The sequence below is a fragment of the Pogonomyrmex barbatus genome, unplaced genomic scaffold (assembly GCF_055798465.1).
Source record: "Pogonomyrmex barbatus isolate J1 unplaced genomic scaffold, ASM5579846v1 scaffold2, whole genome shotgun sequence".
Lineage (NCBI taxonomy): Eukaryota > Metazoa > Arthropoda > Insecta > Hymenoptera > Formicidae > Pogonomyrmex > Pogonomyrmex barbatus.
The window spans coordinates 12,570,070-12,808,230 of record NW_028297116.1 but is presented as its reverse complement, the minus strand read 5'-3'; the positions used below and the strand labels follow the sequence as shown (position 1 = coordinate 12,808,230).

The following is a 238,161-nucleotide window of genomic DNA, read 5'->3' as shown; positions in this document are numbered from 1 at the left end:
TGCGAGTACCGTGTTAGATATATAATTATCTAACGATATTGATCGTTCGAAACAACGACGTGTTGCTTATCAAAAATAAAAGAGAACATTTCTAAATAACGCATCAGCAGAATAAGATTATTGTGGAAGAGGATATCGTTCTAAAGATGCAGAAAGGCGGACAGAAGACGTACAAGAAGAATGGAGGGAAAGAGAGATAAAAAAGAAGCGGCAGAGGCTGTGACATGAGGACCGCGCGCGCATGATGGAGGGAGTACCACCAAGATGGCTGCTACGGAAGCAGCGGCATCCACATCGCGTGCCGCGACAATCAAGTCGAGTCAAGCGTTTCTCGAAGTGGAAGTGCAAATCGCGTCGTAGTGCTACTTTTCAGCATATTAATACTATTCTGATCTCGAAAGTTCCTCAAGATGTATTTACAAATTTACGAGCAAAAATTTAACTCGACACCAAACGACCACGCCCAAGCTGCGGGCGGCCATTTTGCAATGCCAGCTGAGCGCAATGCATCATGGTAGTCAGTGATGCAACCCTAGCAACCGATGCTCGCTTTACCAACCTTTATTGGAGTTCACCATCAGGTATTTTTTTACACACATCTTAACATTTCTGGACATTTTGTATATTTCTTTACTTATTAATTTTGTGGCAATTTAATATATATTTGTAATTAACGTAATTGAATATTATAGAAGTTGTTTCCCTAAATATTACATACAATTGTTTACAGAATTTATTTATAATCCTAGATATCAGTTAGTTTATAATAAAAATTATATTATAGATTCAAATATATATATAGATTCAATATATAGCAATTATTAATAATGTAATTGACTATTTCATTAATTAAAATCTGATATAGCTTTCAGAGCATTTAGTAAGAAATTGCTTTATTTCTAAACTTTTTATTTCACTTCCAATAAATTGAATTTCTATAGTGAAGTTGAAACAAAAAACACGAATTTTATCGATTATTACAAGCTTTTAATTGATTTATTTGTTTTTGCATAGAATAGAATCATCTGCATAGAACAGTCTGTTTGGTTCAATTTTCTATAATCACTATTTACTCTTCAATATTTTGATATTCAAGAGAATTTTACAAGTTCTTGTAAATAACTAACCAAGCTCTTCACTGTTCTCCATCGTAAAAGACAGTTGATATCATCACATTTTAACAGATCACAAAACGTATCCACTTACACTTCATTGCCTAACATACTGAGTACTTTAGCTCGAGTTTCACGGTATGTTTCGACTCCATGCACGTTATATAAACGTAGTATATATCAGATAAATGTTTTCTCTTCTTTCGCAATCTCTGCCATATTTGCTTACAAGTAGCGAAAAGTATTCTTAGATTTCTGATAAACTTGTCAGCGAAACTAAGATCAAATAACAAATTGTGCAAAATTCTATGTTTTCTACTTAATTAATATCAAAATGTGGTGCGAATAATATAGCTAAATAAAAAAATATAATAAATTTAAAAAAATTTATTTTGAAAGAACGTACTTTATATAATAAAATAATCGTATTGTTCTTTAAAAAAATTTATTACAATTCATTGTGATAATATTTTTTTAGAATTAAATATCACTAACTACAAAAAGACTTGGACAAGTAAAGAAGCAAATATGACGAGAAGGCGAAATATTAACCATGCGAAAAAAGCATTTCAAGAAAAGAAAGAAGGCATTATCCGATAAAAAGAAAGATGAATATCAGTTTAAGATAAAAATAAAGGATGACGAACATAAAGGATGACATTAGAGAAAAAAAAAGAGAAGGAAATATACATTGCAAACAGGAAAAGAAAAGAAAAAAAAGAAGCACAAGAGAAGAAGAAAAAACAGAGAAAGGGAGAAAGAAAGGCGGAGGGGGGGGAGAGAGAGAGAGAGAGAGAGAGAGAGAAATAAAGAAAAGCGATATTGCGTCAAGGTAAAAATAGAATGTGAAAGATGGTTGCGCGGCGGCGTAGCAAAGATAGTAAATTGAAAAGAAGATTATATCTGTAAATAAAACAATGAAAGAGAAGCGTTTGTATTTCCTTAAAACGCACTTTTAAAAATGGATTCAGAAAAGATAGATTCAACAAATTTCTGTCCGTAACAATACTATAAATAAAAAATATTTAAGAAGATGATAAAGAAGATGATAATCTATGTAAAAAGATATGAATGAACATTTGGAAAAGGAGACGCAATAAGTTGAGATTGTGGAATGAAAAAAAAAAAAAGAAATGGATAAAGATAGATAAGCGAAAGGCCGCGTTCTCATTGGTTTCCTGCATAGCTGTCGCTCTTCTCTCGGCTTGGTTCATCTCGGTACTTCTTTAGAGCATGCGCATTCCCCAGATCTTTCTTCGTGGCCCCGATGAACCCGCGTGATGAAAAGCTTACGAGCCCACGTAAAGCCACTTTTACACTCTGTACCCTGCATGACCCTGTCCAAGCCTACGCGCAGGATATCTAGGACTAATCCGCGACTTCTGTTTCACGATCTTATCCAGCTCCATTGTTTCTAAGCTACAGCATTGTGTTTTACATAGACTTGGTCGCATAGCAAGAGTCGTATACAATTTACCATAAAAATTACATTTCCACCAGATATTATGTGACAAAGAAGGAGTATTCAATTCTAGATTTTAACACCATGTGAATACAACAATATATGTAAAACTATGTCTGCATTCTGCATTTAACTAAGGATTATGCATGCCAGATTACTATCGTATACATAAAAACATACATTACATGTTATTAATACAGAGTTTAGCAATTCATATTTTTGAGAATATAATACAAGAAGTATGCAACAATTGTGTTATTGTGTTCTTTTCAAAAGAGATTTTGAGATTTCCAACGCGAAAAAGTTTTAATATATTTATGTGGAAATATTATTGAAAATATTTTAGTAAAATTTTCTTGGATAATTATTACTGCCACTGATCGTGTTAAACTTTAATGAGATGTGATTGGAAATTTTTGTTGATATAACCTGCGTTGATAAACTTTTTATCATTTGTCAAACACAGTTAGCGCAAAGTGTTATTATCATGTTATCAGTGACACGTTGCAATTGATGTAAATATTACTATCAAGCAGTAATCGTTGTGTACGCTGTCGAAAGTGTCGAATCCACAGATTAAAGTTATCGTAAATTTTCTGATTGAAGAAATTTTGTTTTTTTTTTTTTTTGCTGATTTGTCACGGAACACGGTTATAAGATGATCGCTATAATTTCTTCGATCGTTTACTTCACGCTACCATACCAATACATCGTTTGCTAGCTTTATGTTATTTACATATGCACCGGAAACTCATTTACGTACTCACCTATCTCTCTAATCTGACATGCGCGTGTTCAGTCATCCTGAACTTGTTAGCGCCTAAGGTTATCATGTAATGCCATTTATGCTTATGTCTCGTCAAGTAGGTAGACATCAATGATCGTGGAATAATTAGCAAAATCTCACATCAAGAATCATAATGTTTTTATAATTGTCGATTTATTCTTATTCTACTTACATAAAATGCAAGCATTGCATTGATTAATAATTATTAAATCGGTTAAATCGGTTTTTCAAGGATTCTATTTTTGAAAGAAAATGCGATTATTAAATATACATATACATATACATACATATATATATATATATATATATATATATATATATATATTATTATTATTAATCATATTTTTATAAAGCATTTATATTTTATGCGTTTTTCAACTTGATGCGATTTATTTTGAATGGTTACAATAAAGATACGAACTAATGTTATTTATTTATGCAGCAAATTAGACAAATTAAAATATTTTTTCTGTAAGTAATTTTTTTCAAATACAATATTATGCCTCTCAATATGAGATGTTTATTTAATTTTTAATAGAAATTAAGATTATATAAACAATTTTTCTTTTATAATATAAAACTAGATTAAAAATCTAAAATAAGATCTGTAAAATTGTCAATATTTTAGTTAACTTGTAAACTTCTCTACGTAATAATTTTGTTATAAAACTGAAATTTTAAAGCATAAAATATTTTTAACGACCAGCGTTCTTTATATTTTACAATATGAATCATATTAATAAAAGTTGGAAATAAAATGATTATAATTTTAGTAATGATATATGACACATAATAGTAAAAAGAACCGCTTTGTACAATAATATTTTGTATGCAAAATATGATATAATTCTTCTGAATAAAAGCTCTTCTCTCTTTCGAAATAAATTAGCAAATGATTCATTTTATTGTATGATTTTGAATAAATTGACACCGAGGAAAGTCTTTGGTGCACATAATTCGTGATGCATTATCTACGTATTATGACAAACTTCGATTATGGGATATAAGTTTTTTTATAGATGTAATTATCTCTTACTTAGCATTCCTTAAAAAAATCCAAGTTGCATTTTTTATTACAATTATTCTGATAGTGATCTACTACACTTGATGTAATCATAAAAGCAAGAAAACGCATAATGACAGAGTGCGTTTACAGAACGAAGCGCGCCGATTTCATTGTCCCTGTGGTTTACCAATTTACGGACCATTACGGCTAACTCCTACAGGCCATACTGGGCGCGAGATGGTCATGTCGTATCATCCATTATTCATCACTCTCTTCCCCAGACCTCAGTACAATTTTGTCCGTTGATCCTGTACTATGGCCATACTCTTTATAAAAATATTTTTTTCATAACACAGATTTTTACGTGTTAGTTTCAATTAATATCATGGACTTTATTCTTACTTTGAGATAATATTTAGATCTATCTAAAATAAATAGTCTAACAGTTCAACTTTAACATCTTTGACATCTTTTAACTTAATTAAATATAAGAAAGAATAATATATTTCACAAGATTAGATAGATGCGAAGCGGAAAAATAAGATAAGCTCTTTTAATAAAAATTAATTATATCAGTTTTTCCCTTCAAATAAAATTTATTGATTTGCTAATCTCTATTAATATATTTAATTTTAAAATATTATATCTTTCTGTTGTATAATATTTATATGTACATATTTTTGCATTTTTATCTAACTTTTAAATTACTTTTAAACGGAGAACAGAAATATGTAACTTTATCGAATGCTACAATCAGTTAAGAATCTTCGCAAAATCTTTACAAACATTTTAATCAAAACAGTATCGTACATCTAGCACATAATTTATTCTCGTCACATGCTGCTGTGCTTAATATCTCAACATCAAAACAGATTGTCCGCCACGCCGCAAGCGGAATGGAATGTTGAGGAACGTGTACAATTTTTCTGATGCAGGGAATACCATATTATTCTATCCAGTTTTGACCTTGATGTCCACAAAAGGAATATTTTAAACAAGATGGTCCAGAGACTATTTTGGAGGCGGGGTTCCCGAAAGATTCTGGAGGTACAAAAATCTAGTCACTCCCCTTTCTTTCAGAGCGACTCTCACTTTAGGATCCGCCCGGTCTTGTACCTTCTCCCTAATTCAACCGACCTCTTCGAAAGAAATTATCATGGTAGTTGCTTCTAAAACGACTTTCGTGATGGAAGACGCTGACCTAAATTCGGTAGAGCGTTTTAATAAAGACATTCTTCATTCGACTTTTGTATTAAAGCATCGTCGACCGTAAATCGTCATCATCTTTTGTGGATCTTACGTTATTATTGCTTTCGCGAGGGTTCTGAAGGGTTGTGCCTGAACGACACATTAAACATTACTAATGTCTGACGTAAAGGTATTATCCTCTACAGTTTCGTTATACGACTGATGCGGTTCTTCACGGAACGAATTATACAATCGTGTTTCCATTACAAAACGAAGATCGTGTTTTTGTGCTTTTTTTATTGCAGTTAAAAAATTGAATGAGTAATTGTTAAAAGAGATAAAATTATATTTACAAATTATTATTGCATAAAAACCTAAAATTCTATAATGATTTGATTTAATCATTTATCAATCTATGAAATATGTAATAAAATGGAATTTTTTAATTATTTAATAAAATTACAATATTACAATATTATTATAATTTATTACAATATTATTATAATTTGCTTTGCGAGATATTTTTGTGCGATATATATTTGTGATAAATTTTTATATTCTTTATATGCCTATCCTTTTCTTCATTTTTGAATTTTCATCATTTTTTATATTCTTTTATCGATTTGTCTTATATTCCTGAATATTTGAATTAAAAGTTTATATCGTACAATCAATCGCATGGCATAACATGTCAAACTTTTAGAATTGCAGAGAAATATATTACTATTATCATAAACGTGATTTTCTTGGAATAAGTATTAAATACATATTCAATGCTACGTAATGTTAACTCCCGTGGTCTTATTGTTAAATTTTTGCTAATTGAGACTTTGTGGGTTGGTCATCTTATGCTAAACAGCACTATTTTGTCGAGCTTGTTATAACATTAGGAAACCTATTTTGCAGATTATTCGGCATGCAATTTGCATTAAGAAGAAGAATTAAAATCTGTCGTAATAAGAATTATATGACCATTTGTCATAAGTAATAAAAACTTATTTTTCATTTTATCATTTATTTTATACATACATAAAATAACATATAATAAAAAATAAATAAAGCTCATTATAAAAATATAAAATTATCATTCATTGGAATCGACAATAAATATTGCAATATATGGTTATATATTTTTCTTTTATTTGTATAAAAACTTTAATAAAATTAAGATAAAAAAAATAAAAATATTAATGTTAAAAGAGTTAAAATCTGTCGTAACAAGAATTGTATGACCATCTGTCATAAGTTCTTCACTAATCTTAATGTGGTGCATAATCAAAGCACAAAGACATCAGTGTCCTTATCAAACAGAATATTATTGTAGGGCTCAGAATCAGGCATTCATTATTCATTTAGTACAAATAGCAGATTCAGAAGCTCATGCTTCGATGGTCGTATTTATACAAAGTAAATGCGTTCAGTGTTCAGATATTCATAGAATATTACGCCATGTGCTTTTATATATCCATTTGCAATAATGTATTGGATTCAATGTGTTCTCTTTCTATCGATTTTTTTGAAGTAATCTATTTATTATCAAAAGTATCTTTTATCTATTTGAAAAGTTTTTATCTATATTATATTGTGTATATTATATTATCTATATTATATGTGTACATTATATTATAAAAATCTCTTTTCAGATCGGAGCATTCAACTGATTCGGAAACAGAAAGCAGTGTTTTCACATTCAACATGACAAGGTAAGATATTAACGTTAATTTTATTAGAACAATATCATAAATTAGTTATAGAAAGAAAAAATACGACAAAGTGCCACTAAATATATTAAAATTTAATTGCATTTATATATAAATATTTCTAAAAAGACGAAACGTTTTACAAAATTATTTCAATTACGACTTATAGATTTTCTTTATTTCTAATAAAATTATTTAGCAAATTTTGAAATTTTATTTTTATATAGTATTTTAAACTTATCTTTTCTTATAAAGTAGAAAATATTTATATTATATAATATATATATATATATATATATAAAATAAATATTATATATATATATATATATATATATATATAGAGAGAGAGAGAGAGAGAGAGAGAAATATGTATATTATAATATATATATATTGCGTAATATTTTTATATTAGCTAAAATAATTAGCTAAAATAATTTATTTTATTTTAGAATTTATATATATATATATATATATATATATTAAATTTCTTAAAGAAATCATATGTAACAATAAGCATATTTCAATTTTTGGAATGTTTCCAGAAGTCTTTTAGAATATGAAATAGCATTATTCATAAAAGAAAACAAATTGTTTATTACAGAATAAAACAATAAATATTTTACTTCTTAGTTTGTTTCAAAATAGTAAGTTTTATTAATTTTACATCAAACGTTTTAAATTAAATAATTTTTAAACTGAAATATAATATTTAAATTTACAAATACGAAATATTAATGTCATTATATAATAATGCAATATATGATAAGAAATATCTTTGCTCGAAGAATTGCACAAAAATTGCATGAAAAGAATTATTGACATTAAAAAATAACGATATAATTTTATCAATTTTTTATAATATAATTTTATAATTTATTATAATTTATTATAATATTTATTATAATAAATATAATAAATATAAATATTTATTTGGAGAATTACTAGTTTAAAATAATTATTGATTTGTTCAAAAATATGGTAGAATAAAGACAGAACAGATAGAAAAATATATATTTCATATGTATAACTTTCCTAGATGCAACTGATATATGTTTTATATTATATTTTACATATTTTAATGGTATAATTGAATATATTATATATTTCATTGTAGAGCTTAATTATTTGTATAAACAAAATGTTCATTTAATTAAGACCAATTGTGTTATAATTTAGTAAATTTTTACTATGGTATATACTCTATAGTAGATAACTCTTTACAAAGAGTGACATTTATAATAGGTGTTCTCTTACAACATGTTAGCATAATTAATGGTCGCTTAACTTACCCGCACCCTATCATTAGCTCTTAAGTATTTATGATCTCGTTTATTTTATTTCATGTTTTAATTCAGACATATTGATGCGACTTATCTGTTTCTATAAATAGATGATGGAATTAGCTAAAACAATTTATTTTATTTTAGAATTTAGAATTTATATATATATTAAATTTCTTAAAGAAATCATATGTAACAATAAGTATATTTCAATTTTTGGAATGTTTCCAGAAGTGTCTTTTGTAGAATATAAAAGACATCTAAAATACAATCATTGCGATACAATCTTTGCATTATCGTATTTTATTTAAAATTTTTAAAATAAAGTTTTTAATTTAAAATAAAATATTTAATATGTATCCGATAGTTTTTATTTTATTCTATCGGCAATTATTGATTAATGTCATGCTTCCAAGTAGAACAAAGCAATTTTAATTACGTCATTACATGCAGATCAAGTATCAATATAGTCGTTTTGAAATTTTATCTGATATTATCTATGATAAAAGAGACGAATCATCACACATACGCACACATACGTATTTATTGTCACAATCAAAATATACTACATCCAAAGATCAAGTGAGAATCTCTCCACTCTCCATATCAGTCCCTTAACATTTGAGAATTTCTCAACCGGTAAGGCAGATCACTCTGAAGCTTAACGAGTCTTGAACATATTAAATAAATTGGTCTTTAATTGTGGTTATAAGAGTTGTCTTCAGTTCTTTTTTTTTTATTACAAACTTGTTTTACTTTCGATAATTTTTAACTACTTTTTTCGTCTTACTGAGATGCTATCATTCATATATTTTTCGATCAATATTACATTCAAATATCTTGTTCGATGTTCTTTAGTTATTCATTTGAATTATAGAAAATAAATTATAAACATCAGATATCATTTTAATAATATATGAATGTACTTATGCGCCATGAGAATAGCAACGATTTATTTTGTAACAATGGCGGGGATAATTGGACTTGGAATTTTGAAAATAAAAATAGTATAATATATTTTATATATTTGTATATGTTGTTGATTATTGCAAAAATTCTATCGACTGTGAGAACTACAGAAAGTTCTTCAATATAACCTTTGCAATCAGGTAATGACACGAAAGACCGCCAGATGGCAAAGAAAGCATCTTCCGAGTCCTTGCTGTGCGATTTTATCTTTGCTCCTAATGCATTGCCAATCAATATACAATCCATTAATCAATAAATTTTTTTAAAATTTATATATTTATATATTTCATAGTACAGTATATAGTACAGTTTATAATATAGTTAAATAAGATTGATTTATATAATCAGAGAAGTTATTATAAAAATACATTATTTCTTTTATGTTTTCAAAATGTCATTATTAATAAAAATTAAATTATTGCAAATAAAATAAGCTGTAAAATAAGTTGTATATTTTAAAGATTTTAGTCTTTGTGTTAACTGTCATAAATACAAAAATTTTTATTTATTCGAATTATTTTTCAATATTATTTTTAAATTAGATCATATTTCATATTTAATATATATTTTGCTTAAAAAATTCGATAAAAACATAATTATCATAATTCTCAATTCTAAATTATTGTTTAGTATATTATTTTATTTTAGTATATTTTTTTTCTATATTTTACATTCTGACTTTTTATGATCTTTAATTCGCGTGCAAAAAAATAGCAGCAATAATATTAAAATGTCAGCTTTTATTGGTCAGACATTATTGAATTGGATAGAAAAAGAAATACGAAAAGAAAAAAGATGTGAAAAATTGAATGATATAGAAATTATAAAACAAGGAGTGATGCTAAGAAAGAAAGAATATTTAACTAAAATGAGAGTCGAAAGCAGTGTGTTGAACCATTGCTTGGAGGAAAGCGGAGAAGCTAAAGTCACGATGAGAGCGATGAGGAATGATGCTGGTTTAGCAAGAGCGCATATTTGCCCGACTCGAGTGCAATGGCCCTTTCGTTTTCGCGCTCGTCTTCTCGTGTACGCCTCCTAATTCCCCCTTCAAAATTCTCCTTTTATTTTAATTCTTTTTTTCAAATCCATGGAATTTATCATTCATACAGTTTATATACATATTGATAACAATAATATTTGTATTTTTATTCATAATATTTATGTCCGATGTCTTGCATAGAGATAATAATAAATACAAAATACTCAATTTTACACAGTATATAATTTAGAGTATTAATAGAATATTTATCATAATCAAAAATTATCAATGAAATGTAATAATATAGAGGCAGTAGTAGAATATTTACTTTTACTGGTAAATTCATCAACTTTAACTCGTTAAGGTGATATTTAACAACAAAAAGTATCTTCAAAACTAATCGGTCGCTATAAATGCCATTTTAAAGAAGGTATTTAGGCCCATTTTAGGGTATCTATATGGCCCGTTACACCTTCTCCATTCACATGGTAGCTTTCCTCACGCCCCCACCGTATACCGACACGCGCCCTTCTACGCTATAAGCTTACAGGCCCTGACTTTTACGATTCTGTTCAAGTGGTCATAAAACCGAAGTTTATTGCCGTCATGATTTTCAAGCAAACGGGCTGCCACCTGTCGGAGTCTCGCAAAAGCGAAAACTACATTGAATCTTCATCAATGACATTATCAAATTAAAGATTTAATAAACCTTTGTGTAACTTATATTAAGCTCTTTAAGTATAACGATCGCCTATGTGTATGATGTGAAAAATATATTTGTATAATAATAATATAACTTTAGCGTACATATTACATTATATTTCTTGTTATATTTATTATTTAATAATAAAAAATAAATAACAATCAAGCAATTAACTTTTACACAAGTACATGAGATTGTTCAGCAAATTAAATATATCGCGGATATTATTTTATTTATTAGATGGAATATTCCAATCATTTTGCATTTATATGACTTAAATATACGAAATATGCGAATTTAAATATTATTCATTTTTATTTAAAAATAAAATTTTTATAACATAGCAGGTGGTTAATATTAGCAAGCATTCATAATAGCAAGAACAAAACAAGAGCGAATAAGCAAATGACTAGGGTCAGCTCCAGCGAGCAGCTTATGATGGGCATTACTCGGCTCGTTACAGAATAATTTATGAGGTGCGAACCGCGGGGACGATAATCCAGCGACATTTACATCCCAATAAACACTCCCGATATTCTCTAGCGTGGCGCGCGCCGTAGAGTCGCTCGTCTGACTACCGGCCTTACGAAGCCTACTTTTATGACATTTTAATTGTACGGTCGTCGTTTAATTGATACATAAAACAAAGATACGACTTATAAAAAGTGTTTACGATAACATTCTTATTACGTTTATACTCGCGTTATGTATTCTCGATATCAGACCGATTTGATCTAATAAGATATTAAATGATCAAGCTATCTCGTAATGTTTTTCGTTTCTAAAGTCGTTTGCCTTCTCCATGTACTGACTTGTCGATCAGGCTATTCTATGTCACAATGAATTTACGACATTGCTACTGCAATAACGATAATCGTGAGATAGCTCGTTGATGTTGGTCGTTTGAATGTCTGAATGGATCTGGCAAGGTTAGTTTGCTACAGTTCTGAAAGGTGGCAGTACACGTATCCCCACGAACGAGCACAGAGGAGAGAAAGAGAAGGCAGAAACATTGCGTGACGCGCGTGCCGCGCGCGGTGCTCCATCTCTTTCTCTCTCCAGTACGGTACGGATACAGCGTGCCTGTATTCTCCGGTACCTCGCACGTTTGGTAGTGGGGGATTGTGGGGCGGTGCCTAGCCGTTCATGGGCGTCGTTCCTACTTGGAACTACTTTCGCACGGCGTAGGAACTTTCATGCCACACCAGCGCGGTATTCGTGACGAATTCAATTCTGATTGGTCCTTAAGTATAACCTCCTCCCTTAGCGGCACGTTCTCCCTCCTCTCACCGCTATCGCAACGGCGCTTATTCTGCTTCGTCTCGCTCTTAACTATTGCAATTGCGCATAACGTTCTTTCTTTTCCTCTTTAGTTCCCTCTTCCCCGGCTTCTTATTCGTTTCTGCTCGTGTCCTTGCGTACTCTCATCTCTTTCCATTTCCTATCTCTTCCCTTTCTTTCGCGATGCGACGACCAGTTCTTTCCTCTTCCTACCTCACACCGTCTTATCTGCTCGTGCGTCTCAAATGTGACGCGCACGGCGAGCGAGTACGAATTTAATCTGGCGGTACGTCGTTGAGTTACTGGAACGCTCGATAGGGGGCACTGAGGAATCATATTGTGAGAAAGAGAGAGAGAGAGAGAGAAAGAGAATAGATCGAATGGGAAGGGAGAGAACGAATATCGTTGAGAGGTGGAGCGGGACAGACTCAGAGGGTGAGAGAGCAATTGTGGGGGGGAACATTGGGGGTGGAAGAGGGGAACAACGACGGTAGAGAGAACGAGAGATCAGTTATCGTACCAGGAGGGGGATGGTATACGAGGAACAAGGAGGGATACGGCACTACGATCTCTCCGTTAGGACGTAGTACTCCGGAGGAAGAGTATGCGCGAGTGAGAAGCGACAACCGCACGAATGGGAAGGAGTGACCGTGACAGAGAGTGAGAGAGAGTGCACAGAGGGACGGCAGTTGGTGAAACAGGGAAGGAAACTCCGGAGAGAGTGCGAGAGAAATCGACTATGAAGAAGAGAGACAAAACGAGGTGAACGAGCGAGTAAGAGACGGACGACGGTACAGAGTGGCGGTACACGGGGCGCGAGAAAAGCGGTAGTGTGCCGTGGACCACCGCACTGGCATACCGTGATTCGTTACGATCATCCTCTGACTCGTACCGGACCTCACAGTCATCAGCGAAGTCACAATACGACAAGTGCTAGTGCAGTGCGGACTAGCGGAGTCACCTTTGATTCCGACAGATTAATCACTTCCTTAAGACGAGCCTTGATTTAACTATTCGTGAATTTAATTTATTTTAAAAAGAGGAAGAAGAAAAAACCGCCCGCGCGAGGGTGGTTGTCGCGTGCCGGCTGACCGAACCGTCGTCGGGCGAGCACGCGGTAGAGGAACCCACAGGCAATTTTATAGCCCGTCTTATTACCTAAGTTTATTGCATCGTAACGGTTTAACGATCATCGCCTGTTTCCATAGTCGAGACCACCGGTTTGTACTTTGCCTGTAGTGGTAACCATAACAAGATCATAAAAGCTCTCGCTGTTGACATGAAACCCATTCAGAATTACTCTCTTACGGCCTACTGACATTGACACTGTAGGTGTAACCGGCTATACCTACCAATGACTTTTATGACCTCTTAAAACTGTTTAATGCTCATTTATTTGTCCCCCGTCACCGCTTGTGTCAAACAGCATATCGTTTTCTTAAACGTGTACGTTTTAGCTCGTAATATAGTATAAGATCGGAGGTTTCTCACTTCTGTTTAATTAAAAGAAGTTAAATCAGTATAATCCAACATTGGAGTTGGAGTACGGACTAGTGAAATTTAACTAGCCGTGTGCACTCCATGTAATTGCGGGTCGCTGAACTTTGACTTCTACAATCGCTTTTTTTGAGTGCTGGTGTTTTAGTGCAAGTGATTCAAAATACCCGGAATAATGAACTCGTATTTTGAGCAGACCGCGGGTGGCTTCTACGGAAGCCACCATCATCAAACAGGAGCAGCGAGTCAGCATCATGATCCAGCCACCGCAGCGGCGTATCGAAGCTTTCCACTCGGATTAGGTATGTCGCCTTACGCTTCGGCGCAGCATCATCATCACACATCGTCTTCATTAGGAATTCACCCGGGCGGTGGAAGTAACACGAGACCACCTCAAGACTCGCCATATGATGCGAGCGTTGCGACGGCCTGCAAGCTTTATTCGACGACACCGGAGGCAACCGGTCACACCACGTCCTCGTATTCAACAACGACAACGAAAGACTGTAAGCAACAGGATCAAACATCGACCCATCAAAACGGTTATGCCGCGGTGATGGCAGCGGCGGCGGTCAAGGACGTTTGGCAGTCAGCGACTTCGGGAACGAATAGCCAGAGTAATTCGGTCGTACGTCCTTCCGCGTGTACCCCGGAGAGTACAAGGGTTAGCAGCTACGGTGGCCTCGTAGGCGGTGATCCAGCATCGAGTCCTGGTAATAACAGTTCGTCAAGATCCCTCACATCGTCCTGGAACACCTGCAGTTTAAACTCGTCCGCGAGTCAACCGGTCGCCACGCAACTGCATCAGCAACCTACCACCAACCATACCTTCTACCCCTGGATGGCTATAGCAGGTGAGTTTGCATTCATAAATGCTCTCTTATACGACTATTATCATAACAGCCGCGATGAAATATAGGAGCCGCTATGGTTAGGGGAAACGTGGGGAGCGACGACCACGTGGTCGGGAAGGCGTGGTGGATCAGACTTGCTCGTCTGGTTATACCAGACTAAATTGTTAAAATTGCTTTCACGCGATCAAATTATCTAGAAGTTGTGTGAGATCGGATTATAGAATAGGACGTTTCACATGCACCACGAATAAATTCGAACGAATGAAAAATTTTCTATTGTGTTCATGTAAAAGATGAGTTATTTCACTCTTCCTTTGTTTACAAAAAAAAATAGCGGAAGATATAGATATGTTCTATTCGTCGAATGTTGCTTATCATGCTACCACGCTGAAAGCGATGAAATTTTTCGCAAAGTCTATTTGTACACCGTTTTGAAATACGGCATGTCCGTCATGAAACCCGAGATAACAGATTTACAATCGTTGACAGACTAAAAGCATTCCATTGCTTTCTGGTCGAATAAATATGACAAAAAGGTTGGCAACGACTAAAACTGACATATAAAAGCGATCTTAAAATATTGCTAGTATAATTGACAAATATATTTCAAAATTTATCTTACGTAAGATGAAAATTTTACCGTCGCTTCTAAAGTGACAAATTTTCTAGATTCAACCGAGCGCGTAAATTATCGTAATTTATTCAATAATATAATATATATAATAAATATATATTCTTATTATATTTCTAAATTGCTACTCTTTCTCATATCTTATATTCTTATATGGAATGTAACTTTCATGAATTTTTTATTTCCGTGTATGCAATGTCAACGCGCGCGGGCTATGTTGTGGAAAATCGGCCATGTAACTTGGCAAAATTATGTCTGCTAGATAGGTAGAATGGAGTCAAGTGCGTGTAAAATCGTTGGGTATAATGGGGAAGTCCTCGTCCAATTGGGGGTTCAAGTGCTTTCCCCACTGTACTCACCCCACCGGAACCCCGAATTCCGGTAGTCAGCTGTTTCTAGCGATGTCTTTGTCCTTTTCATTGCGAGAGAAACACTCTTGAATAACCCTCTGCTTTGCCGTTAGTAGATATATAATCATCAAGGCCTCATGGGTTCTATCGTATTTTTAGTGAGAGTTCCTTTACCAGCTCAGCTGAGACTAGACCCCTAGCTAGCAGATTTTTTTGCTATCTCTGTCCTTTTTTTTTTGTTCAGACCGCCTCTAGCGCTTCCTTCATTTTTCTTGGCGGGAATCTTCCTTACTGTTTTTTTCGGTCCGATTTAAGGGTCACCAATTTTTTTCTTCATCTTTGACTACAAGAGATATTTTGCATATAAAGGAAGGAATTATTTTAGGAGGCACCGAAATACTATTCAATAAATTCTGCAATACAAATTGTTTTCTATGAGTAACAATTTTTAATAATTAAATATATATCTTATCATTATCATATTGTATCATATTGTTTAAAATACTTAAAAATTTGTTTCTTATTGAATTCTAGATTATTATAACTCAATAATAAATCTTGAAATAATATATATTAAAGAATCTAAACGCGTGCGAGTATATATATATATATATATATATATATATATATATATATATATATAATTCTACCTATATTATTTTACTTAGGTCAATCTTTTATCACCTATTTGAGAATTTAAAGGAATGGTTTTCATTCACACTTACTTTGATCAATTGGATGTTCCGGATCATTGATTATAGATTGTAAATTGCTTCGATGATACATGAAACGCAGTGTTCATAGGAATCATAGGAATGAGAAAAAGCATTTGATCAGCCGCATACTCGTATAACAGGTTCTATGTATTTGCGGATTGAAAGTCGTTGACTCATTTCGTACTCTCTAACAAGTGCATTTCAGTGTTGTTGGTACAACGAATGTAGTAGGAAAATTTATCGGTACAGGATTATGGATTAATTTGTCATAGATTTGCAGTTAAATATAGAGCTATCAATGTCTATCGGCAATCATTTATTATCAAATACGATGAATGATTCTGATTTATAGCATCAGGTAGAAAATTAATTTACATGTTATAGCTTTTGTGATATGTATTTCAATCATATTTAGGTGAGATGATAAATGCTGAAATGCGTGCAATTTCTGATATCATTATATTGACAGTAAAGTTTTGCGTTTTGCATTTTACAATATAAAATTTTTAATTAATGTAAAAATTTTTTTTAAATACATATGATAAAATGTAACTGTATTTGAATTAAATTAATATAAATTACATTGTACGATGCTATTATAATAATAATAGGCATTGTAAGTATTGCCATATTTAAATCTTTATCTCGGATATTACAAAGTGTTAAAAATTGATGTAAATATATATCACATTTATGCCTATTGTATTTATTTATTCTCTGAATACTTATCGGTAAAGATAATTATAGCTTGAATGCACGCTTGTATGAAATACTGCATCTGTCGTTTAATTTATCGCGCTTCTAAATATACCTTTGTGTATCGTAAGTATGTGATAAACGATTGTGAGATCGATTATATGTCCAATTCATAATTTCATTCTAAATATGAAAGTGGTAAACATAGCATTCATGCTATTTGATATTACAAAAAAAAGTTTACGATACGATTTGTTTACACTATACTATTTTTATTTTTTATGAAAAATATAATTTCTGTTAGCCGAATGAATTTCTTTATTTTGTTCTCATGCTCATGCTTATGTAAATTGCTGAAAATCTATATTTTTTTAGCACACGCATATGCGATAAAATTGATGTGTTATAATTATCTATTTCTGTTTATCTATTTATTTCTATTTTGTGTAATAAATATATATGATGAGAAAAAGTTCAAAATATGAAAATCACGTATTTATTAATTTAAATTAAAAATGTTAATCAATATCGAATATAAAATTGATTTAATTAAAGATAAAAGTAATTTCTAATTTAGATGATTTGATTTGATTTATTTATTATGGATAATATGTAAAAAGATATTATTTTAGTATGTACTTTTGAATTTTGAGTTCTTTGTTTAGCTTTGTATAATATTGAAATTATTTATTTCTTACATTTTATGCTAACAATAGCTTCCTTAATAAATTGAAAGCAATATATTTCTTTATCAGTAAATAATCTGCAGTACTTACCAGTAGCGATAAGAAATATATCTTTCTTTATAGAGCTGATTCACTTTCTCGAGATATACCCAAACGCGAACAATATTTATCACTTCTCATTGAGGGGTGACTGCGTCTACAGGGTAATTAGAGGGCGCGACGATAGAAGTTGGGGTGCTACTTAGGCATCTCTTCATTCAAGCCTATTGAGAGCGAATTTCTTTTACGGCATGCAAATCTAAAAAATGATCCTTTTTAAAGCTACATTAAGGACTGCATGATAACATAATACAGAATTAATCAAGATGAATATATTAGATAGGTGTACCATTAATGTTTTTCTGTTTTCAAAGTATACATTTTATATTTTCCATGTATTTAATATTAGAAAATATAATGTTATTTATAGTTATTTATATAATGTTATTTATAGTTATTTATATTTATAGTTATTTATAGTTATACATTTTGCAGTAATAAATAATAAATTCAATAATCTTTATTAAAAAGAGAAATCAAGAATCACAAGATGATAACGAATCTGTATTAATTTATTTGAAAAAATAGCTCTGTAATTATAAAAAGCTATATGAATTGCAAAAAGAAAATTAACATTAGTTAGCGCGCTGTACGATCAAATTCCTACGGGCAGATTCCCGCGTAAAAGTCACGTGGTCTCTTCGTCGCTTCCGAGTTGGAAAGGAGTATAATGCTACTTTCTGCAATACGACGATTGCGAGTAGGTAGGTGTTACGTACCTCGGGGAGCAACCTCGTTCAATATAAAGCAGCTAGGAACAACGCTGTAACCGTAACTTTGACGTTTACGACAACGAAATCGTGGCTCGGCTCGTTTATCCCTCCTTCTCAAGAACCCCCACGCTTGCTGCTATGGCCGTTTACGATACTTGTCGGTAATACTGCGCTCTACTCTCGTATCGGCAAAGATCAGCTCCAATCTTCATGAGTCGTAAGAATCCTCTTTTACAAACAGAAACACACCAAAATTCTGTTTTAGCAAATACAAAATTTTCTGCGCTCGATTTGCTAATATCATGTCATCGTCTAAAATAAATATGTTCATTAATTAAATAATACAAACGTATATATAATTTATTCTTGTTATTATTATGAGGGTTGTTACATTTACTATTATTAAAATATCTTATTTTGTAACGTTTCATTATCGAATTCTTTTGCGAATAAAAAATTAAAAAAATTGAGAATATGATGAAAAAAATATAATAAAAATCGCGTTAATTATTTATTACATATCAGTGCATTCCTTGAAATCAATTTTTGCGTATTAAAAAGATCGTGTGACGGATATGCGTCGAATTAGGTGTGCATGTTGCATACAGGTAATCAAGCGATCGGTTTCCTCCATGTATAGAGGTATACGAAAATTCAGGCACACGTAGATACTCACACTATGGCGACTCGACCTAAAGAGACAGCCCAAGTGAGTGCTTTCTTCGTGTATAGGGAGAGCCCTTTCTATGTGTTGCTTTGTTGGCCCGGATGAAGTATGACGTACGAGCCTCTTCGTATGACTTACTACGCCCTTTTTTCCCTTCTCCACGCCCGCCACTCTTTCGTACTGTTCAATCGAAAAACATTGGGGTCTCCTTAAAAAATGCGCGCTCTTCTTATTTACAATATGCGTCTGTCGACTATGAAAAAAAAAATATAACATAGAATATTTCTTATTATATTATATTGTATTATTAATATATATTATACTGAATATTTTATAGTCCTGAATGTCTAAAGAATAAAAATTTTGGAATAGAGTTACAAAATTCATTAACGGAGTATTAAAATTAACGGAACTAATAAAAGTTTTAAACATAAATTTAAAGTGATTTTACTCTTTTTTTCTCGCAACAATCAATTTTATTAAAAATATCCCCATAATTTTAGATGTTTAAATATGTTTATTCTATCTATTTATTGACGCAGTGTTAAACTCCTAATAATATTAGACTTTTTTAGAATTTTATTTTGTTTTTGCTTGATTCTGTATAGTAAAACCGGCGACACTAGTAAGAAATTGTATATGATTAAGCGGAAGCGCAAAATGAAAAGTGCGTCACGATCGACGTGACACAGGATTAGCAAGAACACATTTTCATAATCTTTCAGCGTAATACCATCGCGAGTCGACCAATCGAGAAATTACTGTTGTATTCTACAAGGTAGACTAGTTCCATGTCCAAGCTCGGCGCCATTAACCGATGTGTATATATACACATATAAGTACATGTATATGTATACCTCGCGGACCTTTCGCATTTTAATTTAAGCATCGCCTTGCGTCCAATCACGCTATTCGCGCAGTATATAGCGTTCGACTTAAGGTATAATCTTTGATCGATCGTATCGCTTGCGTTCTGTCCCACGTCTCGTTTCTTCCTCTCGTAACTAGTAATTTTGACCCGCATGGTGCTTCTCGAAGGACTTCACTAAGCTTGTTATTGTTATTATATTTAGGTTTCGTTATATTTTTGATAATAAAATAATTATATAATATGTATCCAACATGGTCCAGGTAAAAGATTCGAAGAAACTGTGTTCGCTGTGTGATGTGTACGAAGTAGAAACATTCAAACTTCAAGTTCGGAAGGATATATATACGGTATCAAACGGAATTGTTTGGTCGATTCCTAATGTCTATAGATCGATTCCTAATGTCTATATGTCTATAGAGATTCAACAATTAAAGCAGTTCAAAAAAATTTTGAGAACAAATATTATTTGTTACGAGAAGAAATAGTTATTTTTTGTTTAATCTCTGTTTGAAATGCAATGCGTAACTTCATTTTTTATTTACTTCTTTCTATCTATCTAGATATTGTATGATGAAAAGATGTAATTTTTGAAGTACATCCTGTTAACGGTAATTCTTTTGGAAAGAATTACATGCGAATTTCTTGCGTCTACGAATTATGATGAGAACGAAAAAATAAATATACGTGAGCACGTAAGCGTAACGCGCGCGAGCGCCGAGGCATTGAGGCACTGATCGGTACGTCGCACAGCCAGCACAGCGGCTGCCAGGGTTCTCAATTTGATGGACGAACTGTTCGCATGTACAACTCATGCGCCAGTCTGACTTTATATACCCAACAACAGTCATATACTACCTCGCCATTTTGCAAATTTCATGTTCTAGAAATTATTGCTAGCAGTCAGTATTAATTCTCCTCTATTGTCGTTAGTGTCTGTTTCGATCAATTAATTAAGCAAGGCTTCTAATATTGTTTGAGAAACATGCATATTGTCTAACACGAACACATTGTCATGAGATACTGTCATGAGAATCTGTTGTACAGTAATCTAGCTTTAAGCCTAATTTTCATGGTTTTATTTAGAATTTGTAAAGCAAAAATTAAAAAAAAAAATTTATTAAGTATTTACACACGTTTCTCGTAGTTTTATTTTTAGGATTTAGTTAAAGTTTCTGAAAAAGATTTCTTTTTCAAAAAGTTCAGTTTGAAATATTTAATTTAATTATTAACAAGTTTGTTGTGGTATTGATAAAATAAATACTTATACATAAATTAAAGTTGTCTATATACAAACAATATATATATATAGACAAAGTTGTATATATATATGTGTGTGTGTGTGTGTGTGTGTGTGTGTGTGTGTGTGTGTGTGTGTGTGTGTGTGTGTGTGTATAAAATGAACAAATATATATATATATATATATATATATATATGAACACAAATTATATATTGATATCGCTTTGGGCTGAAATAATACATACTTTGGACCAATGCTTCCTAGGTATGAAGAATGTTTAGTTGCTCGGCGATTGGAACGACCATATCGCCAAACAAAGGCCACGTCTAGTCGTGGCCGCGAGAAAAGATGAATACATGGTAAAATAATTGATTCAAAAGTGTTCTTGCGTACGTCTTTCACGGTTCTTGCCTGTCAGTTATGTGTAAAAATATTACTAGATGGATAGATTTGTAGGAATCCAAGTTTATTGAGATAATGAAAATTTATGTGCTAAATTTTATTTGTTATAATTTTTCTAGATAATATTGTAATATTAGTGATTATTTATAAATAAAAATCTTAATACGACTCCAATTTGCATATAATAATCGAGATGTTTATTATTTTATCAGTAAAATATGTTTGTTCAGTTTAACATAACTTTGTCAATATAACTTTTGGACAATTAAAAAAATATAAGAAATATATAATTATAGATAAATAATTCTTCCTTCAATTGATATATGATTTATCTTTCACATTACTATCGCGATATTATTATAGAATCACTGACATGGTTGTGTGATTTGTAAGGTATGCATTGAAATCGAGTCATCACACTAACAACTGCACAAAAAATATTTTCGGGACACGTTTCGCCTACGTTTCTTCCTTATTCTTCTTTCGTCTCACGTAAACGACATCTGCCAAGTAGGCTCGATGCGTCAATATTTAATTAATACGCAACGACGTAATCGAGTCCGTTGATACTACCAAATAGTCTTCCATATCCATAACTCATACAACACTTTTTGTACCAACAAACTTGCTCACACTGCAGAACTTGCCGTTCTTTCCGTCTGCCTCGATGGGCGGCCATTACGGACAGCACCTGCCACTCTGGTTACGACCTGACCACAATACCTTTACTGCTATCTCCATCATTGGGGGAACATTTTTGTCAGTCTCCAGTGATTTGCCAGCAAAATTTAATGATGTTAAAATATTAAATCTGCCCACATAAAACAGAAAAAATGATTACAAAATTAATTATAAAATATATGAAATAAAATAATTGTAAAATAATAAAATAATAAAATAATTGAAAATTAAAATTAGCTATCAAAAATTAAATTAACTATTAAAAATGTGAATTGTGATTTTTTTTATTTATTTTTATAATTATACATGTTGCTCTATATATATATAATAAAATATACATATAATTATAAATATATCTACATTTATCATTATTTCTAACTTTTTATACATTTTATACTTATTTTTAAATATTACACAGAAATATCACATAATTTATATTATTTCATTTATTACGGCAATTAATTTTTATTACGGATTATATAAATTGTTGATTTATATTTACAATTCATTATTTATAGAAAGCTTTATTTTAAAAACTGTATAATTTTTTTAAATGTGCTCTTACAATAATTATTAAATTTATTATGTAGAAAATGCATAATTTTGAAAATGTAAGTAGATTGAAATTTTTAGAAAAAAGAAAACATACAACATAATTTTTCTAATATATTCTGTTAAAAATTACATGACTGTATACTTTATTAAATTATATGTGCCAAAAACTTAAATTGAAAACATATGTTAAAGTCAAGAAGCAGGCAAATAGAGACTAAAATTAAGAAGTTTCTGCTCGGCATTTCAACAGTTCTTTTGAAAGAACGGAAGGTTATAGACAGGTAAATTATCCCTGACCTATCTTTCTATTTGTATATCTGAGTTTCAGTAGCTGTAGCTAAATTAGTTTTAGCATTCAATTTTATTTTCACATACACAATAGCTAGTACATAAACCTTCATACTAATTATGCATATTAGAATATTATTATTCAATTGATAAGGAAAACTTTAACTGATTCAATCAGTGAAACTATGAATGAGCAATCTGGAAAATGTACCAGAGATTCTAATCTGGAAATGCTTTTTGTGCTAATGAAAATGTACGATGCACGGACGTAGTGAAATTACGTATTCGTCACGTGCGCCTATTTTATCAGTATGCGTTGAGAGCGTTAGAGATAGAAAGAGATACAGCCAGTCGGCAACATTGTGTAGCGATTAAGCGTTCGAGCTGAGCATTATGTAACTCGACAACGTCACGTTGCTCGACTGCCATACATATGTTGCGCACATGCACACACATATATGTATATATATATGTTCAAAAGTTATGACGTATTACCTCCGCGACATATTTATTAAATGCTACGAACGATATTAGGCTGGTGCGAACCGACATTGCGTACTCAAGTATGGACAAGCATTTGTTGTGCGCTATTAACTCCGATAATTTATGGCTATTGCACTATCTAGAGCTATCTAAAGTTATGCCTCCACGTTTTTTCATTTCGTTGTTTCTACCTTTTGTCCTGTCTCGAGCATGATATCTAGCTCGGTGAGATATCTTTTATATGATTATAATAAACGGTACTCTATCATTACTTTTGTCGCGGTAAATTGCATGTACAATTTATATTATTTTTATTATCACGAGAAATACAACATACATCGGCGTATCTCACATATGTACCTCTATGTGTTTTACAATTGTTCGATAAGATAAAACTTTTCAGAAATAGGAAATACAGAGATGAATTAATCTAGTCTCGATGAGAGATGAATTGTACAATGTATTCTTGACGATACAATAGTTTGCCACGACGCTATATTCCATTCGTTAGAAACGGCAATATAGCAGCCACACATAGGACAAGATTTTTTTTTACTTCATGGAGCAGGTTTTCTCTAGGAATGCACGCACACACTTATTTCCTTGATTTATAAGACGGGTCTTAAAAGTGGTCTTGCATCCGACTGTGTATTATGTGTTTCAACATTTTGTATTGGAACAATTATTCTTTTAAAAATCATCTTTGTAATTTGTTCCGATAGATACTTAAACTTCATATGCTGATAAAAAATTTAATATATTAAAAGCCTTCCATATTACATAAATAAGATTGACATAGAAATAATAAAAATTTTTTAGAATTTATCAATATAAATTAATTAATAAGTATCACATAAATAAAAATAAAAAAATTTGGATAAATGCATCAGAAAATTGTTACATATCTTGTAAAATTATAATTATTAAAATATATAATGTAAAACATCACATATTATAATAATAAAGACATATAGCATGCATTTATCTTTGTTTTTTTGTTTATATAAAAATTTAAGTGCAAAAACTCGATAAAGAAAATTCTCCTTTTTTACAAATAACATAATAATAGCCACAAATTTACGTAAGATGTCAGATGATACTATAATTCACCTTAGCCAGTAATAAAATTGGCGGGTCAGGCACGTCGGCACGTTCATCCTTCAATATTGTCGTTTTACACGACAAGAAGGAAGCACAGGTATGAGACTAATACTACCAAAGCACATTGATATCTATGGCTTCCCTGACAACTAAACAGCGTTTCTACGGCGACGGCGGAAAGAAACCGTTAGGTTTTTTTACGAAAAAAGTCATAAAATAAGCGGTCAAAACCGACGACAATGAATATAACTGTTAGTCTCTCTCTTCTTTTAGATCTATCTTAGATCCAACCTGTCTACGATCCCGCCAGTCCAACTCAATCCGTCGTCGATGCTTCGTCGATAACTGCGGAGAATTGTATAGTCGCGAACTCAATTTACATCAACACATTTTAACAAATTATGTTAACGAGTTAAAAATTACATCTTTATGTGAGAAAACAGTCAAGACTGTACATACACATATAAAAAAATGTCATATATTAATACTGTACATATTTTGAAAAAGTGAAATTATATTCATTTTGGTGCAAAAGAACATTTTCTTTCACAAATCCTAATTATTCACATCATTCTATATTCATCATAATATAAATGGGACTCACAGCATTTTATTTAATCAATGTCTGAACGCTTAAGAATAATTTTGCAGTGCTTGTTTAATCGATTGGTATGTATTTAATCGATTGGAGAAAAGACATAACTTTCGGTATGTTTACACGACTATCTGTCGCACAAGCAAGGTTGATTGAACGCGAACCGAGCCATGATCTTGGACAGCACCGACGCAAATACATTGCGCTCCGCCTACGAAGATTTACGACGCAACCCGGCATGTGAGTGCAGTGAGTTAGAATCGCGCCAGTCAGCACATGCGCGCGAGAGAAGTGAGTCGCAAAAAAAAAAAAAAAAAAACGGGTTTCGCAAATGCGATTCGAATCGAAGCAGAGCCGCGCGCGGAGCAGTGCTCGGTGATAATCAGTATCGTTCATCAGCTTTGTTCGGCATATACGAATTCTCGCTCCCCCCAGTCCCCGAGCGTCGCGGATCCGTGCCTTACGTAACTGGGGTGGGTGGTCTACGGCTCGGAAACACCTCTTTCCAGCTCCCACCACGCAAACCTGCGGCATAATCGGTGCCCGGTAGAGTATCCTTACCGGCCTCGCGATGTATCTTCCAAGTAGCAATTTTCTCTTTTCGTACCTATCTCCGTTTGATAAAAATTAAAAACGTGAAACGCGGGCGCACGATAAAATCGCCCCACGGGGTTTAGCATGCCGCGCTACGGTACGTAGATTTTTGCCCCTTGCTTTTGTTAACTCAGGTCTCAGTAGTAGTGCTCCTTCGTATATACATTTCGTCTCGTGACTGATATTTCAATTTATATTCTTTATATCGAACATATTTGTGACGTTATTGATATTTTTCTTTGTTCAGTTAATACACAAACTTGTTGCTTGTTTGTTGTTTTTCTTCACATTAACAAAATAGAGATTACCGGCAATTTCGACAGTATTCTTTTTCGGATTCTGAATTAACAAGTAAGATGTATGCAACATGTGTACTTATTAATCACGGGATCTTATTCTGTGACCTATTTTTTTTGTTTCAATAAGTATCACGCAAAAATTCCACATCCTGTAATTCCCATATCTATATATCGATGTACCATGTTATATACGCGCATACAATATGCGCGGATACCATGTTGCCGCATCATCGTGCATCGAAATTGATATTCAGACTGTCGATCGCTCATTACTTACTCTCCGTAACTAAAATTACATCTCTCACGTTTTCTCTCTCCCCCGGCCGTTCGCTGGCGTTCGGTGGCGTTTACGTGTACACGCGAGGACGCGCGCCCATGCATACCGGGCGTTTTCCTGACACGCATGTATCTCGAATCGAACCGTTTCGACTATCCTCCTGTCGACATTGTAACCGTCGACTTGTTAATAACAAGATCACGAACTGGTTCGGCGCATATGATTCGATTCTTCCCTTTACCTCAGGGGAATATACACGGGTCAGATCGTGCCGTTCGAAATCTTCTCGCGGATACCGAGACTGAATACAGAGCTAAATGCCAATTTAGCCCCGGCAGAACTTGAAATTTGAGTAAAACGTAAACACTGGTTTCGAAATGGAATTCAGACGCAGATTCAGACGTGAAGGACCTCTTGATTCGTTTCGCGCAATCTTCTCTGTGAACTATGCTTCAAATAACTTATCGTCTTGCTTTGTCCTTCGATATTCTTCTTTTTGTATGTACTTCATCCTTGTATTATTGTTCATCATTTCTCGATTCGTAATTCAATTTTGGGCGCCATCTTCTTTTTTCTTCATTATATCTTCATACTTCGCATCTTCGTTCCTTTTTGGTAACAAAGTCCACTACTATAAGCTTTCTCATATCTTCTTCATTTTTTACGCCATTCCGTTTTGCTGTCCCTACGCCCATCCTTTCTCGTGCACTTCTCTCCACACTCATTATTTTCTCGTCTGCGTTTTGCTTTTATATCCGTCAATTCCATATTTTCTTTTTCTCGCGGCACAGCCAATCCTTCTCTTCTACATCGTGTTTTCGCGTGTCGGTTCTCTTCCTTTTACTAACCGCGGTTCATCTCTCTCCCATTGCCATTTTTTATTTCGTTTTTTTCTCTACCGCGCGCCAAGCTTCTCTCTACCTACCGCGTATCTGTATGAGGGAATCGAATCTTGGCTGCTACGGAAAACACAATGTGTAGAGAAGGAGAGAGGAGAGAGAGAGAGAGAGAGAGAGAGAGAGAGAGAGAGAGAGAGAGAGAGAGAGAGAGAGAAGTGGCGGAATGTAAACCAGTTATGCCATGTATACCCTTTGGTTAAACCAAAACTGAGTGGTTTTATAGCGCCGATCTGTCTTGCCGTGTTATAACGAGTTCGTGACTCGACATAATATGATAACCCCACCCCGAAAGTGTCGGACTCTCGCACAGAATCGCGGGAGCGCGCTAGAAGAGGCAATAGAGACTGGGGTAATAAAGAGTGCGTGGAAGAAACGAACTGCCGACAGTGACTCTTCCTCATACTAGGTAGAGAACCAACGATCGCTTCACTCGAATTTAACAGCCATTGCTTGATTTTGAAATGATTTGTCAAATTTTTAATATATTAAATTTATTGAATCTATAACCTTCTTCTTTTTAAATATATTTAATGAATCTTGTCCTATGAGATACTATCATTTTAATCTGAATTAAAGGTTATTATAAATTAGTAGCTAATGATAAGTATCTTAATGTATTGCATTCGTGCAAGGTTGCGGAAATTACTACAAGAAATGGGAGGATGAGGGATGTGGGTAATAAGGAATGCATAACGGAAGAGAGGGCAAACCGCCAACAGTGGCTCTTCTTCGACGTTACCAACCAAAGCGAAGAATATTCTTTATCAATCCGTTTGTACATCCATAATTGGACTTGTTACTGCTTGTAAAATTAATATTATATTTTATTGTAATAACTTTATTCTAATTAATTAAAATATGTTATACATGCACAATTAAATGTTTTTTCGATAACAATAATTACAAATTATTGCAAGTCTTGATATTATATTTAACATTCTGGTTTCGAGGTATGTAATTATATATTTGCATTCAATTTATGTATGCAATTATTTTTCGTTGAAGAGAGAAAATCATATTAATTACTATATTATTAATATGCAACATATCAAAAATTAAGAAATCTACATGTATATTGGAAATAATAATTGCTAAAAGCTACGGATTTAAAATAAAATTATTTATTTATAACAAAAAATAATATCTTGTGAAATTATTAAATAATAACGAAGCAGCATGAAGCCTTCGTATGCTTTTATCTTATCCAGTATCTTGCATAAAAGAAATATGCAATACGGTCCTCATAATTGAGAATGTCTAAGCAACACTCTTGATGACAATAATGACGGTCATTACAGTAACAACCATCTATAATAACATATTATTTTCTGGAAAAAAATTTTTGCTCAAGATAGCTTCGATAAATGCTTAGACTAATATCCGGAATTTGTCAACACTAATGATGTAAAATATTTAATTTCTTGTATACAATAATTGTAAACATTTATATACTAATATATTAATTATTGTCTAAAATTTGCATATATTTGATTTGTGTAACTATGAAAACAAAAATTGTATATCTATTCACGTTTCATAAATGTTAAGGTATTCTTTTACATGTTTCTTCTATGTACGTTTCATTCTAGTATTACACTATTCTAGCTAAAATTAAATGCACATTGTTAAAAGCATTATTGTTTTGAATTGAAAAAAATAAAAATTTGACTTTGTTTCTGACTAATAAATGACATCGATTTCGTCTCTGAGTAGGATGTAATGAAAGACTACCATCTGACTTTCGAATGTCCACTTCGTGGAAAAGCAATATCGTATTCACGTACAACTATGTGTACAACGAAAAGAATATGCATGCTCTTGCGCCTATCAGTAACACAGTGAACGAAGGCGCGTGCGCGCTTTACAGTCGGCATACCAAAGAACACGGACATAAACATTGTTAGAGAATACGCACGAGGGACAAAGAGAGGCACGTGGTGGCGGCAGAAAGGGACGGGAATTAAGATGGACGGTGCCAATCGTATGCTAATAGAGCGGTCTTTTATTTTCTCCCTTTACCAGTTTAGGGAAGTAACCCGCGGACGTTTAGTCGCGCGCCGAAGCGGTCGAAGCTCAGTCTATGTCGAGTAAAATATCGTACTGGTGTGTTTTTTCTAGAGACAGAAATAAAATAGGCGTGTGCGTAGATCATGAAATCTCGAGAGTGAAAATATGTGTATATTTATTCCGAGTCCGCGCATATTTGAATTTTTTTGCGATCAATATCCTCATCTAATATCTAATATTTCTATATTAAAGCATTGTCATTACTTTTATCTCATAATTTAATAATCCATAATATAGATTGAAATTAAAGATTGCTTTAATTATTTTCTAAAAACGGACAAAATTTAAATTTTTTTCATTTATGAAACATTCTAGTTTAGGAGCTACAACAGGTAAACTTATTTCTTCATATCTTCGAAGAAGCACATTACTTCATGAAACTACATGCTTTATATTGAATATGGCATTATCATATTACATTGGATCATGATCTCCATTATCTTTTATGCTCTTTTATACATGCCCTTTTTTTGCGAGACAAATTATTAAAGTCAAATCATTGCGAAGCATTTTCAAGATTAAAAGACAAGTAGCGGATTTCTTTCTTTTTCCTTCATTGTTTTTCTTAGCTTTTTTTACGTTTCATGTTTATTATAAAAAATGAATTTATCACTTTCATCACTGATGTAGGATATATATGTTATATCACTGATTTTGAGTGCATTTTATAAGAGGAATAATTTTCTACGAACTAGTCTTTTGATTCTTTTGTCCCATATATATATATATATGGAACCATTATAGAAATTTGTTTTTATATTTTATGGGTCAAGAATGTCGTATTAGTGTATGTGCATGTGTGTAACTATCTACCTTTTTTCGAGCAAAACTCTTTTATATTCAATGTTTTCTCAATTATGTCGTAACACAAAAACGCAAATATAGTCCGTCTTATATAACAAATTATAATGGGTATTGTGCATATTTTATACCTTGAGAAATTGAATAATTTTGATCATAAACATTAAATGCGATATTGAATGAATATTATATAATTTTCAAGGAAATAATAATGAACATAAAAATTGTTTTTTTTTAACATAATAATAATATCAAGAATAAAAAAACTTTATGAAAAAATTTCTTAATATAACATAAGAAGAATTATATAATATTAGCAAAAGGTATATTAAATAGAAAAAAATAGATACATTTTTTTATTGTATATATTATAAAATAATAATAAATCACTATATTATATTTAATATAAAAATTAATTGTGTACGCGCACAGTTGCACTCTTAGCACTCATATAATCTTATACAGAATAACAAATCACCTTTGATGAACATGTTAATGATATCTTTTCATTTGAATGCTCGTCTCATATGCGTAAAATTATTGATGCCATCGAATCATTGGGAAACGATCTGAGAATCCGTCCATCATTGATTTCCCCCACTAGTCGGATCGGACGATCCTTTCTCCCCCCTTAGGCCCCTGGGTCTTCGAAGCACAGCCATCGACCATGACCAGACGCAGGCGTTCCTTTATCATCTCCAATGCTTCATTGCAATTACGCTTTACATGAAAATATATTTAAACTCATAATAGCTTGCACCGTCGGTTGATTAATATCATTTAATTTCCTGTCAATCGAAATATAATTTTTAATAACTTTTTTGAAAAGATAAATATATGGTAATTTATACTAAAATATTTATTAATGATTTATTAATGATTTGCGCTTTTTTATATTTTAGAAGTTAAGCTCTTTAAATGATTTTAGAATTATTATTAATCTTCTTATTAATGACGATTACAATAAAATAAATTAAATATTATATTTATTATATTTATATATGAGAACTTTTAACACTGATAATTATATAAATTTTATATAAATTATATAAATTTTTTAAAAAATTAAGATAAAATATGGCGTATTAAACACAAGCAATTTAGGCTGATTGCAGATTCTGATCCGTACACCACTTAAAATCGAACGCGCATCTTATTATCCATGTCTGCGGTATTAATCCTAGGTCTGGCCCATGATGCAGCTGCACTTAACCTACCCTTTCATCTGTGGAAGTGCGCTGGATCTTTGCATAATTCTACCCTTATGTAGACGTATTATCTTTTTTTTATTAGATGCTAGTTACATTATGACATCAATGCTAGATTTTTTTTTATAAAAAATATATCATTTAAATGAACAATTACGATAAAGGAAGTATAGTTAATAAAAGAATATAAATTTTCCGATTTACTTTTAGCATTATTATTTAACAAACAATTATTTTTATTACATGATAAATATGATAAATGTTAATGCTGTTATGAAAAATTATAAATTGTCGTTTCAATTTAAAATGAATTTCACTACTAGATTTAGCATGTAAATGACTTTAAGTGGCACGGGGAATGCTGCGAATGAATCGGCCAGACGGAGGTTGGAAGATTAATTTGTGATATCTGGAAAAGTCGCGTCCCTAGCACTGGTGAATTCTCCCACAGACGGGTGGTAGTCGTAGAGTTGAAGCAGTATTATCAGCGCAGACCGTCCCTTGTATGCCCACTAAATCTGCAAAATAACGGCCGGAATGTATGGAGGTATCTAATGTAGCTGGCCGTCCTTTGGCCTATATTAGGTTGCGTTCGTTGCCCTTCATGTGCGTGATATTCGGAAATTTTAATGGTGTTTGCTCCGTTAGCCGCGAGAACTCATCGCGTATTTATTTTTTGTCGGTAGACTTCCATTATCTGAGTAATCCACCGCACGAAATACTTACACAAAGTTGCAATAAACTGGAAAATCCGAAATTTTTGTCGGGAATGTTGCTATCATGCAATTTATGTAAAGAGATAAGAGATTTATATAGCACGATATGCAAGAAACGATCCTTAGAGTTCTATAAATTTATTTTATATAAAGTTTATAATTTATAAATACACGAATCTCAGACGTGAGTAAGAAGGACGGCGGAATATGGGAATATCCATGAGTGTTAAAAATACGTAAAAGAAAGTTTTCAATATGCCTTGCCGTAAGTCTTGAGCACGATATTAGCAGCTCGTTATCTGCACGTCCGGTTGGTTGATGCTCGTATCTGAAACGTGCATCAAATCAGCGCCTCGGATAACTACGCTTGGAGGAACGACGTGACAGCGGGAAGAAAAACGAGACACGAGCGCGCGAGAAACAAAAGGGGGAAAGTGAAATGCGATACGTTATTCCTTCGGTCACAATATTGACTGCAACTTAGGTCGATGAGATTTAGGTGACTTCCCTCGTGGATGGGAAAGAGGTAGATAAATGGCCAGTAAGTACGATCGTGGAGTTTAGAGGGGTAGAAATAGTAGGCCTTCCCTTAAATTCGCTTGAAGGCGATGCTGAGTTTATACGGAGCTATACAGGGCATCCGTGTGCACAATTTGGCAATTATGAATGTATCATCCGGTTCGCTAAATTTCTATTCTCTGCTTATTGTTGTTTAACGTTGCGAAAGAAAAAAAAAACATATCACCGATACGAATTTTTTTCCAAACTTAACTTTAAGAGATTTTTTTGTAAATTCTTATTTTTTGCTAAAGTTTATGTGAGTGACGAATCGAACAAATTGACTTCTCCAACAAAAGATAAACGTTATCTGCGATCCGCATTTTGCTCCGTCTATTGATATAATCGTTATTGCTCCAATCTTTCGAATTGTGAACTTCGGGTCGTCGAGAATTACTTGTACGGACAACGGCTGATGAGTCTGCCTTATTATATCCTTCTGATGCCGAAGGTTTTAACAACGGTAACTTTTGTGGTTAAACGTGGATCAAATTGCTATAAGACCTGCGGCTTTCCTTGCTGAGCGGCAGATTGCTGAGCGTATTATCAGAAGAAGTACAGAATCCTCGACATGTTTCTGCGTGGCGTAATGACTATACGTCGCACGTGTACTACCGTGTACAAAGCTTATGCGTATCTGAACATGTTACTCTGGCCACCAAGATAAGATTTCTAGATTTTCTCGATCATTCTCTCTGATCTTTCGTCCTTCCTTGCAGAATCTGGTCGGAAGTGTAGATTATCGATCGTATCGGCAAATATTGCTTTATCATTTTATTGTATCCAAGTCATCTATCATCGTTTTATTCGTCGTATTTGACGTAGTGTGCGTAGTGAGCGTAAAATTGCTACTGTTATTCCCAATGATTTTGGTTAATCGCAAACAACTGTGTTTTGCTTCTTTTTTGCTTCTTTTTGCTACTTGTTTAATAAATATCAAGTGTAAATAGAAACAATTTAATAATTAGATTACTTTAGAATACGATATTTTAGAAAGTAGATTCTCTATAAATAGGTAGATCCACGAATAGCTCATGGATATACAAAACTACGTTCTCTTCGTTTCCCATCCGTCGATCGCTTCGATCCGCAAGACGATTACGGTTAATTTAATTCAGTCAGTCATCACTGGATGATTACAGAGCTGGAGTAATGCATTACTTTGAGCATAGCCTTCCTCCGTTTTCGGAAAATTACTGTCGTTGAAAACGCTCTAGTGGCCGTATTTCCTTCGCACATTTGCAACAGATAATTTTAGGGATTTTTTAAATTCAGTAAACGTGAATAACAAGCCAGGAAACTCGAGAAGTACATGCTACTCGATAATACTTCTCAAGATTTAATCAAAATAATGTGACGCTGCAGGCCAATACTATGAATATCGTGACATTGTGAATTTTAAAGAGAATCGACCAATTTATATAACGGATAAAGTTAGTTTCTGAAAAAAAAACCTCGATTTTCTATAGTACAAATTAATACATATCAAACGGACGACAAAATTTTTTTTATATTTTATGTAAAAATAATGTGAAATTTTAAAATAGAATGGATTATCTTTTTTAGTTTTCTCAAAAGAGTTATCTTACAATTATCGAACAGACCGTTGCGCCACGCGATTACAAGGTCACACCGGAGTTTAGCCCAATTCCAAGAGCCGTGTTGTATTTATGCACTGGGCAGCACGAGTGAGATTAAGCAGATTAGCCCTTGTCCGGGTCGGAGAAACCATTTACATCATCAACTTGATTTTGTAACAAGATTGCTTGAAGAATACTTACACAATTTTGCTAATCTTACGTATAATAGTAATTAACTTTTGGACAATATGTACATATATTATATCGATTCATTATATTTCTATTTGTTATTACGTATTTTCTCGCAAAAAATCTGTCATATAATTATGAATACGATTTACGACATATTCTTCCCAAGAAAAATAAAAGAATATTTCTCTTGATTTCTCATTTTTTTCGCATATTGATAAATCCCTTAGCGATCGTTATTGTATGTTAGTTAGCGAATAGAGCTACAGTCTTACATCTGAAGAGACTATAGCGGCGTGGGCATATCAACTCCTCTTGGTCGGGGGCCGTCTCATTATCCGTGTTTCGATGGTACCACGCTGCGAGCTCGCAAACCCCCTATAGTTGAACTCGTATTATATTCGTATCCTGAAGTATAGGTTATGTTTTTGGCATCTGATAAGAATATACTCTCTGTACTCAAAGTTGAAAATAATATGCATTGTATTATGATTTTTCAATAAAATTCCTTACAGTTTCTTTCATTATGTGTTAGATTAATGAAAAATCACCAAAAAAGCTCCATTTTTCTGTTAAAAGGCAGTTGGTTTTAATTTTTTCCTCGTTTTATTACTTTACTTTACTTTATTACTTTCATGATAATATTGAGTAAACTATGATACAATTTAGAGCTTCATTATTTCACAAAAATTATACACTTTGTATCTAATATCTTTGTATTAAATTACGGGAAGTTTATTACTAATTTTAATAAACTTTTACGTTCTTTAACATTCCCTCAACGCTTTTTTAAATTATTATAATTTTGTTATCTATGCGCTCGGACAAAATTCCATGGCGTTTAAGTGCCTATAGGCAAAGCAACTAAGGTAACGCACCCTGTGGTGGCCTTTGGTTTCTCGAACGAACGAAGGATGATGCATGGCGATACACGCATATATCCCCCCCGTCTTCCTTTCTCTCCCTATCTCGCATCCGTGCCGCCCTCCTTTCTGCTCCTACCTGACATTGGGAACTCCACCTTCCATCGAGCGTATAACATCGGAGGATAGCCGTCCAAAAATAATAACGATAATAATAATAATAAGAGCAATAAAAAAAGAGGGACACTAGAAGAACTATTCCTGTTACGTTGCATTCCTTCTGCAGAAACTCGTCGGACCACCCCGAATACGATACTAACGCAGCGTACATGGAACTTTAACAGGATATCCTTTTTTTGTATGTTTGAATACTTCACTTGTCTCTCTTATGTATGTAATATTGCCTTATGTATGTAAATAAATGTTTATATCATTAATCCGTATGACATCGACAAGCGATATGTCACCTGAAAAGAAATACATTTATATTAGAGATTATTTCTATACAATGTCGTAACGTAAATTGATGTAATTGATCGAACAGATAAATAGCCATTGACTTTCTAAATATCATTTCTTCAGTATGCATGCATTAATGGACTGACGGAATGCTTTAAGTGAGCTTCACATTTCGAAGGACAATTTGGTCGCTTTCCAGAAGGATTGGCGGTATTCCAATGTCGGTGAAATTGACAATTCATTCAGCTCAGTGTAAAAATATTGTTTTTCCACACGAATCTTTCTCTCTGAATGAAGTCTTATAATCTATGACGTGATTGATTGTTCCACCATTCCATCTCTCTAAATCCAGAGTTTTATTCCGTTGTGTGATACTATCGACATTGACGCGAATGCAAATTTGTATTCAAAATAGTATGATACAATTTTATATTTTCAATTGCTTGATCAATGTTGTCTCTAACTAAAAGAAATACGAGTGGATTGCATTTAAATATTTTTTATATTTTAATTTATTTCGTTATACATCGGAAGGCTATAAATATCCTTCTGTCATATTGCTTGTTTGTAAAATATGGAGACTGGTTTGCGCGCGCGCGCGATCTTGATAATAATATATTTTCTCTATCTCGTTTTTTACTGATACATCTCTGCTCACAATTTTTTAAATCTCGAATACAGTTTGTGTGTGTGTGTGTGTGTGTGTGTGTGTGTGTGTGTGTGTGTCCTCAAGCGTTTATAATTAAAGTGTAGAAGTATAATGCAATGTTAGATTAATCACGTAATCAGAATATTATTTGAATAATGCAGGCTGATGTTACATTGCACCTTCGCTAGCGTGTAATTTATTTTCTTTCAGTAATGCCAAGAATAAATACATTTGGTTTTCAAATATTTCTCTCTATATGCTTTTTATGTATAACATCCATTTTATCCTGTCATCATTATTTGTTTAATTATATAAGTAATTGATTTTTTTTATATTCGCGTGTTATCTATCTATTTATCTATTTATAGAATCTATATCTATAGCTATATACAGAATTTAATAGCATAGTAAATTTAGCAACAAAATAGCAACAAATTATATTTGTAATTTAATAGAATCTGGTGCATTATAAAATAAATTGTTCCTAGGTATTAATTACTCAATATATATTAATAATAATTAAATAAATATATCTTATGTAATAGAGGAAATTTTACATTTAAGTTTTTGTTTATGTTTTTGCATGTAAAAGAATTTTAATTTTTTTCGTTTTATGTTTCGACTTATTATGCTTATTATTTGAGCATAATTGCAAATTAATTAATGGTTTTTAAAAAGATGTTGATAAGAAGCTAAAATTATACAAGCACATGATTTACACCGATATGCGCATAACATGCTTTGTGCTTGATTGATTTTTAACCGGGAACACCAATATGTTTTGCCTTTGCGTGGAACGAAAATGGTCGGATCACGTGACAGTATTGAGCACGTGTGCATGCATACGTGGAACACGGTAGGTAGGTACCGAGCGACACGCAATCGCCGCTTATAAGCCCTTACAGTATAAATTATTGTGATTTCTTTCGAGTAACCCTTGTTTATAGGGATGCGTCGGCCGATCGGCCGACCGATATGCCACAACATCAAAGGGCTCACACGATTCTCCGACTGTTTTCAACCGGATCTTGAGACTTCGAAAACGAAAACTTTTACTAGAATTCGATCTTGAACAATTAAACATTTACATATTTATATTTAGTAATTTATTTATAAATTTAGTATAAGCAAAACTGAATAACATGTAAGCGAATACATCATAAACGCGAAAGATGGAAAGATTGTGAAATAAAGGATAATGATTACTAGAATGAATATAAGAAAGTTATAAAGAACCGATATAATAAAAATATAATTTTATGAATTTAAAATAAGTGTTATAACTTAACGTACATATTATACATATAACTTAACATACATATATTGAAAGAAACACATTAAAATTATTAATTTATAAATAAAAAAATGTTTTATTTTATATTTTATTATTAAAATATTAAGAATTAAAAATGGTTTGCTATTTGCAAGCTATATTGTACTTCTTTCATGTGCTACTTGTAATACTTATACAACATTCCATCGATTCCATTAATCGATGCAACATCGATTAACGGTGCTTCGGTTGAGGACCTGATGGGACCTCAGGGCAAGAGGCGCATCGTCGTAGGCAATAACTCGCCATTACAGAAACGATATGTGAGAAAAGGAACAAACATATCCAAGGTGTACCTAGAATCACTTTCTTGCCAGAGAGAGGCGGCGGAGTGGTACACATAGAAGGCGGGCTTTAGACGGCTCACAAATCATCCGCATGCATCACGCCGCAATTACACGACGAGGGTTCATTTAAATCCGATAAATACTACGCCGCTCATTGTATCGTGCCATCTGGTGGACGTGTTCTATACTTTGTTCGTATATCCACGAAATCGGCCCGGAGGTCCATGCCTTTTAAGGAGCATCCTTTAAACCCATATTTATTACTTTGCTACATTCAGATAATAAATTTCGAGAGATGCGATTATAAAATTAAATTTTCCCGCACTCTATAAATACGATTTATATTGAATAAAAAACAAAAAAGACGTCCAATTTGTTATCTAAGAACTACTGAAGCGCATGATTGATTTCATACTATTATCTTCACATCAGAATTTTTTATAGAATTTTTTATTTTTTTGAGAGATTATTAATTAAATATATTCTCATGCTTTTATCTCATATAAAGTTACAATATATAATTAAAATTATTGTTGTTATAAAAACTAACTGATAAATGATAAAAGAGCTCAAGCAAATATCAGTATAAATTATTTGTCCTCAACGAATTAAATGGCTGATAGTAATTCTGATCTCTCAATGATTTCTTTCGTCATTGATCAGACAGCAACTAGCAACGGAAACAAAAATTGGTGTTTTGATAAGAGATTTGATTCACCCTATGGAGCAATTCGTTTTGCCATGACGCTTCAAACGTGTACCACATGGATGCCCATCGCAGAACGCATAGTGCATCGCGACGGGCGCGGATGTTTTTAAATCTCCCCGGAGCCTGCGTCGGAGATTTATCGCCATGGCCAGTCCCTTTGGAACGTGCGTGCCTGCGCACATGCGTTAATTGCGCGACGCGAAATGCCGAAGGGTGAGGAAGGGTAAGCAGTGAAGTTATTTGCAGTGGCGAAAGTACTTGTGTTCACCGACCGGTCAGTGGCGAAATCTGCGGAAGGTCAAGGACTATATGAGGATCACTGACCGAGGAATGGTCGTTTTCAAATTTCTATTATTCCTATTAATTTATCTGTAAAAACACGATTAATTATCTGATGTAATTTAATTTGTCTCTCTATTTAATATACTTTAAATATTTAGAATCCAATATAATTTTATATATTGTATAATATTGTATAATACGATCGTTGTCCACTTACCGCTAAATAGTCCAGAATGTAAATACAATACAATATTAATTTTTTTAAAATGTTAAAAATGTGTAACAGTATCGATTTGTTCGTATATTGTTGAATGCTATATAATAATATTGTCTTTTATATAGCTATAACTAATTTATTAATGTATGTCATGATTGACATGTAGAATATATATATTGATATGTATATATAATATATATATATAAAATTGGCAAAAAGTAACAAAAACACGATTATATAAAATGAGATATTAAAATATATTTTCACTGATTTAATGATTAAATTTAATTTTTTTAAAACTTTTTACTTTATATATCTTACCGGATAAATTATTATAAATTTCTAATTATTATTTTATCAATTTTTTTATTACAATGTAATTATTATGGTATATTAAAAAATAGTTCTTTTTTAAAAATATATAAATTGTGATTACATCATGTATTATAATTGCATAAAATTAATGATAAAAACGAGAGTAAAGATATTGAGTCAATATCAATCAAAATTTCATTACAATTTCGATACAACTTTGAAGGTAAATTTATCGATAGAAGTGAAAAATGTTAGCACTATTAGCTGAAGCTAAGCAATGAATAATCATAACGGAAGGGAAAAAAGAAAGAGAAAGAGACAAGCAAAAATATTAGGATACGAAAGAGAGGAAGTGTAGATGCGTGTGAATATAGATGGATAGAGGACGAGGTTAGTATTGCGGATGAAGTCTGGTATGCGTGAGAATTTTGGGTGCGAATGGATAGCCAGCGTCATGCCACGCGGTCCCACGAAAAGTTATAGTTACTGCTGGGCAGTAAACGGAGAGGAGAAAGAGAGAAGAACGCCCGCCTAAAAATAATATTACGTTTTATGGACAGCCTAATTTTGTCGCAGGTTGAAAGCGCCGCCGTTTTGCAGAAGCTTATAAATGCCCATAACAACTTCTGTTATGTGATCCCATCAATGGATTCTCACTACAACCGGAAGATATTCGGCTGGTCTTCGCGACTTCTAATTACCTCATTAAAGGACATCGCGAAGAATCGCGTTTATGAGACAACATTAGAAACATATTACTATCGGTTTTGACTGTGACATTTTTATTCTTTTAAAATATCATCACATTGGATTTGATTAGTCGGCGCAACACATTTAGAGTGTTGAAATTTCGCGTTCCACTTTGACGCCTTTCTCACAATTGACCTTTAAAGAATATCGCTTTGTTCTTTGTGCCTATTTGCTATTCAAGTTATTCACTAAATCGTATTTTTCTCTATGGATTTATATAAGAAATAAGAATTATTTTTAAAATCTATGATAATTCATCTAGTATATTCTAAAAATATATAAAAAATATTTAAATATTTATATTAAAATACACAAAACTTTTATGTATATAAAATTTTTAATTTTAAAGAAATTAATACTTTATTTTAATATATATAAAAATTTACAAATATTTGGCAAAAATATACTTAAAATTTTTACTAAATAATTATATATTTATCTTAAATTTTGCAAGATATTTTAATGATAATTTTATATGAAGAAACATGTAAATGATGTCACGTAGAAAAGACAGACGAGAATAAATATAGCAGCATTGTGTATATATGGATGAAGGGTATCGGGTGTGGCCTGAAGACATAGGCGCCATCTATACAGTTTATCGTGCATTAAAGCAAACTATGTCTCCAAAAGTTTCCAGTCGATAATATCATATATACTAAGGAAAAACATTTATTTGAAACATGAAGAGAACATTTTTTTATAACGTGTATTATTAAGCATATATTATTATTAAATTATTGATAAACGCCCAATTATTGTTCTAAAATTTTTTTATATTTCTTTATATTATATTTTAATTTTTGTTTTATTTTTAGTTTATTTAAAAATTTATGTGCTAATTTATATTCTTAATTTTCAAAGTTTAAACAGAAAAATTATGTATGTATCAATATTTATCATTATATTATTTTTAAAATATTAATATATAAATTTATATAACAACTAATTTTATGTAGTTTATTTAAAAATATAATCAAATAATTAAAATCATAAAAAAACTTTTTTTATCATAGGAACATTATAAGACAATTGAAATGGAGATTATATTATTCTATTAGTCAATAACTTTTAGCAAAAAAAAAGATGAATAAATAAATTATTTATACCGATATTAATAAAATTAATTTTAAACAATTAAATCTTGATGATAGTTGCAGGAAATCTAATCATTCATCACGATATTATTACATAGAAAGCGCGAAATGTTCTTGGTATTATGGTTGCATGAAGAAGAGTATTATGATAGTTTGAAAGAAAAGGGGCAGTCCTTTCACCCATGGGAAACACCCTTACGGCCATACTTAAATCCAACATGGCTTTTCCATTCTTAATGGAACATTCTGGGTCCTCGAGATTCGTAGGTAGGAATCAACAGTACATCTCGAATCCTAACACGCGTACAACTGTTGGAATTCGAGGAGCGAGATAAGTCGTGATTGAACACGCGAGTAAGCGACATGGCGCTTCGTTAGTCTGGTTGTCTCGAAAAATGTTCTCCGGGGATACAAGATTTATATACGTACGTTCTAAATAGTGACTGATCGACTATCGTATGTTCCGTTAATCCGGTATACAATGGTTATCATTCGGCACTTTGTGATTATTATCGCAGTCTCTGAGTCTCTGAGAAACTAAAAGAAGTCTTCTAACGCAGAAATTCGTTCATTGAATGAAATATAAGGTAATTAACTTGAGCATATTTTTATGAAACGCGCGGCACTTTAATAATGGATTGGTTTAAACATGGAAATGAAATTGATTTATCTTTATGTGAAAGTTTCAGTTTTAAGAATGCTCGAAATGAAGACAATGTTTACTGAGAAAATAATTAGTATAAATAATTGTTAGCTAAAAAGCAATTGATGTCCATTGTTTAAATAAAACAATCGTTCATTTTGGAAGTTCATTATTTAGTCTCTATTCTTATTAGCCATCTCGGTCTGCTTTAGGAACATGCTAACTAACTAACCAAGGGGAATTTACATTGCTAATTGCGCTGACATGCGAGTGTAATGGTGCCTAACGTGGACAATGCTTTGAGGGAGTCGAACCTTCTCTTCTGAAGCATATGTGCTAGGCACTGTTACACTTAATGATTTGAAAGAATTACTTATATGCAAGATAGATTTGCAATCTGTGTATTATTTTAAAAAATAATATGTCAAATTAATTTATGATTATGCAATTATTTGTTTATTATTAGTTGTTACTTTACTCTTAATCATATTATTCTTCTGTGTTAATGTAATTTCGTGAGAAGTGTCACGTGCGATTTCATTTAATTTAGTCTCCCTAGTATGTAAAATAATGCGCCCATTTGGTGGGATAATTACGTTCGAAGAAAAGGGGTTTAGCTACATCGTATTCCACGAAAGGAATGCTTATACCTTAGGGTAGAAGATGCTCACGATTTATGTTATATAAATACAACATGCCTTTCTAACTTCTACATTCTTCTGCAATCAAAAAGTTACTGAAAGTTGCACAAAGTTTAGATAACTTCTCTACAAAAAGATTCCATTGTAACAAAAATGTTTTTAGAAATGTTTGCCTATATATATTAAAGAACAATACAATGATCTAATATTATTAATAGAAAAAAAATAGAAAATCGCGAAGATCGCGAGTTATTTAATAAAAAATGCAGTATTGATGATATTACGGAAAATATCCATATAAAATATTCGTCAATAAACGTTGCATACATGCTTATTACTTACTTTATAATCGGCCGAAAAGTACAGCCTAGTTTCACAAATATGTTTGATAGCGTAATAATCTTGGATGAAAACGATTCGTATCTGGCGGCAACCGAAGATGGCGCGGCTATATTCCAGGATAAACAAGAAGACGCGTACAGTTTACGATAACGCGTAAATATCCCGGGCGTCCCCAACTTTTACGAACCCTTTCCCAAGGCAGCACGGGGGTGAGAATAGAAGTTTGTGGTGACTGGGCATGGCCCTTTATACACTTCTACGGAGTCTAACGCCCGGTACTTACTTCGGTATATCTTTGCCGGCCGGCGGTAGATGCGAGCTTTAACTCTTCCACCGCCTGCAGCCGGGAAATAAAACATTGCGCGAAGAAACTTCGCCCCAGCGTGGCGCTTTTTACCCTTTTTTTTTTGACGGAGCTGCATTATGCCTGGGTTTTTACCAAAGGCGACGGTGTTTCACCATTGCAAAAATTTTCAGATACTAAGATCGTAGTTTAAAGCTGAATTTAGCTCTTTGTGTGTTTTATATATATATATATATATATATATATATATATATATATAAATAATAATATTTAGATTGCCTATTGCAATATCTTCTGAATCGGACATAAGTATTTTGCAATTGTCTTATAAATCTTTTTATAATAATTGTGTTAATATTATGCGTCGGAAAATGGCGCCGGTCACTAAAGAAATCGTTTCATATAGAGAGCTTGCCAAAAATAGACAAAAAAGGCGTGCGATATATAAAAACATCACAGACCATTAAAGATATTAAGAGTCGACATAGTTTTGGCACGCGGCTTATCGCATACATATATATGCCTGCACGTATTTAAAACACATACGGTACGTCCTTGTATACTATACGCCGTAACTTTTAGATACGCTATTGGACGTAATATTGCAGGAGCGATAGTGTATTATGCACGACTAAAAGTTCTAGTATATAAAAGTCAGTTTACGTTACACAGAGGGGTAGGTAGACGCAACTCCACACTACTACGCGATATATACAGCAGCGCTATTCAGCCTCTCGTCTCCATTCCGACTCGCTCACCAATGGATCGGGCATTCCGTTTCTTTCGCCGTTGGTCTTCGGTACATTCACGGTGTATAGAGTAAACCAAAGCGTACAGCGAATGGCTGAAAGTTCTGGCAGTAGACAAAAATGTATCCGGAGTTCCGGCATACTTATTTCCCCGCATAGCGGATCGTGAGACAACTTGGACAGCGATATGGTACTGCCGTACAAATAACAGCTAGAAAAGTTTGAAAAATTGAAAGACATTAGGCTGAAATTTACATATAACAACAATTTGTCCGGAATTTAACATTTATATGTAATGCAAATGTTTCATAAAAAACCATTCGTATTTCCAGTTGTTAAAATTCCGGATCGAGGTGAAATTATATATGACTTTCGTGCAGTTAGCACCGATTGTATTAAATGTTTTGACGAGAAACGTTTTGCGGGTATTATTGTCACGCATTTAGTGACACAAAAAACAATTCAAGCTTACGTATCCATAAGTATAGTGGCAATGTTGCACAAACATAAACGGTCGGAAACGTGACTGCGCAGCTAACAGACTGGCGCGCGTTGCACGTGCGCCGTCTTTTCGCATATCCGTAACGCTAAGTGCGTTTCTGACCTACAGATGAAGTTATAATTAGACACAGGACTCGTGCAAAAATACTGACTATTTCACAAATGAGTTCGTTAATAATTACATATTTCAACGATTCGCATGATAACGCAACTCCTTTCCGCAGTTATTATACATCTACACATACTATTTTTCAATCTAAAAAAAAAAGTGATATGATTTGATGTTATGGCCCGCCGGTTAGTACCAATCGATGGAATTATCGAGATCATTTAAATGCACATTGAGAGAAAATGTATCACCCTACTTGCGAAGACCGCAATAAAGGATGAAGGGAGAAGATAAACTTTATAGAATGCGCAGGCGTATAAGAAGATGCTGGGGGAATGGAGATGGATATAAGGAATTGCACGGGATAGTAGTCACGAGCCGCGACGTGTTACCAGCCGATCCCTTACGAAGGGTAGGAAGCAATTATAACACTAAATTAAGGACGAGGAAAATTTGGTAATTAGGGGGATTCAAAAGGGATAAAGTTGGATGGTCGTTTTTCCTCCGCCAGATTCTTCAGAGGTTAGCAGTTAGGTTCTCCGTTAACTGGAAGGTAGAGGAGCCAGGAAGAGAAAGACGGGAAAGTCGATTTTTATAGCAGCCCTTATTTTATTATAATTTTTATATCGGTTCTTATTATATCGGTATTTATTTATCTATAACAATTCTTAAAGTTACCGATTCAGAGAATATTTTATCCATTACTATCGCGATCATCTAGTATGTCTAGTATGTCAGATCCAGCGCGATAGCCGGTAGAACACGCATTCTACACATTCAGACCACAGAATTGCGACGTTTTACGCGCTGACGCGCCGCTGTCCGTCATGATGGGCGCCGTAGCGCGAACCACGAATCCCCGTGACCAAACCCCTGCAGGCAGCAGAATATATCTCCGTTGGATTACATCGGGCTACCAATAGGATAAACACAAGCGCACGATGCGCTACAGTTGCAAGAGAAAGAGGGAGAGAGAGAGAGAGAGAGAGAGAGAGAGAGAGAGAGAGAGAGAGAGAGAGAGAGAGTGTGTGAGAAAGTATCGAGAGAATGAAATGGAATGAACGAGAGAGAAAGAGACGGGTGACTTGTGTAGTGGGAACGGATGCGGAGGGTGGTAGATGGCAGAGATGGTAGTTTGGGGGTAGGGGAATCGTCGGGGATGGGGATTGGAGGTCGATGCGTGCAGGCATTGCGATCCGTCAGACCGGGTAAACCAAAAGCATAAATTTAATAGGTTTCACCCCCTTCTTTGAGCTTTATGGCGTCACCGAATTTCCCATTAAATAAACAAGCGCGATGTTCATTACTGGGCACCGATTCTCGCGTAATTCCAACTAGTGTCATTGCACGACACGAGAAATTGTCTCGAGAACGATTTAGGATCCCGACATTTGGCAATATTTTACGAAAAATTTATCATAACATTGGTTTTTTGACATTTTAGTAGGACATTTATCTTGCACGTAATTCATGTGTGATTTATCCGTATGCGATTGTTTATCTAACAGCAATAAAATATAATGTGGCTTCTGATATCGCATAGTTTGTCAGATAACGTGTGACAACCTTGAAAAAAAATTGTTTTTACGTTCCCTTATATTCTTTCGAGGGAAATCTTCTTCATTTTTTTCTTCTCGCGTAAATTCCAATTGAAAACGGACAATTATCGTACGCATGAACTTTATGTACGCGAACCATTGTAACTCCTGCTTGCTGATAATTAGCGCATCCATCAGCCGCAGCAAGCCGCCAGCTAATGCCGATCGTACGTTATCGTTATCACGGTCTCCCCATTTTGCCCCCCACTGCAGCACCTCCACCAAGACCCCCTCCTTCTCTTCCATCCCCTCAAACTCGTCCATTTGTGCGTAGTGTATACAAGAGCCACCAACGGTGACACCAACAGAGCTGGTCTCTGACCGAGCCTATGCTCTCCAATCCTATACGGTTCGGGCAACGCATGAGCTGTCGATACCGTCAATAATCTAATAACCATTCACCGTTTCCAATGCATCGTAAGTCACCGATCTGCAGATTTTCATCGGTACCTAGTACAGAAGCAATAACGCGCGGATCTTTTTGGATTATCGATTCATCGGATAAGCAGAGGAACGCCTGAACTGGCAAAAGAACGAGACGTTTCGCACGAATGGAAATATGAGATTTCGCGGTCGATTTCGATGGTCCTGTCGCGAGGACATTCCGGATAGCTGAAAAAAGGATTGCCTGTATAGAATATATAAATATCGCGACGCGAAATCATGTTCCAAATTATTTGTTACAATATATTATATGTATTTTTAATGATATTCTTTCATCTATAATTGTCTTTAGCGGGAATATTTTATTTAAATTATATTATATATTATCGCGGAGACAACATGAAAATTGTAATGTAGTTTTATCGTTGCAAAAATAAATAAATTAAATAAAAAATAAGATATCGTATGTGTTATTTTGTTATTGAAATTTTGTGTTTACGCATTTCGTCGAAAGCAATTTCATGTCCGCACAAAAGCATACATATTTAAAAGTATCCGTTCCAATCGCACGAAATTAAGTTATTAACATCAATGCATTTTTTCTCATGTTGACAAGAATCTCGCATACGAGAGAACATCGGTCACCGAGCTATTAAATCCATTTTGCATGTAAATGGCAAATAGTGTCGTCGTCAATTTACTATAAACCAGTCCAAGTGTTTTTTTTTTTTAATGTCCACAAATTGTTGATCCCAAGTTTAATGAAAGAGATATAAGTCACGCGCGGAACGTAAATTGTGTGTTCGCGAAATACGAAACAATTTGGCTACTACCAAATTGCAGAAATGGCCGTAGTCGAAGTGTAATATAGCGGGCCACAATTTTTCGCTCTCGCGTTCGATGGCCTGTGTATACGCGCTAAATTGCCGCAATCTTCTATCGTCGACATTATCTCCTCGCACGCTGCCGGACCATATCGAGTATATTTGCTCACGTGTAAGGTAGGGTACGACCATGCGTTCCCGAGAGTGCGCGTGTGTGTGTATATATGCGTGCGGACCCTTCCCCCCCTTTTTCCCGTTGGCGGTTACCTACTTAAGTTAGATATTATCGGACAGAAGAGGCGATTCGATTGCGTGTAGCGGAGCATGGTGTAGCGCTGATATAGAACTACTAAACAGGTCGTAGATCAAGCTGGTTAGTTATAACAGCGGTCCTACCCCTTTCTCCCCCTTCCCCCCATCTCTTCGTCGCTGAACCAATTCCCACTGGTGTTCTGGATCATTTGGCGGCCCGCGGCCGTGAGATGCGCGCATGCACCGGTAACAATGCGCTATCACGATTATATAATCCGCTCTGCGACAGAGTCCATGATAACCGAAAAAACGAATCAGATCATCGATATAAAATATAGTCACGATGAGCATTTCCTGTTTTTTTTTTTCTGCATTTTTATCGCGTAATAATTCGGTGCTATAAACATAACAACGAATAGCATCTCGAATCCAAGATCGAACAATTTTTAAAACAAATCAAGAGAATTTCGAATTCTTGCAGCTAGATATTATAAAAAAGTTTTATGTTATTTTATTTTTATGTAATTTCATTAAAATATCTGTTTTTGTTGCAAAAACAGATGTTGTAAGGATAATATTGTTAAACTATGTTTAAAATGGACTTAAAATGGACTATCGATTATAAGGTGGTTCTATTTTTTCGGAGTATAATCTTTAAGAACTTTTTGTCTTCTCAAATTGGATTTATAACAAAAAGTGAAAGTTTAGGAAAAATTTTTTTTGGTTAAATTTATTCCACTTGAATTCGAGCCATGCAGATGTTATGTTTCCCATCCCGTTTCCAAGTTTTGGTGAATTGTTCTCTGTTCCGACCGACATTCTCGTGCGACACGCACTCTTGAGAGACCAACTCTCAAGAATAAAGAGTCGTGGGGTCTGAGTTTCCATCGCGGAGAGTCGGGCAGAGAACCCTCCCTCGCGAAAGAAGGATCACGTAAAACAGCTGTGTCTGCTTCGGTGATACCATGGAAAGACGACGTCTGTTTTTTTTAAGGGTTTTCACGAGAACCGGGATATAGAACGCGCGAAAAGAGAAAGTGCACGGAACGATGCCTTCGAGGGTGATCAATAAATATTGGCTCTCGGGGGTGAAATTGGGGTAGCCGAGTACGGCTATGTTGGCGGAAGATGAAGAGGAGAGAGAGAGAGAGAGAGAAAGGGAGAGAACAGTCGTACTGCTGCGGTTGCCGCCCCTTTCCTATGGCACACGACGTATGGCAGAAATAACCACTTGGTGTAGGCAATGGAGAATCGCTCACGGATCGTAATTCCCTCTTCGTGATCGATACTTACTTTAAGCCGCTCTGCTACGAACCGAAAGGCAGGGATTGGCCCGATTTATGGAAAAGTTCGCGACGCGGGTGCCATAAAAAAATGATGAAATTTCGGTATATTGCAATCTTCTACGTTCGAATAGAATCGTGATTCAGCGTTATCAAAAGTTTGATGTTAATTTCATGATTAATTTCACGATATAAAAGAGATAAAAGAGATAATTTCACAGAGAATTATATTATGTATAAATTACTGTTGTTTAATCATATCAGAACAATGGTTTCAATAATGGCTTACAATGATTATTGAATTGTCATGAAACACTGATAATTAGTAAAAGAGTTGGATAGATTATCGATCGATGAATAAACATTTCTGCTATAAAATATTATATTAGAGAATAGTATGATTTTAAAATGTTGTACTTATTTCCTGTTACTATATTTGTCATTATTTTGATAAAATTTTTACATCACGTGTTGAATAAAATGACGCGAAACGCGTGTATGAAAATAGTTTTATTGGAAACTATGTAAGGTTTCCCATTACATACATACATACATACATACATGATTTGTGCAAGGGCGTTATGTTTTCAAATAGTTGATATATCTTGCAATTGTTGTCTAAGAAATTTTTTTCACGAATTTTTATAGGATGATAACGTGCTTATTTCCTATCTTGCTCAATTGTCTCTACCATTTTCTAGTCGCTGCTAAATAGAAATCCTCATACCCTGGCGCTGGAGCGGTTTCCGTGGATTCGGTTAGAATTTGGATGAGGAAGCTGGATGCTTCCCGAGGCGTGAAATGGCTGCGTTAACCGCTTGCACGAGCGCACCCTGGGCGAGGAAAGGGGCGGATACTTTCCGCTCTTCTTTCCCTCCTACCGCGGCGCAACAAAATGCTTGCTCTGTACTTCCAAGATTTTCCATTTATTTGAGATATAACAACGCTATCTCTATTTTGAATAAAACATATCTTAATCACGAGATTAATTCTTTGACAAATTTTATGCATGTTTCTGCATTAATGTTTGCATTATTTCTTATTTGTAATTTTTATGCTTGAATTAATTAAAACTTAGAAATATATTTGCAATAAAATCTGTGTAACTTTAATATTATTAATCTGATAATTTATAAATTTATTATTATCTATATATGACGTAGTTTCAACATTAACTTTTTAATTTATCACGCTTTTGCTAAAATATAAATAAATTATTTATATCGTTCATGATGTTTGTTGCAAATTGTAATCGTCTATAAATTTAAAACAAAAAGTTTTCTTTGTCATTTTTGTCTTGGAACTTTGTTCACAATTCGGAGCAAACATTAGAATTTTAGAATATGTGCTTTTCTGGCATTGACATTTGGAGGATTTAGCGACTCCCTTTCGAAAAATCGTCATTCTTCTTTTCCCCTCTTACCATCTTCCTCTGTTTCTTGCTGTTTTCGGGGTTGCCGCTGAACACGTGGATAGCAATATCATCGCACGGATCTCACGAGGAGGTATAAGACGAAAGTTATGTGCTTCGCTATGCGCGAGGGAATCGTACATCAGCAGTCGGACGTCTGCGGGGACGTAGAAACGAACGTGAACGAACGAAGAACCACCACCGCTGCCCCCCAACCCCCTTTCGTTCTTCCACGTTCTTCCCCTCTTCCCCGGGAAACCAACCTCCATCTCCTTGCTATCTTCTCCACCGACCTCTCTACAACCGACTTCATTTATTTCTCTCTCCTACTTTCTCTCACTAACATCCGCATCTTGCTGTCTTTTCGAATTCGCCGTGACTCTTATTTATACATGTACACAGATCTTTTATATAGAATAGATCTTTTATATCTCTATGTGCTTGCTGATGTGTGTATGCATTCGATGTGCTGTATATATTATTGGTATTCTCTACACGTAAAATACCAAAGTAAGCGAATACGGCGACGGGCGCATAAGTATTTGTATACACAATACTTGGGTGTGGCAGCCGTAGCGAACTATTATTTCAGTCGGTAGAGATATATATGTTATGATCCTTCAAGAACCGAGAAGTCAACCGTACATTCTTATACAGAGAAAAATGGTTGAATTGCGTGACATTCAAAGCAAAAAGAAAATCGTTATTTTCTTAAAAATTATGTCAAGAATTTTCAATGTTTATTCCTCAATATTATAAATAACAATGGCATTAAAAATTTTTCGAAAAATATTTCGAAGTGTGCAAAATGCGATTTTTTTTAGAAAGATATTCTATTTTATGTCTGTCCTATATGGTGCAATTGGCGAAATTTAATACAAAAAATACAGAATATAGAGTAAATCACGTTCGCTAATTTTATGCGATCGAGAAAATTAAGAGTAGCGAATGCTGTTTCAATCTCACAGGGGACCATCCTATTTTTTCGTTGGTGGCACGTGAATTAAGTCCCTTCGCTATCTTCAGTCCTCACGTAAATTACGCGACGCTCCGTGGAGAGAAATAGCCGCCTCTTCTTTTCCCCGCACCAGCTCTTTCTACTTTATTTACATATAGATACGAAAGCCATTGAGCTGGCAGGAAAGTATTTTCCTTTTTATGGGTTGATTCATTCAGCATCGATAAAATTTGCCTACTCGAAATTATCGCCAAGTTTGCATCGGTTGCGGATATCGCGTTGAATTATACTATTTTTAAGTGACGTGTCTAAAACTTGGAGTTTATATCGACAAATAAAATTTTTATAAAACATATAGTTACTACACAATAAATAATGTAAATATTTACAATAAGATTTACATTTATATCAGTTTTACTTATATGAGATATTAGAAAAATATTATATTTTGTAAAAACATTTAAGTATAATGAAACAAAAATTCGTTGATGATCATAATTAAAGTCAAATAAATTAGGATTAATTATACCTACAAATATGAATATGTTTAACATTTCTTGTATCAATAGAAATTCAGTATTTTTGTATTAGATTCAGTATCAAAACGGCAAGCATATTATGAACACGTACATAAACATCCCTTGGCGTTATCAGTTGTCGGACGCCGGGGTACCGGATATTGTCGCATCCTCCGTTTTGCTCTCTCGACTCCGCAAAACGGAGCAAGGGAGATATGCTGTTGGAACAAAATATAGGAAGGCAGGTCAGAATGGAATAGTACAAACTAAGTCGCAGATTTAATTATCTGTCTCCGATGATCATGTTGCTAATAGCTAAAAGCACGTTGCCATAGTATATATAATTATTATAAGTATATATAATTTATTAATGTTTCTATTATTTCTATAATATATGTAATATATAATTTGTCTATTTATATATATATATATTTTGTAAATTTATTTTATTGTTTCTAAAAGATCAATTCATTTGTAAAAATTAAGAATTAATTCATTTTGTAAGAATAAAAAAAATTTTTATTGGAAATAAAAATATGTACAATACAAGAGAAAGCGTTTCCTGAGACTTGAATATCGTTTAAATTATATATTTTTTTTGGTCTGAAAGAAGATTGCGCTCGGGGTGAGCAGACAAAAAAACGTTCAACCTTTACTTTTTTATGATCCTGGGATTGTCCGTATTTTTTATGACGATAGCGGTATTTTCAGAGAAAGATTCGTAAAAAAGCGAAACAGACTTTTCCGGAGTGAAAGTTCTTCTTGTTAAGATAGAATCCATTATTATTTTTTTTTTTTTGTACAAAAAAGGATGCGATTTAATGTGGAGAAAGTTTCAAAAGTCACAAACAACGATGACGTTTCGTTACTTCTCTTCAAGTATTTTTACTGTTAATTTCACATGCCAAAATTGTATTCTTATTAAAACATTTATTTTTATTTGACACGATATTGAACTTTTTATACATTTAAAAAAGATTAATGATACATATATACATATAGGAAATCAAAATGCTTTTTTAAACACCTATAGCATTTTAATTAAATTATAATATAGCTATTTATAATTTTTAATAACTAAAAAAGAAGAATTGTCTTAATTGATATATATTGAAATATTCGTAATTAATCATATATATATATATATAATCTCTAGACAATTAAACTTTCTAAGAACATGTTTCAAAATCACCCCCAATATAATCAAGTGCAAGGATTATTTCGCCTCGTGAGTATGTATGAGGCGTGCCGAGGGGTGGCTACACGGGGCTTGAAAGAGTTAAATCGCAACCGGTGTGGGACGAGCTAGCGACGAGCAAATAATCGAGTTTAATTGCAAAACCGTCGGCATGATTTAATTACGCTGTACAACGTTGTCGGATGTATATTATGTACCACAGGCGTATACATATATCTCCAATCTTCCTTTTTACCCTTCTGGGATGCCTAATAATAAATAAAGCGTCATTTTACAATGTTGCGTACTTATTTTCTTATATACCGATTCAAAGTTATTTATTTCGAAAGATTATGTTACATATTTTAAGTAGTTTGTTCCTATTAATCATTAATTTATAAAAATATATTAACAGATAATGTGGTTGCTGATAATAAACTTGTGAGCTTGAAAGATACAATTTTTACAGATGCATTTTGATATTTTTATTTATCAATATTGCTTTATTTGATAATAGAAGATACATTTAAAAGGATGAAAATAATCAGAGAAGTTAATCATATTTTTCGCACAAAATTTTAGATAAACTATAAAATAATCAGACGAAGAAATTTTTTATCTTATTTTCATAATTTCAAAAAGAAGCTCTGAAAAAGATATGAGAGAGTTTTGCTGCTTATTTAACAGTGTTTTGCAAAAAATACTTTATTAAAGAAATGAATGACGTCACCTTAGACTTATGACATCTTTTATGTATGTATTTTGTTCACGCGCTGTAAATATACAAATGTGTACCTCAGTACATTACATACATACATACAGTATATTTGACATGGAATCTCAGCTATAAACGATTATCGTGATAATCGTGATAAGAAAAGGAACTAACTGCTCAAGAATTTTTCCGGTTGGATTCGTTTGCATTATTGCACATTCTCGTGAAAATCAAATATATTACGCGTCTCGTAGAACTCAGTTTCCTTGTTTCAGAACTCTGACCTTATCTTCCGTTGCTTTTGTCCGTCTGCGGTAGTATAACGGCATACGAAATAATGTTCCGCGCAAAGCCAACATGCGACAGGAGATTTCTACCTGATAGCGTTAGTTCATAGCACGCGAGTTCACGTTAAGGAAGATTGATAAGGTGGTTCAAGCAGGTTCGCATTCTTCATGGCGTCTCTGATGGCGACATAACTATCCTGTGTATGATGCCTTGCTAAATAACACAATCGGTGGTTAACACGATGGTGTTTCGTAGAATTGCTATTTCTAAGAAAATATTTATTTTCAAACTCAAAAGATAAAAAGCTTTAATACAATTCATACGGTTGAATTATGAATGATTAGCCATTTGTGAGTTGAGAAGAAATATTCTAATAATTTTTCAGTGCTCGAACAAAAATCTTTTTAATCTTATGAGTTAACATTTTTTCCAAAAATAGGAAATTTTTTGAAAATTTTGAATAGCATTAAAAGTTTTACTTAAAAGTACTTATAATTAAATTCGATAAAATTACAATTCTCGAAAACATTAAATATAGTTAATAAATCATACTTTTGAATGTTTATTTTTACATTTAACTATTTTTGAAATATGTAACAAACTTTTAAAAAGCCAGAACTCTATCAATTACGTCAAAATTCTGAAAATGGAGTGCTAACTTCACAAAAGTAAGGAGTAAGAATTGGAAAAGAAAAGAAAAATGGAAAGATTTCCTGAGGTCAGCGTCTTGAAATCGAAATACGTCTCCCGACTGGCGAGCTTCGAATAGAACAGCTTGTTGATATGGTCTACGTTCCAACAAGCTTCCAACATTACATAATAATTATATCCTATTTTATTAATAAATTTTACTTGTACATACATTTTATAGCAAATATATTATAATAGTAATGAAAAATAAAATTCACAGCTAATGAGAATCATTATTAGATAGATCATTATTAGATTAGATCAATTATTGATAGTTATTATCGACTTTATATAAGAATATCTAATGTTTATTTATCATCTCTAATCATGTGTGGTGGATTATAGAAAATAGTACAAATTTTCTTAATTACAACAGCAATTATTCAACATAATTATATGATAAGAATATTTCCTCCTTGATCTTAACAAAAAAATAATTAATTCGAACTTTCGCTTGAATACCTTGATACTCGAAATATAATTATCTGTTCGATTGGGAAATTCTATCGCATTCTATCGCATATCCAGATATTCGAAACATAGACGACGAATGTTTTGAATAGCAGTGAGTATCGGGTTTTTCATTCGGCGCCGTTGGAAGCGAGCGGAAACTGTAATCACCATCTTTTCATTGCCCTATACATCCAACGTTCATCCTTTTTTCATTGTGAATCCACGTAAATCTGCGGTAACAGCGATAAACCTGCAAAGCTGCGAACGTCCAACATTTATTATTGCTCTCGCGTGTGAAGTTTGATATCCCGGGCATACATGTATATATGCGCGATTGTGCGCCAGTGAATGTACAGATAAATGCAAAGGGCGACGCTACTGTTCCTGGTGGTGGTTTGCTGTTAGTGCGTAGGGGATGAGTAGACGTTGGGGTTGCGGCGGATCCGGAGGCGGAGGGGAGTTGCGAGAGAGAGAGAGAGAGAGAGAGAGAGAGAGAGAGAGAGATGGGGCAGGTAGGGGAGAAGGGGTGGGGCGTGCGCCCTGCACCTCATAAACTTAAACCCTAATTAACCAGCGCTACGACTACTGTTGTGCCCTACGTGCGTATGGTTCTCGTTCATACACACGAACGCACTTCGACGCTTTTCTCTCTCGCTCCCTTACCGCGTAGGTCGGTATGTATATGTGTATATGCACGTTCGGCGGTATTCTCTAGTGAGAGACGCGATGTTTATTGCCCGACTTCACGTAAATTAGCTCCGCCCGCGAAACTATCCGGTGGGTTCCGTTCGCGGTGAAGCCATAACCGTTGTTTCCGAAGACGAGTCAGGTGCTCGAATTTTCGCTCTACATGCTCCGACATGAACCTGACGTATCTATCCTCGGAGATACGTTTGAATTATTTTGTAAAATATTAGAAAAATATTATAGTTACGTTCTATCAAGAAATTTATTAAAACATCTAGGTTTTTTATGTTTTTTTTTTACTATTTTTTACAAAAGATATTTCTTGTAAAACAGGCTCGTAATAAAAATCATATATTAATGACATCAATTTTAAAGAGAATAAATATTAATTTATATAATTTTATGATAATTTATATATAATTTTTATGATTATCTTTCAAGACATAATATGTATAATATTACATTTTATTTAATATAAATGTAATATTATATTAATAAATTCAAATTAGTGAAATGTTAATTTTAGAAATATGATTTTAGAATGTAGATGTAAATTTAAATGCTTTTTAGATGTTTTAATTAAATTTAGTAAATGTTTTTAAAAAATGAATTGCTATTACATTATTTTATGTAAATATTTATACGGAATTGTACTTTTAATGTTGAAAAACATCACACGCCACTGTGTAAGAATATTTATTTGTTGAAATCCGCTTATACTCCATTCTGCAAATGATCTTAAGCAATGCATCTCGTGTATACTTAATGGAATGTTAACTTAGCAAAAATCATGGTTTTTTTTCTTGAAATTCAAAGCGTATGTACGTTTATAAGACGGATTCAAAACACGTTAAATTTTATTTATTAACGTTACATTGTTACATCGTTAACAGAAATAAAAAAAATTTATGAAAATTTTTTTTCTTTACTTATCGTATATGTATACATGCGCATATAAACGCATACACATTTGATGTAGTGTACAATTCTTATATCAAAAATGTAAAATTTTTTTGCACATTAATTATGGGTATTTATCTTTATGTGAAGATTATTTTTTAATTAAAAGTATTATTGTTCTCTTTTGTTTCTGTATTATATTTTTATATAAAGATATTTTTACAAGTAATTTTTAGATTTTATGAAAATAATAAATCGTTATTACTTTATAATTATTGTACATTTTAATTTTTAATTTTTATTTTAATTTTTTATTGATATACATTATATTATATTTAAATATTAAATATTAAATACATTATATTATATTTAAATATTACGTATGTTTTAAAATGCTTAAATATCTTTTCTATTCGTTTGTTAACTTTTATTAACTTTTACTTTATATATAACCGTCTCTCTTAGAGAAGTTATCACATTAATAAGATTCTTGTTTTTGTAAAAGATCTTTTTTGGCCTGAGTAATCTTGCGATTGATCTACAGATATAACAGAAAATAATTGTTACTGCTTGTAATGCGAAATTACCAAGTCGCATAAAGTCTTCCTATTATGTCTGTATATGCCTTAATGGCGCAGGCGTAATATCACACGTGTAGACACCATTTGTCCAATCTGCAGAAATAGAGACACATATCAAAAATATCTTTGTTGATACAAGAACAAGTGCAAGACATATAGTTTAAAATCTGAGTGACGCCGCGAGAAAAGAAATTGTTACGTCTAAGCGATATCACTGTGCAGACACAACACTTTCGCGGAGTCGCGCACACACTCTTAAATCTCTCTCTCCGTCTTACACGTCACAGCTTTAACCACGAAGCGACGGTGGCTAGACCTCATATTTTAAGAGAATATCTTTTCATATTGTACACCGTATTGTAAAAGCACTGTTATCATTTTTTTGCACGAGGCTTTGTAATAAATCAGAATGATTGACACGTGACGTAGGCGTAATCCGTCGGACGCTTGGCCCGGACCAGTCGCCCAATCTGCGCATGCCGCTCTATGCCAATATGGCGACTCGTCCAGTCCACGAGAGAGTATCATAGGATGGGAGTGTTGTAGCTGCTCCGTGATGGAGCCTGGTCGATGCGACGAAAACTACAGGCCGCCGCTAGGCGGTAGCGCGATCGCTCGTGCCACGAACGGCAAGCACGGGGGTTGGGGAGTGGCGAGGGCCGTCCAACATGGCCGTTGTGTCGTTGTACGAGAGACTTGTCTCTCGCGGCTTCAGCTGTGTTTATTTTCTCACTGTTTTCCACGTTAAATTCAGATCACTACCGCTCGCTAGCGATGTCACCAATTGAATACCAGCAGTGGTACGTAAATTGTTGTTTGATCGCGCGGATTTCTGATTGAAATACGAAACGCAACAGCTGTAGCCATTTTATCAAAGAGTTCATACTACATACGTATTCATGTGCGTGTGTGTATGTGCTTGTGTATGTATGCGTGTGTATGTGTGTGTGTGTGTGTGTGTGTGTGTGTGTGTGTGTGTGTGTGTGTGTGTGTGTGTGTGTGTGTGTGTATGTGCTTGTGTGTGCGCGGCAAATGTGTATCTATTGCGAAATGGAAGATATATTGTCGACGGAAGATGTATTGAAATTTAGATCAAGATCGAAATTGCTTAATTAGCAGCAAAAATATGATTAACACTCTTAAACTTGTTTTTTTAACAAATTTTAACACAAATTTTAACACAAGTTGCTATAGTGCTCCAGTTTTCGTAGTATGATACGAAGCAATTGAAATTATTTTAAGCGATTTCATTATGCATTAGGTATTGTGCGGGCGCGCAAAATTTAACAGAAATACTCATGGCAAAAATTATAATGCCGCAATTTGCATTTTATACGTAATCTCATATAGTAACAACCATTAACTTTTTCTTCTGCGGATTATGTCCACAATTTGTGTACGTGCTCCAGCATTTTAATTGTGTAGTTATCGTCACGCTTTCTTAAATTTCTTAATGTAAATGAAAATCCATTTTATTTGGACACGCGGAATCATAGTAAACATAACGATCGTGGACTATGCTTACATAATTAAACTTTTTCCTCTTGAATATATAGATAGGCTTAACATTGCGCGTATCGAGCGAATATCGCATCTTGTAATCTAATTTAATTTAAATTAGAAAGCGTAATTCGTGATATATTTTTATTATTTACTTTAACAATGTTTATTCGTATATAAATTGGAGTAGCATAATAAACGTGTTATATTTTAGAATTTTTGAGAATTTATAAAAAATTGATTGATTTTCTGATAGCGCCTAATAATAGAGCAGAAAACAGGTTTTATTTATTTTAAGCAACAATGTATGCGAAAGCAGTTGCATATAGATAGCTTCGGCATTTATTTTAAACTATCTGAAAATTTCACGAACTTTTATGTTTTATTGATAAATAATTAATTTTAATATTCATATATGCAAGGCATGTTTATTTTAAAAATCTAACACACTTTATCAACTTCGATAAAATACACATATGTAACTAAAATATAATTTTCTTTCTTTTCATGTATTTATTTATCTTGATTGAATTTAAGTGAGTGCTGAGAAATAAAATGTCATTAATCAGAAGATTTTTGAAATAAATGCGACAAATTAATTGAAACGAAATAAAATCTACTTTAGCAATAAAAATTGCATATTTTTGTATAAATGGCAGTATTTCCTTACTTCATTATCCAGTATACATCGCGTATAATAACTTTAAAATTTAGCGTGTGCGAAAGAATTTTTATTTTTATTTTTATTTTTAATTATATACAATTTGATAAAAATTGCTGATATTTTAACATTTCTTAGAAAATTGATTCAAAATTAGTTCTTTTATACATGTACAGATGTATGATTATGTTACATTTATATTCATAATCTATTCATAATCTATTTTATTATGCTATTGTTATTAAATATACTTATTGAAACTTAAGAGAATAGTGGCTATATCTAAGAATATTTGAAAACTAATTTGAAGTTTTATTTGGAAATCAAGAATTTCTCACAATGATACTTAAATGATACTTAAATGTGTATATATATATATATATATATAATCCGCGATAAATATAAATTTTTGATTAATTAAAAACTAGATTTACTTGTACAATGCTTTATTTTTATTACTTTATATAAAGAAAATTTGTCTAAAATTTATAGAGAGGATCGATGGGGCAAGGCAAATGTATAATGGATAAGAGATAAAGGGATGCCGAGAGATAAGAGTTTCCGAGTTTCTTTTTAGGGTTGGTATCGGAATATCTCGAAATCTATTCAAAGAACCAACTAAGTTAATATTGTTCCGGCGAGCTATTGATCTTTTCCCTCTTATTTTGTCAGGCTTCTGTGCAAATTGAATTTTTCTAACTCATTGATTTCTTGATCAATTGAAACTGTCTTTATTCTTCAATGAAATACGATTTATTAGATTTTTACATTGATATTAAATTGTATGTTTTTCTTCATATCAATAATTATGGATAAATATGCTATCTTTCAAATGACAAAATATTAGAAAAAAAGTTATTGTAATATATCCATGCGTATATTTATGTAAATGATTTTTTTAAAGCAAAGTACATGATAGAGATGAAGGAAGAAAGAAAAAAGAAGGAGAAGCGCGAGAAGTCTTCAGTATTCAGCATTGAGTTGTAAAAGCGTTCGTTCGCTCTCGCCGCCAAGCGGCATGGTCGCTTATGTAAAAGCCGGCTACAAGCCGCGTGATGAGTGGACATTGTTCTATGCGCTTCTTTTTCTCAACTTTTTTGTTTCGTTTTCGCACTTATCGTTAGTTATGTATACGAGAAGATTAGTCCATATGCGTTTATCTGACTATTTGTGCCTATAATTTGTCTGCATCCTTTCTTTTTTAGTGTCGAGGGACATTAACAATATTACTTTTCCTGCGGGTACGTTGTTATTTATAAGAAAGATCATAAAATATTTCTATATATTTTTTTTCGACAAATAACAATTGTTTCCTGTTTTTATATTTTTGTTCTTATAATAATAATAATAATAATAATAATAATAATAATAATAATAAAATAAACGAAAATTTTTTGTAATTTGTTTAATTTGTTTTCATTTCTTTATCGTATAGAAACACGGTTTTACATGTCGAAATACATAGCTATCTGTGCCAATACAAAATATATTTATAAACACATCAATCGCATTGATGCATATTCAGATTTGATGCATATTCAGATTATAACTTTTTTTTAAATTTTGTAAAGTGAACAGATATAATAGAGCAATTAAATCCTATTTTTCACGCCTATTATTATTAATGTTTTAGTAAATGTGCAATAATACACGCGATTGACCGAAAAGTAGATTATCTATGGTATATAGAACATATCAGCGTGTTGTTAGGCAGTTAGCCTGAGGGAGTCAGAAAATACGATGACGAGAGAAAGACTGAACCGGTTATGGGCGAGGCCCTTTGATTCTTCGTCTTCTTGTATCCCATCTTGGGCCCGGAGTAGAAGGAGATGAAAAAGGAGGAGGTGAAAGGAAGCGGTTGGTAGAAAAGAAGGGTACCAAGTATGGTGGCAAACGGGATGATGGGGCAACGAGAATCGAGAAGGAGGATGCCGACGAGGGGAGAAGAGAAATGCGCAGGGGATGGGATGAGAAATTCTCGTTGGCTTCGCTTCGATGTCTTTATACGCGCGGCTCTTGTATGGCCATGGGACATATATCTGTCTTACGAGAGCGAGGGGCGCCGCCAAAAAATCAGATCGAGTGTAAAAATCGCATAAACTCGTCGTGCAAACTCGAGAGCTATGTCTGCCCGGTTGGTTCTCTCTCGAAGCTTTCTCTCTTTCTCTTTCCGTTTTCTCTCTCACTCTGTTCCTTCTCTTTCTTACACACTCTTTACTTTAAGCCCATTTGATTCTTTTCTCTTTCTCTCCCGCCCTCTTCTCCTCCATCTTTTTCTTCACAACCAGGTCTACAAACTCGCTTGCATGACTCCACCTCGAGGAAAGGCCGATCACCTTCTATATTTTCTTTTATTCTGCTTGTCTGCCAGCACGAAAGTTATGTGGTTAGCCAGGCTTATGAAGAATCCGCTCTTTATCGACAAGTAAAGCGGTCTCCGCCAACGTTTCGTGGAGCGAAAATAATTTTATTTGGAGGTACCGATTATCACCTTGATCAACAGTGCACGCGCGAGCGCTTGACATTAATGAAGTAGTCGGCATTAATAAGGCAATATTTCAACGTTCTGGTTTTATCTCGACCTTAAAGCTACTGGTCTCTCATTCAATATTTTCATGCATCTCATCCTAGATCGTAAATATATAAGCGAAAAATGTATTCTATTGAAGAATAATAATCCTTCTAATCATTATTGAAGAGTAAATTTCTTATCATATATTATTGTTTGCATATTGAAAATAAATATTTGTAGACAAATATGTGATTAGACATATATGATTAGTCATACGATTCAAAACATATTTTATTTTTTTATTTAACATATATAATTTAAGTATATATTAGTTCTATACATACTTAAAAAAATTAGAATATGAAAATATTTATTATTTCTTTATAATTTATTTTGTGATTTAAATTAATTAATTTTGATATTCCATATAATATATTGCAATTTTAAAATAAGAAAAGCATTCTTGAACATTGAACTAGAAATTTCAGATAATTACTTCTTAAAAATCAAGCGATTGCTTGTATGGAGTCAAAAACGTGTTTAAATCTAACTTTGTATCCACTTGTGAAAAACATTCGAACAGGCAAGCCCAGCCAAGTCGAGCAAATCGGAACCGCAGATCGACCCGGTAGTAGGATGTACCGGAGAGCAAAGAGTGCAGTCATTGCAATGCACCTCCTAACGAGCTCGCTTTGTTTTGCAGCGCATGCACGCGCATGGTCCATGCAGGTACGGGCTGCGATATATAGGTATACAATGTATGCGCATACGGAATATAAGCGTGGCCAGGTGTACGGGGTGTTCATTAAAAAATAAACTTGTGTTTTTTTTTTTATTTTACTAATAATGTTTAGCTTACGATAAACGTCGAATAAAAATTGTGGGTAGCGTTTAAATTATATAGCTCATATACTATACTGAAAATGAAGATATAAAAGATTTGTTGTATATTTCGTTAAAGAGTTAATCGATGATTACAATAAATTATAAAGTTAAGCTGTATAATTAAATTATTAATTAAATAACAAGACGATTAGAGATAGAGATCCTCCTGAATAACAAAATTGAACAAAAGATGAAGCATTATTTTGGAATCTTAATTCCTCATGCCTGCGAAGCTGTGGGTGGATTAATTTAATGTCTTCTCACCCTTTGCTTCATATTCTGTTTATAGTGCACGTATCAAAGTGTTATATTTTCACAGCTGTCCGTATCGCGAAAAAAATACGAGATACATGGATGACACCCGGTATATTACCGTAGGGTATATAGAGGTGTATAGATAGGGAGACAGAAGGGAGACCGGTTCCATACATGGCTTCCGAAGGCTTCCTTTTCTTGCGCTAAGACTACAAGAGAGACAAGCATCAGCAGCCGTCTCCACTAATGAGATGGAATTGGACGTGGCCGAGATTTTTCTAGACTCGTTCACGGGAGCGAATCAACTGGATCTTCAAGCATGCTCGTCACCATCTAGTTCGCGACATTCCCGTGAGCGCGATCGGCGGTCCTCTTTGATACGAATCGTTTAATTGCGTCCCATTAGCCCGGCTTCGGGTCTCCCCTTAGGTGAATACGACCAGGAACGAAAGCTGAAAGCCGCTCCAATGAGGGTCTTGGTCTCTGCTTTTACTCTTTTGTTTCTGCCTTCACTTACTATCGTACGCTCTCGCTCCTCTTCATTCTCTGTTCATTTGTTCTCTGCTTTTCTTCTGGCCCTTCTTCGTTCCCGTAAGCTAGAATCGGCGGCACGATGGTACGCGAGAGGCATCATCCAACTTTTTCTCGCCGGTACGCTGACGGTTCGTTATATCGGGCCCGCCATTGGAAGCTCCGGTACGTGATGTGACGCCGGCGGAGATGGCGACCAAACAGGCCCAACCTACCACTTTTTCCAGCAAGGGACCAGAATACCAGGTTTTCGAAAGGCTATATTCCACCCCTTCTGCCTCCTACGGCGCGTATCCTGCGTATCCTATCCTGCGTGGTCCAGAATTCTCTCCTTGAAATTGCCGATCCACCTGGAATGGGTTTTCCTGAAACTGAAACGGTCAATTTCACCAATATTCGTTTCTTTTTTTTTTATTTTTGGCAATACGACAACAATTATATGGAAAAGGAAACAGTAATTAAAATACTTCTTCTGAAAGAAGATCTTGATTTAAGTGATGTTTGTATAAAAATATAATAAATTAATAATAATTATTACGTTTTTATATGGAAAATATGTATTCAGCGCAATTTTGTAACATAGTAATAAATGGATAGTACAAATAGAAATCAGCAGTGGCTCGTGCGGTTTTCCTCTTTTATCTCTTCGTCGTTAACGATGCGTAACCAAGCTACTGCGATGAAGCTATATACTGAACGCGTAACGAGCATATCTATAATCAGAATGGATAATTTATTCTGTTCTATACATGTCTCATTAATCTTAATTATCATTTATATAACGTCAATAGATTATAAGCTCTACTAATGACGGATCAGTTTAATGACGGAATTTTTTCTGAATATTTTGATAATTTATCTTTCATTAAATTTTATATCGCTACTAATTGTACTTTTTACTCAACATATGAATATTTTTTATATAATTCTTATCTAAACAATTGTTTGTTTTGTTATAGGTAAGCATTAAATTCATTTGCACAAGGAAGCCAATATGCAGTCGCATCTTGAGTAAGTAAATATTAAAATCAAAGTTTGTTTTATATTTTTAATGTAAAATAAAAAATACACACAGATGAAAACACATTACGAAAAGTATAATTTAACTTTACACTCGTTAGCTATAAAAATCTAGTGAAACCAAAGTATCTTTGAAACAACATATATCTACAAAAAAACAAAAATAGTATAGTAATATGTAATATCAAAATTTTCTAAATGATTCAAAATTCTACATGACTGAATGAAGACTGAATGACTTTTTTTTCTCGATGCAATTTATTGAGAGAAACGCTGCGTAAATGCGAATCTCTAGACGGTAGTCTAGACTTTATAAGGGCAAAGAAACCTAGTTCGTTGGTGTTAGGATTACAGTAGCTAGTGAGGATTTATGGCCGCCTTTATCTTAGCACGGTTTCGTTGAACAGTGCAACACGTTGGATCCCATCGGCAATGGGATTATATCGCATAGAAGGTGGCTGCTTGTATCGCATCAAGATAGGTAGATACCACTCTGCCGCTTCTCGCGGTGCACCAGCAATGCCGGCAGCATCAGCAGCAACAGCGATCGTGCCTTAGGTCGACTCACGCTGCATGAGTTCCGTGACGATCGTTCCCTCCGTCCTCATTCCCTTTACAATCCTCCGCTTCCTCTTTATCTCTCTTTCTCTCCGTGCTATACTCTTCAGAGTTTTATTTTCACTCAATTCCGGGAAGTATCGCGTATCATGGCGAAGGGATAACGGGCAGGTGGTGGTGGAAGGAAAAAGAAACATGTACACGGAGGACCAGGGATAAGGGAAGGGAAGTAGGTAGATATACTCGGAGCAAAACGAGGAGAGGTAGTTGGGACAGTGGGGAACCATAAAGCATCCCAGTGATTTAATTCTATGCATTCTATGCAATTTCGAAATAATCTTTTGCTTTTCTGTTTAATATGCAGCTTAGATACGGCTGGGATATATTAGTGATTTTAAATATATTTTAGGAAATAAAACAGTCTTATGAAGAAGAGAGAATATGCCATAAAACGCACGATAAATTATACACAAAGCACTATTATTGTATTTCATGTAAAATTTTATTAACTGCGTTATTCTTATTTCTATTAATGAAATTATAGTTGTTTTTATTGATTACAATCACTTATTTGAATTAGATGATTACAATTAGACAGTTTTTCTTTGAAATTTTTGATGTACTATAAAATTTAAATATTTATATCTTACGTAAATGTAAATGAATTCAATGTATCTGATTAATTTGACCTAAATTGTCGTTTTTGACAGACATCGATAATTTGATCGAATGTCCCGAGTAATAGAGTCATTTTCGCCGGCATATCGATCGTCGGTCCCGAGTTAATTAATGTCTAGCGAAGCATTAGATCTCTGTCCGCGGGGCAATGCAATATAAATAATAATAATTTGATCGAAAAATGCCGGAACATCCCTCCGATGATTATCTGCTCGTAAATCCCAGTATAAAGATATCGCGACTAAATTGCCGCGGAAGGGTTTCGAGGTGCTAAGAGGCGCGACAGAGAGGGTTAGAGAAAAAGACAGACAGAGGAATAAAGGTGAACGCACACGTACAGGAGGTATTACCGAAGCGTTTGCCTTGCCTTCGCAACCGTGGCGGTATAGCGATGTGGCGACGATAGTATTGCAATATAGACAGGGCGGCAACAGACCAATCACGCGCCGGCTACTAATTTGCTGGGCTCAAACAGCTGCCGTTCTGCCGCCTATGCGAAACCCCTGGTTTATAAAGCAAGTATATATACCTCGAATTCTCGATCGAGGATTCGATCCCCCTTGAATTCACGCTGGGATCGGCCATGGCCTTCTTCATTCCTTCTCGTGCTCTTATTCGGCCGCGTCGCGTTCTTCTTCTCTTTCTTCTTTCGTCCTGATGCCCATTACCTACTCGTTGCTCAGACAAAACATTTCTTAATTAGGTTTCGTTGGAGGGTGATGTCTGTCCGGCTCTTTTGGGAGCAGTCAGCTTCTACTTGTTCGATTATTTATTGATTTTTATTCTTTTTGTAAGAAACGCATCGTTTACTGAATATATTTAGTTCATGCATTATCAAAATTTTTTTATTAATATTTATTTTTATTATATTTAATTATTAATATTTATTTTTTTTCTCCTCCATCGTTATTAAATATTAACTGATATATTATTTATTACAAGGATTTCTGTTGTTTTAATAAAACTATTTAATGTATTTATAAAAATGATTTATACAATATAAATAAACACGTCTTAATATGTAATATGAGTCTTCAGTATTTAGCACCAATTCATGTTTAATCAGTTTGTATCAAATATGACGCAATTTATAAGTTATTGAATAGGATTCATGTAGGTTGTAGTTGTTCCATTTTAAATTTCATGAAAATTTGCACGATTAAACGATTGTTAATAGTTTTTGCACGACATACCGTTCTCATAATTTATTATGTCTGATGATAGCCCACGCAAGTGAAGATGTACGAATAATGGCATCATGAGTACGGTACTCGCTACATAATGAAATCCAGAGGCTAAAAGACTGGTCTTCTGTTCTTGAGTTTCCCTTCAGTGTTCTATGATATATGCCATCCATTATGCTTGGACTATACCCAAGAGTCAATAGGATTTTAAAGGGCCATCTTTTTCATTCTGCTACTCATACTAATAGTTACCTATTTGTTATTATGTAATTGAAAAATAAAAAAAGGCGATAACACAACACACACACACACACACACACACACACACGCGCGCGCAACGATAAATTGTGATTTTTTTTTTTGGAAATCTTGGAAAATAGTTTTTGTGCGCAAACTATTTAATTTTCAATTCAAGTTTTTGCGAGCTTTATATTTCGCAAGAACTAGTAATATATTTTTTTCTCTGTTTACACAGAGTTATGATTTCTTATTGTGTATTCAGTTTTTCTTTTTGTATCAGATTTTTTTACAACTTTTCTCCTTAGGATTCGAGGAATTTTTAAAGTTCCGTTGCATTGTAACTTTCACTCGTATTTTCGATATATGTGATCTTAAACTAAGCAAACCTAAAAAAAAGGACAAAAAAGTTGACTACAAAAGAACCGTATTTATGAGCGGCCGTGCGAATGCAAGCAGTTTCCGCGTTCATGACTTTTATTTCCACATATTTCTTCGGATCGTCACACTATCGCTCGGCTTATCCCTTGATATTTTAGAATATAGCTTACGAACTTATTTGTATCGTTAAATTTAAAAAGAATAATTTACATAATATTTAATTACATATTTAATTACATGAAGTTTAATTTTAAATTTGATTGCGGTTTTGTGTCATATATTTAACAAAAAATTTATAAAGTAATGAAATGATATAACACTCTATAACGTATTATGTTTAAAATAATCTCCAAGATGATATTTGGCGTACATTATTCATATGCAATAATTAATATCACGTAATATCTTTGCAATAGTTATTATAATTGGATTAGTATCTTGGATATTTCTTGTCGAAGAACATGTACGCCGGACATAGATAATCCAATAAGTATCTAATAGTATCGATCTCTCAGACATTTAGTCCATTAGATTCCATGTCAGTTTATTGCTTCACGTTTTACGGGTTTGCCCAAGAGTATTCCCTTCTGCGTCTTTCAGCCTTAATTTCATTTTGTACTAATTAATGGCCAGCCTTAATTCCATTCTGTACTAAATAATACTAATTATTTACCAAAGTTTTTCACACAACATTTTATCACGTATATTTTAAACTCACAACTACATTTCTCTAAAAATATGTGTGAAGTATTTTAATTAGTTTTACTTTAATTTCTTCATTCTTTTTTTAACGGGCGTTAGATTATATATGAATAGTGTTTCATTCTTGTATTCATGTTTTTGTATTTCATCTCTATTTTATTACAATATGCGTGTTTGTATGTAATGTATTATGTTTAATTGATATTGAGTAATTGATAAAGAAAAAAAAAATCTTTTTATAACTTTTAGATAAATAAACATTTTGGAATTTGAGCGAGCCGACGCGACTTCCAGATGCGTTGTGAATAACTTTCATAATTCATATTAATTTTTACATTCTGTTACGTTATATTGATTTATATTATTTAAAATCTTTTTTTTTTAGTATTAAATCATTAGTTTCCTAAAAATCAGTTTTCTTTATCTACGCGAATGCGAATGCGAACAGACAAAATCATGAATGACGTTCGAGTATCAATATATCGCATGAATCGTATACAATAAAGCGAAACTCCCTCCGTTTCTACGACACTTCGTCAGAGACATTCAATCAATGCCTATATTTTGATTACTCTGAAATATAGCCAATCTCGAGAATGCTCATCCCTGATTTTAGACCCCCTTCTTCCCCTTCATTCACCCCTTCATCGCATAGAGGCGGAAGTGCTGTGCCGTGAATACTCCGTCGGATATGCAAATCAATCCCACTGTTTCCAATGATTTATCTATTGAACGCAATTCGTTTAAGTGTATTCCGATTTCATTTCGATTGAACGACCGCGCTCATTATTTAAAGCCAGATATATACCGTATAACTAATCCTTTTCAGACGTTTACATAAGTTGCACAAGACGGAAAATTTCTGCACGACTTAGCCAATCTTATAATGTCTAATAATTAATTCTTCAGATCCAATTTCTTTAAGTGTGCCATAAGTTGGCCGAGAATTAGACAGTTACTTTGATCAAGAAGAGGCGTGCTTTAAAATTTATATGTGCACGCGTGTATGTGTAAAGTTACACCGAGTGTTTCCTAGACGCTTCAGTGAAACACGTTCACTCACTCCACGCGCGAATTTAAATATAAGTAAAAGGCTTTACTGGCACAATCCGAGAGTATCGTCTTTCTTTCTAGAAGTTGATTTGCCTTGCATGAAGCTTAGAAGGGGCTGCTTCTGTCGGGAATTCGCTTCACGATATACAGGTCGGTTTCTCGTCTTTTCTTTCTTTTTCTTAGAAATGAAAGAGAGAGAGAGAGAGAGAGAGAGAGAGAGAGAGAGAGAGAGAGAAGAGAGAGAGAGAGAGAGAGAGAGAGAGAGAGAGAGAGAGACTTCGATCTTGAGTTTAAGCTAGACATCGCGACACCAACGTGGCTCTCTTTACTGATTTCTTGTTTCTATATTCTTCTTCCACGTGTAGTTTTTTTTTTTTTTTTTAGTTAAAAATTATGGAATTTTTTATTTCTCTTTATTTATCAATTCATTTACGTTAATATCATATTTGTTATGACAAATTAATTGTGATTTGCTATTATTTACTATTTTTTTTATTAGATATAATTATAATAGGTATATACGTAACTGCACTTTAGTTTTTTCAATTAGATAATTTCAAAATTATGGACATTTATATTTTAATGTTAAATCTGAATTTTTTAATTTTCTTATTTACAATATGATTATAAAGGAAATTGAATTGAAAATTACTTAGAACGTTTACAAAGAGTAACGGTTACAATAGGCTAATAATATCCTATATAATTGAGCTAACTTGCTTTAACTACTGATCTCCTCAATGTTACATTTAATGATATATTATTTTGGTGTTTGATTTTCTTGACTCTTGAAAAGAAACTTTTAATTTTTCATAATAATGCTAGCATAAAAGTCTTAATTAAAAATTAAAAATTTTTATAAAATTATTAGAAAAATATATTTAATTTTTACTGTTATTAATATTTTTACTTTTTATAATATTTTTACCTCAGATTGATGATAAATTATACAAAAAAATAAAATGCCATAATTTGATTTTAAAACTATTATTTTTGTTTTTAACTTTTATCTGTTTATGCAATTCTAGTGTCTTAATTGAAGTAATCTTCACACATGTTTCACAGAAAATACTGGTATTGGCATTAGCATAATTCAATTGCAGAAAGACACTATATATCTATTGAACATCTATCGAGATGCTCATCCGAAATCCCGCAAATCCTTGCGGGTGCGGCGTTATCCTGGGCGAACAATTTCTCGCGGATTTCTCATTTAATATCAGCAATTTAACTACTTCAACATCGCGCCGCAAAAGCCATAAATATCAGCTACCGTGGTCCGGAGAACGATCGTTGTCGCGATAGGGATGCACTAGATCGTGGTTGCACGACTCAGCAATGGAAGCGTGCTCTGAAAGGGAGGTAGACGAAGTTAGAGCGCGACAAAGAGACAGAGAAAGAAGGAGAGCCGCGAGGGGGAAGCGCGAGGGATGCGGGAGGGAACAGTTGTAGAAGGGGTTCGCAACAGGGGATGGGCGAAAGCGGAGGCAACGAGAGAGAAAAAGAGGTCGAATGAAACGCTAGGCGCTCCGGCTACAAGTACACTCTGTGCTCGCATGCTAGAAGCTATACTTATACCTATAGGCAGTGGTGCATGGTGTGCCATGATGGCAGTAACTCCAGAATCCCAGGGCTTAAACTCGCCTAGCACTGAGGATCAGTGGGGAAACTTCCGTGCACCGTGGCTTAAAGGCTTCGTGGTTGCTGCTCCCTTGCTTTCCGGGTAGCAACTTTTCGCCATGTTAATGGGCGCAATATGATCATACGTGGCGCGTCCGCGTATTTATATGTTGCGTTTTTTTACCGCACTTGCGTTTTCACAGCTCTTGAACACGTAATTCTTTAAGGTTGAAAACAAAGATGGAAACTGACTGACAGCGAACGAACTCGCGAACAGTCAAAATGTAGTAAGTTTACCTTACACAGAATAATACAAAGGAGTGAGCTCGTACTTGCTCGCATTAAAATGGCAGTGATATGTGTCATGCCATATATGTCAGTGACAATGATTTAATGTATGACATAATATACGATGCGTGATATACACCAAGGCTACTTAATTAACTGATTCAGAAGCAGGGAATATCACGCATTTATGTAATACGGTCTTTTAGATAACGTTATGATAACTTTTTATCGGAATCTTACATTACGTATAGTAACTAGCTACTTTTCATTTTCTCCTTGTATCCTACCGTGATTAGCGATGCGCGAAACCGAGAGAGAAATATATCATCGTTAATAAAGACATTAATATTGACTGGTAAGTGTATCTAGATATGCCGCGAGGGTAGAGGCAATCCAAGTCGGGAATAGCGCCTGGGAATAGAATGCTCGGTCACGACAGGAATAACGTTTAAGAATAAAAGATGAGAGCGAAAAAGGAAAGTACTTATTGCTTATTCATAAGAAGTCGAAAGAATGTTGTTTATATCATGACTGTGTCGAAATACTTAAACAGAAAATCGGATAAAAAATGATACAATTTGCATATTAAAGTTGACTTGAATATTAAAGTTGACATAAAATTGACATAATTATAAGAGATATTTTAATGTAGCTTTAATGAATTGCTGAATGTTTATCGGTTGCCTAAATTATAATTTATCGATATTGTCAATAATATTTTACATTATTATTTAATATAAGGCACAAATATGTTTAGTAACAAAAATATGAAATTAATGATTAATAGACAAAATTTTAACAGATTACATCATTTTTTGTACATGCTAAAAATACATTAAAAAATCGAGCTCAATTGATTTTTTCAATCAATTTAGCAAGATAATAATGTAATGCAATTTTATTTTGAGTTTTTATAAAAAAAGATTTGTTGTAGAATAATTTACGTTTATTGCATATACATATTTGCAATTATTGTAAAAATTAAGTCGATATGTTTATGAAATTTATCAAATTCCTTATAATATATTATCACAAAATTTCCTACGTCACTGTAAAACTGATAATTAATAATAGTAAAACTAATTATTGATATAATTAAGAACATGTTAATTACAAAAATAAATTTAAGTTTACTTCGACGTTCTTTTTATTATTGTTATTTATTAATTATTAAATATTTAATTTATCGTTTAATAAATTATTAATAAAATAAATATTAGTTAATGGTACCTTTTATTAATTTTAGATTTTTAATTATTTTTATATATAAGTTTGATATTTTTAAAGGAAACATGATTTAGAAGATAAAAGTACGGCAATTGATTACTTAAATCATATTTTTTATGAAAAGATTTATAAAATAATTGCTAAAAGAAATAAATATCGATTATTAAATAAATATCAATAATACATAAAAAAATGAATGTTTGAAATATAATTTCCAACATTCATTTTACAAATCAAATAAAAAGTATAATAAAAAATAACTTAAGTGGTCGTATTCAGCAATTTTCCTCTATATAACTTTATACTAATTTTTTTTTATGTAATTGTTATATAAATATGATCTAACATTATATGATCTAATACTAGTTTTTTTTAATTTTTAAAATAAAACTAGCGGCCATAATTTCCTTGTATTCGAAGTTTTGATTTTTTTTCGATTAGACTGCCCCTTTGAAAGAGGATATATAAGATTTATTCACGTCTGGTCACCAATGGACGAAGAATATCACCAAAATGGGCAGCATATGGCGTACGCTGACGCCATTCTGCCGGAACATCCGTAGGGATTTTCGAATTTTGTTCATAATGATTGCACTCATGAAAACCATATCTCAGTTGTGAAAAGGGACGAGCCTAATCAAAAACCACAGATGTTACATATCGAATTACGAGAGATCTTAAAAAAATGTTTATATATTAAATTTTTTAAGGGTGGTTTTAAAATAAATATTAGTAATGAGATTTAAGATGCTATATTTTTAAAAAATATATAACATAATTTTGAAGAGAAAATGGCTGATATTCTTTTTTTCATGCTATTCAGCATACGTAGCAGATATAGGCATCGACATTCTAGAAACGTAGCCTATGGGGAGTTTCGTCTCCCTAATCGTTATGGCTGCACCCTTAGAGACGCACGTGATGCTGCGTATCGTATTACGGTTGTTCCACGTGTCAATAGCATTCACATCCGCAACAATTTCCTTGATCAGTTCTCAATCGAGTTACAATTACCAATTTACTTGGAAAACTCGTAAAGTATTGGCTATGGCAATCAAAGTTGTGCATCTGCATCATATGTAGGGACAACTTTTACATGACTATAACATTTTCTGTGTCTTCCTGTTTATCTTAAATTTATCTTTTGACCATATATAATAAAAAAATAATTCTTTTACATTATATACAAAAAATATTGATCTATATTTACTGATTATTTATTGTAGATGATTACAAATCTAATTATCTCATATTTAATTATAAAATAACTTTTTGAATTAATAAAAATATTTTATGTATACATACATATGTTTCTTTTTATTTTTAGATAAATAATTTAGATTTATTTTTAGATAAATAATTTAGATAAATAATTATAAGTTTCTTATGAAACGTTTTTAACATCAAACAAGTATTTTACGATGCAATAATAATCTGTAGCAATGCGTAATTGTATGAGAAACGTTACATTGATGTAAGTTCAGGAAAACTTATTTGTCATCCATGTTATATCTTTGCTAGACAGTCATTGATTATGAGCTAGACATACCGTGCCTTATCTTCCCCTTACACGCCTAGGGATCAGACTCCCCCGGTCTGAAAATATTTCGTACATCCCCAAAATTAATATCTGTTGGTTCAATATCATCTGTCGACCACTTGTATCCATGGTAGCTTCGTTTGCGACTTAATAGCGATGAAATGTAAGGAAGGATGATATTGCTTACGACTTTATTAAGAGACATTTTTAGGATACATTTAGAAGATCGTTATTATGTGTTATAAATTTTTATCAAAAGCTGAACTTTATTCTTTGCATAAATTATAATTACATTAATTATTACTTTCGTCAACAATGTAAAATAAAATTATATTTATATGAATACCAAACTTTTGAGCATTTTAAACATATTATATTGAAGTCTTTCTTTAATAATTACATTAAAAATATTGACGTTCATTTTTAAATAATTATTTTATACTTTTTGAATGTTATAATAATTATAGTTTTCGAAATGTTTATTGTAAACTTAGTTAGAACAGAGTATGAAATTATATGATAATAGCAATATAAAATTACATAACCAAAAGAATTTACTATAAAATATATTATTTGATCGAAATCTACAGAAACTTGAAGTTAATAATAAAAAATGGTGTAAAACTCGTTCATGCTATAAGTGGGAATTTCAGATACTTGGCCGAACAATTTTTTAACACGGCGACGAGCAGAATACGCAATGTATCGGCCGAGTTTAATAACCGTGGCACAAGAGTATTCGGCTCACGGATGACGCGACGATGATGATCCGCCATTTCACCGCAACTTGGGAGGTCCGCTCTTGATATTCCCCCTTCTTGCCTCTTCACCTGCCTCCTCATTTCTTCTTCGTACATGTGCTTCACTCTTTCGCTTCACGACGAAGCGAAAGAGAAGCGTTTCAACCTTCCTTTCTCCCTCTATCATCTCCATGGCTGCCTTTCTCAACTGTTTGTCGTTTATCCCTCTTTCTTACTCCTTGTTTAGATATCCTTCTTTGCTATACCCAGTCCTCCTCTATCTCTTTTTTCTTCTCTTCGAACTTTATCTTCTCTGTCATCCTTTATGTCAGGTAGATTTCTATTCTCTGCGTCGTATTTCGAATAGGACATGATCATTGAAATGATCACATCTTTGTATTGAATTTATAAGAGAATAAAATAGCATGGAAAGTAATTACAAGCTCACAATGTTATATAATATATCTATTATAACATTGAAAATGCTATTTAATATGTGTCACTATTTTAGGAAGAATTAATAAAATAATAATATAAATATTATAGATATTTTTCGTTAAATTTAATTTACTTTACAACTTATAAATTATCAATGATTAAGGCGAAAAGAGAAAAAAAGGAAAACAGATATGAAAAAACGGATTGTAATGAGGTGACAAGGAACAACTGCATCGATAAACGTAACATCCCTAATAACCAACAATTTGCGAAAAGAATTATTAGTTGGACAATTCGCGTAACCGTGCCTTCATAAGAGACTCGAAGAATAAAATTGCGGAAAGAGACGACGAAGAAGTGGAAGTAAAGGAGATGAAGAGTAGCGAAGGAATGGTGCGAGCCGCGCTCGACTGGTTGGAACGGGAATAATTACTATAGAAGTTTGCTCGCGTCTTATAAAGATTTTACGATGCGATAGTGCTTACATAAAATTAGGTGTCGGTAAAAAAGAATTCAGCTGTTAAAAAAAAAAGAATAAAAATAGATGTTATATTTTGTACTTGTTCTTCTTCTCTTACAAAAAGAAGATATAATTACTGTTTTCCGCAAATTAGCGATGATAGCCACAAGGGTAAAACCACGAGATGAAATAATGGGATGAAAAATTGCATTGCATTATGAAAAACGAATAAAACTGGATAAATGGTCTTGTTTGTTGTAACCGAAAAGGCAGCTAAGTATGCGATAATAATGGTGGTATCGAATGCATTAAAAAACGCGAAATGCTATAGATGAGAAAAGGCCAAGATATTTTAAAAACAGCTTACTAACAAATATACTGGATGTACCGACTTAATGAGTACCTGCGTTTGATCTTTATACTTTGGCAACTCGTATGTATTATTATATTTAACTTAAACATTTACGATACTTGTTTTTCAAATGTATTCTATAGATATATCTTTCTTATATTTAAACATTTCTTTTTCCTTTCTCAAATTCTTCTTTGAAGCTGTAAATTTCAAATAATCACATTTTAGGATATCGAAATATTAAGATATATGAAATGAAAATTTATGACATTAATCTTCGCTTTATTTTGAAATTTTAATATTTATCTACAATTCTCTCTCTCTCTCTCTCTCTCTCTCTATATATATATATATATTTATTTATCTATCCATATCTATCTATGTATCTATTTATCTTAAAAAAAAAAAATTTTTTACACGAAAGAACGATTTTACTAAAATATCTACAAACTTTATAGATAAAGTATCTAAAAAGTATTTAAAAATTTGGCCAAATACAGATCTGAAAATAAATTTATTTGTGCCATCAAAATTATTATTATTATTATATTGACGTTTGAGTATAATAATGTTGTAAAAATTTTTGATATTCTAATAATCAATTTGAACATTATATTTAATTATTTTAATGACCTAATAAAATTATCCCTAGATCTGTATTTGGCAAAATTTTTAGATACTTTGCAAAATTATTTTTTCATGTAGATTAATCTTTTTCGAATTAAAATTGTGATTTTGTAATATTTCATGTACACCATAATATTAACGAGATTGCCAATGATCACAGCAAATAGCGTGATACAAGCAGCTTATCGTAGGGCTTATGATTACAGTAGTTTATAATAGTGATTTTATTAACTGCTTAACTACGTATCGATTGAATCAAGTTACCTCTGCATTAATAAAATTGACTGTCGACAATTTTCATACAAGCATTATGCTAGTACCCAATGGTTTGCATATTTTATAGCTGTACATAGCAACCAGATACCAATGTATACAAATCTTTACGCATTTTCTTTCCGTAACTGTTTTTTCTAATGTTCTAATTCTTAAGAATTTCTTAATAATATAGAAATTGTGTTCTTAAAAAAATAAAAATTGTTTGAAATTTATTACATAGTTTTAAAACAGTACGTAATTCTTTTTATATGTTTTTTTATGTTAATTTAAATATATTTTTCTCAATTATCATCAATGAATTAGAATAATATATATAATGCCATTTCATTAAACTTCTATCATAATGTAAAAGTTCAAAAATAATGTGATCTTAATTTAAACGTTGTTCCAACATATTATCGTTAATCAATCTATTGTATAGACAAGGATAATATTCTGATATAATTTATGTAATCCCTCCGGAGAGTAACCGTGCGAGAGTGAGTAACAACGATAAAGTTGCCACGGCATCAATGATTGGTTGGTTTTCGATAACATGTACGGAATTCTTGTAAAAACGCGCTTATCTTTAAGTCAAACCTGGAAATAAATTAATAAATAATTATCAGTAGTTAAAATAAAATGCATAAAATTATTATTCGATTATGATACGAATAAAAAAATTTCCTACTATTAATTATTATTAACTAAACCTTTGAAAACTTTGTATACTAGTTTTTTCAACGAAATTTCTATAAATATATGAATTGTCCAATTTAAAATGTAATTGAACATTTATTTTATATATTTGTTATATTAATGCCATTTTTACTAAAACATTACGTTATTAGGATTAGAACGTAAATTATAATTGATGAATTATAAAGCATTTGACAAACATCATTGAATGCATATTTATAGAAGTGCTAATAGATAATTAAAAGATGCTTATTAGTTACGTTTGTAAAACATACTTTAATTTGTGACTTGAATTAATCTAAACGTCCGGGTAAAGAAGTTCGCGTTTGTTAATTACTGATGCAGCCGATCGATATGTTAAAATTCGACATTTATCAGACGAAAGCCGAAGACGAAATTTATCGGCGAAACTTGCACCACACAACCAATCTGGTTGGCAACATGGCGTGTTGGCGAAATAGAGGGGCGCGGTAGAGGGAATTGGTAGGAGGGCGTGGGGTAGCGTGAAAGGGAGAGGGGCAGAAAGGGGGTAGGACGAAAAAAGAGTCTCATCGCAAGGGCTGGCCCCGCGGGGACTAATTTTTATTTTCCCTCTTTTCCAGTAAGTGCTCCGCGTCCACCTATTTCTCATAAATTTGAATTAATTTACATGCATTTGAATTTAATGCACCGCCATGCTTTATCAAAGCAATTAAGCTTTTAAGCGCGCATTTGCATTAATCCAATGTTTACAATTACGGCACGAACCTCTTTTTCGAGCGTAGCCCGGGTATTTCCTCTACTTCTGTTACGAAGTATTGTCGAGAAACATAAGACATTGATGTCCTATCTCTAATATTTCATCGAATTAATAAATTTATCATTAATTAGCGATCTTGCGAGAAATAATGTAACGCGTTGTAAGTCATTGAGTGTACTAAACGACTCATGTACGTGCATGACGCGATAAGAGCTACATAATTAATGTTAATATCTCTACTCTTCGCACGGATTGCTTATCGTGTATCTTCCCGTAATAAATATTTTTAATTTATATAACGGCGTTACGGTAATATATTTTCTATGAAAGTTACAGAGAAAATATAATTGACTAATGCATTATTCAAACGAAATGAAATCCCGCTTTGTTATATAAAACAATATCATACATGTTATGTATTGCTCTTGTCTTAATTCGTCGTATTCGTTAATCTTCTTATAGTCAATGTTTTCAAAGAATTGATTATCAACTTTTCATTATCAACTTTTGAATTGTGAAAATTTGCTAGATGCAGAAATAATATAGTATGATTAATTTATATTAATTTAAGATTCTGACGAATACCACTGCAAGCTTATATAAATAAAAGTACATATAGCATCTTTTGCGAAACTTAAAGTAATGAATTGCGATAACAGTGTGGTAAAATACCGCACAATAATTTCAGCGAACACAATGCTTCCTGGTTTAAAAGTATAAAGGTCTTGTATAAAAGTATCACGAAAACTAGAACAGCTTATATCTCTGAAGTGGGTAAAAAAATAAAGTAAAATGATGATATGTATTCTATATGCTACCATTATATAAATATTTATATGTATATTAATTGCATCTCTTTTAAATACACGTATCTTTTAACATACCGTCGACTCTATATAACCCCATAATAATATTTTTGAAAAAAATAATATAAATTTAAGATATTTTTCATATTCGAATGATCTAACTGTTATCTCCTGTTCTCTTTTCTCTACATGACACTTTTCTACTTTCTCTCTTCCAATATACTTTCTCGAAAGAGGGTATATTGTCTCGTGGACACGGACATAGGTATGAGATTAGTATCCATACATATAATATAGGGAGTGAAGCCCTATTCAAAGCGAATGATTCAGTGGCCGCTGCTACGCTTGGATAAGATCTCGTAGCATGCCGCCTCGTTCATCTTAACCGCGAGACCAACCAACCTGCAACAGCTAACCATTCGCCGAACCAACCCTTTCCGCTCGTTTTTTCGCTCTTTTGCGCGGTATCGCGGAATCTAGATAATCCATAGTGTGTCCGAGGATTCGGTCGGAATCCTGGGCATTTCGACGGAACGAGACTCATTACGCATCATTCGATAACCCGATCCGTCGCGCTTCCAATTTTTTCACGAAACATCCGTTATTTTCAAAACTGCTGAGCTGCACATGGCCAACTTTTTAATATGCCAGAAAGGTTGCCGCGCTGGCGAACATTTTTGGCAGCTCGCTTTCGCGTATCGCGGATATACGTGAATGGAGTATTCCGCGAGTATAGTTTTGCCCCCCCCCAACTTTCTTGATTTACGCGAGTTCATTATTATTTTCACGCTACGGAACAATCGCGCCTCTTGCCTCTTCCGTATTTCCATCTGTAACCCTCCTTCCTTCCCCACTAGTCTTGTACGAGATAGGAAAATTACAACTGAAATACGTTGAATAATGGAGTAAATTTTTTCGTCGCTGTAACTTCGTGTTTTATAATGAATAATCTTTAGAAACTCCGAAACGCAATTAAAAAAAAAAAATATTATGGGATGATAATAATATCCTTGTCTTTAAAAAATTTATAGCGATTATATTCGATTCGGCTGTGTTATCATCTTGCACCTTCAAAAACATGAGCAGAAATACGAGATTTGTTTTTTTTTTTGCAGTTCTTTAAATGCGAGTAATACCTCGCTCCGCCATTATCGCGCTCGCCACGTTTTAAATTTTCGACGCGTCAAGTATAATTTGCTCTCCTTACGAAATTTCGAACCTGCATGTAGCAATCATTAGTAATTGCGCACCGCGATATTATCTAGTGTATCGTTTCCGAAAATCCAAATTCAAAAGTGCAGTTCATCCGAACGGTAATCATAGTTTCTTGCGGGTTAAATGCACGATGGCGTCTTATTCGTCGGAACCGGCTTTCTCCCTTCTCCTTCGAACCGCGCTTACACATACTGGTAGGCCCCCCGGGGCTTCGTCGAATCATAAGAACGGGAGAACCTGCCCTCTATGTCTTGCTTCGCTCTGAAAGAAGCCCCGTATTGCAAAAAAAAAAAAAAAAAAAAAAATGTAAAAGGTTCGCCGGCAATCCGCAGCACCGCTTGCAAATTATCAAATCATCTAACCCGATACTTATTAATGCGTATAAGTTAAGTCATTACCCTGAGACACGTAGCCATGGGGGAAGATTTACATCATTCCCTGCCGTTCCTCTGGATCTATAATTACAACGTCGGATATCTCTAAAAGTTTCATCTGTAAGAGACATTCTTCGCAGTTGATCAAGCAAACACGTTCGGGCGTTTGCAAAAGTGACTAATCGGCTCTAATCGTCGCCACTTCGTTTACGGACTAATAATAACGCGCTCAATAATTCAAATAGAAGATTCATATTTGAAATTATGTGACAATATTCGCGAAACCTTACGTGTTAATCCGTGTGGTTCTTGGCGAAGAGAGAATGCATCTGCACGCAGTCACTGCGATCTCTTCGAGGGCCGTGGCTGTAGAGTTGGAAATAAGGTGGCAATAAAGCATATGTAAAATATATTCTTGAATTCCTTTTAGGACGCAGATAAATGTGGATGGTTCGTGGGTCGGTTGCCCGCTGGTAACCATGTCTCTCCTTCTTCTTACAACAACGGATACGCATACACATTGATTTTGTGTGCGTGTTACCAAACGTGTGAGTTTATAGATGCGTGGCGATGTAAGTAAGACAGACGATCCGTTTCATTAGAAGGTGTCGCGACGTTACCCACCTGTATCGGGCCCTCCACCATCGACTCTCTTGTATTCGAAATGTTCTTTTTGGGCCTCCCGCCTCCTTTAGCGATTATTTACGCTGAAAAGGATACATTTCTAAGCATCTGTTTTATAGTCGAACATAAAAAAATGTCGCAGGAAAATCGTAAATTTATTGGCAAAATAGCGCGCTATTGTAATATCGATGGGCCTTCAAAATAAAAATGGTGGAATAATAGGAAATCTGTCAAATCGTAAACTATCATTTCTCTTCGGCGAGATTTTCGCACGAGGAAACAACAATGACGATTCGCGAAGGATGTAGAATGGAAACCCTCGACACGGAAACGAAGAGCAACAAGAAAGGGAAAGTTCGTCGTTTCTTCCCCTTCGAGATAGGGGAAACAAGGGAGACGGAGAAAGATGTACGGAGCCACGAGGTGTCGCCTTACAACCGGCTCGGTTCGCTTACCTATGCCGAGCCTTCTTTGCATGCCATCTCTACCACCATCTCACTTTGGCTTGCTCCTTTTGTACGCCCCGTCCCACAGCATTCTCCTTCTCTTCCCTTTCGCTCGAGATGCACCGTTGCGTTCGGTCTTTGCATAATTATTACGATTACCGCGAGTAGCAGCTGGCTCGTTGTGGAGAAGCCACCTCTCGTATCATCCCTCCTCTCCACTTCCCCGCCCACTTCTTCTCTTTCCTCCTCTCGCCTCCGTTCTTCTCGTTTTCCTTCTCTCGTTGTTTGAATGTCAGGAAGCGAAAGATAAAAAAGTGGAGGAAAAGGTCGGCTTATGCTCGCGTGTGTGGGTTAATTAAATTTCTTGGAGGGGATACACGCGAAATTATCGTCGGGATCTCTCGGTCGAGTACTACTTTTTGCTCACAATTAATTGCGTGCTTCGACAGACTGTCAGCCAATCAGCGTCTTTCCTCCATGTCATCAGATGCAGCGATGGATGAATTACAACGAATCACGTAACTCAGAAGCGCGTTAATGATACTTCGTCTACGTACCAAGTCACGTATCTTATTAAAACGCAGAAGACGAGTACTTGATTAATAGCGTATAAATGATGACATGACTTATGATTGACCTTCATATTATTTTAGTAAATTGCAACTATGCAATGTGATGATTATAATCAACAAATCTTTTAGCTTAAAAACACATCTCAGTATACGTTCATAGATTATAAAATTGTCTATTGTTATTATATATAATATGAGATATGAATGATTGAGACATGAATTTTGTATTGAATATAATTTAAAATTTGAAATAGATATTAAAATATTCGGTAAATATATATTATAAAGTTGAAAAATATATATTGATCAAGTTTAAAATAATATATATAAGTTAATATAAATCTTTCCTGTTATCTTGTATGATGCGATATGAAAATCTCATCTTTTCATTATTTCCTTATGGCGTTATGGCAGAATGCTTTGCGTGGGAGTAAAGTCGACACCTTCCTTCGCGTTTCAAAAATGCTCGCATATAAAGCTGATATCTTATTCTCGAATAGGCTATAGTTGCGTTCTCTGTCCTCTTATGGTACATCCTACTAGCTGCTGGCGACATTCTTGTACGCATCGTATAATTTCTTCCAATGTATTCCAATTCTTTCCAATGTATTTCCGCACCGTTTTACCAGGCCGCGATTGCACGTAAGGACAGGTTTACCAAACCGACCCTGCATTCCGGAATCACCTGGAGTCTGAAAGGATTACTCCATTTCATGCAATATACGATTCAATAACTGACAATTAATAAATTTTCTTGACTATATATCTCAAAGTAATAGCCTTTTTATATGTTCGTTAAATGATAAATCTTTCTAAAATAAATGACATGTATGATTTATAGATCTTATCTGGTTATAAGCTATATTAATTCAAATTATAAATCCTACTTCTCTAAACACTTTTCTTTTTTTAATATTTTATTATTATTCACTCGTTGGCTTATTGCTGGTGTATGAAACATGAAGTTTATTACGCCAGCAATACATGCAGCAACAAGATGCGACTAAATTCCATAAGCGTTTTATCTGACCACTAATCCTACTGGTAGCCATAGAAGAAATATACGTCTTTGCTGTTCCTCATTTGCGAGCGTTAACCCTTAGTTTATTTATGCCGGCAGGTTTTTAGCATGTATTTATGATCGTTGAGGTTTCCGTCGTCACACCCCGAGAGGTCGCGTTGCCTCTTCCCTAAAAGAGAGACGATGTCTCGGCAGTGTAACGCCGCGCTCTTCGTTAGTCTCCGTTGTATATAACTTATTAATTACGGTTGACTAATGCGCTCCAGCTGTGCCACGTAGCAACATCTTACCTTCTCCCTTCGTCCGCCAACCATCCTCCAACTTTCTCCCGGTGCTTTCTCGGCAGCCCCTAAGAGAGGAAAGAGAATAAGAAGAGAGAGAGAGAGAGAGAGAAAATATGTAGAAAGAAAGAGATAGAGAGAGGAGACGCTCTGGCAGAAAACGAGACGAAGGTTCTGGTAGAGCGTGAAAGGAAAGGGGGACGTGGGAGGAGATCTGAGAGGTATAGAAGAAGATGGGAGAGAAGAGAGTAGAACGCAAGGGACGCTAGGCAGTAACTCACGCCCCCGAGAGGATTACCTACCTTGGCAAGGCTGGAGGAGGGTATATCCCACGTTGAGCTACGATCTTGCTGCGTAGCTACGCGTTCCTCATACCAAGTGTCCTCGGTACTCCCGTGCCGCGTGCAAACAGGGTTCTTCGAGAGCGTGAGCGCGTTCCGGATGGCACCGGAAGACCGAAACTGGTGATACGTGAACTGACTATAACGCTTCAAATGAGACGGAATATTGTTACAGAATATATTAAGAAAAAGCATGGAATATTGCCTACTGACGTAACTAAAAGAACTGATTTAACTAATTTATTATTAATTTATAGAAAATGATACATAAAGAACGCATATGTTTATTTATTTCCTTAATTTTTATCATGACGTCTATCAATCACAGAAAAATTATTAATTTAAAAAATTAATTTTAAGATTGTTGAAATACAAAACAAAACTTGTACTATAACAGAATATAAAATAAGATGTTTTTTATAATTATAATGTTACTTTTATATTTTTGTTAATGTTCTTTAAAAAGTAAAAGTATTTTAAATATATTTAAAATTTTTTTGAATTTGAAAAGAATATTATTATTGGAAGCATGAAACAGAAGTGCTTAACATAGAAATATAGAGCATACATTCCTATTTTATTTTATTATATTTCTTTATCTCTGATTAAAGATACGATCTAGCCCAATTACAGATGCTCTGTAACATACTCTTATTGAAGTATTAATTATTATTTAATTTAGAAACAAGAAATACAACGACTTCCCACAACTGATATGTCGATCAATCTTACGTACAAAAACTGCCCAACGTTTCGGAAACTCGAGAGGGTAAGCCTACAGGAGATATCTCAGGAGGAAGTCTGGGAAGTCCTTCATGGACCCAATTCACTTACTTTGATTTGATTGGTCCTGTGTATGATTCGACTCCGTATATATATATATATATATATATATATATATATATATGTGCACGTAGTCAGGAGGGAAGCAAAAAGGGAGTGAGGGTTACCGAAGGCAAGCTTTGGCATCGTGTTTTGCAAAGTTATACCGGCAAATCCCTAGCAGCAATCAACGTATTGGCTGTTCTTGTCAGAGTTGGCAACCAGTTAAGTCGCTCCCTGCTTCGGTTTATGGTTGAATACGTCGAAACTCGGCAGATCTCTTTCAACTGACATCCCCCTTCGCATTTGAAACTGTTTTCAACGAGCCGAAAAAAGCATTTGATTACTTGGTGAAATTTTTTGTCGACTAAGTTCCGAATTTACTTTGCTACAATATATTGCTTTCTTTTTTTGAAAATACTTTTATAACAATACTAGATCATTGATTGATAACTCGAATTAAAAATTACAAGTTACAAGTATAAATTGAAAAATAAAAATTTTCGAATAGAACGCAATTCCGAGACAATTCAATTAAAAGAAAAAAGAAATTTATTTCTCATAATATCAGGCAACATAAAATTCTTTAAATCTTTTTATTATAACTCAGACTTTTGGAAGAACAATTCGTCGAGCGAAGGTTTCTGCTGGGTTGAAATTTTTCAGAATATACGGGTAAACATTTTTCAAGAAAGGCGTGAATAACGACCGAAATATTTTTCGCTCTTTTAAACGTGCTCTACGGTTTTCCCACTTTGCTGTTCAGCCAACCAATCCCTCTAAGCATGCCTTGCCGATCTCCTTCTTCTTTGTTCCTCCAAATGAAAGCATTTTAGGGTCTCAGCATAAAATTTATCCACCCCTTTAAGCAACTATGCGCATCTCTTTTTACTTCGTGGATTACTTCGTATTTAATAATTTTGATATTTCATTCCCTAATTTCGTTTGGTTTGCGATATCTCATGGATGAGACATCATGCGGAGTAAAATTTGTACTATAATTTGTGAATTTAAATTACACAAATGAGAAAATAAATAATTAAGAAAAATGAAAGAAAGATTAATTCCTATATCAGTTTTGTAATTTCTTCAAAATTTGTATAAATATAGATAGTAATAATGAAATGTATCGTGTAGAAAATAAAAAATTTATTATTTACTTTAATAATTACATAAATATGAAAATGTAAGATAAAATATTTTGGTATTTCTACATCCTTTATATTTTATTATTTTACAAGATTAATATTTATAAAGATATTAATATATTAATATCTTTATAAAACATATATTATAATTTCTACGAAAAATCTTGTAATTTTATATCGAAGTATCTTATAATTAATGACATATTTCTTGTGGACAGGTAGAGTAATTTATACTAAATAGAAAAATTCTATATCATTTTGCGATTTTTGTAATATAATTAATGAAATATTAATTTGTAAAGATTCACGAATATGCATCCACATGAAGGCGTTATACACTTAAAGATGATGATGGAGATGTGATTAATGGCAAACATTTGTTTATAATGTACACCTCTAAACAATCTTGCTGCGCTTTTAGCAGCTGTGAATGTCATTAATTATTGTAAAATCATAAAATACTAAACGATTTTTTAGGATTTTTTAGTATAACTCGTTTTACCTGTCCACGAAAGATGTGTTATCAATTATGAGACACTCTATATACATAAGAAGTGTGTGTGTGTGTGTGTGTGTGTGTGTGTGTGTGTGTGTGTGCGCGCGCGCGCGCGCGCGCGCGCGCGCGTGCGAGCGTGCGTGCGTGCGTGCGTGCATGCGTGAAACAAATACTATTGTAATATTTTATGTATATATTTCTCATTTTGCATATATTCATATAAGAAAATAATTTAATTAAAATAGTATTTAGTTTTATTTATAAAGTTCAGAACAGTTTGTCGTTTTCGCTATATAAGGTTCGCGTTTTGAAAAAGCGTGCGCCAATAGAATCCATGAAGAGAATGATTCTGCCGGAGAGTTAGGGTAATAGCAAGATTTGATAGAAGATTCCGAAATGGAAGGGAACCAGACTCAATGAGTTTTGTGTGACAAATAACCGTTAAAAACACAATGCTGTAACTCCACACCCCTCTGCGCGGCACGAGCCAGACATGACAACCTGGCATGAGAATCATGAGGGGTGTCACAGGGTGATAAAAGGGACGGGTAAAAATGTCCGGAGGGGTAGTAGTTTAGATGATAGAGCACTTGATTACATTGCGATAATAAACTGATATCAACTTTGTTCGGTATACCGATTTGATATAGATACAATGGCCGTCTGCATTTGTGTATACATTAATCAAGTGCCATGTGACTTTGTACCTTTTGTTGTAACAGATGAGCATATATACGATCGTACTCTCTTGAACAATTTTCTTTGTATTTTACATATATATATAATTTTGAAATATATACATACATGTGTATGTGTATGTGTGTGTGTGTGTGTGTGTGTGTGTGTGTGTGTGTGTGTGTGTGTGTGTGTGTGTTTGTATAGAGAGATGGATAGATAGATAGATAGCTTTTCCTTACATCAGAATTATAATTGCTACAAATGATATTGATATCTTGATTTGATATCTTTAAAAATAAACTACATTTTCCACTATTATATAAAAATAAACTATATTTCCACTAATTTGTAAATTCATTCCTTCAATTTTTTATCATGTGTCATGTTGAGTTTTTATTAATGTATTTTTGAGATTTTTAATTAAAAAAAAAAAAAAACACTGATAAATTTTAAAGAAGTTAGATAGGAAGAATATAAAGTAATATATGCATTTTTTCAATATTCCTTGTGATTGATCAATTGCTCAAATGGATTGATTTAAGTCGAACACGGAAGGATAAGCCGGTAGAGCGAAAATCGTAATATTATGGATATTTATGCACTTGAGCACGCATCGTATGCGAGCAAAAATACAGTAAAAGAGAGCTGCTTACGACCGAGAAGAGAGGTTGGTTTAGGTTGGATACTGGTAGCAGAGGTGAAATGGGAGGGTTTTTACGAGGCAGTAATGGCCGATAAGGTGAGCTTGCGCCCTCACCGTCGAGGCTTACTCCGCTACTGTACCCAAGTGACTGTTCAACAGTACCTATTCGCTGTCGTATACTCCTTTACTTTCCCTCGTTTGTCCGGAACGACTCATGCCACGCTTTATTTTAAGTCGTTTACACATTTCCTTTATCGGCACGAGCCTCATTTATATTACCGCGTCTGATATTCGCAATTCCAAAGCACTGAAAGATATCAGAAATTCGTTAAAATGTTCTTTTAATAAGTATCTTAAGTAGCAGCTCATAAAGATAATACAACTCGTTTTAGAACACGATAAGCAGCAGAATGGAATGACGAGTCGACGAATTTACACATTTAGTCCCCATCAAACTATCTCGCTGATATATATTTCTCCTTTACGTTATTTTTAATTGAAAATTTACCGTGTTTCTAGGTTAAACTTTTTTCTGAATCTGAACATCTTTGATGACTTTTTTTTGTGTAAAGACTTACGTGACAATATTTATGAAATAAAAGAATTTTTTTAACGCGCCATTTTGACGTCCAAAGCACGAGTCGATGCATTTATATTGACAAGAGTCGATTAACATATTTATAAAGACTGTCATTTTCTCAAAAAGAAGTTGTTTGCAATTCTTACGACTCGGGATATAAATAAATATAGCATGGGAAAGAACAAAGAACAATCCGCCGCAACTCTGGTTTTGTTGTTCACAGGAGCGAACGGAATGCGCAGGCGTGGCCGACAGACCTACACGCGCTACCAGACTCTGGAACTGGAGAAAGAATTCCATACGAATCACTATCTCACCAGGCGGAGGCGGATCGAGATGGCACACGCTCTCTGCTTGACGGAACGGCAAATCAAAATCTGGTTTCAAAATCGGCGAATGAAATTAAAGAAGGAGATTCAAGCGATCAAGGAGTTAAACGAACAAGAGAAGCAAGCGCAAGCGCAAAAGGCGGCAGCAGCAGCGGCGGCGGCTGCGCATCAGCAGCAAGGAGGCGGTGGGGGACCAGAGGGGGGTAACTAGGGGTACGCCCTGCATCGGAGCCCCCCTGACCACCCCACCGCCAATCCACACCACCCTCTACTAGCATCGCAATGTACACAATTGTATTAAAGGTAAGTGCAAAATATGCAAAATAATTTTTGCTGTTATTTTATAGATAATATTAAAAATATATATTTATATAAATAATTTTATTAAAGATATTGTAAAATTTATATTTTTTATTTTAAGAGGTATTTACACGTTTATCGATAAATCACAATATAAAATTGCAAATTAGCACTCCTGGATTAATAAAACGGACATACGCTTGATGCAACAGTTAAAATTATGCTCTAAAAAAATGCTATTCGCATAAACGTTAAAAGCAGCGTTAAAAATGAGATTCGAGCTTTTAGCAGGAGCGGCTTTAAAATTAAGTTTACTCGGCAGGCTTAATGAGGATAAACCGCATACAAGTGTGTGTCTTCATAATTTTCTAAGTTATGTTGTTCGCGTGTGTTTAACTTGCGCTGAACGCGCATCCCACGAGAGCAACAAAAGCAAACTTGAAATATCGCTTCATGTTATTCTGTCGTTTCTGTCAATGCTGAATTAAAAATTTATCAGTTTTATCGTAATGTGATCTGTAATATATCTGTTTTTATTATTTTTTTAAACAATCATCAATACAAAATTGATATTATGATCAAGAGTTTTCTTGCAAAAACTATCAAAATACATAAATTCAAAAAGAAATCACTCAGAAGTGATACATAATCTAAATAAAGTAGATGAATAGCATAAAAAAGAAAGTAGAAAATGTAATTTGATAGAAAACACAGGATAATGTAGTATTAATTTCGCTGCAAAAAATTACTGCAAAAAATTTGCTATTAAAATTATATTTCTATATAATTTGGGAACCAACCATTAAAACTAACATTTTAATTGCTTGGAGACAATATCAACTGTAAAAAAGATCTCTCGTTTCTTTACTCTCACGAAAATTTTTATCATTATAAGAAAACATTTATGATTCTTTTCATATTTAAATTAAAAAGGCAAACCTTAATGATATATTAACCTTAAAAGTAATTCATAATTAAATGTCAATTATATTGCACATTATTTATATTGCACATTATGTGTTTTTCTAAAAATAAATATTTTTTCATGTTTTACAATTTTAAATATATATTAAAAAAATATATATATTTAAAAAAATATATATATATTTTTTTTTCATATTTTGAAGAAATATATATAACGTATAATTTTAAGCTACAAAAATATTTATAAAATAGGTCTTATTTTAATTAACTTTTTCAAAGTATATTTGTTTTAAAGTAAATCATAAAATATTATAAAAGTACACATTGCCATAAAAAATGAAGAACTTAATTTATTACATATACATTTCCAAAATATTTAAAACGTCTGCAGTAGAAAGGAAATATGCCAGATAAAAAGCTATGATCGAAACTCCTTATTCTTCGGAACCTACTGGAGCGCTTAATATCCCTTTTTTGGTATCTTCGAACGACGAAGAAGTTCGGGCATAAATTTTGTCCCGATTGCACGGAATATTACGCCAGCGAAGCGATTCCCCGATTAACTCCGTGGATTGCACCGTAATTGTACGCCACTTGAATCGCGATTAAATAACGCTCCGCCGCTGATATTTATTAATCACATTTATTTAATCGCCCATATCAGAATAATTGCACTTTCAAAATAAAAGTATTATCGGTTTCTTGGATAAGCATAGAAACAATAAGTAATAAGCTTTGCTTGACAAAAATTAGAATTGTTTTGTTTTTGACTAATCTAATATCATTTATTTTTATACTTTGTTTTACAATATATTAGGTTTTTCTTTTATTTTTTATTTTTTTTATAATTAATCTAAATTTAATACATAAAAAAGATACAAAGAAAATACATTTGAAATCTTGCCACAAAAATTTTATGGAAGTAAATCGTATTTCTGAATGCATCATGAAAAAAAGAATGAAACATAGATTTATTCTTGTGAATCGATCAAGATATACGCGAAGATAAATTTTGTTGGACACGAAAAAGCAATTTAGGAGAGTTTTAATGGCCTACGTATATTAGGGAACAGTTGTGACAAAATCGAATCATTAATTCACTTCTTTTTATCAAGATAAAATCGTTTGCGAATATTTTTATTAATTTGCATAAGAAAATATATTTATATTTCTCTTTACATGCTTATGTTATATAAAAGGAAAAGAATTTTTCACCACACATAAAAGAAATTTGATTAAACATTTTATTTCAAATACAGAAAAAAAAATAATTTTATAAGTATATAATGTACATATATGTATTATATGTACATATATGTATATATATGTACATATATGTATTATATGTATATATATGTATATATATGTACATATATGTATTATATGTATATTTAAATTATGTACTATATTCGAATTACTTGTGCTATTTCTGTTTCTAATTATAATTAGTCACGATTAATTTTGAATTTTATTTTTATTCACTTTTTAATTAACATTTTTTCTTCATATTAACAGATATCTATGTATATAATCTTGTATTTTTTTTTATTGTGTATACGATATATGAACGGTCAATGAACTGTCAATGAACAATACGGTAATGCCATCTGTCGGTTTTATAGTTCCTGAATTATGTTATGGCTGCTTCATCTTTCCGTTCGTGGGCGTGGTTAAGGCGTGGATATCTATTTTTTGGCATTGGTCTATTACTAATTATGAAAGTTTATTGCTATTTCCTAATATGATATTATTAAATTACACATTTACACAATTACACTAATTATTTGGAAACGTACATAAAGTATGCGAAATACAAAAAAAAAATTTATTCAAAATTTGAATCGCTTCGTGTAATACTCCGCGAAGCACTTATTTTATATCCACTTGAACTCTTGTGGTACTCTTGTGGTAGGTGGCAGCACAAATCAGCGTTACTCGGTCGATAACGTTTTATCTGCATTACCGACTTCTCTATCGGTACATAACTTAATTCAGAAGTTGCCTCTACCCACCAAGCAGGATGTATTGAACGGTAGTTCGATGATCGCCCGTAATGCGCTTTATGGTTTGTTTTTATCGACGTGGTTATATAGTAACTCACGACCTTCCTGTTTCTCGGCATAGTGAGTCGAATCGGCGCGACGCGCCCATGTGCGCGCGAGCTGGTATTGGTGTCATATAAAACGCGCACTGTGCTGAGTCGGCAGGGCTATTCACATTTTCCCCGCGAATGCATTCCCGGAGCTATCGGTCAATAATCCAATAAACCCGCGATTCGCAGTCCCATGAAGAGAAAATAAAGTACCGACGTCGCGTGATTTTATTGCGTAGTAAAGCGTGATTTCGACAGATCGATGCGCGATCACCGTCGCCTCTTCGCGCGCGCGCGTTCACTTATCCGCTCGCCAAACGGGTAGGTCAGGGATCTTTATTGGCTGTAAAGGAAGACGTTTTACGATCCATAAAAGCGTTTATAGCGCTCAAGCAGTCTTACCTCGGTTCTTACATCCCGGTTATATCCATTACCCCTTCCGCGGCCTTTCCAAGGGCGGCCACTGGCACGCGTTTTCTCTCTCTCTCTCTCTCTCTCTCTCTCTCTCTCTCTCTCTCGACTGCCTTTGAGATTTACAGGTTACGCTCCCGGTAACACCTCGTAAACTTGGCTTAACGACTTTAACCGGGCCTAACTGCTTCCTTCCTGCAATCAGACCCTGACCTATCTTGCACACGGTCGTCCTAGAAAAATTCCGAGATACCGATTTCACATGACACCACTTTACGATTTCATCAAAAGATTTTCTCTATTCATTGAGATAAAAACAATCTTCCGATTCTATTACAGTTATAAAACATAATACTTGTACTTTTGCACAATTATATACTTCTCATTCTTTTATTAAATTATTATTAAGATTCATTATTAAGATTCATAATTATATAATTAGAATTTCATAACAAATTATAATATATTTATGTATAATATTAATTTTATAAATATTTTTATTTTATTAATTTTATTAATCAATTGGAATATATATCAATATTTTGTCAAGTTTATTAATATTTTCTTTGATTAATCAACAAATAAAAATCGTGCATTTTGCTTTTGCAATTATCTCAATTGTATATACACTTTTGATATTTATATATAGAAAGTAATATTGAAATTTATGAAACTTATTTTTGTTATCAGCATTAATAAGGAATTAATGCTCTCGTTTTCGGCACTATTGTATTATATTTACAATAATAAAAACTGCAATCCACAAACTCTTGAGAATTTTTGGATTTCAAAGTCTAGAAAGATAGAGAAAAGTCACATGAGATAAAAAACAGACAAAGAATTGGTATAGGTATAAGTATATTTTTCTTTCTTTCCATCTTTTCTTTTTTTCTCTTCATATTTTCCATCTTTTATTTAAGAGTGTAGATCGAAATAGCTCGTGAAACAGGTGGACCAATATTGCGATCAATATCGATTAGAAATTCTCAATACAAAGCTTTATATATTTCTTTTTTTTCTCTTTTTGAAAAACTACTCAATATGTAGCATACTTTGTGCTTACTTTGTCTTGTTAATTATTTCTAACACAAGATTTAATTCAATTTAAGAGATTAAAGAGTAATTAAAGAGACACAATTAAATTATTTTATACAATTTTATTTTTTTCATCATTTTTATTTACAAATATATTTCCAGAAAAATTAATTTACTTCAAAATTAAGTAAATAAGAAATCTTGAATTTAATCTTAAATTTAATAATATGTGTGTGTGTGTGTGTGTGTGTTTTAAATTTGAAGAGAAAAATGCTAATATATAATAAAATAAATATTATATAGAACTAAGGACATTACTCGGAATGTTATATTAACTTATTTTATCTTATGTTATAATGAATCTTAAAAAATAATTTTTCTTGTAATAAAATACATCTATGAGCCATGACATTATATTTATCCCATACAGAAAGACTGAAAAGGATCATTTTAAATCGAAAATGAAAAAAATTCATATTTGATCTGACTACAGATAATTGTCAAAAATCAATGTATATTATATATACGCTATAAGCTATCTATGCAATTAATTTGATTATTCTATTCATTTAAATATTTTCAGTTTCTAAATAATTTATTTATTCATGCCTCCCCAGAGCAGATTAGAATAAAAGTGGAGCGAGATGAATACATTGACCGTGCTTACGTCATAAATATTGCTCACTCAATTTATCGTCCTTCCGCTTATATGTTTTATAGTTTTAAGATGGAAATAATTTTAATTTGCATTAGAAATGCGGTAACTTTCTTTGCATATATCTTGTTATAATCGTATAAACGAGCGCTACGTAGCGACTGCTACTTGCGAAGAGACCAAAAACATTTTTCGAAACGACGTAAGATATATATTACGCAAGGGCGTGATGAATTAAAAGTTTTGGATGCAAATAAGAAAAGTAATACAATAATAATATAAGAAAAAAAAATCAAAAGAAAGAGAAGTAAAGAAAGAAAAAGAGCTTCGTGCTTGTGCGTTCTCTGCACATTTCCGTTTTCTTCAAAGTTTAAGCCGAACAGCCATCTCGCTCACCGTCGCGACTTCCTGCTGAGTGTATCACAATTAGCTGGCACCTTTCACCTCATACCATCATCATATTCTCTACTCAACTTTCATAAAACCTTCCCCTTTCTTTATATACAATCTACGGATATGCGAGCCGACACAAATTCAGTGAACTCCTATGCAAACTTTTGAAAGCTTATTTCAATATGATGATGAATGTAAACAAGTTGGCACTACTATCTTAGTAACGCCAAAAAATTCACAAAAAATATATAGTTACTTTATGGAACACATAATGGATCGTATAACTTGCAAATTGAGAAAGGACCATAACTAAACGAATCATAATTTTTTATTTAATTTACAAAGCATTAAAGTGGAGGCATTAAACAACAATATAAATCGAATTAAAGAGAAAGATAAAAAGAAGTTTTAATAAATCATTTTGCAAAATAACTTATAGCTGAAACTATAAATATTGAATAATAATTGAGATATAGAATGTAATTAATGTAATCATGACTTCATGATTTGATTTAGAAGATGATTAATTGACATGATTAATTGACAAGCTTTATATTGAAAGTGAAGTTGTGAAGCGGAAGATATTTCAAAACAGCGGGTTTTACCCCCTCGTTGTACACAAACTTAAGAAATAGATGCGGAAAGGAGGGGACGGATAGGAGCAACGTAGTTAGTTATACGCCGTGCATGCTGGCAACAGCGCCGGTATGTTTTTCATTTTCTTTATATCACCCTTGACGCTCGTAAAACCATTACCCATGACCAAGCGAACGCAACTTCTGTATAAGCCCTATCGGTGTGCGCGTATAAACGCGCGGCGTCGAGACATTCTTTGATGATACTGAAATTTCTTTTACTTGTGCACTCCTGTAGGTTCGTAAGACGAACCCAATTTCCTCGGCGACGGCAAGTCGACCCCTCGGATTTGTCCGACATGCCCACGGGAAGAATTCAGTTTTCTCGTTGGCGATTGGTTACATCTTCTTGGCCGTTATCCTTTGGTAACGTGTTGTTTCCAATGATTTAATTTTCCGCACACCAATTGTTATTATAAAAATCCAGTAAATTCGAAAATCATTAACAAATTCTGTGATTTCAAATTACTTGCTGTTAATGTTATTGTTGAATTTTTAAATTTTTAATCTTAATATAAATAGCATTTATGTAATGATTATAAATACTTTTAATTATATTATATTTCAGTTGTCAAATGAGTTACTGTTTTTTAAACTTTATTATAATTAATATCTAAAATGTTTAAATCTTTGCTTTTGCGGAGCAGAGGTGGATATTGATGTATAGATAAGTCAGTTAGGGACTCGCCGCTTTAGTACATTCCGACGTGAGATCCTTTTTGCATGGATATTTTCTTATTGCTCTTTCCTTTCCCTCTTTCGCTTCCACTTATTTCTAACGAGTGATTCATCATCAGCGTCGCTTTCTCTTCTTTCTCTAACTAACTGGTTGGCTGACTAGCTCTTTGACCCTTGGATCTTTCGCTCGTTCTGTTTTTCTCTCTTTCTTCCAAGATACTTTATATATTTGTTTTACTGCTATATTAAAGTCATCAACATATAATTCTTTCTTATTATTAAAGATATATTTTTAGCTTTTTTTGCATAATCTAAAATTATCACAATCTTTAATATTTTAAAACTACTGAATTTAAGATATAGTTTAAAATAAAAATTTAAAATTTTTTATAATTCTAAAAAATATTAAATGTTAAAAAAATATTAAAAGTATTTAAAAATATTTAAATATTTTTAAGAACTATTATTTCCGATTTATGTGATCTAAATCAGATTGTTTGGAAAAATTCAATGTTTTCTTTACCATTGATAATAAAAAATTGAAGATTCAATGAGGTTGTATGTTTACAAAACGAGCGTCATCATGAAATATTTGGAATAATATTTTTAGCAATATCATTTTGTCGACGTGAAGATATACGATAATGTTTTTCTTCAGATAGTTGTAAACATTGATTGTTTCTGCAATGTATACACACACAACGGGACACTGTAGTAAGAAAAGATCCAAAACCAAATTTTTATTTATTTGTTTATCAATTCATTAAATCCTTCACATTCTTCATTTTTTATATAAAGATTTTTAAAACTTGTGTAATAACAAAGACATATAAAAAAAGTTGTTGATTTTTAGAAGATCGTATATTTATTCTTATTATTATTTATATATTTATACAATAGTAATACATATTTAAGATAAGTACTAAATATTTATTCTTATCATCATCTTATTGTTTATTATATATCATTGAAATTTAATAGTCATTGTTAATAATATGATATATCTATGTTTACAATGTTAACTAGACAGTTAGTATCAATCAAGAAAAAGTATTTTGAAACGTAGTTGAAGACAGTACTAGTTTATCAGGCCAATATTTTTAATTTATTCACTTTTCGATATAAGATTATAGATAGATCCATTATTTAAAAATTATTCTATTTTATTCGATAAAAGTTTGCTATTGCTTTATTTGGTACTAATGAATCTTTAAGCGCACAGAGACCGAGTATTATTCGAAATATCCATGAATTTTGATTAGTATTGAAGAACGAGCGTCGTTCGTTTCGAAAAGTCCACCTTTGGCCCGGAAGGTGGGATTCCAGTAATTCGGTCATGGAATGGATGGGCGACGACGAGAGAGCGAGAGAAACGATGAAGTGGGCTGGGTGAGGGGTATAGGGTAGGGACGGGAGGGCGTTCCACGGCACCCTGCATGGGGTAGCTTGCAACCTCACGCGACACTAGAGCCATCTATATCCCGAGAGATTTATGAGTTCCTGGTGCAGCGGCTGCTCGTAGCAACTACACGCTACACAATATCGGTATAGCGCAATGGTAGTGCTGCCCCCTGTCGCGGGATGAGCACACTGTCGCTCCGCGGGGGTTTTGCGCACTCACGTTCGTTCAACACGTTCGTCCAAGCAAAAAACTCTGACTCGATCTCAATTCAAATCCCTCTTCGAAATATCCACTGGCCCGTCAGCTATGGCTTTGACGATATACATGTGTATCCATAGGTGTTCCTGTTCTGCCCTTGAGAAATCGCATATTTTGTACCGCTATGGTTTCTATACACGATGCAAATTAATTTATTTTTTTTGAAGACTGTATATCTGATATAATTTTGAACAAGTTTAAAGATATACGCTTTAAAAAGAAGATATTTATGATGTTACACTCTATATGTAGATGCTCATATTTATTTCTTCTATCATCGATGCACAAGATTGTTAAAGAATGGCATAGTTAGTAGACAGTTGCTACATATAATTAAAAGTTTTACGGCACCAAGAGGCGGGGTATCAGCTTTGATTTCTATTCACGATCGGCCAAGCGTAGAGAATGGCAATCCGAGATTTTTGAACAACCCCCCAGACACAACCGTCCATTCGCACTCCACGTGATATTCTGCAGGGTAACCAATGAGTATGACCCGGAGTGGGGATCCGTTCCTGGTGCTATGCGAGTACGGGACGACGACGATATGAGCACTGGTATCTACCTACCTACCTATGCTTCTACTCTCTATCCCGTTTCACCCCATCCTCTTGATGCGGCCGGTTTACGAGCAACCTGTGGTAACGAGAGCGATAGATAATAACTGCTCCGTGCTCAATTCCTCTCCTCCCCTCCCTTCGCACCCTTTGCCATTTCTCTCTTTCTCTTTTCTAATACGCATCCGCACATGCGTACATTTATACATACAGAATCAGTTGTAATTTTTTTATCTTTCTAGTTATTTCTTGAATGTATTCTGTAATCTGATTAAGTAAATCGTGCCTATACCTAGAGAGAAAAGAAAAGAACCGGTTAAAATTTATTTAGACAGAAAACAATAGGATTAAATTAATTTTTGTGATTTACGAATATTTATTGATGTACGAACTTATTGGTAATGTAGACTTTCACAAAATTATTAAAATTTACATTATTTTTATATTTCGGTAGAGAAAGTGCCTCAGCAATTACATAGAACGCACGATGTTTTGTAAACTCATATCGAGAATCGTGTTTCTGGTTCTTGCGAGTTTTAAGTATGAGAATTTATGACGGCTTAAAAACTCTAGCTTCTCCTTCGAAAATCCTGATAAATGCGTGCAGGAAGGATGCTTAGGTATATACGCCAGACTTAGTTTCAGGGCGTCGCGTATTCTTGGGAAAACGAAATAATTCTAAACCGAACAGTAAACGACAGTGCAAACGAGATACAAGCGTGTGTAAACAATTTCCAAGTAACAAGAATTGTGTAAGTTGTGAAGAAATTTCTGTTGAATTATTTCTTTATTTATAACTATTTATAAAGTTTAGCGAATCTATAAAGTTATAGCGATATCTTATTAATGTTGGTTTTTTATATTAATAACAAATAAAATGTAAAGAAAAAAGTAACAAGTAAGATTAAAGAAAAAAATATTTGTTTGTGATACATATATTACAAGATAATATTTATAAAAGACGAAATTAGAAATTTCTATACTTGCATTAAAACTTACATTTCATTTACATTTTATAAAACAAAATATTCCTAAATATATAGTTTATTAGTTGTCTTGATTCTTTTTTATCTAATACAATATTGATCGTGTGAACATAAAAAAATAAAACAAAATTAGTAATATAGAGTTTTGTTATCTCTCATGTCTCGCGAGACCTTCTAGATCTACCTCTTTCGTTCTTAATGTGAACTATTGATATCCCGAGATACCAATACTATCAAAGATCAGGCTCAACGTGCATGTGACCGGACAAGGCACCATGTGCATTCATTCTATTACAAAAGAAGCTGAACCAGCGTTTCAGGGCCCGACCCGTCGCATCCCTAGCACGTCCTAACTTGAACTCTTAAACAGTTAGTCTCACATGACGGTCTTGCTCTCAAAAAAAAAAAAAATAGAAATTCATCATTGATTTAAAAAGTTTTAATATTTTTCCATTTTAATTTGATAATTTTATAACAAGTAAGCAATGATGAATTAAATATAATTTTTAAATAATATTCTATAATATTCTATAATATAATTTTTGAATAATATTTAATGCTATAAACGATTTATATTGATATAGCTTTTTACCTTTTATTTTATTATATTATAAAATTCGCTACTCAATATTCGCTACTCATTATTCGAAATCTAATGCATTTTTTAAATATGTAGTAACATGTAGAATATCCTAACATTCCGTCGTTTCTGTTTCTGCTTCAGGTGAGTGGCAGGCTGCACCCGCTGTTTCTGCAATGCCAAATAGATGGTCGATGTGCGTATCTGTCGATCGTCAATTTATCGGTTGCGGCGAATCGGATGCTGCACCCGGTGAGTGACGAACCTTCCTCACCATGGCTACCTCCCGTAGCTCACTTTGACCGATATGCTCCCAGACCAATCAGTATCCAAGTACACAGTATCATCCGTATAAGCCTAGCGCTGTTGTAGTCGTTCCCCTTTCTGATCTCTCTACCTGTAGTTTCTGCTTTGGTGCAGTAGCATGTAGATAGAGGGTTGAATTATCGAGGGTGGCCAATCAGCCAATGTCCGCGGATTCGGGGTGTCATTTGCGAAAACAGAGTCACATTTTCTCGATTGTGTGCAACTCAAAAACTGAGATACGTAATGAAAAGGCTACAACTATTTATAGGGTTAAAATATAGAATGTAAAAGGCATCTAACTCTCTCGATGACCGAGATTGAGTCGATGCTAATGATTAGTTTGTGATGAAGAGGCACGACTTTTTTCATAACAAAACATTTTCAATGTACAAAACTGCTATTAGCATGTTTCTTTATGATTCTCTTCATTTTCTTTTACTTAAAATATTTTCTCTCGAATATACGCACTTGATACAATAATAACTCATGAGAGAGAGAGAGAGAGAGAGAGAGAGAGAGAGAGAGAGAGAGAGAGAGAGAGAGATATGAAGAGAGAGAAAGTAAAATAGAATGATTTTGTTTGTTGATGTTATGTTTTTGTTATTTTTATATTATCTGCAAAGCAATCAGAGAGTGCGTTTAATATTGTTACCACTTCCGCTTTGCTAATGGTAACTTTCGCTCATCTGTTATAAAAAGACTGTTTTATTTCGTTTTATTTCATTTCGTTATTAATTAGAATTATTATTTGAGAACGTATACCAGCAGTAAGTGAGACGAAAACGTACTTCTTTCGGTATTGGTACAAAATATACATATATGTTGATATTCGATAATTTTGTTAATAATGTATAAAAAAATATATGATGTGCGTCTGCTTAAGTACCTGCTAAAGCGGTCAAGAGTGCGCGGTCTCGAGATAGATATCTCTTAGAAAATAAATTCAAAAAGGATTTTCTAGAGAGAAAGAGAGAGAACGTTTCTTTTTTTTTCACTCAACTTTGGTCTGAGAGAAGCGAAACGAAACGATAGATTACACACGCGAATATTATAATATACGTATTCTATCTAGTACCTAGACGCCTGCTCTAAAGAGATCTATGGCGCTATCCTATACAGTAACTTTATTCTAGTTAATGAATGTATACGAATAGCCGCTAAGAGGATGCGAGAGTAATACGTAAACGCAGTATTTCTAAGAGGTATGTAATGTTAATAGTTATTTATTTTGTGGATCTCTCGGAACAAATATTTCATTGCTCTGCTGTGCTATACGTTATCAATTAGACACATAGTCTTGTTAGGGGTAGGCGTTACCTATGCGTAGTAGTAGTTATTTGTGTAAATGTCCCGCGTGGCAAATTTTTCTTTTTTGTAACATATTAGAATATTAATTGTCTATAAATCTGAATCCTGATTATATGTAATCCGACAGCGACCAGGGCTGCACTAGCTGCCTATAACTAAGATTATATCCCGGCGTTCTTCGGGGCGATTGCCGTTTTGAACGCTATTGTAATATTACATTGATTATACGATTGCTAAAAAAATAAATGCGATGTAAACTTTATTAAATGTCTTACGCTTCATTCTCTGCGGTCCTGGCCGCAGCAGTTCATCCCATATCAGATCCGCTTTCCTTGTTCCTATTATCCATCATTCTTCCGTAATATAAATTAAATTTTAAATATCGATATGTGTGATTATTAATTTAATTTACATGAGTATGATGGAGCTTTATAGCGACATAGTATTTTTTAATAATCAGTAACGAGCATATACTTGCATTGATCCCATTATTTATCATTAATTAAGATGTATTACTATAACGCGAGCGATATTTTCTACCGCGTTTCGTTATCAGTTCCTTAACGATATCACGACGTGGCGAATGGAGAACGTGTAGCGCTTGCTTTATAGCACCTAAAGTATTCGTTAGGCGGCGTCATCGCGGTACACGATGAAACCGCCTTAACGGGCGCCGCGTTGATCCGGAGTTGAGCTTTCTATGGACAACCATAAGTTTCGCGACGCTCCGGGATATTAATATGTTATTGCGGAAAGACTCCCTCATGAAAGTCGACAAGGACTGCAAAAATATGTCTCGCGCGTCTCGGCGTCTCCAGGGGTGGCTCACACGTTCAGCATGGTGGATGCTGCTATCGTTCGCTATTCCTACATATGTGCGCTAGCACGCACCAATATATACAGTTGCATACACACACACACACACACACACACACACACACACACACACACACACACACACACACACACACACACACACACATACATATAAATGGAAGCCCTCGTTACTACCGTACACGTAGCGGGGAGCGGTTGGGGGCAGAATTCAGCAGACGCCATTTGTATTAATGAAGCTCCCGACAATGGTGCACGCTCGATGAATTATGTACCTACGTTCGAACCGAACGAAGGTACATAACCGATCTAGGCGTAAGTTTGCTATTGGCCTCACGCAACACTTCCTATTCTCTGATCCTTAGTTATAACTTCGTAATCCTTGGTTCCTTAATCTAAAGATGAAGACGATCCTGCTACTCTTCGGAAATCGCGTTTTGAAGATTCTATTGCTTGTGTTTTTATACAGAACGTCATTATCTGAGATCCGGAAAGTAGTTATATTTCTTAAAAGTTAATTCTGTTTGAAAAAATAATACGGTTAAAATTTACTCATAAAAAATAGAAACAAAACTTACATTTTATGTATATTTTTTCTGGACCATTATTTTTAAAGTTATATTGTACATTGTCAACTAATAATTTATATAGTGTATATTCATTTTTCATATTTTTATTTAATCAAATATATTATGTTACTTTATTGTGTAGATTGTCTTTAGAGATCTATATTAAGATTGCCTGACAAACTAATTAAAAATCATATATTTTGGTCGGTAAAAAACATAATTTTAATCAAAACCGGAGTTAGCCATTAGCTGCATAGTTGCAATCTATTACGAGAAAAGACGTAGCGAGTCATCCATCTCGCCATGGCGCGGATAAAACGACCGCTTTACTTTGGATTACAGGGGGTGCAATTTACAGCAGGCACAAGAGCACCTGTTCGTTCTTGAGGAGATGGAAAGGTGGGGACGCGCACAACGCGAGGGGTAGTCTTTTAAGGGTGTGGGAATAGCGTGCTTTGCAGACGTTGCGGTAATTGAATCCCAGTAAGTCCCTCTATATAGGTGTATCCACTTAAATGTATAACACTATTCTCCTCCTCCTGCGCGCCATTTTTCTTTCGCTTCTTTAATCTTTCCACCTCTTTCTTATCTCATGCAATGATTTTTTGTCAGGTTACATATTATATAAGAAATTTTATTTAAGAGTTTCTCGGCGAAGCTGCTTTTGAATGGCGCGATTAATATTTTTTTTTGTTCTCAAAAATAAAATTTATTTCTTTTTCTTAATCTCTTTTATAATTTTTATTTCTATAAACCTTATACATTCTTTATTTTTTATATACTGTTCTGTAATAAATTACAGAAAGTAAGTTTTTGTCCACGTGTTAGAAAAATCTTATATTTTTGCTCCACAATAAGGAATCAGCAATAGGTTTCGCTGTGTGAAAACTCATTCGCTATGCTCCTCGAGAAGTCTACTATCCCGGCAACGAAATCCTGATGTACGAGCTTCACGTTTCAGCAGCTCCTTGGCTCGGCCGACTGATATGAATGTGTTAGGTGTAGATGAGCCTAGCGTGCTCCGCCCTCATATAATTACTTCACGCTTCTCTCACCGTAACCTGGTGCCCTCAGATACTTCCTCCCCTTCTCTCCCCATCTCTCTCTCTCTCTCTCTCTCTCTCTCTCTCTCTCTCTCTCTCTCTCATCAGTGGTGTTCTAGCGGTGTTTCTATATCGTCGTACTCTTGCAGGGTGGTTTGCCCGTAGTTGCATGCACCGCTCGCAAATACCATCGTATCCTGTGCGCTTGGTATAACAAGAGGGTTGGAGGAGGATTCAGTTGGGTTTGGGGGGGGTGTTGTGCAAAGGGGAGGTTATTAGGCAACGCAGCACCTCATCCCTCATCCACGTAACCGCGCCGCAGCGTGTATTATGTAACAACACGGAAACGAACTGTGAGGTGGTTGGTTGGCCGAAAGAGAAATGGGGAACGGTCGAGTAGGATAGAGAAAGAGAAATGCGAAAGCCTCGCTGATGTTGCTCTTGCTACTGCAAATATTACACGTATTCGTAACGATGCGCTCGTAACTCTCGGTTAGTATCTGTTATTTCTATGAGTGCTGAATCATTTTCGATTTGAAGATAAATTATACTTCCATGCGTTTTCTAAACGTGTGTTAAGATTTTACGAGCCACGACTATATTTTATATTGAGTTTTTGGTATTGAGTTTCCTTGTCAAATTTCTAAATGAGTACATTCTGTATTTCATCTTATCGTTTTTTAAAACGTTACATGTCATAAAATGTATTTGAATATATATCAATTTACAGAAGATATATATATATATATATATATATATATATATATATATATACAGTAAAACCATATACAGTAAAATAGTGTAATAAAGGTAAATATAATAAAATCTAACAAAAGTTTGGTTTTACTGTATATATATATATATATATATATATATATATATATATATATATACAGTAAAACCAAACTTTTGTTAGATTTTATTATATTTACCTTTATTACACTATTTTACACGTACATAAGGCAATGTGATACTTCTTTGGATAAATTCAAGGAACAAATCCCACTAATATATGAATCTAGAACTTTAATAATAGACGCTAAGTTTGGAACACATACATCTCATGGCATTATCAGAAATCTTAATTTACAATTGAGTTCTGGCGGTTTAACGGACATTTTGCGGCCAATATAATGTCTAATAATTCTAATAATTCGCCGGTTTAGAGATGAATGGTGGGAGGGAAAGGTAGCGGCGCACAGGGTGAGAACGTTCCCTGGAGCTGTGCCCAGGGAGGTAGGGAAGTGAAACTGAGATGAAACGAGTGAAGAGAGGGAAGGAAGACACGAAGAGAAGGAGGTATGGAAGTATAGGAGAGGAGAAGAAGGAACAGGTCGACCGAGGGTATGGGCCGAGGAAATGGAGGGAAGGCCAATTAGAGGGCGAGAAGATTTATCTGCGGGCGACGGGTGTGCGGATAGTAAGGGGTAGGTTGGTCTCTTCTGCCTAGTGCACTTGTATTATTTCTTGGTTGGACAACCCCGTTCAAGACAACGGTAACGTCCACCTGCTATTGGCTGTTCCTGATCCTTTGTGAATTAATTGTTAATTTAATTTTCTATGCAATTGTCATCTGCATAACATATATTTTTTATGTATGTATTTAATTTACATTGTTATATGAAAATAATATATCTAATAAATCGGAAATCTAACTCCAAACTCATATGTATATATATATATATATATATATATATATACATAATAAATTTTAATTTATATATATATATTATATATATATATATAAATATATAAATATATAAATTATATATATATTAACAATTTATATATATATATATATACACATAACAAATTTTAATTTATATATATATATATATATATATATATATATATAAAAACACTGATTTCTTTATTTTATTAAAAAATTTTGATTTTTTCCTATACAAAGAAATGAAATTTATAAATAAAAGTATTGTTCAAATATTGAATTATAAAAATCACAAAGGTATTCAATTATATCATACTACGCAATAAAATAAAATTTTCTGGCAAATTTAAATCAAAAATTATTTTAATAAGGAGCTTTGACATCTTAAGTATCTAGATGACAGGATCAAAGCATTTCTTAGGTGATGTCAGTTTCTTTCACTATTTACATGGAAAACACCGCCCACTGGTGAATATATGAGAGACAATTTTATCTGGGTGGGTGATACTTGGAAGTGATACGCTGCACGTCTCGATGTTTTTATAGATTCGTACGCACGAAATTAGAACCACAAAATCTGTAGAAAGGAATTTAAATTAAGAAATAAAAAGATTTCTCACATATTCTTAATTTTATGGATTACATAAAAATATTATACCAATGATATTTTGTAATATGAATGTCTTAAATAATTACATAAAATGAAAATAACATATTCAATATAATAATTAATATAATAATAATTAAATATTTAAATATTAAATTAAATATTGATAAGAAATTATGCTTCAAATTTCCATGTAATATCAAAATGTCAATAACAAAATTATTTTCATTTATTATTTCATACTTAACTTTAAAAATATTAATAACATTTTTATTCCAAACCTTTATTTTTATTAAATTTTTATTTCTTTATACCATAATATTGTAAACGTTTACCATGTTATATTATAAAATCAAATGTCAAATACTTTTAGTGGTATCAAAACATAGATATCCTAAATTTTATTAATTATTTTAATAAGTAACTTTAAATAAAATTTAAAAAAATTGCAATAATATCTTATAATATGATTTCTAACATCAAGATATTTTACAACGGCAGAAAATTTTCAAATTAAAAGATTATAATTGTATATATAATCATTTATGAGTCTTTTCACTACAAAAACCTTAAAATTTACAATGAAATGAATATTTTTCTCCTTGAAATTATATCTATGACTTAACGGAACTAGGCGACCAAAGATGTTTGCGGAAGCGTGACAATGTCAACAATCGTATTGTCACGCATTAAAAATTTTTTTCTTAGTCAAAAAAACGAGACGGAATTGACCGTTAAAATTAGAAGGAAATAGGCCGCGCTTCCAAGGTTGTTCCATTTTTAACATGGCTTTGAAACCAGCGGCGGATCTCGTAAATCTAGGACTTCGTAGGAGATAACTTTTTGTCTGCTTGTTTTATGGGCCACAAATATTTTTTCTTTCTTTACGAAAAAAAACGGATCTGCTATACCGCTCTGTTTGAACAATTAAATTTCAATAAATTAGCTAGTATAAAGTAGTTGTAAGCATTCGCTTGAAATGCATATGTTGTATTGTAATACTTTTTTATATCTGATATGATAAACTATTGTAATAATTTATTTTATTATTAAATTATACATTATGCAATACATTCTTATATATTAAAAATACTTAAATTTTCAACTATTTGAAAAAATTTGTTCTATTTATAGAGGATCACTTTTATATTAATTTTTATATGATAATATTAAACTTTAATAATAATTTGATACTAATAGTTTGTCTTTTATTACTTTTTAAAAAATAAACTTTTCATAAAATTTTTAGGAAATGTCTCATACAATTGTCAAATACTATTATAAAATGATGTATTATACAAGATAACACATGAACATTATCGTTCGAACAATTTAAACTCGACATAAGACTGCAAGAACAAAAATAAATGGAATTCATTCACCCTCTGGATAGGAAACAGAAATAACTGCATTGTGAAACAAAAGGCACGATAATTGTATTCGCTCTCCGGGGAATGACAAAGGGCGTGCGTAAGAGGGATGATACTTATAGCAGGAGTTCATATTAAAGCGCGAAGAAACGTCACGTTAATTTGTAATAGCTTTTGCGGTTGGCTGATAGCCGCGCCTCTATTGAGTGGTCTTGAGTCATGGTAAAGGGCCGGTCTTCTATCAGTATGCTCCATAGGGGAGACCATGATGGTTATGCAGATCAACGTGGGGTAGTGCGGTGGCTGACAGCGGTATAATAACTTGCCCCCAGCATCGTTTTGAAATAACGCTGAAATAAAGCATAACCCTTTCCTCCTTCCCCAGCACGTCTCGTATAAAATTATTCGTGCAACGGCTGCGCCGACTGTGACGAAAAGCGCGACTGTTCTCCGAACTGTAAAATCGTACATAACAATATTTAGCGGAGGTAGTATCACGGAAAGTAAACGATGTAACGAATTTTATTCATTCAGGAAATAAATCACGATGGTAGTTGCAGAGATCGCAATTTTTTTCAATCCTTATCGTAGAAGCCTAACAGTAAGAAGTTTCAATCTGCGAATAGATGGCAGTTTGCCAAAAGAGAAAAGAGAAATGTTCGTTTGGTGAGTTTGGAGTTAGATTTCCGTGTCTGCTGAAGGAAAGTGGGATGGGAGAGATAGAAAGTCAACTGGCAACAGCGTGCACGTGATGTATCGCAGCATCGAGCATTCGAGCATTGGCCGGAGAAGAAAAAGATCGAGAAGCGAAAGAAGTTAAAGTAGAGGACGGTGAACCGAGTTCGGGTGCGGGCGACGAGCGGGGATGGTCGAGTCAATCCTGAGGGGTGGAAAGAGGGAGGAAGCTACTTGGGCCATCGACTAGGAAGGAGTAAAATAAGGGGTTGCTCGGCGCCGCCGCCCCATGCTTGGCTTGCAAACCGACTTCCGTCCTCCGCGCGCGAGTATTCAGACGCCGGCGGCGTTTTTACCAGAACGAAGCCCGAAGGCGAAAAAAGAAACGAAATATATAGAGCGCGCCTCCCGCGCGCTCTAGCATCGGGCTTTGGGCTTGGCTAGAGCCAGCTAGCTATCACAGCCTCGTTCTGTATACGCTCGTACGCGACGGGACGGAGTCTATAATATATCTCCCGCCTTATCTGCCGCACGCTGTTTACTGCCCGATAGACTCCGCAGATAGGAGGACCCTGTATCACCGCCCCGCGAGAGAGTCGAGTCACTTACTTTTATATATGTTGTTACTTACGTCAGTGAAGGGGGCGCGGGAGGGAGGGAATCCGTGAGACAAGTTGGAAAATACTGATGGCCAGGGTGAGATACGGGCGACGACCGTCGCCGTCGCGGCTACACGCGAGCTACGGCCTCTTCGTGGAAGTCGCTCGTCCGTTATGAAAAATGATTTAGCCAAATCTTGGTTTATTCCGGCACGGAACCCTTTGAAGATAGCGTATTCATCAACTACTGGGTCTGGGAACGACCGGCATTCACAGATTTTTCATTAAACTTTTCTATAAATATGCACGACTACTTTGATTACACTTTCATAATCTTAATTATTTTTTTAGATGTAAAGAGATGTAACAAAATATTGTACATCGAAAATAATATGTGAATGTCTTGTTTTATGTTTATATTTTACTATCCGTATACGAAAATATCCTATTTTTGCATATTATTATAATTATTTCTTGTAACACATTGTATTCTATGTCATCAATGTTTCTATGTCACCAATGTCACTTGCGAAGCAAAAACCAATGCAATTAAAAGCATAACATTTTATTTTTCTATGTAATTTGTCTTAATTATGCTCGAATAGTACTCTCTTCTATCTACGTGAATGAATGTCCCACTTTAAATTCATTATTTATGAATTCCACTAGTCTGTATTTCTCGAATTTATTGAGAATTTAATACTGGATTGAATTTTGGTTAGTGGCACTTAATCACTGTTTTAGTCACCAAAGTTTCGCCGTTAATCTTGAGCCTTTCGACTGATACGATTCAGCGTTTTCTCGTCGCGATGTAATGAGAAACGTAGGCGAGATTGTATACTGTGTCTGAAGCTATAGCAAATAGAGAGAAAACGAAGCTTCGACCATTGTGTATATTCGCGAAGAAGGTATCAAAGATACACAAGCAAGAGGACAAGCGTTTATCCTCATACCGGAATTTTCTTCGTTCCGGCTGCTGATTGACGAGCCAAGTTTTCTCGTCCCTTGAATTTGGGTCGGGATACACCTTCTCTTTCTTTCTCTTTCATTGCCGTCTCTTACTTTGTTTCTATCCTACCCCTACTCCATTCTCTTCCACGCTATAGCATACTATAGCATACGAAGCGAACTCTGACACGGGGCTCTTGGTAATTTCGTGGCAAGTTTTTCTTGCTCGACGTATCGTTCGGTACCTCATGAAAGTTTGATGACAGAAGCAGAAGTTAAGAAACTGCGTCGTACTATTTGGAGGTGTACCAGTGCCACGTTTCCGCGCAACGAAGTGACTCGACTTTGTAAGAAGTCCGTTGCGTCGGCGAATAACTTATTTGTGCAGTAAGAAACGGCAATCTTTTTACTACGACATAAATCGTCGGTAGAACATTTCGCGGACATAAAATAAGAATGTAGTTAAGAATGATTACTAGCGGCGATATTTTACACAAAATACATAGAATTAAAAAGTTTCTCAATAAATCTTTCAAGGTCGCATCACAGTTTACGACGCGAATTAAATCGAAATTCAAAAGCCATCTTCGCGAGAGACAACCGCCATATTTGACATAGGGAGAAAGATAGGCGCTAGGGTGAGAAGAGAGATTGTTTCGTTTCTCCCTGTTCTCATCGGAAGGGCCACTCGGAGCAGCTGTTATCCCGCCGTCGATCGCACTTTGTTAAACCAACGGGGAGAGGGGAGGGGGAAGCCAAAGCAAGTTTTCCCGTCTCGAAATATTCTCATTCGTTTTAACTGACGATTTTTCAAGAATATTCTCAGTATTATTCGAGCATGCGGTCAGATTTTAGTGCATCGTGATTTCATTTCTTGCACTATGCGTGCGTTTAGTTTATAACTCTTTTGCAACTGTCAACTCTTTAGGAGTTGAATTTTATGTGCTCATATCTTCTTTCTTATAGGGTGATATTATATCAAGTACTAGTATGTTTCTGTTGAATATTCAATGTAGAGTAGTATTGATTTGGATTCAATGCAATGAGTAAATAGAAAAACGAATTTGCAGTGTACTGATGATACAGGGAATCCTCTTTGAGCTAATGCTCTGCCCTCCATATTTACAGAATGGCGCCAAGGAATTCTGGACTCTCATCATTTATGAATCATCATCCGTTGGCAGTACCAGAGAGAAATCTTCTACAGTTGAATAAAATACAATTTAATTAATGGATATTCATTGTAGATTGTAAAGTTGATATATTTATATATTATTGAGAATTGTTGTAATATATTTTTTTTTCTTAGCACACGCACGCACGCGCGCGCGCGCGCGCGCGCGCACACACACACACACACACACACACACACACACAAATGCATTAGTTACATAAAAGATGATAATTAAAATGAAATGTGATTGGAAATATTTAAATTAATAAATTATTACAAATTAATGATATATAATGGTCAATAATTTATTTTTTACAATAATGTCAAATGTGATTTATTTGATTAAAGTTTTCACTTCCTCAAAGCACAAAATCTCAATCTTTCTTTTGTTAATATCACCTTGGTAAAAATGGATTGCGAATAACTGAAATATGATAATAAATGTGAAATATCATAAGGACCGCAGAAAGTGCCCGGGTAGCTTGCGATCCCTCATCGTACAAAGCCTTCGATAAGGCCGCTATTGGAATCTCGATAGAGCAGGTGGAACGAGGGAGCTAGCAAGGGTGGTGGAGTTGAGCTGAAGATCGGATTTGAACCGTCTCGAGGGAGAAGGGCGAATAGGGATCCTCAGGATATGAGAGGAATGGAGAAGAAGGAAGATTTTGACGGTGTTTGTGCACGTTTCGGCTCATGTGTGCGCTTGTACGCGCGTTCCTGCGTGGGTGTCTTGGTTCTCTAGGGATAAAATGTAGATGGATGAGCCATAGATTTATACCAATCCCCGTAATATCGTATCTACGCGGAGCAGAAGAGAGGGGATAGCACGAGAGGATGAAGGGTGAAGAGAGTAGTTAGAGGGGTCTGTCAACGCTGCGCCATGATGCATTGCGATCAGCTGCTGATAGCACACCAAAGATTTATTAAAGAGCTATTTACGGTCTGTTTCTGCCGCGAATGGTCAACAGGAAGGAAAAGAAATGCGCATACATGTAGCTCATTTTGATATAACCTTCCATCATTGATCAAGATGAAAGAACTTTTATGGAAAACTTTTATAAGACTTTTTATAAGATTTTTTTCGAATCTCTCGATGTTTAGCTCTAAAGGCTAAGCTATTAAATCGATAATTATATTTGTGTTATTATATCGGTAAAATATACCATTTCGAAACGTAATACTCGGAGCATCTTAAATGATCTAGTATCCTTTCGCTTCACGTATTGCGGAAAGAGTTAGGGAGTCATTGAAAAAGAGAGGTTTTTGTCAGAATACAGGATATACCGGCGAGGATTCGGTTGGAATTGTGATGAGGTGGTGGAGGGGTAAAGGAGGGAGGAGGGAGGAAGTTAGGGTAGGGATGGAAGCAGATATATATCCATGGCAATGCGTTACGGGTTCAGCTAAATCCGCCATGATGAATGTGTTGGCGGGAATAAATCCGCAATGCACACCCCCACCACCTTCATCCTCCGTTGTACCACCTCCCCCTGCCGCCACTTCCTCCCACAACCCCCTCATACCCCTTACTCCATCTTTCCCGCCTCTTAACGACTCGTTCTCATACACTCTCGGAACGCATCTCTCTCTTTCTCTCTTTCCTTCCTCCTCTCGCTTTCTGTCTCTCTCTCTCAGTCTTTTGCACGATTTCAATTTTATCTCATTTTTGTCTTCTTCTCTTTCTCTTCATGCATTCTGAATGCATCTTCACATTGCTGCAACTATAACAGTTCACGTTACTATTATCTCTTATAGTAATTATTTTATAAAAGAAGTTTTTTACATCTATCAACTTTTTATGTAAATATTTGAAGTTAACAGCAATTAAAATAGCAAAAAAAAATTAATTGTAATATAATTAAAATAATTCAAATTAATTGTAATATAATTAAAATAATTCAAATATTTTTGAAATTTTTATCTTTACCTTATATATTTTCATATGAATAATTACAAATTAATGTAACCTGTTACAACTGTTCGTTCCAAAATTCGAATTATATATTCAATTATCTTCATTATCTCTTACTATAATAGTACTTTTTATAATATATATGTTTCGATAATGATGTATGAGACGATGACTTTTTTGTAAATTTTTAATTTCATCTTGAATTAAAAATTTTTCATTGAAAATCTTCAACTGAGTTTTGCTACTACAATCAGTATACGCCACTATATATCGTATATTGTAGCGCCCATGATGAAGCTGTAGAGCATGGTTGGATGTAGCGCATGCGTGTCAACGCACGTGACCACGTACACATGGACAGAATGCACTTGATCACGCTCTTCGCGCGTGAGAAAGAGAAAGAGAGAAAGAGAGAACACCGACGTTTTATTTATATATGTCTGTACGGGGCAGGTAGACATTTATTAGGATTTATCGATCGTATTATTTCACGCCCCAGCATGCCTTTTTGTGTACCCGTTTTTAGTATAAGATGCAATAAGTGCGACATGATAGAAGAAATGTAAATCAGAGCAGCAATGTGTTCAACAAGAAGAAGACGGTAGCTGAATATCGAAAATACCGATGGTGTAAAATATAAATCTCGAATAATAATTGAAATACTGCACGATTAAAGAAGAAATACTTTTAAAATAGAAAATAAAAATTACCACTTTGAAATATAATGAATATCTATCTTCAGATATTTGTTTTATCTCGTTATTGACATATTGCATTTTTGTAATATAGTGATAATTTATTTTTATATTAATATAACAAATAATATATATATATATATATATATATATATATATATATATATATATATAAAGTTGTAATCTACGAAACGCTAGCAAATTGATAAACAATATTATATAATAGAGGATATTTTTCGTAAAACAATTAAATTGTTTGCACGCGACAAGTAGGCTTATTTAAAGCTAATTCAGAGAAAGCAGCAGGAGATGGAAGAAGGAGAAGGAGAAGATAGTGGAGAAGGAGGGGAAAGCAGGAGACGCAAGCTCAGACACACACACCGGTCGGGTTATTTATTGTAACGAGGACTTATGGCGACAGATTTAGGAATTAGGGTATCGCAGCAGGCCCAGCCCCTAGCAAGGGTTTCCATGGAGAACCCGTGCGATACAAACACGTAGGTGTATTCCACGGCATACAAATACGACGTCCTAGGGCATCCTACCCGTGAGCACGTATGGACCCACGTGATACTGCAATAATCCACGAGGATTATCCTCTGCGTTCAAGCGAGCAAGCGGCGAGTGAGGGACTATCTGGCCACCGAACTAGCCGAATGTTCGTTGGCGGATACCAGTCGGAAAATCTAGTTGGAAACATTCATGGCTCTGCTGTCTGCGCAAATATCCTTTTCCTGTATGAAACAGCGACCATTTTCCATCAAAATACATGAATACCGAGAAACCAAAAACTCGACGCCATGCCAGCGGTCCTTGTTAATCCCATTGGGATTTAACCTTTAGAGAAAGTTTAATATAAAGTTTTAAATCAGATAACTGTGAAATATATAGCCTGTGAGAATCGTAAATCAACACTTGTCCCGTCCGAAAGTTAAACCGATACAATTTTATAACCATGAGAGTTGAAAGCGGGAACTGTATGTAAGAATATATACATACTCTTTTATTATTCTTATTATAATCCAACAATCTCAAAGAGAACTCTTGATTTTTCATATCTAGTTTCAAATTGTTCATAAATTATTATTTTTAATGTCGCATATCTACTGTGACCAATATCGAATAATTGATTTGTAATGGTGCAAATAATCTACGGTCAAATAATGCGATCCGTACCAAATTAAACCACGACATTGCTCTGGACGTATCATGATTCATTCAGCGAGGAAGCTGCGATGTGATGATGGCAGTGGTACAGCCTTAAGATGTGGGAGAACGGGGAGAACAAGAAAGAAGAAAAGAAGGCGAAAACCGCAAGTGGAACAGAACCGCGAGTCTTAGGCAAGAGCTGCATGCACGATGAGTAGAAAGGATAAATAACTGACTGCAATAAGCTCGCGTGAAATTATGAATCCCTGTCAGCCCTGGTCTCCCATCTCTTACGTCGTGTATCACGGGACCAACCCTCTCGCTTATTATTTTTTCGAGGAAAGATGGCGCGTGGGCGATGGTTTAAACCGGGGGACGGAGAAGATTACGGTGCGCGTCACGTGCATGAAGTGCCATCAAATAATGAGTTCCGGGAAATGCGGTAGATTTTAAGTCGTGCACAAAGGTTTAGCGGATATGATGGTAATCGTTCTACATTGTACATAGAAATACACAGTAAATAAGTACGTGTTAATTGTTCCGATGCGAGATCATTGAAATATTTCAATTCAAGTCAATCAAGCTGATTCTATCTATATCTTGGATATTTAATATCAATGAAACGTATACTGCAAAATCACGCGAAAGAGCGTGGAAACGCGTACCGCGCCAATACAAAGTTTTATACATATACGTGCCCGGGTCATATGACGTGGATGTTAGAGTATGCCGAGTTATACAAGTCTCATAGGATCAACAACCCGGGAACTGTTTAGCTGATGCATCTCATATTTATTTATTGGTGGCTGGAGTGGTCGTAGTCGCGCGATTCTGGCGAGTGCACCCGGGTAAGGGCAACGCCTACTGCCGACGCCGGTAGTCGGTCTACATTTCCTTTTGCTCCTTTTTCAAGGCTCTGCGATTCCAAGCGGCAGCCTGAATCGAGATAGGAACCGCGGAACCGGCGGGAACACAGTTGCATGACAAGACGGCGGAGGGTGCAGGGAGAATAGGAGTAAGGGCGGAAGTGACGCCGGCGCCTCGACGGAGCCGAAGCAGGGCGCCGGTGCGCTCCGATGCCTTTCTATCGCGCTTTCCTCTTTCTGGCAGCACTATGTCTCCGTTACGTCATCTCCTCGATTCGTTTCTCTCTCGCCCCCGTTGATTCTCCCGACTAGCGACTATTCCCGAATTCGAAGAGAACGGATGTATTAAATGTGAAAATGATGAGAAATTCGATCATCGTGAAATACGAAATCTTGTTCGTACGATAATTCTTTTTTTCTATAACATTTTTTCTATAACATTCTTCTTTTTCTATAATTTCTTTATCATTGGTAAAATTGAAGCTATAACTTTAAGGCTGTGATTTAAACATCGAGAATAACTCTACTTTATATATTGTTTTTTATTGTTTTTTTTTTTTGCTACAGTAAAAGCTTTTAAAAATAAGTACGATTATTCTGCAAAACTCGGAAAAGGAGAAAAAAAATGACAGTCCCCTGAATGTTTTCTTCACGACGAATAATAAATTGTCAACGGCGCCACGATACATCAAGCTATAGCACACTAAAGTGTTCGTGATCGTGATTTCCTGGCTCGATACGTGTTTACGAACGCGTGCTCGCATCAAGGTGCCTTCTTATTATGTGCAACAAACCACTGCCTGCGATTTCAATTATCGTGTCTCACACCGGTGGCGATGCAAGATATTGAAAAGATGACGTAACGAAGCAACAAAACTTCTTACAAAATTGAATTATAACTTCAAGGAATATATATTACACTTATCTCATATAAATTTCACCCTATGAATTTTGTGGACAAAACAATAATTAAACAATAATTCTATTTCAAGAGTACACATCTTATGACTGTTAAGATGTCCCTTTACGTCTTCGCTCACCAAATTGGAATGCCATTCCTGTACGTGACACGTCTACTTATGTCAGCACGTATGGCAGTCACGAACTCTTCACATACAACACGCAGTTAGAAGTCACCTCGCGCAAAGAAGCTCGCTCTATCGATACAAACGTCGTCCGTACGTGTACGTATACAAAGTCCGCAGTATGGATTTCTTTGCTCCCTTACCTTGCACTTGGAATCGTTTGTATCGTTTGACACATGGAAGATTAACTACAGGCACGTAGACTCATCTGTCTATCTCACAACATGTAATCATGTATACGCGATTAAGTGCATCGCAAATCAGCACCGGCCACCGCACTTGGCTTTGATTAATTGAATCAGCCCTAAGAGACTTAGGATATACTTGTTAGCACGCACGCATATTTATCCATGCACGATGATGGAGAGATATGCACGAACAACAGTAACTTCTGTCTCTTTCCAATCCTTACTTATTGATACCTCGTTATTTGATTATTATAGCTTGAGAACAGACAATTGAACATAGTTGATAATTTTCATAACGAATGACTAGGGATATAATTTACTTGAGTAATTTGTTTGAGTCGGTGTAACCGGATTATACTTTTATTAATACAATGACATAATAAATAATGCTTAAAGCGCAGGCAAATATAACTCATTAAGCTTCAACATGGGCGAGCGCCAATTAATAGTCAGCAATTAAATTCACTATTTTATGAGCGTGATTTGAGGCTCATATTCCAGAAAATTGAAGTATGTAATGAGTAACACATCGAATCTACTGAAATACTATAAATTCGATAATCGACCTCTGTGATTCTTAGATTATCTTATATTAGAAACAAAGCGTAAAATATTTCATGGGACGGTAACATTAACGCTGTAACGAATATTTGTTAGCCCAATCATTTGTTTGTCCCCCAATCACATTACAAGGTTGGCCCGGTTCGCCGGTAATTAACAGGTAATTATTTATAATGGAACAATGGAATTTAAATTAATAGTTTAGTTTCATTAATAACTGCGCGTAATTTCAGCCCCGTGTGTGTCAGTACTAAATAAAATATATGAACCGGTGAGCCCGACGCCGCATTACGGTCTGGTAATGTGCGTGCTGCATCACAAAACAGCGCCTCCGCCACCTCCGACCACCTCTCCACGCCATCTCTCCACGCGAGCCCGTCGCGGCCCTGCCGGCCTCCACCCGACGCACACGCCCCGCTAGAATATAACCACTCTACGTCACGTCTGTTATAAACGCGTAAACACGTGCTGGTGCCCCTGGAACCCCTTGTCCACTATCAAGTAAATAATGGCGCATTAAGCTTTTTCATTCGTATTCGGGCATACATGTGTCGGGGATGCAATGCACGCGTGCCGAGGATGCATATGCACGTGCCCCGGTGTGCATGTGCCTGAAATCGTCGTGTTCGCGCGACCGTCGTGTGAATTGCGCGACGCACGCCAGCAGGTTGTTGAAGACTGCATCTCGTATCAATCGAGAAAGAAATCTGATCATGTCATCGTGAAAAAAGATCAAACGATTATTTTGCTTACTCATTTTCCCTTCATTTCCCCTTCTTTTTTTAACAAGTGATCATAACAACAAGCAAAATATATATAGTGCGATAACAGCAAAATGTATAGTGTTTTATTATTAGATACACTTTTTCAATACAGTTATTAAAAAATGTTATTCAACGAGATATTTGAAAATCAAAGTAACAATAGTATTTGAGCTAAACAAAGGTGAAAAAAAGAGGTATTATTAGAGGTAAAAATTAAATTTTGAAAAATTAATAATAGTGTTTTAATAACTATATAATTGTATTACTGATTTGTTATTATAAACTATATTTATATTATATAAGAGCAATCAAAAATATATACGATTACGATTAAAGATATATTTGATGTACTATCCATCCGATGCAATTTTGCCAATGTAATTTGAATTTAGTTAACTCGCGTCGTGTCTAGTTAAGAATGCGGATCGCTTGCGCGTGGCTGAATCTTATATAAGGCACTAATGCATTATCCTGACTATGCCGAAAGAGGCTCGCCTGGGTACGGTGCATGCAAGCTCGCGGACCGGAATGGAGTCGTAGGATAGCAATTTCGACCGAGCAGTAATAAAGCACGTCTGCGCGCCGAAATCCTGATGAATGGCCGCGCTTAGGCTTGAAATGGAGAAGCGACGAGCCCTCGCACTTACTCATTCTGCTGTACTCTCCTCTCTCGTATTCCCTCGCTTTTAACTTTGTCTCTCTTTCACTATTTTTACACACACACACACACACACACACACACACACACACACACACACACACACACACACACACACACACATATATATATATATATATATATTCTTCTTGATTTGAACCCATTACTTTTCGTGTTTTCTATGACCTCGCCTTACGTATTTCGCCTCGCATTCAACTTAGTTTTAATTTATATATTTATCTTTCAAACAATACAATTCGAAATTTTTAGATTTATATGAAATTGATTAATGAATTGATACATTTTTATAAATTAAATAATTGTTTTATTATCTTTGATTGCATAATGTCACTATTTTATAATTTTACGATTATAAAATTCATAAAAACCGTCTAGCTTTGTTATTACATAATCCGCGCCTGTTGCTGACAGATAAAACTCCAAAAACAATTGAGATTTATATACATACAGATACGTGGTGAAGTAGAAAGATTGTCAAGGGAGGTGAATAGTATTGGACGCTGAAGCTCAATAAATCTGTTCATCCCGAATTGAGAATGTAAAATATATGCAGTTCGTGTCTGTGAGGACGCGCGCGGAAATTTATCAGTACCATGCTTTCGATGGGCAGGTACTGGTTCTAATTTATTCGTCCGTTTCGCGGTCTTGAGCCCGATAGCGTTCACACTTAATCCCAGCTATTTCACCGAGGCAGTATTCAATACTGGTTATCCTGTAGTTTAATAATATGTGAATAAATATATATATATATATATATATATATATATATATATATCTTCCGTATCGCATATCTGTATCAGTCTGTTCATTAAAATCTATTCACATACACATACATTTTGCGAAAAGAATCAATAAATTGCTTGATAAAGCTTGATAAAAATTTATGATGTATTCTAATGACTTACAATTAGCAACGAAATAAATTGTAAATTTTAAAAATCTATTGTATATAAAAGTTTTCATGTACACGCAAGAAATCTTGTTGATCATTACTATTAATAAAAAAAATTGATATATAATAAAAATTTAAAAATAATATTATTTATTGTATGCGAGATTTTCACATATAAGATCCATTAGGATACACTCTGTAGCAAGTTCACCTGGAGGTTACAGGCGGCAGCTAGTACCTATAGCGGCAACTTCTGGGCCTCTAAATCAGCCTCTGTGTCGTGATTCATGGAGGGCAACCTCTTGCCCCTTTCTCCGCTCACTCCTCTTGAACACCCCTGCCCCTCTACCCCTACTGTGTTTCCTCCTTATTCCACCCGCTTTCCTCGCCCTCTTACGACTCCTTCGGCAGTGACCTCTTGGACGACCCTTTTACCACCATGCTTCTACCTTCCAGCTTCCACCAATCGTCCACGATCTTTAGCTTATACGTCTATAATTTTTTATCTGTATCTTTTATTTTTTATTTATCTTTTAATTTGAATAGAATTTTAACAAAAATTTTAATCAGAATTATCTAAATCAAATGATAAGTTTCAAAAGAAAAATAAATAAAATATATATAATAGAAAGAATTAGAAGAGTTTGCAGTATAATTTTAAATTCCAGAAAAAACTTCATGGAGTTTTTAATAAAAGTATACTTGTATGTTATGTTGTAATATTATTTCTAATAGCCTGCGACGCTTTAAATTTAACATGACAATCTACAATTACAGAATTGACATTTGATAACGCAGACATGTGATATTAGAAGTACAGCAGGTCGTGCACCTTCATAAAATATGCCATTCTATGAAATCCTACGAGATATCTGTAGAAGAAGGCTATTTTCGAGCTCATTGAATAGACAGCCATGATTCTATGACCACAGAGCGTGCCAACTCCATTGTAACGCTCTTCACCATTTTAGTCCCTTATTCTCTTTCCTGCTAAACGTACTCATATATCTCAGCACAGTAGTTTGGCTTTAAGACCTGTACAATCTAATGACAATGATGTTCGCTGCAATCTTTTCACACATTATTGAAAATTAATTTCCCTTTTATTTTATAATTTTTTAAATATTTTTACAATTTTATTATTTTGTGATGTTCATTTAAATATTCGATAATTTATTTAATATTTATAGTCGAAAGTCTTTGTAATAATTATTTTGTAATCTAAAGATATAATCAAATTTTGTAAATCATTTTGATGCAAATGTAACTTCTCCTTATTGTGATTTTAAGTTAAAGTTATCGTTGTATCAATTAGCTTATCTATTTTCTTTTCATAATTACGTATTCATCGTGATACATATGAAAAAGTTTCATCAAGATTATCTCTATAATATATCGTGTAAAATAAGAATCTTTTTTTACCCGGAATTATCGTGTCGTTGTCAACATAATTTTCCGTTACGTTCTAACGTTACATACAGCGGTAAAGATGCGTTGTGTGATGGATGTGACGTAAACACGAAAGAGTATTTTCTAATTAACGGGCCTGCTTCATTTAGGAAGCAGACTCAATTATTATCGATACCGGTAGAGGCGTAGAACGAATTCAATCCAAGTATTCGCGCTTGTACCGCGTCGTTGTGTGAATAAGCGGATATATGTTGAATGTGCGTTCGCGCGCCCTTGTACATGTATATGGCTGGAAATACGTAAGGAAGCAGGGCATGAGCAATGGCTGGCAGCGTTCCGTAATAATGTTGTCTTCGTCGGTTCGTTTTATTTGCCCACGGCACAAGAATGTAGCCTACAGTCCGCCTCAAAATTCATACCTGCGTTGCGCAATGCGATTGGCTCGTCGAAATATTTCATGCTTGTCCAATTTTTTTCCAAGGATTTCAGAGATACATATTTAAATTTTTGTATTTTATTTTACAAAGGCATAGAGCGCTAAAAGTCTTTAAAATTCTGAAGATGAAATTCGTAAAACAGCATTTATTAATTCAATGATAAATGAATGCAAAGCATGTAATTCAGCTAACAGAATATTAATTATAATTAAAAATGTAAAATTTATGATATTAACTAAATTGATAAAATCGAAAGGAGTAATTTTTATAAGCTTCAATTTAATCAATATATTTATTTGGTGATTGTGCATTATTATCATAATGTATATTTATTTCAGATCACGATTGACATTTATAATATTTTATAATAAAAAATAAATGATTGAAATATATATATTTGACAATCAAAGTATCGTAATTTTTACGAAACATAACAATAGAAATTGTAGCCTTGCAAAAACATTAAGCGGTGTATCAGACAAGAAGAAGGGAGATGATAGGCACGAGGAAAACGAAAAGTAGGATGGGCGAACTGATATCGTTGCGGTATTCTAGAACGGGCAAGAAGGCAAGGAAACGAGCACCGGCAGGCAGATAAAGTGGAAAAATCGTCACCATTCCTTTCGTCTCCTTTGGAGTTCTTGGAGTAGATGTAGGTAGGTCGGGTGGAGTAGCACTGAAAAAGTATAAATTTCTTTAATGGTGCTAATAATTTCATATCGCATAATTTACTTACTGCGAAACGTAACGCCAGTAGCTACCAGAGGCATTAACGAGGAGCCTAATATTTATGTTGGTACTCCAGTCCTCCACCACCCAGATAACACCCTTGCTTTCAACCCCCTCTCCAACCCCGTGCCATACCCCCGGGCATCCCTCTACCACCGGCAGAAAGTCTCCCTCGGTCGGTTTGCGACGCGCTTTCGCATCTTCGTAACTAGATAAAAAAAAAAGAGGAAGGTGCTCCCTTTTCCTTCTCGAGATAAGTAGAACCTGCTACGGCCTGCTGGTTCTACGATCGACCAAGGACAAAGGAGAAGAGCAACGGACGAAGTACCGGTGATTTAATGCACATTTCTTTTAGGGAGGAAGGTTCAATCCCCTACCTTGATATCAGAAACGGTATTATGTAAAACTAACTTTGCGTTAATTTGATCACGGTTGGCAATTTGTTAAAAATAAAAAATATAAAAATGTTAGTAATAATTGTATACACATATTGCATTTTTTTATTATCTGTCACTTTTATCTATTTATCTATCAGTTAATATTTTGAGTTTCTTTTATTATTCGTTTTGTTACTGACGAGAAAGTGGCACGTGTTTCTACGAAGCTACCATCTTTGGTAAAACTACTTGTAATGACAATATTTTTCTGATTAAATTTCGGTTCTTCTGCAACCTCTGTTGATTTTTTAGATCCGGTAATGTCCCTGGATAAGTGGGAAACTCTTATCTCCCTAAGTGCATTACCAGCACCGCATACATTACTCCTTTACACACTTTCACAGATATTAAGTACATACAGCCGTGAGGAAGTTTATGAGAGGAGGTTCTCAACCAGAATATTTTAAATGTATGCAAGAACACGTTCCGCCCTTCTCCTAAAGCAACCACTGCGAAGTAATCTCCCTTTCATTGTCATGAAGAACTGACTCATGTCATCGAATTCTATAGAAGTATGTCTACCGTCTAATGCCTTCCTATTACCGCAAATATTTTAATGCGCGGTAATCCAACGTCGTTTAAAAATATATAGATTAGATGACTTCTTAAATATTAATGTAACAAGAAGGAAAGAGAATTGAGATAAGTACCGACATAAGCGTTGTACACTCGTGCAGAATGAAACTGTACGGGCAGTCGCCAGCATGGCTATGACAATGGCTTGCGACTATCAAAAACGTCCGATATGATATCCTCTTCTGGATCGCTAATGTGACGGGCAGCGTATTTTCGCGACCATTTACGTGGGACCACAATAATAATAAGTTTGTGCGGAATCGTGGAAACAGTGAATATAAGCAACGACGTAGCGGAAAGCAACGGAGCAATGTGATGAGGATTCGGAAGAATTGTGGAAATACTATCCTCGTTCAAACCCCTTCGAGTGCTTTCTCTTTTCTCCTTGTCTTATTTCCTTCCATTTCTCGATTCTCCTGTTGCCTTCGAGAGAAACCGACCGGGTGAAGAATAAGACACCAGACACATATTTTACGCCGGAGCTCTTCACGGATGGGGCAAAGCGTACGCAGCGAACGACGACGTCGCGTTTCTGAGTTATCGTTATATGAAGTAGTACTCTAAAATGTGTATGCATTCGCCTTCGGTATTCCTTTGTTGGATGTAATGTTCATTCTATAGTGAATAGAAAGATTGCAATTTAATAAAATATATAAACAACAAAGCAATTATTATTTTAATAGAAATACATATACATTTATTTCATCAGTCGAACGTGTTATATAAATTAAAAAATATATTATTATTTTGTTAGTTAATCTAAATTTAAAAAGAAATTATTAAATTAACAAAAAATTCTTGCTAAATTTTATAATTAATTATTCACTTATAAATTATGTTATTTACGTCATTCTGTGTTTTTAGACATGTTTCTAAGAATCTTGATAAATCAATTATATTATATAGCTAATTATATTATATAGCTAATTTACAATAATATATTTATTACAATAATATATGATTATTTTGTAATATGTGCATTATGATATGCGCAATGTGATTGTATTTTGAAGATAATGAACAAATTTTAATAATAATAGTTTGCATCGCACATATGTAAACGCTAATTTCATTCCTGAACTTATTTTCACGTTCCATTGCAGATCTTGATATTATTGTTATTTGTTTTCCTTCGTATATTGCTTTGATTCTAGCGAAAGTTAAATTATATAATGAATCTTAACATATCGTATTAATTATCTTGACTTTTAAAAAATTATCAAAGTTTGTGAAAATTATTACACTATTATTAACCGTTTATAAATTAAATTTCTTTAAGTTTTTTGAAAGTATTCCTTGTCTATATATTCCGCATATAAACACAACGTAATTTATTACAATCACGTGAAATTTCACATATGCTTGTCCACATGATACAAATTCTTCGTTTGTCCTTTCGGAAATTTTTTTGCCGTTTCGATATGTCACACAGGTCATCCATTTTGGTAACGGCAGGGGGAGGTAGAGGTTGCACGAAAGAAGTGCGAAGAATGTTAATACGAATATTATGATTTATTGATGGAACATCGGTCTCTAAGACTCCAGGGGTTGTTCGGCATGCCTGCTAGTGTCCGTAAGGGTGGCAAAATGAAGAAAAAGAAGAATAAGGAGGTGGAAACCCTGAGGGTACCGTTGCACGCGAGCCTACACAGATATACGCATCCACACACACACACACACACACACACACACACACACACACACATGTATATTTACCAGCTCACGTGAGTAACGTAGGGCAAGACGTTTTTCTCGGCCCGCCTGAGCCGCCAAAGATTTATTCTCAGATCCCGCAAGACAAATGGTAAGATTGTGTCCAAAATTTTAACAGCGCATTTGGGTGAACACGTCCCTGCAGCGCGAAGATACTCTACGACTGCACAACTGCTACAAAAGATAAAAAGAAGAAGGGTAAAAAGAAAGCAGGGGCATGGATGGGCAGGGCATGAGTGTTGTTAAGAAGGGGGTAGCTCTGAGTTAGTCTCGGTGTGTGTTGGATGAGAAGGCGGTTGAGCGGAAAAGAAGTTTTCTAGTTATCCGTTCGGCGAGAATGTGGTACCAAAACTCCTCGCTCGCTTCGTGACAGAATTGAGCCGTGAAACGAGATTCGCCGGAAAACCCTGGATGGTGTAGCTTTATTCCAATCATTGGTTTCTATCGGTTTATCTCGCCATTCTACGTGTCTAGATATATGCAATATTATCTGTTATAATTGAGTTTCTACTCAATTCTTATCAAATCGTAGAAGTTGATGTATATTTGCACATTAATAATCAATTAATTAATTTAATAATCAATTGAGAATATTATATATGTGGGATTCCGTATATGTTTAATAAATTAGGAATGCGAGCTTAGATATTGACTGTCTGCTGTCATTTCGTACATGAACATTTCTTCCTATCTAAAAGGAAGGAAATAGCTAACGATATATGAAGTATATGAAGTGTATGAAGTAGACTTGAAAACGCATGCCTAACGTGTTTGGACACCAATTTCATCTGCGTATATATTATAAATAATACGCTAGGGGATGTTCCTCTTCAACATCTACCCCTCGGTATTTGAAAATTAGATTCCCTATCTGTCTGACGCACATTGCGAACTCAGCCTCTTCTTACGTTTACAAAGAATCTTATCATATTATTGCTCTTGATACTTCTTTCTCGGTTTTTTTTACTTTAATTAATTAGATAAATATATGTAGATTAAATTTTTGGAAAAATTTGTATCAGTTTATAAATATGTAAATAAATATGATAAATAAATAATAAGTAAAATCATCAAATCACAGATAAAAAATCTTGGCAATAACACAAGCAAGAAAGACGAGAGTCAACGTTGAACATTGGTAAATGAAGACGAAGTATTTAGGTTTACAGTTTCTCCCTATTGAACCACTGAACGTGGGTCGAGTCTGGTGGGGAAAGGGGAAGGGGTAAAGAAGGCGAAACCGAAAACAGGGTTGGCACATTGGTGAGGCGAGAGGAGGGGATGATATATACGTTCGGAGATAAACGAGCGCCGCGTTCAATGAAGTCGACTATAAGGGTAGTCCCAGGTTCGGTTCTTGTCACTGGTAGATGGCCAATGGGTTACGAGCATTCATGTGCGTCAAAGGTAGATAGATTGATAGATTGATTAAAATGAATGGATTTCATGTATTATATCATGCTTGTAAGACTAGTTCTAATTCTTTGATTTTCTCAATAAGGTATGATTAAATGATCACAATCAAAACTTTGCGAAACAACGGCGATACATAAATCACGTAGAGTATTTTATATCTGTTCTTGAAAAGTAAATAATTTACAATATGTATTTGTTATATTTTATCTTATAATTTTTTCGTATCAAATCACAATATATAATATTAAAATTTTTTTCACATTTAATATCCATTTAAGATCAGCTAGTTGAAAATAAATATCGTTTCATTTGCTTCATCCTTATGTAGATACATTGATCGAAACTTATTAGATGCGATAGTAATCGTAATAGCGATGCTGTCATCGCGTCCATAAAACTCACCGTCGGAGACGGCACAATTTTAAGTTTTACGCCATTTACAAAATGAGTCGCCATTATTTTCACCGGGTGGATTTATCGCTACATACATTTGGACCGAGCGACAATCCAATTTATGTGGGAGTCCCGTAATAGTCTGCCACCGCAACGCGAGAAACCTCCCTCCCCCACATTGCCCCTCTCTTTCTCGCCCCTTCTTGTTCGCCATCTACTCTGCAGCATCCACCCTACTGACGCTCACCACCCATGGCACTGATTAAATAAAAGAACAAATGGAGGTAACTCCTAATTAGTGCACTAGTTCCTTGCATTCCTGCTAGCCGTACCAACGACCTTCGCCGGATTAATTGCAGTCGTGCATTTATTGCGAGCGCGATGCTTATTCGCGCATGAATTTGTCGTTTTTCCTTGGAAATGCCTTATTGCACTTGAAGCGAAGAAGAAAATGTAGGAATGGTGCGAAGAAGACATAACATTGAATATTTATCTGCAATTGATAAGGGATGCATTATATTCGTACATTGAGAACTTATTGATTCTTGATCGTTATATAATGTGATCAAACTGCTCTGTTAAATAAATCAAATCCTGTTGCCTCTTTACAGCGTTAACGGCATTATTTATCATATCGGATTATAGCTTAATTGGGAATGATAAATAGGAGCTACACGCGCGCGCGTTCCAGGATCTACCTGATGTTAATTAAGACCTATTCGACGAGTAGAAACGAGTTTCTTCATACCTGACCATGGAGGATTGTGCTATTATTATTATTTATTTCTCCCTCTCTCTCTCTTTCTCTCTCTTTCTCATTATGTTTTCTATACTACATAATTTTAATATATTTAATATATTTTACAGATTGTATTTTACTAAGTCTTACTTTTAAAATCAGATTTAAGAAAAAAATACAATTTTGTATTATAAATTGTATATTATGTCATGTATGTGTTATTCATGTTACAAGAACTGAAATATTTAAAGAATTCGCTATAAATAAATTAGAAGTTGTAATATTTGTATTATTTAAATCTTCATAATATTTTATTGTTATAATATTAAACATTATTATCCTTTTATAAAATAGTAACAATAAATAATTATTGTTATGTTACATTATTATAAATTAATAATACATTATTATAAATTAATGTTTACATTTAGTGATTGATTACTACATTGGAAAAAACTATAATATAGACGAAAACGGAAGAGAAAAGTTCAAATGTATGAGGGGCGGTAGGAGAAATGAGCAGTATCGGGCGATAGGGGCTGCTGGAAGGCTGAGGAAGGCGGAGGCGCGGCTGCGTCTGAGTTGTCTGCAATGTATGGGTCTACCACCTCTCGTTCCACCCTTACCTCATCTTTCTGACCTCCCACTCCGCCAGCTAGCAGCAATTTTTTGTTCGTGGTCCGCTTGTATCAAATTACGATAAATATTGCGGTGTCGACGTGAACCTTGGTAAGGGGCGCTTATTCGCGACGCCACAACTTAACATCACGTAGAAAAAAATGTGAGGAAAAATTTCAAGATTTGCTTTAAATACAAAATAAAATGATATAATTACGACAAGATTTACTTATATCTATCGTTAAAAATAAAAAAGAAATCTGTATAGAAAGAGAAATAAATATTCACATTCCTTATTTGACTATAATATATGATGAACAAGGCATATATATGTTTGGATAATATCTTTATAAACATTATTCTAGATTTTATATTATACAATTATTATATTGCGTAATAAATGTATTATTTATGTTATAAAGTATTGCTATATAATAAAGTGAGAGAGAGAGAGAGAGAGAGAGAGAATGATGATCGGGTTAATGTCGTCGAAAAAAAAAATTCGTTTGTAAAAAAAGATTCCTGACAATATTCTCGAAAGAACTTTGAATGGGGGTAGGTGGGTGGAACCAATATTATATATAACTATCTACCCTAGCCAGTTGCGTGCAGAGGATAGAAAACACGTGGACGCGCGGGAAGGGCATGGTGGGGGCGAATTGAGGGATGGTAGTAGATGAGGTGCAGAGAAGGGTGGGTTGGAGGGAGAAAGCGGAAGAAAGAGCGACAGTGGGAATGCGAGAGAGGGAAAGGGAGAGGAAAGAGAGGCGGATGGAAGCACGTAGTGGGGGATGACAGAGATGAATTCGTTTCATTTCACGCTGGGAAGCTCTCGCGTTCCCCGCGTCCGATGATTTACTGGGCTACAATGTGGTAACCCATGATTTATCGCCAACACGCTGGCTTGCCACTGCGCTATACCTGATACCATGGTTGCGTATGCGCTACGCCCGCGTGTCCAAAGAACTTTATACTCTTTCTCTGTCTCTAACCCAACCTCGCTTTCCTCGTTACTTCGATGTACCTGGGCATGTCTTCGCGAGTGGGCGGCGAGAGAAAGGAAAGATGAAGACCCTCGCGACCGGGGCCGTGGAATATACGCTATCTGCCTACGGTGTTGTTACCGGCGGTGGCAGCACGGAACCGATAATTCCATGCTCCGCCATCATTTATTTATACGCAAGAAACACTCCTGTGAATTTGATCGTAACCCGCGCACTTTGTCATTTCTGATGTAGTCTCATTTATTTATAAACGACTTTATAATCATACTGATATTCTTTATTACTCTATGTATTATAATATTATTTATTTATTAAGTGCTAGAAGTAAAAGAGATATTTGTATATCTGCTTGTATTAATGCTAATGATATTTTGCTAACAATATTTCATTAAGCTTACGAAATGATACATAAAAAAATATAACTACTGCATTTAGAGAGTCGGTGATCACTTGCGCAGATACTAGCACCTACAAAACCAAGTGGATATTAACATCGGTTTGCGGTTGCATCTGCGGTTGCTACATCAAATTGTTTGGTCAACCATAATGCAACCAACTCGTAATTATCATGGTGAAAATGGACGTGGTCAACAAGCATAACTATAATTACATTGAATACGGACGATAAAGCACGAAAACATTATCAATAAGCATTCTAAACTAAAATTGGTATACGATATGTGTATGATAATTATCTGTTATTTACATTTTTTTTAAATTAATAGAGTTATAGATCTATATTAATAAGAAGTTAAAACATAGTCCTTTATCAATAGTCTTTTATAAAAAAATCAATCATTTAAAATTGAGTATAATTAAGTTTTAGTCGATATTAGTAATGAATTATATATATAAAAATTATTAATGTTAGAAGTATTATATTAAAAGAATAGCTAATAAAGCATAGGAAGTGTATTGGTCTGCGAATGCAATAGAGAATCCGCAGCTTTCATGCAATTGCAAATGCGTGGGTAGATGCGAGCATTCGAAAGTTCATGGAAACATGGAAGGTACTCCTTGGCTCGTTGGAAACTTAGGACCAAGTCTTGGCTACCACGAGACCAACATCTGAGCCGAAGTTAGCTGCGCCCTCTCAAAAGTCAAGATCCCGACTCTCAAGGGTCCTTTGCCTAGATTCATTAGGGATCTTGCTGATCCTGACGCCGTTTGGAGACCCCACGGACGCCTTGCTCGAAGATTAATCCCGACCGCGTAAACTTTGTTTCCCATTGTAAACAAGAGGCAGTTCCGGTAACATCTCGAGAAACACCCTTTCCCAGTCGTCTTGAGCTAAAGTGCTTAAAATCGCATTTCTTTTCGCCCTTCTATAAAAGTTGTTACAAAAATTTTTAATTTAATTTTTTTAACAACATAATTATGATAGCAGAAAATTGACATTATAATTGAGAGAAAGAGAGAGGTGGAGAGGGGACGGAGGGAGAGAATAAAAGAAAAACATTTTTTTTTAATGTTAAAATGTATTACTATTAAAAATATTATAATTAATATAAACTTTTCATTTTATAAAAAAAATGTAACATATGTTATAAGACAATTTTTCTGTTGAAAACTGTTTATAAAACTAAAACATTATGTTATGACGCGTTGATAAATTTTTGTTTAAATGAAAAATATTGATTGATATACGTAATCATATCGTAAAATTATATTAATTGTAACTCTATATTTTTATCGTAGTTTTTTTTAAATAATCGATATGTAAAATATTCTACTACTCTACGAAAAAGCCGAGGAAACGAGAAAACGCGGTTATTGTAACTGCGATTTGTAATTCGATACATATCGTCAAATAACAAGTTCCTCGTATAACTGTACACGCATAGGTTGTGAGCTCATGATTTGTAGAGGAATGCGAATCTAGGCATCCGTCACGTTTAGCGGTCGAGAAGCGAGACTCGAGTTGTAAAACACGGCGGACAAATGAGGATATACGTAGCGGAAGAAGTGTCGCTAGGTTATCGTGGTGTGGAGACTCGTGGAGGGTTATACTCCATAGAGCGGATGGCAACGGGGATGAGTACGCGTGCCGCCAGAATCCAGATTTTATAGCGCCGTTAGGTTAACCCGACGATTTTCAAAACTCACGTGATTGCTTGCGGTAAAAATCGCGGTATTTAATGGCGCGGAAAGTAAATATGTTTTAGTATCGGCTGATATCCAACTCCAAAATTGACACGAAAAATACATAGATAATATATTGTTGCATTATATTCATTAATTCTCTATATATGTGTAACATTTAATTCAAAAAATAGATTATAAAGTCAAAAAAATATCGGAACTTTCTGTTGCTTCAAAGAATTTGATCATGCGCTTGTGTACAAAACAAAAAAATTATTTCTTTTCTATTTCTTTTTTATTTTATATTTAACATGATAAAACACTGAAAAGAATGCCTAAATGTGCGTTTTTTCTGTTTAGCAAATTATTTAACAATTTACATTGTTGAGATAATCTTTTGACTCTCAAGATTTAGAATTAAATTTCAGAAACAGAATATTTACATATATGACGGAAATATTTGAAAAAATAAAATTTTTTTTAATTGTCAAAATGTTGGCAAAATATATCGGAAGAAATCAAAATAATATTTGCATGATAATAATATAGAAGTATTTCATATTTCACGGAAATGTGCTAAAAATTAGTAAAAAATTTTATCATGTTTTTATAATTACATGTGAGGAGGCATAAGCATTTATCGTATTAGGATGAACTCTTTTTATTGTAATTCATATGTTGGAGAGTCAGAGGTATCATAGGGAAGATTGCACACAACGGTGCTTTTCGTCGTGTCTCGCGGTCGTAAGTCTGAAGAGACACAGAGAGTAGTGAGAGAGGTAGGGTTCTGAATGACGGAATTCATGCAATGCCCGTGGATTCAGAGACATGGTGAATGGAACTGGCGGAAGGGCTTTGGAAATTAAACGTCCTGTGGATGGTCTTTTTTCGCGAGCAGTAATGTATGACTGTTCCTTAGAGGAGTGAACAGCCTCCTTCCTCTCGTCACCGTTTCTTCTTCCCCAACATACCCATCTTCCTTTTTTCGCTGTCTTTCTAAAGCTGAGAGAACCGAGCGTCTTGCCACGACCATAGGCAGGACAATTTCTATATGATAAGAAAGTAGATCGAGATGGAAGATATGTTGGCAATCTCTTGTGGGATAGGTATATACCTTTCTTTGGCATATACATATACAGATGATATTATAATATGTGCATTGTATATATTACATAAATACACGCATATATGTATCGATTCTATATCTATTTCTTTGCGTGATAAAAATTTTTCTCAAGAGTAAGTGTATTTGTATCGATAGATTTATCTTAAGAATAGATAGGGTGTGAAGCATGGTATTTTATAATAGATATTATAATATTAAAGTCATAAGATTAGATTAATGTCTATTCACGAACGGGTTGTTTGTAATGTAAACGCATGCGTAACCACGGAAACCAGCATGATATACATTATACATAACACCGCCATATGTACGTATATAAGTGTAGATAGATTTACATGTGTACGGACATACGTGATGAAATGTATGCCTGCTATGTAGCGTAGATAATACATAAAAAATAAAACAAAATGCAAATTATAAAACATAATATAAATCAAAAGTTTTATAATTTCATTCTTAATATTATTTACACACAACTATGAATAAGACATTTTCTGATAAAATACTGTTATAAAGAATAATGTATTTCTACTTTAGAACTACTATATACATACTATATACATATAATATATATTCTAAACTTACAAATATTTTTCTAGACGCTAATGAAATTTTGAACTTTTGTAATATTTTTCTTATTTATAGGCTTTTTGAAATAAAAATTACTATCATTGTTTTATTCTATCACTGTAACTTTAAATTTTTTCTTAATATACATCTTATTCTTAATATATATCTTATATTATTTTTCATACATACTTAATGTTACATTTATTTTATTATTACATAAATTTACATAAATTATATAAATTTTGACGTACTCTAACATGAAAGGTATCTTCATCGTTATATGTAACTAAGAAAAAGATTATGAAATATATGATTCTAACAAAAGATAATTACATGATATGAAAAAAGTTAAGAGATCATCTCTTAAAAAAGTGAAGTGTCAAAATATCGATGGTTCTATGGCCATTAGCATTATAAATGACTGGTACTGGATCAGTGCCGGTTGGCTAGCTTGCCTGCTTGTTTAGTTATTGTTTCCGCCACAGATTATAGGGATGGGGTCTTTATTGCCCTATGGCGATAATATAGGTACACCAACTCACAGACGTAGTACTGCATGCTCACACATACATTCACATGTAGGCTTGTGCTGGGCTCGCACCTGTTGGCGCCTGCGATTATGGCCGCAATAACATTCCGTCAAACAGCAAATGCGTACTCAAATTTCCTAACTTCACCTTAGCTTTCAGAAACGTCTCCGCATCCACGTGGCTCCGCGATTTATTACATTCATTACATTTATTTATCTCAAAGAGCTTATTTTTATCACTATCCTGTCGCTAAAAAGAATATTAGAGTTATAAAGAATTAATACTATGTATATATGTTTTTATTATCCTTTAAATTATTTAAAGAGATTTGTAAAAATTGGTCATATGTAATTCAGATATATTGAACTTTTAAATACTGTACACTGTATACTATACACTATATTAGCAAATAATTTTACACAATACTCACGAAATCTGTATTGAGTATTGTGTAAAGTTATTTGCTAAATATCTGCCTTCTTCATATTATCTATGAAAGTGATATAATCTCTAGGATATATCTTAGCGGTCAGATTCATATTTTTCTTTTTTTATAAATATACCGTTTTATTTATTTTGCGTATTTATACGGTTTTTGTGTATTTAATGTCGTCTAGCAAAAACAAACATACGAAGCGAAGGAGTTCGGGTTCCAATTCATCGATTTTATGTCTCGGCATTATTTATTGTTCAATATATCGGACTTGTCGCGCGCGATACCATTCGTTGCGTCATACGCCATAATAACGGTATCTTCTCTAAAACTGTTCATTGCTGTGGCCGGACGAAAAAAGTAGGAGCTTCCACACGCTTTAAATTCTTCAGGAAGAGCGACAAATAAATATCGGATGATGTATGCGCCGGCGGCGAGTGCAGCGCGCGCATGGTCCACCGAGCACTTCCAACTCTAAATTCGGTACCGAGTTTAGGTGGGCTCGATTTAAATTTCGCCAGAAGCGGAATTGGCCGCATGGCGAAACGCAATTTCGCAGCGCAGAGTTTATTCTCGCGCGAATTCAAATTAATGGGACGTCGTGTGAATTGACTTTTCTAAATTATTCAAGCTGCGCCGAATGAGGTTTCAGTAGACATCATGTTTACTGATTCATAGTATTTCTTGCCATAGCTTTCTTCAGCCTATGCGAAATATGATTTCGAAATAGATTCGTTGAAAACTATTTTATATTTTATATTTTTTTTTCTTTTTTTTTTTGTTTATATTATGTCGTTAAATATAGGATTAAAAATAAATCGCTATCAATTATAAAAGACAACTCATAAATAAAAAAAAGCGAACGTGAAGATAAAATGAAGATGTCAAGTGTGCGCATCGATATTTTGTCTCATGCTGAAAATCTATATCAAGAATAAACGTACTATATGTAGCATGTCTACCGCGTGACTACAAAGGCAATCGAGCATGTACATGCGGACGAGCGGCCACAAATCACCATTACTCGATGTATATCGCGCGACGCTATATAATTATACCTATAACGCCAAGTACCAGGTAATGGCTCAATCCTGCATGTACATTCGATGATAACCAGTCCTGAAGATGAAGCGCTAGGTGGGGTCCACGGTGCCCGCGAGATTTGAACTAATTATCCGCCATTGGCTAACGTAGTCACGTGTTTTCGTTACGTCATCGTGGCCATCCTTGTGAGTGTACCAAATCAACGGTGAGGGGAAAGCAAGAGAGTGAGAGCGAGCGAGCGAGCGAGCGAGAGAGAGAGAGAGAGAGAGAGAGAGAGAGAGACAGAGAGGAAGAGATAGAATATGAGAGAACGATCAAGAGGAGGGAAAACAAAGAGGGAAAAATATGTGCGCGCGCGCACGACAGAGACATCGAACTTATCTTTGGAGCGCGAGCGTAGTATCGAAGAGGGATGAAAATACTTATCGGGAGAAACAAGGACAGCTATATATCGTGAAAGAGAAGCAATGTTTAAAATTGGAGAGAAGAGAAGAAAAAGCTAATATAGAACATAAGCAGGAGAGAGAGAGAGAGAGAGAGAGAGAGAGAGAAGAAATGCGGGATAGAGACGGAACGAAGTAGGAAAGAGGTAGCAAGCGTACACCCTTCGTCCGCGTATTCCCTCCCGCCATTAACAACGCCCTTGCATATAAATCCGCTTCTTGTACATGTAGAGTCGATCGTAAATGTGTATGTGATCTCTTGTCTGCGTCCATTTCATGTATCCTATGATGTCACTATCTCCTTCTAGAGAGTTTCTCCCTCTTGCGCTAATGCGCTCTCGCTTCCACGGTCCGAATACCCCGCCTTTGCGCTGGCCGCAGGACAGTCATGGTGCGGGCAGAAACGTGAGGAGAACCAGGGGCTCATGGAACGGAGCAAGATACAACTATGGAGTACTGTGCACAGAGAAGAGACGACACGAACACGAAAGACAGGAGGGAGATAGATAGACAGAAGAAAGAGAGAGAGAAAGAGGGGGAGGGAGGGAGGGAGGAGGAAGAGAGAAGAGAGAGAGAGAGAGAGAGACAGAGAAAGCGAGAGTATGAGAGGAAGAGAACGAGTGAGTTCTCTGGCAGTAGTGGGACGAAAGCACGAGGAGAGGCAGAAAGAGAGAGAGAGAAAACGGAGGCAGCGCCGCGTGGCGGCATGAGGTGGGGACTATCGGGCCGTAAACCATCCGCGGTGAACATTTAACTCACGTATTGCCATCCAACAAGTTTGCTTTGGCCGGTGAAAGAGCGTCCCCGAGATCTCGGAGAGTCGACGAGTCTCGAAGGCGAAACCTCCGCGAAATCTCCGCGCGAGGAGGTGGATGAGACGCATCGCGACACGCGATTTTTCATCCTGTGTGAGGACATCCTCCGTCTTCTTCCGTTCTCAGCCGGAAATACAATCGGGCGATCTCTATCGGATAAGGACTGGGTTTCGTAATCAGCAATCACAATCATCAGCGACCACCAGGATCATTTTCTGGTAACGATCTGGAGACTCCGCCCGCGTACTGAACGTACATCCGAACGATAAAACCGAAGAGGCGCGAGAAAAGACGAAGACTACGGAGTAGACTTTAAAAATTGGAGTAAACGGATGGAGCACCAAATTTCGGAGAACGAGGTCGAATAAGCGCTATCATGAGCTGTAAGGAACGTACGCGGATTGCCTTTCCGCAAAGACAACACTGTTATCGTTGATCTTATGTCTTGGCCGCTTCGGGTAAGTCGTTATATACGTTTAACACTGTTACACAATACACAAAAATAAAAAATGCCTCGTTCATGTTATTCATTAAAATTTGAACATATCTGTCAAAAGCTATAGCTGTCAAAGTTGTAGAAATCTTCCTCCCGCCAAAATCTTACGCAGTGCACATGCTCCGTCAATTAGAGCTGCTATATAACGAGATGATTCTTTTTTTTTTTGATACCGTTTTGTAGTATTTTCTATAAATTCTAAATCGCATTATGTCGCGATTAGAGACTTACTATTTCTTTACGTAATGTTGATTATACTATTATATAAATATCCTTGTGATATACGAAATATTTTTGTATCAATTATTTTGACGGACAATTTCTAATGCATACATGAATACGCGTTTCAAATTCTTTACTAATTTATTAATATAATAAAACGTAGTTTTTTATGTTCCTGTATATATTTGTAAATATTATATATATGTGCAAAGAATTCATCACATCAAATAAACCAACCTTGTTAGGCATATATACATACTATCTTTAACAATGTATATCTAAAACAATATACCTGGTATAATGAGATACGAATTATATGTTACTTTATGTTGATAATAAGTGGCCATGAGATAAATACGTAAATGTGGTTAGAAACAATTATTCAAGGAAGATAATGTTTAAAAAAAATTATTTATGTGTATGGTATATTATTAATGATTAGTGCAATTAATAACTATTAAGTCAAATTTATCAATTCTTCTTTCTCGTATTGTTTTCGACAATATATTTAAAAAGTTTTGTTTATACCGACATGTGTTATATGTCACGACAATATCATAAATTTAAAAGAATTTCTTTCTACTGACCAAAGAAATTTAGGGTGCTTAGCTTTGATAGAATGCAAGGATACAGTTTGAAAATTTATTTTTATCTTTTTAATAATTTGCCGAATGCGATATTTAGTAGATATTTTTGATTTTCCGGGAGGGAGAAAAGATATCTGTTCGAAAATAAAATGAGTTTATCGAGGAACCTGAGGGTAAAATAGGTATAGTGTACATCGTACCGACGCCTGACGGAGGCCATAAATAAGGATCCGACGGTCGGCGCGGCTGCAGGCGGTGATAAGCGTTCCTTTACCCCCACCAGCGCAATCCTTTAGACTTTCTCGTGCGTCATCTTCCTCTTACCAAGCCTATCTATGCAACACCCCAGAAAGTTACAAAAAGTTATCAAACTGAAGTTCGGTTAGATATGTTAAATATTTTTGCAGTTCAACGACATTCAGGAACTTACGGACGTCAACAAAAAAACGTATTCATATGATAAATCTTATCTATTAATATCAATAATAGTGTCAAAATTTAGTAAATCAAATTTTGTTGTATTTTATCTTATTATTTCTGAATGGTATTTGTTCACTTATTTAACGTAGTTGTTACGTGTTTTTAATTCGGAGTTTTATTTCGAAGTTTCCGCGGATCCAAATAATTTCAATTTGCATATATCATATATAATTATACACAGTATAGTTCATTTAAAATAAAATTTAAATAGATGAAATAGACATGTTAATATTTGTAATGCTATTGACATATGACATAAAATTTGTATGAAATTCTATGTTTTAATAAATGAAATATTTTTCAAAACTTTATTTTTATCAGTTGTAAATATATCGGATGGAATTTTAGAAGTATTAACAATTTTCTCTTTTCCCATTTTTTACTGTATTATTCTAGTCATATGTTAAAACATAATTTTGTGTATCAAGAAATATATCAAGAATATATCAAGTATATCAAGAATATTGTGCGATTTAATCGATTCCTAAATATTATAGATTAAAAAAATAATATTTATAAATAATTCATTGATTATATCTTCTCATATTCAGTGATAATCTTAAAAATAATGTGAACGCATTTTTGGAATTTATTAGTTGGTGATTCTTCTTGATATTAGCACAAATATGTAAAGAGTATTCACAGATCGCTTGTCCTTGTATCGGATGAAGGGGTTACACACATTCGAGGTGCTTGAGCGTTTCCCAACCGTATAACGAATAGGTATAGCCGGGCTCCTTCATCCCCTACGGGCAGCACGAAGCGACCATTTCTCATATCAGTTTAGCCGACACTTTCGAGAACTTGCTCAGGGAGCCTCGGGCGTCGCGATGTCATCCGATGCCTCTTGCCCTCTTGCGTTCTTGCCCGCCCCCGGATCTTCTATCTCTCTTCTAACTCCGCGACACCTTAGCGACCCTCCCTCTTCGACCGAAGACACCCCCTTTTGTCGTGTCTCTACTCGTGGTCCGCGATCTGCGCCCTTTCTCGGTTTCACAACCCCCAAAGTACCGGCCGAGTGCCCGCGGCCTGAAGATAAGTGTCGCCCGAAACTTAACAAACCTTAGATGATAAAAGAGCCTGCCAGGTCTTGAATCATCCTCGGGAAAAAGAACGGCGCATGGCCAAGTGTCTTATCTATAACTCGTAGTTGAGTACAAGACATTTTATATTGTTGTTTTTTCCGTTTTTTTATGAAAATATTGTGTTTTTAAAGCTAAGGCGAAACAAAACACATTAGAACACGATGTTGTAAGAATTAGTTTGTGTAAATGAAAGTAGGCTAATTTTATCATTATTTCAATATACTTGTTGAAATCGTTATATAAGCTGATTTGATATAATAAAATTATAAGCATGCTGTTTATTGCTAATTTGATGTTTTAGGAAAAAGAACAATCCTTTTATTATACTCAACTTTTATATATCAATTTTATAAAATTATTTGTTAACAATGATAAAAGCTCTTATTAACAAATTGGACACTCTTAAAGATATATTTTATAAAATTAAATTATGATTAATAATAGGAAGTACTAATTTCTTGCTAAATCGTTCTTGTTTCTAACTAAATATTGAGAATATATAATAAATTATATACATTATGTATGTATATTAATAAATGTTTTGTATGATACATAATATTAGAAATCAAGATATTTACGTTTGTTCAATTTAATTAGTATTTATACTATTCACATACTACATTCGATAATATAGTAAATTTTATTAATAAATATATTAGTAAATTATTAATAAAAAAAGTAATTTTTTAATTTTTCAAAATAGATTATCAAACAAAAACATTAACATAAAGATTCAATTATTAAACTTAATAGAAACTTTAATATAAAGTCTTCACATTATACTATAGTTACCGTCGGATAGCGATACGCACGTGACTCGCGTGAATATTGTAAAATGCAAGTAAAAATATCTTTTAGGCTAGCGTTTTGCAAATATAAATATCAAAATATATATATATATATATATATATACTCAAATTAAGCACTTAAATTTGATTACACAAAAGAAATAAAAAATTATGACTAAATTTGAAATATTATAAAAATAAATTCCACTATTTAGGTGATTCAAATTGATGAAGCAAGTATTTGCAATTTGCAGAAATGTTTATTTCTTTGTACTATAAATTTGCAGTATCTTTTAAAGTTCACCATGTTCTATGATGACCTTAGCCATAAAAGCATGTTGAAATCTTGGCTTTTATACAAGTATAACGGAATCTTAACCAATTAAAAAAGCGTGACGAGCGTACAAAGTATTATATATATTTCAAACGAGGGTGTGAAAATGTTTTTAGAGCAAGGTCTGAAGAGTCATTGCGTCACCTGTACGATTCCTTTTCTACCTGGAATGTTAAAGTACAAAAATGACCTTATCCACGACCGTCCCGTAAATTAGGCTAGTCATAAAAAACGTCACGTAAATGAAATGAACCTAACGGTAACGTGTTTCGCTCTTTTTGGATTTGAAGGCTACTGTCTCCAGGATAATGCAAATTTTTAATTTCCGTTGTTATTAGAATTATAAGAAATATTTATTTAAAAATTTTATAAATATATAAGCAAAGTTTAAACATATATAAGTTTATTTTAATACTTATATTTTTAAATATTTTGTTATAAAATTTTGTAGCACTCTTAGCGTGAAATATATGTATCGTAATTAGAATATTAGATATAGGGAATAAATATAGTGTTACAAGATTACGTTTGTTTTAATTAGAAAATCACGAGTTATCTCCCCCTCATTTCTGGGACGAGCGAACTTTGCAGCTTATCTGTTTCGCGAAACTTCATTTCACTGTTCACTTAGATTCAACTTTGTCAAGTGACGAATGATGACTGACTAAGATCACTTGTTCTCTTTCTCGTCTTACTCTCATCCTTGGTGATTAAGATTAATTGGGACAATTCCTGGAAGATAAACAAGTTCGCGCTCTGGTTAATAAGATGACGGCTGTAGGACCACGGCCGGTTCCGAATAATGATCTTGTAACCGGTAAATACTGTATGATGGACCGCGCGTAACTTATATTATTAGTTCGAAATAAATAACAGTAGTTATATATCAAATTGAGAACATAACTTAATTATAAAAAAAGCTGTTTTTTTTATGCAATTTAAAATATTCTTTTTCACAATTAAAGTTTTAGAAAAATGATGCGAGAAGCTATCCTTCTCTTTATCATTATCTTTTACAAATTATAAGTTTCTCACTTAAATTTTTAATTAATAAATAACCAATATATTTTAATAAATGACTTAATAAATATATTCTAGAATTTAATTCAAGATAAGCATTTTAAGAATAAATTTAACAATAAACAAAAAAAATGCTCACTTGTAATACGATGATCATATAGAATGACGATTGTATCGTTCTTACTGGTGGTGTTAATTTATAAGTTCAACTTTGGACAGACAATATTTTTGTTTTAATACTTCTTTTGACTGAAAGTACGTGCGCGGACTGCGGGATGAGTGTGAAGTGGACATAGGTGGCTGATGATGTCACTCCCTTAGCAGGCAAAAGAGAGGAATAGAGAGACAGGTCCGTACGGCGTACCGGACATCGACTACATGGTGCCTAGTTTAAGTTGGGTTGTCGCGATGGCACACAGAGATTATGCGATACACCGTGGAATATACTTAAGGTATCGCCAACAACTCCTAGATATATCAGACTTGTCGGATTGCTGCTTAACGCACGAATTGCCTTGCCATTTTTAGTATGATATTATAAAAATAGTCAATTCGCAGTCTACTAAATAATATTTAAATAATAATCTATAAAAAAAGTATGTTAATGTGATAAATATTCATAAATTTGACAAACAATGAAATTGATGTATGCTTATACGATGCGTTCATAGTAAGAGCAAATCCGAAATATTTAGACTTTCTAATTGGAATAGCAAAGTGTGGAAATGAAATGCAGAACAATTTGTTTGGAATTAATAACGGCAGAATGCCATCGTGATAATGCAATTCAAGGTGCACCAGCATGTAGAGACTCATTATAAACTTACACGCTTAAATGTGATATCTATTTTAAAAATCGAATTAAGTAACGCCATGTTGCACCTAATTATAATTGTTTCATTGATAGCACTTATTTCAGGCGAGAAAAAGAACTGCGCAACGAGCGCACAACTTTTGCCGTACTCCTGATGCGTGAAATACTGCGGGATATATATATATATATATATATATATATATATATATATATATATATCGCGTGGAAACTTATTTTGCATATTCCTTTGCTATGTATCATGCTACACACATATGCGTACGCCAGCGCGCGTTGCACGTGTGCACGAACGGAGCACACAGTATCTGATTAACATGAAAAGCCTGAAACACCTGTGCCGTGAGACCCGTATAATTATTCACTCCTTTGGATCACTTGTTTGTAAAATCACTTGACAAATATCTTTCCCTTAAAAAAAAAAAAAAAATGTAATATCAATGCGTGATATAAACAGTAAGTAAAAAGATATATGTGTAATCAATTATTCGATTAACCGTTGGATAAATACGATTTTTCTGTACAGTGTTATCAGTGATCCTATATAAGTGATATTCTATAATTTTAGATTTATCTAATTAGGATAGATTCATTATCTGTAGCAACATGATACCTATGCAAATTTATAGAGAGTACGTTATGCAAATTCATAAAATATAATTACATACATACATACATATTGGCTTATTGCATTTATACGCGCTTCCCAAATCTTGTACTGGTAATCATTCAGTGTACATCGGAGTTATCGCATCTAGAATTGCTTGGAAACAGTCTGCTAATTATTAGATCGTACTGTGATATATCACTGCGATGAGAATCATGAATTATGGATTGTGTGTAATACATATGAAGTACTGGCATAACTTTTAGATTGGTATATTGAACTGTGCGTTGTAACAGTTTCTTGTTTTGAGCCAGCGAACCATATTGCATTGTAAATATCTATCCAACAGTTACGATTTAGTACATTCCGTATGTTTTAGAAAGATCGCGTTTTTCTGCAAAATTTGATTGCAAATACAATATTTAAATATTTAAATATCCAAATGTACCATTTGTATATTAAATTCAACTTTTAGTTAAGTGAAAAATAATTCCTTTATAGGCAAAATGAAGGGTTAAATTTGTTTGAATTTTTTTTACTTTCAATTATTTAATATTTAATTAAAAATTATTAATGTTTTCGGAAATACATGTTAAAAAAGAATGTATACGATTTTGTATTGGCGAAAAAATTTATAGGCAAACAATTAATCGCGCAATAAATTTGAGATGTTTTATATACTTCATTCAAATGTATTAAAATGTATTCTATTATTTTTATAGAAATCTAAATTTTATGAAGAAGAGGTTTTATTGTGTAATATAAAGGAATGCTTGCGAACCGTTCTACAAACAGGTACCGCTGGTACAATAATTACTCCGCTACTCGATTGCGTATTACTTGCGGTGACCATGATAAAAGGAGAAACTGGTTTGAAGACCACGTATGCGATAGAGCCGTTAACGATAAATCGAAATGTGCGGATTCAAAGGTAAAAGACACAGTTCGCTGCCTATATATATCTATACGTGCACATGTGTACGCATACGTGTATATATATATATATATATATATATATATATATATATATATATATATATATATCGACGTCGTTCTTCTCATGGTAGCTATCTTGCTTCGTTCGTGTCATTCGAATTTACATATCCCTATTTCACTTTTTCGGGCCAGTTTAATTAAGCGTTTAAGAGATGAAACTGGTTTTGTTATCTTCATCTTCTTTGTCATTATTCTTTAAAATACATATTGTTATGGTGTGTTTTTAACTCTTAATCTTTTTTTAAAAAATTACAGATTTGAAAAAATAGAAATACATCGGCGAATTACATTTCCATTAATTTTATCTCATGATACTTAATCTTGATCACATAAATCCATTTCTAAACAAGAAAATATATTCTAATAAAAAATGACCAACTGAAAGCACTACAATAGAAATATCGTATGAATTGATTATAAAATGGAATCGAGAACAATAACTATTTGATCATAAATATATTTGATTGTAATCACAATCACATTAAAGTATGATACATCTGACAATTTATTTAAAATCATGCATGCGTTGATCAATAATTATATTAATGTGCTGAATAATTAAAAATTAATTTATCTGCATTTCCGTTCTACGTATCTACATTCTACGTATCTATATTGATTTACGAAGTATCTATGTCTGTAATTTTCGAGTAATCTTTTATAATGCAAATTTCGAAATTAAAAAATACGTTCTATTTTTTTATGTATTAAAAATATGAACGGTTTAATTTTCAACTTATCTATGAAATATTTATGTGTAGGCATTTTTTTTGTTGGTACCATTGGCAAGCTGCTCGATTCATGCGCGGATAAGAATTTGAATATTCTTGTCTCATTTGGAAAAACAAAGAAATGCGAACACTTTTTCTAAACTTTGGTTTATTGATTGGCAGCTCGGGATCGCGTAATCGTGCCTCATTGCGTGTCGTTTCGCGCTCGCCCCCCGGGAAGAAGCGGGGCCTCGGATCCGCGAATCCTCAGATATGTCTCGCCCGCGTCTCGCCATATCTTGCTATGTTTATTATACATAATAGATTTATATCTTTAAATCTACGGAAACGGATAGATTTATATATTTAAATCTGCGGAAACGGATTTATACGATGAATAAAGTAAATCTCTTTAATTATTGGCGATAGAAAAGAAAAATAACGAAAGGAAAAATGACAAAGACTGCAATAATTGCAAACCGATCCTGATTGTGCGATAAATAAGCGAGAAGTGCGAAGCATTAGTGTTTCTTCAACCAAAACGCGCTATTTCTTTATAAGAATCCCATGAAAATCCATAGTGCGAATGAACGTTTTGTGTTCGAGATTGCAGCCAGTTGGCCGGCCTAGCAATGGCGTCGACAATAGTGTTTCTTGATACCGTTGGTATCTGCGCTATACATATATATGAATGTGAACAGAAGTGCGGCAGATATCGAGACTGTAAAGGGGAACGGTGAGGGTACCGGAAAGTAGAGGGAAGGAGGACTTGTGTCGTTATGGCACAATGGGACTGCTGCAACGCTGTAAGTACCCCAAGCTTACAGACTGATCTCTTCTCTGCTCTTTCTCTCTTTCTCTCTTTCGTTCTTCGCTTTTTCTCATATTCGCGTTTTCGTAGCGTTTATATCTCTCGCGTTTTCATTCTTGCGAGATTTTCGTTACGCTCTCAAAGCAAGGAGAGCTTTTGCAAGACTGGGTTTTGTCCAGTCGGTGACGATGCAGCGCTTATGGGGTATTTGTGGGATTAAGAACTCTCGCAGGACAAGGCAGTGGGCCAAAGTACGATGGCGCGACCAATGAAGATTTCAGGAATCTAAAGGCCACTATGTCGACGCAGGGTATATCCCGTTTTGCAGACGCAGCACGATTTTAGCGTTACATACAAGTGATAACGTCGATAAATTTTGGGATACCAGTTTACAGCTGACAGATTTATTACGTTGCCGGCAAAGTGCATAACGCGAACGAAAATGCATTGCAAAATCCTTGCAAAAATAATGCGGCACACAAAATTGTACATATAATAAATATACGAGCGACATTTCCGTTGTATCGTGTGAATAATTATGCAGTTCGATCAAATCACAAGTTGTTGACAGATGATGAGTCATAGCATTTTTAATTATAAAATTCTAAACAAATTGTATTAACAAATTGTACGTAATGACTACACGAAAATGTTGTCGAAACGAAAAATTCCGCATTTAAATTCTGTGCATTTATTTTTACTTTAAAAAGCGATTGGGTGAAAATAGGCATAAATTACAAAAAACGGATATATTCGGTCGAAACTGGATTTACAGTGCTGGGACGCCGCTGTGAACTTAGGGGAATCTAGAAAGACGGACCAACCGGTTAGCAACTTTGGCGGCCGCCATCTTCCTCTTCTCGTTCATCTCTTTCGCCTCGCGTGAGAACCTGCTCACTATATGCCCACCTTTCTACTCACCAAGACCACTCTCCACGAGAGTTCCGCTTATGAGATTTTTTTTCTCTCCGTTTTTCCCTGGACGCGGCGCGTGAGAGGGGACGGCCTACTCCTAGCCGAAAATACTTCTCCTTCTTCGTTGGCCGTGCATTGGACGTGCCATCACGACGAGGTGGGGTCATGGGTCTCGCCATCGTTCCTCGATGCTACGAAATGGGCTGTCGTCCCTTTTTCTTTCTCCTTATGACACTCTCCGGCATGATATTTATTCTGGTTTTCATGCGTACTGCTTCTTGAACGTCAATTTCTCATTGTCCGTCGTTTTTATATATAAATTGTCATCCATTTAAAATTTCTAGATTTCCAGAACACTTCGGGCAACGTTTCAACATAAATGGCCTGTTGGCCATCACAGAATTACTCACGATCTTCCAAGTAGACATAAAAAATATATGAACTAGAATATCTAGTAAGGTTTAATAGTAAGAACGAAAAAAGATGTGTGATTTTTCAAGTAAAGTAATACTGTACATTCCATCTACATTAATAACACGTGTCGCCGGTTTTAATATTTTGCTTTAATACATTCCTCCCTCAAGTAATGAAATATTCATTACAAAATATTCATTACAAATTTCTACCGTAACTGGTTTGTACGTGTAAACTAATATACACTGAACATGAATAAAATTACACGAGATAACTTGTAAAAAATTATTACGGATATTTAATAGAAAAATGATTTTATTTTATATCCGATTTGGTATTAACTTCTTGTAAGATTTACTTTCTTTTTCTTTTGTACATATTTTTCTGTCATGAAATTCATCTATTACGATTATACACATTTATAATTCGTCGCACAATTACATAACTTATCAGAAGACCCAAATCATGGATCCAATGCACATAAATCAGTATCGATGTCGAAAGACTGTAGATGCCTATTCTAGCTAAAAGTTTTTTAGGCCACACACTAGCCAACTTTGCAGTATATATTATTACGACTTGAAGCACAGATATTTGCGTAAGAATTTTCTGAAATGAGAAAGTGATTGAGTGATGATTTTTCTATATATAGAATTTTCTCTTATCATTCGGCATACGTGAAACATGAACGAGTTGAATATTATAATGAAAACCCTATAAAATGGTAATCTTGCATTGGTACAAAATTTATTAGAAGCGCATGATGTCGATTAATCGAATTATTTATAAACATTATAAAAATATAATATTATATAATATATTATATAAACTTATAAAAATTATTTATATGTAGAAAGAAGGAATGAATTGGATAATTATAAAGATAATTTTATATAATATTATATTGTTGGTACTATACAAAAATTATCACGTTATCTATACTCATTAAAAATTAGCATAACTAATTATACAATAATAATCTTTTCGAACAAGTATTTCAAATTATTAATCTATTGGAGTGCGCGATCATAAAAAATCCGCGTTAAACTTATTCTATTTTTATTTGCTTAAAGGAAAAGAAAGTAATTGAGAAAGTGATTGAGTGATGATTTTTCTATATATAGAATTTTCTCTTATCATTCGGCAGTCACACGTTTAAGAATTTGAACAGGGTGCGAATAAACAACCGAGCACTGTGAACGTACCCTAAAGCTGCGCGCTCGCGCGTCTCCGCTTTTCTACGGTAGAAGGCATGGGAGGGACGGCGTGACGAGACTGCAAAGTAAAAGGAACCAAGCATAGAGTCACCCGCGCAAGAGGGTGACATGCTGCCGAGCCGGTTACAGGCCGCGTCGGTCGAGGCCCGACCGATCGCCGAGGCAGGTGAACATAATCCACCGCTAACAGAGACCCTGCACACTGTTTCGCGTCGCACAATTGCTATAGGCGGCAGTTGCGTCAACTATATACGATACGCTCATATGGCGTACATGTATGTCATTCATGTATAATATCAATGCGCCGTAGTGCCATTGATGTTCATCTTTCTATGTTCCCCTTCAAAATTATCCTATCTTAATTAATCGTCTGTTAATAATCACGAGTAGTAATTTTTGTCGTAACGCAGTCGATTATATCAGTCAATTATGCAATGTATTAATTATAAATAAATTACACATGATCACGTGTTCTTTATTTTACAATGGAGAAACAAATGTCTAGAAGACATTTTGAAGAATTAATCATGAACGTACATAAAATTTTATTACTTGTACGTGTTTATTTTGCCAGAGAGAGGTAAATAAGAAACGAGCGATAAGAAATATTAAATTATGAAAGTTAAACTTTGTTGAGAGATATTTGCAAATTTCACTGGGAAAATGTTATTAATTGAAATTATACATATTTTTTAAATGTAGTAGTAGATTGGTACTGACACCAACATTGGTACGATATAGAGCTCATTCTGTGAACCGCTGTGATATATCAATCCTTTCGTGGAGTTACGCGGTAACGAATATTGACTAGAACTGCGATAAAATATTACTATGTGTCAAGCTGTAGTAACAAATGTTCTCGATTCGTTACACCGTAAAATTGTCTTTTGCTCTGCGCCATTCGCTTAATTTTTTACGATAAACTTTTCGAAGTAAAATTGGAAATTTGCATGACCATTCATGATATAATTGTATCATACATTTTTGTTTCACATTCTTGTCTGCATCGTTATAGACATTCGCAACGCTCACTTATGCAAGATACAAATGCTTCCGATCTTTTCCACTTATAGAAAGAGAGAAAGGGAAGAGGGGAGAATCACATATTTAGAAATTACGCACTGGAGTATTCATGTCGGAGATCGCGCACGTGTGGGAACGGCGGTACACGCGTACCGGTTTCATAACGAGGAGGATTACTTCATTTTCTTTCATCCTTCGAAGAGCCATTGATTCTTCTAAGATCCGCATAATGCATAGGTTAAAACATTTATATTGTGTAACAAATATCCATATACATAAGTAAATAATTCGAAATAAACTCGATCATGCTCCAAATTTTGTTAACTTATTAACTATAATGCTTATTACTGATTAAACGTTGTTATGAACATGTTAAAAAAATATTGTTAATATAAGAGTGATATAAAAAAAATTATGGAAATTTTGTCCGTAAAACTAATATATTTGTATCACTAAATTGAGTCACGTTTACTTATACACGCATACGTATTATTTTTATATACGTATTATCCCATACAGATTTATACACACGTTTCGGTATGCAGATATTGTGTTTACTTATTTGCAAAATATCTACATATATATACATTTCAAGAGTTTATATTATTATTTATAAAAGTATGCGTGTGAGATATTTAATTTGACAAAAACTAAACAAAATATAATGATGAAAATAGACAAATAACCATATTAGGAGGATGAGAGAGAATGAAATGAAACTAATGCAGATATAAATCAACATTACTCTGCATTAGAGTAGAGTTTCTGCCGTAGGCACCTAGTAGAGTTTACCACGGAGGTAAACTGTGGCCACAGGTAGATATATTCCACATTACGTGTGCATGCAAACATACACACAGTGAACATCACAGATTCTCTGTACATTTACGCGTTCCGCGTATGTATCGAGTCCATACAAGGGAATATAACCCCTAACTTCCAAGTTACTTACCTACTTGCCACTTAGATTCCCGACCAGTGCCTACCAGACTTCACCAATAATTCACTGTCAAGCTTACAATGCTGAATTCTAGCACAAATCTCTCTTGTAAAAAGTTCTTTATGATTACCTATTGTATTTTAATAATATTAATCAACATTACTTTTTAATTCAAATAAATGCTAAATAGAAAAGGAAAGTCTGTTAAATATATAGATAGATATAATATTCAGAGTGTTCTATGGAAATATATGAGACTCTTAGAGTATCACGAAACGAAAACTATACAAAGCGTGTAATAAGATATATTTGTCAAATTTCTCAATAATGAAAAGGTGATCTTAAGTATATCTCTAATATCGAGGATACGTAGGTCTTCTGCTAATCATCTAATTTGCATTCTCTGCGATTAACATAATCTGTATTCCGAATATTTATTTGGAATTAGCCGCGGCTTGCTCGTAACTCATGCGGGAATTAGTTAAGCTCAAGGATTTGGGGCTTACCAATCTCCCACCCTCTTTCACGTTTACGTTTCCACCATCAGTATGTTCGCGTTATCATGAAGCCCTTCTCCTTTTTCGTCTTTATATAGATCTTTCATTCTTTAATAAACATTTTTTTTTTAAATATTAAAAATATATTATATAAACTCTCTTCTTTATATATAATCGAAAATATATACATATGTATAATATATAAATTTATCTTTTTTTAAATACTCTTTTAAATATATTTATCCTTTCTATCTGCTATCGATGATAATAATGAATAAGATCATTTATGAAGTAAAAATAAATAAAAAATTATAATATAAAGTTTCTAAAACGAGATATATATTCGTAAAATATTCTGATTGAGTTATTTAGAAAATATCTTATTCCAGAGAAAGATGTAGAGCGATGTTGCGAAAAGATGTTGCAAAGAGTTAATATGTTGACATACCTATTCTCTCTAAGTATTGAGATCTTAAGATCACGCATCACGGTATAAGAACATGCGAATTGCGGATGATAGATTTCCCTCAATTATGGTAGTAACATCGTATTGTTTTACCGTCTGACGGGCAACATTGATTGATCGCTACCGCGGCTATGTAGCTGCCTCTCCTTGGCTTTCTTGTGGCCTGGAATCTTACATTCCTTAACTCGAATGTGCATTATTAGTAAACTGTACATATCGGGGTGCACATCCAACTACTACTGGCATATCCACCCAGAATAGAACACGCTACTTAGCGTGATGTATCACGTTGTCTCGCACAGAATTACAAATTCCTTAGTGCATAGTCTTTTACAATTCAGATAAACGTTACATGCGATGCCAGTTTTGTAAAAGAGCATGCAAAACAAATTACTTTTTCGATGAATTTTAACGTTTTAATGATGTTCAAATATTGTTTTGATTCACGAGATTAAATATTGGAAAATAATATTTTATAATTTTTTTTTACAATAATTAAAGAAGAATTTCTTGCAACATTAAGAATTATTTGCGGATATAACTCTTTATTGGAAATAAAAAAAAGTATGAGGTCTTTTCCTTTTTCTTGTAAAACGGACGGAATCCTCGTTGTCGCGAATCTATTTTGGCGTAAAAGACTCACGACAGACTCGTTCATCAGTTGACTCGTTAAAGACAAACGCTTGGTATCCGAACAGCCCATTCTAGAAGCAGCTGTCAGGATGCCAAGCGTTAATAAATATACTGTCGCCGTCCGTGAAAACAGAGCCGAAATCAGCTCCGCTTTTGAATGATGTTAGATGTATATAAATGAAGAGCATTTATCGAAAGAGCATTCACACTTATCTCATTTAACAATGCTTACCGATAGGTAATTGTACGTTTAATTACTCTATATCTCTATCAGTTTTGCCAATTTGCGGTCACTATGCGATCGCCATTATAATACATTAATATATCGCGAACTATCTGCAGTTGGATACAAATCCAGCTTGGTTGCTTATACTTATATGTATAAAATCATGTATTTTATAGACGATAACTTTCACACACTGCTACCGATACTCAGTCAACATGCGAGATATCTTTGGAGAAAGATGCCGCACTTCATTTTTATTGCTTCTCTACTTTCTAGAAGTTTCCCTTCTTCTTTGGCATCATTATTTTTGTATATTATTTTGAGGAATAAATTAAATTAGATACGTGCTAATCTATGTGATAATCAAAATAATAAATTAAGCCATTATGACATTTTTAATTAAATTTACAATAAGTGAAAATAATTTTTATATATTATATTCTCAAATCTTTTAACTCAATTTAGTAGAATTTTAAATAATTTTATTTATTTTATTGCATTACGTTGATGATTTATATATAATGTGTAAATGAAAACTTATTTTGGCTGTATTTATTGCCTTATTCTGATCTTAAAATTTTTACATAAAATATACATTGCAATATATAAAGAATTAAAAATATATGAATATTTTTTACTTTTAAATTATTTTTGGAATTGATAAGTTACTTTTTAAATATATGAATATATTAAATATATACTATATGTAAAAGATACTTTTTTGAAAAATATTGTTATTTATTAACATACTAAAGCAATTTGTAGAGTACAGAGTACTAAGTTCTTAAGCATTAAATATTGTTATAAACGGCTAAGATCAGAGAGTCAGGATCTGAAGAATAAATTCATGATTTTATTCTTGCGAAAAGCAATTGCATGATAAAGCCATTGCGCTAAAAGTGTCTAAAAATAAGTTTAGTATCAATGGTAGTTCTCGCGAAAACTTGAATTATAATGGTGCAATTGCGAGACATTGCGCTATGTCGTCGCAAGTATATTTCCATAACTTTGCATACATGTTTTAATAATTCATCCCCGTTTGCCTAGATAACTCTGCTGAGGAGAGCATACTGCGGATTTATTAATGAGATACACTAGTTTAATATCAACTCTAAATTAGCTTAATGTTACATACAACTCTATTGGCCTTTTAGAATAAGAAATATGTTAAAGAATGCAAAGACTTGGTGACAATATATCTTAAAACTTGAATGCGTGATTGTAACTAAAAAAATTTTAATATGAGAAATACGAGATTTGCAAAACATGTGTCATAAAAATACTGTCACAAATAATAGATATTAAAATTTGCTTTATTTCTTGACTTAATTATATGATTCATGGAATGTAATCGAATTGTAGGATTTGAAATGATCAGAGAGTAGCTCAAATCATATGTCCCACGATATTATTGCCAATTCTTGGAACGATGTGAGAACAAAAGAAAGAATAGGAAATCTGACAAGGATAATAGCCGAAAGTACAGACTAAAAAGGCACATCTACAAGAGAAAAAAGACTAAGAGGCCGAGAGTGGTTTACGGAATCGTAGTGACAATGGAACGACGACGGAACGACGTAGCGATATTATGGCATTCATATAATAATGGGCATGATAAACGAGATTTCAGCTTATTCTTGGCAGCGGCTTTGCGAGGTTGGAGCGAGTATCGAACGGAGAGAAGGGGGTAGGATAGTGTCCGGGGACGACGAAGGGGTGGCATTCGTACAAGCAACAATATTAACGGCGGGGTGGCGTGGGTTGTTGGCTCAACTGCATGGATCCGTAAGATCGGTGGAGGAGAAGTCGGGCGAGGTTGCCTATGCCGCTAGACTCGCGGTTGTCGGTATATATACATCCCGTGAACGAATCAGGCTCGAACGACCAAAGCAAATATTTGGAGCCTCGCCACTAAAAACTCGGGCCGAGCCAACAGACGAGTTGATTTGTTTCCCTACAACGTCGCTTTCTTTGCTTTCTTTTTTCAACTATCCGCCGCTACCTTCTCCCGGCTTCCGTTGACTTCCTCCCTCCCCCTCCCCCCCCCCGATGCTTACATAGCCGAGAATATTCGAGCATCTATCTGAAAATGACTCCTATAACTCAAATTAAGTATACGCGTGCCCTCATTTGCTGTTTATCGATTGTAAACCTTTTTCATCGCAAAGTCCCAGTCCGCCATTACATATTCATGCCTCCACGTTCTTATTCTTTATGACCATTTTAAATGTGCAATTTGCTTCGAGAACGTGCGCGTGTAATTTTATTATGTTTATTATGTTTAATTATATTTAGCATACAGGATGAGGTTTTCAACTTTATGATTTATATTATCTTTGTGAATCTAAATGATTTAAATTATCTTTCTGTTGTTACTAACAAATATTTAGAATAAATATTTAGAATAAAAATTTTAGAGTGGAATCATAATATGTATAATATATTTACCTTTTTTTAAATACGATTTTGTTAGTTTAACAGTTAATTAAATTGTTGATTTATTTATAAATTTACTTATTTATCGGCATTGTTCTTTCATAATCATTAGCATTATTCTTATATCCGATAATATTTACTGTAATCGATTTACGATAAAGATGCATTTCTTCTATCAGTTTCTCTTATTTTAAGCTTACTCCCTGAAGGCATTCACAATCCTTATGCTCGTAGAGTTTTTCTAATCCCGTTTTTCTAACCCTGAGATCGGGTACGTATTCTCGTCGGTGCTGAGCAAGCAGCTTTCTTATTCCATACGGCATGGGCATATGCTTTATGGAATGCAAATTTTGTCTATCTCGGCCATCTTCTTTTCATTCCTTACAGTCCCTGCAGTCCTTAGTGTCGCGTTGAACGTTAGAGTGTGACATTCTTTTTTGTTTTATCATTGTTGATGCTTCTCATTTTATTTATATGAAATAACATTAGACAAGTTATCAATATTAGCATATTCTGAGATAATTGCAAAAAATAACTGATAAAAATTGCGACAATCTTACGCATGGATTGTAATTTATTTTATGCGAAGTCATTGATAAATGGCAGACTTAGCAGATGGATGTTTTATATCAAGTATATCGATTTGATTCGTTTACATTGAAATTTATTGCAATAACAGCAGTTGATGTAATCAATAGAAAAATTTGATGAGAGTTATTGAACGTCTTTGTATCTTCTTTTTTATTTTTTTGATATGCCAAACTTTATAAGGCGCGGATAGCGTTATTGCAATGTTAAAATTATTAAAGGTCGACACGTGATATCTCTCTGTTTTTATACTCTGTGAAATTAATTAGTTAATTAAGCACCTCGAGATGGCGTCTATCCAATTAAATCCGCTCACTCTGTCTACGAGTGCGCAGACGCGACGTCCAAGAGAATACCGCGTGTTATATCGAGGAGTGCTATGGTACATCTTTTTCTTCTCTTAACTCATTCTATATCTCCTCTCTCTACTTCTCGAATTTTCATCTTCTCCGTTTAGTCCTCGTCTCTCTCCTATGTATTATTGTGACACTCATCTGTCTCCTTTACTCAACATTTTTTTCTCTATTATACGCTGTATCATATTTTGAGCTATATTAATTACAAAATAAAATGATTTCAAATTGTTCTTTATAATAACAATTGCTAATATTTTGATATTACAATATACAATAGCAAAATATATTATATATTTTTATTTAAAATATATATTATTTTTAAAAATATATAGTCATTATGCCTGATAGATTTTAATAATCAATTTACACATGTTTAAGTTTTAACATTAATAAATTGTAAATATGACTTTCAATATTTTCAATTTATTTTTTATTTTAGCATAAATATCATATTTATATTGCAATTTTTTTCTTTCTTGTCTCATTCATTTTAATCGAGCAATCCTCTGAATAATCTATGTCAATATTTGTATTCAATTCGCAGACTAAACTTACTTTGATGAATGCGTGTTAATTATCTGTTTTAAAGCGTTTTTACGCGCAAGTGTCACGGCAGGCTCGTCACGCCTTCCATATTAACGGGAGAAATTATTACTACTCCAAGCACTTCGAACATGTTGTACTTGCCATCGCGATGTTTGCACGGAATGATCAATCGATCCTCTTAATTACCGTTTAACATTCGCTCTGGAAAAAAAAGTTTTAACGAGACAAGAGATATTACACGTATATTAAGTGCCGCTTTTACAGCGAATGCAACGAATGTATTATGGTTAGGGATATTTCTGCTCCAGGCGCAATGATTTCCAAAACGGTGTGAAAAAGCAAGGAATTTGATATCTGACACTCGAACGGATTGTGAGCCAATAACGCGAATGAAACATACTCGAATTTATGCGAAACAGTGTGTAAATTTGAACGCGAAGAAACAATACGTTCGTCGGTGGACGAGAAGAGAATGAAGAGTCCGCGCGCGAGGCGGGAGAGTGCAAACGGCAGTGGGGCGTGAGGGGTGGCAGCGAGTGAGAGAGGGGGGGGGGGGAGGCGGATCGGTGGAGCGATTTGTCCCGTCTGTTAATTAGTGAAAAAACGGACTATGAATCTCGAGCGATCGTATATTACCGCGAGCGTAATGGATGGGATTACAGCTGCTGTGTTAAATTAAACCGGCCGCCGGCCGTGGGTACGATACAGTACGTTATGTGGATATAGGTGCACACACCGAGAGCCGTGACACAGGGGGTTCTCTTCCTCCGTGTATATGTATTATCCATGTATAGCAAGTACAGTTACCTACTCATTCTCCCCCCCCCCCCCACCACCCTCCTCCCCTCCCCCACCCCCTTCTCTCTCTCTTTACGCTGACTCGTTGAGTACGAGTGTCCTTCTCTCTACAGAACGTGGTACATTACACATAATCGTGTCCAGCAACATGTCGGCCGTGACTCTTTTCACAGTTTAAACAACGTGGCGAACATAACTGTGAAACGTGGGTAGACAAGCGGGTAGCACGATTTTCCGCGAATCATAATTTTACATTTCAATTAAATTTCGGTCATTTAAACATTCTGAATTAGGATAAATTCTAGAATTAATTAAGGATAAATTTGTGTTTGAATGTTATTACAAACTTTAAGTTTATTTGTTGGAATGTTTATCATCGTTTATTGTCTTTCGTTATTTTCTTTCTGAGTTTGATCCAAGAGTGCTTTCAAATAAATCTGATATACGCCCCGTAATTGCAGCACATGCGTATCAGCCGTTATTCACCCCTACGAGGTGAAAGATGTGGATGGAAAATAGCGATAAAACAAGTCGGATGAATGGTCGTGGCAATCTTCCGCATAATTATTGCGCAATAGGAGGGTTGAAACGCTCTTGTTTTGACTACTTTATGATTTAGTATCCATAATTGATTAACTTGTCAATGACATATCTATTATTTAATATCAAGAAAATAATTATATTTCTCTTTTTTCTCTCTTTCTCTCTTTTTTTCTGCGCGCACAAAATACGCAAATAAGAAAATTGCTAGTATTTATTTCGCAGAGATTCGCAAGATTTCGCAGTTAACAGATCGGTTTCTTATCACAATAATACAATTAGGAGATAACGGCGACTTGAAACGGAAGGACAAATCCCTTTTATCTATATGGAAAAAGTAGAAGTATTTCCTTCTTTTCTCAAATGTGTGTGAGTCGTGTGTACATATAAGTATCTATATATCTATATACATGTGCGAGAAGAAGGGCGCTCGGGAAAGGGAACCTGGGAAAAGAAGAGAGAGCCCATAGAGGCAAGGAGAGATAGATTACTCCGCCATTCTTGCAATTTCCCTGTCGTATCGAGGCTCGTAAATTCCCGGTGAAATATGCGAAGGGGCGCCTGGTGCGGGCAGCACGCTGCTGCTCTGCCCTGCTCTCCACTCACCCACACACTCTCGTCCACCCTCCGCCACCGCCCTTTACTCCCTCGATAGGGGCTGCTGTAGCAAGGGGTTTGTCTCTGCCGAGGCATGGTCGGCGCTTCAACGTATCGCTGCGGGGTGCGAAATACTCGGAATTAGCCTTATCTGTCCCATCATCTTCGCGGATTCCTGAAGTTCTGCTCGGCTCGTAAAGAAACCAAGCAATGTGCATCATTGAGAAAAATATAAAATTAATAAAAACCGTTATAAATCCAACAAATTTGAAGAAATTGCTAGTTTAGATCTTCTCCCAACAATCTATTGTACATTCTGTCAAAGAATGCAAATATATCAATGTTTTTACATAATAAAAAAATAGATAGAAAAACATTTAAATTATAAATATCGTATGTGTATGCAAAAAAAAATAGTTAACAAATATATATGTTTTTTTTTTGCATAAATTGAATAAGATCCTTTAATACTTTCCTCTCCATAAGATATTTTGTAAGATATTATGTATATTAAGTACAAATATCCGCTATTTTTGAACCTACTAGGCTTTGATAATTTGTATAAAATATACAAAAGTTTAATTATATATTTTTCTAAAATATTCAGTACCACAATCATTTGTTATACAAGATATAAATTTTGTCATATTTTTATAAATTTGTAGAAAGTTGACGCTTTAGAATCCAAACTTCCGTTCCACGCGTTCTTTTTACACGATAGTGGTTGGTATAGCATCAGTATCTAAATCGGAGGGACGCCAGCTTAGTAGCTTTCAGATACAAGGGGGAGGTGTTTGTCAGACCGAAGATGGAGGGAAAAGTCTGCGGTTGCAGATAAGAGTAGAAAAAGTAGCTAGAGCGATAGAAATGGTAAACGCACTCTCTTATGTTGGGATGAAGACAAAAAAAAGAAAAAGAAGAAGTTAAAGACGAAGTGAAACTTATATCACCGCAGACTGTAATTCGACCCCTATATTTAATTTCACTACTTTGGGGAGTCGGTGGATGGAATAGGTGGTGGAAACGAGAAGAGGAGAAGAAAAGGAATCGTCGTTTAATCTAACCGCGCGCGATCCTATCTCCCTGAAATTTATCATTCGATAAATTGCATCCCCCGCGTAATACATCGAAAACTTCCTAACCCTTATTCTGTCAATACCTCAGAAGTTCCGTTCATGATTAGTTATACAATGTCTTCTATAAAGAAAATATTAATAAAAGTTTTATTATTATAAAATATGATATTTATAATAATTCTAATAAATAACTATAATTTTATATACAATCAGAAATAATTTTTTGAAAATTTTTTATATGTGTTTAGTTAATAGAAAGTCTATCTGTGTTTGTAATATTTTATATTTTTAATTGTTAAATTTTACCATGATTAATATGGATAAAGTCATTAATTGTTATCATCATAAATTGTTATACATGTGAATATTTCACAAAAAATATATCACAGCGATATATAAATTTAATTATCACATATTCTATTTCGTCGGTTAAGATAAGTGCAAAATACATTATTAGTACAATTCGATGTTTTGCATCTTAAACTGTTGGCTTCAACACTCGGGGAATACATAATCGCGTAATATCTTGAAGATCGCGCATTGTTTTGTGGATGGGCAACAGGGTAATTGCTGGTTTATGAATCGTATTCTCTACCCCTCTTCGCGCCGTTCCTACTGACAGCTACAGTTATTTCCGTGTAATTCTCACACCCTGCTTTGCTCTTAACTTAATGTTGTTTCCCTCACTCCATTAAAAGCCACGCCACTCGGCTCGTTTCACTTCCCACACTGCGGTTGCGGTCGCACTTGACTATACCCTCCTCACTCTTTCGAGTGTACAGACAGTCGCGTTCCATTACCCTCTTACGCCGAACAATTCTTATCTGTTTTTATGCCATCATTAAAAGAATCTAGAATTAATTTCTGATACAAAAACTTGTTTGTCTGAATGCTATAAACGTTTTCAATTATATATATATATATATATATATATATATATATATATATATATATCAATGATAAAAATATTAATACATTTTTTATTTATATAAAAATACGTTCACTCTTGTTAAAAATACATAAAACAAGAGTATAAAACTTTTCTCATATCATAATTATGAATTTATGTTATTTTAATAAAAAAATAATTATTATTATATTAGCGAAAAGTAGGTTATTTATTTCCTCGTTTGTTTATTTAAACTCATTATGACTCAGCTAAGATCAATTATTAATTGTATTGTGATACATTGTATTGTGTGCTTCAATCACTCAGCATGTTTCACGAATTTCCCATCCTGTCAACGCAAAACAGGGAGGCAATCTGAATTCTCCCAGATCTAGTTTAGAAGTGATGACAGTTATGGATTTCGCCATCGTAGCATCGTGCCAACCGATGATGTCGTTTGTCATCCCCTCTTCGCTGCTTTGACTCCCCTACGAACAGCAACCCTCAAAAGCAAATCACCGATGTAAATAAGGATAGAAACAATTAAAATTTTAATTTTTCAATATATTTTTCAATACACAGTATAATTATAATTATAATTATAATTTAAATGCATAATATGACATACAATATAAGAATATATATTAATAAAATACATACAGGCATTATGTGAAATATATTTATTTCAATTAATAATTAATTAAATATATGACTATAAAATGTATTTTTACAGTGATTATTTTAAAATATCGATGTTGGTTGATAGATTTTTATAGATGGAAGTTAATTGACATGAAATATTTTTATATAAAGCAGTTTTTTTTTTGTTTAATATCCGCTACTTGATCAATATTGAAAGTTTTATTTGATTTATATAAATCATGTTACATATTCGACCAGTTTCTACTATTTATCCTTTGAATTGTCAAATGATTAAATATTTATCCATGGATCAAACCTCCGAATTAATGTTCTGTAACACTTTTTAAAAGATCCTCTCACAAAATATCACATATGTTTGCATCTTTTTGACTGAAAAAAGCCTCATAAGTCACGTGAAGGAAACAGCGCTAGCATAAAAACGCTATTAATTCTTTCCCAAAAGAATCCACTGGCCCGTAAAAAAAGTCTATGAAAAGAAAAAAATAAAAAGGAAAATTATGCCACGCGATGTTCGCATACCTTTGAACTATAGGGTCGCACTGTAGGGACTATTGTTGCATGAGTTCTCCGTAGTAATAGATAGTTGTAATGTAACCGTAATCTAGGACTGGTTAACATACCGTCTGATTGGTGAAATGCAATACAAACAGGCATACAGAATATGAATTTATATAATATACATTATTTATATACATATATACATAAACTATTTTTGTTTTATTTTCTGACAAAATCACATAATATAAAGATACACTACGATTTCTATATATTTCTATATATTTCTATATATATATATATACAATGAGAAAATATAAATTGAATAATTACCCAATTAAACGTACAAATAATAAATATTCGCAAATTTATTTAAATAAATATCTGAAAAAATTCAAGAGATGCCGTACATAAATAAATATAGGAATGTTGCATTTCAAGTTTCATGCATCGCAATGCAGTGCGAAATGCAGCCATACTACGAAAATGTAGACAAGAATTTATGATTGTGCGCGTAATCGTTTTCAGGGTTTAAGCGTAAACTCTGTTTAGAAGTTGCAATTTTCTGAACAAGGCATAATCGTTTGTCGTAAAAGACAAAGTGTTTTATAGTTTTTAAAGAAAATTTATCCACATATATAGTATATCCACACATATGAGTTAAATGTAAAATCAAGTTCTAAAATTGTTAAACCTTCCTTACTAATAAACTTTAAATAAAGTAAACCTATATAAAACGCAGCATGCTTAATTATGATTTTCTTCATTTAAACTTCGTAATTAAGTGCAAAATGACAAAGGGAAATGAGTAAAACATAGGCATACATCCATTGATGACATGTTAGAACGGGAAGATTTCCAAAGCTGCTCTTACTAAGCCCCACCTCACAGTCTCCTATCCCTCTGCTCTAGCCCATCCCCCTTTTACCCCCGTCACAAAATCCTGTCGTACCACAGGCAGGGCAGATCCCTAGGAACGTACGGTCCACCATAGTAAATCAGGCAGTCGCAGGCGGTCCTTCTGATCTATCCGTAGCAGAGGTGCTGCAAGACGCATCAAAGTTAGCCCATCCTACTCTCTCCATCTTGAAAGTAGTGAAATAACTCCTCTAAGTAACTCTATCTAGCTCGTAGAATCGCTTATGGCTCATAAACGCCTCGTAACTTAGCGCGGTGGCACGCGCCCCTCGAGAAATACTGCCGTACAGTTTCCGTCCATGGTGCTCGAGAAGAGATGACTTCGTCTTGAAGTGGCGCGAAAGTGAATTACTCTGATCGACGACAACGCGGCTGCAGACAATCTTTGTTTTTTGGCTAATTATACGCTACTATGGAGGGCTTCCCTGTCAGATGGAAAGATCGCAGGTAATTTAGCAACGTTTTTCTTCTTACGTTTTGTAAAGTATTGCAACGAACGATACAACGGTACAAGACCGACAGTAATGCACACTGTATTGTAAATCAAGATCATAGTGTAGCGTAAACAGATTTGTATATGATATAAATAAACATCTGCGGCATAAAAATGCGGCATAAATCAGTTTATGTATTATTATAAGTCGAAATTATACTTCGAGTGATAATGTCAGCAAACAAGTGTAAAAGTAAACGGTAAATAGCAGAAAATCTATATACCGTTTATTAAACCGGTTTCAAGTCAACTACCACTTGTGCAATTCAAATCTTTTAAAAGTAAATATTCGGCTTAACAGCGGTGCATGACATAAACGGAAAATATCGGTTTCCTAACGGGGCTGAATAGCGAATCATAACTTCAGATCCTGATAACGGCTCGTGAGTTCCAAACATAATTTACGAAGTCAATTTACAACGGATTAATTAAAAACATTGATAATACCCCGACTTTAATTAATCACGCTTGGAGAGCACAAGCGGCGGTAACGAACGACACTGAAATTAATTAAAATTAATGAAGCATAAACGGAAGTAGCGATAACATGACGAATCGGTGCAACCATCGGTGGTGCCCCCGTCGGCGTTAGCGTCGCGTCGAGGCGCGCGCGCACACAACACACACACACACACACACACACACACACACACACCACACACACACACACACACCATGGGACGTTATCCAAAACTAAATCTCCCGCTATTGACAAAACACTACGGCGTCTCTCGTCTGGCGCAGGCCGACGCGACGCGTGCTAAACAAACGTCCAATTTTCGTGCTGCGCTGCCGTCGGCTGCAATTTAAACTAAAACGAAAATGCATTATTCCCCGGCAGAGCGGCACGGCGCGGCGTTGCACCCCGCGCGTCCCGGGGTTAAATCGACGAAAATAGCGAAACGGTACACCTACAATTACGCATACCGTTACCGCGGAATCCGCGGGATGTACGCGTAGAGACGATACGCGTCCTGAGTTTACATCGTTGATGTATGTTCTCGGCGGCGATCGATCTCTCTCACACGAACTGCTAATTGTGCGGCGTCATAACTCTCCGCGTGTGTCTCATCCCCTGTCTGTACCCCTTCTGCATCCCCGCAGCCTCACCGCCACCGCCATCGCCACCGCCATCGCGCCGCGCGCGCCCCAGCTCACTCATCTCCGCTCTCTCTGTATGTACAAGCGCGTTAGAAATACGCGGTTGTGCCGGCAGTGACGGACGAGTATGTACTATCGCGCGCAGAGTTTACCAGGAGAGGTGTTTCGTACTTTCCACTTTTCTATCGGAAATCCGAATATCGGAACTCACGAACTCTACGGTTCTTAATTTCAGATTTACGCAGATTTTAACGCTCCGATCTTGCTTCGTTGTTTTTCGCGAATCTCGCGCGATCCTGGATTAAAATTTTCCATTTATCCATTTTTCCATTTATTGTACACAATAAAATTGCGATAATTCATTTTAGGTTGTAAATTAATAAGTAACCGCATTGTATTGTTTTTATATTATATCGATATGTTGTATAAACCTGCGTGTGTAGATACATTGATTTAACGATTTCATCTTTATAAAAGTATTATATACATCTGACATATAACATATACTATATAATATTAAATGGATAATATTAAATGGAAAAGAATTGATTATTCACTTTATGAAAGATCGAACTGATTACCTTGTTCGCTTGTGACTCTTCACAAGCTCTCTAGCGATGATGACGAAGAGTGTGTGAAAGCACGTGGATATATTATAGCAGCGTTGTTTACGATGGTCCGCCAGTCTTTCGGGCCATTGCCGATTAACGGCCGGCTCATTTCACTTCATCATGTACGAGCCAGCAACGGAATCCGTTGCACGATACGAACGGATGTTCCGCGAATTGCGGTTGTTTAATTGTTCGTCTATACATATATCGAGCTTTACTTGTTAATAAATGTTTTACGTAGAAATCAATTAACATATAATATTACGTCCACGCTGTTAAAGATCTACATCGATTTGTATTACGTGTTTTTATTAGATAAATTTTATTCTTATTATATAAATCGGTATCATTATATTTCCATTGATATTTCATCCCTTCTGTATAATATGTCAGTAAGAGTAGTGAGTGAAGACGATGTGCCTTGAAGAGCAGTATAGAGAGAATTGCTGTAATAACGCTAATGTCATCCCAGCGTTGAGATAAGAAGCTCAGGCAACCCTCTCACTCCCTTTTGCTTTTCTTCCACCCCACGCTGAGGCACATGGTGTGAGTTATGAGGCCGATTTTTATTATTCGCGTACCTCCACCACCTCCTTCCTCTCCATCTTACCCAGCCACCCAGCTCGCTTTTTCCTATCTGTGAGTGCTCATAGGCGCCGGCTGCGCAACCGGCGGAAACTTTCTCGGCGACAAGGAAGGGGTGGGGCCAAGCATCACAGCGAAGTTGCGCTATAAGAAAAACGCGCGAAAAATCGAAAGAAAAGCAATTTCTTTTTGCAGCTGGCAAGCCATATTGCGATAAATTGTTTGTCCGCTAACAAAACTATTTTTTATTGAAGATAAAAAGTTTATTTGAAAAATAAATATATCTCATGTGACGAAATATAATTTGTGAAATGATTAACATTTTGTTTGAAATAAAATGTTTTCGATTTAAAATATGATTATTGAATATATATATATATTGGTTTGTACATAATTTTTTTTTTACACAAACAATATTTTCATATTATTAAAAATAAAAATCTTTGACAATTTTTATTTAATTTAAACGATCTATTTATGCAAAATAAAATATCTAATGTAAATGGTGTTTAGCAGTATATCATCAGATTAAATCTACGCATCGATAATGAAAGCCTCCGTAGCAATATTACCTGCTGACATTTTAGTTTTTTAGATTCGTTTCTTGTTCATTATCATTAGCAAAGAGTTGATTATAAATTGAGATAGTCTTTGATTGCTTTATAAAACTTGCTGAATTTACTGTATGCATAAAGATTGAACGCGAATTTATACACACACATTTTAATAAAAGTTATAATTAATAAAAATAGATGAAAATCATTTAATAGCATTAATTTTGATATATAGACATAAAAAGAAAAAAAATCTCAGCTTAATATACGTAATACTCAATTCAATAATGTTTCATTATTCTCTTTATGATTTTTTAAATAATTATTACAAATATTTATTATTTCAATTATTACAAATTATTCTAAATATTTAATATAAATTATGACTATTTAGAAAAAATATTACGTTCACGTGGTATAAATACTCACGCAAATTTTTCAAAAATTCGTTCTGTTTTTTAATTGTTATGAAAATCTTTTTACTAGTCAATTGAGATGTAATGTTAAATGATATATTAAATTCTCTCGTATATCTATTCCCAGTAGAAAAGAGCTGTAAAGACTATCGATAGTCTTCCACAGAGAGATGGACGGAGTAAGTCCGTTCGTTTTCGTTTTCGTAGCCCGACGGACCACATTCTTCCTGGTGACTTTAGGCATTGTTCCTCCTGAATCTCCCTCTAGCCCCTCTTTTCCTTCTTCGGCCCCCTTTAGGTCCCATGTCATCCTACCTCTTGGCGTCTACCTAACTGGGGACCGCTTATAACAAGCTGGACGTTAAAATTTTTTGCTACGACGCCTTTTTTTTCTTTTTTACCTTTTTCTGTCCGGTACCTCCGGTACAGACAAAAAACGTCAGCCGCCGATTTATAGCTTCACCGATGACCGACTGTTGCCCACATCCCTTATGACTACATACTTACTCGACCTTGGTAAAACCAATGGCTACAAAAAAATTTTTCAAAACTCTTAACTTAACTCTGATTTAAACCAGATTCGTGTAATTTTATTAAATTCCACAAAAATTTTATTTTAGAAAATTTTGAATTGTTTACTTACAAAATGCCAAAGTTATTTAGAATGATTAATAAAATTTAATATAAATATTTTAGGTTCAAAGATATAATTTAATATAAAAATGAATAATTGATACATAATTGATATCTATTGTATAATTAGTCGAAAAAATAATATACAAAGGATATCAATATTACAAAAATAATATATAAATATATAATTCTTTACAGAGAATCAAATTCATACCATGTTGAATAATTGTACAGAGTCGTATTATGTAACATTGATTTTTCACGTTAATGTCTTTTGCCTCTTACATATCTCTCTTACCATTTCTCTACCTTACCATTACCTCTTACATCTGTGAAAAAAATTTGTAAAAAAAACCACAAAACTGAATTGATGGTTTTATAGTTATGGTTATAGTCCACTTCCGTCTTAAATCTTGTATTGAGAAGAAACTATTAGCCAAAGATCCTTTTCAGAACTTATTGTTAGTTTTCTAATTCTAGGACATATGCCTTCTTCAATAATGACAAAAAAATTTCTTAAGCTGCATATAAATTTTTTTTTATGCCTGTACAATAAATCCTGAATTACTGTCCCTTTTTTATCATGCCTGTAATTTAATGTGTTTCAAAAATATCTACTTAATTGTATTCAATTATAACCAAAATTAAAATGCAAGTATTTTTATTAAAAATTTGTACTTTTAATATCAAATAATCTCATAATTATACATTACAATTTAAATTTCCTTTTGTAATAATATTTTTGTAATTGTTATGATAACAATAAAAGAAAAATTAAAAATTATGTTCTTATTTTTTATACATTTTTGAAGTTTCTTATTTAAATGTTTTCAAATATCTTCTACATTTGAACAAATGATTAAAAAAATATTTTTTCTCTAAGAAAAATGCAAAATATTTTTTTATTGTATATCAAATTTTATCAAATTGTTTGAAATAACAGTACTATTTTCTTACATGTGCGGACGCATGTTTGATACAAGTTACTGTAATAGTCGCTCAGGCATGCACACGTTACTTACAATTAGTCGCAAAAGTTCGTGTTCCGCCTAATAATGGATTTACTCACGAAGAACAAATTAGCGGAACCATATATCTTCCTGGCGCCCTTTACAAATGCGTGAGTTCTTACACGTAAATGATTGTCTGATATTTAATCTACGTGTATAAACGCCATGAGAGATGTACTTATTCGTGATTTTCGTGTAAACGAAAAAATATACGTTGTGTATTTTAATTACATTTGACTGCATTAATATATATGAATTTAATAATAATTCTCGTCTACATAATCAACAGATCTACATCAACAGATATAATAAAGTTTGTTCTGCAATTTTATATCAAATCTTAATTTTTTCTTTTCGTCTTTATTTTTCTTAACTTTCAATAACATTTGATAACTTTTTCAATTAAATTACATTAATTTTAACTTCCAAGTATTAATTAATTTGATTTAATGTTTAACTTGGGGAATGGACAATCTTTTCTACTTTAAATTTCTTGCATTTTAATCAGTGTATGATGCATTTAGTTTAATATAAGTTAATATATGTATGACATGTGCGTGCGCGCGCGCGCGCGTGTGTATTAAGAGATACAATCTTAATAAAGTCAACATTTTAATTGTTATATCTTTATTTCAGTTTTGTTTTCAGACACAATTTATCTTTATATTCATTATAAAATTACAAATATACGTATAATCATAAAAACGGAAACATAAATTTCTTTCTGCAAGTTATAAAAATCTTTTGAATCACTAATATGACAGGAGCGTCATTAATCGAAGATAATTGGATCAATGACAGCGATGAGAAAATTACAATGTGCACAAGAGAGCGGAAGCGAGACAAACGACATACGGTGGAAAGAAACGTGAGCAACGTACACGCGCCCGCGGATTAAAGAGTTATTTGATTCTCGGAGGCGGCCATAATTCTCCCGGACTATTCCCGTCCCGCGCGCACCGCTCACTCGCCGCCCGCTCGCCCACCGGAATATTTTAACATCAGGGGTGGGTGGCAGCCCGGCTGATTCTGTGCCTGGATGAGTTTAGGTTGGGACACGAGACACATGTATTAACACACACACACATGCACACAGACTAGAATGTAGGAGGGTTGGTGGGTGAGAGTTGCGGGTCCGCAACTCCACGCAGCTGACAGCTGTTTCCTCGGTGGGCCGACCAGGCCGGTGGGGAGGATTCAGCCTAGTCGCGCCCCTTCTATAATGGCTCCCTTTTCTTCCTTCCCCTACCTACACCAGCATGGCTGGCGCAACCTGTCTCTTTCTCTCCCTTTAGATCCAGTTACGTCACATCCACTCTGTCGTCGCTCCTTCTCTATACCGTTCGTGACGTCAACGTTGTGACGTAGAATGTGGCGTCATCAACGATAGAGCAGTCGTCGATAAAACGTCGACCGCTAGAGGCGCACTGATCGTGACACGGAACCATTACTCTACAATGTAATTTGCATATTTGTACGGAACATATGAGATGAATTACTTAGACTTGATGTATCAATGAGAGTTCAGTGCCAGACGATAAATATCTAAAATAGATGATAAAACGGTGCGAAATAATTCTAGTAAAGCGCAACTTTATTTGCAGAAGAAAATTGTTGGCACATTCAATGATTGCGCACATTTTACGGAATTATGCACATTTAACGGAATCATTTTATTTACCTCTTTTTTTTAAATATTTTATTGACTAAAAAAATTAAACCCTATTGTTTTGTGCATTTGTTTAAATATTTTAGATATAAATTTATAAATATAAATTTCAATTCACAAAAAATATCCAATATAAATGAAATATATAAGTCTTTTCCAACGAGAGTAGATTTTAGTCTATAAAAATCTGTCTCATAAAAGTTAATATACGACATAATATACGTAATATAAAAGTTGACCTAGTAGCCTTGCCCATCATCAAGGTCGGCCATATGTGTGTCGACGTCCTTCAGACGCGATTGAGCATGAGAATAGAAAGGGAAAGGATCGGGAAACGGGATAGAATGACGATTTAGATAACACATTGAATACTTTCACCACGCGAACTGTGGCAGCATCGTCAACGATAGGCAGCAATCGTAAAACAAGCGTTTTACGAGGCTCGACCGCAGAAGGGGAAACACCGCTATAGCGCTGAACGTTGAGTGGGACTCTCACGGTTTACGAGCGCATAACAGACGCGTTTATGGCCGCGATCACATAGCCTGCGCATACCTACGGTATATAACCGGGGTCCCATAACCCAGTACGGAGTAAACAAATCGTAAAGCTCGGTTTCGGATTTACTGACCTGCCGCAATACACGGAAAGCGATACGGAGAGTCAGCCAGCCAGCCAGCCGGCAGGCAGTGATAACCAGCCACTTCCCCTCTTCGGTTCTCTGCCTGAGTAAGAGGGGAACTGTCATGTTGATGGCATGCGATCGAGATATCGCAACAAGCATGCGCGCAAAAGGGTTACGAGCCCCGTAATTGTGACAAATGAAGTAGATAATAGCTTGAGATAAATCGTATTAGGATATTGATTGAAAAGACAGTTTGGTTTATGCACTCATTCGTGTCTGATGTATTCTAGTAAGACACTTTGATTTTCCACACTAAATAATTTATGAATAATATTGTACATTATCTTTTATATGATATATATTATTTATTTATAAAATAATTCTTCGCGAAATAAAGAAATTAAAAGATAAAACTTGAGAAATAAATTTGGATATAAAATAATATAAATTAGATTACTTCTATTGATTTTACGTAACAAATACGTTGTTCTAATCAATCGGTCATGATATGCGCGCGCATACATACATACATACATACATACATACATACAGTCAGTATCATGTATGTTTCCTTATTTGATGATATCTTTTAGACGTCAGATTGAACGTATCAATCCAGATATTCTTCAATTTAAAAAATTTAATACATTCCTTTATAAATTGATTTAATGATTAATGACTCAAATGACAATGTACAAAGAATTCAAGAAGAAACTCAACACTTTAGATAAAGACAAATTTATGAAAGCAACAAATATGACATCAAGATTGATATCTTATAGTACCTCTTTTCTTTCATTTATTTTTTATACAAATATATATTTTTTATAAACTTCTAAAATAAATAATAGTTAATATCTCGATTATTTTATGCACCTTTAATACAACTATTTTTGATTATCAACTATTTTTATATTATTATATCATGATTCTCAGAAATTAAAGATATTAAATTAAACTAAAATTTTCAGTATATTAATTAGCAAATTTTATACAAAAAATTATGATAAAATTAATTAAAAGATAACAATGTTTTTTAAGACAAATATTATAATATTCTTTTTAACAATATGATTATTAATGTTTATACTTATTAATGTTTATACTTTCGCAAAAATTTTTAAAACAAGAGAAGATCTTATTATAATCTTGTTGAATGATCTTGTTATAATTGCTGCATTGAAAAAGAAGAATGTCACAATACGTAATATGACATTTGTTGTTTGTATTTAACGAAACTTATATTTTATTTTATTTCTATTAATAAAGAATTTAAGAAATATGAATGTTTGTAATACTATAACATTGTATTGCACTAAAAGAAATTTCAACTTCGTGGAGCAGAAACACGGCCGAAGCTCTTGCGTATCCGTACAGAGCCGCGCAGAGGTGATTTATTCGAGTTAATTCCAATTCCATTGGAGCCGCGGGGGCAGTCAGGGGAGAGGAGCAGAGAGGAGGCAGCCTGTGGGGTGGAGGGTGGATATTCTTATGCAATTTGCCAGAAAGGTTCAAGAACCCGGGAGATCCCGCAATTTATCTTGCCTTATGTTACGCCGAGCCAAGGCAACGGAAGATAGATAGCGTCACTGCTTCCAACCCCCTCCTGCGCCCCGCACCGCACCACTACGGGTCAACCACCCAAACCCCGTACAGACCCCTGCGACCCTTCCCCCAGCCAATGAGGGACGACCGCGGTGGCCATCTTGGATGGAGAGTTATTGAACGAAAAAGATGAGTAAGAAACTTGTTATGGGGGTGCGTTCTCTCCACGCCGTTGGGACTTGGACGAAAGAAGACGGAGGAAGGGATAGACGGAGCTTGGAAGCTGCGGAGGGGTAGCTACAAGGGATTGTTGGCGCTATATTGATCAATTGCTTTACCGTGCTTCGCGCTACTTTCGTGATATAAAGTACAATACCCTTGGAGGCGCGATTCCCGCTGTGAAGCCGAGTGTGACTAATTATATAACGCTTATGTTTCCTAAAACACACCATGACGACTGTTTTTATTGTTGAAGATTATTATTACAATTATTCGAGATAATTCGATATAAATAATATTATTAAAATGTTATTATTAATATGATTAAAATCTTTCATTTTAAAGCAGATAAAATATTTCAAGTATTCCGCACATTGTGTTGATTTATTGCGATTTGACGGATTAAATTTATTTCAAGCTATTTTTCTTTTGTCACTGCACATTATTAATTTTAAACATGTGAATAAAATTATATGTAATTATTCATTTTGTACATAGATATATATTTTTTTTTTGTTGAATGAGCCGTTTTCTTTCATTCAATAATTTTTATCGGTGCGCTCGATCATGAAAACAATACTCACGTCAATGGGCGTGTTGAGCGGACTCCACGATATGGGTGGTCTGATGGTTGCATTTCACGAATGCTTCACGCGTTCTCAGTTTATAGGCACGTGCGCGTGAGGTGTCGCGTAACTAAATTTCACCTTGAGGTTTCAACAAATCGCCTAAGCCGATCAGTTCTAGCTGGTAGGTAGCTGCATTACTCCACGCATGCACAGCGGTCGATCGTGAATGATTTGATAATGTGACAATTAAGTTCATATATTGTGACATGAATCAACAAATAACAAGTGCACACAATATAAACACATTAATATTTATACGCCAGTGTGAAATGCTTAAGTTTCACAATATACTGGATATATAGCGTTGAGATCTTTATAATTGTGCAAATAAATATAACTTTTAAAATATAATTCTATATATATATATATATATATATATATATATATACATATATATATTTATATTTCAATTTATTTTAATTGATTTAAATGGATTTTGTTGATCATGAAATTTTCTAAATTGCTAAATTATTTTTTAAATATGATGTGTAAATTTTAGATAAACAATTCTAAGACAGAAAAATATTTTATTTTAAGAATATTATGTTTAAATTATCAAAATCTTCTTTTGGTTTATTAAATAGAATATCTTTTTAATATTTTTATATTGCATTTTAAGGCTATATAATTATTTAATTTTTTAAAATAACAGAAAATAATTTTTTACTTTAATATTTTTTTTTTCTTTATAAGTGAGTATGTGCGATAACAAATATATTTATATTTTCTTTTTATATTGATTTATTAATTTGTTTAGAATATTTTATTTACTACTGTATTAATATATATATATATATATATATATATAATATAAACATATAATACATATGTGTGTGTGTGTGTATGTGTATGGATATTTTATCAATGTTTCTTTATAAATTATTTTTTAATTATAAATTATAGTTTATAAATTATAGTTTCTTTATAAATATCTTTATAAATTATAGTTTCTTTATAAATTATACAGTAAATTATATAGCAATATGGTTTATTAGTTCTACAAAATATTTAATTGACTAATCAAAACAAAGAATTGTATCAATTGATCAAGTCAAAGAGCACTTCGAGGCATTTGGAGCATCAAATGGACTGTGCCTATAATTTATATAGATATATGTAAAATTTTTCTTTTCTGTTGAGTTATCGGCTTTTCAATTAAATCGATTTTTTATATTTACAATGTTCATCATTCCGTTGTAGGATGGCGCTTTTAGCACTAAACTATAGTGCGCCATCTACGAGATTATGCTTAAACTTCTAACAGCAACCACGTGCATCGTACTCACCAGGCGGCGTAGCACACTCGTCAATGCCAAGAGGGGATTCCCCACCGCTTTTCTTGTGTGTGAGTGGTGAGAATAGTGGGGGTATGTACCTATGCCATGCCCGCAACGGCGCAGAATCCCATCGATCATTCGTGCCGTTTCCCCGTGTTTCACGCCGCCGTGTATTGCGCGGTGTAGAGAGAGGAGTCGTCCACCAATGCCCCCTTCGACCCCGCGTGGCCACCACTTTGCCTCTGACACATCCACCCATCTCACCCCACTTCGCGCAAATTCCCCCTTCCTGTACGATGTGCCGAGTCCGTGACGGTTCGGCGGGCAATGCCGGCCGACCATCACGAGGCCTTACCTTCTCTATTATATTTATGTGGTGGCTTGCGGCCTGGAAGGTTTATGTGGTGTCTCCACTCTGTCTCGTGCCGCTCCTTTTTTTTCTTTTTTACTCCCTCTGCCAAATATACATTTTTCGTCTGAAATTACTTTGCAATTCGCGCTGACTACATGCGTTATGAATTTGTATTATTATCCATAATTATCGAATAAATAAAATCGCATGTCATAAATTTTAAATTAGTGAACGTGATGAAAATTTGACAAATAATTAGATTTTGATGGTGTCTGTGCGCGTTATCCATATATCCTGTGGGCATTTGGAAACAGCAAAGTGTTCGATGAATGACACCACGTGTCGGGTGAACCAATAAATGTGCGCGTAGATGCTGAATATCAGCCAATAAGAATGTAAAGATGTTGGACCATGCTTCAGATATCGTTGTCATGATTGTGCGAGAAATGTGACTTTATCACACGTATATGTTGGATGAATACATTTCGATTCAATCGGTAAATAATTTTGATAATTTTTTCATTAGCTATTAAATTATTAAATTGTATATTTTCTATATGTTAGCGCTATTGGACATAATTATAAAATATCTATCTTACAATTACTTATATCTTACAATTATTAATATAATAAAATATTTATAAACGTGTATAATATTATACATACATATTGTAAATATACATATATGGCGTGAGCGCACGCGCGCGCGCGCGTGGGTATGCGTGCGTGCGTGCGTGCATGCGTGCGTGCGTGCGTGTGTGTGTGTGTGTGTGTGTGCGTGCGTGCGTGCGTGCGTGTGTGTGCGTGCGTGCGTGCGTGTGTGTGTGTGTGCGTGCGTGCGTGCGTGTGTGTGCGTGCGTGCGTGCGTGCGTGCGTACGTGCGCGCGCGCGCGCGCGTGTTTATATAGTATGTGTATACGCGTACGGTTAATAAATAACTAAATTGAGAGGGAATATTTTATTGAAGAAGCTGTCAAGTTCAAATAACTTTTATATATGAATCCTATTATGATATTTTTATGCAAAACAATCATGTCAAATATATTTTTCTATATTATTTGATTGAAAAGATATTTATATTGATGTTTAATTGATATTCTGATATAAAATAGGAGGTCATAAATCATACATGTATATGACGTGAGAGAATATATAGAAACATACAAAATTAAACAACACGTTGCGTATTAGCAGAATATGTATGTATACAATCCATGTCTAACCGCATGTAATTTATTGTTTCAGGTAAGTGACGTTGCAACGCCTCAAGCCTTGTGAAGCATGTCCCTGCATCTTGCTTGGTAATGTAAGCAACTTATTCATCTTAACAATATCAAACATTAATGACTCGCGCGAATGAAACAAAGAAAGTGCAATTAATATAATATAATTCTATGCTTCATTATATTGTCTCCTATTTTTTAAATAATATATTAGTATTATTAACATTCTATTGTGCATAAGCGCACAGCATACATGATATTATATTCTTATACTTGTCCCTATATTCTGCTACAATATTTGTAATGTTGTGCCCGATCGATATGGGGCAATCGACACGAAGTAAAAAGATCGACTTTAGAACTGTCAAACCAGGAGACATCCTGGAATCTGTGCAAGTTCCGCGCAACTTTCGGTCAGTTATAGATAGCTTTTATAATTTCTTCATTAGTTATTGTGTGATATAGCATTTCTGTTTTATATTTGTACACTTTTTGAATCACTAACTTTTATTTATACATGAGTACGACAATGTTACGAATGAATTTGAAAATCTCTCGAGCATAACAATATAACAATTAGTTATAAGAAAACTGAAATGTATTATTTTGTATTATAACTGTAAGATTAAACCAAAATTACATATTTTTATAAAAATTAAATTTAAACATAACTAATTTACTAATAAGATCGAGATAGATACCAAATGGATAATATATTAAAAAATACAGAAAAATACAGAAAAATGTAAACTAAAAATATTCCTTGTTTATCACATCTGTTGTTTTTAATTAATTAGTTATTTTAATTTAATTTAATTTAATTAAATGTGTTTTTAATCAAGAACACTTTCATTAAAAAATTTTAAATTTGAGACTATTGCTAGCTCACTGCGACTATCCGTATCGTATTAATGATGTCAGAAGTGAGAAAACATGATGACAAAATTCTTGCAAAATACATACATTACAAAAATATTTTTCCATAAAATAATATTTGCAATTCATGGAACAGACTTGTAAAATGTATCAAAAACTTCTCATTTATTTTGGTAATGAATATATGAAATAACCATATAAATAATTATATAAATTTTGTTTTTTATATAATAATTTTACGCTCATAAACATATTATGAATATAAATATGTGTATTACATTGTATTACAATATTATTGCAATAATATCTGTTAATAATATGAATGATACTAATAGTATACACAATACCACACAATACCACACAAGTATTGTGGTAAAGGTGTAAATGGAAGATTAAAAGAGACTTATTACTGAATGCTGCTAAGGAATGAAAAATAAAGCAATCACGTAAAAATGAACGGAAAAAAAGTAAAAAAAATAAAAGACTAAGAAAGAGACACGAATGAATACGAGAAGGTTAGAAAGGTGCTCGCAAAAGCATTGCTGAGAAATCCTCGTCAACAACAGAACCAGGATAGGCCCACACACCCGGCGGCTTGTAAAACACGCAGCGAGATTAAATGCTTCATTAATATGATTAAAGTAAAAAGCTGCTTGAGTAACGAGCAACAGTGAATCATCAGCTGGTCGGGTCCACAAAACCAGTGCATTATTCTGCTGTTCTATAATTGATACTTTTATTTGGAATTTTACAGTCTACAATAAAGTCTACAAAAAAATCTAGAAAAGAGAATAAGAAAGATGCAGACAATTTTCAACAATTGATATGAATAATAAATACGATTAAATAACTATAGAAGTAATAATATCAAAAACTTAATAGTTCATATTATATAATAACTTTCAATTTGTTTACAAAACTTAATTTGTAAGTGTCTTATTTATGATTTATTTTTTTGTTAATTATATAGACGAGATAATCAGTTCAGTATATCAAAGAAATTTTAATTGCCAATTGGACCAAATGAGGAACAAACATAGCACTGAATGCAGCTGGAAGAATGTTTTAAGTTACTATTCTTGTCACTCGCCATGCCCGCGCTCATAAAATAAAACTTTTAATATTCACAATTAAATTGAAATGTCATTATTTTACTATAGTATCTTCTTCTATACTCTACATACATCTTTCTTTCTTTTCTAAATATTGCTCACTCTATTGAATACATTCATTATAACGCGTTGCAAGTTACAACATTTGTAACATAATCATGTATGATGAATGTACTTTTTATTCTAAAAGTATCAGAGTTATATTAAAAACTATTGTATATCGATACAACAAATCTTGCAATAACATGAGAACAATTACTTTAGTAAAGTAGATAATTGTGATATAATAGTGGATCGCTCGAAAGTGTCACGGGTCACTGTAACGTATCATTTCGTTTGTACGGGATACATCACAGCGTTGGTGCTTGGCGACATGCAAGGTGCTATGGCTTGACACAAAGTGCAAGCAGATGCGATCGGCGATTATACACTTACAACGTTACCGTATATAAACGGTGCCCGTATAAGCCGCGGTAGATATGCATACACCGCGGATACATATAATGCGGTCCAAAGCACGAGGGCAATGCATCTTCCACGCGACATCAGAGCCTACACTAATCGCGCGACAATCTTCACCACGGTAAGAAGAGAGGAATAAGAAGGAGGACAAGGAGAAGAAAATCGCAGATGTATCGCTGTGTCTCGCAAAGGAAGAAAGAAATGGAGGAGAAAGATGGTGTCACAAACAAGGAAAGTGTGAAGAAGGACGCGGACAAAAGAAGATAAGAGCAAGAAGATTAAGAAGGAAGAAGCGGACTGTGTAACGTTTTGCGAAAGAGGAAAGAAAAGAGGATTGAATACATACAAAAATGAAGGCACGCATGACGGAAGTAATGGTTATAACAAATATAGAAAAAGAAAAAAAATATAAAATACTTATTATATCTACTGAATCTAAATATAAAAAGATAAGAAAAAAGCAATGTAATTAAAATATCACTCAATCATAAAAGTTGAATGAAAAAAATGAAATATATCCATAATGATGCATGCTAGAGAAACAGATGCGTAGGAATGTTGCATAATAAAAAAAAAAAATTTAATAAATAGATTTTAATAAATAGAAATATTAAAAATTTATATAAAGATTATTTTCTTCTTTTTAATAAAATCATATGCTGTTAATAGATAAAAATGGCAATAAATTATTATTTTATGAAATGTAGTAAATTTTTATTTCATAACGTATAGCTGTATTTTTGCAATTTTGCAAAAATATTATGTAACAAATATATTTATTTTTCCTAAAGAATTTACATATATCATAAATTTACATAAAAGATTACTATTCTCGTAAATACTTTCTATAATTTGTGTTGCATAACATTCATAATTAATAGGTTTAAATTGAATAATTATTGATTCACATATAAGATTGCTGTTTCGCTGAAATTATTAATTGTTAGCTATTATTATTCAATGAATCATTTCATGATTCAGGTGCGATAGTGTCTAATTTCTTTTATGATTGTAATGAAGCCTTGACACCATCCACAATTTGCAATGCTGCCTTTCACCGCAAGGCAAATGCACGATTTTTTTAATTTTTTAAAGATCAAGAGTGACGAGAGTCTAACTCGTATAACGGCCATATTAACGGCGATAAGGAAACCGGCAGTTGTAGTGGCGCTCTCTGTCGCATGAAATACTGCGATACGCATCTATCGAACGAAGCTATGGTGCTATGTCGACCGCACACAGCAAGCAAACCTGTAATTTATTCCTCGACGGCCGCGTACCTCCCAACAATATAATCATTATAATTACTGTTACCCCTTCAAATGGAGCTCGATAATAATCGTTTGTATTTGTTACACGGCTTTTCGCATTGACTCTACACATTCGTAGAATATAGGGATGATTTCTTTGAACTGTATCGAGTCACTTCCCTCTGATTACATATCAATTTTAAATTACTTAAATTTCTGCACCTTAATATGTGCAACATATAATTACTTATTGCATATAATCTGTATATTATATATTAATAGACCACATCTAATATGTTTTATAATAATTTAACTTTTATAAATATCTAAAATATTAAAAGCAATGCGCGATAAAAAAAGTGATAACGAATATACGTAATAATTTTTTTATAACTTCTAACTAATGTATAACATAATATTAAATTAAAGTAAAAATTTGCAAGTAATTTAAATCGCGGCTTACTTTTCTCCAAGACTTTTTTCTCAAAAATAAAATTTAATTTTCTCGTACGTTAAAAAATGTAACAAAGATACTTCAACTTTATGAATTTTGTGATAAAAATCAATCAATTCTATTTATTCTATTCATTATCGTTAATAATCTTTGTATCTATGTCTCGGCACTCGTATTTATCTATTGTTACAGACATGGTATTATAAATTGCAGCGATCCATTCACTGTGTTAATTTGTCCGCTTTTCAATTAACGGCCGAACGAGTTCGGCGGCAGCGAATAAATTGAGTGTCGGCGACGGCGGTCGCAATCCGTTTGTGACTTTCTAAATCCACGTGTGTCGATTCCTGCTGGCTGAATTGTCGACGCTGTGCCACTGATCGTGTTTTAAATTACTGCCCATGGATGAAACGAAATATTACGATGCTTTTTAATACCATATATTACGTAGTTTCATGGAATTAATCCTAAGAAATTATCGAATTTTTAAATGCAAAGATTTGTTTTACAATTAAAATCTAAATGTATATATTTCTTAAAACTAAAGATATACTTGTCCGTAAATAAAATAGTATAAAAATAAGACTTAAAAAAAAATTCAGAATACTTTTCGAATTTAACTTGGAAACTATTTCTCAAATTGCCAGTTTCTGATGTTTGATGGAGTTTGCCATATGAACACATCGCTAATTTCGCGGAGGGATGTAAAATTCGATGTAATATTCCGTCATTCAAAAAGCAATGCCGTGCTGAAGGCGAAGGTAACTTCGTGCCGGCCACCTGCAGGTAACCTGGGAGCGTCACGACGCCGCCGTCGCGACGAGTTACGACCACAAATCACGCGATTTGTAATTGCTACTATCAACTACACGATTTCACGTGGCGATTTCTACCTGCACATGTGGATGGAAATCCATAAACATCGATTCTGTTTTAGCTTCGTAAAACTTAACGTCGAACCTTGATGAAAAGTTTAATGTAATTTGTTTCTACGAATTTTTGAACAATCTCTAGATTCCAAGAACTATAATCAAAACATTTTCATCGATACATGAAAGAAACAACATTCTATTTATAACGTAACTTTAGAGATTACAAAGCTAAAGAAATGTTAAGTAATTTCAAACCCTTATGAAATGCACGTAAATTACAAAGTAAAATAGAGCCTGATCTACGGTAATTGAATTATACTAACATGAGCTCAATTTGAATAACATTTGGATTAAATATATGTTTTCTGTTTTATTTACATTATGTTTCTAATTTGTATATTTTCTTCATAATAATTATACGTTCTCGTAATAATTTATCTTTAAAATATCTTACAATATTAGAATTTTTATATGTTAACTATTAATTGTTTAAATATATACGATAGATAGAATCTATTACATTACATCTATTCTATTAAGAAACATTTCTTGTATTTGTATAAAAATTTTTGCACTAGATATCAAATTTTTTAATAAATGTATTATTATCGAATATATTAATATATATTTATCGAAAATTTTTGAAATATTAAAGATAAAGTAAAATTCTTTTTTTTTTGTTTTTTTTTTACATATGAAGAAATAGAAATTGCTGATATTTTCAGACCTTACGACTATACGCATGGGCGTTTCTAGTCCACATCATCATGTAGTATATCACGTACCGTGACAGAACGCGTTACCATTGTAACACGCTTGTTCCTGCGGCGATACATTACGTTACGTCCACGTCCCAGGTATTACTTCGGCTTCCCTCCTCAACATGGCTAGTAGCTTCGTACATGTTAGTAAGCTATGTTTGATTCGTTCGTCGGCGGTCATGGTGGGCTACGTTAAAAGCTTTCCTCGCCATCAAAGTAATTGCAGATATATAGTCTACGATGAGAACTACGGAATTGCTATAAATGTGCCGAAATTCGGCACATCAGAGTATTGTAATGTAAAGGCAGAAAAGTTACTTCTGTAAAAAATGAATTGCAATGTATTTACATTATGATTATTTTACTTTTGCTACATCTTCTTTATATTGAATAATATATTGAATAATATTCTTTCATATTATTATAAGTATAAACTTTGTAATACATTATAATATTATCGTTTACATTATTAAAGATGTTAACTTTTATTAAAACAAAGAAAATTTTTAAAGAGGTCGTCATATTCACAAATTTTTCAAATTCAAAATTATACATTACATATATAAAAACTCATTTTTGCGAAAAATAAGTTTTCGTTAAATATAATTATTAATTTGATATAAAATTAATTTTCATAGGACATATTAATATAAAATTATGAAAAAAAAAATACCAAAGAAAACTAGAAAAGATCATAATATTTGAATTTTTTTGTATATTTTCGTACAATATGTAATAGTTATGAAAATTAATGGTCAATAATTTTGTCGTTAGAAAATATTCCGAGACGTGCCCTAGCTTGAATGCTCGACGATATGTGGCGATAAGTAGACGTGAACGCTTGTGTGTTCTGTGGCATCCGGCAGGTCGTATAGGTGCGCACCGTGTGTTTCCCGCGCGCGCTCCTTCCTCCTTCAGCGGCGCTGCTTGCCATCAACATCGCACTTCATAATCCTGGCAGTGTTTCTGCGCGTCTCGATCCGTTAGCTTACCCAATCGGTTCGTTCCTCTTTCCTAATAATATCAGTTTTGTTGAAATGTTCATAAAAGAATATTATCACTGGTTACGAATTACGCTTTTTGTTGTCCGTTTTCAAGTTAGCAACGCGTATACCGGATGTCATTACTTTCCTGCGTCAAACTCTTCTCTGTTTTATAGTGATTTTGGACAATTGTGATCATATGCTTCCGACCGTGAATATCTGATTTTTGTTTTGTGAAAATTAATATTTTTGCGATCTTATCTGGTTCCTGTGTCATTGAATTCATCTTGTTCTTTGAGTCATAAAACATTTTTTACAAGAGATTTTTTTCATAAAATTTACAATTTTTGTTGCAACTTTTGAGTGCCACATAATTCAAATGACATTAATATTATATAATCACATGGAACATTTTGCAATAATTCTGTCAATAATTTTTTGGATTCACTTTGCTGACGAACTCTAGTGCAGTAACTAACACGTGTAAGAGACATTTGTAATGTGGTCATTCCGTTAAACTGGTTTCTTGTATCATATCGAAGAAGTTATCACTTTGCATAAATATAATTAATTACAGTATGTTATTGACAATTATATAAAACTACAACATGAGATTTTCCTTGACTGCTCACGTTTTACTTATCTATTTCCTTTATACTTCTCCTATTAGCATTTTCTTTACATGGCTAAGTTATTCTTATCACTCCATTACAATACAAAATTAAACATGTTAAAATGTTGATTACCATAAAAGCTTACTTCAAATTGAAATGTGAGTTGAATGTTTCAAAATAATAACTGCTGTTAAAAAAGGAGGGATCAAATAATTGGTAAGTTAGCACAATTTTTGTTTTATATTTTTGTATATTATACTTAAATATATTGTATTTATATAAGAACTATTATAAAATTATAAACTATTTATAAAATTTTATTTTAACAAAATTTATACGTATGTTGAATGTATATACGATGAATTATGTAAATGCTTAATAAATCAAGATTTACAATTTTTTAATTTGCGTACATATACATACACACATATATATATATATATGTGTATGTATATGTACGTATGTATATATACACATATATACATATATACATATACACATATACATAATATTATTTACTCATATCTCAAAACAAATTTTTGCTTAATTGAGTTGTTATAAATTTTCTTTAAAAAATTTCAAAAAAATCTTTTCTTTAAAAAGCGTTATAAAAAACTTTGTAATTTTTTTACTTTTTAAATATACTGCAAATATATTGATCCCTTGAAATTAAATAGCGAAAATCTCCATAATTTCTGAAATTACCAACAGAAAGCGTTTGAAAAAATTTTTTCTGATAGAATTCGTTTTGTATGTCAAATTTTGGAATTTTTATGATTGAATTAGTATACATATTTTATGATATAAAACCATTTCTTTTAGTGTCCGTAATTTTTGTTTAATAACATAGTAATATTTTATTATTCTTTCTTTTTCTTTTCTCTCTTTTTTTTTGTCTAAATTATAAATCCATTATTACTAAATTATAAATCTCGTATCTTTATCTAATATCGTATTGATCTACTTTTTTCTCATTAGATAGAAAATGGAAAGAATAAAAGAATTTCCAGAGACTTTGATACGTAGAGTAAAGGGAAGGAAGAAAAAGAGAAAGGAAGAAAAAAGCGAGATTGGGTAGAAGACTAGGTGTAATTTACCCTTGAGGCCCCGTGGGTGGTTGCTTGGTTCTTGGTTCTGCCGTATAGGATTGGTTGGACGTTTGACAGTTGACGGATGATGAGGCGGCCTTTCAGTCCCCCTTCCGTCCCCCTTTTACGCCCCCAACGTACTGATTTACTCCTGGGTTCGGTTTCTGGCGCGTCCATTATCTGCCGCGAGGCAAAGTCGAACCGGGCATAACGGGATTATTAGCTGAAATAGGCACATACGTCATATGTCTTTGGCTTTTTTTCTGTCCATCTTTTATTTCATCGTGCTTCCTGTGGGACGACCAGAAATTGTTAAATGGTATTTTAGTTGTTGCAGCCTTGTTCTTTCCATCGATTATTATGGGACTTAAAATTTTTGGTAAAGAGCATTGAAAAATACTTCTGAAAAGTCTTATACATCAAACATGATATATTACATATGTATAAGTATACATAAGATTTACAGTATTTATATGTACTTATTTTTAAATGTGATGAATATAAAAATTAATTATATATTTAAATTAAGTGGATGTAGGTTTTCATACAAATTTGAAAAATTTTAAGATCTATATAAACTACTTAATATTTATAAATACTCACTGACAAAACAATTAATTAATCACAATTCAAAATTTTAACACAACATAAATTGTATGACTGAATTTATCAAGTAATGTGAAACGTGAATTACATGCTTTCTAACTTCTGAAGAATTTTTTAATACTCTTTACATAAATCTTTTGTCCTTTATCTTATATCAAATGAAGAAATTGATACTACTTTATCTAATTGCGGTCCGTCATTTCTTAATTTATACGAGTCGGTTTATTAAAAATCTGACATTTCTAGAATATATCTGCATGTACCTTTGTTTGCTAGAAACAGATAACAAGATAACAAGACAACATCATAATAATCTCCATTTTAACGCGATTTTCTTTATATGAGGCACGGAATGAGCATCCAAGGTATAGCTCTTGTCGCAGCGTAACGCTTCGATGCATAGCTCGAGATAAGCTATCCTCTCGCCAGAGAGATGTGGATCTAGGAACGATGCGCGAAACGTCTGGGAGTAGTTTCTATATTTCTTCGTGCTGGATGTTAAAACCACAGCACGAGCGCCGCGCTGGTGTCACGTTTATCTATTCTGCGATCTACTGCGCAACGTGATTGCGCGAACTACTGCGTGGTGCTTGAATGTTCCAGGGATCTCGACTGCGTGGAACCAGAAAACCGGTCGAGCTCTACGCAGTTTCCTGCTTCATCTGTGCAAAATTTGTAATTTTCTTTACCCGTTAATATTACACAGTCAATTATTGTGTATTATACAAAATATATAATATTTTGCGACATGACAAATTATATAAAAAAAAATTTACTTTTTTTTAAATTTTATTAATAGGAAAATATTTTTTCTTAGACTTTTTTAAATGTTTTAAAATTAATATGTGTATATTAAAAAATTAAATTTTAAATATTGTAATTAGCAACTCCGCGTACAATATGCATTCTTTAAATATTATATAAAATTGTTGAAGTAACGCTATTAAATAACAATATTAACGAAAAAAAGTAAATTAACACGATACATCTCAATCAGCGTGGTTTGCGTGAGTGGATGATCTAACGCATTTTAACAAACTAATTAAGACAATTGTACGGGTTTATCATCGCGCACGTGAGTAATAGACCGGCTGCTCGTTTTAGGAGGAAGTTCGCTATGCGTGAGAAAACAGACATACATCCTTCTCGTAGCGTGATTAAATCTTACTTTTCCACGACTGGGACGGATATACTCGTAAAATGGTTATGTAGGCTAATTGGTCGTCGTCGATCTCTGCCTTTCACCTCAATTCTTTCCCAGCGTTTTACTCCAGATTATCGCTCTTGATCGTCATATCACAATTTTCTCGTGGTTCGATGAGGTATGAGTTACAGCCTTTACGAAGAGTATTACTACCTGTCCAACCAAACTCGCATGCTCAAGCCTAGTCTGCCATTTATCATCTCATTTTATAGTCAACCAAACGCATACACTGAAACACCCAGTAAATATTTTCGCTAGGTGTATACTTTTGCTTCTTTTTGAAAAAATTTTATTAATAAATTTACCTAATTTATATAAGTTTTTTTCTATTCATATGTTGATTTTTTGTAATTAGCAATATATAAAATAGATCAAATTTTGATTGAATTTAATATTTCATTTTTCATTTTTTTCATAATTTCCTTTTTTATCTTTGTTATCTAGCCTAACGATGAAATTCTATTAAGTAGTATTAGATCAAGTTATATTAATCTGAATGTTAAATAAAGATTTTGTTATTTATTTTTTAAAATCCATTTTGCTAAGATTGTAATTTTAAAAATAAGGATTATTATTATTATTATTATTTAGGATAGTTATTAGGACAATTATTATTTTTTTTTAATGTTTTCAAAGAAAAAGCGATATATCTGAATTTATCAGGAAATACGTTGTTAAACTTACGACTTCTTACGAAACAGTTCGTATACACCTGCTTACAGAACAGGTTACTCGGATCGGCCTAATCGATATTTGACCGATCGCCACGCGGCTGGAAGTTTCTTAGCAAAAATTCATGGCAACGTACCTTCAGGTGTTCCTTCACTGTTGCCTATCCCTACTCCGTCGCTAATAACAGACCTTGGCACCTCGCTGGCTCCGTCCGCGGACCACCCAAACGATCGCGCACGAGGCGAAAGGATTGGTGTTAGCGGGCATTGTAAGACTGATTGGTATTACAAGAACGGTGGACGTAGACGCACGGACCAAACAGTAAGTTGATCCGAATGATTGATAAGCAATGCCACGTGCCAGTCCGCTGTAAATACAATGAAAGTGACAGGGGCGTCCATAAATGATACTTCTGTGTCGCATGCACTTCTTAACTTTCGAGAGGCTTTTATTAATAAAATTATAAAATAACTTATAAGTACACACACACACACATACACACACACACACACACACACACACACACACACACACACATACACACATACATCAAGGAATTATACTAGATTTTATGTTATTTGTCTTCTGCTAATTTATATTATTGTTTAAAATTATATTAAAAATTATATATTATTTAAAATTATATTTTCTTTTATTTTTAATATCTATTAGTGAAATAAAAATAACAGTCTTTTGAAGAAATGATATATTTACATATATTTAGTAAATATATTTTTTGCGAAATGTGTAATATTTTTTATGTATACTTATTATTATTGCTTAGCTTAAAAAATATGTAATCTATAATTCTTTTATCCTTAGTTTTGCAGAGATTTTAATGTTTTAAAGAAAAAAATAAAATTTAACGTTATAAAGAAAATTAAAATTTTTATAAGAAGAATTACTAGAGTAAATAAAATAAAAATGCTACATAATAATAAAAACACAAAAATTAATTATATTTTAGATAATATAAATTATAAATATTAGAAAAGATGTACAGTCTTATAAAATTATAATAAATTATAATAATGGTTAAAAATATAATATAATTATAATGTATGCAATGATTAATAATATATGCGATAAAGTTTACATTTAAAAATATAAATTTACATATTTAGTAGAGCCTTTAATAAACATTTAAATGTTTTATCACTAATGTTATAATGATAATTATGAATATTTCTTATACTTGCACTATAATTGATTGCTCATGTATTGGTTATAGTTTAGAACGTACACACGATTTATAAATATCGCATGACAGTGCATTAGCATTTTTACGTATGATTCATTAGCATATCATGCATATGTAGTTAATTTCATCGTAGATTACACACACACGCACGCGCATGCGTACACACACGCGCGCGCGCGCGCGCACACACACATAACATTAAAATGCATTAAATACACATATATTTAATAAAATTACATCTCGTTTGCTTATTTATTGGCCTTCACATTTTTATATAATTAACATAAAAAAATAACGGTTTTTATTTTTTAAATTAGCAATTTTGTATATCCTTTTTTCATTTATTATTAGATTGACAGTTTTATATATATTAGTCATATATATATTTTATGATTATTAAATTTTCTTACTATGATTAAATTATAAATACATATTGATATATTAAAGTTGACATAAACTTGATGATTCCGTTATCTTTATAATATTCTTTCCGATTGTTAAACTAAAAAATTCAGAGATTACTATTTTTCCCGCCAAATAGAGCAAAGCCCTCTACCCTGTTTCGCTGGAACCTAAAGGTACTCGATCTTCCGGCAAAATGCAGCAGATGGCAGTATAATTCTATCTCAAGGCCGTAGCTTGCGCGCAGCAGCTGTTTTCGTGGTGCTGCCACCTTCTGTACCCTGTTTAAAATGAAGGTGGTACTGACCTGCGCATATACCGCACCATCATAACACAGCTCGAACGCCATGGCAAATTTATGACCCATATCATGGCGCAGCATCTAAACGATTATTTGTCGTTAAACATAAACGGCTTATAAAAACGAGCCTGTATAATAGAGTAAATATAGGCTTGGTGTTCAGACCATGATAAATTTATAGCTCCACTTATGAAGATTTTGTATTGGCTGATTGGCAGCCCTTAACCTTGAGACTGAATATTACTGGATTTTTATTTACAGATTTTTGAAAATTCCTTTACTTTTTTAACTAAATAAATAAGAAAGAAAATATATAAATATATGAATGTATAATAATTATGAAAATGAATGCATTAATCTGCAAAATTGCTGCGAATAGAGAATCTATAGTACAAGAACACAAGATACATTATCTTAATTTTTAGAAAATTTAACTTTTACAGAATTAAAAAAAAACTAAAGGAAAAGATTGTTTGTAGTTTATTATAATTTTGTTCTAAATTAAATTATCCCAATATTTGAAAATCATTTTTACTGTTTTATTAAAATTATAAGATTTGTTTTGTATATGATATAATATTATATTGTTGGAGCTACATTTCTTTGGATCTTTTAATTACAATATTTAATAACAATCAATGATATATCAAAAAAATAGTAAAATATACAATAAAATTACATTTCATATATACAAAATAATCATATGTTAAATATGTTAAATACGTCATTGCCTCATTTAAATATGTCAATGTCGTTTCTCTCATTGAAAGTCAAAAACATGAATCACTATTTAAATAACAAATGATATGCAAATTTGTTTACTTTTTACTAGTCTGATATATGAAAAATACGTTTATAATTTGAAGACTACTGTAAATATTATTAAATATTATTTTGAAATAAGCTCTTAATCTTAAATACTAAAATCGTAAATGAAGTAATCGAATACAGCTATTAAAATTTTTGGATTCCATACTTTAAATAATTTTGATAAATATTAATTAAATAAAACATGAATTTTTGTTATTATAATGTCATATTGTTTTTCGTTAATTTGGCAAACTATTTAGAAATTCTAGTCGCAAGAAAATCTCTTCTGTTCTATTCTTGCGTCTTGTGGCATTTCCCAGTCGTGAACTTAGTATAGCCTGACTCCAAGAAGATTTTAATTAAACCCGCCCTTCCAATGTTGCGTCTGATTGGATGAGCTAATCTCATTCGTAGAAAATTTAGGATTTTTTTTTAGAAAGACAAATTCTTGAAAGAACATTAAAATTTCTTAAGATTTAATGATAAAATCATATTACTCTAAATACAGTCATTGCTTTAGGAAATAAAATATTTTATAGAAAAAATATATTGTGCCCTCTTATTTGTTTCCGATTATCAAATTTTTCTCTAATATATATTTTAAAAAGAAGAATAAAAATGCTATTGGCAACATATAATCATACAAAAATTATTACAAAAATTATTACAAAAATAATTTCTAAAAATTAATTTAATGTTCAATAAAATATATTATGTCGTGTTATATATTATATTTAAAATTTGTACTTTAGGTCAGAACTTCGAACATAGAATTATTTTAAATTTCTCCGAGAAATCATAATGATTTCATCAAGATACTGCATTTTCTAAATGAATACCTTTTCTAAATAAGTCATTTAGAATTTTTAGAAGATCGAACGAAGAAACATGTGGTTGTCTTAGAGGGTGAGAAAATGGTACCATGTAGGAGGAGTAGAAGAAAAGCAGAACATTATGAGGATAACATCTAAATCTTGCTTTTCGTTTCACGCTGACTGTCTTTAGTTGGCTATGCTTAGAACCAAAATTTTCTTCCTTCTTTTTAATCATAGGGATAAATCTTTAAGATACAAGACTAAAAATTAATAAATACTTATTAATTTAAAGAAAAATCTATTCTATGTAAAAAAATAATTTATAAGTATTTTTTTTGTCTTGATTTTTAAACGTCTATCCTGTAAATACTGATAACAATACGGCAATGTTTTTCCAGAGTATTCTGTTATTTTTTAATATATAAATGTAGAAGTAAGTGCATAATGCTTATAATATTTACTTTTTTTAAATAGTATTTTTTTAAGTGTCAATGCAAAACAATTCAGCATCTAGAATTATTTTAATCCTCTTAATTTATTATCTTGCTTATATCTAGGATTATTTTAATTCTCTATTTTTGTATCAATGTAACAAAACTGGTCGAACTGATTTTTTGAAAATCTAGATTTCTGCGTGAAGGACACAAACCGTATTATGTAGACTGGCCCCGTTCTACGTAACATGCTGAAAGGACAACGCTTTTATATTTTTATGACGGTGAAAGTTGACTACAAGGGTCGAGATTGTGAAGGTATTCCCTTAAGTTTCACTGACTATCGGAAAAACGAAGCCGACACAAAAACGAGTTTCACTTTCATCCCACGATCAATTCATATAGAAAAGACCAATTCTTCCGGTAGAAGAATCATGATTATAAAAAATATTTAGAAATTTAAAGTTTAGCTTTGTAATAGAATCAATATACATCAATATACATCCGATTTTTATCATAAATAGTGAACCTCATTTGAGACCTCGTTTAAAATGAAAGAAGGAACTATCATAATAATTATGATACATAACAAAATATTTAAGTTTATATTTAACATTTATATTTAACATTGTTACATTCGATTTATGTGAATGATGTTATCTTTAATTAATAAATTACAAAAAAATTCTTCTCTTTTTCTATTATAATTCTTCTATATTAAATAAATAAATTATGAAAACTTGTTTGTTAATTTTTCCATATTCTTGAAATAATTCATATAATTCATATAAATAATTCATATAAATATATTTAATTGTCCTTAAGACATATAATTACTTGATGAAAATCTATCAACAGAAAAATTTTGCGACATATTTGAAAATATATAACAAATTATCTTTCTATAATTGATAGGAAATTTAATAAAATTACAGATTATACAGAGCACTTTGTGCTCTAAATACAATTTGCGATATGGATTAATTTTCTCTCTAAAAAAAAAAAGAAGGATTGTTTTTTTATTTTGCGAATCTAACGTGGATTCCATACCCATTGATATCACTAGTCGCGAGTTTTCACGTAAAGCGCCGCCCATTCCACGAAATCGTGCACGTGTGCAACGCCGGATTCAGCTGCCTCGTTCGGTTCAGGAATGAATTATCGCCCGTTCGGGGCTGAGCTCTTTCATTTCCAGTCTACGCGGTAGTCCCATCCTTTTCTCTCCTCCGTATCGGCCGAGGCTGCAGACAGCAACGCTTTTTTCTCATCCCTCTGTGATACCTCCCTCTATTCCTCTCTCCGTTTTCTTTTTCAATTTCCATCAGAGATATATCGTATCGTTTTTGTTTCTCTATCTTTTTTATACTTGAATAATTTCTATCTATATTATTTGTTGTGTATTTATTTTAGAGTAATTATTTATAATTTTTTTATTGTTAATGAAATTTTAAAGTTTTATGTATGTATGAATTTTTAATAATCCGATCTTTATTTTCTAGATACAAAAAAAATGCAAAATTTTCTAGATTTATTGATATATAATTAAATAAATAGAGTAAGATTAATATTATCAATAATTTTAATATTGTACGACACTTGTATTATAATTTTAATTTCGAAAACAATATATTATACAATAAAACGTTTGCATTATGACGTGTATAGCATATTCATAAAACCAAAATTCTATTATCACTACAGAAATATATATATGATCATAAGATTATTAAAACAGGTATATTGGTATATACAGGTTGAATATTCGCGTTTATTAATATAATTCTTGATTTGATTAACATAAATTATATAATTTATATTGAGTTTCGTAAAAGGCTTTTTATTTTAAAGCATTATTTTTTGTGATGCAAACCAATTTTTTATTTTAAAACTCGTCCGAACTTAAGCTTTTTTTGAATATAGCTGAGATAAAGGCTAATTTCAGATAGCCATGCAATCTTTATTTTGACATTTGTTTTTGTTCAAATTAGAAAAATATACACTCAAAGGAATCACTATAAAAATTATAATATTATAAAATTATAATTATATTTCTTGGTCAGATTTTAATAATTAGTTCCTCAGTTGCGTTTGTACATATGTATTTTTATAGTTTATTATTTTTTTTCATTATATCAGATATGTGTATTGCATATGATTATTTAAATTTTACAGTATATTTAATTTTACAATATATTTATCTATTTCTCGAATTGTTATAAATTTCAAATTGCACTCAGTCTATTACAATTGATTATAATTGATTATAATTTAATCGAGAATCTAAAATTAGATAGAACAATATTTGATTAGATATACATTGAATTTTTATTATATATTGAACAAAAATAAAAAATTATGTTAGGACCATTTCGAAACATTTCTGAAAAGTAAATTCTTAATAATTCCTGCAAAGAGAAATGGCATGCAAGAGTACTGGGGACACAATCAATTGGGTGTTTTCGTTTTGAACCGTGCCCTGCGATCGAGGATGAAAGAAGGCACGAGGAAGGTAAATTGGAATTCCGCGATGCGGAGGATGATGCTGCCCCGGTTGGTCGAGACGAAGGGGGTATGCCGGAGCGTGAAAGAAGAGGGAAACCGACGGTGGAAAAAGGATACAGGAGAAGAGTAGGGAGGAGTAGCATCCAAGGAATATTTACTGCCATCTTCTCCACCACTTACCCACAGATTCACTGCCTGAAGTTGTAAACACCTCTTAACTATATGGAGATAGTATCTTGGTTTCTCTCCTCATGTGCCCTAAACTGTTACGTGGGTGTTGCGACTATCATTAATTAGATCATAATATGATCGTAACATGATATTTTTCTTAGTTTACATAACTAATACACGCCTCATATACATGAATTATTCCGTGGTGAAAGAATAAAAAAGCAGTTTATATCTTTGTTATAAATTAATTATGTAATATGATTTCATTACATATAAAATATGCAGCCATAGCTAAAGCGTACACATTACGTACACATCATAATAACACATCATTCTGAATTAAACTACAGCACTGTCACTAGATCGATTTTCCGCCATTTAATTTGCATATCGTGCACCTTCATGTTATATTTGTTAACGCTAGAACGACACCGATCGATACACTGCCGCCTGCTTGTAGTTTAGCGTTCACCTGAACAAACGGTTTACATATTCATCAATGCTTGGGTCAACATTTGTCGCTCAGTAAAGAAATTTCGCATTTAAGTGACCTTGCCTTGTGGCATCAAGTTGAATGTCGCATGGCGGTTTCTTGTTCGCTGTGAAAATGTGACGTTTGGTACGTGTATCGAGATATATCGCGATTTATGTGTCCTGAACTTGACTCGTTTTCGAAACCGGTTTTGTGCGGTTTCATCTTGCTTGACCACAGATTATTCAATCGGTAACTGTTTCTGAATTTATAGACATGCCTACTGAACTTTTAGTGACACTTTTCAAAATGATTTATCGATTAAGACTCGACGTGGGAAAAAGGTGACATTAATTTGCTAATAATGTGTACTTGTACCAAATATTTTAAAATATATTCAACATAATATTGAAATAATAAAAATATGGAAGTAAGTATTTACTATCTACTTATCTATCTATGTACTATCTATCTATGTACTATCAAGCATATCATGAAATCTATTAAAATGATATTCCTTTAATCCAATTAATAATTCTAATAAGAACAATGTGTCTCAAGGGAAATTAGGACAATAGTTAAGTATGATAAATAATAGTCGTTAGCGGTAGCGTCTATCCTTAAATGAAATTATTCATTTCGCAAAAATAGAGCGTGCCCTGCCAGCTAAGAAACGGTAGTACCGAAACAATGAGCTGATGCGCTCTCTTCGTGGCTGTAGATGGTGGAGACGTGGAGATATAGAACGAGAGAGACAAATAGAAGGAGACGGTGAAACCCACTAAATCAATACTCTGCCATCGCTCCAACTCTGGCTCATCCCCTCACCTACCCCCTTAGTCCACCCCCGAGTCGTCAGCCCGCTTCTCTCCCCCGGCGTCCTCCTTCACCAGCGTTTCTCGGTTCCGTTCGTTCCACGCCACCCTTCGTTCCACCCCCGTCACGCTCTCGAAGCGAAACTTCTCTGGCTCCGCTTCCATAGGCTACTCCCGCAGAGAGTTTCCTCTACCATAGGGCTGGATTCTCCCTTATGCGTCAGTATAATCTACCCGACGCTCACGAGATGTCGGTGACGCGTGAAAAATGTTTTTTCATATATGTCACATGTACACATATTCCCATTTGCGGCTATTTTGTTTACCATTTTATGTTTTTTCCGATAAAAAGTTACAAGTAACTGTGAATGAGATTTTCATGTTGCAATATTTAAGTTAATATACATATTTTGATTTGAGATAAATAATAATTATGTGCTAAACTTCTTAAGAAAATCACAAAGAACATTAACAAATGCTTATTTTTGAAACATCTTTTAGAATTAATTTTTATATTATTTTCTATATAATTTCTTTATACGTTATATATTTTATATGTTAAGCAAAAATGAAGTATTATACACACACACACACACACACACACACACACACACACACACACACACACACATATATATATATATATATATATATGTATATTGATTAAAACATTTTACACGTAATAACTACTAAAGCATTTAGATATAATGTTCCAACAAAGTCTATACATTCGATTTGTAATTTTGAAACGCAATTCTCGTGAAATATTTTAGAAGCGACCGTCGACGGGTTTCACTCTGCATGGATAACGGAAAAACGATATCGCCGCGTTGGCACGTAGTCTGCAGATCCAAAAAGATACAACTTGAATTGAATTTTAATTCAAGGGTACTTGAAAACGATGAAAACTCTAACAATTTCATATTTCTTATGTAATAAATCACTGATGATAAAATATTTTGCATTAAATACATTTCTCTATTGTAGATAATATTAAAATATTGCATCATAATGATCAATAATTATTAGCAAAATAGAGCACACTATTTTTTGTTATACAATAGCGTTTTCTCCATTTAAAAAAAATGTATGAGCAATATTTTACGAAATATACCTGAATGCATAAGTTTATTTTACTGTCTGCTTTCTCAAACATTTAGTTTATATTATATTTAACTTGATTCAAAGTAAGAATTTCATTTTATTTTTTGTGCTATAAAACATAGACGGGGATACTTGATTATTAAACCGTACAATAAGATGACAATCAAAACTTCAATTCTTCAATTGTCGCGAAGCATCATTTATTTCACGCGGACATCACGTGCCTCAAACGCGCATTAACAAACTGGGTCACGTAGTTCTGGTAGCATACAGTTGCGCGACCATCCCCGAACCATTTGCAAACGAAGAGAGCATATCTACGATCGTGAGATCGTACAACTGGCTGCGTGGCCTATGAAAGAAGTAAAAGGAGGAAGAGGTTACTGATTGTGAGAAGGGGCCCGCGTATGGGCGTCTGCGTGTGTGCGACTGCCCAAGACGAGGGGCTACGGTAGTAGCCCCAATGCGTCTGCAATCGAGAGCTAACTGGACAAATAAACGGTTGACTGCTTCTTACTGCTGACGATATCGTCTTCGCTATTGATCAACTTCATCATACATCGCGACTTACACCGTCATATAACTAACGAATTTTATTACATTTATACCGAATATTATTTTTTATTATTAGTGATTTTATTAAAAGAATTTTTGAAAGATTATTTTTTAGAAATGTCGCAACAAATGTCGAACAAATTTCTTAACGATAAGTATTTATATCAAATTTGTCGCGTATATAATATAAATGGATGTTCAATAAGTAACTCAAGATCTCGATTAATAACCAAGAAAATCCTGCTTTACTTACTGCTTTTAAAAAGGATATCCAGCAACAAAAAGTCCAATTACACGGCCGGCAACTCCTGCTTTGTTTCACGGCCGCTGCCCGTTGGTTTATGCCTTCCCTCTCTTTATCTACTTCGCTGCCGTTCTTTAAATTTCTCTCCTTGTTTTTCTTTTCTTCCCTACCGACGTGCGAACTTTTGCTGCTTGCTAGCTGCCTAGTTTGTGATTTCTCGATGCTACCTCCCTACCTCAGCACTCTCTACAACTTAGTGTCTCGTTAATTTCTTGCGATCCGCAGGACGATTACCGCACTTGTCCGAAAATTTAGCGCTTTCAGTGTCCCTTAAATCTTTCGCAGGGAGTTAAACTTACAATAACAACTCAGCGACCCGAAAATACATTATCATAAATGCATCATAGATCCGTATTTTTTATACATAGTTTTCATTTGGAGATTAGATTTTGAAAAAGATTTGGCATATAATTATATATATATATATATGTGTATGTGTGTGTGTGTATATTAACAAATCTCTCATTAGTGTAGACATTAATAAAATAAAACATACTTCATCAGTAATAATCTAACAAAATTTACTTCATCAATAATAGTCTATTTGGGTCTACGTACGTTTTGTTTGGTATATTACCGCAGCATACAATGTCGCTGTAACATCGCCAATTAATAAATCACAATTGAACAATTAGATTAATTAGATTTCAGTTGTTAGATTTATTCTTATCGACAAACTCTTATATTTTTATGGTTCATACAAAAATGGATATTACTTTCAAAATTAATATATCAATTTGTAAGTTTTTAAAAGATGAAAAATGTTTACAAAGTTATGTTTTTGATAATCAAAGATATTAACGTAAATAAATTACATAAGCATTTTGCTGTCATATATCCACAATTCGTCCCTTCGAAAAAATATTTGAGCGTTTTATCCGAGTTACATGGTTTGATACTGGCAGCCGTCTGATAGGATTACGACTACTGTTGAAAGATTGACGGTCGAATCCGTCAGCAGTTTCTACAGCGTGGACGGACTTGGGATTTTCTACAATTTTCTTCGCGGCCTTCGCGGCACCGTAGGCCGTGCACGTTCCGAGGCTCGAAAGCTCGGCATTCAATTCGAATCGCGTACGCTTGCGGTTGATAGAAGCTTGAATGAGTGGCACGTGGATGCGATGCGCACGAACACGGCGGTTTCGTTAGCGTCAGCAATGCTATTTTGAGCATTTCTGAAGATTAAAATTAGTCGAAGGAAGAAATAGATTCATGATAGATATAGTTCTTCGAGTTGGCTCTCTCTCTCAGCTGAACATATGCACAATAAATTAAATGATTAAACGTAATTCAATATCTCGACGAAAACAACTATCGTACGTTGAAGACAGAAAACGAAATATATTATGTCCCAATTTTAATACGCCTTGGTTGTCGTCGTCGATATCATTTATTTGTTAAATCTGCTAAAACGATTCTAATTTAGAACGTGACTTATCACTCGTTCCAAACGTAAAAAATGGCATAAGTATTTAGAATTTTTAAATTCCGACGACATTCAGTTTTAATATTGTTAAAACGTGTGATGTAGCAACAAAGAGAGCGTTAATGAGATACGCACAGCGTCTGTATCGCCCTTGTTGATACAGAGAGAAATGGCACAATAGTATATATATATATATATATATATATATATGGTAAACGCCTCGAAAGTATCCCGCGGTGCCCCTCGAGTCTTCCTATGTCCCGAAGACGGATACAGAGGAGAAGGGACTTTCCGTGATGCCGTACACAACCACCACCGATGCTGGATCACGGGGGCGTCGAAGAGAAGCGAAAGCAGGAGATAGACCGAGGGGGATACGGGTGTACAGGGGGAGTGAAGCTTAACGCATGTGCACAGGGCGCCTCGCGTCGCGGCGCTCCGGTCCCGCTGGTCGGAGGCTGCGAAACCGAGCGGGCGGAATTCGCGGATCAGAGTCGTCGCATCTCTCGCTTAAGATATACATCACCGCGGCACCGACCGCGGCTTTCCATGGGTATCGGCGAGCTGAAAGCCCGAGTCCCGACGCTGGCCGACACGTACCAGATCCCCGTACGGACTGTCAATCGTGGACGGGATGCTGCGCTTGGAGTACGCTCGGTGACGAATGATAACGTCCGAAATTACGGTCTTTCGTGCGACGTGATACACGTGCGGTACACCTTCAAGTGGGACAACAAATCCGCCGGAGGATCTGCGGCAGCGGGACAACTGAACTCCGAATCAGCACGACGATTAAGTTCCAGTTAACAAAAGGATCGATGTTTATTTTCTTGATCCTCTTTGAGAAAGCTTCCGGAATTACTATGTTTTAGCACAAGCTGAAGCTGTATATTTAACGAAGCCATCGAATGACTAAAGGAAAAAGTGAGATATCGTGAGAAGCTCCTGGCAAATAAAAACATTTTCGTCTATTGATGATTCGTACTGCTTCATTGATTTCTGCGTATTGTATGTTGAATAACGATAAGAAGTCGAAAGGAAATTAAATTTGGAAGACAAGCTCGATTTCATATTAATACCAAAGAAGCGTTCTGAGATTACGTTTTACGTTGTCGATGTCTTGAACATTGTGGATCCCGTAAGTCAATGTTAAATTGCAGCTCATTGAATTCAGGGCACTGTTCGTATCGACTTTACAAAAGCGTTACTCTCGTTGTCTTAAAGAAATTTAACTAGTAATTCTCAGGCTCTTGTCAGGCAATTTCATCTGAATAAGGGTGCAACGTGGATGAGAATAATTTTAAATAACTTAATCCACCTTATGTTACGCTAAGCCGATTGCTCGCTTATTTTTTATGATTATTCATCAGCAAACGGCTATCAAACTAACAAACTATTGCGATTTGGCAATATCTTCTTAAGACAATCTGGATACGCAAGGACTCGTCTAGAAGCAGTATTATTCTGATTGAGCCGGAGCATCAAGCATAAGCGTTCCGCGTATTTTGTGCAATTCCTTTAGTTCGCAGGATTGTATACAAAGAAACATCGCGAAGGTAAAGTGAGGAAAGGGTGATGGTGAATGGACTCACATGGTTACTCTATCCAATAGACGGTGAATTTGCTCGAAGGACACATGATTCGTCGACGGTGTCGGGTTTTTCTGATCCCACGCAGTTTCCCGTCGTACCTGGCTCGGTGACTGTTGGCGAATCCGTTCGCTCTTCGTGGACAAAGACTTTCGAGAAGGTGGTGCGTGAAGGGAAGTACCAGCCACGACGGGGCCCAGCGCCGGGGCGGAGACAAGGCCCCCGGTGCAGGGAAGAAGCGAGGCAAGGGAAGAAGTCGAGTTTAGCATAGCAGCAACGGCCCTGAAACTACAAGGGAGAGCAACTACCCCCTTGAATAGGGGGAAAACTAGGAGGCGACCTCGCCGACGGAGGCGACGGAAAAAGAAGCGACGGAGGTGAGCGGATATTCAAATGATATTAACTGCATCTTGAATTGTTATAAAACATTAACAATGTTAATACTTTACGTCAAAAAATAATTTTAATAAACTAGAACTTGAACTAAATTTGAGTGAAATATAATACACGGAGAGTGCAATTATAATTCGATTAGGGGGAGCATATATTAACTTTTAAGATATGACAATACGATAATTTAAAATCGAGAATATCTGGTCTAGCTTATTATCTTTAAGAAATACTAATTTTCCATAAAATGTATTTGATAAATGAATTATGATAGGTCGCAAAACGAGCGAGAAATAAGTGTGATATTTTAATTAACGTCGAATCATAGTGCCTAAAATGTTTCGAGCGTTGCAAAACTCATAATAGTCGATCAATGATTCTGCAAAAAGTTCGTTTTTATTTTTTGCGTAATCATCAAAATCGCGTGATAAGGCATATAAACAGCCGACGTAATATTTGTCACAATTTTTTTGTAAAATCCTTGTTTTCTTTTCATTTTTAAATTCAATTATTGTATATTAAATTAAATAGAAGAAGAAAAAATAATTTTAGGAAATGTTATTATTGCATATATATATATATATATATATATATATATAAATATATATATTGATAAATATATATGCAAAACTGATTACGATTTATTCAGCAAGAAAAAGAGAAAAAGATATCTTTCATTATATATTGAAATGTCCGCTATTATAAAAGATGCTATTTATGTGATTTTTAATATAATATTCATTAAGATTAACTATCTTTATTACAATAAGAATTGTTTTTTTACATATTATATCTGATAAAATAGATTAAAATGATTTGTTTGTTCACTGTAGTTGAAAATTTTTAACACACGATTAACGAAATTATATTTTCCGCGAAAGCTCTTATCAAGTCACGCATGAAGCGTGGAATATATCCACCGCGTGCTTGAAATGTTTGGCAATTCGCTAACCACTCTTAATTGTAATTGATGATGCAGTAGATTTCAAGGCGGCTTGTGCGGTCGATGCAAAAAACACAGATTCCAGTGTTAACTGCAATTTATCCAGCATTCTTACAGCAGTCCAACTGCCGGTGGTCCTTTAGTCATTTAATCCTGGCGTTCTACAATGCGCCACAATTTCGTTTTTCTTCTGGCACATCAACAAATTTCATCGACATGCCGATCAAATTGTGATTATTTTCAAAATCTCAAGATGTAATATGTAAGAAATTTCTCGAAAAAGAAGAGTCTAGGATATATTCTTTCGTCTTTTAATTGGTCTAGACAAGGAGGCTTCCATAATTAATAGCTCCATTTTTAATACTATTATGTCAATATATTATAATTTATCAGCTTTATTTTATGTTAAATTGTTAACAAAGGGCAAATGAACCGATTTAGTATACTGGTTTAATGCATCGATTTAAACTTGTCAATTTTTCTATACATTTCCTATACATTAATTTTCATGAAAATTATTTATTTTACAACAAAATATATAACGTAATCTTTTAATATAAATAAAGTATTATATTTTCAAAGTTATGAAAACCACTACTGATTTTTTAAAAATTGCCGATATGTGTGTGTGTGTGTGTGTGTGTGTGTGTGTGTGTGTGTGTGTGTGTGTGTGTGTGTGTGTGTGTGTGTGTGTAAAAAATTATAATTATAAATTTATATATATGAAATACCTATATTCGTTTATTTAAAAATCGCATAAATATTTAATTGTATTATGTAAATTTGATTCAGTTCTTACTTTTAGTTTGAAAAAAATAACATTAACATTAACATTATCGCATATTTAACACGTATTTTTCTCTATATTTTCAATGCCGACGTTGCGATATATACCTCTCACTACATTATTTTTTCTGCCGAAACATTGGCGTCAGAAAAGTGCTTGGGGGATGCCGATAGAATCCTTATCCCTAAAAGCAACGACGCTGGTTGGTCATGGGTTCCCCTCGCTCGTATTACGTCCCTTCCGTTCACGGTAGAAGGGAAGAGGAAGGGGCAGTCGGTACAGTGGCAGGCAGGGGGATCGTCGGGGCAGGAAATGAAGGGAGTAGTCTGGGGTGATAGGAAAATTTGATGGAGGGTGGTAGAGTGACGGGAGGATAGGGCCGAAGGGAACGGGGAAGAGGAACGGAGGGCTATCAATGACGCGTTAGAGCACGTCACGCCGCGCAATGCATCTGCCACCATATGCCGTCATATATATTATCCTGGCGATACGTCAATTCGGCCGCTGATCATTATACTGATTACCGCAGCACGCAAACTACTCCGCATGTGTGGCCGTTCTCATGACTCTGTTATTAATAAGCACGGTTTAACTTTCGATATCAGGACATCGATGGACGGTCAGGTGAGACGAACTACTTGCATTCACATAACTTCCGTATAACATCATTTAAGACGTTAAAAAAAGATTTTATTAAAAATAAATTAGTCGAAGATTTAGATAATTGATATTGGAATATAAAAGGATATACGTAATACTTCAAACGAACACGTATAATGATATGAAATATACGCTCCATAGAAGGATATACAAAAGATTGCGTGCAAAAGGAAAAAGAGAAAGAAACTGAAGAGAAGAAGCTCAAACCGTACAAAAATACCAGTCTAAGTCATAAATTTTGATATTATGGACGATGGTCTTCTCTCGGTTAAGCTAAAGAAAAAGAAAAAGGGAAAAAAAGGATAATTCGTAACGTTGACGCAACCAACAATGCTCTCATGAGATTTTAACTTTCTTTTTTCGATTCACAATGATGCAAAATTTCTCCGATTTGCTTTAGAAGCAAGAGTACAAAGGACGAAGATAATACGACAAAGGAACAAGTCTATCTATCCTTCGACATTGCTTTTCTTCCCATTTCACTTCCGCTACTGCGTTCCAAGGTCAGCAGAACCGCAGATCTTATAAATCTTTCGTATTAACTATCCGATAAAACAATATGTTATTGAATGTTGACATTCAAAATATAGACAAATAGAGATTGTTAAGAAAAAACAATTTGTTAGATATATAAAACGAATTATTTTTTATTAACAATCTCTATTTGTTTATATTTGGAATATCAATATTCTTATCATATTGTTTATACATATATATAAATTTAATTTAAATTACGCACTAATAAATATTACGATAGAACAAGACTTTTTCGAGTGACAATGTATATGTTTCTGAACTTATATTCATTATTTAAAGTTTATCCTTACGTAGAAACAATCATAAAATAATAATGGTATAATAAATTATATAATTGTAAATTATATATAATTGTAAATTATATATAATTGTAAATAATAATAAATTGTAAGCACGTCGCTGCAAAGATATACATTATTTTTCTGCAAATTTTTATATCATTTTAAAGTTAAAACTGATAAATCCCACCTTGCTTTAAGATTTGCACAAATTAAAAGATAATTATGCTTTTATATTTTTGTTTTGATCAAAAATTTTTATTTTGATCAAATAGGTAGGATTTATAATCATTTCATGTTGCTTCTTGTTTTGCAAGAAAAAATATTGTAAAATAGTTGCTTTTTAACAAATAATTTCATGCGAAAGATATTATTATATGTGTCATTTTAAATTAAATCACAAAACTTTCGCGCTTACAAAAGTTCTGTTGTATTTTATTAAGTATTTATGTATTTTTTATTATATTTCTTATGTTTTATAATGTTAAATTTTTCTATAATTTGCTAAGAGATAAAGAAATGAAATATCTTAAAAGATGAAGAAATTAATTAAGAAATATTTTCAAATCTGAAGCAAATATTTAATTTCATGTTCAAAAACCGCCCGATTATAACGGGTTTGCGGGTCCAAAGTACATTTTTATTCTGGGATATAACGCAGCCGACATCCCTGTTATTTCTCCTATTTTCCGTTGCGATAAATCACGAATGCCGACGGACGGACTAAGGAAGTAGGGCCAACAGAGAGAGGGAGATTTCGTTGCCGGACGCAAAACCAAAACCATAGCGGCGGAGAATGTCAACATTCTTGGCAATTTATAGAAGGCAACGTTTCAAACTTGATTTTTAATAAAAAAGAAATTATTGTTTACTCTAGTAACAAACTCGATCTCATTTTGGATAAATTTGGAAGAAAAACTTAATCGAGCCACCAGTCGATCTATTCTAATACGCGTTGATTAAGTGTGATTTATGAAACAATTTTCCAGCAAATTTTGATCGTTGTAAAAGTGTGCAAATAACTAGATGATCGATTTCGTCGCAACTCGGTCGCTGTTCGTCGTAGTGCAATTAGTGCACTATATATCATGCGGATAACAAGACACGGCGCCCCGAAGGCGTCGCGCGGAACGCGCGGAAAAAAAGAGAAGACAGTGGGAACAAAGAAGGGGTAGAAGGAAGAGGAGGAGCAGGAGGAATGAACGACATACGGGGGCGAAATGGTAGCGATGTGCCGCTCACCGCCTCGAACGGCGCTCTTCAAGAACAACTCCTAACTTTTTCTTAGTGAAAGAGGAGAGAGGGGGGGGGGGGAGGGGGAGTAAAGGATGAAGTCTCCCCTCATATCCTTGCTTCCGTCGCTTCATCTCCTTTCTCGATTTCTCTACTCTAGTTTCTTCTCGGATGTGCCGTTGTTGCCAGAAAACCCGCACGCCATTCATCTTACGACATCGGACGAAAATAACACGAATTTAAGAAGCTCACGCTCGTAAACAATAAGGGGGACGTGCGCCCCTGTTACATAATAGCACTGACTGAAATGAAGAAATTGTCTATGTGAAAGTGATATTCCTCTATTTTAGGGAAACTCAATTCAGTTCTCGAATTCAATGTTAGTCATCTTATTCGCTATCATAGAATAAATATTGAAGATATACGTTTACTATTAATTATGAACATGTTCATAATCCATTTCATTTAATTAATATAAAAATTAATATAAAAATAAATATAAAAAATTGCGGCGTATGATTTAAATTAATAGCATGTTTTTAAAAATCACAAAATTCACAAAATCATTACTTATTACTTCTTTCATATGCAGAAATATAAATCTTTATAAAAATTAATATATCTTTATGCAAATCATCTGAGCAAATCGATAACTGAGAAATTTATGATTTTAAATATTTTATTACTTCACATTTATTATATAAATTAATTACTTACTACATCGACTGTCAGGAACAAACATATTTGTTGTGTCAAAGAAGAAAAGGAAAATGGTGTACGAAAGAAGAAATATGAAATTGTTAACAGATTGAAAGATATAAATGAAAAAGGAAAAAAAAAATATGAAACGAACGATGCGCGAGTACTTTCAGGTTAAGAATATGTCAGAGCACGTGGCTCAGAAGATCAAGAACTGGTGGAATACACCTGGTGTGTTCTCACCTGAATTCGTTGCCGTTCCTCGCGCATCTCTTCTCCCCTCCCGAACGTTACACATGTAGCTAACAACGTTCTGTGTTCAGCGCGTTTGGGCCCTGCGCGGGGCGCCGTGTTGAGCTTGTTGGTTATGCTAATAGCATTCGCACGCATGTGGGCTGTAGTACCGTGATGGAAACTCATGCACGGACACAATACCGTCCTGATTTGTTACTATAAAAGTCACGAAGCGTGACGTAACGGCACATTAAACACACCGATGTCTCAATAAGTTACGCGATCTCAATTGGTGACCGAAACATAATCCGACAATTATGTTTCTTTAACGAGACACGGTATGTCTTTTACGCTTTTCTTTTTAACAGGATTCATCCGATACATTATTATTAAGTATCTTGGATATGTGACTATCTGCAGTAATCTGTTCAGTATATATAAAATAGATGTACATAAAATTAATTATAGATAAATATAAACATAATTGATATTATACATAATTATTTAAATAACATTTAAAAGATTATTTAAAAAATAACAGAAGACAACTTTTAATTACTTTTATTATGTCGCTAAGAAATAAATACAAAACAATTAATAAAATATTGTTTAATCAAACGCCTTGAAACATATCTGAAGTCTCTAGTACAGTACTCTAGTTCTGTTATTAATTGAGTCAATTCGATGCGGTAATTATCATTATGAAATACTTACATTAGGTGATTGTGCTCCGTAAGAGATTCAGTGGAATAAGTGGGCCGTGGGGACTCGTAAGAATACTACTGAGTCCTTTCTTCGATATATACGATCGCTATTTCTACACAATCGAGGGTGCTTCTCCATGTGCTCATATATAATTATAAATCTGTTCTGTCTCATATTTCTCTTTCGCCAATTAATTGTTTAAAATATTTTTTATCAAATTAAAAACTGTTTATTATTTTTTTAAATTCATTACATTAATATATTAACATATTAAAATTGATTTTAATTTATTATTATTAGTTTTATTTCCAATATTTCGATAAAATTTACAAAAACTATTTTATGAAATTCTCTTTTTGATAATTATCTGCGACATTAATTATTATTAATAAAATCGATTATAGAAATATATAAAATGTTAAAGTTTCTTTTTTAGAAACTTACCAGTGTATGGCACAAAGAAATTGCACATATTAACGATCGACCTTCGATCAAGGGGCAATTATTTTCCAACTCTTCTGAAATACCGGAACGTATCGATCGGGTCGATCAACGAGTCAGGAGAAGCGTATGGTTGATGTGCGTGCGGTTACGTTAGAGGTCGGCTGTTCGAAGTTCGTCGGCAGGCAGGATATCATCTACGGTACCTCTCGTTCCTCTCACACAACGTACAGGAGGGAGCGGCTACAGAACAGCATATAATTATCGGTACCGTAATGGCGATCATAAGTCATGGGCGCTTCTCTCCCTCACCCGGTTTCTTCTCTTTCTTCCTTGGTTGGGACTGCGGGTCAGCCTGCGGGTAGAGAACGAATACGGATGAGAAATGGAGTCGATTGGATAAAGTCATCACTTCGCCGCTTCGGACGCAGGCCAACTCCATTTTCTTCGAAAAAAATTTTTTCCCTTGTAGGATCTCGGACAAATCTGAGAATGATTTGAAAGATTTCTATTAATAGATGTTACAAATAAAATATGATAGAGATGTGATACTTCATCATATTGCATTCAAATGATAATTATCTTTAATGTGGCGATGGTAGAATTGTCTAATATCTTCGATAATGCATGTAATTATTTTTTTAAGAAATTGCTTTTAATAAATTAAAAGTATCAACATATTATCTTTCATTAAAATAAATTGAATTGAGTTTAGGAATTTAGGATACTTTTTAAACTTTTTATTAATACAAAAATTAATGAATTTATATTTTATTATTTTTTATTTCTTAGAATAATTTTTTTTTTTTAAGATTATAATCGATTGATATTAAAGAATAAATTATTCAAGAATCAAGAATAGACATTTTATACGTAAAAGTGATGGCCACGTTAGTAAAGTCACACTCTTCATTTGTCGTTCACCAAAATGTCAGCCTCTGGATGTCAGACTCGAACAATGGCGGATCGTTCATTGGCCGTTAATGATAAACCCTCGGTTCAAATGTGTCGGTCCGTACATATACTTCTTCATATAGACATGCACGCATGTTTTCATTATACCTGTTCCTAGCTGTCCTATCGAGCAGACCTTTCGACCGCCGGCTGACATTCTTGCGTTTCAAGGGGCTGGGATTTGATCACGCATTAATATAGTGAGATATGAAATCAAATAAAAGCATAGAACAGCAAATATAAAGATCATCGAAACATTTAAAAAAAAAACCATAACAATTTTTATAAAATACTTGCAAAATGTGATTTTATTTGAACCCACGATTTCGTGTTGCTATAGAGAATCTTCTTAATACGGTTGCTACGGTGGGTTTTCACGCTTCAATGCGAAAATGGGGTGGTCGAAAAGGAAATGGCCAAAGCTGAGACCGAAATAGAAGACCGGAAGAAGCATCGTAAGAGAGGATGATTTCGAGCCGGTGAATAAGAATTATGATTTGTTCACGTTGATAAAAATAAAAAGACCAAATTGTTTTTCTGATATTTCTATATACTTCTTATATTTCCGTATTTTTCACACAAATATTTCTTTTTATCCCATCTTCTTTCATTTTTTCATATAAATTTCATATAAAAATCTTTTCATATAACCGCACATTAAGATATAAACATTTAATTGCAAATAACGAAGAAGTAAAACAATACTTATGCTTTTATTAACTCAGATTTTATTTGTAGTATAGTGTAATAGGTTTCCATTCGCGTCGATACGAGCTCGTGTTACTTTCACTTTCGTGCAAGGCACACAGTTCCTCGATGTTGTCACAGCCGGGGGGTTGTCCGAAGAGGGATGGAGGAACGACTAGTCAAGGGAAAGAGCCTACGATGCGGAGAGAAAGGGCGGCGGGTTCGTCACTATGGGTGGGGTTGATTTCAAAAGGGGCTTTCGGGGTGGGGTGCGCTGACAGCTCGATGCTCTCGTCCGTTCTACGCTCGACGGGAGGATACGCTTCTCTGCACACATTCACGTCCGCTCGTACACGCGCGCACACGCACGCGCGACGCTCGCGGAATTGGTTAACGCGTGGTGGATATCCCGGCGTTCCGTCGCCGTTCAGTCCCTCTTTTTTTCTCTCTCTTTCTCTCTCGCCTTCTCTGTCGGTGTTCCTCCATTCTCGTCTCCCCTTCCTCTGGCACGCGTGCACGTGAACACGCACACGCATAGTTCACGTCTGCTGTTCGCTTCTCCGTGCCGCGTTAGTCACGTTGTGTAGTCTTTCGTTTCTGTCTGCTTCTGCCGAGTCGAAGGCCCTGACACACGCCAACTCGTGCGGGCCGCCAAATCGTGCGTACATTCGGCATTCGGAACGCGCGTTTCATCTGTCGTAGCGATCGAAAACACGAAGACGACTTCGCGCATCAATCGCGGTGAAAGTTCGGAAATCGAAATCGTTATCGAATCGAAAAAAAAAAGTGCAATTGGATCTCTCTGGATAATGATCTTCCTTTTCTACACGTGTACACATATACAAAAAATAATAATTCATTGTTGATCTCCTAATCACAAACAATATTTTCACGTGCAGGCAGAGAAACAGAAGAAAAGAAAACGCGCCAAATTTGAACGGTATGATCGCACTAAGATTGCAACGAGAAGCAAACTCAACATAAGTCGAACGACGAATACAATAAAATTGTATATCATATTTTAAATTTACGTACGTGTCACAGTTGCAACTTGATTAGTGATATCAAGAAATTATAAAAAATTATAATTACATAAAAGATCTTATTTCAAAAATACAACTTTTTGATTATGTGCACTACATATGAAGAGATAAATTTTAATTGATCATTTTATAGAAGCTCACTTAAACAAGAATCTTCTTCCAGAAATTTCTTTTTATTCAGGAAGATATATACATTCAAGAGTTATAAATTGCTTTGTTATAGATCGATCGCACTTAGTCCCTGATTATTCGCTTTAATTTAGCATTGCGTGAAGATCGTAACGGATAAGCGTTTATTAGAAGCTCATATACTTCCTGGATTTCGATCGGCAGCCGTTCCAGAACACGCCGCGTAGTCGGCTAGTTCATTATATGAGCGTGTGCACTAGGACTAATTACCGTCGTCACACGGTTGCATCGCGATGTGAATCATCTAAATGCTGGCGCGAAATTTGCTCGGCAAATTTCTTACTCAAAGATTCCTCGGTCACGTTGCTCGCGATACGAAAGCGTGACGAAAGACGCCGACAAATTGACACCTGTGTACACTTAATTGGCACCGTTTGCACAGTTTGCCGACAGCCGTCTGTCGGTTTTTCGCGGCTGACAACGACGCGGGACCGATAAGGACGCTCTGGCCGCGACGACCGCGTCCGGTACGTGTAATTGCCGGCCTGCTTGTTACTCGCGCTGCCAGTAATGTTAATTAGCTGATAGCTGACGCGGGAAGAGGTTTTGCCATGCGTGCGGGAGTATGCGTCAAGAAGTGGTGTGCGTAAGTCGCAGACGTGTGAATCGACGATCTTAGCGACGAGAGAAGTCGATCAGCGAAGATGGATCATGTGGAGAAAGGTATGTTTGCTTGTAGCGAGTTGTTCATGAAAGATCGCGAAGTTCCACTTGAGTCAGCTACTTGACTGCTTGATAAGCAAAGATTCTATTCATCATTCATCAACAATTGAAAGGTGGATCGTTCTTTAACAATTGAAGTTGAATAGATGTTGATAGAGTAATTTAGTAAATCGATCAGTCAGTGTAATGCTCAATGGACTATTTATAATACTCTAATGTGCAATTTTTCGACTTTTAAGTCACTTAAAAAAACTGTCACAATATGTAGTTGCCTTACAGTTACGTTAGACGAGTAATTTCCAACATTTGAAACGTGGAAATAAATGTCCCATTAATTGTAAGTGTGATGTCCCCATATTATCACGGATTAAGATCTTAAACTCCGGATACTTCAGATTTGGAGACTGATTTCGTTAGTGGAGGGCGGAAGAACACACAGGTAACTTGGTAGGAAGAGGCATGACAGATCACTCGGTTACCTGAAAAGATAAGAGAGTCATCTCATATAATAGTCGACCTGGTCCGGCTTTCCGGTTTTTCATTTCGTCACGCAAGCAATCCTCTCATCGTTCTATCAGAAAACATGATGGCGATCGAACGGTAAAACATGAAGCTAGGTAGTCTTGATTACATTATAAGCGAAATTATTGATTAAGAAATTTCAAGTATCGCTAAATGCTATTATGCTTATAACTGGTATACAATTAGATACAAGAATACGAGCCATTACGATATGATATCAAGACCCTAAGAATACGTAATGAGTCTTGGACCCTTCGATTTGACAAGGGTCACCGACAAAGGATTAATCTTATCGTAGATAATCGTCTTCCGTTGTAATAAGGCTCACGTACGATTATGAGGAATTAGATAACAGGATTATCCCCTTTTTACATCAATTTTCTTATATGTAATGCCAATTTCTATGAATTACGGTGTTGAAATTATGAATGCTTATTTATATACTATTTACTAGTATTAAAAAAAAATTTCTTTTTATATCTATACTATTTTTTAATCCATTCTATAAATAGAATTTAATTTACTTACTATACTTATATTACTTTTTTATGCAAATTGTTCTTCTATTAATTAATTTCTTTTATTGTTTCTCAATTTAAATCTATCTTAAACTAATAAAATGTGCTTTTATGTATTTAATTTGGATTCAATTTTTATCATGTTATGTTATATTAAGTAGTCATTAACTGCTTTGGAAAATGAATCAGGATGTTATTTTTTCTAAATTGAGAATTCACATGTATTTATCTCGTCTACCTTTCTGGATAGCGAATATAAAACCCTATAGTATAGAGGGATGATTCGCGGCACCGCGACGCGACGGGAACGAAAGACGCTTCGCTGCGTTTCTGATTTACTGGCTGCGCAGGTATGAGGTTAGCGACATATAGTGTGAAAGAGAAGCTTGGAGCGTGAAGAAGGGTAGAAAGCAAAAGGGGTAATCCCATACGGACGGACGTGTCAGTATCATACGGTTTAAAATGTTGTATTATTTTTTTTTCTTTTTCCATTTTCGCTTGAAATATATGTATCATTCATCACATATTGTATAATTTTAATGTATAATAATCTTGCTGTGATGTGAAAATATTATTAATATCATTATTATAAATAACGAAGATAATATTTTTCTACAATTAAAGCTAATAATTTGTCTAAAAATTACAATCATAAATGTAAGTAATCATAATTGTAAGTAAATTATAATCATAGTCGCGACTAAGTTACAATTATATTATCTTACTTAGAATCTCTCTTGGAGATTGAATATTATCTTTGTAAGAGAGATATTACTATGTAATTGTAGTGCACAGTTTTCTCTTGATTCTCTATATTTACTGTTATATTATAAACTTTTAAAACATATTCCGAAAACTCTGATACTGTCTAAAAGATAGTTTTACATAAGTACATTAGTTTTACATAATAAAAATATAAATTTTATATATTTATTATTTAATTATGTTTTAATTAACATGAAACACATATAGTATGGATTAATATTATACAAATTATTATTTTTATTCTCTTTGGCATAATTTCTAACATACAACAAAATTTTTCTTCTGTGTTTCTTGAATTTTGATCTTATCTCAAACCTTCTGCGGAAGCACATAATGCATATATCAATAATGCAAATTAATTATACTCGAGACGAAAGGGTGGAACGGGGGACGACGCATGGATCATTGAATTACTTCGGGTGTAAAATGATAGACATTCTGCGATACGAATGATGTTTCTAATGACGCCATGTGGTATTTTCAAGCGCGATAAATCATAGCGGCAGCTCGCAAACCATAAAGGAGTCGATATGTGTATCAATGTGGGCCGAAACGCGATGATGAAGGGGGTACGGAAATGGGAAGAGTCGGTGCCCACGTTAACGTTATACTGCGGTATGAATGGAACGCTTTTGCGGAGGCTGCCTTATAGAAGGTGGTTAGCAAAGATATTTATTACCCTTTGAACGGTTATCGGCACGCCGTACAGCATTCCATTGTGAAAAATTGTCAGCGCTTTCACGGGCGCGGACCATATTCTTTTCGCTTCCCGTTTCTTTTTAAAGCTCGAGCCGAGGATGGTATTCTATGCGTAAATCGTATTAGAGATACGTGATAAATCTTTAAATTGTATATTATTTACGAAAAAGACGTTCTAAAAATATCACGAAAATTATGTTTAATCTAACTGAATACAAACATTTAAGGATAAATAGAAATAATCCTGAAAAAATTTCTCTTTCAATTCTCTTTCAATGGATAAATAATTTTATGGATTTTTGATTAGTGGATGAATTCTTTATCAATATTAATAATTTGGTTCATTTAAGATTGGTAGCGCACGTTTAAATTACCGTTTATTTTCAATTGCCGTGCGAAAATCAAATTGCCCGGCACGATATATATTGACCTTCGCCGCTCAGGGAGCAGCGATTATCTCCCACGGTCTTCCGATTTAATTAAGCACGAGCTTTAGCTTCGCCCTTAACTTTCTATATTAGGCCCGCGGCGCGTATCGGTCGAGTAGAACCTGAACTCTCGCCCACACACGCATACAGCACACACATATATCGCGTGTGCATCTTCGCGATTTCGAGTAAATCGGTATAGGCGATCTCGTTCCCAAACTCCCAGGATCCCACTGGGATGAGCCACCCTTTGTTCGCGGCGTCGAATCTACCGGGCTTTCAGGCACCCCGCCATCCGGCAATCCTCCGTCGCTGAGCGTCGCGACGCTCCCTACCACCCATCGCTCTATCCTGCCCACCCTCCGCGCGTTTACCCCTACCCTTCTTGCCGTTCGCTCGAGGGTGTCTGCCACGGCCTTTGTGCTCTTGTCAACTTGTCAAACTACCCCTACCGTGGGCCCCCGTCCCCGGTAGCATCCAATACCGTGTCCGTACCGTGTACCCCTCTACACCTCTGGCCAAATCCTCCATTTCACCCTCTTAGGATGGGCATTCTACCCGATACCTTCTTTTTTTCTCTTTCTGTCTCTTCGCCTGCTTTTCTTTGCTTACCGTTTGATTTTTGCCTTCGAAACATCGTCGGTGCGGGATAAGAGCAGCTGCAATTTCCGTCTTTCAAGGCGTTCTTCGAAACAGTTTTTTTTCCAACAGTCACAGCGAGTTTTTATTTATATTTATACAGATAATGTATGTACACACACACACACATACACACACCATACACACACACACACACACACACACACACACACACACATCATATACAAATCTTTATTTTATATATGTTTGTCCGTAAAAAAAAAACATTCTTTTCAAAAGTTATTAATATTAATACAAGTTATTTAGAAACAATAACATATATACGTTGCGATTTTATAACTTGTGTGAAAAAATCCAGTTCTCAAGTTTATTATTAGAATGTTAAATACATAAACATGATAGCTCTAATCTTCTACATGTGATAATCGCGGGCGCTTACTAGTAGCCGGCTATTATCATCAGTAATTACATACTTATAAAGATCTACAGTGCAATTCTGAAACAGACTGATTATGTTTTCTATACGGATGCACACTATCTATGTGTGATCAAGCTTTATGATAACAGTCGGCTTCTTATTTCCTAATTGTATAATATTTATACACTTCTACTTTTATCTTATCGCGAGGAATATGCACGTACACTCAAAAGCAGATATATACAAAAACTTAAATATCTTTCTTGTATAATGAACATAATTATCATGTTAGTATATTTATATAATATTATTATAATTATAATATTATGTTTTATATCTGAAGACTTACAGGGAAGTATTGAATTTTACAATTTTACTTCATTTCCTTTTGTTATTTCTTTTATCATATATCTTAACTGTATTTATGTGTAAAATTATTATCTAGTTATTACAGGGATATCTTTAAAGTTTGATTATTATTTTATAATTTAAAAGTTTCGGATTTTTTATTTATACAATATTTTTTTATATCTAGATTCTGTATATAAATTTTATAATTTCAATTCAAATGATTAACAAAAATTTAATAAGAGTATTAAGAGTTTTAGCTGATGATTTTTCCCATCTCAAAGTTCATTAATTCCGATTCGTGTCGCGCCGACGATTTTAATTCAAAAGTACGTCGCGCATTTTCTCGGCTCGCAACCGTAATATAAATTACCTCGAGATAATTTCAAAGTTGTGCCGACAGCGTCGGCTGCGGCGCGACGATGCCAAAATTTTTCAGTAAACACGGTCAACTCTCGTGTCACCGTTTATTTTGACATTCCGACGTTCTCGTTGTATACGTGCCATACAGTTCATGTCTGCGCTCATCATCTCACGTTCTAAGTTCGCATATCTACGCGTGTCATCTTAACGCAATTCTCCCCTCAATTCTTCGTTACCGTTATAAATCGTTCCAAGAAATAGCCAAGTTGACACGTCTAACTACACAAGAAAAAGGAATGAAATGTTTATTAAAATTTATAATTTTTGTCTCAATCTTTCCGCTCTTGCTTTCTACACTTTTTACACGTACACATTTCATTCCGGTTAGGATTATACGAGTAGATAATCCAAGTAAGTAAGAGTAATCCACATGTAGACTATAATCTCTAATAATAATTGCCAATCGTTCAACGATACACGCTCCACTTCAAATGTTCCTATGGTTTTTGGTGTGAATGGGATTTATAAAGGATATAGAAGGCGTTGCCGAAATTTCTGACTCGTCGTGTACAAGTTGTCTGTGTTGAGAGCAGAGGAGACATACGGTGAACAAAACTTCAACTCAGGACTGTGTTCGCGCAACGTCTTGAACGTGCGAGAGTGTTGGTTGATTTATAGGGTGACGTCAAAACTTTGTACTCTCCGCTGTGTCTCGCCGGCCTTATAGACACCCCCTCGTGCTTGCGACGAAATAAAAGCTGGGCTTCGTAATTTCGAGTTTGCTGTCGCTATTGTGCATAAAGACACACTCAAGTTTGTGTGTATGTGTATATGTGCTCTTGTTTCATCTCGGTAAGATAATTTATGTTGCTAAAGATTATGGTTAATGATCTTGAGAATAGTTAGATCACTTTTCTGTAGCTATATTTACGCAAACCCTAGATTTGTTACATTGTCCTTTTTGACATAATATAATACGTAAACTTTAAAATCGTGTTATAACAAAGGGCTCCCTTGGTGTTATATGTAGTCACGTGTAGCTCTCGTCTCATCGGTCACCCACATACGCGTAAATTATAAATTATCCGTGTTCTACCCTTCCCATGTTGTCCCTCCGGAAAGTAACTAGTTTGCATCATGAATCTTGATTATCTAATTTAAATCATGAGAAAGTATAATGTTGCGATAAGTGAAAATAATCCATATTATAAAACAAACTGCGATGTCGATCATAGAAGATGTTTAATCGACATTAGATGACATTAATGAAATATTTATTATATATTTATTTTATCTTTTGGATATTTGCTTTTTTTAAAAATAATTAAAAGAATATACGAGTATATTAAATTCTAAGCAGTTTTAATTTTAGAATATAATCTTCTTTAGTTCTTTTTTAGAAAATTGATTAATATTGGACAATCTATAAAAATATTATTTAAATAATTCAGTATTAAAACCGTAGCTCATAACAGTTATAAAATAAATTTATATGTAATTAATTTATAATTAATGTTAAATATCTCTCATATTAAATACAAGATAACGCACACAACGTTCTACTTGGAAATGTAATTTAATCTTCATATGGATTATCTACAAGTACATTTCGTCTGGTGAAACTTTTACAAAGTTCTTTTAAAGAACTTTTACCACCTTGCGATAGCATCTGGTTATGAGATAATTCAACCTGAATTAGACTTACTGTTAATTAAGTGAAATCTGAAATGATTAACCTTCGCCTTTGGATTCAATGCATCTCACATCAGGAAGAATGATATGTTTTAAGTGCTTATCTTAAGTGTATCAATAACAACCTGTTTTTATTCGGCGAGTCGTTAACGATCTCATTTCTAATATTAAAAAGCGTGTCGCAAGATGATTTAGCGAGTAATTAATTTTTACTAGCACGAAACGAAATTACATACAACCTTCTGGCGTCAAGAACATCAATGACATCAATAGAGATTTTGCCTCATATCACGGAAGTGATCTAAAAACTTAAAGATTTTCAACCTTTTCCAATACATCGATTTTACGCAACGATTGGCTATTGTCCATTTTAAACAAGCTTAAACTTTGACTCAAAGGAGAAAGCTGAACTCCCCGAATTCCGGCAAACGAACAAAAAAACTTTTGAATACCAAGAAATGTGAAAGTCACGAAATTGCATAACTCTTGGGACTCCCTCCGTGTTCACGCGGACATTTTTACCTATCGGCAAAAATTGTTTAGATGAACTCGAAACCTTCGAGTTTAGTAGAGAATTGTAGAGAGTGTCGAGTATCCTGCAGGAAAAGAGCTAAAATGTAAGATGTAAAATTGTAATAATATATTTTATAGTATTCTGATATTTTCAACAGTGTCTATGTAAGTCTTTTTTTACATCATTTTACATCTCGTCATATTATCTATTAATAAATAATAATGTGAAGAATTAGTATTTTTATTAGAAATTGATTATTTAATATCAATTGATAATATCTCGTACTATTGATACTTACAAAACAATCCTGAATTTTCTGCAGGCTCTTTTGTTTGAATTTTTTACAAATTACGAATAATCCTATAAAGAAAAATATTAAATTTAATAATTTAAAAGTATAATAGCTTTTTAAAGTAAAGTATAACGTGTATTGAAAACTCCTTTTAAAATTATAGATTTAATTTGATTTATTAACATTACATTATATTAAATTATAAAGGTATAATAATTACAATTCTATTTATGATGAATTTATTTGTAATAACTTTTATCTTATATATTTACAAGTATAACTTACAAGTTTTTTACAATTATTAAATGAATATAATTCTGATCTTTTTAGATTACAGAATATGCTACTAATTGCTTTTAATAGGTTAATAAATTCCTTGTAATTAAAACAGCACTGTATGTTAAACACGGAAACTCGAACTCTTTATCGAACTCGTTTATCACGCCGCCTCTTGCATTCTTAAATCGCTTGTTTGTGTACGTATTCGCATGCATATGTGCAACTTCAGAATATGGATATAATTAATGCAACATCACGTGAATGACACGTACTAGAATATTTATATGGAAATTAAAATTTCAACAAAATGAAAATATTTATATTGTAGAATATCGCAATACACACATACGTGATATTATATCTATATATTATATCTATATCAAATAATACACAATTAATATAAATAAAGTTACTTTACACGTATTTTTAAAATGATCTATATAGAAGTATATATGCAATATAGACACATAGTGAATGTACTATGAGATGTTGATCGAAGTCATCTATGATATTTACAAGTGCATAATACTCAACTCTTGCACTAATGCTATCATTAATCTTTTAAACCAAAGTAATTTATTCTTTATATTATACTTATATTTGTTCTTTATTGCATATCTGTTTATATTAGTATTTTACCAATACGAACTTTTAACCACCAAAAATAATCGCTTCTATAATCTCTATTCTTTTCCACAAAAAATTCGAACAGATAATTATCACAGGAATATTTATTATATTCCTCTGTATGTGCTACGATCAATTAATCCTAATAGTTAAACTTAATTACATGAACGGACTTAAAGAATTCCTTCGTTTAAAGTAGATGAATTTAATTTAAAAAAGTATTTATCAAGATAACTTTTATACAAATTTTTTTTTTCATTCCATATATTGGCCGTGATTAAATTATCTGTTATTTCAATAAATTATCGAAATCATTTATGTCATTTTATGACATTTTTCTAGATTATATCTGATTTTGAAAAACATAATTAAATAATATCAGCAGTATCAACGTGATCTTTCGTCACTTGTCAGCATATCGATAGTAACATTCAAATTACACACAATCATTTATACAGATAGCCACTATGCGATAAATTAAGTAGCAGTTATGGGATCGTGTTCTTATCGAAGTCTCGTAATTCGCGAAAAAGCTCACGTAACACCCGTTCACAGCTGGAATCTATGGTGAACGATGCATCGTCACCATCCTTGCTCTCAGCGTTCAGCTGACGTTATCGATGTTACGGATGGATCGCGCGCTCACCGGTAGAGAACGGCATAAGCGATCGGCCGGCCGGCCGGCTTTTCAGTGGCCTTGCAAACTGGTTCCCTGCAGCCCGACTCGATTATGCTAATCGCACATGCATGTTAGCATTCAACTCCGCTCGCAGCTCACACAAGTACGCACACACATACACACATGCACACACGTGGCGCGCGTGGCCTGTGTGTTTATCGTTGAACCGTCCTTACTCACACGATCGCGGAAACGAATGCACGCATATGTATCGCGCACATGTGATTAACGTTAAGAATCAGGATACCAATGTCGTCCGAGTATATGTGTATGTGTGTGTGTGTGTGTGTGTGTGTGTATGCCGGAATCCTTGATCGCGAACACCTTTTAATGCCGCCTCGACCTCCCACCGGTCGGCCATCCTTTAATGCGCGTAACGGTATTTTCAAGATGTTCTACCGAGATCACATGTTTCTTGCTAAATCTAGCGTGATCGTTTAATGATATATTTTTTCTACGATTTTTATATTCTGTATGTGTTATTTGATGTATTTTCGTTATTTAATTTCTATGTCCTGAAAAACGCAAATATTATATTCATTTATCAAAAAAGAAATCGAGACGATTTATAAGATTTGATTTTGTCCATGAGAGCAAAATCTATGGATTTTTAAATTTATATTTATTATATAATTAATAATAAATTAATATTGCATTTTACAACAATGAAACGCTAATCGATCTAATTAAATCATTCTTTTATCGTTGTTATATGCATAATTTCCAACATTATTAAATATTATGATATATGTATAATAACGCGTTAAAATGTAAATTCATTGTACAATGGTTGCTAGCCCAGACAGATTTAATGCCCGAGAACTTCCGCCAAGCGAATAAATCATATGACAGCAATATCGAATGCATATAAATTCGATTATGGTATAATATACAGGTAAAAAAATATTGTCATTCTCTGTTTCTGTAGGACAGATCATTTTACATAACAAAGTATCCCCAAATATGATATCTCATGAATATGCATCAATTTTAATTTAATAACCTTGATATGAATTGCATGTTTCTTGTGAATCTTGTTTCTTTATGAACTAGCTCGTTCCAAATTATATGTTATATATATATAATGATAGCTATTACTGCGATCACTTCGCGCCCATTTTATGTAATTGCTTGTAGTGTGTGGGCCATGAAAGTAGTCAATCACCACATTAACATCTTATTCGTGCAATAAAAAATAATCCTGATATTAGCTACAATATAAATAATTGAGCTTAACGATTTATAACAGTGGCTATTAGTAATTATATACTACTTGTTGGTTATATTATATTATAGGTTTCTAATCCTTTTTGTATGCCTATTAAATGTGCGTTAATTTTTATTTCTCTTTGTATCTCAAAATAGGTTACAGAATATCACTTGAACATAAACACGTCAAGAACTCTGCCATCTTATACGCACTAAGTGTTACATAGTACAAGGTCAGGAGTTCATAACTTTTTAATGTAACTCCGCTGGTGTACGCAACATCAGGAGTACGTTCAGTTTATAACGCGCTTAGTTTACGACTGTTTTACGAGGTGTGAACGACCAACACGAGTTCTATAACTGTAAATTCTAAGTGCCATTTATGGCTCAATCTTTAGGGATACGGTTGCCAGCAACGACGTCATTTATTTCATCCGATCTTTTTATCTACATCAACCAATGATACATCTACAGAGATCGCTTAACACTTTTTTTATTGTTTTTCTTATAACATCTTATAATGAAAACGATAATAAGCATCAAAGTTTATCTTCTCTTTTATTTTATTATATATTTATTATTTCTTTTAATATTTATTTTTCCTATTTCTTAGAATCAAAAGAGTAATGAATGCAATTTGCTTCTACTGAGATGAACGACTGACAGAACATCATTGGTACCTCAACTGTTTTTTTTTTAATTACATCGAGATAATAGATAAGAGATTGCGAGACAAAGAAACTTCTATCCAGAGGCCATTTTGCTAACTAGAGGCCATCGTAGTTATGTGACGTCACTTCCATATCCAACCATGGCGTCACATGACGCTCCACCCTGTTTTCAATCACCTTGGCCCCGAACCCACCCAGCTGTCAGACATGCTCCACCCCGTTTTTTCCTCTTCTTCCGTGCTATCACCATCGCCATCTGCCGACAATATTATACACTTCTTAGATCCTTAAATAATCAGATGGTTTTATGATCCTTCCGGTCGATGTCACCACTAAACAAGGCCTAAAATATGTACAACTATCTTGGATTTGGCACAATTAATATATCATATCATTTTATAAAAAGAAAGGACAATTGTTCTACAAATAATACGGTATTATCTCCTTTTCATTTATATAATATTAAATTTTGAAAATTAATATACTTCATCAAAATTTGAACATTCCAGAATACTCCAAGAGATCAACTGTAACGTATAATTGATTTTGCATATTTTGCTACTATTAAATTAAAGAGAGATAAAAAGAAAGGAGGTGTGAAACTGTGAAAAGTACGTCGTTCACGTCAATAGGATTCAGATACTTGCACTTCAGAGGAGGATACATAAAGGGAAATTTACGGGGCGGGAATTGAGTTCAAATCCTGCGAGAGGTTGAATTTATACGCGAGGGACGAGGAAGGAGAGGCATAGGGGAGAAGAAGGGGTAGCGAGCGCGTGGAATCGCTATCGGCGGCCATTCATCAATCCGTGGAATCAATACGCTGGAATTAATGAAAGCGCCGCGCGAACAGCAAGCTAGCGGCCGGAATGTTAATCGCGATCGTCCCGCGTCCGACCCATTCTCATGTACAGCAAACTCCCAAGGGCCGCACCTCTCACCCTCTCGCATATCCTTCACCCTTCACCCTGCTACACTGTCCGTTGCACATTCGAGCTCGCTTCTCCTCGGTGTCTCTAGCGCCACCCATACTGTCATACCAGCCGCAACAATACCCTATATGTACATCCACATGTATATTTTTATTTATTCCTTCACGATCAGATGAATTTCGCGGAAAAGTCAAATGTTCTACAAAGAATATTTGAATATTTGATTTCAAAACTTTCGTTTTTCTTTTTTTATTAATCATTAGTATAGCTTAAAATTTTTATCTTATTTTAAATTGACAAAGATAATATTGTAACGGAGTGATATGTTTTATAGAAATTCTTCTCCTAATTCTAAAACAAAAGTTTTGATTATTCCTCTATTTTTATTTAACTAACGTTGAAATTTAAAAAATTAAAGAAGATTACGAAAACAAATAATTTTTACACACATTAAGAAATTGTACAATTTTATATCAAATATAGTCGGTATAGAAGGTTTCAAAATGTCTCGAATCGACAGATCAACGATCTCTTAAAAGACAAAAATCCTTCGTTCTTCAGTCGATAAGAAATCTCCATATTATTGTTCTATTAACAATGAAAAGATTTATATCATACGAACGCAAGTAATATCTTCTTAAATAAAAACAAAATTTGCTATACATTATATGGAACATTATAAAGAAATAGATTCACACACACACACACACACACACACACACACGCGCGCGCGCGCGCGCGATTTTATATATATATATACAGGATGTCCCTAAAAAAATGGCCAAGCGGTCATATGCAGATAGAGCAAATTAAACTGAATCGAAAAGTCCTGTACTATTTTACAATTTTTGCAATAGTTAACGAGTTATTAATTTATGAAAATAGTCAAATTGCAAGCGCGCGATGAGATAAAACCGCCCAGTGAGACACGCATTCGCCGTTGCTAGGCACGCGTGGAGCACACTAGTCGCACGTACATACATAGATGAAAGTGTAACCAATTGCAATCAACTCCACGCGTGCCTAGCGACGGCGAACGCGTGTCTCACTGGGCGGTCCTATCTCATCGCGCGTTTGCAATTTGACTATTTGCGAAAATCACAAAATAGTACAGGACTTTTCGACTCAGTTTAATCTGCTCTACCTGCATATGATCGCTTGGCCGCTTTTTTTGGGACACTCTGTATATATATATATATATATATATATATATATATATATATATAATTACCGTATTTCTTGATTGTTCATTTTGATATTATCAATTCTTTATTACTTAAATAGTTTTTTAAATGATTTTTATTTTTGCAAAATGTATTACTCTTAATATTATCTATTTATTTTTATTATCTTTTTATGTTTTGTTGTTAAATGACGCTTAATAATTTAATATAATTTTTAACAATTATATAAAATATAAATTTTTTTAATATAGAATTTGTACTATATTTAATGAGTGTAACAAGATTTATAGAACTTCAATAATTAGATTAAGTTTATGCATATGCAATTATAAAAAATAATTATACAGCTATAAGAAATAAAGATAAAATTTTTTTGTATTGAATTTGTTCAAATGAAGATATCTTGAAGAAAAGTAGATTTAAATTAATTGCTATTTTTATTTATTTTTTAAATATACGTTTTGTATTTGTGATTACATTGATATGCACATTGAGTTAAACATGAGTAATTTGCGGGCATCCTACTAATTTTATGCGACACACGCGTCGGAACTTTTACAAAGCTTTCGAAAAAGAGATTGATGTGAGGGGAAAGGTTTTGGTGGGAAGTAGCCATGCTAGCTTAATGGACAGAAATTTTTCCAAATTTAACGATCGCTTAGCCCGCCCACACAGAACGTTGTAATAAGTTTGGCGTCTGTGCGATGGCCGTCACCGTGACGAGCACATGTGTAACTCGCCTTCTGTCATTCAAAAGTGAAACTCCGTTCAGTTTATTCAGTTCGCTTGACAAGAATCTTGCAAAGTGAGCTTTCAGTTGCATCCACGATGTTATATGTTTAGATATAATAAAATAATGAGAGTTATTTTAGAAAATTTTCTTATTGATCATACACTGTAAAATTTATGATACATATTAACCATCTATAATGTAATTTTATCATTTAATAATTTATCATGCTATTTCTTTAATGTAACTTTTTTTAAAATGTTATTTATATTAAAGTATTTATTTTTTTTAAGTCAAGTGCTTAATGACTGATACAGATCAGATATTGATTGTAATTGTCAGATATCGATTCATAATATTGTGACATAATATAACACATAATTTTCTTTGTGTTACAGGTGCGGCGTAACTTCGATTATAGGGTGGACAGAGAAACGAAACAGGTCTGGAGTGGCTTGGCGCTTTGAACGAAGGTGTCACACCGGGGAAGACGAAGGACTTTGATTATTATCTTCTGCCACCACCTCGTGTATATGCGGTATACTCTCCCCTTTCTCCACTTGCTAATTGGAAAGGTTCTGTAGTGCTCCAGTTTATAATTTTGTTCTCTTTCGGTAGTGAGCTCAGTGTGATAAAAAGTCAAATGATGTACATGTGATCCAAGATGATGGTAATTTGATATATATATATATATATGTGTGTGTGTGTGCTTGTGCTGCTCAAGAGTGTGTGACATGACAAAGATCGAGTGAAAAATATTCGCGAAGAAATGCAATTCCGAAGTGATAAATCTGTATCTATGTAAAGACGTGTGCCAGTGTGTCCGCACAGGAAGAGTACAAAACAAAGTAAATTTACGAAGAGAAAGGAATAGAGAAAAGAATCATAGATCAGCCGAAGATAACCAAAGGAAAGTCAGCAACGTAGAGAAGTGACATTAGAAGGTGGGACCGGTGGGACAGTAGCATGAGTTCGTACTTTGCGAATTCGTATATCCCGGACCTGCGAAATGGCGGGGTGGAACACCCGCATCAGCATCAGCAGCACTACGGTGCGGCCGTACAGGTACCTCAGCAGACACAATCGGTTCAGCAACAATCTCAGCAAGCCGGTGACCCCTGCGACCCGAGTTTGTTACGTCAAGGAGTATCCGCCCATCATTATGGAACCACGGGAGGTCAACAGGACATGCCTTATCCGAGGTTTCCCCCTTATAATCGGATCGACATGCGAAACGCGGCCTACTATCAGCATCAACAGGAACACGGAAGTATGGACGGCATGGCTGGTTATAGGTCGACATCTCCAAATACCGGTATGGGTCACATCGGACACACACCTACCCCCAATGGACATCCGTCCACTCCTATCGTCTATGCCAGTTGCAAACTTCAAGCGGCTGCTGTCGATCATCAAGGCAGCGTTCTCGACGGACCGGATAGTCCGCCTCTCGTCGAATCGCAGATGCATCATCAAATGCATAGCCAGCATCCGCATATGCAAACGCAGCAATCGCAGCATCCCCAACAGCAATCACAACATCAGCATCTGCAGGCACAGCAGCAACATATGATGTACCAACAGCAACAGCAATCTCAAACCGCATCGCAACAGGGACAAGGTGGAATGCACCCGCAGCAGCAACAGCAAGCTCAGCAACATCAAGGCGTCGTTGCATCGTCGCTCAGTCAACAACAACAAGGTGCGCCTCAGGGTGCGGCAACTGCGAATTTACCAAGCCCATTATATCCTTGGATGAGGAGTCAGTTTGGTAAGTGTAACACACTTTTATAAAATATATATAATTACAATACGCTTTCTTTTTTGAAAATTCAAATTATTTATAACACTGACATTTATGAATCAGCAATTAATACAATGATATCTGTTGAGAAATAAAGCATATCATAATGTAAATTATATACATCAAGCTTATGATTTATTAAAATTTTAGATCTGAGAATTCTGTATAGAATATGGTTAGTTTTAATACATTAAAATTTATCCAAAACTATTTTTATAGGCGCCTATCCTTGTGAATTAAATACAAAACACGTGTGACATCATTTTTAAAAATAAAATCAAGGTTTTGCTACGTGACCAAGAATCTCGTAGAAAGCTAAGTTTCTAGCAAATAGTTTCTCAGAATTTATGCAACGGAACACAAAACTCTCTTCTCTAAAGCAAATTCGTACGGTAGCCGACTCAGGATTGGCACAATGTCTCTAGATATATTGTGAACGGAGTTATTTATTGCGTTGACCTGTTGAGCCTGTCTGTTAGTTTTACTATTCGTTCATCAGGTCACAATAAGCGGTATCTCTTTCCACACGCAGATTGCGTTTAAAATCTCAAAATTGACATGTTTAAATTTATTAATTTGTAGCAGTGTAATTTATCTCACTAGTTTAATCGAGCAGTGTAATTTATCTCACTAGTTTAATCGATCGCATTTTTGTCATCACATTTCAAATACGACATCTTAACAACGATTTTAAAATAACGAAGTTTTTATAATTTAATAATATTTAATAATTTAAAATTATTTCAAGATTAATTATGTACTTTTACTTAATCATATAATATTTGTATAATTAAATAATGTATAATTAAATAATGTGCTTTAACAATATTTGTGGCTAATTTGACAAATCTATTCGCATTTTTCACAGTATACAACACTTTTTGAGTAATATGTTCATTTATAGTCCATTTATAAAAAAATAACAATAAGGTTATATCATCATTTAGGTAGAAAAAATTTTGAATGCAGACAGTTGAATAAATTATAGAATCGTACTAACCGAACTATTTTACCTTCTTTCTTTATTGATTCACAATTCGATTCATCCGCAAAAGAATGATATTTCTGTATTATTTCATCTTGTAAGGTAACATTTACTTGAGACAAAGAACATTGATGAATCACTTTTAGCTTTTTATTTTTTTTTTTCTTTTATTCTTTAGTCGCTTGTCGTTTCTCTTAGAAACAGTTTTTCTCATATCTTTTTCGAGAATATAGATCGTTTAATGAATGATATAATTAATTTTTTTATATAATTTATATAATAATTAATTTTTATGTAACTATATTTTATTATTTTTATTTTTTAGATCGCATTCTAGAAATAGCAAGAAATAAAGAAATCAAAGCAAACTTAACATTTCTTCTGTACGTTAGCGATCGATATTCAGTTGTGCCATTACTAGCATACATTTCCATCTTAATATTTCTTCTTTTTTATAATTTTTATAAGTTATAATTTTTCTATTCTACATATAGCATATTAAAAAAAAAATTATTTTAATTAAAATATTACTATTTTTAAAACATATTTCTAAGAACATAAAAATACTAAAAACATATTAAATATAAATTATTTATAGTAGTATTTTGATATTATTTAATATATAATACAAATGTTTTTTTATTATTACGATTATCTTTATTCGTTTCTTATTTATTCTTAGATATATTTGATTTCTCTACATATATATTTCTGTTTTTATAGTATAATTTTTGTAATATGATATGAACAAAAAGATTATATATATTTTTTTAAATTATTCAAAGATGAGAGAGAGAGAAAGAGAGAAAGAGAGAAAGAGAGACCTTTTCAATCTACATATTCTTTTGTATTAATGATTTCTCATACCATCTTTCGGTTAAGTTCAGAAGCAGATCTCAAATATCTGCTTCAGGATTGGCCGATAAACTGTACGCTTATGACGACGCCAGAGCTTGTAGTTTACTACCAGTTAAACGAAGAAAACGGCACGAGTCCCTGAATGTGCTCACAGATGTCGGCACATTTAAGAATGCTCGTCTTATTCTCTTATCTCATTTGCCTTTATAAAATTAAATTATTCTATTATAAGAATCTTAAATAATACTTTTTTATGTAAAAAAATGCATAAAAATCTGCATATACTACAGTACTAAAAAAAATAAGAAATTTAAAAAATTTTAAAAATTATGTATTATGTATTATTTTTAAAAACTTATAATTAAAAATTTATATTATTTTTAGTCTATTTTTTTCTTGGAAAATAATTATTATATGAGTTCCACGACATAAAAGTTTGTATTTATTTACATTTTTATATTTTAAGACTATAAGTTTGATAATTTTTTGTATTCAACTAACATATTCTGCGTTCTTTACATTGTACAGTTTAAATTAAATGTGTTATAAATAAATTTTTGTGAATTATGTATAATTCTATTTTATGGATACCACTGTGTATGAAGAGCATTTGTTTAATGAAATTGCTGAAATTTCTTGAAATCTTTTGTGGAACACGTTATACAAGTCGAATTTCGACCGATTAATTCTTGATTAATTTTAAATCTTTCAAAACTCACTGTTAGAATTTTACGTACGTATGATACAATAGAAATTCTTCACTTTCATATTCTTTTCTTTATTAAGATGTATTTGTCAAAATTCTGTCAAAATTATCAAAGATTTTATTATAATGCAGTTGAATAATTTTTAAATAGATAATTTTTAAATTTAATTCTTATTTAGAAAAATAGACGAAAATATTAATACACATCAATTTGATGAAAGTTAAAAATTTTTACTAGACTTCTCCACATGGATGCCAAGATACTTGCCGCATTGCAACAGTTCAACATTCGGCATTCCGATCCCAAGTGTTGATCTGAGAAAAGGAGATCAACCATCGATGCTTTTAATACATGAGATAATTGCGATCCTCTGTGTAAAAAGATTTATGACATCTCGACTCTTTCCCCCCTTCATATATTCTCAATCGGCAAATAAGCATGGCGTGATACAGTTACAAAGCTTCCGTTATTGCATATGTGCATGCGTGTTCGTATATTACGTTCCTTATATAATGTATATTCTGAGAAGAAATATAAAATATATATGTTATAAATAAATTATTATGACACGAAACATGTGTTATTGACAAAAGAAAATAGAACAAGCCAATTAAACAAACAAATATCGTAAAACGCATTTTTCTCTTTCTCTTATGCAATTATTTTTTGATAAAGAAAGTATTGTAATATAAATATCAAATGAAGGCTATGTAACATATATAAATATCTTATATATTTATTACGTATATGTTACAAGTTTGAAGTTATTAAAATTTTATAAAATGTTAAAAGCTGAAATTCAATGCATCAGAAATATACGTAAATTTTGTAATCATTATTTTAAAAAATGAATTAAATAGAAAAGATAGAAAAAGTAAAAAATCAACATTCCAACATTCCAAATTCGTTATATATTTTATTATTAACCGAAGAGCTGATCCCGAGATGAGGCCATAATAATGGCGGCTTCGTGAGATATTCGAAAAGCGATGGAGTTCAAAAGGGGCAGAAAAGGAGGAGCTAAAAAAAAATGAAAGATGAGAGGATATGTGCGTGCATATACTCGTATATGTACTCATATGTATGTATGTTAGACGGAGAAAGAAATAGAGGTGGAGAAGATAGAAGGGACGGATGATGATGATGATGATGATGAATGAATCCACAGAAATCCTGGACTTTTTTCTTTTGGAGTTCCGCCATGGAAGCAATCGTGAACGATATGGAGGTTGCGGTTTGATTTCCTATTCGATATTTGGCTAAAATTCAACATTTGGAAGATAAAATTATCTTTATTTCATTACATATAGATTTGATTTATTCGTTTACGTCATATCCAGTTATTAATTCAGACTTTTGCATAAAGTAAAAGCCTCTATTTGTCACAATCCAATCTTGAGGGACAGCCATATTGTTCGTATCTCTAGAAGCAAGTGCAAGAAAAAGTAAATTTTAATGCTCTTTGTGATATCCGTAAAGATGCATATGTCGCGGCGAGCAATTCTCGCTGCTCATTATCTCGACCTTCCACCTCGGGGCTCTTTCAGACTTCGTCTTCTTGTCCGCCTGTCTGCTCGTCTGCCCGGAAAACAAAAAAAAGGAAAGCGAAAGCGAGATAGAAAACCCGTCTATCGAATACTCTGGTCTCCTCTTGAGAATTTCTAAATTTTCTGTATGAACGTTAGAAAACTTGACATTTTTCTTTTTCGCTAACTTTTCGCTGACTTTTCTTAAAATTGAGTCAACTTTAGTTAAACTATATAAAACATATAAATAACTTAATTTTACATTGAAATTATAGTTTTATGAAATAAATAATTGTATTTAAAAATAAAACATTAACGTTTTAAAATTTTCATAATAAATTTAGAAAAATTGTTAGTAAAAAAGAAGAATAAATTCTCTGTAAAATATATTAGAAAATTAGTATAGGTCTCTATCATTTTTTATTAACACTTTTATCCTTTTCTTTATTTTATAAAGAAATTATTATTTCAAATAATATTCTTTAAGAAATACATTCAAATTCATAATACTTGCAAATAAAAATTTGCAATTGTTTTTGACATTAAAAACTGCCGTAACAAACGAGAACTTTTAAACGTTAACCTTGTTAACATGGATGTTTATTCAAGAAAATATTTAGTCACGATCCAAAGAACCTCGAGTAATTAATATGAATGTCCGTCAAGTGTAAATTTAATCCAAGGCTGATACCGCGAGCGAATGATAAAATTAATGGTACATCTAGGATATCTAATCGAAGAGCGTTTCAAGGCCTGGCCTTATGGTGCCCACGTAAAGCTTAGCTTAATTGGGCAGCGAGTGGTGGCCGCACCTTATTAGCGGGTTACAACATCCGGCTAGCTGTTAATCTGAAAAGTCCTGCGTGTATCCTGCGGCGGGGCTGAAAGACTAGTCGGACAGAAGGGGAAGCGGAGGATGCGGAGCAACTAGCCTATAATAAGCCGCACGGTTGTGTACGTTCTGTTCTGTTTCGTTCCTTCATGCTGCGCCAGTGAAGGCAGACCCATAAATCTCCCGGGCATACTCCAGGGGACATTTGATCCTTGCGTAACCCAACGCCGTTAATTTATTGCTCCGCGTTTAAAGTCACCTCCGTCCGCGAAAGCCGTGGCAGCGTTGGTACGCCGGTCCGGCGCAAACTTAGGCCATCGTATGACTTTCTTATTACAGACTCTCCTTTCCATGCGCGTGCTATGCACATGCGTAGCTTAGAAATATCAATGGAATCATGATAATATAATAAATATAGATGATATATGAAATATATTATGATATTATTTGCCAAAAATAAAAACTTGATTTTAACATATAGAGTTATAAATATAAAGTTCAGAGTTTAACACTTTATATGCGTATGTTTTTATTAAAATTTGTTAAGAATCCTTTTTTTTTTTCAATGCGCGATATCGCGATATAGCTCTTTCTCTACAATATTGCTATGAAGGCATGCAATCACATTGCTACACGGTATACATGGTACATACACGGTTCTGAGAACACAGAGTATCGCTGCCTCTTTAATTAACCTCACTCAGCTCGCATACCATTGTTTGCCGCCTAATTCTCATGGCCGGATACGCCTAACCGAGATTTGAGTCTTCAATGATCAAATCGATCGGCTCGGAAACTTTAGGTTTTAACTCATAAATAATATAGACTCGTCTCGATGCAGCGTTTAATAATTCATTTCTTTGCTCTGCAACATCTAGTGGCATGAGAGGATTTATGGGCGAAGTGACCTTTCGAAACAAACCTGATTATTACGCCGCATCCACTCAGGATTATCTTTATTTAAAGTGGTCGTAGATATATTTCAGATAAATATATAAGTTTTAAATAATAATATGCATTGTGTGTCATACAGCTGGAATTTTGTTAGCATTTAAAAAAATGATGTACAATAACATATTGAAAATTTCGGTGTGATTAATTAAATAAATTTTTATCACTTGTAAACTTTGATTCCAAATTTACGATTTACTCACTTATAGTGAATGTGAAAATAAAGTGGTACAAATAAAATTAGATAAATGATTCATAAATAGATTGGAATTTTCTGCGTTAGTGCACTTTGAACATGTTCCATATATTTCTCCAACGCTTTGATGATTTAGCCTTAGATCTAGAACATGATCTTCATTAACGGTGTGACGAATGAATATTAATAGGAAGCAGCTTTTATAGAACAGTTGAGAGACAGTACGCTTGAAAGTCAATTATGATAATATTTTACTCGTGTAGTGTATACGATCTGTGAAAGCATTTATGAAAATTTTATTACCATCGTCTATATCCATTTATACGGCGATCGATATAATTATTCTTTTATAATATTTATCATAATTTTGGCGGAACAGCAGCTAGGGCTATCTTGTTTATACGACAAAGAGAAGGAGAGCCAAGGAAGTTGCCTAAATCGTTAAAGCTTATAAGAGAGCGCTAGAGATTGGTATGTTGTTAATTTGAGAGCGTAGCCCAAGGGAGGGAATAAGAGGGCATGTTCTCAACTTTCTCTATCCTCTCTTCTCTATCCTTCTCTTTCTCTCTTTTTTTTTCTTTTTCTCCGTATCTCGTCCTCTTTGTCTAGTCGAACGGTTCAGGAACCTACGCGATCTCTCCATCTTTCTTCAGAGAGCAGAACCGCCATCCATCTTCATCGGCCGACAGCGCGACGGGCGGCGTTTGCCTCGAATGCTCGCCAAGGAGTTTTCTCCTTCTTTTTCTTCGTCTTTTCCTTCTCCTTCTTTTCCACTTCTCCTCTTCTTGCTTTCCAGTTCTCATCCTTACGCCTCTTCTTCCTTCTTCCCTCCCTCATGCCATGCTGAAGCATTCTCGTTTTGCTCTCTCACACTTGTATGGCGGGTTAGCCGTACCAAACCCTTTGAGGTTTATACCTTGTAAAGTTGTGAGACTTCTCACACAAACTTCTCAACTCGCTCTGTCTCCTTAGTATCTTCCTTCCTCTTTTCCGCCTCTCTCGCTCTCTTGGCAACCATAATTAATATTCTTGTTCGGGATTCGTGTACCGCGTACTGACCGCAGATCATATCGCGGATATCGCTAAGGTATCTATCATATGCGGAATTGCATTTATACGATCTTGAAATTTTTCATTCGCGGCGGTTTCGTTAAAGTTTACAGAAACCTCTTTCGGTCCGTTTCACAGGCTGTAGTATTTATTAAATGTATTGGTTAATTAATGTACCTGCAGCTCAAAGATAAGATGGTAAAGTATCTGCGCATCTTATCCATCACTGTTTCATCTAGCATGATATCATTTATTAAAAAATATATTTTAACATTTTATAATGTATTAATACTCGACATTTGGCTCATGTCTTGTAAGATATATCGATTTTTTTTCTTGTTTACCTAGATATAATATGATATAATTTTGGAACATATAACAATTTATATTAATTCGAGATTTTTATTTTTTTCTTTTGTTTCAGAAAGGAAACGGGGTCGACAGACCTATACACGATACCAAACGTTAGAACTGGAAAAAGAGTTTCATTTTAACCGATATCTTACTAGGCGACGACGCATTGAGATTGCACATGCGCTATGTCTGACGGAACGGCAGATAAAGATCTGGTTTCAAAACAGACGAATGAAGTGGAAGAAAGAGAACAAGACGAAAGGCGAGCCGGGCTCGGGCGATGGCGACACTGAAATCTCGCCGCAGACGTCGCCGCAGGGTTAAAAGAGCTCCGAGGAGTGGAACTTCCTTTCCACCTCTCTCAGGGTCATTAATACCTTGTTTCCAGCACTACCTCCTCCCCACTCAAACTCTAATCCCCATCGATGACCTCCAAACTATCCCTCTAAGCAATGACGCTTATTTTGTCACGTTAATCATGTGCTTGTACCAAAAACGAGGCAGATAATGATGAAAGCGAGGAAGATGTAGAAGGACCCATAAGAACGTTCGATGATATACACGATAAGACAGGAACTTACAATAAACCCGAAGACGTGAAAAAAAAAAAGAAAAGGCAAAAAGAAGAGGATAAGAAGCAAAGACGCACAAAGACGAGTCAGCGGAAGATCTGCGAGAATGTATGTGAATAAAATGAATCGATTATTGATCGAGAAGAAGAAGACTAAATAGAACTGGATCACATGCTAATCAGAACCGCGTTAACCTCTATTACGTTTAATCAATTATTGTATACTAAAGCCTATGGCCATATATATATATATATATATATATATATGTATACATATATACATACATACATACACACACACATACATACATACATACATACATACACATATATATATATATATATATATATATATATAAACACACACAGATACACATATATATATATATATATGTATATATATGTATATATATATATGGATGAAGATGTATGTAGTTTAACATAAAATCGTGGGAGCGAGTGACCGATAACCGGTTAATACTAACGTACGTAGAAAACGTGGTTCAGAATGATAAAGTATTAAGAGTTAAATTTGCTGAGAAAGAATGAGACGCCCGAATCTGATTGCGAGCATGGTAAAAAAAGAAATCGCGTTGAAATCTTAGAAGAGCATTTTATTATTTATTCTCTTACATCGTAAACAAGTAGAATTGTAGGACAATTAGTAGAATAGCCATACGAAGATGTCCGTCGCGTCTGTATTTAGCGATAGGTAAGCGGTTTAGTGTCCTTAGAGGATTGTTTAGATAGACTTTTCCTTTAGTACTGCCGCGCGGTGGCTCTAACGAAGATATTTATTATTCGTGCCAAGTGTGATCTTTGAGAATGTGTTTTGATAAAATTCAAGAGAGGGTTTGAATAAAATAACGGAATGCAGCAGGTGGACAAGAAAGAAAGAGCAGTGCAGAAACGAAAGAGATAAATTGCGATTTATCCTGATAACAGTGATACAAGTGTGTGCAAAACTTAATTCCACGGAAAAATCAGTGAATTTTGTATAAATATAAAGGTCATGGCGTTGTTTTTGGAATATCGTATGCGGGAAAAGCGACCGGGACCGACAAGTGTTGAATGACAAAGTGAATATGAAAAAAACAGCGCCCCTTCGGCGGAGCAGAGTCAAATGGACTTGGCATTTCTTCATCAGCGTCATCGCAAGGTTAGTCTTATAGAGATTGCTAATGATACGCGGCAATTATCGGTTACATTACTTTGTTTTTCGTTGAATCATCATGCATTTGATAAGAACAACAAGTTTTAATCAACAACGGAATAAGCTTACACTTTTATGTAATTAATTATCCATAAAACTGTAGCTTATACGTAGCTTTATACTGACCGATAGTTGAAAAAAATTTGTTCCTACTCCGCACATTGCTCAAAATGACGAGTATATAATGTATATATAAACAGTTCTTTTCTAACTAAAAACATGTCCGGTTTGAAAAGAACATTTAAATTATAAAATTTTTGATGTTATTTTTTGTTAAAGTCAAAAAATATATATTTAACTTTAGTAAAATTTTATATTATTAGCTATTATTTAGATAAATAAATATTTTCAGTTCATACTTGAAATAATTTAAACGCTTTTGAAAAATCATTTGATGTCAAATAAGTGTGTATGTAGCATAATATGTTTTTTACAATGTCGGACATGTAATGTGATCTCGAATAAATTATTTCCTTTAGAATTTTTTTGAAAGAGCTGATGCAGTAGTAGTTATACTCGTAAATGCGATGTAATTCTTCTTTTTTTTTTGTAAATATTAAAAGAAGAAGGAAACTCAAGGAACGAAAGTTTATTTGCATTTAGTAGCTATCGAAAATTTGCTCTTGCTCCGCGCGACATGACGCCAAGTTACCAAGTTATAATACATAGCGTATTTTCGGAATAGGATGCTTTCGGCATGAAACCGCTTGGCACCTTAATAGTGGCTTCGAGTTAACATTTAACCAAAAAAAAAGAACTTTTTTGAATATACAACAGTTTAATACGCATTATCATACTATACAATTATAAGATTTTTGAAGAATTTCTTAGCACAAAAGTAAAAAAACGAATTCAAATAATTTTTACTTTAATTTTTTTAATTGAGTAATATATCGCACTTTTATTTATTTTTTTACTTAATTTAAATGAGAACTATAATGTTTTTTGTTTAATTTTAACATAACTTATTTTATTTGACAAATGAATGATCAACAGGAGTTCAATTTGCTACATTTATATTGAAACAAGCGCGTTAAGTGTGGCAGGCGGTATCAGGGCACTCGTCAACTCGATCATCTGATCCGGTTCGATGAATTGATTCGATTATGCCGTATCGGGAGATCTAGGAAAGCCCGGCCGCGTGTAGCCAGGCAGGAGCCCATATATTCCGCCGCGGCGAATTCTTGTGCTGTGTTGTAAACTTAGATTCGACATAATTATTTAGTGTACATCTTGTATACACCACAATGATATACGTAATGAACTATATTATTATATACCGCGTGCTAATTATGAACAGCGATCAAAAATGTCTAGAGGTGGTAATCTTCTAAGTCTCGCTGCAAAATTCGGCTTCTTACTCTGCGTTAAAAATGGGTGAAAGAGGGCGAAGAGAGTGGCATATAAAACGTGTAATCGATATACGTAACGTATGGTCCAGTTCGTGCTCGCGCGTCGATCGAACAATGTGTGACCAGCCTTTCCTTCTCGAGAAAATTATTTATCTAAAAACTCTTTGTCCTTGAGGAGCAACGAACTGTGCGAAGCGGAAAATCCGCGGCGGTCGCTCGCTATCGTCATATAATTCGAAACAGTCATATAATCTAGCCAATCATAGTTTCATGAAAGAAACATCCTTTACACTTTCGTTCTGTTACTCGGTTTTATGTCATTTCGATATATAGAAGTTGTTTATGAGATTTTTTATCGTAAGTTGTACTAAAATTTACGCTTTTTGACTTCTGAAGTACAACAATACAATTGTATTCTTGATGAATGATTTATATAGACGTACGATATGCAATCTTACACGATATTGCATAGATTTTCGCGTATTAAATGGCGGGAAAATTGCATATAATTATATCTATATTAATCAGATAATAACATTTGAGTAGCAGAAGAGTGACATGCAATTTGCGAGACATAAAGGAAGAATTCTTTATCCTTTAACTATGATATCAATTTTTATATTACTGTGACCAATATTTCGAAAAAATTTTACGTATCCAACTTTTTGAAGCTAATCTAATAAAAAGTTTTTCTTAAATAAATAAGAGGAAATGATAATAAATTAAAACGAGATTCCTACAATTTGCACTATTTTAATATTTGTCAAAAATATACGGTATACATAATCTAAAGAGAAAAAAAAGTTATAAAATTAAATTATAGTACCGGTCTATCAAATCAAAAATTATTTGCAAACATTTAATTTGATTGTAATATATACAAAAATTGAATAGTGCAATAAAATACGTTTAATAAACATACGTTTGAAAGAAAGATATGATAGACCTTGGTATTATAAAAGTAGTCGTGAGCGATCGCCGTGAATGTATACGCAATTAAAGAAAAATGAAATTTTGTATCTATTGGATAGCGAACTATTACTTATAGATTTAAAAAAAAAATATATATATATATATATATATATATTATATATAACGCGAGAAGGGAAATTCATAGTATTAATTATGGAAGGAATAAAATGCAAAATATATATTTTATCTTTACTCGTATATATGCGCATTAAATTACAAGATATACGTAAATTAAACCAGGTACCGTGAGTGTATGCAAAAGTAGAACGTAAAACTGAACGTAAAATGCAACAATGTGTACGTACGAAGATAGTCCATATTCGATAAGAGTAACATCTAAAATCTAATTCATAAAAATAAAGAAATAGCGTTAAGTAAACGGGTATGTGTCAGTCGCAGTGAGTGAAAATGGCGGTCACGAATTTTCAATTGGATTTTTGTCTAGATAAAAAATACCATATCCGCCATTAAATGTACACCATGGGAGAAACGCGTAATGAAAATTTTATTTACTATTGTCTATGATACGGGAGAGAGCGGCGCGGCACTTGCAAAAAAATGTACATAAGTCCGATCTTTTTAACTAGGCTATCCGTAAAAAAAAAAGCTACCAGATAAGTAGAACAAAGAGAAACGAGGAAATATAAGAAATAATGCTTGTCAATGAACGAGTAATTTTCAAACCGTAATATTGTTTAGTCCGGTAATATTTATTGATACATGTTATATACCGCAAAGTGAATCTTTCTGTTTGTTTAATTGATTACAATAAATATTTTTTATAATGTACTAGATAAAGTTGTAGGTATTTGTATATGTACCATTAATCTTCTAACACTTCCTTGAGTATCTCTACGAAATGACATGGATCGGTAGAGACTACGAAAATCCTTATGCTGATGTACTCTCGCATATCTAATTATTTTTATCGGATTACACGTATCGGATGATAGATACGAATAGATACAAAACGATGTTTGACAGAATAAAGCGTAAAAAATTCGCTCATTTTTATGTCAATAATTTGTTAAATTTCAATTTTTCAATCAGATTCATAGAAAACCTAAAACAGCAAAACATTTTTGATTATACAAACGTTAAGCAAGCAAATTATAAAAAGCTTGTCCTTCTACGTGTATGCGCCGAAGAGTTCCTGACTTCCTGACTTCGCATTTCAGGAAGATGTCATTACTTTCATATATCTTTTAAGTCTCATAGTTCTGTCCAAATACATAAAATATATAGGCTATATATAGCAAGTCCTTCGCTTCTTCATCATTCATCAAACTTAAATTATTACGAAATATATGATTTATATTGTTTTTATAACAATGTATGACGAAAGACATAGAATTTCAGTACTTCTTAAATGATATTCGAGTATACATTGGAATATTTATTGATTTTATTTTTTTTCATAAATTTTATGAAATGCACTAAGTTGATTAATATATTTACTTTAATCTCTTTATCTTTGAACTTTGATATATTTGCAAATGTAAAAAAAGATTGAAACATTGCTATAATGCAGCTAGAAATCGCCATAACTATACAAAAGAAATTTCCGAATTTTGCTATCTCGAATGTTTCGTGAGATATGCGGTCTTATCAATTATAGGTTCCGCCATGTGAAGACTGATAGACTCTGTAATGCAAGACAAGAATATTGTATACAATAGTTGCTAAAACAAGAAGATATCCAGATCGATATAATTATTTATCGATAGAAATAATTATTTAATTTTGTATCATTGACATTTGAATTGAATAATTATTCCAAAAAATTATTTCACAGATTGAGACTCAATTTAGAGCAATTTCGGAGCTTTACTTGTAAAATCTTTCCGTTTGTAAATCAAGGTACTCAAATACAAGCAATAAAATTTTCCGAAGTTGCTCTACATATATATGTGTGCGTGTGTGTGTGTGTGTGTGTGTGTGTGTGTGTGTGTGTGTGTATGTGTGTGTGTGTGTGTAACTTTCATTCTGATGTTCCGGAGGACATGCAGGCAAGCAAGATGAATTTGTATATAATTAGTCATGAAAAGTATATGAATGCGAATGAAAGTTTTTCTTTTAATTATCGGCAGGGCAATGTGAAAGGCGACGTCTGACGTCGCGGTATCGAATCGCGAGCCGCGACCCCTGTATACGATACCGCGTAGGTAAAGTAGGTACCTGTTTACTAGATTAAAAAAACCTTACAAAGTAACGGTAGCAGAGGTCTAATTAATCACTATTTATTGATACGATATAGTAACGATATTCACACATGGTTGAGTTCTGCGGGTAACTCGATTACT

The 238,161-nt window shown here is 33.8% G+C and overlaps 2 protein-coding genes, 1 long non-coding RNA gene and 1 pseudogene across 5 annotated transcripts; 2 read left to right on the top strand and 2 right to left on the bottom strand.

Moving 5' to 3' along the window:
* Nucleotides 1–13,874: 13,874 nt before the first annotated feature.
* Ubx (ultrabithorax) lies at nucleotides 13,875–223,354 on the top strand. Of its 3 annotated transcripts, none has more exons than XM_011640783.3 (3): nucleotides 13,875–14,818; nucleotides 89,160–89,568; nucleotides 222,886–223,354. In XM_011640783.3, exons 1-2 carry the CDS (start codon nucleotides 14,140–14,142, stop codon nucleotides 89,474–89,476), a joined length of 996 nt encoding a protein of 331 aa, XP_011639085.1. In that variant the 5' UTR covers nucleotides 13,875–14,139; the 3' UTR covers nucleotides 89,477–89,568; nucleotides 222,886–223,354. The 3 variants fall into 3 exon arrangements, with proteins under 3 accessions (XP_011639085.1, XP_011639087.1, XP_088933291.1); XM_011640785.3 differs by lacking the exon at nucleotides 222,886–223,354 and adding an exon at nucleotides 111,228–111,495; XM_089077165.1 differs by lacking the exon at nucleotides 222,886–223,354 and adding an exon at nucleotides 100,316–102,052.
* On the bottom strand, nucleotides 63,949–64,802 carry LOC148936679 (uncharacterized; annotated as a pseudogene).
* Nucleotides 180,637–186,082, bottom strand: LOC148936678 (uncharacterized). Its single transcript, XR_016139284.1, has 5 exons — nucleotides 185,810–186,082; nucleotides 184,966–185,230; nucleotides 184,061–184,459; nucleotides 183,201–183,482; nucleotides 180,637–181,520 (listed from the first exon to the last, which is right to left on the bottom strand). It is a non-coding gene; the product is annotated as an uncharacterized LOC148936678 (long non-coding RNA).
* Nucleotides 223,355–223,443: 89 nt separating the features above from the next.
* Nucleotides 223,444–236,647, top strand: Antp (homeotic protein antennapedia). The gene is made up of 2 exons (XM_089077164.1): nucleotides 223,444–224,258; nucleotides 231,821–236,647. Exons 1-2 carry the CDS (start codon nucleotides 223,454–223,456, stop codon nucleotides 232,072–232,074), a joined length of 1,059 nt encoding a protein of 352 aa, XP_088933290.1. The 5' UTR covers nucleotides 223,444–223,453; the 3' UTR covers nucleotides 232,075–236,647.
* Nucleotides 236,648–238,161: the final 1,514 nt, after the last annotated feature.

Excerpts from the sequence above, each read along its gene's own strand:
- Ubx (XM_011640783.3), top strand. The coding sequence starts at position 14,140 with ATGAACTCGTATTTTGAGCAGACCGCGGGTGGCTTCTACGGAAGCCAC. Across the intron at positions 14,819-89,159 it reads CCCCTGGATGGCTATAGCAG|GAGCGAACGGAATGCGCAGG; the intron begins GTGAGTTTGCAT and ends TGTTGTTCACAG.
- Antp (XM_089077164.1), top strand. The coding sequence starts at position 223,454 with ATGAGTTCGTACTTTGCGAATTCGTATATCCCGGACCTGCGAAATGGC. Across the intron at positions 224,259-231,820 it reads TTGGATGAGGAGTCAGTTTG|AAAGGAAACGGGGTCGACAG; the intron begins GTAAGTGTAACA and ends CTTTTGTTTCAG.